The sequence below is a fragment of the Pelobates fuscus genome, chromosome 4 (genome assembly GCF_036172605.1).
Source record: "Pelobates fuscus isolate aPelFus1 chromosome 4, aPelFus1.pri, whole genome shotgun sequence".
Classification (NCBI taxonomy): Eukaryota; Metazoa; Chordata; class Amphibia; order Anura; family Pelobatidae; genus Pelobates; species Pelobates fuscus.
In genome coordinates this window covers 287,995,865-288,284,222 of record NC_086320.1, presented here as the reverse complement: position 1 = coordinate 288,284,222, position 288,358 = coordinate 287,995,865, and the positions used below count along the sequence as shown (strand labels likewise).

Sequence of the window (288,358 nt, the reverse complement as noted above, 5' to 3'; positions counted from 1 at the left end):
CAGGCGTCTCCTGTACGATTCTTTTCACTTTGATCTCCCTCCTGTCTATCGAGCTGTATCTGATTTGTGTAACTATGCTCGTCCAATTGACTAGATTGTCTAAGGAGTATTTCTTTGTCGTGTGTCGTCTGGGCGCTGTTGGAGTTATCTCCTGAGTGTCTCTTTTTACTTGTCTGCGGTCCTTCTCCCAGTTGCCACCCCTCCCCCAGCCCCTGGGTATCCTATGGCTAAGCCGTGAGTGCGAGCCACTTGGCTATGTCTCCCTTTTTAACTGTGGGGTGTTAGAGTAAGGTAGAGGTCTGGGAAGTCGGAGGGAGGAGGTTGAGGGAAAAAGGAAGGAAAAGAGGAATGGGAAAGAGAGGGAAAAAAAAGGTAAAGGGACGGTGAGTAGTGGTAAATATTAGACGGTAGTGAGGGTGGAAGTCGCAGTGCCCTCACCCTGGCTGTCCTTCCACTTCGTCTCGTCCCCCCTCTCACCCGCATGATCACCAGCTCCCTCCTATGGATATGTTAATGTCAGTGGCCGGATAAGGCTGTTTTAGTCTAGGCGTCGTTTTTGCCCTCAGATCCGTTATTTGTGTCTTTGGATAGCCAGTTCGTCCAGTGGTACCAGAATCCATGGTGATGTGAGATTGATCTCCTCAATTCCTCTTATCTCCTCCATTCTATCCATTCTCTAATGGAAGGTGTAGTCTTCTGTTTCCAGTGGCATGGTATGAGGCTCTGCACCGCATTGAGCAAGTGGGGCATCACTGTCTTCTTGTATTTTGTGATTGGCATAGGGGTGATGTGCAGTATGTAAGACTCCAGAGTGAGGTCTATGCTTGTGTCCATTATTGTGGAGATAATTGTGTATTGCTTCCCAGAAGGGCTGTATCTTTTGGCAGCTCCACCAAATGTGAAATAGCGTGCCTAGTTCTCGCTCACACCTCCATGCTTGTGGGTTGCAGTTGAGGCCCATATTGGATAGCCGCTCCAGGGTTTTATACCAGTGGGACACAATCTTGTAACCTGTTTCCTGATATTAAGTGCTAATGGAGGACTTGTGTGTGAATACAAACAAATCAGTCCATTGTTCATCTGTCAGAGGATGTCCTAAGTCCTTCTCCCAGTATTTGGTGAAGTAAGGGAATTGGTTCCCCCGTTGGATGTGATGTAGCATCTGGTTAAGTAGTGAGATGGTGTGTGGCGGTAGTGCCTCCTGATCGCATAATGTTTCGTGTGAGGTCAATTGCCTGTTTGCTGAGTCCAGGTGTGGAATGGACTTGATATGCCGCACTAGTTGGTGATATCGGAATTGAGTTAAGAAGCCTGAGGGGTTAGGTGCCGGCAGGTCAGCTAGGGTTGTAACTCTCCCTCCCGAGTATACTTCCTTTAACATGCACTGCATGTCAGGTATTGCGGATACTCCGCTGGCATAAACAGTGGATTCCCCACTATTGGGTACATCGGAGATATTGATGGTGACAGTGCTTTCAGTTACGCTAGTTTTTGCTATACATTCAAGGTGGCATTGATAGTGGGGTTGCCCTTCGAAGGAGAAGCCTTTGGTCCTCCTGGGATCCACAGGAGCGCCGTCAAGGGAATCTTGGAGAAGCTGCTTTCTATTGCAATCCATAGTTTCTCCGAGGGAAAGTGAGTCCACTCGATAATCCCCTGTATATGCACCGCTTGGCTGTATTTAAATAGGTCAGGTAGGCCTAGTCCCCCATTTTGTTTGGGTCGTGTAAGGACCTCATGGCTCAATCTTGACCTTGATCTTGCGGATCACAGAGAAGAACCCCCTGGGTATATTGAATGGCACAGTCTGAAAGAGGTACAAGAATCTGGGTAATGCGTTAATTTTAAGGATGCTTATCCGACCTAGCCACGTACTCGCTCAAGAAGTGGAGTGAAGTTGAGACGGAACAGATCTGACAGTTTCGCTGCCATCCATATTCCCAGGTACTTTAAGGCCTCTTCACACCACCTGAGGGGGAATGCGGTGCGCAGTGCTTGTGTCAGTGTTTGGTTGCATCCTATGTTGAGGATATTTTTAGGTTGGCCAGTAGGTAGCATGTATCAAATTCTTGCATGATCTCATTCAGTGATGTTCGTGGGTTCGTGACCGAGAAAAGGAAGTCGTCTGCGTTTGCTGTTATTTTACTCTCTCCCTATGGTCCTTTTATGCCCTCCACCTGAGTGTTGCTTCTTATTGCAATGGTGACTGGTGACAAATATAAGGGGTGACAGGGGGCATCCTTGGCTAGTACCATTTTGTATATCGAATGGTTGGGATAGGATTCCATTGACTCTTACCCTCGCCGCCGGCTTAGAGTAGAGGGCCTGTATCCAAAATAAATATATAAATAAATACCCCCCCCCCCCCCTCAATGCAATAGCAGTTATGAATACGCCCCACCACCCCCTCACGTCAATATTGATAACATTTCACCTCAGGGCCCCCCTCAACCCCCCAGCATGGAAAAGTGCATTTCCCAAGATCTGATTGCATTACTTGTTGTATGTAAAAGAGTATTAGCCCTCCCTTGAACATGTATGAGAGGGTTTCTGTAGTGCAAGTTGTCAATGATCATGTCCCTCCCCCTGCTCTCCTCCCCCGGAATGAGAAGAGGCTCATTTGGCAAGTGCACTGTGATGTCTATCCCCATAGGTGCTGTATGTGATAAGCCTCCTGTGATCCGTGTCGCAGTAAGCTGTACCTGGCCGGGTATAGGAATACCTCCCCCCTTATTATTTGATGCCAGACGGCTGAGAGAAGCACACTGATAAAGGGCAAGTCAACTGGGTCGGGGGAAAGAGAGAAGGACAGCGAGAGACCAAGGGGGGAACAGGGGAGCCAGAGAGAGTTGGGGCATGTCTTAAGCGCATTTTGTAACTGCTAGTTATCTGCATATGTGTCCCGCATCTGTCCTGCGTGTGTGCAATACATGTTGCTGCTCCATGGGCAATCCGTGGGAGGGCAAGCTGTAAGGCATGTGCAAAAATAGGGAGAGACCTCTGAGATGAGTGTAAAGTGTAGGAGGAGAGTGGGAGGAAGATGGTCAAGTCAACAAGTCAGCTACTAGAGTTGTCAGCGTCATCTCTCTGCTGTGCCTATTCCCCCGGTCTGGCTTGCAGTAGTGAGGCAACATTCCTCTCCAGTTCTCCCTCCGCTGGGTATGTGCGGCTAACCGGCCTGCCTATGTTCCTCTCGTTTAGGGGATAAGCAATCCAGTCCAGTACGCGGATGGGGGGTAAGCCCAGTGCGTCCGTGAAGGCTGGGACATCTCCAGAGTTGCGGATGGTTGCTTCCGTGTTCCCTTTCTGGGCCGACAGGGCAAAGGGAAACATCCACCTGTATCTGATCTGCTCCCTCTGCAATGGTGTTGTGACCGGTCTCAGGGCTCTTCTAGATTGTAGTGTCAGGTGGGATAAGTTGTTTTATAGCCCCACATTTTGTCCTTCAAATCTCCATGCCCTCTCCGTCCATGCATATAACATCCTGAGGTGGTGCAGAGGGAGCCGGACGTGGACGTAGCGCCCTGTGTGCTCTGTCCATTGTGATGTGGGCCTCGGGTGGTCTGCCCTGGCAAGACTTGACACTGCAGATGTTTACAAACCACTTTATGTGGTTTCCCCGTTATGTTTAACCAAACTAAAACCTATCAAACAAAAAGAGTGATAGGTCTCTATTACTAAACTAATATAAATGTTTGCCTGATCACTATGACAAAGATGTGTTACAGAGAAGGAATGCAGAAATTATAAGGGAGGTCAGATTACAACTCAACAAGGCTCTAAGAAAGGTTCTAGAACAGTCCACCAATAAATGTGTGCATAGGACACTATCGACACCAATACAACTTTAAAGGACCACTCTAGGCACCCAGACCACTTCAGCTTAATGAAGTGGTCTGGGTGCCAGGTCCAGCTAGGGTTAACTAATTGTTTTATAAACATAGCAGTTTCAGAGAAACTGCTATGTTTATCAATTAGTTAAGCCTTCCCCCTAATTCTCTAGTGGCTGTCTCACTGACAGCCGCTAGAGGCGCTTGCGTGATTCTCACTGTGAAAATCACAGTGAGAGCACGCAAGCGTCCATAGGAAAGCATTATGAATGCTTTCCTATGTGACCGGCTGAATGCGCGCGCAGCTCTTGCCGCGCGTGCGCATTCAGCCGACGGGGAGGAACGGAGGCGGAGAGGAGGAGGAGAGCTCCCCGCCCAGCGCTGGAAAAAGGTAAGTTTTTACCCCTTTCCCCTTTCCAGAGCCGGGCGGGAGTGGGTCCCTGAGGGTGGGGGCACCCTCAGGGCACTCTAGTGCCAGGAAAACGAGTATGCTTTCCTGGCACTAGAGTGGTCCTTTAACTTAAAGAAACACTATGGTGTTAGGAATGCAAATATTACAGTCTGGTCTATATAATTAGGTGTTCAAACCCCCTCAGAAATGAGTTAAAAGATATTTTACTTATTTTTTCTCCATCGCCGAACTGGTACTGTCTTAATGGCTGAGATCGTCAATCTTGAGGATCTCAGCCAATCCAATGCTTTTCATTAGGTAAGAATTGAGAGGCTATTGTGCATGTGGGGCAAAACAACACGCTGCCCCAATCAGCATATCCTTAAAAGAGATGCATTGAATATTTGCCAATGGTCCAAGAAGATATGGCGGGCATGACAGCTTGAATCCAAACAATTAGGGAAAATGCAGAGCCAACACGAGGCCTAGCAGAGGTGGATCGACTCAAACAGATCAAAGCAACTATGGAAGTCAAATCAGCAACTATATAAGACAAAAATAGACAGTGAAACATCTGAATCCAAGGTGTTGCAGAGGACATGCCAAATACTCAGGCACCACATCAGGGCCGCCATCAGGGCATGACCACATTTTTAGACGCTTATTTGCTTTTTAACATTTACTTAACTTAAAAAAAAAAAATAATAATCTGTGGTATACCTGCATTTTTACACATGGCCACATGGGGTAGCTATAATAAAAGGCGACCTGCCTTTAAACACATTTTCTCTATGGATGTTTTTTTTTTTTTTTTGTCGACAGTTATATTTGGTGGCTTTCTGCAATTTTTGTGTAAATGGTTTTGAAGAATAAGCCACAGTATGCACATTCCATAGTATTTGGATGGAAACTAAATATTTGCATCTCAAATTAACACCTATATTATGCAGTGTTTTGGGAAATAAATTTCAAATAACACTGCAAAGGTTTTTGCAAATAATTTATATTAATATAGATCAAAACTACTATAAAAAGGTTACCCCAAGGACAATGACTCCTTCAGTGATTTGAAGTGGTCATGGTGTTTGGAGGCGGTATGTGCTGCATTTCAGTTTGGTACACTGCTCTTATTGAGATAAAGCTTTTTGCTGCTGGAGGAGTAAGTCTACCTCTGGTAGCGTCATTAGTTGTTTCGAGATGGCTAATGTTAAATCTCTACATATTTTGTATCCATCAAATTATGCTGGCGACAGACGTCTAATGGCTGGATGGCCCCCCTTTCGTGTTGCCTTGCAGCAAGGGCAAGTAATGTCACCGGAGAAGGATCAGGCTGCAGGAAGAACTTAGCCAGGTATGTTTTGTTTGTTTATATTTTTTTGTAGGAGGAGGGGGGGCCATGTCAGGAAGGGTTGCTAAAGCCAAAAACACTCTTTAAATGCATTTTTTTTTAATATTTAATGCTTTTTTATTGGAATAAGTTCCTTTTCAATTACATTGTTATATAAACAAACAAAACAATGACATAGAATATTTTATACATACATATATATACATACAGCTACATACATTTATGATACGATATAGGTAATTTACATTATATACTTTACCCAGATGGCATCAGAACATAACATAACATAACAAACATTTAACAATACTTGGATGAAACAAGAAGTAATAGGGATGGGCAAGTCAGCTAGGGCGATCTTTAATCTTAGATATCATATTGTCAGAGTGATGGATATACTTTCTATCGTTATTAAAATATACAGCTCCTCTTTCCATTTCGAGCTAGGCTACCAATTGAAATATTATATAAGTACAATGCTCTATATGTTTTACACAGCTGGTATCGGCATAATTAACATTAAAGGAACACTATAGTCACCTAAATTACTTTAGCTAAATAAAGCAGTTTTAGTGTATAGATCATTCCCCTGCAAATTTCACTGCTCAATTCACTGTCATTTAGGAGTTAAATCACTTTGTTTCTGTTTTTGCAGCCCTAGCCACACCTCCCCTGGCTATGATTGACAGAGCCTGCATTGAATGAAAAAAACTGGTTTCACTTTCAAACAGATGTAATTTACCTTAAATAATTGTATCTCAATCTCTAAATTGAACTTTAATCACATACAGGAGGCTCTTGCAGGGTCTAGCAAGCTATTAACATAGCAGGGGATAAGAAAATCTTAATTAAACAGAACTTGCAATAAAGAAAGCCTAAATAGGGCTCTCTTTACAGGAAGTGTTTATGGAAGGCTGTGCAAGTCACATGCAGGGAGGTGTGACTAGGGTTCATAAACAAAGGGATTTAACTCCTAAATGGCAGAGGATTGAGCAGTGAGGCTGCAGGTGCATGTTCTATACACCAAAACAGCTTCATTAAGCTAAAGTTGTTCAGGTGACTATAGTGTCCCTTTAAACAATACTTAGATAAGACAAGGAAAGAGAGAAATAGTCAAATCAACTGAAGCAATCTTTGATTTTAGATATCAAGTTATCAAAGAGATGGATATACTTTCTGTCATTATTAGAATAAGCAACTCCTCTTTCCATTTCAAGCTGGTATAATAATTGAGTTATAAACTTTCTACTGTCAGGTGTATGAGTTTGTTTCCAGGTCCTTGCAATTAATATCTTCGCCGCTATAAAAGAGTGGATAGTTAATATTAACTGATCTTTTAGGAGTCTATCCCACCTAAGGTGAAGTAAGCCCGTATGTGGGTAAATGCATTTTTTTTTAAAGACATTATGCTATTTAATGTGCATGTTTCTAGTTAGATAAGTAAACAAATATTTAATAATGGGGTGGGGGGTATATTTTATTTAACTTGTGCAGGCATAGTGTTACATATAAAATAATAAATAATTCTAAAACACATTGGTGGTTGGGATAGGTTGAGAAAACTCAAATTGGACAGCACTCTGTAAAAGCTTCTCCTTGATGCCTGCAAAAGGCAAGTGAAGAGAGAGATGGAGCTGGAGTGGAGATGATACCGGAGAAACTGACGGAAGCCAAGCACAGAGAGATGGACACAGGTTTCTTCAGGAAGGAAGAGATTCTTTATTCGGTTCACCGATCGGGACTCAGAGGGACTAATGTCACCAAAATACAACAAGTTCTGAGCCCCGGACAATAGTGCAGGCTCCTTATATAGGCATATAACCCCTCCCATATTAAGCTCCACCCGCACATTCTCTTGACCAATCAATACAAGTAAGAATTAACTTCCTGTTTGACCGCATGGCTTGTCCAGCACAATGGAGGAGGGGAATACTATATCCTGTATTCTCGCACATGCTCCGTACACTACTGATCGTATCTTGCCACGTGCAACTAACTGATCGATACGTCAGCATATGCACGTACACATGCCACGTGGTAATCTCGGCCTACTAAATTTATTTTTACCGAGATTCCACCACATTCCCCCCTTTGATGCCTCTTGATATTTCACAATTACTTGAGGCATCACTTAACCTTAGTTTGCATATACCTCAGGCTACCATGAACCAGACCAGACTTTTCCTATGATGTGAATCCCTCAACACTCCTCTTCCTGCATTGGTTCTCCCTGATCTAGAGCCTTATATTTATATATGGCCATTATCTGTGCTGCAGCCTTCCTTTCTGCTATATTTTCTATCAGGCTTTGCACAGACCTAACTACTAAGGGGATAAGACATGGCAGGAGTAGACACAACATCAAAATCAGTAGGACTCCACCTACCAATGCCTTAAGCCCTCCAAACTGCTCATACCAGCTACCAAACCAACTACTTGGATTGTACCCTTTCCATACCTGAGTAGGCACATGCGCTAGTTTAACCATATGGCTAGTAAGCTCAGCTATTGCTTGCCCTTCGTCATCTATTTGAAGACAGCAATTGCTCAGGTTAAACTTCCCACATACACCTCCCTCTACTGCCAATAGGTAATCCAAGGCTAATCTATTTTGGTATACTGCTGTCCTCATCCTGGTATTATGCTTCGCTAGAAGATTGAGCGCTTGTGAGGTCTCATTAGTAATTATCTCAACCACCGCCTGTAACCTTATAATATGGTTGAGCATATAAATTGGGGTTCTATAACCAAAAGTACCATCCTCTGCCCATGTGGCTGGCCCATATTAATCTATAATACGCTGGGGAGGCCATTCATCATCTTCCCAGGCGCCTGTCTCTATGGGTCCCCTTTTCTTCCTATGATTCACATCATACACTTTAACACCCAAAGTCTCACCTGTTTCAATAGGTAACAAGAAGAAGGATGGTTTGAGCATACTCAACACACATGCCCCTTCCCAGTCCTGTGGCAACTCCGAATAGGCTTTCTTACCACAGATCCAGTACAAATTTGCTGGGGCTCTCCAACTAGATGTGATGGATAAATCAAACCACACGTCCTTTAAATTGGCATATCTTGCAAACGGGTTAGATGGTTCTGAGACATTTGAAGCCGACCACCAAGTTGTATTCTTTGTATCATCATCATAAGCTTTTTGCCCTAGACAAGTTAATTCTCCTACAGAAGTATTATACATCATTCCTTTCCTTGCTATGCAAACATAACCTATGATGGAGGTCTTTAATCTCCACTCAGATTTACCTCTAACACTCATCTGATAATCGGCTTGTGAGGATATTAATTGGTCAACTGCCTCAGAACCGGACATTACCTCCGTTGCTTCCCAAGGCCATTGGTCTCCCATGTTAGTACCTCCACACACATAGCAGTTGGTAACATTAAGACTACCGGCAATACTTTCAGCTAAATCAATGAACAGGTTTTTAGCGTTATGGGGGATCTTATTATCTATACTCATCTCTTCATAAAAGGAATGGTATACCTGATGAGTTTGGGAGGTTACCGTATCGGTCTCTATCCCTATAAACAATACTGTCCCAGGGTCTAAACCCGTCCCGTATATTTGAAACCCAAATAAATTACCATATCTATCTAAGAATTGGTCAGGATTATTTATAAGAATATGGACTGGATTGCATTCCATAGACTTACAGTATGGATTGGTAGGCAACTTAGTCACAATCATATCCTTGTCTGCTGTCTGTCCCCAAGTTGCCCACCCCACACAAGACCAATATGGGCAAAAATTATATTCTCTATTTGGGCATCTAGGACTCACATACTTATTTTTACTACTGGGACAAATATGTTTATCATTAGACCCATACGTTCTCTCCCATCTAAGATCCCCACATACATTCCACGGCTTTCTACCACTTGATATTGCCTTACATGCATCAAATAGCAGAACACCCGAAGAATGTACGGATTCTAATACCGTTTTATTTATTAGGGTCCCCTGAGGATCTCCATTCCTGAGAGTCAACCAAATTGTACGGGGTTGATACTCTGGATTGAAGCACTTAGGTTCTCCTACCCCTGGATGGCATACACTATACTCTACATTTAAGTATCTACACCTAGACACATCACCTTTACACTCATATTGCGAATGCCAAATTAGGGTCTGGGAAATATGGTTACCTGTTCTTGTAGTCTTAATGCATACCTCACAGCTAGGAGTGTCGGTACCTCTACCTTCCTGAATATAAAAATACATATAAATAAACATTATCATAAGCACATCTTTCGTCGGCATCCTCAGTCTTCGTCCGTGCGATGGCACCTCAGCTTCCAGGATGTAAGGGCTGCAGGGAATGGAGTTCTGCTCGTCTTCACAGGGGTCCCTTCGAGACTTTTCCTGACTTTTAAATCACTCGTTGGTGAGCGGACAGGCTTTATTATGGCCGTCTCACTCACTTACCAATCTCTGAAACAATAAAATTTGTAATCCACAAGGTTCCTCGTCACTCCGACTGAGTCGTGCGCTTTAACCGGATCTTGCAGGGATTCTCTGGATCTGGTGTAACTTGCCAAGAATCGACTGCTGCTGGTTTAACCCTGGAGTGATGTATCCACGGAGTCACTTCGGCCACTTTTATCGCTGTAGGGGTAGACAAAAGAACAACATAAGGACCTCTCCACTTGGGCCCTAACGGTACATTATTCCACTCTTTAATCCACACTTGGTCTCCTGGGTGGTAACTATGAACTGGGGGATAAATATTCACAGGTAATCTATCTTGTACCCATTTCTGTACCTCCTCCATAGTCTTACCCAACTCTACAACCTGCTGCCGAGTAATTCCTTCTCCCAACTGACTCAAATCCCCCCTTAAGTTACCAAGTACGGGAGGTGGACGCCCATACATGATTTCAAAAGGAGAGAGACCCATCCTTCTGGTAGGTGTACTGCGGATTCGTAACAGAGCTATAGGCAAAAGAACATTCCACTTAAGTTGGGTTTCCTGACACATTTTTGCCAACTGGTTCTTAATAGTTCTATTCATTCTCTCTACCTTACCAGAACTCTGAGGTCTATATGCCGTATGAAGCCTCCACTTTATACCAAGCATATGAGTCAGTTGTTGTAGGCATTGATGAACAAAAGCTGGACCATTGTCCGATCCTATAGAGCAGGGTAGTCCATATCGGGGTATTATTTCTCGTAGCAAGAATCTCACAACTTCTCCTGCTTTCTCTGTACGAGTAGGACATGCTTCTACCCAGCCTGAATAGGTGCACACAACTACTAGTAGGTAGCGATGTCCACCAGATTTAGGCATTACTGTATAGTCAATTTGTAGATCGGACATAGGGAGTCCCCCCATAAACTGAACTCCTGGTGGCTTTACTGGTCCTTGCCTTGCATTATTTTTAGCACACGTTACACATCTTCGTACAATGGCTTGAGTTAAGTTGGACAATCCTGGTATGTAGAAATGTTTTCTGAGAGATTCTTCTGTACTGTCTCTCCCAGAATGTGTCCAGTTGTGATAGTTTTGGACAATTTCTACCGCTAGTGATGCTGGAATAACTATTCTCCCATCTTCTAACTGATACCATTTGTTCTCCAAATACTTTCCAGGTTCAGTCTTTAACCACTCTTCTTCTTGAGCTGTATAAACTGGAGTCCATTGAGACAGTGGGGTTGGTATAAGAGCAGCTATATGTTCCACATATTCCTGTCTTCCTGATTCAGCAGCACGCTTAGCTGCATTATCTGCCATCCGATTTCCTTTGGTTACATCACCATCTCCTCTCAGATGCGCTCGACAATGTATAATTCCGACTTCTTTCGGTTCCCATACTGCTTCCAATAGTTGTAGGATTTCAGCTGCGTACTTGATTTCTTTGCCCTCTGAATTTAATAGTCCTCTTTCTTTATACAAAGCTCCGTGGGCATGAGTGGTTAAAAACGCATACTTGGAGTCCGTGTAGATGTTCACTCTTAAACCTTCAGCCAATTGTAATGCTCGTGTCAGTGCTATCAATTCTGCCTTTTGTGCTGATGTTCCTTTTGCCAGTGGCCGAGCTTCTATCACCTTGTCTATCGTTGTTACTGCATATCCTGCATAGCGGATCCCTTCTTTCACATAACTACTGCCGTCGGTGTAATATTGAACATCGGGGTTCTGGATGGGAAAATCACGAAGATCTGGTCTACTTGAGAATACTTCATCCATCACCTCCAAACAATCATGTTGACTTTCAGTAGGTTGTGGCAAAAGGGTCGCTGGATTTAAGGTATTAACAGTCTCTAAATGCACTCTTGGGTTTTCACACAACATTGCTTGATACTTGGTCATACAGCTGTTACTAAACCAATGATTTCCTTTGTAATCCAACAACGTCTGTACTGCATGTGGGACTCGTACATAAAGTTCTTGACCCAGAGTGAGTTTATCGGCTTCAGCTACCAGCAGGGCGGCTGCAGCTACGGCTCTTAGACAAGGTGGAAGTCCGCTGGCCACTGCATCCAATTGCTTAGACATATAGGCAACAGGTCTTTGCCATGATCCCAAGTACTGTGTCAATACTCCCACAGCCATTCTTCTTTGCTCGTGTACATACAAGTAGAATGGTCGTGTGTGAGCAGGTAGACCTAATGCTGGGGCACTCATCAAAGCCTTCTTCACATCTTCAAATGCCGTTTGCTGTTCTTGAGTCCATAAGAAGGGGTCGTGTTCTGTACCCTTGATAGCTGCATAAAGAGGTTTTGCCAATATCGCGTAACTGGGAATCCATATCCTACAGAAGCCTGCTGCCCCCAAGAACTCTCGCACTTGTCTTCTATTCTTGGGTGTTGGTATTTGGCACACAGCTTCTTTTCTCTCTGGCCCCATTATCCTTTGACCTTCAGAGATATGGAATCCCAGATATTTGACAGTTGGCAGACACAACTGAGCCTTCTTCCTAGACACCTTGTATCCTGCCTTCCAGAGAATGTGTAGTAGATCGTGCGTTGCTTGCTGATATATTTCCCTTGTGACTGCGGCTATCAGCAAGTCATCTACATATTGTAACAATAGACACTCTCCTGGGATGGACTCAAAATCCAGTAGATCTTGACTTAGAGCTGAACCGAACAGGGTAGGTGAATTTTTAAACCCTTGGGGCAGTCTTGTCCAAGTCATCTGGCGTTTTGAGCCCGTTACAGCATTTTCCCATTGGAAAGCGAAGATACATTGGCTTTCTGCGGCAATTCGGAGGCAAAAGAAGGCATCTTTGAGGTCTAAGACTGTAAAATAGGTAGCCCCACCCAGAATTAAAGCAAGCAGGTTATACGGATTGGGCACAACTGGATGTATACTAACAACCGCATCATTGACTGCTCTCAAGTCCTGCACAGGGCGATACTCATCTGTACCGGGCTTTTGAACAGGCAGCAATGGGGTGTTCCAGGGGGAAGTACAGAATTTTAGGATACCATACCGTATGAACTTATCCAGATAAGATTGAATGTTTTTCTTAGCCTTCTGCGGGATGTGATATTGTCGTAGGCTCACTGGATAGTTCGATTTTAATAGGTGGAATATTGCGGGCCAGTCCTGGTGGGTTGTTCTCTGCCCAAACTCCTGGTATGTTGAATAAGGATTCATCACTCCTAGGGTTTTGGCTAGTCAACGCTGTATAAAGTCGCCACTCTTCTTCCTTTGGTACGGATAATGTCATAATACCTGAAGGTCCATTAAACTTTAAAGATGTTGTTCCGTTTGGTAGGAACGTAATCTGCGCTTGTAATTTGGATAGCAAATCACGTCCCAGCAATTGGACTGGACATTCAGGCATGTAAAGGAATTGATGTTTTACTACGTGGCCTCCCAATGTACAGAGTCGACTTTTAAGAACCGGTTTTGCAGCACTTCTTCCAGTTGCTCCTATTACGGTAATAGTTCTTCCAGATGGAGGAGCAACTAGGTTAGTCACCACCGAATGTTCAGCACCAGTGTCGATCATGAATGCACTCCTTTTTCCCCCTATTGATACATCGACCATAGGCTCCGCTCGACCAAGGGGGATGGAGCCCGGTCGGTATCAATAGTCCTCCATGACCGTGTCAGCCAATCCTACAAAGTCTCTACCTTCTCTATCGCGGGACCTTTGCGCTACGGGATAATATCTATCCTCTCTTACACTTCCTCTATTACCATTACTCCCTCCGGGACCTCCTCTACCTCTCGCTCTGCCTCTAAAGTTTCCATAACCTGCCCTGGGTGGATCTCTCTCGTACTGCTCTCTTTTCGGACACTCGCTTCTCCAATGCCCTTCTTCTCTGCAATACGCGCACTGATTCCTACTCAAGGGCTCCCTATTCCACTTACTATCGCCTCTATCTGGGCCCCGTCTATCTACGCCTGCGATCGCTACCGCTAGCATATCCGCCTTTTTACGCATCTTGCGCTCTTCCTCTTTCTTCCTTTCTGATTCCCTATTCATATATACCTTATTTGCTACCTCCATTAGTTGGGTGATGGACATTCCTGCAAACCCTTCTAACTTCTGTAGCTTGCGCTTAATATCCCTGTAGGCTTGGCTGACAAAGGCAGAGTTTACCATTCGGGAATTCTCGGTGTCTTCCGGATTAAAGGGGGTATACAAGCGGTATGCCTCCAATAATCGGTCGTAAAAGACACTAGGCGCTTCATCACTTTTCTGAATCACATCAACTGTCTTCGACATATTTAGGTGACGCATATCTGCGCCATTAACATTCCAATCGGGTCGGTATTAGGATAATGTGTTGCGGCCCATGCTGCTGGATTGGCTTGATTTAAAGTACGGGCTTCTTCCTCTAGCGCTTTAATGGCCGCTTGATTAATCCTTGTCCTCTCCTCATTGTTAAACAATGTCATTAATAATTGCTGGCAATCAGCCCAGGTTGGATTATGCGTCTGGACTATCGAGGTGAACAGGTCGGTCATGGCTTGTGGTTTCTCAGTATACGAGGAATTGTGGGTCTTCCAATTCAAGAGATCGGTAGTCGTGAATGGGACATAGACGAAGACTGGGTCAGCATACACCATTTGACCTGTGGCATCAAGATAGGCTGACCCAGGATTCAAACGAAGAGGCATCTGATAATGTTTGGGTCGTTGGGTACCGGTCAGTTGTCGGGTTAGTATAGGGCTACGTGGAGGGGCGTCGGTTAGAGGTTCCGGTCGGGGGGTAGTAAGACATGAGGATGTAGAAGCTTGATTTTGGGGAAGGTCGGTGAATACAATATTCCGAGCCGGGCTAGAAGAAGCCTGACCGGAAGCTTGAATTGGCGCCAAATCAGGATATATGGGTTTAACGGGGGTTGGTACCGGAAGGGGAGGTTTAGTAACGGGTGGGATGGATTCTGAGCTGGAGGAGGAAGTAGATGGGGACAACGGACGAGTGGGTGTGGAACTTCCTGTACTTGTATCACTTCCCTCTACAGGGAAGTAAGGGGGCGGCATAGGGATCTCGGACTCAGGGGGCGTGTCCAAAATGGGCTTAACCGTAGTCCTAGTGGACAAACAAGTCCTGGCCACCATGAGGCGACATTGCTCCTCGTGGCATATCCGGATCCATCTTGGCGAGTCGTTTACGGCCTGCATCCAACAATCAATGTATGGAAACTGTCCGTAAAGTTCAGGCCTACCTGATACAGCCACGTGTACACGCTGTACCAGATTTGGATCCAAACTGCCACGTGGCGGCCATGCCGCAACCAAAGTAGGCCACTCCCTAGTGCACAAAGTGACCAAACGTGCAGGAGACATTTTAACCCCAAAATCACATACTTTAAATCCCTTTTTAAAATTCTTTACCATACAACCTAAGGGATCCAAAATCGTTGACTCCGACGCACCCATACTTAGCAATGGAGCGTCGTTGACAACGAATGCTATACACACACTCTATTCAACAGTCACACCCGTTTCTTCCGGAACAGCACCACGTGGTACAGTTACCAAGTGAAACGTACACAGTAACACAATAAAAACACTCAGGGAATTCCCGTACACACACAGCTGTTACACCAGTCACTAAGTAATCAATATTATGCCCTTTGGCGAAACTATACAGTCACCCACGCTATAATTCTCTATATATGAATTACCCATCTATAACACACCCCAGTAACATCGTCTTTTACAAACAGCAGTTACAGTACGGTTAGCATAGGTCAAAGTACAATTTAAGGTCACAATACAATTATTAGTGGTTATGGTGTTAGACATGCAATAGACGACAATGATTAGTACTTATATACAGTGTCAGTAAATATACAAGGTTATGGTACCGTGCACTATAATACAGCAACACACTATTAACACTCTCGCTAGACGGCTGAGCTCGCGCTATCTAACAAGATATACACGTTACTAACAATCTTTAACACATATACAATCCCAACTAAACTATTGGCCAGTACCTTGATGGACTACCTAAAACTATCTACATCCGTTTTGGTTAGCCACACTGCCCAAGCACCACATATAGCGAACTAGAGGGCGGAATTTACAACAGAACCCTTTTAGTCTTTCTACTCTATCAATAGTCTAGTGGGTTCCAAATTTACACGCCTTCCCACTTAGCCAAGATAGGTTGAGATCTAGCGGACCGAATTTACACAGACGCCGCTTAGTCTCCCGGTCCCTCCGACCTAGCGAACAATATTGTACACCCTAGAACGCTAGTCTAGACAAGACACCGGTGTCCGGCTAGGGCTATTTACACAGAACACCGCCTGACTCCAAACCAAATCAAACGGTCTTACTAAAGAGCGTTCGATTGAGCGGTGCGCCTTCGCTCCTTCCCTCCGACAGAGGGGGCAGATTCCATACACAGATTTAACCCCTTATGGGCCTACCGCACAATCGGTATACCCCTAGTGGGTCCGCCGTCTAAAACAGCGGTCGTCTTACCTCCTCGTTCCTGAACCTGAGTTCACACTCATCGACGGGGACACCCCAGCACTTACTACGTAGAGGCCGATGATCTCCTGGACAACAGACCAGTGGCGCCGAGACGAAGGGAGGTCCACGCAGAAGTTCAGGGGTGCAGCCGTAGAGAACGTGGGCAAAGATAGACCGTCTCACGCCTCTGCTTCTCAGCTACCGTTAAACGATGAGCTTCCCGGCCAATGCACCAAATGATACCGGAGAAACTGACAGAAGCCAAGCACAGAGAGATGGACACAGGTTTCTTCAGGAAGGAAGAGATTCTTTATTCGGTTCACCGATCGGGACTCAGAGGGACTAATGTCACCAAAATGCAACAAGTTCTGAGCCCCGGACAATAGTGCAGGCTCCTTATATAGGCATATAACTCCTCCCATATTAAGCTCCACCCGCACATTCTCTTGACCAATCAATACAAGTAAGAATTAACTTCCTGTTTGACCGCATGGCTTGTCCAGCACAATGGAGGAGGGGAATACTATATCCTGTATTCTCGCACATGCTCCGTACACTACTGATCGTATCTTGCCACGTGCAACTAACTGATCGATACGTCAGCATATGCACGTACACATGCCACGTGGTAATCTCGGCCTACTAAATTTATTTTTACCGAGATTCCACCACAGAGAGAGGCAGTGAGATAGAGGGGAGAGATGGAAGGAGCTGGATGGGAGATAGCATGGAAGATGGAGCTTTACAGGAGAGAGGGAGGAAGTTGGAGCTGGAGAGGAGAGAGGGAAGGTGATGAAACTGGAGAGGAGAAGAGGATAAACAGTGATGGCACTTGGTGGAGAGAGGGAGCTCAAGGGGAGAGAAAAATTGAGCTGGGAGGAGAGAGGGCGATGGAGGGGAAACAGAGAGATGGAGAGGAGCTGGATGGAAGATAGCATGGAAGATAGAGCTTTACAGGAGAGAGGGAGGAAGTTGGAGCTGGACAGGAGAGAGGGAGGGTGATGAAACAAGAGGAGAAACAGAGATGGAGCTTGGTGGAGAGAGGGAGTTTAAGGGGAGAGAGAAATTGAGCTGGGAGGAGAAAGGGTGATAAAGGGGAAACAGAGAGGTCGAGAGGAGAGTGGGAGGAAGATGGAGCTGGTAGGGAGAGACAGAGATGGTGCTGAGAGCAGAGAGGTAGCTCAAGGGGAGAAAGAAATGTAGCTGAGATTAGAGGGGGCTACAGAGCTGGAATTATAGATGGAAGAGAAAGAAAGGGAGAGGGAGTTGACACTGGGGAGGAAAGAGGTAGATTAAGCTTTATGGGGAGAGGGAGATGAAGCTTTGTGAAGAAATGGAGATGAAGCTTTGAGGAGCTGGTAAGAGAGAGGGAGAGGAAGCTTTGAGGAGTGAGAAAGATGGTGCTAGGAGGAAAGAGGGAGAGGAAGCTATGATAAGGGAGGAAGATGGAGCTGGAGGGGAAAGGAATGGAATGGAACTGGAGAAGAGAGAGGGAGATTGAGCTGGATGAATAGAGGGATTAAGATGAACAAAGAAGAAAGAGGTTTGCTTTGACGTGGCAGGTGAGCTTACATTTAAGTGGCCACTGGAATGCTACTAAAATCCTCCAGTTATTTAAATATGCATAGGAATTTGGGATAGTGTGCAGGTAACTATTTTCATTGTTTTGTATTGTATGTACTCTAGTCATTGCTGCCGCCCAGGAGAAGTGGGAGTCGGACCACTAGACTTTTTTTTTGTGTATTTGTATTTGCTTTTGTATCACACAGCTATGTTACCATGTTGTCGCCAAGCCCATGTGTTCTCTATTAAGGATTAATAAGTATGTAGAGGTTTATAAAAATACTTCTCTCTGTTTCATTAAAGATGTTTTACCTCAAACTTAGAGAAACAAGGTGAATTGTTAGTGTAGGACTCACCTAAGAGGTCTGTCTTGATGTGACAGGTGAGCTTACACTTACGTTGCCATTGGAGTGATACTAAAAACCTGGCTAAGTTACTGTGTTAATGATCCTAGTGTGAGACTGGTGAGCTTGCTCAGCTACTATGACCCTAGTGTGAGACTGGTGAGATTGCTGAGTTACTATGATCCTAGTGTTAAACTGGTGAGATGGTCACGTCACTGTATCAATGATCCTAGTGTGAGACTGGTGTGATTGCTCAGTTACTATGATCCTAGTGTGACACTGATGAGATGGTCACGTCACTATGTCAATGATCCTAGTGTGAGACTAGTGAGATGGTCATGTCACTATGTCAATGATTCTAGTGTGAGACTGGTGAGATGGTTATTACCGTGTCACTGATCCTAGTATGAAACTGAGATGGAAACTGGTGAGATGGTTACTTCCACTGCTAGTACCACTTACATTAACTTTGCTGATTTTAAATTATTTTACTGATATATTTATCTCTTGGATTTTTAATTTTTTTTTTTTTAAATTAAAACTACTACTGAAGCGCCCTTTTTGCATTAGTTTACAAGATTGCAAAAAGAAAACCAGTAATTATAAAACTTTATATTTTTTTGGAAACCATTGCAGTGTATTTTCACACGATTTTAGTTTGTCCAAAAAGTTTTTTCCAAAAATTATCAAATGGCTAAAATTCATCTGAACTGAGATGCCACATGGATGAAACTCAATCCATTTAAACCAAAAACATTTTTCAGGCATTTTAAATTTTTTGGGTAGAAATCAAACACACCACTGCATCAAGATACACAAGACTTAACATTCTCTGTAGGTTTTAACTATGTATATTTGATATGTCCTAAGTGTTCTCATTATCATTCCCAATCCCCTTAAAGGAACACTCTAATCACCCAGACCATTTACTCTAAATGAAGTGGTCTGAATGCAGTGTCCCTGTCCCCTTAAGGGGACACTGTAGGCACCCAGACCAGTTCAGCTAATTGAAGTTGCCTGCGTGCTGTGTCCCTTTTGCTCTTAGTGCTACAATGTACATAGCTAATAGTACCAGGGACAGGGACATTATAACATTAGGAATACAGATGTCTTTTCTTAATGTTATAGTGTTCCTCTAAAGTGGGATAAACCTTTTTATATTGTTACAGAGTAAAACCTTATAATTAAAGTGTTACTCCAGGCATCATAACCACTGTAGCATACTGAAGTGGTTATAATGTGAAGAGTACCCTGGTGCCATTCTTTGGATCAACAATTTGCACTTACCTAGATCCCACTGGGCACCAATGGTAGGTAGCCAATGGCCACAGGAGGAGGCTAGATAACCTAAACCTGTTTTTTTAAAACTGTGTGTCAGCTTTCCAGTTTCTAAAATAAAATTATTTGTCAAACTGGTTTGGCAGATTATAGGCACTCTTTAGAGAGATATTCTCAAAATCCTAGGTAGACAGTGGATATCTTCAAGTCAATTACTATAATTTATGGCTTTCCTCATTATACATTTTTTCCCCAAATTTTTTTTAGTTTAATTTTTTAGTTGGAATACAGATATAAATTAAGTTAAGAATTATTCAAAGGTGGTACAAGAATAGACATCATAGGACAAATACAAGATGTATACAATATAGAACATCATAAATTACTGTGTATACATATTGGCCAGGTTACCATTAGTAATCTGAGAACATGTGATTATTTTGTTTATTGCTCTGTTCTAGATAGCCAAAGGCTGGCTGTTTTAGTCCATGTCCCACATCTTGCACTCATATGTAAGGAAACAGATAAAAGGGTTAGGACCAACAAGGTCTGTAAAGATGAGCAAGGCCTCCTGCGTAGCAGTCGCTGAGGTGAAAAGAATAGAAAGGGGTAAAGTCAGAAGGGGAGATGATAGAGAGAAGAGTGTAGAAGAAGACGGTGAAAGGATAGATTGGGCCTAGGGAGCAGGTTGCAGCTTTGACTCTTGGCTTTTCTGTGCTGTACCCCACCTGACATGTTTTTTCAAATTTGGTGAGTTGTCCTGAGGCATTATATGCTATTTCTTCATATTGTTTTGTTGTGGCAAGATGGATGGTTACTATTTTCAGTGCTGGTGGGTCAGTGGATTTCCATGCCATAGGAATGGCCATTTCACAGTTATCAAGATGTGCCATGCAGAAGTGGCAAATTTATCTTCGTAAGGTCAGTGATGAGATTTCTAGTCTTCCCCCAAAAGTCTTCCAAACAGGGACATGACAGAATATGTAGAGTAGCAAGCCTGTGCTTTGCCCACATCTCCAGGAGAGAGATGAGATGACTGGAAACATATGGGATAGGAGAATTGGCTTTTGAGTTTCCCAGTGGTCAATGCATTTTGATGCTTTCTTGAATCTTGAGACTGCTCTTTGCCATTCCTCAAAGAAGAAAGACTTTTGGAGATCCTCCTCCCATTTTTACCATATATTGAAGCTTCCCCTGAGAATTCTGCTCAGCCAACTAAAGTAACAGGTAGACAATAGTTTCCTTCCTGACTTATTTACCAGACACATCTTCTCAAAACCGGATAAAGAATCTTCTGTTATGACGTTGTAGGAAAGAAAGATATGTGCAAATTGAAAGACCTCACTATATGGGAGTTGGTATTGTTCCATCAACATTGTAAATGGGAGAATATTCTCTTTAGTTAAGAGTTGTTCACCTGTATGGTATGCTTGGCTTCCCAGACTGCTGTGTTGAGGTTCTGGATGAGAAGTTGAAGTGTTGAGAGTGTGGCACAGTGTAGCAGCTGTATCCTTGCCAGCAGAGATGGGAGCCAACAATGACATATGTGCAGTGAATGTTCTGTGGTTCATAGGAAGAGATAGCTGGTTGTGAAGGGTCTGGATTTATGGCAGCATCACAGTTAGGTTTGTGAAGCACATGAGGACACTGTCCGCAAAAAGGGCCAACTTATACTAGTCTTTATAAACTGGTAGACCCTGTATATATGGGTTGTTTTTAATTTTTGGTATCAAGCGCTTATTATAGAGTCGGGGGGTTATGGACCTGCGCTGCTTCCATTAGGTTTAAAATTATTTTAGTGTTATCGGAATCTTGATCCAACAAGACCAAGTCGGGTAGAACTTTTTTGTTAAGGGAGTCACTCACTGATATTTCTGCATATAATCTTGTGTCTGAAAAGAGCAATATGGGATGGAAAATCACACTTTTAGTAGGGGGTTTACCTGGCTTGGGGAGGGTAGCTATATTGCCTTGAAGCATTTCTGACTGAATTAGTCATTTGGCCATTGTGACGAACGCCCCTTTGCCTGGACTTTCGCCACGGGCTTCTGGAGGAGTGTGGAGGCTAGCCTCCTGCCCACTGACTATGAGCCGTAAAAAAGGCTGGTAGAAAGACTTGGTTCATGGGATTTATTTGTACTGTTCGGGAACCGAACAAACTCACGAACTGCAGACCACCTCTGGGCTTGTTAACCCCTGGTAACCTCTCCTGACACTTCAATTATCGTGTGTTCTAACTGTGCGGCTGGGTGGCCCGCCGTTCGTATGCATGAACACGTGGGAACTGTGTTGGCGGCCATCTTGTTCGCTGGAATGCAGGCAGCGGTGTTTGGGCGTCGATCGCATGAAACTAAAATCAGACACGGAAACTCCTGAACACCTCTGAACTTAGACAAACACATGTCAGGAGAGAGCCATTCAGTAGGTTTGTTCGTATGAACCATACGAACAAATGCTACCAATGAGCCAGAGTGTGCGTGCAGTATTTCTTTCGCGAAGCTTATAAATTGTTATATTGCAGATACATACATGTGAGATGTGTATAAAAGATTAATTTTGGCTAAAGATAAAGGTTGTACTACATGTTGAGCTCTTTTGTGGGTTTTTAACCATTCTGTATGTGACAATTTTGATATATGATTTTGAATTTCTTGAAAAATATTTACTGATTACATTTTGCATAATTCCAATAATTTTTGTCTCTATTAGACACATTTTTTGGTGTGTCAGAGTGCGGTATTAATATTTATTAGGTTGTAAATACATATCATATTGGGGTTAAAGTATTTAGTATTGGGTACATTGTGTGTTTACTTTCTAAGATGATTTAAACCTAGGATTGAAGTAAAGGGTTTTGTTTCAGATGTATGTGAGTGCCTACATTTGAGGCAAAGGAAAGGGCTTGTTTAGGTTTTTGGGAAGGTTAAAATGTAGTAAGGTACAGACTTTTGAAGGGTTATTTTAAAAGTACTCACCCTCCTATGATTGATAGTAGAGCTGCAGTAGCTCTTACACAGTGTGCCTCACTCAGTACTATCCCTTCTCCTGCAAGGCATTTTTTGTGTCTGTTAGTGGGAAGTGTTCCATGTCACTTCCTGTCCTGCCTCACACACATACATTGGAGAAGCTGGGACAGCACTGAGGCACACTCTGCAATCAATATAAGAGGCTGACTGGACTACAGAGGATACTGACCAAGGTTATAAATACTTATCTATTTTCACCATCCTACCTTTGCTCCAAGAAGGCACATAATAAGTGTTGTAAATAGGTGCCCCACTCTGCCAAGTGGCAAATCCAACCCTGTTTAGTGCAATCTGATTAAACATTCCATTGGTTCCAATTGTTATTGTACCATCCTTGGTACTGTGCCCTAAACAATCCACAGTTATGCAGTTCTTGAGGACCTGCTGTTTTCAGATGCAATTTTACATATGGACACTTGGGGTAGCTATAATGAAATGCGACCTGTCTAAGCATATGTTCATCCTGAGTTGTTTCTTATTGTGTATTTACAGTTTTTACGTTTTTCGGGTGACTTTCAGCATTTAATGTATAAATGGACTTCTAGAGTATGCCTCAGATGTTTTTGATTTTCATTGTATTTTGATGCGGCTTGGTCCATACAGAAGTTAATAATAGACCACTTTGTTTTTGAAGGGACACTATAGTCACCTGAACAACTTTAGCTTAAAGGACCACTCTAGTGCCAGGAAAACATACTTGTTTTCCTGGCACTAGAGTGCCCTGAGGGTGCCCCCACCCTCAGGGACCCACTCCCGCCGGGCTCTGGGGGGAGGAAGGGGTTAAACTTACCTCTTTCTCCAGCGCCGGGCAGGGAGCTTTCCTCCTCCTCTCCTTCTTCCTTGCAACGTCATCGGCTGGATGCGCATGCGCGGCAGGAGCCGCGCTCACATTCAGCCGGTCGCATAGGAAGGCATTTACAATGCTTTCCTATGGACGCTTGCGTGCTCTCACTGTGATTTTCTCAGTGAGAATCACGCAAGCGCCTCTAGCGGCTGTCAATGAGACAGCCACTAGAGGATTTGGAGGCTGGATTAACCCTCAGTATAAACATAGCAGTTTCTCTGAAACTGCTATGTTTATAAAAAAAAAAGGGTTAATCCTAGAGGGACCTGGCACCCAGACCACTTCATTAAGCTGAAGTGGTCTGGGTGCCTAGAGTGGTCCTTTAATGAAGCAGTTTTGGTGTAAAGAACATGCCCCTGCAGCCTCACTGCTCAATCATCAGCCATTTAGGAGTTAAATCCCTTTTGTTTATGAACCCTAGTCACACCTCCCTGCATGTGACTTGCACAGCCTTCCATAAACACTTCCTGTAAAGAGGGCCCTATTTAGGCTTTCTTTTTTGCAAGTTCTGTTTAATTAAGACTTTCTTATCTGCTGCTATGCTAATAGCTTGCTAGACCCTGCAAGAGCCTCCTGTATGTGATTAAAGTTCAATTTAGAGATTGAGATACAATTATTTAAGGTAAATTACATCTGTTTGAAAGTGAAACCAGTTTATTTTTCATGCAGGCTCTGTCAATCATAGCCAGGGGAGGTGTGGCTAGGTGTCACGTTTACATAGATTGATATGGAGCGCAACTGCAGATTTCTTAGGACTTAATTGATGATTAGGAAAATTAGAGAATAATATAGGAATTGTATTTTTTAATATAGGAAAATACAGGTACTGTATCTTTAATTACTTTGCGGTTGGTTTAATTGGAGTAAGCAGCTTCCTATATACATGCAATCTAGCAAGAGAGTTGTAACATGAGAGATTCGTTTTGGAGTTAGAAATAGCAGGCCAGGGAGCAGCCGGTGCCTGAATGCTTAACGGACTTGAGAGCAGACTATGGAAGGAATGCTCAGCAGGCTTGAGAGACGGAAAGCTCTTATCACAGATGAAACAATTGACTTAGCTTCCAGAGGGTTGAAATCAGGTTCCCGGAGTTCTCCTCCGGGGAGGTTCTTTCTGAGGCAGGATGAGAGAAGTCCAGATACTAGCCGAGGTCGAGGAGAGGAGAAGGAGGTTAGTTCGAGTTCCAGTCCGGTTCGGTACACAGGTATGGTTGCAGAGAAACTTTTAGCCGGTTTGATATCGCAGTAACGCTGTTCATTAATCCAGTGTCTTGTATCTGGCGCGGTCGCATTATGTAGCGTGGCGAGACTGCGTCAGAGAGGGGGTGTGGCTAAACTCCGTCAACCCGGAAGAGACAAGGAATTACCGGTAGTTGGGGCATGACACTAGGGCTGCATAAACAGAAACAAAGTGATTTAACCCCTTCAGGACCGCTGACGGTTCAGGACCGTCAGCGGTAAAACGTGCGTTTGGACCGCTGACGGTCCTGAACCGTCATAGCGAAAAACGGGCTGCGGGAAGCAATCAAAGATCGCTCCCGCCAGTATAATGCTGTAACTATCTGCCAGACATCCCAGGCAGATAGTAACAGCCAATTGCGGCGTGTGAGCGATCCGCGATCGCTCACAATTGAGATTTTTACATTTCAGTGACAATACCCTCTGTCACCCTAGAGATCACCCCCAATACGATAGGCTTTATAAAATACGCCCACTGCTAGACCATTTTCAGGACAAATTTTCGGATGTTTATACCCCCCAACAAAATTTATCCATAGATGAATCTCTAATGAAATACAAAGGGAGATTAGGGTTCAGACAATACATCCCCTCAAAGCGCTCTAGGTATGGCATAAAACTCTACAAACTGTGCGAGAGCGAAAGTGGATACACATTTGCCTTTCGTGTATATGAGGGGAAAGATGGTCAACTGGACCCTCCTGGCTGTCCTGACTCCCTGGGGACAAGTGAGAAACTTGTATGGGACCTACTAACCTTTATGTGGATAATTTTTATAGTAGTGTCCGTCTGTTTAAAACACTTTATGGTTTACATACACTGGCCTGTGGCACTGCCAGAAAAAATTCCAAAGACTTTCCACGATCTCTCATAGAGGCAAAATTAAAAAAAGGCGAATGTAAAGCACTTCGCAAAGCTGAAGTGCTTGCACGAAAATTTAGGGACAGGAAGGATGTCAACATGCTAACCACCATCCATGACGAACGCATGTCAGACGTCTCTGTCCGGGGCAGGGTAGAGTCCAAACCGGTTTGCATCAGGGCGTATAATAAGTACATGGGGGGTGTTGATTTGGTTGATCAGCTGATGCAGCCATATCTTATTTTACGAAAAACCAAAGCATGGTATAAAAAGGTGGCTATCTATCAGATGAAAATAGCAACCCACAACTCATTTTTGCTTTTTAAAAAATACCATCCATGGAAAACCACCTTTCTCCAATTTCAGTTGAAAATAATTTATTTAACAATTTATGGAGATGGACAAGTTCCAACAACGGTGCAAGCTGAGCCCAGACATTTTATTTTTAAGTTACCGCCAACTGCTAGAAACCCCCCCCCCCCCCAGAAACGTTGCCGGGTCTGTTTTAAAAATGGGAAAAGGACAGACACCCCTTTTCACTGTCCTGATTGCCCTTCAAAACCAGGACTGTGTGTAGGAACATGTTTCAAGCTGTACCACACAGAACAGTTGTAAGAAGTGTTCCTGAATTTTTATTTTATTTTTTGTTTCTTTGTAAAGCAGCCATTTTTTTGTTAGTCAGTTTCCTTCCCCCAAATCTCCAGTTAGATTCTATTTGCAGGAGTCAGTTTAAAGATTGCTGCTAAATGTACATTTGCTACCTGCACATTTGGCCTAACAAGTTTTCTGGCAGTAACACATAACCAGCTGGCCAAAACCAGATGACGTGTGCATAAAAACCAGAATAAAAAAAATAACCACTACACTTTCTTTGGGGGGCAAAATGGTTGGGGGAAAGAAGTCAAAACACCCCATCCTCTATAAGCTTTGATGTCTACTTTATAAAAATATATACTATATATACTGTCATGATGGTAACATTAACTGGGGGGTGCAAAAATATGTCAAACTGAAGATAGACCAAGCATACCTATATATCAAGTTGAAAAACTGACATGTACAAGTTCTGATTGTTGCCTTTTGGCCCCCAAACAACCCAGCAACCCTATACATGGGGGGTATCACTGTACTCGGGAGATGTTGCTGAACATATTGGGCAGTGTTTGGCAGTGACACATAACAGGATCTGTTTCATTCCTAAAGTACAATGTGTGTGGGAAAAAAACTGAAAACAATTTACTAACTCAATGTTTGACAAAGCCTGGTGGTAGAATTAGTGCATGGAAAGTGTAAAAATACCACCATGTGAAATATCCTAGGGTGTCTACGTTTCAAAAAAAGATATGGTTTAATGGGGGTAAAATACATTGGCGGGCTTCAAATATGTCCTAAATAGGACATGCATGCAGGTTGACTACATGTCAAAATTCCAAGCTGGGAAACTGATATGCGCACCTGCAAAATGTGGCCTATTAGCCCCCAAACAACCCAATACACCTATACATTGGGGGTATCCCTGTACTCGGGAAATGTTACTGAATACATATTGGGGTGTTGTTTGGCAGTGACACATAACAGGATCTGATAATTCATGCCTAAAATACAAGGTGTGTGAAAAAAACAGAAAAAAAATACTAACTCAATGTTTGACAAAGCCTGGTGGTAAAATTAGTGCATGGAAAGTGTAAAAATTCCACCATGTGAAATACCCTAGGGTGTCTACTTTTCAAAAATATATGGTTTGATGGGGGTAAAATACATTGGCCGGCTTCAAATATGTCCTAAATAGGACATGCATGCAGGTTGACTACATGTCAAAATTCCAAGCTGGGAAACTGATATGCGCACCTGCAAAATGTGGCCTTTTAGCCCCCAAACAACCCAATACACCTATACATGGGGGGTATCCCTGTACTCGGGAGATGTTTTTGAACACATATTGGGGTGTTGTTTGGCAGTGACACATAACAGGATCTGTTAATTCACGCCTAAAGTACAATGTGTGTGAAAAAAACTGAAAAATATTTACTAACTCAATGTTTGACAAAGCCTGGTGGTAGAATTAGTGCATGGAAAGTGTTAAAATACCACCATGTGAAATACCCTAGGGTGTCTACGTTTCAAAACATATATGGTTTTATGGGGTTAGAAAAACAAGAAAAAATGCAAATAGTCTCAATATATGAATGAAACTTACTGCATCATCTGGAAAAATATATATAGCGCGGTTGATTCCAAATTTAGAACCTGGCTTACAAAATAATATGGTCAGAGACCCCAATTAAACAAAGTATATACAAGTGATCCTGCAATCCTATGCCAGCCCAGGGTAGTAGAGATAAAGAGATAGTTTAGTAAATATCCTCACTCCCCCTTAGTAATAAGCTTTATTGTGATCTGCTATAAGGATAGGAGTATTAAATAACGGAATCTCTATAAACAATACCTCCTAGGAAATATCCTTGTCAAACTAGAGAAATATAGTAAAACAGAGAGAGATAGAGACTGAAGTAGAAGTACAAAATCAGTCAAAATCAGACTGATAATTAACATTAAGAAAGCCTCTCTCCCTGTAAAACTAGCTAGATAGGCATAGGAAAGAAAAAGAAAAAAACAATAATAAATTAAATTAAATCAATTAGTGATCATGGTGCTCCAACACCAGTGCCCAGTGCAGAAAAAACTCACAGAAAAAACACCAACGTACGTTTCGGTGCTTCGTCAGGGGCCAACATATAACTGAATTGAAGCCTCTTAAATACCCCAAATACCAGGAGGCTTGATTACCTTATAGCCAATAGGATGTGGGGGTGTATGTCTCCCCAGCTGACTGTCATATCCTGGCTAACCATCTGTGACCGCAAATGCTCGTTATTCAATATAAAGAGGGGGAGTCCCTACCGGTCACGTGACCTGCCGTGCCGCGCGTCACGTGACGCATCCGGCATTACCCTAACTGGGCGTGGCTGGTCCGTCATAGCCACTCCGTACCGCCCATCAACCTCACATGGGCGGGCACTTCGCCACAGATGCTAACCTGCCCATCATCCTCACGTGGGTGGACCCACTGTGACCGATGGGCGGAACTGAGTATTCTCCCTATAGGGAGAAGCCGAAAATGCCCAGATTATAACTAAACGTCGACCTCTCAGTAATTTGTCATTTAAAGAACACCAATGTGTATTAAATGAGATATGAAAAACTAAAATAACAACGTTAAAAAGGACTGTTTAGGGAGTATTCAGATGCTTAGTCTCCTGTAGATGTAATACAAAGTAGGGAAAAGTACCCGAATAATTGAAGAAATTGAAAATATCTCTGATAAGAGTACTAAGCTATTTTTAACTCCCCACCCCCTGGTCCCAGGCAATAATTTTTAATATATATATTATCCTTAGTGTTTAGAGGACACAGGCTACGATGCCAAATTAAAGTGGTACATCCTGCCCATGTGTCTTCCATAGTGAGTAAATTAACAATATATACCTCCAAACGACCGGATATTACTGTGTTAGCCAAGTGAAGGTAGGGCTCACAGTCTTTTATCAAGAAGTCTTTGGAGATATTGTCATTCAACGCTCAACTAACCCAGCCTTGTTAGAACTTAGGTAATATGACCATTGTGCAGCTATTGCCTTAGGAAAGTGCTGGCATTCGCGATTTAGTGGTCCTCATCCGGTAATCAAGACAAAAATAAATAAAATAAAATAAAAAACTTAGATTAATAAAAAGAATAATAAATCAAGCAAAAAATAATAATGATATTAATGAAAATATACCCATTGTGAAACAAAACACGCTATATTTACAAATTTACAAGTGTATCAGGCCATACAACTCCATCCGGATAAGTTTGTGCAGAAGTCGCATACAAAGAATTGAGACACGTATGTGGATATGGGTCTCACATTTGGTATCAGTGATCTGCAATGAAGGGTGTATATGAGAAACCTTCGTTTAGTCCCAAGGGTGACATGGTTTTGAGCTTATAAATCCAGAAGCTCTCCCTTTGGAGTAGCTTCTTATCCAGATCCCCCCCTCTTGGTCCCAAGGTAACCCTTTCAATGCCACTAAATCTGATTCCTTCAGGTGAGCCCCCATGGTGTAGTTTCAAATGTTTAGAGACTGGAGTGTCGATTTGCCTTGTAGGGTTCACAGAGTTAACGTGTTCCCGTATCCTGAGTTTAAACATCCTAAAAGTTTTTCCCACATAAAGTGTTTTACACGAACAGGAAAGTAAATAAATAAGCCCTTTGGACTGACAGTTAAAGAAATTCTTCACTTTGTGTCAATCAGTTTTTATTAAGTTTTCAAAAGTAACAATCAAAGGTACAGTAGGTACAATGCTTATTCTGTACAGTGTTGACAATGGTAGACAGTTAAACTGAGGGCTGGCAACTTGTACACATGAATGGGGTAGGTTCGATGACGTGCAAGTTCACTTAGTAATTCGTTACGGAAGGTAGGTCAAGCTCTGACAAGCAGGTGCACGGTACAATGAAGAGTAACCCTCCAGACCTAGTTTCAACCCATCTCCCTATGCGTCAGGTTTTGTGTGTGGGCACAAAGATTAGAAACTGTAAAGGCATAGGCGGTCCTATGCTGATGTTTTAGTGAGTGTGTGTGGTAGGATTCACCTAAGGGCGCATTCTGTTTAGCTCTGGCTATGGTTTGTTCTTGCGTATGGACAAACGCCTGAGATAGTTATCCCGTGTTCTGCCCAGTCTCCGCCCTTATAGTAGTTAGCTTAGGTCCCACATCGGTCTGGGTATTTTGTCTCTTGGTTTATCTGCGTCCGGTGTCTATGAGGGTTAGCCTGGCATCCACCAGGACCGTATCTCGACCTTCTTCCCCCATGGGGTCTATCGAACCTAACGGAACAGTAGATGTCAGGGTCAGTCCTGTCGGTGGGAGGGGGGAGCCTGAGCGTTCCTTGCTGCGGTCGTGTCCATCTCCCTGATCGGATTCCAACCTGTCGGGTTGTTCCGTCTCTCGTCCGGTATGTCGGGGGAAGGGGGGGTGTCCAGTAGGAGGTGGTTGTGGAGGGGCAGGGGGTTGGGGGGAACGGGTAGGGGTCAATGTAGCCTTAGGCCAACAGCCCGGGTGAGGTCCCCATTGGCGTGCACTAGTCTCATGTTCGGGCAGCGCACAGTCGCGACCACACGTCTATTCGTACTGGGTCCAGTCCCCTGAGCCCGGCATGCCCCTGTGCCCTTATGCTCTTCCCGTAGAAATGTAATGCCTCCACGGGTACCATTGTAGGGCGCACTTGTCCGAGCGTCCCTGCAGGGAAGCGGTCAGCGATTCCATCTCATAAATTGATTCTACTTTGTCGACCCATTGGCTGAAGGTGGGTACCGAAGCCCTATTCCAATGTAAGGGGATCAGCGCTTTCGCTGCATTAAGCATGTGGATGGTCAGTGAGTGTTTATATTGCCTGGTGGGGACTGAAGTGTGGTGTAGGAGCATCGTCATGGGTAGTAGGGGAAGATCGCTTCCAGTGATTTCCTTAATTTTCGAGTTAATCTGCCGCCAGTATGGCGCTAGTCGGGAGCATGACCACCATATGTGCAAGGTCGTTCCTATAGCCGAGTTGCATCTCCAGCACGAGCCCGTGTTGTTGTCGGTGAAGTGTCTCAGGATATCGGGCGTGCGGTACCAATGGGACAACAATTTATAGCCGGTCTCCTGGACCTTCGAACTAATGGAGCATTTATGGGTGAGCAGGACAATCTTGTCCCATTCTTGTTCCGTGAGTTGTGTACCGGTCTCCCGTTCCCATTTGCCTCTGTAGTCCACGGGGCTGTTGTCTATGTTCCCTCGAAGGGTCTTGTATAGGAGCGATACCCCGTGGTCTATGTGAGCTCGGTTTGTGCATAGCCGCTCGAAGCTAGTGAGTTGTCTGTGGAGGTGGTTCTGACCCGCAATTCTAGTAACATACGTCCGCACCTGGTGGTAGCGGAATTCGTCCAGCCGTGTGGGCCGTGTATCTCCCAGTAAGTCGGGCAGTGGTCTGAGTGTTCTCCCTGTGCACCACCGACCTACGTAAATCCAATCGGGTTGCTGGAAGCCCTGGAAAGCTGCCGGGGGTAAACCTCCCGCCAACTCCGGGTTGTGGGTGAGAGGGGTCAAGGGGTTCGGTGAGGTAGTTAGTTGCTGGGTATGGCGGGTTTTGCACCAGGTCTTAATGGTCGCGTCAATCATGGGGTTGTCCATGCGTAGCTCCGGGAAGGTGGCTCGTCCCAACCACAGTTTAGAAGGAAATTGGCCTTGTGTTTGCTGGAGTTCCATGGCCACCCATTGTTTTGGACTGTCACTAACATGCCAGTCCACTATTCTGTGCAGATGTGTGGCTTGGTAATAAGACTGAACCGACGGTAGTCCCAGCCCGCCAGCCAACTTAGGACGTTCCATGACTGTCCTACGAATGCGTGAGGCTCTGTGATTCCACACAAACCCGCGAATGGTCGAGTCCACCTCCTTGAAGAACGAATGTGGTATAGATATCGGCAGGGTGGCGAAGAGGTATAGCAGCCGTGGCATCACATTCATTTTGACCGTGTTAATACGGCCAAACCAAGTGATGTAGCTTGTCGTCCAACGCTGGAGGTCTTGCTTTATGCACTTGAGGAGGGGAAGGAAGTTCAATTAGTAGACCTGCGATAGGTCGTTTGGTAGCCAGGTGCCCAGGTAGCGCAATTTCACCGCGCACCAGGAGAAGGAAAATTGGGCACTAAGTCTACGGACGTCTTCTTCGTTTCGCATTAGTGGCATCGCTTCCGATTTATCCAGGTTGAGTTTCAGATTGGACACCTGCCCAAACCTGCGGAATGCCTGTAGGAGGTTGGGAACGGAGATCAAGGGTTGTTCAAGGAAGAACAGCATATCGTCAGCATATGCCGCCACTCTGTGTTCCACCTTACCTATTCGAACCCCCGTTATGCACCCATCCCGTCTGACCGCCTCCAGGAATGGCTCCAGGGAGAGGGCAAACAGGAGGGGGGACAGGGGACATCCCTGGCGGGTCCCGTTACGTATGGGAAATGGTTGTGACAGGCCTCCGTTCACACGAATCCTAGCGGTCGGCGTCGAGTACAGGGCGGAGATCCAGGTGCGCATATGTGTCCCAAAGCCGAAATGCCTTAGTGTTTCATTTAAGTATATCCAGTCTACTCGGTCGAACGCCTTTTCGGCGTCCGTCGAGAGTAATACGGTGTCCCGGTCTTTGGATCTCGCATAGTGGATAACGTTTAATGCGCGTATAGTATCATCTCTAGCTTCCCACCCTGGAATGAAGCCGACCTGATCCGGGTGTATTAGGTCCGGTAGAATCCTGGATATTCTCAAGGAGAGAGCCTTCGTGAACAGCTTCAGGTCTGCATTAAGCAGTGAAATCGGCCTGTAGCTGGAGCAGAGTGAGGGGTCTTTCCCTTCTTTGGGGATCACTGTGATCGTTGCTGCCAGGGTGTCTGAGGGAAAGGCTCCGCCATCCCGTAAGGCATTGAGGCTCGTCAGAAGCCTGGGCATAAGAACCTCCTGGAATGTCCGCAAGTACGTCAGAGGGAGGCCATCCGGGCCCGGTGCTCGATGCGGTTTTGAGTGTTTCAGGGCTGCCGTAAGTTCTACCATGGTCAAGGGTCCATCTAACTCCTCCGCAAGGTTCGGTGTGAGTTTACGTGTGACGGTTTGCGATAGGTAGTCCGACACCCTCCAGCGGTGTAGTCTCGCCGCGTCTCCTGTTTGGGCCTGGGACTGGTGGTAAAGGTCCTTGTAATACTCCCTAAAGGCTTCCATGATTCCCTCCGGCATTCTTGTGGATCGTCCCTGTTGAGTACGGATTTTGTGTATGTGCTGGGATCTCCTCTTCTCCCGAAGCATTTTCGCTAAAAGTCTGCCGCTCTTATTGGAGTGCTCATAGAAAAATCTCGCAGATTTCCGCAGGGTGTGTAGCAGGCCCTGAGACAGGAGATCCGCCAGTGCCCTGCGGGCTTCTGTGAGTTGTAGGTATACATTGTCATCTGCGGAATTTTTGTGAGAGTCCTCTAGGCTGGCTATCCTTTTGGTGAGATCGGAGATGTTCTTGTTTCTGCTTTTCCGGCGCTGTGAGCCAAGGGCTATGAAGTGTCCTCGGATGACGCATTTATGCGCCTCCCACAGCGTTTGGGGGGACACGTCCTCCGTTGTGTTTGTGTCGAAGTAGTTGGTGAGTGTCCGGCAGGCTGATGTCCTGGCTTCCAAATCATCTAGAAGGGTCTCATTGAGTTTCCAGTGGCGCTCTGCAGGTCTAAACAGCGGGGATTTCATCCGTATCAGGATGGGCGCATGGTCGGATTGATGCATTATTCCAATCTTCGCGTCTTGGAGGTGGGTCAGTCGTTCTTGGGGCAAGAATACGTAGTCGATTCTGCTATAGTGCTTGTGGACCGCGGAATAGTACGAGAAGTCCTTGTCATCTGGGTGTGCGACTCTCCAGCAATCTTGGAGCCCTGATTTGGCCAAGGAGCGTCGCATTGAGCGCAGGCAGTGCTCCGGGATCGCACTTGTGCCCGTTGAGGAGTCCACGTTCGGGTCAAGGGGGGCGTTAAGATCACCAGCCATGACCAGCAGGCCTTCCCTGAACCTCTCAAGTTTGGCCAGGGTTTTAGTTAGGAAGACGTGCTGCCTACGGTTAGGGCTATACACGCATGCAAAAGTATATGGGGTGTCAGCAATGGTACCTTTAAGGAAGATATAGCGACCACCTGGGTCCTTGCATGTTTCTTTGAGAGTAAACGGAATCGTGTGTGCGAATAAAATCGCCACCCCTGTTTTTCGTGCGTCTGGGTGATTTGCAAAGTAGCCCTGCGGGAAGCGTCTATTTGTCAATGTCGGCGCATCTCTCTCTCTGAAGTGCGTCTCCTGCAGGAACGCAATGGACACTCTCTCTGCCCAGAGCCTACGGAGGAGTTGCGCGCGCTTCTCGGGTATGTTGAGCCCACGAACATTGTGTGACCACAACGTAAGCTGCGCCGGTCGAAACAGTGCCATGCCCGTTTGATACAGGGCCCTCACTCAGGTGTAGCGCGGGCCGGGGGAAAAGGGGGGGGGAGGTTAGTCTGGAGAAGTGTAAACGTCTGGGATTGGGTAGTCCGTGAATATAGTCAGAGCAACGTCGAACCTCGGTCAGGTGAGGTTGTTCAGGGGCCGTCTTTGGGTCGTCCCTCAGAACTCTGGCCGGTATTTACAAAGTAGGTCAGTTGCGTGGGGTGCGTGGAAGGCTCCCTACGGGGTATGTCGTCCCTTTGTGTAGGTCGTGTAGTCAGCAACCTCCATCGGCTCCCTCCCCGCCGGTAGTATCAGCTGTAGGGTAAAATCTTTTCTGTCATGTGGGCCTCTCCATCTCGGGTCGTATGGGGAGCAGTCGCCCAACCCAGACCCCGCTCGCGTAGTGCGCGAAAGTTGGTGGCCGTCTACTTTGTGGGGTTCTCCGACTCATCGGGCGTATTTCTTTTATGTCGTGATACCTGTCGAAGCCTACAGTCAGCTGACAGTGTGTCGGACCTCTATCCAACTCCCTCCCGGGGCCCGTATAGAAGCACGGCTAACGAGGACCATAATTTCCTCCGCTTCCCTCCATGTGGTGTCTCGTACATAGGGCCCTCAACGTACATTGTTGGGTAAAATGATAGCTCAGCAAGTAAACAACTCCAATTCAATGCAACGGTGACAATATAGGTACAGATTACACATATTGCTAGGTAAAATGATAGTTTGACAAATAAACAGCTCCTATTCGGTGCAACGTAAACAAAACTGGAACATGGTGTACACAGAGCTAGGTAAAATGATAGCTCAACTAATAAACCGTTCCTTATCGGTGCAACGTTAACACTACAGGCACATATCATACAGTGTCATTTCGTGAGCCCCCCGGAGACGCCGTCACCCCGCGCCCCGTCCAGCCAGGCCACTGTAGACTTTTGGTAGGCGGCAGAGCCTGGGTTGGGCAACCGGGGCGGGGTGGGTGCGTGTCTTACCCCTATATACCCCCATCCCCAACTGCAGCCCTCCCCATCCCGGTCCCTGTGTGGTTTCCATGTTGGCCATTACTCATTTATTGTCGGGTAGGACAATCAGGCCTCCATGCTTGCCTGGGGGACCTGCCGTCCCCTCTCCGGAGATACCCAAGGTTCTGTGATAGACAGCAGTTCGCAAACACTTAAGTCTTTCAAGGGACTGTCTCATATACATCAATCCTCAGGGGTATCCCTCCCCAGCTCCCCGTCCCCCACCCAAACCTCTCTATCTTCCCGGGGGTAGAGATAAGGCCCGAGGAGCGTGATTCCCGGGTGACCTGGTTGGAGCTGCTAAATCCCCCACTGTACCCCTCCCAAACCTTCTAAAGGAACCCTCGGGGCTTCGGGGAGGTAATGGCCTGGTGAGGTGGGGGGGGGTGGTACATACCCTGGCGGGATTGTCCCTGTGTCCCTCTGCCGCCATGTGTCCTGCAGGTTCACGGGGGGGGGGTGGGGATCGCCTGGGGCCTTCTCCTTGATCATCCGGGGAGGTGTCAGAGGGAAAAATAAAACAACTTGGAAGGTCAGCTCAGCGGGGGTCTTACGTCCCCGGGGGGGTCTCGCTGCATTCACTCTTCAGGTGCCACAGGGCCGCCTCTGCGTTGGATCGGCCTCGAAGTTGCCCCCTCTCGGAGGATATCTGCCGGTGTATTCGGGCCTGTGGGTCTAGCCGGTGGGTAGTCCAGTATCCAGTTTGTCACATGTATGTCAGGCAGGTCTAGGGCCCTCAGGAAGCGTGGGATCTCATTCGGCCACCTCAGGATATGCCAGTGGTTTCCTGCCCTGGCCTGAAGACTGAAGGGGAATCCCCACTTGTACGGGATCCTCTTCTCTTGCAGCCTGGCGGTGATTGGCTTCAGGGCACGCCTAGCATCTAAGGTGATAGTGGAGAGGTCGTGGAAGAGCGCTATTTGTGAGTCCAGGTATCGGAGTGAGCGTTGAGTCCGAGCCACTCTCATGACAGTCTCCTTCAGTTGGAATGACCGGAGACAGCAAATCAGGTCTCTAGGCTGGCCATCGGGGCGCGGAGCTCTGAGCGCCCGGTGAGCCCTTTCAATGCCAAAGTCCGGCGGTGCTTCGGTACCAAGGATTTGGGCAAATAGGCCCTCCAGCAGTTCCCTGGGTGTCTCACCATCCGACTCCGGAACTCCCCTGACCCGGATATTACAGCGACGGCTCCTGTTTTCCAGGTCTTCAACCTGGCGCCTCAGGTCCAGTAATATGTTGCCCTGTCTCGTGGCTGCTAGTTCCGCTGTCCGCTGGTGTTGTGTGGCCTGTAATTGGTGCACCTCCAGAGTGTCAACTCTCTGTTCCAGCAGTGTGAGGTCTTGCCTGACCGCGGTGATCTCCTCCCGGATAGCGGTTCGGAGTTCTGCCACCATTTCCGATTTGTCCCCGCGTGTCAACATGTTAGCTGCTATCGCGGCCAGGTCAGCGGAGAGCCTTGTCAGGGCCTCCTCAGGGGGTCCACGGGTAGGGGATCCACGTGGAGAGCCCGCATAGCTACTTGAGCCCGGGGATGCGGGCGCCATCTTGCCGGGGCCGCGTGTTACAGCCCGCGGAATCGGCGAGGACAGAAACTCGTCCATCGGACCCGCGGGAGGTCCCGTAGAGGGGTTAGCCGGACCGGGGGTGGCCCCACGCTTGTTTTTCCCCATCTGTGTGGGGGGAGATTAAGCTTATTTACTGTGCTTCGGCGGATCGGGGCCTAGGAGCTCACTGTGTCTGCGTCCTACTTCATGCTCAGCCGAGCCACGCCCCCGAAATTCTTCACTTTGAATTCCTGTGTTCCAGTGGAATCTGGGAATGTTTTGGAGGGTCTACGGATAAACCTGCACGCCTTACATTTCCCACATTGGTATGTCCCCAAGACTGGAGATTTCAGCCATGATGTTTTCTGGGGTGCACTCTTAAGATGACTAGGGACCAAGATATCCTTGATATTACGTCCCCTTCTTGCTGTCACTGAGGCCTTAGGTGTGATTACCTTACGTAGGTGTGGGTCCTGATGTAGAAGGGGCCAGAATCTATCCAAGATTTGCATAATTTGGTGCCAGCCGGCATCAAAATTCCCTATGCATCTTATGACTGCCTGAGATGGCCCTTGATTTTGTTCGATTAAAAGGTCTTTACGGTCTGACAGTAGGGCCCGTTTATATGCGTTCTTTAAGCATTTATTCGGGTACCCCTTTTGTTTGAATTGGAGTTGTAAGACCTTGGCCTTTAGTTTGAAATCATCCAGGGTAGAACAGTTGCGTCTAAGACGCAAGTATTGTCCAGTTGGAATCCCTTTCTTTAGGGATGGGGGATGGTGGCTAGTCCAATTCAGCAGGTTGTTAGTTGCCGTTGGTTTGCGAAACAAAGTCGAAATGAGGCGCCCTTCTTCTGTCAGCGAGATGGTAAGGTCCAGAAAATTAATTCTATTACCACCGATTTCACTAGTCAATTTTAGATTAATATTGTTAGAATTGAGAGTATGGACAAAATCCAGAAACAGTTCCGGAACTGTTTCTGGATTTTGTCCATACTCTCAATTCTAACAATATTAATCTAAAATTGACTAGTAAAATCGGTGGTAATAGCACCGAAACGTACGTTGGGCGTTTTTTCTGCACTGGGCACTGGTGTTGGAGCACCATGATCACTAATTGATTTAATTTAGTTTATTATTTATTTTTTCTTTTTCTTTCCTATGCCTATCTAGCTAGTTTTACAGGGAGAGAGGCTTTCTTAATGTTAATTATCAGTCTGATTTTGACTGATTTTGTACTTCTACTTCAGTCTCTATCTCTCTCTGTTTTACTATATTTCTCTAGTTTGACAAGGATATTTCCTAGGAGGTATTGTTTATAGAGATTCAGTTATTTAATACTCCTATCCTTATAGCAGATCACAATAAAGCTTATTACTAAGGGGGAGTGAGGATATTTACTAAACTATCTCTTTATCTCTACTACCCTGGGCTGGCATAGGATTGCAGGATCACTTGTATATACTTTGTTTAATTGGGGTCTCTGACCATATTATTTTGTAAGCCAGGTTCTAAATTTGGAATCAACCGCGCTATATATATATTTCCAGATGATGCAGTAAGTTTCATTCATATATTGAGACTATTTGCATTTTTTCTTGTTTTTCTGTTTAAATCTGGGGTTAAGCCCCTCTGAGACAGCTGGAGTCTCATACTGGTACGCCTATCTCTGCATGACCCCTGCAGCCACTGCCCCCTCTTGGGAGATTTTGGGGTGGCGGGTGCGGTGGTTATACAGGGACTTAGAACGTTGTGTTCTTTGCTTTTTTTATGGGGGTAAAATACATTGGCCCCCCATAGGACATGCATGCAGGTTGACTACATGTCAAAATTCCAAGCTGGGAAACTGATATGCGCACCTGCCAAATGTGGCCTTTTAGCACCCCGACAACCCGACACACCTATACATGGGGGTATCCCTGTACTCGGGAGATGTTGCTGAACACATATTGGGGTGTTGTTTGGTAGTGACACCTAACAGAATCTGTGAATTTATACATGAATTGCAATTTATGTGAAAAAAATTAAAAAAATAAACTACCTATGCAAAGTTTGACAAAGGTTTGTGGTAAAATGGCTGCATAGAAAGTATCAAAATATTCTTAGATGAATACCCTGGGTTATCTAGTTTAAGAAAAATATATACATGTGTGGTGTTTATTGGAGATTTATGACATAACAGTGTTACAATGTCACTATTGATACATTTGAAAAATGTACATTTTGAAACAGCAATTTCCTACTTGTACTTATAGCCCTATACCTTGCAAATAAAAGCAAAAAAAACACATAAACATTGGGTGTTTTTAAACTCAGGACAACATTTTGAATCTATTTAGCAGTTTGTTTCATTCGATTTTGTAGATGAGTAAAAGATTTTTTAAGTAAAAATCAAAAAAATTTGTTTTTTTTTTAATTTTTCACCATATTTTATTATTATTGTTTAATTAAATTAAATGACATGATAAAAATAATAGTATGTAAAGAAAGCCCTTTTTGTCCTAGTGAATTGAGCAGTGAAATTGCAGGGGAATGATCTATACCAGGGGTAGGCAACCTTTTAGCAGCACTGTGCCGATATAGGATTGTGATGTCCCGTAGAGTGACGATCCTATTTTTTTTAAATTAAGGTGTGTATGCTGCCGTATTCTGCTTGTGTTATTTTTACTGTAATTGCTTCGTATCGTTGCATTTGTGCGTATATGAGCTATTATATTGTATATGTTCATTAGTAGTTTATGGTATCGTGTATGATGCATATGAATGTGGGCTGTGTATGGCTGCTTGTGGAATTGTGTGTGGATGGATATGTCACATTGTGTGTTTAATAGTGTGTGGGGGCTGTTTGGGGTATTGCATGTGAGAGGCTGCATGTGGGGTTGTGTGCATGTATGTGTATTGTTAGTGGTGTGTGCGGATTGTGTGTGTTTTTTTGTGGGCTGTTCATATTATTTGTATAAGGGGAGGGTTATTTTGCATTTCTGTGTATATCTAGCAGTGTGGGTGGGTTCCCTGGGTTCCAGTGGGGACCAGGCTGGCCAGGTACAGGTCAAGGACAGGAGCTGCGATAGCTGTCGAGGGCTGCTCTACTAAAGTGTGGATTCCCATTCACAAGTGCTGGGAGGCAGTGATCTGAGATCAGTTACTCTATGTGCTGCAATGCATAAATTGAGGATTGTCCTTCACCACCTCTTCGTATTAGCAAATATCTGAAGTTTTACTGGGACTCCTGATAGGCCAGAGTGCGTTGGGCTCTAGCAGCCTTGAGTGCCGTACAAAGACACCTTGAGTGCCGTGCATGGCACTAGTGCCGTAGGTTGCCTACCCCTGATCTATACATTAAAACTGCTTTATTGAGCTAAAGTAATTTAGTTGACTACAGTGTTCCTTTAAATGGAATTGAATAACAAAAAATGGTTTATAAATGCAAACTACCTACACATGTATTTTTACACATTATATTATTTCATGTTCATCATTTTAGATATAAAAGAAATATTGGCACAAGCATTCACATTCAGAGACCCAGATTCACACTTACTGTCATACATACAGATACAAGAAGGTGCTTGGTGCTGCTACATTTGCTTCACTTCCCAATCTCATTCTCCATGCCCTCTATATAATTCCCAATCCCAATGAACAAAATGACATCTTCTGGCACCCTACCTGCAGTGAGCAGTGCTATTGTCAGAATGGTACTTACCTTCCTACTCCTGTGCAGTCCTGATGGCACCTGATACAGGGGAGAACTTCCTGTGCTGGCCCCACCCAAGTGCTGCCTGTGGTGGGCACAGGCCACTACATTAAAACACTTCCAAGCATGTGTGTGTACTGGTAATGGTGCAAGGATTGTTCCAGCGCCCCCACAATTGTAAGTAGTGAAGCTATTTTAGAACGGTTTGACTTCTTACCTGTGGTCTGTCAGGATAGTTAATTTGCTGAGATTGTCAACTCATCGTTATCAGAAAATGAGCTAAGCCCTGCTCTTTGTCTAAAGTAGTCAAATTAGGGAGCAGAGCAGAGCCCACTAGGCCACAGGTAAGAATGCAAGCTGTCCTAAAACAGCTGGGATGCTAGGACACTCCTTGTACCATAACCACAACAGTGCAATTCTCAATATGTAGAGCTCACAAGCAAAGAAGAACACCCTCCTGGGTATCAGTTCTGGAAGAAAGAGGGGACACTTTTAACCTCTAAAGCATTTATTCAGATGCTTAGGATATGATAGGTGTAAGGTTACAGTTTGTGTAAGCATAGGGCTAAGGATAGGATTAAAATAGGGTCGGGGGTGTTGGTATAGCGTTAGAGTTGACTACCAAACATTTATCCTCTAGACCCCCCAGATGTTGCTGAACTACAACTCCCATGATTCTTTGAATTACATAGATAGCTAGAGAATCATGGGAGTTGTAGTTCAGCAGCATCTGGGGGGCCCGAGTTTGAGGACCCCTGCTCTAGATTGTAAGCTTGTTTGAGCAGGGTTCTCAACCACCTATTTTTCCTGTTACATTTTGTTATTGTCTCATTTGGTAAATTCCCCTCTTATTGTATAATATAATATATATATATAATCATAATAAAAATGTAAACCCTAGACATATGATGCATGTTATAATCAAGATTGATATATTAAACTAGTTTGAGTTATTTTTCTTAGTTGCAACCAAAAAAGTGAAATCATTTTTTTTTTAAATCATCTTATTCATACTTAATGTTGTGTTATTTATAAATAGAAGATAATTAAAGGAAAGCCCTTCCTGTCCTTTAAACAGCAATATCTAATATGCATGGGTGTACTCTTAACCCCTTAAGGACACATGACATGTGTGACATGTCATGATTCCCTTTTATTCCAGAAGTTTGGTCCTTAAGGGGTTAAATTACGGTGAAACAAACATATACAAATTCTGGGGTTTTGATCAGAAAATTGACAATTGCATCCAACCTTTAAGGGTTACCCCAACCACCATGACCACTTCTGCTTTTAGCATTGGTCATGGAGGTAGGAGTTTGTTTCAAACGTTGCACATACAGAGATAATCACACTTGTATGCCAGTGGCTGCAATGTCAATTCTGTGCAAAAGATACATCCATTGTCAGCCCCTGCTGTATGTATTGAGCTTCTTCCATGCAGACAGAGCCTACAAGGGGAAGCGTGGAGTCTCTCTCCCTACTTCCCTATAAGCTCAGTTATTATTTTTATAAAAATCTTCCCACATTGCTCTCCCCAGTGTTTCACAGCATGTGCATAAGCACTAAATCTCTATAAAAAGCCTTTGATTGCACCTCCATGGCTGCCATCATGTTAGGAGGGGCATAAAAGAAGTGTTAGGCTTCAACTGGTGCTGAATCTCCTGTAAATAATACCTATCATTAGTTACTTTTTTCAGCATTATTTTGGTGGGGGCAAGACAAAAAACAATATCCAATAGGAGATAAAAACATCTAAAGAAGCTAACATCTAATTGAAAATAAACCCATTTTTTCATGCAGGCTTGGTTTAACCTTGAGTAAGAGTGCCTACAGATGCCTCCTGACACCATAACATCTTCATTTAGGTTATATTTGTATATGTGCCCCCTCCCCCCAAGCAGCATCCAGACAACTTACAGGTTAAAGTGTTAAAAAATGGTTTACCCCTTGAGGTAAGAGTGACTACAGTCTGTTGGCACCATAACAGCTTCATTTAGATAAAGTTGTTTTGGTGCCTGTGTTATGGTACTTTTTGAAAGTAAACCAAAATGTTCAAAGTCTATCTGTTCCTGTCCAAATCTGAGATGATTAAATTGCGTATACGCAGAAGTAAGCTCACACTGACACATGGAGTTCAGGTTAAAAGCACTTCAGAAAATTTAATGCAATCTGGTTGGAAAACAGTTGTGCAGATCTTTTTAAAAGCAAAATGACATCATCATTGAATATCAGATAATAACAAATAAACATCATTGATTGGATTAAACATTATGTGACTAACTTCGTGTCCACCCACCAATATTATTAATTGGCTCAGGGGTTTGAGTGACCAGCTAGGTGTCCTCCCACCGGGAGGTGGTATTGTTCTGGACAAGGGTGTGGACAGAAGGCTCAGGCGCCATCTTTCCCAGCATGAGGTTTACTCGGTGGAAAGGGGGGCTTGAGCGTCATTTTACACAGTCAGTGATATCAGGCCTCATGTCCAGGTGCAAGGTCTCTTATGAATAGAACATTTCATTACTACTGTGTTCTCGTGGCCTTCAAACTATACTATCTTACAAGTCCTAAGGAGTAGCCGGCAAGTCTTAAGGAGTAGCCAGCACCTCCTGGTACTTGTCCTTGTAGGAAACACGGTCTTTGTCTACTGTATTAATTGGGTTTGAGAAGTTCAGTCACGTAAGGTAGTTTTAAAATGAACAAGTTAAGTCATGAGGACAAAATGGAGGATTTGAAGAAGTCAGGTTAGGAGGACAATATGGAGGATTGTCACAATATAAGGTTAAAATGGAGTTAGTACAATAATTCAATACAAGTACAATAATAATTTTTAATAATTCCACATCAGTCCCCCCTATGAAATGTTAGATTCTAAGAGATAAAACTTTATTATGTTAGTATCAGAAGACGTGTTAACCCAAAGGCACAGAAATGACTGGAGTAACGGTTCTCAAAGTCTTCTTAGTTCTTCAGAGGGACATCATAAATAGACAAGCTTACATTACCATATGGACTTGTGTTATCTGGAACATAGGCACAAGTAGTCATGGTGACAGGTAAACGTTGTTGGTTGCAATAGATATAATAAATGCAAATCAAAATATTATTATTATTATTAGCAGTGACGGTTGGGAAAATGGACTCAAACTTTCCTTTTACTGCAAAATCATCTGGTATCCCCCTTGGCACACCTATGGCATCAATATATATATATATCAATCAAACTTTCCCTTTAGAGGGGTGCTCCTCTTTATGTTCTGAAGCATGAATGTGGTGTGTCAAGAGTACCTTGTCATGTATTATGTGTATGGACATAATAACCTTGGCTAGGGTGTAGTATTAAACCTGTCCCACGCTACATCAGCGTAGGTGGACTCGGATCATTTAGTCAATATTAATATCACCACAAACTCAGGATGGGCAAATAATCCTGAGGGAGCTTGGCGTTTGGATCTCTTTAGCTTCACGAGGTCTCCTTTTGGGGTCCTCGGCTTTCCATCGATGGCAGGTGGTCAGGCATTATTATGGCCATCAAACACCTACTTGCTGGTATCTTTTTATTTAACAAGTCATTTTTTTTTTTTTTTCTTTAGAGTCAAAAGTGTGTCAAAATCAACAAATGTCACTTCTCATGTTGCAGAGAGAGTCTTGAATCTGGAACAATGAATCCACTGAGTGATCTCTGCAACTTTCACAATGCATTACTGGGTATATGGTCTTGGATGTCACATTGATGACCGGCTAGGCTTCTGGCCATCCTGACAAAATGTCTATGATAACTAGTGCATATTTGACCCAGTAGCTCTTTGTCACCTGGATTCTTGAAAGGGATATTGAGAGTTAGCTAGGTGCTTAGGGGTATTTTAGAGATCAAAGAGTTCATGAGGGTCTTGGATAGGTATAAAGTTCCATGGGCTCACTGCCCAGTACATGTTTTTGGGTAAACAGAGCTTAAGAGCGTTGGAGTACAGCCCGTCTTCAAGGGTTGCCCCTTTCTGTTTTTCCAGCTTTGTATTTCTTCAGGGTCAGCAGCTGCTTGTCATTCTTTCAGAAGCTTGAAATCTGTGGGTAGGATCTACATGGTGAGTATAGAAGTTTCTTTAGCGGACACCCTTCCGTCCACTTCCCTTGGTGCACTTGTGGCTTGGTTGGCAGTTTTTAGTCAGCTGAGTGGTGCTTCTTATCTTCCAGATTGATCCAAAATAATGTGCTGCACCCAGGGCATGTCTTGAGTCAGTGTAGATATTGGCATGTCTTCCTTCAGGCATTTTGTATGCCACTGAGAAGGCTGTCAATTCAGCGTCTTGAGCAGATGTGAGTGAGGAAAGTGAAGGTGCTTGACGTACCTGATCTTCTGTAGCAACAGCAAATCCAGTATGGTACCTTTCCTCTTTATCCGCAAACAGAGTGGAGTCAGGATCTGGTAAAGCTACTGCATGCTCTGTTGAAAGGTGTCTTGTTTCTTCTTTCATCTGTTCAAAGCAACCATAAGGAGCAGTAGAAGAGGTTTCCTCACCTATTTCTGTGTGAGATTGGGGGGTATTTGTCTTTCTATTCACAGTTCTCTTGCTGACCCCCCTCTGTAGAGATCTGTAAGTTGAATGTTCATGTTTTGTTCTAATGAGTCAGGTTCCTTTCATGAGATTTCTGGGGACTTAGTGTAGAAAAAACATGAGGGACAGCCACCTCCCTTACAGGTGTCTTACTTCCATGGGAATCTGGGTCAGGACCGCACTATTTCCTTGAGAGTGCCCAAAACAGTTCTTTCATGTCTGAATAATTTTAATTTTTCGTTAGTGTGGTATTCCCCCCTGGGAAGTGGCGGAAGAGTGGCCAGAGCAACTTTTCTTCAAAATATAATGTTGTCAGGTAGAGGCAGAGTCGTCTATGAGTGGAGGAAATTGGTAAGGAATAAGAAGGGAGGAAGCATATAAAGGATACAGATATGGTGGTGGGGAGATGGAAGAATGAGTAGCGGATAGAGTGAGAGGGAAGAAGGTGGAGTAGGAGGAGGAGAAGGAGGAGTAGAGGAGAAGTAGGAGGAGAGAGGAGAAGGTGGAGTGGAAGGAGAAAGTGGAGTAGAGGGAGGAGTAGGAGGAGGAGTAGAGGGGAAGTAGGAGGAGAGAGGAGAAGGTGGAGTAGAGGGAGGAGTAGGAGGAGAAAGTGGAGTAGAGGGAGGAGTAGGAGGAGGAGTAGAGGGGAAGTAGGAGGAGAGAGGAGAAGGTGGAGTAGAGGGAGGAGTAGGAGGAGAAAGTGGAGTAGAGGGAGGAGTAGGAAGAAGAAGGAGGAGTAAGAGCAGGAAGAAGGAGTAGGAGGAGGAGAAGGTGGAGTAGAGGGAGGAGTAGGAAGAAGAAGGAGGAGTAAGAGCAGGAAGAAGGAGTAGGAGGAGGAGAAGGTGGAGTAGAGGGAGGAGTAGGAGGAGGAGTAGAGGAGAAGTAGGAGGAGAGAGGAGAAGGTGGAGTAGAGGGAGGAGTAGGAGGAGGAGAAGAGGAGAAGTAGGAGGAGAGAGGAGAAGGTGGAGTAGAGGAAGGGGTAGGAGGAGAAAGTGGAGTAGAGGGAGGAGTAGGAAGAGGGGGAGGAGTAAGAGCAGGAAGGAGGAGTAGGAGGAGGAGAAGGTGGAGTAGAGGGAGGAGTAGTAGGGGAAAGTGGGGGACTGCAGATGAAGGGGAGGGATCGGTGGGAGGAATAAGCGGGGGTGGGCAGGTAAGGGAGCAGACAGGTGATGTAGCAATGGAGGAGACATCAGAAATCAAGACTAGGTAGAAATGCAATGGAGGCTGCAAATAGCCCATGTACAACAACTATTAACTGGCCCTATGCTTTCCCTAGAGAAAAATAATAAAAGGCTAACATGCTCATCTTGTCTCCACAAGCCTCGAACGTTTCACTCCCATGGGTGGCCCATGATGGCTTGCCCACCACTTCTCCACACGGGGTCTTGTGCCCGCGGAGACAGACGCTATCCCTGACTCTAGTTCTTAATTTAACAATTTAGATCTAACATCTCAAAATGTAATTTCTACTTATATCACAAATATACATTATCACAATTTTATGTCTCGTAAATGGGATAAAATTTATTCTACTCTTCACTGATAATGTATTTTTAAAACATACAAAATAGACAAATAACATTGCCTTCTGCAAAATAAATGGAAAAGATAATGGAGAGTTTGTTAAGCTTATAAATGGCTATACATTAATTCACATTTCTTGTACTCCAGTTTCTGGCTGTTGATGACAATGTACAATGTAATAGAGCAGCGGAAAATGCTAGTAGAATGCTTGGTTGCATAGGGAGAGGTATTAGCAGTAGGAAGAGGGAAATGCTCATGCCATTGTACAGAACACTGGTGGGACCTCACTTGGAGTACTGGATACAGTACTGGAGACCATATCTTCAGAAGGATATGGATACCTTAGAGAGAGTTCAAAGAAGGGCTATTAAACTGGTTCATGGATTGCAGGATAAAATTCACCAGGAAAGGTTAAAGGATCTTAACAGGTATAGCTAGGTGAAAGGACGAGACAGGGGAAATATGATAAAAGCATTTTAAATACATAAAGGGAAAACAACACAGTAAAAGTGGAGACTATATTTAAAAGAAGGAAAACTACCATAACAAGAGGACATAGTCTCAAAAATAGAGGGACCAAGGTTTAAAAATAATATCAGGAAGTATTACATTACTGAGAGGGTAGTGGATGCATGGAATAGCCTTCCAACTGGAGTGGTAGAGGTTAACTCAGTAGAAGTGTTTTAAGCATGCGTGGGATAGGCACTTGCTGCTAGTAACAGATCTAGAATTAATATACTATAATGCCCAAAGTCTCAATTCCTACGCATATGCAATAATAAAATATCTGGGCTTACAACAAAAAATTATGTTAGTCAGTCTTTAAACTTGGCTTATTCATTTGTTCAAGAAATCTTGGTTTATTAGAACTTTCTTTTAGTAAATGTTCTTTAAGATAACCCTTCTTTCAGCATGTTATCAATCTTTGTACACAAAGCTAAAACACACTTGTTACTTATACGTGAAACGATAGACATATATATTCTATCTACATATTAACCAATACTTGTCACAGACACCTTCCTGACACAGGGAAACTAATAGCAGGATAATCCTAGTAACCGTAACCTTTTTGTTCATAATATATGGGAATTAAGGAAGACAGCATGTCTTTAAGATAGGATGAGCATGACACAATACACGGGCGGAAAATAAATAAATAAATAAAATAAATAAATAAACTCACGGAATGCAAACAATATACCTACAGCCATTAATCACTTTTCCTCTTCACAATCTAGCTTAACAACTTTGCATATTCCCTCTATCCACATTGCATAGCAATGCAACAAATCACACTTGCCTTTACATTTTTAACTCGTCCAAATAATTCTCTATTCCTGCATCAGATTCACTTTCCTAACCTTCGTAATAAACACTGAGCTACATCCCTGACTCCTTATCTTATACAACAGTCTTGGAGAAAATACTTTGTTCCATTGCTAAATCTTATTAGTTTCTGAATAATTTTACTGAACGCAGAACTGAAAAACCAGGAATGTCACCCCTCCCTCTCCCCCCTCGCGTCTCACAGAAGGCAAGGAGAGAGCCAGCATGAAGTTTTTTAACCATGTCAGCGCTGGAAAGACAGTTACGTTACAATTATTGCAAAAGCAAAGGGACACAAAAACACAACATTTAATAATACTCTTCAGTGAAACTCAATACAAAACCCCCACCCTCTACCAGGGTAATGGCTAACACAAAATACAAAAACAATTATTATAATATACATACATTCTTAACCCTTTGTGATCTAGTTCTTCCTCAACCCTACCTTCCTGCTGAATAGCATTGCTACTCTGTACCAGTAAGCTTGCTTTCTTCTCTGTCAGTAATCTACCACATGAAGGCACAGCAACTTTACACACTTTAGCAATCTCTATCTTCAACTAGATCACACGCGCTAGCCAGCCCTTATTGGGCTTTTCTAACCCTGTTCCATTCCCCTCCTATACAGGCGTCCCAGATATAGGGGGAAAAGGTTTTAAACAGTGTCTACAATGGTGGACTGACACTCGAGAGGGGTGGGTCCCCCCCCAGTGCGTCTTCCCAAAACGTAGACTAGTCACTAATTGGAGGTGAGAAGTGTGTGACCAATCACTTCTCTCACAATAGAAATAGGAGAGGATAGAATAATAATATAGGAAGTATAGAAAAGGGAAAAGGCAAGGAAAAATCCTTAGAGACAGACACAGGAGTTCATGAGACTCCTAATTAAACAGACAAGACAACAATACAATTGAAATACAGTGCATGCATTACAGTTCAAATGAAATCAACAATAATCCCTTTCCTTCTACATGTGCTTACTCCAAAGTCACCTTTCTCAACCTCGTAGTGTCCCCGCTCGGAGAACGACTTTCATAAGTCTCACTACCAGCGGCCAAGGATAACAGCTAACACCGGTCCGAAATCCTTTCCAGCCTCCCTCTACTCTGCAGTCCACAAGAATGTGGCCACGTCTATCCTCATTCCCGTAGTGCCCCTATAAAACCCACTTTATAAGTCTCACTACCACGTGATGCGAAAAACAAGCAATACCTGCCTGAATTCCCCCAGGAAACAAAGTCCCCTGCCACAAGGCTAAGTCTCCTACCACGATTAAATAATCAGTGGACCTTCAGCTCAACTAGAGCCGAAGGGTCCGGGTCAGGACGTCCCCAACTCAACTAGAGCTGGATGGTCCGGGTCAGGACGTCCCCAACTCAACTAGAGCTGGATAGTCCGAACGCGCACAGTGAAGCTAGCTAGGCTATCAAAGTGACACAAACTTGGATCACAGGAAACTATGATTCTACACAGATCCCACAGTTCCACAAACTTCTTTTTCCTTACAGCCACAGCCACGAGGCTCCTAAAAGAAGTAAACAGGCAAAGAAGACCCCCCAGGAACACATCCACGGGTCAACCCCTCTTTTTCCTTACAACCACAGCACCGTGGTTCCTAAAAGAGGTAAAACAGGCAACAGAAGACCCCCCAGGAACACATCCACGGGTCAACCCCCCTTTATCCCAAAAGGGGTAAAATACAAACAGATAGACAGACACACTGAAGACCCAGGCAAGTCCCCTCAGGTCCACCCCCCTTTATCCCAAAAAGGGGAAAACAAGCAAGACAGAACCCCAGGCAAATCCCCTGCAGGTCCACCCCCCCTTTATCTCAAAATGGGGAAACAGGCAAACAATTCAAACACAATTCAAACACACCCAGGCAACAGATAGACTAAAATGCAGGTAAACAAGTGAGTAACGAGACACCGGGCAAGATATTACCTGTCTTTGATGTCCTCCCGGGAAGCAGTCACAGACACGTGGACGGGTCAATCAAAGGGGCCGGAACGTACCGGTGGCTCTGCAGAAGTCTCTACCGTGTATCTGGAGGTGATCAATCTCCCTTCCTACCCCCAGGATTCCCCCGTCCAACAGCATCTTCCTTAGGACGGCTCACCGGCCAGAGGCCATAGCCCGATGCCCCACGTTGGGAGCCAAGTTGTTATGGTACTTTTTGAAAGTAAACCAAAATGTTCAAAGTCTATCTGTTCCTGTCCAAATCTGAGATGATTAAATTGCGTATACGCAGAAGTAAGCTCACACTGACACATGGAGTTCAGGTTAAAAGCACTTCAGAAAATTTAATGCAATCTGGTTGGAAAACAGTTGTGCAGATCTTTTTAAAAGCAAAATGACATCATCATTGAATATCAGATAATAACAAATAAACATCATTGATTGGATTAAACATTATGTGACTAACTTCGTGTCCACCCACCAATATTATTAATTGGCTCAGGGGTTTGAGTGACCAGCTAGGTGTCCTCCCACCGGGAGGTGGTATTGTTCTGGACAAGGGTGTGGACAGAAGGCTCAGGCGCCATCTTTCCCAGCATGAGGTTTACTCGGTGGAAAGGGGGGCTTGAGCGTCATTTTACACAGTCAGTGATATCAGGCCTCATGTCCAGGTGCAAGGTCTCTTATGAATAGAACATTTCATTACTACTGTGTTCTCGTGGCCTTCAAACTATACTATCTTACAAGTCCTAAGGAGTAGCCGGCAAGTCTTAAGGAGTAGCCAGCACCTCCTGGTACTTGTCCTTGTAGGAAACACGGTCTTTGTCTACTGTATTAATTGGGTTTGAGAAGTTCAGTCACGTAAGGTAGTTTTAAAATGAACAAGTTAAGTCATGAGGACAAAATGGAGGATTTGAAGAAGTCAGGTTAGGAGGACAATATGGAGGATTGTCACAATATAAGGTTAAAATGGAGTTAGTACAATAATTCAATACAAGTACAATAATAATTTTTAATAATTCCACATCACCTGGAGTGTCTCTTTAAGTTATACTTTTTTTTTTTTAACGTACTTAGTGTGCTTATAGACAGTGCTTAGTATGCCTCTTTAAACGGTTTAATGTGCTTCCATAATGTATGTGTGTCCTTTGTATCGAAAACCAATTTGATAATGCTGGAAAGAGTCTAATGATGATTCTTTGCAGAATTTATTTCACTATATTTCACGATTTAAGCAAAGCATGGATTACTGAAGTAATTTTGCACAAGAATACTAAGTCATTCTGCTTATGTCAGGAAACGTTTGAAACCCAGGGACACAGAGTTATGATATCCATCCATAAAACCTGGGCTCTGTTATCTTTTTTTATGATAGAGTCCCTTTAATTATGGCTACCCAAACCCTCCGTAAAATTCCTGCCAAGTCCATAATAGTCGCAGACCTATTCTCCCAGCCAGCCAGACGTACATTCCAGCTCCTGTCTCTGCTCTCCCTATCTGCAATAACCCCATGTACATAACAAGCAGCTCTGGGAGAAAGATACAAGCTGGAGCTGATTTCTGTCTCTCACGCCAGTGACAGCCACAGAGGGCGGGGAGCGCACTGATTCCCTCCCCTTGCTGCTGGCTTTCATTTCCAGGCGGATTGCTTGCAGTCTAGCCTCACTCATTGCTCTGATTCCCTGCAGCCCATGCAGTGTTCCTGCAGAGTTATCTGCAAGACAGGCTGGCTGTGGATATAATCAGAAGCCATTGAGAAGACTGGAGGACCCCCCATGACCTGCACATAGAGCCGCCTGGCCTTTGTTCCATCCTCCGAACATCTGCAGCTGCTATCGAATTCTACAGATCTTAAATGCAATATAATGGAATCACTTGCAAAAAGGAACAAGGGTCATGAGAATCCCCAGCACCAGGAAGAAGAGGAGGAAGTAGATCCTCGGATACAGGTATCTCATGCAATGGATTGCAGCATTTTGGGGACATATTGGCAAGGTTAGACTTGCTTATCCAGTCTGTATAGGAGGAGGAGGTGTGTCTACTTTGTGTCATTATATAGGACAGGTTCTCTGTAGCTCACTAGAACTATTGCAGATGCCAAACCTGTGATCAGTGGGTCTGGTGACCCATAGCCTATTTTTAATATAGTCTTGTAATGTGATCCTAATGTTTATACCCTTTCAGTGGCACAGCTGCATGCAATGCATATTCTAATACCAGCCATTATGAGGCAATGTGTGCAAGTCTGGGGTCTTCCTCAGTGCAATACCCACACATAAACAGTATTTTATATATATTTTTTTTCGTTTATTCACCGTTGGTACCTGGCTTGCATGATGGATATAATCTTGGATCCTTGTTTATTTTTGCTGTGATATTCACTAAACAACACCAACATGTATAGAATAAAAAACAGACTTGCAAAAACATTTTTACAAAAAATCATGCTATGACAGTAGCTGTTTGCATTTTTAACCCTAAATCTGTTTTTCATTAAAAATTATAGAGCTTTTTTCCACTATAAAATGTTTCAAGTTGTCTGCTAAGAGAAGTTTCATATTGACATATTTTCCACAGATCATTTTCATATAGAAACCACCTATAAATGCACATTTATCATTGATAGTTTCAGTAGATTTTATTTGAAGATTGTTTGCTTTTGCCTAAAAAAAGTGTTATATTTTTAGATCAGTGGATTTTGGTTTTATGCCAGCACTGCATATTATTTAGGTGATGTAGTGTGCCAAATTGATAGTGAATGGACATCATTAGCTCACTTAATATCACAATGCAGATACTAAGCATTTTAGTGTCAATATATGAGGTAACCAAATGCCAGCAGCCTGGGATAAAGACCTTTACAATTTTTTGTGTTATTGTCATTTCTCCTAATTGGTTTTATGTAGAGATTTATGGATGTGCAGATCTACATGGCTGGCTACTAGATTTATCAAACTGGTTACTATATTTTTCCTGATTAATTTTTAAACCTCTGCAGTAGAAACCTCTATGCGGGTTATCGCATTGATAACTGCAGTTTATCACTACATACCTTGAATATCATTGTGTGGTTGCTGGCATGCCAATGCACGTTGCAGTTAAGAAGACAAAGGATAGCATTGCATGGCATTGCACCACTGCTGCTAGTCACTTGCAATTGCTCAGCTTTACTAAGTGAAACTTTGTAGAAATCGCTTTCTGTGAAAATGGACACATTTTTAAGCATTTTGAAATTTGTGCTGAGCACCACCCAATATCGCACAATCTCAGAATTACACCTACTGCCTCAAGCAAATTTTATTAATTCAAATGAAACTAATTTTGCAGTATTGTGTAATTTCACAGCTGGAAAAAACAAAACAAAAACTTGTACGCCCACTTAAGGCTTAAAGAAAAGATATGTGAACAAATCTGAAAGTGTGTCCATGTATATATGTATTGAAAATGGTACAGTTATATAGATTTTTATGTATTTTTTTTTTCCTTTTTTGAAAAAAAATTATTGATGGAAATAAGTATATAAAGGCACAGCATGTATTTGTTTCCGTCTTTAACCCCTTAAGGACACATGACGTGTGTGACACGTCATGATTCCATTTTATTCCAGAAGTTTGGTCCTTAAGGGGTTAAATGCTGAGTCTTTGGAGAGAAAAATCTAGTTTAGACTGAAAATCAACATGCTGTGCATTTTATTTTTTTCTCATTGCAATTTCTTCCATTGTATATTGCTGCTTTTGTGTGTCTCGTTTTTATTCCTGTAGTTGCTTTTTTTGTTTGTTTCATTTTATTGAATGTTTTCATAGTTTACAGTAATGGATTTTAGCAATGCAGAGATATTACCAGACACAGAATGAAGCATAGTGTATGCCAATTGGTTATTTCTTCCACTGAATGGTGATTCCCTTTATTTTATTTTGAAATTTACTAATGTTAAACCATTTTAATCTATTCACTAAACTGGGAATTGCAAATGGTTGTCCAAAATAGCTGAACTAAAAACCTTCCTTAACACATCAATTTTTCCAGTTTGGCTATTTTGGCCTTGATTTACTCACCAAAAATAAACCACTTTGTGTGTTGGTGCCCTGTGTAATGAAACAAAGATGACTTTCAATGGACTGTAGAAAATTATAAAGTTTAATTGCCACAAATTAACATGACATCAAACGCACCATACTTCAAAAGGCCTTCTATATTATACAACTTATCTTAAAACAAATGCATTCTCACTAAATAATAATTATTTGTTTTTGCTGACTTGGTTCCCTTTTCAGGATTGAAAGAGCCACTACTTTAGCCATTATATATATTTTTTTCTTCAAAATTTTATTTGCCCATTCTTTTCCCTTGTGTCAAACGGATGTGATACACATAAACACAGATATCCAAGTGTGTAGTTTCATAATATTGCATGCTGATAGCCTTTTATTACTGTTGCTGGAAAGTAGGTAGTGGGCTCTAACCTTCGAAGTATTGTACTTACAAAAATATAATGGCTGAATGGCTCATACCCCCGATAAGTATTTTACCCGATAAGTATCCTATGGATAATCTGTGTAAAATGTATTGTCGTGACACTGGCTTCTTTTATTATTACATGGCACAGGAACATTGCCTGTAAATAAAGTGAATTACTTGTATACACTTTGTATGTAATGGTGCTGATGAACTAAGGATGACTATTACATGTTGGATCTCCCTGTTCCCCGTCTGGGTACCTCCACCAAGGAACCAGAGAAAACCTCAGCGCTTCTGCCCCTGTAGCCGTGGCTTGACTGGGGTCCTCCTGGAGCCCCTCCGTCCTGGACAAAATAGGGGACTAGCAGGATGACACACAGTCCTGGGAGTTGTAGTCCGTACAAGGACTTTCCCCGCTAAGTCCTCCATGTGCTGAAACAAGGTGTTGAGCAGTGATTAGCCCTTTTCCCCTCCCAGTAACTAGATGACACATAGTTCTGGGAGTACAACTGATTTTAATGAGCCAAACTCTGCCTTTTATGCACAGACCCCAGTATGTGGTCTCCATTGTAACACAAAATGGAGAAATAAAGTAAACAGAGTGCAGGTCAGGAGTCCGGATACATGTCAATGGCTCATGAGCTGCACCACTGTAACCACCTAATAGGGAGCTCTAATGAGGGGGTAACCCTCCAAAATATGTAGGTGATAGGAGTAGGTGATGTGTAGAGTCCCACAAGGGGAAACCAACATCAGGAGAGCTCCACTGTATAGGAAATGAGGAAGGGAGGCCCTACCCTAAATCAATCTAAGGATAAAAAGGGATATGCAAACAAAAAGCATAACTTGAAAAAAAGGGAGACCTACTAAACGGTGCCCAGGGGATCAATTGTCTGGAGTACTAGCTAGCATCTAAGTTCCAGTTCCCCTAGTGTCTGACTGACAGGAAGGTAGTGTAAACGAGGTTAGGGAGAGAGAAAAGGCACAGGGTCCCCAGAGAACAAGGGACCGGGTAATCAGGTCTAAACGCAGATGAAAAGCCTCACACAAAAAAAAATAAATCTCTCAATTCACCCTAAAAGTTACCTCAACACCGTGGTCTAACCACTAGTGTCTACCTGAACCAACTCTCCCTACTAAAGTTATAAATAAATAAACACCTAAAAATCAATAACCATAGTGGTAACAAAAATAAAAAAGCGCTACCAAGTGCAGAGATTAAATAAAAAGAAAACACTCTTTATTTATAACTTTAGTAGGGAGAGTGGGTTCAGGTTATACTTTTTGTTTGCATATCCCTTTTTATCCTTAGATTGATTAAAGGTAGGGCCTCCCTTCCTCATTTCTTATACAGTGGAGCTCTCCTGATGTTGGTTTCCCCTTGTGGGACTCTACACATCACCTACTCCTATGGTCTCCATTGTATTCAACAAAGCCCCTCCCAGGAAGCTCTGGGCCTGGGAGATAATTGATAAAGATCGGTTAAGTTAATTATCTCCCAGGAGCAGAGAGCCCAACACAAAACATAAAAGTACCCCATAACATAATAAAAACATACAATAACCCCACATATTCTGCATGCTCAAATAGCTCTAAACTGAGCGACAATGTTGTCCAAATAGCGCTAAGATCCATTCAGTGTAGGGGAAACGCCACCGTGTTAAAGTATTGCCCGGCCGCACACGTGGTCTTATGCTCAAAATAGTTTCAGGGTGTTTGGTGCTTTTGCTGGTCAACATTCGGGAGCTCCTGCATCCAAAATATGGGGTCATCTGTCTGCTCTCAGGTAGCATTTGTTCCCCTTAGTCTCAGGCACCTACCCTCCAAAACGTGCTCTCCTGGCGGGTTGCAAGTGGTTCAAAACCCTGAACAAAGGTGACAGGGGACCTACAAAGTCCTCATGCCGGAATGTGTTCCATAGCGGTCGCGGCTACCGCTGAGGACCATTCCGTGGGTTTGGTTAATGCTAATGGCGGCTGGGCAGGGTAACTCCCCAAGTGGTGTCTCAGACCTCGACCATAGTCAGTGGTCAGGAGGCCAGCTTCCACACTCCTCCATGAGTTTGTGGCAAATATTCGTGGCAAGGAGCGTTTGCCACACATAATTTGCAAGTTGTATTAACTGATAAATTTACTGGTGTGTAAGTTGCCAGCAATTCAAAACAAATGTAATTATTTATTTTTTTTAGCCAAATTAGCAAAACTCATCACATGGCCAACTTGGAGAATTTTTCTATTTACGATATTCTGAAATTTACTTTAAATAACTAACATTTTAGTGAATACCCTGTTTGCGTTTACAGTTAAATTGTTAAGTGGGAGCTATGTTGGGCTGGACACATGCCAATGCAAGGTGTATGTGTTTTAAGATAAAGATATTGTCTAGCAATACTCCTACCCGTTATGTAATTGAAGAAATTCTATATAGAGCATGATGGAAAGCCTGCAATGTTAATACAAGAAATGCTCATATTCTCAGTTTTGGCTTCAGTGCATTTGCTTAGAGCCTCCCTAAGTTTAAAAGGGTAATCTAGACATGACTTCGTGCTCACTGTGCTTAGATATATATCACCTACAGCTTGTTGACGAGGCCCAAAGAAGGCCAGAACAATCGTCCATGCTTGCTGTATCTCTGGTGCAGAGGAAACTTGCTGGCATTTTGGATCTGCACTGCCCTTACATATGGGATCAGTCTGTTATCCAAATGGTATAAGTTCACTCTGTAATGGCACAAGTGGGCAAAAACTGTTTTGAGACCAGTGGGGATTACCAAAGGACAAGCTATTGAGTTGCTCTAAGCTTTTGTCCATTCTAATGATTCTCATAACCTATTTTTGCTTCAGAAATATGCAAAATGACTAGAATGTTTCCACAAAATAAATTTTTCCAAGGATGATTACACATAACCACCCTTACAGGGACACTACATGCACCATAACAGCAGTTGTTATTATTTATAAAGAGGCAGCAATGTACTAATGTGTAGTAAAGGTTTCCTTTGGAGATCAGAAGTTGTCTCCCTCTCCCTCTCCCTCTCCCTCCTTGTTAAATGCATACCTGAACTCTGACATGGGGGCCAGAGTAGAGGCAAACAAAATACAGCCTTAGTAATTTCTTTATCTGAATCTCTTAATTTTCAGTGTCATTAGGCTGATCAGAAAATGCAATCTAGCTCCCAGTGTGGGTACCAGCTGCTACACAGTCCCTTTTAATTGCATCTTGTGTCTATGAGTGATAATTACATTCTTCCAAAATACATGCAATTCTTTTAACACTTATACACGTATATGAAATCACTGGTTCAGATCTAGTTTGTCTAAGAAAATATAAGAGAGCTGAATTAAAGAAAATCCAATGTCTGGGCTGCAGTGCACTTTGGAAATGTAATGACTTAGTCCAACCAGTGAGATGGATTGAATTTTAAAAAGCTATCCAGCATTCTTAATAGGTGAAAAAGCACTCCTAATTTACTAAACTCCCCACGGCAAGCTGCAGAGCGTTTCTCAATCTACTAATGACGTGTTCTGGGCATACATCTTTGTATTTAGATTTTTGTATATATATATATATATATATATATATATAATCAAACCAGGAATAATTGGGTTGCACTCACGGTCTTGGATAAAAAGTTATAAATTTATTCCATAAATTGATGCAAAATCGACGTTTCGGTCCTCTCAGGGACCTTCCTCAGGATCAAATGACATACATACATACAACAAATATCGCCTTTATATAGCTATAAAATTAATACTTAATTGACTTACCCCAGGTGCAAAGAGTTCAACCGCGGCGTTCTCCATTAATAATTGCGCATGCGCGAAATAGACGCGACCTTCCATAACCCGGAACTTCTCCGTAATGACGTCAATGAACGTCGTTTCCCTGGTTACGCGGTATGCGTTACCTAGGGAACTATTCTACACAGGAAAATCGCTTGCAGGTTATACTCCGTGCACCTTGGGACCAGATCGAATAAACAGACAATTTAAATATTTGATAAAAGGACTGTATGTTATGCTATTAAAGGATACTACATTAAACTAACATTATACATTATGTATTTTAATACAACTAATGAATTAACATTATACAGTATGTATTTTAATACACCTAATGTCCTTCATTTACTAAATAATGAAGAAAAAATTAAGAAAAAATTAAAGAAAAAATTACTTGTGATTCCTCCATATTAATATATAATGTACACCTGGATAGTGCTTTGATTTGTATGCACGCCTGCAAAAAGGGGCATACTTAACTGTCAATATACAAAATAATAATTAAACAATTAAAAAATCACTAACTTTGCAATAAGTATGTAAGCAATCTACAAATGTATTCAAAAAATAATCAAAAATATTACTATATAGTGATGAATTGTGTAGTGACTTATAATAAATAATATACAATGTATAGGCTTCCCTGTATTAATCGGAGATTACGTGCAAGTTTTATTAAAGCTAACTCTCATTAACTTTGTGTGTTGAGTGCCAGTGTTGGAAGAACCTTGTAAATGTTATTCAGTGTTCCCTATATAGTAGCAGTGCATACAGTTATATGACCGTCTCGCTGGATATACTGTGTGGAATATTTTCTTCATTTAGATTAATAGTACATTTATTGACAATTTATTAATTGTAACTATAATGTATCTATCTGAATTACTATGACATATTGTATAGTCTTAATTGATCTTTCTGTAGATATTATTTCTACATCTAAGTTTCACTTTTTTGTAGTGCCAACTCATCGGATTCAAAAAAGAAAAATGTGCCATTAATATTCCTAATCACAGTTATCTACAAGCCTACAACGGTTCATTTTTAAAATCAAAAAACACAAGCAAAAATGGAGCTTATTAGAGAAAGGAATGATACGAGATCATTTCGTTGAGTCCTTTTGGAGCAACTGTGTCGAGTAGATATATCCAATACGTCTCTCTGTTGAGAAGCATCTTGCCTCGGTTTCCCCCACGTCTTGGTTCCGGGATATGATCTATCGCCGTAAATTTAAGAGATGCTAAAGGATGTTGATTCTGCAAAAAATGTTTTGCGACCGGTTTGTCGCTGGTGCCGTCCCTATACGCTGTACGGATATTCGATCTATGGCCGCGTATACGTTCACACAGTAGGGTCTGTGTTTTACCTATATAGGACAAACCACATGGACAGGTTAATTTGTATATAACAAACGAAGTTTTGCAGGTAATAGTATGATTTATCAGGAACTTCTTACTGGTATGGGGGTGGTTGAATGTGCGGGATGGGACCATGTGGCTACAGGTCACACATCCCAAGCATCTGACGCTTCCTCGATGCTGTATCTTCCCCTGCCGTACATAACTTTGTACAGGATCAGTTTTAACCAATAAATCACGCAAATTTTTATTTCGTTTGTAACAAATTAAAGGTTTCTGTTGAAAAGTTGATGGTAGTGTGGAGTCGCAGGCCAACATATTCCAGTTATCTCGGATAATATTCGATAATTGAACTGAAGAATCATTATATGTGGTTGGGCAAATTAGACGATTCTGTGTCTTCACAGAGGTTTGTGGGATAAATTCTCTCGCTTGTTTCAATGCTGTTTCCAATTGTGTGTGGTTATAACCTCGATTAAGAAACTTTGTTTTCATCTGTGTTAGTTGTTCTTCCCTAATTCGAGCATTGGAGTTGTTCCTTATGGTTCTGAGGAACTGTGCTTTAGGTAATGAAGCTTTGAGACGTTCCGGGTGTGCGCTTTGAGCATGAAGAATAGTGTTGCGGTCGGTGGGTTTGGTATATAGTGAATACTGTAAATTATTCTCCTCCACCCAAATGAGTAAATCCAGAAAGTGTACTCTGTCTTTACTTATTTCTGATGTGAATCGGATTGGACTGTCGATTTTATTCAAATCATCTACCATCTGTTGGGCTTCCTGTATTGTCCCGGTCCATAATACAAGCAAGTCGTCGATAAATCTAAAAAATCGAAGTATTTTATCTCCATATACTGGTAAGATGTTAGTTGTTTCATATATATACATGTAACCGTTTGCATAAGCTGGGGCCATGGCCGCACCCATTGATGTACCGGCCCTTTGCATATACCAGTCTTCTTCGAATCTGAAATAATTATTAGATAGAGCTAGTTCCAATAATTGTAATGTGTATTCAATAGGTGGACCGCTATATATAGCGTCATGGGGGAATCTGTCCTACAAAATCCAAAGAGAATGTCATTTGCAAATTATGGCTAATGTTGGAGTGTGATACATTTGTAAATACATTGTTATTGATGCTTAGGCTACCAGAAAGACTAGCTGAGCATAGTAATAAATGCATCACTACTGTTGTGTTTAAAGACATTTATGCTTTATTTTAGTAACTTGTTTTTCATAGGTAAAATTTTTTTTTTTTTCGTGTTATTTTTTTAACAATTTTCCACATTGTTATCCTTTTCAAATTTGTTAAACTCTCTACAAACCTAGAGCATATTTCTTATATTGCAGTCTTGAATTGGATGTGAAACTAAATTTGTCAGAAGCTGGAGAAAAATAACGTATGGAATACTAAAAGTGATGCATATTTTAGATAATTGTTAACTCTTTCAGTGACTGAAAAGCAATTTCTTGCCATTCTCTGATAGTGTGTAGAATATATAAGTATTTCTTTTGCTGTGGCAATGGGAGAAAGGTCTTTAAGCTGGGCTTTGTCTTCTCGTATAGGAAATTTAGCATTTCCTCTCTGATAAAATGTGCACAAATGGAATGTGCTTAGTAATGTACAGGATGAATCCCATTTTAAGTCGGGGAGTGATGTATCAAGTTCCTGCATTTTCTTTTTCTGTTGACTCTGTGTTTTTTTTTATTTATTTATTTATTTTTCCTTGTGATGCGAGTCCGAAATGGTTATACACTAAAGTTACATTTTCTGTCATTCAAAGGGCATTTTATCTTTAAGGTCAAATGATTCTAATCATTTATCTATTCTAGGTTTAGTGCATACACACCTCAGGGTTAATGTTGTGTTATGCCCTTGCTGTATTACTAATATAAAAATAAACACATTTTCTCAACTGGGATATAGGTATTGTACAGTAATGGTTGCTTTCTCTCAGTTACTACTTATACATCAGTAGCCAGATGCATCTGTAATGCTATAATATGAATTGTGAAGACCTAGATTGCATACGTTTTATGAGTTTAGCTCAAATATCAGATAATTATAACTTTCAGAAAAATTTTGTTTTAATAGTTGTATATATTGTGGATTTTGCACAGAATTCTCATAATCCTATTTTTCAAGTGACTGCATTTTAATAAATAGCAGTCTTTCAAGTGTGTATGGTCCAATTGCATAGCTTTAAATGTGTCCTCTACAGAGACAAGTCATTTGTGGTTTATAAAGTTGTCTCTGTAAACGGTTGTTATTGTTGAGAGCCCTGAACTGATAATGACTGGAGCAATCAAAGATAAGCAATTTCCCTTTTTCTTCTCCCCTTTTATGTCCTGTTTGTTGCTTCTTTTATCGGTTTGGTTTTTGCAACAATGAAATGAACAAGACAGGGTTTTTTTTTTTGTTGTTGTTTTTTTTCTCTTCTTTCATAGGAAAAAACTGCAGATGCAGATGTCCGGCACCATGACCAATTCAAATCTCGGAAGTGGTCTTGGTTTGTGAAATAACCCTTTAAAGACTGCATTTGACGTTGTGACTTTTGGTGATAGGTGGAAGAGAACCGTCACTTTATAGATTTTATAGATAACCGAGTTGAATATGCATCTTTAAAAAAAAAAAAAAAATCTATTTCTTTTTCTAAAATTCCATCTGGAGATTACTACGATGGTGCAGAGTTTCCTGTTAATGTATAGTTTAAGTCCACATAAAACTTAATTATATGATTTCAACAAGGTCAGAAAAATACTATAATATATTGACTTTGTAGGAGACTCACACGGACACGACCAACACATATAGTAATAAAAGATAATTTACATTTTTTTTTAAATTTTTTTTATTAGGACTATATAGTAAAATGCAATTATACAGAATAGTAACCATATAAATCTAGAGGTACGCTAAGCTTAGCTTATAGATATATAAATGTATTGATAATGGACAAATATGTTGAAAAACCTTTCCAAGGTAATCAAGGCAGAAGGGTCTCTTGACAGCCACGATTTCAGAATAATGTCCCTAGTGACACCATAGACTTGTACTCGGGGAGCACAGTGATCTCTGCAACGTCCTGAAAGCAGGGAGTTGGCCAGACAGGCCCCTTCAGCAGGCAGGTTCACTCCTTTTTCCAGGTTGACTGGCCCATTATGGGCTTAGTCATTGTTGCAAGTTGTGTCACTGGTGATGCCCCCTCTTAGCCTAATCCACCTGCCCACTTTGCATACTTCTTCTGTTGGGAGGTTTGAGACAGGATCTAGGCAATATTATCATTTTATACTAGAAATATTATAATAAAAACAAAGTATGCTATCAGCATTCAAATTCATGCCAAATATTTGATTAGAAAATACAGCCTTTGGGGGCGGGGCCTAACCACAGAGCAGAGCAGTCGCATGGTGCTGCAGCTCCTGCAAGCTTACGCAAAAACAATTGAATCCTGCTGAACAGAACGTGTGACCTGACTTCTTTTGGATCCTGGGTGAATTGGGACATCGAGCCCCACAAGATGACACCTTTCCCGAGGTTTTACGCTTCGGTCCTGACCACCCAGCTAATGAGGCCTACACACGATGCGGACATGGGGGAGACGGTCGCTCTCCCACCGCCCCAACGCACTGTAAGGCACAGCTGGAGCCACCGTTCCCCCCCCCCCCCTATGGACCGGCGGGGGTTATCCCGGTCCCCACAAACCTGGCACACAAAGCTACATGGACTGCAACTGATCACCAAAGCTGGGGCCCTGAGTGCGCTGAACCCAGCAATATGGCGGCTACAAAATCTGGGCCCACACTTACACAACCCCAACCTTCAAGCCTGGACCTGATTTTTCAGAAATTTTGGGCCCGCCTGGAACAACGCCTCGCCAAGTCCTCCCCTGCCCACGGAGCAAAAGAAGAGGTAAAGGTGAAGAGGAGACGGAGAGGACAAATCCCGGGTAAAGCATGCTCACCTACGCCCGCAATGACCGCTGTATACCCACCTAGGCCGGAGGTCCTATGGAGGTTTTCTCCAAAGCTTCAGCCACAATGCCGGAAGCCCGCCCGCCGCTGGCGGCGGCGAAACACCAGGGCCACCTGCAGCGCCCACACAGGGAAAGACCCGGCTCACATAGATGCCCGAGTCTGTGGCACGCAGAAGCCGACCCGACATGAGGCCTGGGGCCGGGGAGAGGTCCTTCCTCCCTCACAACCTGTCAGCAGCATCTCACAACCTGTCAGCAACATCCAGAGCTTGCACGCTCCGACCGCCACACGAACAGCCAAGGGAATTGGCTGAAGCAGCGCCTCGCACACTGGACCCACACGCAGACATCCGAGCACCTTACTAGGACTGACAAACGGAAAGGACTACAGAATTGCAGCTGAGTATCGCCCATTATACAAGCGGACACGGACTCTTAGTAACCAAGTCACTTGACCCATAGTCGCTACTTACCAAAGCACGCTAAGATTTATATCCTGAGACTCCTCTCCACAACTAGGCTATACTCCTCTCTTTTAGCTCAGGGGAACTTAGCCTGTTATCTAACCCATTGAAGACCCCTTTACCGGTAGTTGCCTCGACTATAATGCTGTGTGGGTGCTCCTAGTTTATAGCACTCAGGTGCACCTAGCCAGCCATACCTTGCAAGCGAGTTATACCTTTGACTATCCTCATGTAAAACTCAATTTCTTATGTTTATGCAGTACTCAGTAGGCAAATGTTTAAATACTCAGAGATAGATCTGTTGCATGCATCACTCGAATTTTGCCTTACATATATAGGTGCCAGCACAGTCATTCTCTAGAACCTCTAAGTACTTATTCTTCTCACAGTCTAGCTAGTTTCAATCTTCTGCACTCTCTTTTATTTAATTTAAATTTTCACCAAAACTGTTATGTAATTCCAGAAAACAATCGTTAATCTTTCTACTTAGACTTGTGCATATAATCCCACTATACCTGAGATCCTTCATGTCAGCACATAGACGTACACACAGTATATTGTTGAACCAAACTTGTTATAAATATAAAAAAATGTGCAAACGCTCATGCCACTACCTAACTCTTGTGAACCTTTGAAACACGCTGTTGTGGCGAATGTGATAACCTGTAACCACCTGCACAATAAAAATAAAGAATTTAAAAAAAAAAAAAAAGAAAAATACAGCCTTTACTCCAGGACCTCAAATTCTGCCCCCCAGATGTTCCAGAACCTAACTCACATGATTAGTTTGCTCTCTGTTACATTCAGAGAATTATAGCACTTGTAGGTCTTCACCACGTGAGGTTGACAAAGTTTGAGATCCCTGGTCTAGAGAATGGAAGCATTACACAAGGTTCAGCAAGAGTGAATGCATGAAGTAATAAGTAAGAATTTATCAACAATCATTCTTGCCAGCTAGGCGGAATTAAGCAATATGTAACAATATAACCTTCCCCTAACTGTCAAATTGATTAGCCTTACTATATTATACAGTGTGGTCCTGTGCCTTTTCTGAAATGCTGAACTCAAAGATTACATATTAGCAGGTTCAAAGGTTTTTGCATTTCTTTAGAATGAACTTCAACGTGATATTTCTGCACCCTGTGTCCTCAGAGGGAATGTGACGTATCCTCTGTTGGAAATTTATATTCCATTCCAGTAGTAAATATATCCGCTGTGCAGTTTTTGTGTTTTTGTGAAATGGCACACAGACATTTTGTTAACTTTTGGGTTGGGCTCCCAAAACCTATTGCATCAAGTTTGTTTCTCTCTGGATTACCAAATGTTAAAGGAACACTATAGGGTCAGGAACACAAACATGTATTCCTGACCCTATAGTGCAAAAAACACCATTTAGGTGTCTTTCCCCTCTTTACCCCCCCCCCGCCCCCCTTTTAAAAGCATGAAAAACGTACCTTATTTCTAGCACCGTGCCGGTCTGCCAGCACTGGCCCCGCTCCCTTGGTAACATCATCAGAATTGCAGAATTTTAGCCAATCCAATGCTTTCACATGGGGAAAGCATTGGATTGGCTAAAATCGACAAGGGGCGGGGCCAAACACCGCTTTTGGCCAATCAGCACCTCCACATAGAGATGCTTTAAATCAATGCATCTCTGAGGAAAACTCAGTGTCTCTGCGCAGAGCTTGGGGACGCTAAACGGCAGGGCTGCTTACTGTGCAGCACTGAGCCAGGAAGCACCTCCAGTGGCCATCTGAGGAGTGGCCACTTGGAGGTGTCCCTAGGGGCAATGTAAACAGTGCCTTTTCTCTGAAAAGGCAGTGTTTGCAAGAATAATGCCTGGATATAATGATTATACTCACCAGAACTACATTAAGCTGTAGTTGTTCTGGTGACTATAGTGTCCCTTTAATTCCTCCGCTTATGAAATGTACCTGAAACGGAAAGTTGTTTTTGTTCTCTTTAAATAAATAAAACATTTAATCTGAGTATATTGACCAAACATAGTAGGGAGCACCTTCATTCAATTCATGATAGGAAACATGTTTTCAAGTTATTAGTTTGACAGCAAAGCATACCTCCTTTAACTCCCTATTTAGGAGAAACCGTCCCTAATGTAAGGCCAAACCCATTGGTCTTTCTTTTCACTTTTCTATGAGTTCCATAATGTTGATGTGTTTGAGTATATATATATATAATAGAGCTCCACAGCAATAATACTGGCAGTAATGTCTTTAACCCCTTAAGGACCAAACTTCTGGAATAAAAGGGAATCATGACATGTCACACATGTCATGTGTCCTTAAGGGGTTAAACTACAATAAATGTGTTTTTAAAAGTCAGTCTGTGTAAAGAAGATTCATTGTCCTTGTTCTAAGTTACATTTTAGTTACAATTGTTATTAGTAAGGCAATAAATATTTCTCAGAACAGATCCGCCTCAACCACACTTCCACTTAAAGGGACACTATATAGTCACCCAGACCACTTCAGCTCAATGAAATGGTCTGGGTTGCCTGGCCCTCCCCCCCCCCCCCCCCCCACCCCTGGGTTTAACCGGTCAGATGTAAACATAGCAGTCAGAGAAACTGCTATTTTTACATTGCAGGGTTAATCCAACCACTAGTGGCTGTCTTCTGTTTGTCTGTTTTAACCCCTTCAGCGCCAAGTGAGGGGGACCCTGAGGGTGGGGGTGTCCTAAGGATGATCTAGTGTCAGGAAAATGAGTTTGTTTTCCTGACACTATAGTGATCCTTTAAATCCCCAAAATTAAAGTGTCCCTCTATGTCAATTTGAAAAACTGGAAGGTACGGAAACGTGTGTGTTTCACTTGTGATTGTGAGTTTACCGACCCCAAGTCATCTGCTTTTAACTGGAATTGTCATTGCCATTGAGTAGACATCCGCTTCCTGAATTGCTGTTAGTGGGATACAAAGCTGGCAAATGTGCAAATGTAAGCAGATCATGCCCCATTAATACAATTACATCACACACGAATCATGGGACAATGAAGATAATATTCATTAAATGTTCCAAGATGTTCTTAGAAATCTGATGTGATATAAATGTGTGTACAATGAAAAAGAACACTTGTAGGGCATTGCACATAAAAACAATATTTATATTAAAGTATTTTCCAGGAATGGTACATTCAGCTTTCACCAGGTTTAAGTGTTTCCTGGGGGCTAGATATTATTACCCAAGTTAATTGTACTGGTTTTATTAATCCCAGAAGGATGAAAGGATTCATTGACCATGCCAGGATCAGACATTGTCCCTGCTAGACACTACAGCTGTTATTCATTTTTTTTTTTAAATGTTCTTTATTTATTTTTTAAACTACTGAGCCAACTCTTTAGTGTAATAGTTGATTTGAATGTATAATAAAACAGAGCAACAATCAACATCAAAGTTGTACTGCATTGTTTTCAAGATAATATCACTTTAATCATTTATGCTTTTCAATGGAATATAAACTTCAATCACTTGAGTGCTGTTTTGTTTTTTCCTCATTACTTGCAGTTGTCAGCCATGCACTATAGTTAAGTTACTTAGTTAGAAGGGTTGTGTGTCATTTTTGCAAAGGCAAAGATTTTTTTTTTTTATATATATATATTTTTTTTAAGTTAAGTTTCTGTATATTAATTTGTTTTATGGTGGGAGAGGTTAATAACATCTAGTAATGAGTAGTGGCAGAATTAGAAACCAGTAGCTAAGAAGCAATTTATGGTTCTTGTAGAAAAAAAATGGGTTGGTATTAGCTGCTACTTTACCGCCTGGCTTTCAATGGCGGCTGCTGGTAACTCCCTGTCATTAATAGTTTATAATTTGCGGTCTGTAAATTTAAAGAGTAATGGCATGACGATTAAAGCCCTGTGTGTTTGAACTGTATCTCTTCTGTCAGCTATACTAGTTCTTTTGTCCTCTCTAGTTGTATAGTTACTGTACTATTAAACCGCTTCTAGTATGTATATTCAGCATTGAGCAGGAACAAACACTTTCATGCGTATTGATTAGCTATTGCTGACATGGATTTGCTCCGACCGTCCATTCTAGACATGGACTGACGTTTTAATTAAAGGACTAGTGTCACCTTAAATTCCGATTATGCTGTATGTCTGTATTGAAAGGAACCAGTGTATATACACATTATCTCACAAGAGTGAGTACACCCCTCACATTTTTGTAAATATTTTATATCTTTTAATGTGAGAACATTGAAAAAAATTACATTCTGTGAGCTTCCGGTCTGACTGCCTAAGCGAATGGTCGCATGTGTTTGGAGCTCCGGACTACAAAGCTGACAATCACCTTAATTTCTGCTACCCAAACCGGACCAACAGGGCCCGACAGCTCTCCCGGGAGCCCTAAACCCAGATGGGGAAAAAAACAAAAAAAGCGAGACAAGAAGCGCCCTGAATGGGCATGGAGAGATGTGGCGGCAGGCACGAGGAGCTCAAGGGCCTGGGATGGCGGCCATTACTGGGGACTGCCCGGACCTCTCGGACGATTTTTCTTGTGGAACCGATGAGGGATACTTACCAGCTCCAGCGCTTCCCACGCCGCGGATCCCGACAACACAGCCGGACTCCGCTCCGGTGACGGCCGCACTCCTGAAAGAACTGCTGGCAGAGTTGCAAAAGAACCTCCAGGCAGACATGGCCACGCTGCGCCAAGAATTTAAAGGCCTGACCGGCAGGATAGGCGCCCTGGAAACTACCTCACTCTCATCCAAACATCAGATCACTACCCTCCAACAGGAGGTCCGAGACCTGCGACAACTGAACGGCTCATATGAAAGGCGCTTCGCTACTTTGGAAGACTCCTGCCGTCGGAACAACTTAAAGATCAGGGGGGTTCCTGACGACGTACCCGAAGCGGAGCTCCCGCACGTGGTAAGGCGACTACTCTCGGCCCTGCTCACGCCAAAAATGTCTAAAACATTAGAGAGAGAGGGCATATTCAGGGTACCCAAATCCGCCCAAGCACGAGGGATTTAATTGTAAAGTTCGTCAGAGGGAGAGACAAGGCAACCCTCCTAACCGCACTGCGCAACAACTCGCCTTACTCTTTCGAAAGGCATGGACTTGACTTTCTATGCGGATCTGAGCTACAGCACCTTAGCATGGCGCCGGGAGATGTGACCGCTTACCACCCTCCTACGGAAGCACAACCTCAGCTACAAATGGCGCCCCTCACGCGCCCTGTCAGTCACTCACGGGACTAAAACTCATATCATCCGAGACCTCCGGGAAGCCGAAACGGTCCTGCAGCAACTAGGCATTCCCCAACGCCTTCTTACCACCGAAGCACCGGAGACAGCACAGCTACCAACCCACGGCTGGAACCCGGAAACCGCAACAGAATTTGTCCCTAGACGGGCCACCCAGAGCTCGCAGGACAGAGCCAAGACCTGACTCTCTGAATGCCGGCCTATCACAGGCCCAGTACGGGACTCACTCAATCCGGAGGCCCGGACCAAACACGGCCCATAGACCCACATACCCATTCACACGTTGAGTACTTACCGCTCTTTCACCCCCCCCCCCCCCCCAAGACACTGCTTGGCGTTGGAAACAAGGAGGACTCCAGACCCATAACTCATTGGGTTGTTTCGTTTTGTGTTATTTTATGTTTTGATTTCTCCTGTTGCATGTTTTATTTCACCTGGTGTATATTACGTACTTGTGTATGGTGTCTCCACCGTAGATATGCAAAATTGCTCCCACACACTAGCTATTACTTTTTCTTAATAATTATCTACACCCCGACTTCCACACATCACGGCTGTTACCATTCTTATTTTATTTTTCTCATTTAAGACAACACAAGGTAACGCAAGGGGAGAGCCATTTTTTTTTATTTATTTTTTTTAAATTCTTTATTTTTGCAGTGCATTTGCCAATCACAGGCTTGCATATGGTACCCCAACGGCAATCCATATGTATGTTTCAAGACATTAGTTACATTGGGGATGAGATAAACAGTGCACACTTTTTTTTCTTTTATAGATACACACTTTTGATATCAGGTTGGATATAAACATGGTTTAGGAATAACTTGCTCCTACTTGCAATATGACATGCTAAAATAATTATACATGTAACTACGATAAACACAGATTGATCACTCGGTTGCTTATAAAGAAAATTGCAGGTCTCTCGTGATACATAGGAGGGCAAGAGGAAGAAAAAAAAAAAAAAAAGGAACCAGAAAAATATAGAAACTCTTAAGAACTTTCTGCTTTATAACATTAGTATATTAGCTCAGGTAGGTTAAGCTAGGCAATCGACTGACTAGTTTGGTCTCGTCTAAGGTGAATACTCCGTTGAGCAATAACATAACATCAGGTCAGATACTTTCGTCCTGCACCCACTCAGCATATAAAAGCTAAACACCAGGCTATACAAATATCTATATCCGCTATAACTACTAAGGATAGCTCTAATTGCAGGTTGGTTAGTCGAGTGAAGTAGGTACGGTAAACAAAAAGAAATTAAAACCCAGATTAAGACATGCTACTCATATTCATGATCTACAAAGTGTTAATGCGCTCTAGCATAAAAGTACAAACATTAACAGATTACTTAACCTGCACCTATCTGAACACTAACAGTGAGGAGTAGACATGCTAGCTGGGGACTCAGGCTAATACTACCTTCAGGCCTATCTATACGCTGGGCCTAGGAGAACATGCTGATCTGAGAGCTAAATTATTACAGTTAGGACCTTACAAGAATTAGCATGCTAGCGAGATCGTGGCAGTATTAAATGAGTTAAGTCCCGTCTGTTACTGCATGTGGCTCAGAAGAGTGTGCTCGCTGTGTCCCGATGTGTACAGGCTCTGGGTCGTGTGCGGTCAGGCAATCCGACTGTTCAAGGCTGTCTGCAGACATGTACCTGTCAGCAGTGTCGTGGGTGTGTGGCTCGAGCTCTGGGTATCTGGGCTGCGGGTTGTTACCAGCGGCTTCAAAGTCCCGAGATGCGCATAATGCAGGGGCTGGAGCCCAGTGCCGCCTGCATTGCAGGTAGACCCCCTCAGCCTATGCCCACCGGGTGTACAGTCCTGATCAGCATGGGGGCGCCCTGTCCGAGGGCTGCACGCTCGCACGGTGAGGTGCGGGTGGGTTGGCTCACCATCCTTGTGCCGGCCTGTGCTTGCTGTGCACCGGTTCGGTGTATCCCTCCGTTGCAGGCTGGAGCTCGGAGGTTGGAAAGTTTGGCGTGAGGGTCGGAGGTCTCAGGAGTCTTAAGGTGGCTGAGAGGTCGGGTGTATTGGCTGGTCTCGCGGGGGTATGAATACCGGTGAGTGCCGTCACCCACGGCCCATTGCGGCTGTCCCGGCCATCTAGTTTTTCGGCGCCGTGTAAGTTTGGAGGTCGCTTTAATGTTTCTCGGCGGGAGTCCGCCCAAGTGTCGCCGGACCGCTGGGCGAATCCAGGATGCTGCCGCTTGTCTCGCCATCATGAAGGCTCGGCGCCCGGTCCCGCGTTCTGTCCAGAGGGCCGTGCAGAGCTGCTCGAAGAATACCCAGGTATGTTTGGGTGGTGCGATACGTGTGCGCCGTGTTGCAGGCCTTGCTTGTGCCGCCATCTTGATTGGGCCCTGAGAGTTTCGCCTCACCATAGGTTTAGTCGCCTGTTTGCATTGCTGTGCGGGGGTAGTCGCCCCCATCGAGGACCGGGATATCCCCCACCGGTCCAGAGGGGGGTGTTGCAGGGCATCGTGTGCTACTAGCTTGTGAGCGGTTCCTGTGCCGGACGATCGGCCGTCTCCCCCAGGCACTCGTCTCCGCTCCCGTGTAGGCCTCATGGCCGGTTCAAGCGCTCGTGTTGCGGTCTGTGGCAAGGCAGGTATCATTGCATTCCGCCGGGTGTCCTGCTTAATGTTCCGAGCCCCCGGCACTGCATTCATGTTTTGGTCGGCTAATATTGCTGATAGAGTGCCTGCTGGTGCCGGAGCGGTTAGAGAGCGCGTCCGGCCATCTTGGCAGTCAAGCCCCGCCCCCGGGGAGAGCCATTTTATATGCAGTCAACCGACAGCATACCAAGGGGGTCACGCAAGTTGTATTGTTTTACGCCTATATCTCTGCATCGACTATGCTGTACAGGTTCGTTGAAATGCTGCTTAACAGCTACGCACCAGCGAGCCGATTTATTTAACTACTGTTACCCATTGAAACCGGCAATTAGCCCCCCAGGTCAGTCGACCTGCATAAATGTGATGTTTAACGTGTTATTTGGCATCAGTTGTCCCTAGCATCATGAGGGCTGTCCCCGGTTACCGTCAATCTATGTACCCAGCGGCAACCAGGCATCAGACCTCACCTAACTTGTTTATTATGTTACTTACTTATTTTAATTGACAATTTTCTTGCCCACCGTTTTTACGTCTGAACCTTCAGCTTTACTTTTCGAGCAGATGTGTATATCCCAGCATTTAATATACTGCAGTAGTTCCCTGCAAAGTACACCTAATCCACACACATGCTAAACTACTATGCAGTTACTCTCCGCTAATGTTAAACCTTCTATTGAGCTTGTTGATACTTACTTAAAAAATGTGCACACACTCATGCCATTGTTAAGCCTGTATGACTATATAAGTACGCTGTTGTGGCGTTTGTGAATGTCATGTACTTACCTGCACAACAAAAATAAAGCATTAAAAAAAAATTACATTCTGTTACAATGTAAAGTAGTAAGTGTACAGCCTGTATATCAGTGTAAATTTGCAGTCCCCTCAAAATAACTCACACAGCCATTAATATCTAAACCAATGGCAACAAAAGCGAGTACACCCCTAAGTGTATTGCAGCCGAGTGTCATTTCTTCAGTGTTCACATGAAAAGATATAATAAAATATTTACAAAAATGTGAGGGGTGTACTCACTTTTGTGAAATGCTGTATATTTTTTTTTTAAAGGTTGTCTGAATTTCTTATTTTTGCCGCCATACTTGACCACATTCTGTCTGATGCATGCTCACTTGCACTGACCATTTATTCTCTCCATAGACTGTGCACGGTGGAGAAATAATTGCTTAGCGCCCCATGCTTTTCGCAAGGTAGTGCATTCCAACCATTTAGCAACGTGGACTACAATACCTATTATTCCCTGAAGTTGAATACATCAAACCTTGTGCATTAAGGCTCTGCAGTCTAACCAGGCAGTGTGTGTGCAAGACGGCCGTTAACTCCCCCCCCCCCCCCCCCCTATCCCCCTGAGAGCACAAGGCGATGTTATCATTATGCGGAGCAGGACATACTATTGAGACTAAACCGTCAAAGCAATGGTTTCTTTAATACACATCTTAAATATTACTTTGGAAAAAAGTGATTTTTTTAAAAAAAAATTTTTATTGTATTATATATATTTTTTTTAATTACCATTTATCTTTTGTGTGTGTATTTATTTTCATTTTGTAATGTACTGGGACATACATCCATTACCCAAGTTGTAGTGAATTCTCCAAAATCCAAAGAAGCAGGACCCCAGATAAATAACTCATGATGTTGGGGCATGGGTAACAAGCCAGAACTGTCACTCAAAGTACAATATCATGGACAGGTAGGAGACTTGATCTTCCTTCTGCAGAATACAACCAGCATTGCATAATGCTTAATAGAACTAAGATTGTTGCTCTGTGACATTATATCACGCACGTAAGACTTCTCCACCCAGACCTGTTCCTTTAACATCCATGTCAGAAAAAAACGCTGAATGTTTAGTTAAAGCGCCCAGTACACAGAGCTATTGTGGACCATTAAAGTTCTTAATTACTTCATCACATTTAGACACTTTTCTGGCCCATTTTTGATCTAAAATAAGTGAAAACGGAAAAAAGATACATGCATCACTAGAACAGCAATGTACTTAAATTACAAAAAAAAAATGTAGGTCCACAGCAACCAATTATATAAAGAAAACGGCTGAGGACTTTAAAGGGACACTATAGTCAACCAGGCCACTTCAGCCCATTGAAGTGGGCTGGGTGCACTGTCCCAGTCCCACTTAGTCCTGCAATTTATATCCTTGCAGTTTTTAAGAACTGCCTATATCAGACAGCCACTAGAGGCACGTCTTGGTTCTAACTGACTCTGCATTGTTAAAACCCCATTGAAGCAATTATTTCCTATGGGGGGGCTAAAACTCTCGTGGCACTTTCCACGCATGTACATTGGCCCCCCCATTTGATGTTTGAGGAGGAGGAGCGCCAACCCTTTAGAGAGAGAAGGGGTCATTATTCTGGAACGGCTGCAAAGGCTATGAATGTGGTTTTCAGGAGCACATGGCGCTCATTGCCCTGATGAGATTATCCATACCAAATCACCTTCCCAGATAGTTTACTCAGTCACAACTCACATGTAAGAAGATCTGGCACTGTTTATTCGTCGTATGATCTGTAGAATGTGCAGTCACAACAGGTAAAAGAACGATTCTTCCATACAGGTAGGAGAGATATCACAAGTCACATATAGATGTACAGCATAGAATACACTAGAACAGGAAAAGGGGAGGGGAGAATCTGAAGCATCATGCAAACTATGGAGTGGCCCAAGAGACAAACTTAAGATGAACATTACAGAAACAGTACATTATAATAAAACAATATCATGTAACATGACAGTCATCCAGACCCTGATATTAATAAAAATACAATAAATGCTAAATTCTGTACTGGTTAAGGGAAGAGTTAAACAAGTATGTGCCACAATGAATAGTCTATAATCAATCTTCCACCTGAAGGCTAGTATAATAGTGAGACTAGGGACTACTTTGTTTCAGTATTTTTGTGTAATATTTCTTTAAGAATGACTTGGCAGCAGATTCTCCTCTGGTTTATATTGATTCAGAGCAACCCACCCCCTGCTTTCAGTCTTGGTTTGTTTTTGTAGGATTGCATGTTATAGGAATAAAGTTTGCCCTCGACATTTGAGAATTTACTTAATGAGATCCACATTTTTGTTTTTTTATTTGACATTCCAGTTAAAGTCCCCATCACCCCCACAGACTTTGTTACAGGAAATGTCTGTTGAAAAGTTAAATGGGCCTTAGTTCATAGGTTGGGAACATGTCCTCAAAAGTATTGGAAATTATTCACTGAACCAAGAATTATGAAACATTTAACTGCAAATGTAAAACTTTAAATTTAGCAATCTCTCTCTATGTCACTTACGTATTTTTCCTTCTATATTTCAAAGTATGCTGTATTTACTGTAACTTTTCTCAGCACTGTTTATTTTTCTGTAAATGTAATAAATTGTTAGACCTCTGCAGAGAGGTTAATTGTCCAGCTTCCATCCCGAGGCTGAGACTCTTTGATGTAAAATGCCCTGCAGCTCCAAAAAGGTTAACAAATAGTGGATGTGTGAGACTAATGTAACATTGGCAGAAGTATTTGTGGGTACATAAAGGACCAATCTGCATTTGAACTCTCTCTGTAAGCATATATAGGGCATTGGGACACCAAGGGCATTGGGACATCTGCAAAACATTATGGATATGATCTTGGAATACAAAAGTGAAACTCAAGATGTCTATTGTGCGGGGGACCAGGAAAACCATACAACGGCTTTTAGAACAGGTTCGTCTTTAGCGGTTAGAGTGGCTACTTCTTCCACTCAGTCACTTCAGCTAGGTCCCAGAATTTTATAATTCTTGTAGGCCGCATCACATAAATAGCAAGTGTAGCTTACTCAGGGTCAAATTACTCCCTTATGAGGACCACGTCTTTTACCTGAAATATGGTGATTTATGTGGTTGAAAGGCGTGTCGATCTGCATGGAGTTGCCATCTTGCGTGGCCATTCATCATGGCAGTCAGGCTCTGCCCTCCCTATGTTTGAGAGCCATCTTCAGTTTTTTGTATTTTGTTGTTTTATTTCTTTTTTAACTGTTTTGAACCAGTTTGACAATAACTGGGGCTCTTTTCGGCATTCATGGCCCTTCCTCTCTCTAGCTGTACTAACAATTAATAATATGAAATTTAGACTTCTAATTCACCAAAATTCCTTCCATCCACCTTTTTGGCAATCACTGGGGGCTGGGTTTCCCTCACAGCAAAGGGAAGTATTGACATGGGCAGAGGGTGTTATTCTGGGAGGAAGGCGAGGGGAGGTTGGTGTGCTGTACTTGCCTAGCATGCTGACTGGCAAGGAATCTGACCTGCTCCACTCAGGGCAGCCCATGCGCATACTACTGTTGAATCGCTTTGTGTATGCGCTTAGTACACTGAGGTTACTCTGTACCGGGTAATTCTAAATATCTGCTTGTACTGTTAACAAACCAGGGACAGAACCCCAAATTTAGGACAGTTTGTACAAACTGTAGGTACACTACTTAGAAACTTTAATAAAATGTGAGTATTATATATACATTGATAATTAGGCATAGTTAGTAGAATTTTAAAGCAGATCTGTTGGCTTTTAGCTCAGGGATCTCCGTTTCTTTGCCCTTCAACCATTTTTGGACTAAGGGACCAGCTTTTCCTATTTTTAAAATAAATAAATTATTATTCTCCCTCTGTTTTGTGGATGGAGAGCTACTGATAGACTCTCAGCCTATCGTTATCGTCCGGGGCATCCTGATTGAAACTTACCACTAATGAGAGTGGAGGGGCAGAGCTACCAGACACCAGAGTGAACACTTTATAAGTTAAACCGTTTGTTTGCAGTTTTTAATCCCTTCTGATAAGGAGATGCTAGGAACCACCGCAAACAAAACAACTTAATTACATTTGAAGTTGCTCTGGTGCCTGGAGTGGTCCTTTTTAAATACTACTTGTAATGCCGAAAATTCATCTTAAACTGGGATCTGCATGATATTAAGAACTAGTTGAATGATTGTTGCAGGTTAAAGGCAAACAATGCTGTGCTTCATACAGTGATTGAAGGTCATTAATCTCAAGATTAGAATTTCGAGGATTGTGTTTGTTCTGTGCATGTTGCTTGTTTATAGATGTAGCCTATGCATTTTGAGATTTTTTTTAAAGATGATTTTCTTGATAATTTTTTTTTTCTCACCAGGGAGAACTTGAGAAGCTGAATCAATCTACAGATGACATCAACCGAAGGGAGATCGAACTTGAGGTATACAGAAGAGATTTTATATATTTATTTATGCAAAGTATTGTTGCCTGGCCCTTTTAATTCATTTAGGTTGTTTATCTATTTTGTATTATCTGTGTCTCTGTCTAGCTTTTTAACCTGAATCCATCCATCTATATAACCTTAATCTATCCAGCTATATAACCGTAATCTATCCAGCTAATAGATCTATCCTTTCTATTTCTGGCGTCTAGTTGTTGTTGTTATTATTATTCTTATTACTGATATTTATATAGCGCCAGCATATTCCGTAGTGCTTTACAATATTATCAAAGGGGGAAATGTAACATTAAAATTATCCTCCAGTTATTGAAACACTGCTGAAAAGATGCCCGAATATCTGGAAATGCCCATGTCTGATTTAAATGTGTTTTTAATGTAGCCCCTAGTAATGTGCTTAACAAGTCATATAACCGCCAGACTCTCCAATGTGGTAAAAGTTGGTTTGATTACTCTGCGATGCTTTTGGAAATATTTGTTCTAGAAGATTCCAATTGATAATTTAATGTTCTAAAATAACTCAAATTGATCAGTGTAATTTGGATTGTTATCAAATTCCAAAAGTTTAGTATTTTTCCCTCTAGAAATAAAAAAAAACGCTGTAATTTTTAGGTTGTTTTGACAGGTAGTTGACTGTAAAAGGCTACAGTATGCATTAACCCTATAAATGCTAGGATTTAATATAACTTGCATGCTATGCTTTCCTAGATCCATGGTTGTTTTTGTATGAGGCAGTGACTTGTAGTACCCTAGAGCTTGGGCAATCCACTTTGCTTCTACTAGCCAATGATTGTTTGTCATTGATGCCCTACTCAGAACTGTTCTGAGCAATGTCCTTTTTAAGTGCTGTAAGAGGCACTGAACATAGAGTGAAATGCCCAGTTTTACCAGTCATGCCAAATATAATTATTTGGTGTATCTTTGTAGGGAATAAAATTGTATCTATACATTATTAATTGAGTAAATTAATGGGTATAATGTTTTCGAATGGTTTCTTCGACTCTCTGTTATCGATCAAGACTACAAAAATGGCATTCATGGATGGATGTGCAACCAATTCCGTGATACTGGGCATGTCTTGGGGAGGGAGCAGCTGTGTATAAATCTGCCCTGTAAATTCCATACACTATATTGAAAGTGGAAGAATCTTTGTGTAGTTATATCATTTTTTTTTAAATGTCTGGGTATTTTGTTTTGCATAAACAGAATATTGAAGGATATAATTATGTATGTGAGCCGGTTGTTGCTCCAAGGAATCTGATTGGCATTATGGAATCAACAAGGATTTTGTTTTTCTCTTTTTGTGACACAATTGCCTTTGCTTCAAATATTTTGTTTTTCTTTGTTCCTTCTTTTGGATCAACAGATATGTTTTAAAGTTGAATTTGATGGGCTTTTTTTTTCCCGACATTACTAGGTTATTATGATTAGATTACTAGGTAACAGTATACATATACTGGCATTTTACCGAATGTATACCAACCGTGTGGTAAGCTTTTCATCCGTACCTTTTGTGCTTACTGGGTATAGCCACAAAGATCCAAAAGGTCAGACACTTGCATTACTAGAGTACAGGATCATAGCAATGGACCACTTCTAAGTTCACCCAGAGACGTGTAGTCTATTTACGTTGACCATTACTGATGTCTACTTGTGTACTTCTGCAACATAAGTTGACTATTTCTCCACCAAGACTGTTGGTATGCTACAGTGTTATTTATTATTATTATTATTATGTAATTTTTTTTGTTTTGGTTTGTTCTGCCATGCGTACATGCAATTCGGTATTTTAAATCTTTGATATTACAAATTTGTTGTGAGATGTGCGCTTTGTAAATATTGCTTACGTATACGGTGTAATAGTACTAGAATATAAAATAAACATGGAAATGTACATGTTAAAGGAACACTATAACGGTAGGAATAGAAACCTGTATTCCTAATGCTATAACTTTAATCGATCTATACTAGTGTGCCCCCTGTCATATGGAAGGGTAAGTTTTACTTGTGTTTCTGCCCTCGCTGTGCCAGTCTGTTTGGGGTAACCCCAACTCTTTGGATGATCCCATCATTGCAGATGATCTCAGCTAACCCAAAGCGTTCCCATATGATGGCATTGAGAGGCTAGTGTGTATACACCGTAAGATGCCTTGCTGCACCAATCAAATGATCTCAAATGATCTCTGTGACCATGTGATTGAAATGAGTTTCAGTTGCCTATTTCACCGGAATGTGCCTATAGTGGCTGTCAGTGTAACTCCAACTAGCAGCATTTTAAACCTTCAATGTAAACATTGCTGTCCCTTCTTGAATTGCAAGGTTAAAATGACAGGACCAAGGCACCCAGAAATGAAAGGACCAGGGTGCCTATAATGTCCCTTTAAGAAAACTTTGCATGTTAATTCCTATATTTTTGTATTTTTTGTTTGTACCATTACCAAAATGGGTGTGGATAAATATTTATTGTTTAAAGATTATATGCTATAGATTGTTATTAGCTGAACAATGGCTTCTGCGTGTGAGTTTTTCCCTTGTTTATTATTGATTAAACTTGATGACCTGGTTTTTCTCTTTTTCCTTTTGTAGTTGCAATGAAGTCATTGTTTAATTGATATAATTATAAAAATAACTTGTTATATTGTGTTGTTGTTTTTTTTTCTGGGTGTATTGTATGTTGAACATGTTATTATAAAAATACATTCATTAGTTTGTAAAATTAAATTAATTCAATTCTGTTTGCACCCAGCCTGGATGTTGGTTGGAGGAGCAGTGGAATCATTTTCAGGAATACTCTGGACACTATAACAACGTCATCTCAATGAAGCTGTCATGGTTCTTAGGGTCACCTGGCACAGTCTGACATTTTAAAGGGTCACTATAGTCACCAGCACCACTACAGCTTAAAGTAATGGTTGTGGTGTATATAGCCTGTCCTTGCAGTGTTAGCACTGTAAACGCTGCCTTTTCTCTGTATGAAGGTGCTGAACGTTCCCCATAGAGATGCATTGATTTAATGCATCTCTATGAAAAGACATTGATTGTCTCAGTGATCTTTGCCATGGAGCAGGAAGAAACGGTGAGTAAAATCACCTTTAATCTCGGGAGAGAGCGGGGCCAGGGACCTAATGCTGCATTCCAGCACTATAGTGTCAGGAATACATGTTTATATTACATAGAAACATAGAATGTGACGGCAGATAAGAACCATTCGGCCCGCCTAGTCTGACCAATTTTCAAAATACTTTCATTAGTCCCTGACCTTTATATTATTGCTATGACAGCCTTATACCTATCCCACACATGCTAAAACTCGTTCACTGTGTTAACCTCTACGACTTCAGCTGGTAGGCTATTCCATGCATCCACTACCCTTTCAGTAAAGTAATACTTCCTTTAACTGTCTCGAGGCGCTGGGCTCTCCTTCTCCTTTATGGGCTAATGCAAAAGCATTAGCTCAAGCAGTGAGGAGGCCATTACGAATGCTATAGAATCCTACTAACTATTTAGGTGTCCATTTGTACCAGTGAATACCACTAATTTCTCATTCTATCAGGCCCGGACTGGCCATCGGGCATACCGGGCAAATGCCCTGTGGGCCGCGATGGCCGTGGGGCCGAGGCTGGCAGGGGAGATCACAGGATCTCCCCTGCCAGCCCCTGCAGGGCCAGCGCTATCCGAGCGCCGGCCCTGCTGTGTGCCTCCATGGGCCGGTGGGGAGATCAAAGATCTTCCTCACCGGGCCAGAGGCAGTTACAGGCGGCCGCCGGCTGAGGAGTGAGGGAGGGAGGCAGGAGAGAGGACCGGCGGAGCTCAGGCCAGCAGCTCCGCTGGGTCCTCTCGCGGGATTCTGTGCGTTGCCACGGTTACTGCGGCAACGCTCAGATCTCGCGAGAGTGAACTCTAGCCTGGAGGCTAGAGTTCTCTCTCACCACTGGACCACCAGGGAAGGAAACATGGCGCTCCCCCCCCCCAGGCAGAACGGCTCCACCCCCCTCCCAGACAGAACGGCTCCCCCCCCTCCCAGGATAAAGGTAAGAAGGGAGAGGGGAGGGGGGGTGGGATATAACTTTTTTTTTTTTTTAATAAAAAAATATATTTAAATAAAAAATACATTCACACACACAGCGCACCCCCAGACAGACAGCACCCTCGCTCACACACACAGCACACTCCCACACATATACAGAGCACACACACACACACACATATATATATAATATATAAAATAACCCTAGATTGTGACGGCAGATAAAAACACCCTCACACACAGCACCCCTCTTACATACACACACACACACACACTGCGCCCCTCTTACATACATACACACACACACACACACACTGCGCACCTCACACATACAATACGTCCAAATATATATATGTATATATACACACACTACAGCACCTCTCACACTGCACCACTACACACATTACGCTCCAGATACACGCTAGATCCCTTACCCTATATGCACTCTTAATCCTCTACACACACACACAATCTCCTATACACACTCTGGGTCCTTTACACAGTAGATCTCCTACACACACACACACTGCACCACCTACACACACACTACATTCCTTGTCAGCAAACACATACAACATTCACTAAACACACCCTCTCTACAACCCCTACACACTCTACGTCACCTATACACACACACTACAGCCCGTATGCACACACTCGCTACATCCCCTATAACACTATGCCCCATATACACACACACTCTACAGCCCCCAGCCACACATATTACACCACAAACACAAATGAAATTGGCCTATTTACACAATTCTACACACACGCAATCCCACAAGCAGGCTCTAAACATATGCACCATGCAGTTTCCTGGCCCTTTTGTCCTCTGGTATCCCACTTGTGGAGACACCAGAGACAATTTAAAAGCAAACACAGCGCAAGCATGTTATTAAATTTGCTTGCGCTGCGCAGAACAAATTCAGGGCCTTTTTCTAATGCCAGAGCTCTTCAGCGGGGCTCTGCGCATTGAACTAACATGCTTACTTTGAGAGGGGGCGTGCTTGTCATTAGTCATGACAAAACACACCCTCTCTGGCCCCGCCCCCTTCTTAGGGGGCCGCTCTGATTGAAAAATGCCCGGGCGTAATTTTTAACAAAAAGCCTGAAGGTAATGATTCTACTCACCAGAACAAATTCAATAAGCTGTAGTTGTTCCGGTGACTATAGTGTCCCTTTAATTATACAGATCATTAATAGCTTGCATAACAAGTGGTCCTCAATCCACAAACATGTTCTAACCATTCAAGAGTGAACTTGTAAAAATGTAATGCAGGACTTTTCCAACCACAGTGCAATCCAGAACTGGAAGTTCAAGGAAGTAGATTTCCATTCACCAAAGTAGAAACCAACCTAGCTTTTTTAACATACAGATTCGACTTGGGCATGATTGGAAAAACTGGTTTGGATTAGTCACTTTGTCTGGGGAAAAAACTAAAATAATAATTAATTTGGGTACTATAATAGTTGTCTATGTGGCTTGTCAAAAATTTTCATTGAAATGATGCAGACGGGCCAAAAGAGCGCAAAAATATAGACTAATATAGACTTGGTACACTCCTATGTGCATTTTCCCACTATTTGAGTCAAAGATAAAGTGAGAAAAGAGAGGTGTGACAAATGCTGCTTTCCACAGACGTTTGCCACGGATTCCTGGAGGAGTGTGGAGGCTGGCCTCCTGCCAACCGACTATGGGCCAGGTCAGCGACTGTAAAGAAACATATTTTATTCTCCCTGGCTCCCCTGGTTTGGCGCTTTTCGTTTGTGCGCATAGAACCAAACGCTAGCTCCCCGGCAGCCATTCGCATGTACCAAAACTGCAAATAGACTTTAGAGGGACTTGGCTGCAAATGCCCTGGGACTATTTTTGGCATGAAGACTTTGTGGTTCCCGGTTGGTTCCCAGCGGCACTTAGCTGCGATTCTATGGAACTATTTTCGGCATAGGAGCATGCGTGCGTTCGGTCAAATTCTGACTGATGAGCCTGCGTTCTCTGGGGGCCCATCACTAGGCCATGCACTTGGGGCCATCCAATGGGTATTGCTAAACGGACGCAGTGGGCGATAAGAGTGTGATGGGCCCCTGTAATGTTGGCCATCTGAGAGGAAGTTAGAGCCAGTAACTTTCTCCCAGTTATAAGGGTAGACCAAGCGTGGGAGGGAGATGAGGCAGCGGCACAGGCAGCAGAAGGACAAAAGATATTTGCTAACAGGAGGGCAGTTGCAAATATAAAACTTATAATATGTATGTGTGTCAGTTTGCGTATATTTTGCTGTGTGTTTATCGGGGTGTGTGTGCATACATCCAAGTGGTCAAACACAAACATTATATACAAACACACCACAATTCTACCACACCACCAATACTACACACAAAAGCTAACCTGCATTTAGAGCTAACGCTACACGCTACATACAAACACACCCCTGTATTAAAACGCTGAAATTATATACAACCACCTCTTCATTCAAATACCAATGCTACACACAAAAGCACACCTACATTTAAAAGCCAACATTACATATAAACACACCCTTGCATCCAAATTTAAACACTACACACAAGTACACCACTGTATTTCATTGGCAGCAGTACATACAAATACATAATGATAAAAAAACACACAAGTATTATTATGGTGCTGAACAACAATAATTACTAATAAGCAGCACTATATACAGTGGGAAAGCTCAATCACCTATACTAAGACAATACAAAAATAAAGGGTGCTGTGCCTTTAAGACCCACAATAATTTTAACCCCTTAAGTCCGGAGGGCGTACAATTACGTCCTTTTTTTTAAAGCGGCTCTAAACGCCGCCGGGCGTAATTGTGCGCCCTCGTTTTTTTTTTTTTTTTAAACTTACCCGGTCGCCGGCGATCCCACGCCGGCGATCGCGGTTTGGGGGACTCCCAGGAAGCCCCCCGTGGCACGTCCGCCCTCCAGCAACCCCCCCGGCCATGTGAGAGTGAGGTCCTTGCGAGGACCTCACAATCACATGGCCGGTATAGCTGGCTCAGGCATTGCCAGCAGGGGGACTAACTGTAATGACAGTCCCCCTGCTAGCTGAAATCAAATAAAAAAAAAAAAAAATTAAATAAAGTTAAATAAGAGTAAAAAATAATAAATATATAACACACATTCACTGTCTAGGTGTATTTTACTATTAATATATATATTAATATCAAATTACACGTAGACTGATACTGATTAAATATATATAATTATTGTTATATATATATTTATATATAATATAAAAAAAAATATGTAAATACGTAAAAAAAAAAAAATTTAAAAATTAATAATTAAAAAATATATAGATGTGTTTTATTTCGTTCTAACTGTATTGTGATATATATATATATATATATAGTTATATCAAAATACACGTAGAACGAAATTATATATATATATATATATATATATATATATATATATACGTATATATAAATAAAAATATGAAAAATAAATTATATATACACATATGTGTGTGTATGTATATATATATATAAATATACATATATTCATTCTACACATATATTTATGTAATATTTTTACATAATTAGGTATCCTAATTAATTACAATTAGCGGGACCTGCCTGACAACCCAGGCCGACAGTATAGGGAGTTTAATTTGCTAGCACTATATTTAACCCTATAACTTTCCAAGACACCATAAAACCTGTACATGGGGGGTACTGTTTTACTCGCTAAACACAAATGTTAGTGTTTCAAAACCGTAAAATGTATTACAACGATGATATCGCCAGTAAAAGTGACTTTTTTGCATTTTTCACAGACGATATTATTGCTGCAATACTTTTTACTGTTTTGAAACACAAATATTTGTGTTCAGCGAAGTCTCCCGAGTACAACAGTACCCCTCATGTACAGGTTTTATGGTGTTTCCAAAAGTTACAGCGTCAAATATAAGGCTTGTGTTTCATTTTTTTCACATTAAAATTCGCCAGATTGCTTATGTTGCCTTTGTGACCCTATGGTAGCCCAAGAATGAAAATTACCCCTATGATGGCATACCATTTGCAATAGTAGACAACCCCAGGTATTGCAAATGGGGTATGTCCAGTCTTTTTTAGTAGCCACTGGCCAAAATTGGCGTTTTTTGCATTTTTCACACACAAACAAATACTAACGCTAACTTTGGCCAATGTGATCTGATCATCATCTAAGTCACAACAATAGACCACCACAGTCTGCTTAAACTAATGACAACAGAATGGCTTAAGCAGAAGAAAATACGCCTTCTGAAGTGGCCCAGTCAGAGTCCTGACCTCAACCCAATTGAGATGCTGTGGCATGACCTCAAGAAAGCGATTCACACCAGACATCCCAAGAATATTGCTGAACTGAAACAGTTCTGTAAAGAGGTATGGTCAAGAATTACTCCTGACCGTTGTGCACGTCTGATCTGCAACTACAGGAAACGTTTGGTTGAAGTTATTGCTGCCAGAAGAGGTTCAACCAGTTATTAAATCCAAGGGTTCACATACTTTTTCCACCTGTACTGTGAATGTTTACATGGTGTGTTCAATAAAAAATATGGCAACATTTCATTCTTTGTGTGTTATTGGTTTAAGCAGACTGTGATTGTCTATTGTTATGACCAATTTGTGCAGAAATCCATATCATTCCAAAGGGTTCACATACTTTTTCTTGCAACTGTATACACACACACACGCTGCAATCATTATATACACACGCACGCGCGCGCGCACACACACACACTCTGCATTCATTATATACACACACTACACAAACACGCACACTGCATTCACTTTACACACACCACACTCTGCATTCACTGTATATACACACTACACAAACACACTCTGCATTCATTACATACACACACACTACACAAACACACAGCATCCCTGTCTAAACACACTGCATCCACTACATGTGGCATGTATATTTTGTGCATTTACCTTGAGAAATACTGTAGTTTATTTTTTTCAAAATGGTAAATGTACAGAATATCGGTAAGTTATCGGTTATCTGCCTGAAAGTTCACAGATTATTGCTATCGGCTCTAAAAAATCAATATCAGTCGATCCCTATTATTTTTAAATCTACATGGAAAAGAAAGCAGAGCATTCCATGAAAAAATTAAAGTTTAACAAGTTCTGATACTTACCTGTACTGGTGTGATTCACATTTGTCAGTGCATGCTCTTTTAAAGCCGATTTCCCTTAGAGTACCTGCCATGTTAAATAAATACAATCTTAAATATTAGATAATATAATTTTATCTATATATTGTGGTAGCAGAATTGCTAGCAAATGTTTAGATTTCTCTAAAATCAGAGGTTGAAATCAGACATGAGACAGCTGTGCTTTGTATGCCTGTTATTAAGGAAACCTTCCTCTGAGCTTCACTCCTACTTGAATTCAGCCTAAAGCATTACCTGCAAGCGGAAGCAGGGAGAAGGGGCTGTCTATATGTGAGTGTAGCAGCAGCACAGAGAGGAGAGAAACAGCCAGAATGATTTGTTGTAGAAATTTTGAACAGGCAATCTGAGAATGGAGAGAAAAAAAATTATGTTTTAGTATCAAAAAGCCAACACGATGTGTTGGAGAGTTTTAACATGATATTGGGAAGCAAGTCTTTGCTTCCCAAACAGGGGTATGCAAGAGACGTATGTCTTACAGCAAGTGTAGCACCCACTGAGAACTTGATTAATGCACTCGGTTGGAAACGGCATAATGGAAATAAGTTAGAATATAAGCTTTTAACTGTATTAAGGGAAGAAAAGCTTAATTGTATGTGCCAAGCCAAAAAGTTAGAAAACATGATAGGTTCTCTCTGATAAATAGTTTTACAGAAAGTTTAGCATATCATTATAATTCTTCCCTAATATATAAACATTGCAATTCTAAATTTCAGGATGCCAGGCAGAAGTTTCGCTCAGTTCTGACTGAGGCAACGCTGAAGCTGGATGAAATGGTAAAGAAAATTGGCAAGGCTGTTGAAGACTCTAAACCTTACTGGGAGGCCAGAAAAGTGGCCAGGCAGGTAAGTAAATCTATTGGTCACCTTATACAATTTTCTTGAAAAAAGATTTTAAGTATTTAGTATTTTTTTTTTATGTGCATTTTCATTTAAGGAATAATTCCACCTACATTACAATGTAAAGGACAACTGTCATGAAATGTTTAGTTCTTTTTTTTTTTTTTAAAGGAAACTTCATTTTATTTTTAAAGAAAATGTGCTTTTAATTTTTTTTTGTATTCTTTGTTTGTAGTGCATTGTACATTTAACAGATTAACAAAGACACTTTGAAGGGTTTCATCAGAAAGTATTAACTAGAAGAGTACACTACATGTCTAAATCACTGCACAATTTTTATATTATAATATACCAAGATGTATATCTGTTTCTGGTAAAACATGTAAAGTAGGTTAAGTGATGAGAATATGCTAAACAGAATGGCATGGGTAAGAGTATGCTGAAGAGCAAATAACACTAGCGAAAAGCATGCCACGTCTAATAAAGGACCCTGTACCTCACCTTCTCAGTGTCGATTGGTATTTTCCCAGGTCGGGCCTCAGGAGCCATTTGAGGCTCGGATAATATTACACCAGGATTGCCTGCTGTGGATGTCAAGAGCTCCGAGGGAGATCACCTCCTCCACGGAGTGCATATCCGGCTCAGCCGCCATCTTGAAGATTAGGTGATATCTCTGATTAGGTGATATCAACACAGGTGTTAGTAGGGCTCCAGGGTAGGCTGGAATCACCCCCACAGGCTTAAAGAGGGTAAAGCAGGGCCAGCACCACTCAGAATGAAGAGACCTGCATGTTGCAGATAGGCAGGGTGGCAGCCATCCACCCCATTCACCACCTTTTGTAGGCCTCTGTCATGGAGATTCTTCACCCCTGAAGGGGCCAAAAGTTGAGTTACTGGCCTATCCTCCGGGCCAGCACCCTGTAGTTCAGGTGCCTGACGTGTTTCATCACCAGATGAGAAGCCAAACAGTTTTATGGGACCAAATTGTCAAGAAATCGCAGGAACTGATCTTCCATGCGACTACTCTGCATGGCTGCCTGCCCCCTCCACTCCCTATTTATTTATTTTTTATTTGGCTGAGCAGCATGTTTGGTCAGACTCTGCTGTTATCTGACAAATTGTTGTTCAACCTAACAGTTCATCTGTGTCAGCCTGATTTATCTTCCCTACAGCCCATATCCGCATTAACAACTACATTTATGATATCAGTTATATTTATGTTTTGTTTCCAGTCTGTTCCTTTCTACCTTGGACAAACTGGGAATAAAATGTTTGTGCTGGCAGCCCTCAGTATTGGAGTGCTCTAGGACCCTTGCAGCTATTGCCTTTCTCTGCCCCTGTCACTTCTGAAATCATATAACCTTTACTTTCTATTTAAGCTGCCCAGGGTGTCCCTTGCTTCCGTCTCTCAGCCCCGATAGAAAGTAATGATTATAAATGGCATGTCTAGGCATAGCAACTGCAAGAGCATGGAATATACATGAAATAACCCCATAGTACCTACGCACATGCACAGCACCAGTAAAGGAATGCCCAAATGCCCTTGTGCTCTTATTACCTTCTGTACAGATGCTGAAGTGCACTTTGAGCATCAATATTATCACAAACATGACTTTGTCATGGAATAAATTATATTGCATTATAAATAATTCAATATTGTTTACTGGCATAAGGGAATAAAACTGTCATTGTAGAAAGGATGCACTTTGAACATTAATAGTGTATGGTTTAACATTAATAGTGTAGGGATCGTCAAGTTCATATTTTTTCCCCCTCCCCCTCCTATATGGAGTAAAAATAAGTACCATTGGGTGTTCGTGGCAATATCTTCTTATACCTTTAAAATAATGAACGGGTACATGCAAGTACATTTTTTATTTTTTTTTGTCTCAGAAAACCGGGAGACATATCGGACGGCATACAATATGGCAAGTACAGTGATAATACAGGAGTCTCATAAAAAGCAAAGTGTCATACATCAGAGAAGGTTGTATATACATCGCATGTGGTACAAGCGTTTCAGTAGCTAGACATAGTTCAGGTTGCGCCTGGCAAAGGGGCTAACAAGGGTCAAAACCGTTAACCATGTGATTCATTATCACATTTCCTAGTATAAAAATAAACCGGACTATGCAAATAACCATGTTAAGTATTAATAAAAATAATAATCTATCCCGGTTTTTGTTGATTTTCGGATGCAAGTACATATTTAATTATTCAAGCCACTTATCATTTTACTTTTATATAGAGGGGCTTCAATATTTTTCAGCATGTCTTATATCAAAATAACCCATCACAAGTATTCAGATGCTGAACGGAAGTGTGATGTAATTAAGAAGCCAGGGTGAGGAAGTAATGTTTGACTGTGCTATTGTTAGATTTATCTGAACAAGTAACAATATAGTCATTGATAGTTCTTTGTGTTTTCAAAGCTTTTCACAAAACAATCATGGTACCAGTATTCAGCTAGAATTATGTAACTATCCGCTCATTGTTACTCTTGGTAATAGGATAAACCGAATGTAGAAACCATGCTGTATTTGTCAAAATGAATGAATATCGTTCTATTCTGTGTATCTTTTCTTTTTTGAAAGGTGAAATGACATCCCTAAAATGAGCGGGTTATTCACTAAAGTGTGAATTGTTTGAAATGTAACATTTTAGGATGAAAAATCCAAACATGCCTTAAACTGGAATAAGGCAGACTGGTGAATTTTTCCTATTTAATCATTTTATTCCAAAATGTGAAACTCCGTTTGATTTCCCTGCATAGTTTAGTTAATAACCATGTGCATGCATGCACGTATGCACATATTTTGGATTTAGTATTTAATTATACCGCTAATGGTGGGGAGTCTGGCCACAGAGCACGTTTTGGTTGCCATTACTACTTTCTTTCCAAACTCAGGGCTTTGGTTTGGGTTTTTCCATTTCTACATACTCCTAGGTAAAACGTGTATAGGCGCCAAGAATGTTAACCTACAAAAACATGAGAAAACTGCTTTAGATCTCATATGTTTTACAAGCCTTATCATGTAACCTTCGTGTGAGATTGATATCTGTCAGGGCGTACACAGGAAATGGCCACCTCCACATGGTTAAGAAAAAGGTTTAGCAAAACAATGCTTGCCACAGCCATACCCTACAGGGCACATACATGCCTTTTGTGAGTGATGGCATTACAACTTAGAAAGAGAGTAACATCACAGACTGTAACAGACAGAACTTAACATTTACTCTTTCAAGCTGAATTGAGAGAGAGAGATTTTTTTTTTTTAATTCTTTAAAAAAAAAAGAAGAGAACCCTTAACCCACTCTCACATTGTTCAGCTCACTAGATAGTCAACCAAGCTATATATAAACTGATAACGGCTCAGTTTGTATAGCAGTTCATCCAAAGCAATTAGAACAGCGGGTAGAACAATACTTTTCCACTAAACCTGTGCAGGGCTAGCATTTATGGCATAATCAAAGTCTCTATAGATTAGAATCAGATACTCCTGATAGTGTCTAACCCTGGTGTGGGAGGGGTTGCCTGCAGCCAACTAATAGCAGCACTTGTGAGAACTGCTATGTTTGGAAAAAAATTGATGCTGTTTTGCTCTGCCTTTTTTTTTTTTTTCTTTAACCTTAGGATTTTCCATAAAACTAAACAGTCCTACTTGGTTTACATTGGATTTTCAATTAAATTCCAATGCAGTTGTCGTGAGTATTTAATAAAATTTTTTTTATGAAAAACTGACAAGTGACCGAAATACTTTAAAGGGAAACTATAGTGCCAGGAAAACAAACTCATTTCTTGGCACTATAGATTTCCTCTCTTTTAAGGCCCCCCCCCCCCTTAAAAACCCCTTCTGTCACTTTCCTTGGTCCAGCGCCGATGTCACTTGCCAACACTCTTCCCCGTCTGCAGGGGAGACCTAATGCGCATGCACGGCAATGGTTGCGTTCGTATTTTCAGTAGGAAATATAATTAACACAATAGCACTCCCACATACAGTCAGCAAGCCCTCCCCTCTGTCTGTGATCTAATTAAGCTAGCTAATGGGATAACTTAATTATCCACAGGCAGAAAATATAAATTTTTACACAAAATACCATGTATCACCACTTTTCCCCATTATACATCCCTGGATAGCCCTGATCTGGGTGAACAACCTATCCAAAAATCCCCCAGATCAGAACAGGGGTTCAAAAGTTTTCTGGAAGTCTCATTTGACCGTCCGCAAGCATGGCTTTCATGCCCAAAATAGTTCCACAGAATTTGGCTTTGTGGCCGGTCTATTTCCAATGTTAAATTCAGTTCAAATAGACAAACGGAAACCGTTCATGCAAACCGTCAATGTTAAAGCGCCGTTCGACAATTTGAACGGCACTTTAACATTGACGGTTTGCACGAATTGTTGAACGGAGCTGGACTCCAGTCGAAACGTTGAAGTCTGGAGAAGGTAAAGTTCAACGGTGTTCGTGCCATTGCGTATCCGATTTGAGTTCCATGAACTCGATGGCCAAACACCGCTGAACGAGTTCGACTGAATTAAAATAGCCGCCACCACGTGTTCGTATGTCGAATGGCGGCCACTTCGACTACTTCGGCACTTCGGCTGCATCCGAAGTGCCACTTCAAAAGTGCAGAACTGGACCAGTACAATTTAAAAGGGGTAGAAACCGTGCTCCAAAATACAATAGGCACAAATAGTTTTTAAAGGGCAATACACCCCAGGGGCCATAGTCACAGGGCAAGAGGCTGGCAATCAGGCCTCTCCAAAAGCCAGTGGCGAAGTTCAATTCGTCATAGGAGTTTGCACCCAGACCGCTTCCTTGAGCTGAAGTGGTCTGGGTGCCTACAGTGTCCCTTTAATGCAGTATCTGATGGATTAAAAGTATAGGGTACTTTTTATCTTTCTACTTTTTTTAAAATTTATTTTTTTTAAATATAGTAATCCTTTTAAAGCTATATTTTTAGTTATTTAAAGCAATAATTTATTCTCAAAATACCACAAAACATTTTCTTCTTAATTTCTGACAATTTATATTTTTTGCTGTTTAGCTATAGGATTTTGTAGGGTAATTAAAACCTCTGCAATTGTTACTTTTACACACAAAGATGTTTATAACATGCCTTCTAACATGTTACTTTAAAACACAAAAGGAGGGGATTAATGTGACAATATTGCATAAACTATATAGATTGTATTTCCGTTCTCCTTTGTGCTTGAAGGCCAATCTCTTCCTCTTTTTGTATGCTTTACAAATGTGTTATATGAGCAAAACCTAAATCACAATTTGATATTGTTTGAAAATAAAGTATTATAATTAATTACAAAAATAAGTTAATCTAAAGCATTTTAGAAGGATACGATAGGCACCTAGACCACTTCAACTCATTAAAGTGGTCTGGGTACAGTGTCCCTATTGCACTTAGTGCTGCAATGTAAAACATTGCAGTTCCAGAGAAACTGCAATGTTTACATTGCAGCACTAAGTCTGCCTCCAGCCACTAGAGGCGCATATTGGATGTTAACGGACTCTTACACTGGGCGTCCTCATGCTCTGCATGAGAACATCCAGTGTCTGCTAATTCACCATGGGAAAGCATTGATTCAATGCTTTTCTGTGGGGAGGCCTAATCGGCGCGCAGCACTTGCCTTGCATGCGCCTTATTGCCCGCTTGTTGAGGGACGTTGGTGGAGGTGGTGCTGAGACCAAGCGCCAAGGGACATCGACGCCATGTTCAGATAAGTACAGTTTCTCACAAAAGTGAGTACACCCCTCACATTTTTGTAAATATTTTATTATATCTTTTCATGTGACAACACTGAAGAAATGACACTCTGCTACAATGTAATGTAAGTGTACAGCCTGTATAACAGTGTAAATTCGCTGTCCCCTCTAAATAACTCACACAGCAATTGATGTCTAAACCATAGGCAACAAAAGTAAGTACACCTCTAAGTATAAATGTCCAAATTGGGCACACATTGTCAATATTTTGTGGGGCAACCATTATTTTCAAGCACTGCCTTAACCCTCATGGGCATGGAGTTCACCAGAGCTTCACAGGTTGCCACAGAAGTCCTCTTCCACTCCTCCATGACGACATCACGGAGCTGGTGGATGTTAGAGACCTTGCGCTCCCCCACCTTCCGTTTTAGGATGACCCACAGGTGCTCAATAGGGTTTAGGGTTGGAGACATGCTTGGCCAGTCCATCACTTTTACCTCTTGCTTCCTTAGCAAGGCAGTGGTAATCTTAGAGGTGTGTTTGGGGTCGTTATCATGTTGTAATACTGCCCTGCGGCCCAGTCTCCAAAGGGAGGGGATCATGCTCTGCTTCAGTATGTCACAATACATGTTGGCATTCATGGTTTCTTCAATGAACTGTAGCTCCCCAGTGCCAGCAGCACACATGTAGGCCCAGACCATGACACTCCCACCACCATGCTTGACTGTAGGCAAGACACACTTGTCTTTGTACTCCTCACCTGGTTGCCGCCACACATGCGTGACACCATCTGAACCAAATAAGTTTATATTGGTCTCATTGGACCACAGGACATGGTTCCAGTAATCCAGGTCCTTAGTCTGCTTGTCTTCAGCAAACTGTTTGCTGGCTTTCTTGTGCCTCATTTTTAGAAGAGGCTACCTTCTGGGACGACAGCCATGCAGACCAATTTAATGCAATGTGTGCGCATGGTCTGAGCACTGACAGGCTGACCCCCACCACCTTAACCTCTGCAGTAATGCTGGCAGCACTCATGCGCCTATTTCCCAAAGACAACCTCTGGACATGACGCTAAGCACGTGCACTCAACTTCTTTGGTCGACCATGGCGAGGCCTGTTCTGAGGGGAACCTGTCCTGTGAAACTGCTGTAAGGTCTTGCCCACCGTGCTGCAGCTCAGTTTCAGGGTCTTGGCAATCTTCTTATAGTCTTGGCCATCTTTATGTAGAGCAACAATTAATTTTTTTTAGATCCTCAGTGTTCTTGTTGAACTTCCAATGACCAGTATGCGAGAGTGTGAGAGCGATAACTCCAAATTTAACACACCTGCTCCCTATTCACACCTGAGACCTTGTAACACTAACAAGTCACATGACACCGGGAGGGAAAATGGCTAATTGTGCCCAATTTGGACATTTTCACTTAGGGGTGTACTCACTTTTGTTGCCAACGGTTTAGACATTAATGGCTGTGTGTTTTATTTTGAGGGGACAGCAAATTTGCACTGTTGTACAGGCTGTGCACTTGCTACTTTAAAAATGTGAGGGGTGTACTCACGTTTGTGAGATATTATAAATATAGGGGTTTTAACTCTTTATTCACTATGAATGGGAGTGTGAGGGAGGGGAGAGGCAGAGGGAGCTATCGTGCCAGGAATACAGATTTGTATTCCTGGCACTGTAATATCCCTTTAAACTCACTCTTTAAAGATTGGTGGGATCACCCTGAGGTCAGTGTGGGGATTCTTAGGACAAGAAATTTCTGTCTGCATATAGAGCACTGTGACCATAACTTCACCTCCTTGACTGGCAAGAGTTCCAAACAGGGAAGCGCTGAATAAATAAATAAAATGTGAGCACTGTGGAAGCAGTATGTTAACATGCAACGCTTGTAGACACGTTTCCTAATTGTGATGAGGCAGGGATTTGAAATTGCTAGAAGCTAGTCAAGGAAATAAATGGATATAAATAGTATACACTACTGATTTTTATTTTTTTTTCTCTGTGTTTTAATCATTAAGATTTGTGGGGTTCCAAAGACCATTACCTCCTTAGGTAAATGGACCTATGTCCACAACTTGTCTTGTTCCTTCACTAACCAACAATGTGCATCTAGAAGAAACCCATTTTGCCTGGTTTCATTTTCTGGACAGCCCTTCTGCAGTGTATTTACCTAGTCTCCAAATACCATGATTTCAAACTCACCATCCATATTAGTTGCTTTCTGCATGTCTTGCAGTCACACTTGCGCTGTAAGCGATACCACATATCTCTCATCTGTATTCTGTTGTATCCAAATGTGTCATACACCTCTTAAAATATCTGTATGGCTTGCAGCTGTAAATTAACCGCTAAAGTTTACAACACAGTACAGCTGTTGATGTTTTTGTTGGATCTTTAAGTGACCTAATAGATGGATAACAGCAACCAGATTTTAACCAAACCGGTTAAAGTAATCTGGTACGGAACGCCTAAACTGCCTTTATTTGTCATTTTGATGCCGTTTGTTGCTGGATGAATTTTAATACCTGTATGTGGGAGAATAAAGAAGACTACCTTTTTATTTTGAAACCCGGTTGCTGTCACCAGTCTTTGTGCATTCATTTGTGTGGTTGGACCACTACATTCCATACAGCAATGGTTTGGGGGTTACCATAGAATATCAGGTAGGAGCTGTCTGAAGTCCTGTGTGCATATTTTTCTCCAGCGTTTGTGGATAAATGACTATATTAAGAGATTGTTTTAAGTAACCTAGTAATATCTCTGACCCTGGTGCAAATTATTGCTTTGATTTATATCATTTCAGAGTTACTGCATGGACAAAAAATTAAAAGCTATTGGATGTGATAACCTAGATGAAATGAGATAATAAGACAAGCTTGGCTAGTTTTTTTTTATTGACATATTTAAGTTGGTTTTTCCCCTGTGTAATCTTCAGTGACCACTTGCGACTCCTGACATTACAAGCAGCCATTAGCATGCAATGCACATTATATCTGCATAGCTAGGTACCTTGTGTGTCCATACACTTTAAGTCAGCAGTGTATTCCTGAAAGAGCTTATTGTATTGATGTCTATGAGTTATGACATGAATCCTTTGTCCAGTCTGGTTCACTGCTTTTCGAGTAACCAAAGTAATCTCCATGTGTAATGGACTATGGCAGACCACTTAAAATTTGTCATGCTTTATAAAATTATTTCTTTTGCTCTGGAAAAAATAGCTGTGATGTTACAGCAAGTGCTGTTACATTTTGAGTTTTTAGATTAAAAAAAAAATAATACTTTAGAACATTTGAAAATACATGGGTGTTTTTAGTGCAAGTAATATTTTTTTTTTTTTTTTTGGCCGATTTCCCTTACAGGACGTCTTTAAAACTAAGTGTTGTAATGAAAACTTGATGGACTCATGTTAAATTATGCAAGAGGAAACGAAAATAACAAATTGAAAAGTACATACTAGATTATTAGTTTATATGAATGTCTAGAAGAACATTTAGAAATAAAACCAGCTATCCTTATTTTGCAAGGATATTCACAAGTCTTATTTGTGTACCATCTGCATATCATACCTGGAAACTCATAGATCAGATAGATACCCTTGACTCTATTAACCCTTTATATGTCGATATAGAAAAGTGGGGAATCAGACTTGTCAAGGTAAAACAGGTGCTATTTTTTTTTTAATGCAAAATGCTAAGTGTTTAATAGTACCTGTTTTTTGGTTGAAAAATCGCTCCCTATATGTAGAATTTTTCCAGTTATGATAAGCGTTCTAACGTAAAGGTAAGTAATCCTGAAAATGTATTTTATTTGACATGTTGTAGCATAAAAACACAAGATAAAAACATGCTACTCTGCATAGTTTGAAATGTCAAATTATTTACTAACGACAAAAGAAAACCAATAGTTATAATAGTGTGTGTGTGTTCCCATTGCTATAAAGTGTAAGCTATTTTCCCCTAAATACCAAAATACAAGGAAGATGCAATGTTGAATACCTTCCTCATTTGACATCTGTCCATTTTAAGAATACTATAGTTCTAAACTAACAGTGTAGGTGTCAAGCCTGCTTGTTAAAAGAGGTAAAGGTGATTTTACTCGTCTTTTTTTTCTGAAAAGGGGGTGTTTACATTAAAATGCTTGCAGAGACAGACTATACTCACCAGAACAAAAACAATAAGCTGTAGTTGTTCTGGTGACTATAGTGTCCCTTTAAGTAATTCCAGGAAATCCAATTCTAATAAAAGTTAAAAACAACAACAAATGTATTGAAAATAAATAAATAAAAAATCTGCACGATACAAGCTGTATTTTCTTCTGATGACAATGGTCTTACTTACTCTATAAATTGTGTAGTTTAAATCCCCAACATGTATGGATTGAAAGTGTATACTGTCCTGGAGGCCATGTCATCCTCCAACGTGGCATCCATTGGTGGGTGAAAATTCAGCCCTGTTGAGTGTGCAGTGGTACAAATTTATATTCCTAATGCTATAATGCCCCTGTCCTTCTTTTGCAATAAAAAAAAAAATGAAATGATTTGCTTATATTACTTCTCCGCATGGCTGCCTTGTGAAGGTCCTAACCAATGCCCCTCACAGAGTAGCATTGGGGACCTAATGCACATGCACATTCAAGTTTTCCCATAGGAATGCATTGTATTCAATTATTTTCTGCTGGCTTCTGAGCAGAGTTTTACTTGGGTCAGTGCAGAGGAAGCACCTCTAGTGGTTCTCAGTATGACTTTCTACATTGTTTTTCTACATAGTTTTACAGTGCAGGGTTAAAAAGGCAGAGCCAGACCACTTTGTTAAGATGATATGGTATGGGTGACTATAGTGCCCTTATAACTGCCTGTGCTGCTATGTTATTGGCATTAAGTTAAAAACCACAGATATGGAGACCACAGAAAGCTGGGGAAGGTGTACTGTCCCTCCCAGCATGCAACTGCGAGAAGGCTATGTGAGTCCTTCGGTAGAAGGAAGGTTGTGCGGTTGTCCCCTCTTTTCCCAAAGTTCACGTTGTGAAGGCAGGTTTGCAGTGATAGGTTACATTTTGACCCTGTTAGTAGCATAGGACTTGCAGTTTTAAGTCCTGCTGTCTATGTTTGAAAGCCCATCTGCACATCCTGATTCCTCACAGTCATACAGTATAAGAAAACAAGAAACAAGACAAAACAAGAAATGTGCCAATAACATACAGAGATATGGTAGCTATTTGTTTAGAACAATGCAGACATTGAGTGTTGCCTTCAAATTGGCAACAGTTTTCTTATGACAGATGCGCTTTAAAAAAAAAAAATGTATATATGACAAATTCTCTAAGACTTGATAAAATACTTGTTTAGCCAATTAAGAAATATTTAATTTTTTTTTTTAAACTATTTTATAAATGTAAAGTAATTTTAGTGAAGTATTGCTGTAGTTTGTCTGCCAACCTCTCTCAGTGGTGAATTCCATTTATTGTGATATTTTTACAGACCTTGAAGAACAGTTATCTGTGCTCAAGGTGAAATTTGTTTCCTGAATTCTCATGTGACCTATACCAGCAAAGCATTATTGGAATGAAATGGCTGTTTGACAGCTTTCTTCTCTATACTTCTGCAGGTTAATTTTTCACTTCAGCTCCTTTAGTGGACCGAAAAAACCACTGAAGTGTGGCAAATATACCTAGCTGCTTGGTTAACCATTCATTCCGACATAGAGTAAAAATATGTCTTTGTTCGTGCCAGTGTTTTCTGTAATTTAAATAAAAAACTAACTTTTTTTTCCCCACATTTTTTTGAATATTTTTATTTGCTTTTATAAATATTATTTGAAGAATTTAGTACACTTTAAAACTTTTTTTCCCCATTTGATTGGTAACTTCTGGATGTCCATGTGAGGACTACAGGTTTTCTCGGTTTTGCCAATCTAGGGCACTAAATAGCATTGTTGATGCTATCAGGGGGTAGCCTCCCCTGCCCTTCACATAATTATGACACACGTATTGGCCACACTGAATATGCAGTGTTGAGGACCTATATTTACTTGCCCAGAACTAGTGACGTTTCTCCATAGTATCAGTAATCATCTAGGTGAACTATGCATTTTGAATGTTTAGTAGATTTGAGCATTACAGCATTAAGCCGCATCTGAAATTGTGTTGTCCCCAATATATGAAGCGGTATTAGAATAATGCTAGTTTTGCATGTTCCATCATGGGTTCCTCTCCTATACAACCGTCAGGTACAGAAAATTGATAACGAATGCATGTAATCATTTGCCATATCTTCTGAATTTATTTTTTTTGACCCCTATTATGTTGACTCTTTTATCCAGGCTCAGTTGGAAGCGCAGAGAGCCACCCAAGACTTCCAGCGTGCAACGGAGGTTCTACGGGCAGCCAAGGAAACCATCTCCCTAGCAGAGCAGAGGTTGCTTGAGGATGAAAACCGTCAGTTTGATTCTGCTTGGCAAGAAATGCTGAACCATGCAACACAACGGGTAAACGGATATAGAACTCACTGGATATTCCACCTTTTTCCCATTTATATAATCTAACCCATATAAAAACAAAAAATCGTGATATTTGGTCATCAGGGCCGTACTGGGAAAAAATGTACCCCGGGCATTTAAAGGCAGAGCAGCCCAGTAGGAGAGGGTGGGAACAGAGAGGGGACGTGTCATGTCATCAACAATGACACACGCCACCTCACAGTGAGTATGTTAGTTTGCTGAAAAGCTCACGCATGGGATCAATGCCCAGTGTTTATATTGCACAGCTCTGCATTTGCTTGTGACTTGTCTCTGGTGTCCCTAAAAGAGGGACAAATGTGAGGCATGGCCAGTAAAGCGTTTTGTGTACGTGTGGGGAAGCTCTCTGTAGGATTGCGTGTGCAAAGAGGCGACTGTTTGTGGTGTGGTGTAGTGTATATAAAGGAGTCTGTGGTGTACTATGTGTGGCTAGGGACTGTAATGTGTATGTATTTCCACTGGGTGTAAAGTGTGTGCGTCTAGGGGCTGTAGAGATATTGTGTGTGTGTCTATCTAGCATTTGTAGAGAGAGAGCAAGAAAGCATGTTTGTGTATTTATCTTTGGGGTGTAGTGTTTCTAGAGGGTGCAGTTTGCATGCGTGTCTATAGGGTGGTTGTGTGGGTGTATGTAGGGGCTGTAGTGTGTTTGTGTGTACTGGGGCTGTAGTTTGTGTGTACAGGGTAGTTTGTGTTTAGGGACTATAGGGAGTGTGTGTCTAGAAGGTGTAGTGTATGTATTTGTATATGGGATGTAATGTGTGTCTGGAGGGTGTGTGTGTGTGCATCTAGGGCTGTAGTGTACTTAGAGATGTATAATGTGTATGTATATGTAATGTGTGTGTATATTAATACAGGGAGTGCAGAATTATTAGGCAAGTTGTATTTTTGAGGATTAATTTTATTATTGAACAACAACCATGTTCTCAATGAACCCAAAAAACTCATTAATATCAAAGCTGAATATTTTTGGAAGTAGTTGTTAGTTTGTTTTTAGTTATAGCTATTTTAGGGGGATATCTGTGTGTGCAGGTGACTATGACTGTGCATAATTATTAGGCAACTTAACAAAAAACAAATATATACCCATTTCAATTATTTATTTTTACCAGTGAAACCAATATAACATCTCAACATTCACAAATATACATTTCTGACATTCAAAAACAAAACAAAAACAAATCAGTGACCAATATAGCCACCTTTCTTTGCAAGGACACTCAAAAGCCTGCCATCCATGGATTCTGTCAGTGTTTTGATCTGTTCACCATCAACATTGCGTGCAGAAGCAACCACAGCCTCCCAGACACTGTTCAGAGAGGTGTACTGTTTTCCCTCCTTGTAAATCTCACATTTGATGATGGACCACAGGTTCTCAATGGGGTTCAGATCAGGTGAACAAGGAGGCCATGTCATTAGATTTTCTTCTTTTATACCCTTTCTTGCCAGCCACGCTGTGGAGTACTTGGACACGTGTGATGGAGCATTGTCCTGCATGAAAATCATGTTTTTCTTGAAGGATGCAGACTTCTTCCTGTACCACTGCTTGAAGAAGGTGTCTTCCAGAAACTGGGAGTTGAGCTTGACTCCATCCTCAACCCGAAAAGGTCCCACAAGCTCATTTTTGATGATACCAGCCCAAACCAGTACTCCACCTCCACCTTGCTGGCGTCTGAGTCGGACTGGAGCTCTCTGCCTTTTACCAATCCATCCATCTGGCCCATCAAGACTCACTCTCATTTCATCAGTCCATAAAACTTTCGAAAAATCAGTCTTGAGATATTTCTTGGCCCAGTCTTGACGTTTCAGCTTGTGTGTCTTGTTCAGTGGTGGTCGTCTTTCAGCCTTTCTTACCTTGGCCATGTCTCTGAGTATTGCACACCTTGTGCTTTCGGGCACTCCAGTGATGTTACAGCTCTGAAATATGGCCAAACTGGTGGCAAGTGGCATCTTGGCAGCTGCACGCTTGACTTTTCTCCGTTCATGGGCAGTTATTTTGCGCCTTGGTTTCTCCACACGCTTCTTGCGACCCTGTTGACTATTTTGAATGAAACGCTTGATTGTTCGATGATCACGCTTCAGAAGCTTTGCAATTTTAAGAGTGCTGCATCCCTCTGCAAGATATCTCACTATTTTTGACTTTTCTGAGCCTGTCAAGTCCTTCTTTTGACCCATTTTGCCAAAGGAAAGGAAGTTGCCTAATAATTATGCACACCTGATATAGGGTGTTGATGTCATTAGACCACACCCCTTCTCATTACAGAGATGCACATCACCTAATATGCTTAATTGGTAGTAGGCTTTCGAGCCTATACAGCTTGGAGTAAGACAACATGCATAAAGAGGATGATGTGGTCAAAATACTCATTTGCCTAATAATTCTGCACACAGTGTATAGGCTGTAGTGTTGGTATGGGGCTACAGTGTGCCTGGATTGGGAGTGTTGTGTAAGTGTGTGTGTGACTGTGTATATAGGGGGCTTTAGTTTATATTTATGTGTGTGTGTGTGTGAGGGGGCATAGGGGCTCAGACTGCTTAGGGGAAAAAATATTAATTAAAATAACTAAAAGAACATAAATGTTTATTCCCCTAAGGGAGGGGGGCATCCTGGAGGTCCAATGAGCACTTTCTGGGTGCCAGCACATTGCTTCACACAAGCTCCAGCAGTACTGAGACCGTTGCCATGGTAACCCGCGGCAATGGCCTCAGTAACCGAAGCTCATGAGATTATAGCACTGGGATCCCTGCCGGAGGTGAGACTCGACGCTCCCTGCGCCGCTCTCCCCACCGGCCCCTGAATGGACTTTCTTACATATATAGGCTGCGCTCACCGAGTGTCTGCCCTGCATGGACGACCAGGGAGATCCTTTGATCTCCCTGGTCGACCCTTGGCCATCGATGCCCACGGGGCATTTGCCTGGTTTACCCGATGGCCAGTCTGGGCCTGCCTGTTAAATATGCATTTATACAACATTATGCGGTTTGGCATGTTCATACGGTATCTGGATAGCTTTGACATATGATGAATTTGTTCTTTCAGTAAGCGCCATGTGTAATGATATGATCTAGCATGATCAAATCGTCATTGCAATGACCCTCTTTGATATTTCTTGTAGTAAATCAGAGTGAGTTATTGATGTAGAAAACACATCCTAACATACATCCTTTATTTGTATTCTCAAAAGAAGGAGCAAAGGAGTCCAGCTGTTGTTCACAGCCCATAATGTTATGGGGGCACAATAATTACCCAATCACTATATCTTAATTTAGTCGACTTGTGCCTAGATGCTGCCCCTGAATTGTAAGCACTGCCGTTCATAAGAAACGGCAATATATACATTTGTCACTCAGTGTGCCCTAATAAAGTAAAACCGGGATAGGCAATCTTTAGTACTTCAGATGTTGTTGACTACATAATGCTCTTACAGCAACAATGCTAGCAATTTAGCAGGGGAGTTATAGTCCACAACATCCGGAGTGCCGATGGTTGCATACTCCTGCTGTAGAAAATTCAGTCTTCATGTTCGGTGGCATGATGAGGCAGAACACAGATAAAGGAACACCAGCTTAATAAGAAGTCTTTACAAGGTAGGTTCCCTGGACAAATGGATCTCTCTTGAGCTCCACTGAGCTAAACAACCAGTAAGTAACAAGACTGGTTGTCTGAGAGACAAGGGGGTGTCACAAGGTTGTGAAAATGTATATTGAAATATTGTAAAAAAAAAAAAAAAAAAAAAGAGGACATACTCTTCTTTCACACGTAAAAAGGGCAGCAACGGTAGTGCTTTAGGTGTCTGAAGTGTTCCTTTGATTCAAATGTGGGGTTATAATATTTTATGCACAAGAAAAACATGCTTTTTTGTTTGTTTGTTTGTTTGTTTTTTGTGTGTGTGTGTGTGTGTGTGTGCAGTGTTTGCAACACCATTTCTATCCTGCTTGCATTAACCACCTTAACAAATTGGCAAAATGGGATTAGGCAGATTACCGAGTAGTTTGTATGTTGATGCACACCATCTTGTCTTTTATTTATTTATTTTTCTTTTCCCCAACAGGAGCATAACAGGGCTTTATTGTAGCCCATTACTCTAGGGGAAATAGCCTGTTACCACAGCAACAACAGATTCGGTCTGTCATGTTGCTGAATGCACGTTATATACAATGTGTCTCTATACTGGGTATCAGTATTATCAGTTCTTGAACTTCCATTATTGCACCAATGAAGTGAAACCATAAATGAACGTAAGCAGTCATACAATAACAAGTTGCTCTTCATGGCCCTCCACGTACCAGCATTCTTAAACATTTCTTCTCTAGCTTATGGGGTGCTGAGCCGTTTTGCATAATAAATTGAGTACCCTCAGTGTTATTAAATATGAGCATCCTTCATAATGGGAGCCTTGTACTTTATAGTATTTGCTCTACACATTACTATTTTAGACAGGCACAGTCTGTGAACATCAATGAAAAATAGTGTATATGTCGGAGATGCGGTTTTAGATGTTGAGATATACAGATCTTAAGCGTACAGTGTTTCTTAGCTTTTCAGAAGTAAGTAAAATGAAATGGCTCTTCGTAGCCTGGGGCCAAAACTTGCAACATGCCTCAAAAGGTTTTCTTCCAGCACATTCAATGAAAAATGTATTCAAAGCTTCCCGTGGCATACAGATTAAATACTACAAATAGATTTCAAATATTGTTTCAAACATACTTTCTTTTTTAGCATTGCTTCTTTCAATATTACAGCTGTTTTGAAATACATTTCCAATGAAGTCCCATTCTCTAGTTGTCGGAGTTTTTGAAATCATTGTCTGTTTACAATTTTTTTTGCCAAATGTCACTCTCTTGTGGATAGAGGTGGGTTCTTTTTTTATGTGGTGGATAAAATATATTCTGCAATTGAAAAAATTGCAAATCATAGGTGGGAGTAAATTTCTTCTTCTTCTTTTTTTTTTTTTTTTCAAGTCTCTATGTGAGGGGTGGGGTATTTCCCTAATCGCTGTGCGTGAGTCTGCAACCACTACCGTGCCAAAGTTTAAATCTCTGCACTGTTTATTGCTATGATGAATAGCCAAAGAAATGTATTTAAACCTGATTTGTTTTTCATAGTCACAAATTGGGTTTATTTGTTTTGTTTTTCTTACATACAATTTAGCATTCGTATGTTAAGTGTATCTTATCATTGCATGTTGTTGTTCAAGAATACGTCATAAAGATTTTAATAATTATTAAAGTTGCTTCCTAAAGTCATCAATAGTTATTAATATATTCACTTTTAAAGAATGAAATAACCTATAGGCAATATGCTGACATGCTACAGAAAAGAGATTACGTACAACAGAATGTTTAGCCAATGGAGGTTCTCTCCCCTCCCCCATCCCATCCCCCCTTGTGTTGCCAATGTCCTCTTGTCAGTCTGTCCTCATTGACATCAGTCCTATTCCAGGGAAGGAGAGAGATGCCATTTTCTCCCCCCCCCCCTTTTTTTTGGTGGGGGGGTGGGGGAGAAGGGATACCAGCACAGAAGGCATTATGAAAACACTGTTTTTTGTTTGAGTGACACTTTTAAAAGACCCATTGGGATAATTCCAATAACCTTTCATCAATGCCTTTAGTAAGTCAGCAAGCTATATTAAAGAATTGCAAAAAATCAATTTAAGAAAATTTGCGAAATCATGAGAAAGATAAAGAGCCACAATAATAAAAAGAGAGTATGGTAGTCCTCTCATCCCTTACAGACCAAACTTGGCTTTGGAAGGTGCAACAACTAGCTTGAAGTTGTAGTACTATAAATGGAAAACTTTCAGCCACATTTCTAGGAAGATGCATTGTTAAATAAAATGTTAAATAAAAGAATAAATATGAAATAAAAAAAAAAAGTGTTAAAAAATGCAAAACAAAACAGCCTATCTGAAGTGGTCATGGAACAGACTGTGAGATCAGTTAATACACAGTATGACACATCAGATTTTACTTGCTGTCTACCGCTTTATAATCAAACGGAGTACAATGGTTTAGGACAGGGGTAGGCAACCTTCAACTTCAGATGTTGTGGACTACATCTCCCATATTGCTCTTACGGTCATAACGTCAAGTCCACAACATCACTATCACTGGTACAGGACAAACTAGGAGTGAAATGCTAGGTTACAGACCCTAAAATATATAGACACTGGTAAAACTATATTGAATAACAAATGTGGAAAGCTACAGAAGCTGCTGTTGACAGTTAAGGTGGAAAATTGCCCTGAAGCATTGTTTGCCTTTTTTCCCACATAATGATTAGAGAATTGTATTGCTGGTATGTTAAAAAGTTTTTTGCAACCGTGAGATTTATTTTTCTCCCTTTAGACCTTTATTTTCTCTAGTTTTCTTAGAATGTGTTAATGGAAACAGGCACACTTCATGATAAACAGTATTACAACATAACTTTTTAAGGACCATTCAATCCGATATTATTTATTTTCATACCAAATGAAGATGTTGCAGAGTCCGCGTAAAAGAAATGTAATAACTACAACTGGTGACAAAAATTTCAGGTGGAGGATTCTAACATTTTTTTTTTCCTCTTTATTAACAATTGGTAATGGCCTAGTCTGCAAGATGACGCTGAAAGATCAAAATGATAACCTCACGGCAGATAAAGACATACTTCATTCAGAGAAGCCATCGTCCCTTTCAAGAAGACCTGATGACCGTTACCATGTCACTGATATCATTGTGCATCAACTGCAAAAATGTCCTATTTTCTGGTTCCAGAAACATTGTTTACCTCTTTACGTGCTGACCAAAATGGTGGTCCTTATCTTCAATAGTAAAAATAATTTTTAAAAACATCATAGAATAGTTTAATGAAGCCTGCAGATGCTTTTATCAATAATTCAATGTTGAGGGCCATCCTTGCCACAAGATATATATACTGTGAATCACACACCATGTAGCTCATTAACTGTGCATTGTGCATGTCACCTGGTTTACGACTTTCAATTCTAATTGGAGCTGATTTAAAGCCAACGTAAGTTGGAATAGAAATGCATTCCTTTAAATATCCTGTCATTTTATCAACAGATCCTTCATGGCCTGTAAACAACATGCAGCTCTCAGGTTGAATGGTCTCTATGTCAAAACAAAAATAATTAATTGGGACTTTCTCTGTCAAATTTGAACTATTTGTTTTTTAAACCACCAAAGAAGGAGTATAATATATTTGTAAAATACATTTGAAATGTATTACAGCAATCCTAAAATGGAAATAGCACGTCAGGGAATGTGTCAGAAGGGTAACATGGTGTGGCATTACAAGATCTAACAATATTACAATTTGTGTACAGAGGCAGTGATTCACATTATCACAATGGCTCTGAAATAAAAACATACAGTTCGCAAACTTGATTCATGGTGCGCTAATATAGATTCATCTATAGTTAACTATAAGATTAACTAGATATATAAAAAAAAAATATATATATTTTTTTAATCCTTCATCAAGCATCAAAATATCAAGTCCAGTTGGTTTTGCCACGAATCTTCAAGAAAGAAATGGAGATTATGGGCAGTGCATGAAATACAGCTCTGATTTGCACCAATGACCTTAATAAAAACCACAGCTAGCCACAAGGCTTTTTGGATAGTCATAGGTGCCCCAAAGGCAATCCTCTAGCGTTTCACATTTAAGTATTACATTGGGGTATATGAGAGACATGCACATTTTGTTAAGTCATATGGGTAACATGCGCAATTGTAGTATAAGATCATGCTAGGTTGGTTATATCATAAAGAACGTTATGTTAGTTGGTTGATTAAACAGTTTTTCATTTTAAAGTAACAATCTAACTGAGTAATACAGGCTGGGTCTAACTGTGATTTTAGGTTAGAGTACGTTTGGTTAGTTTAAGCTTTCTACAAAGTATTTATGACGGTGCGACACAAAAAGCTGCCACTGGGAAGCGTTACGGCCCACATATATAGCCTAGAGATGTCAGAGTTATTTAAGCAAAAGTGCAGCTTTTTAACCACGTTTATAATAACCTGGATTTTCACATCCCTAACTCTTACTGACCTTATGAAGACATCATGTTTTCTACACTTCACTACCTATGCATCTGTATCTCTACCCATTCGATTGTTTCTGTTGCTCCACCAATGTATTCTTAGATTACAAAGAGATTCTCATTTCATTTACAGTATAAACAGAGTAGACCAAGAAACTTACTTTACAAATGCAAAATTATTAACTCCCATAAAATCAGACACCTGCACTATGTGAACATATATGCATCTTCCTTTTGTACAAGTGAAAAATACTTAAGTCATCTTCCATATTAGAGTGACCAACCGCTGGGGTTAGAGGGGAGGGATTTATCTTTTACCAGATATGCTTTGAATATATTTTTGAGTTTGAAAACAAGTACGGTATTTATAGGTGTCATTTGAAAATACACAAGTGGCTGATTTAGGCTCACTGACGTAGTAGACACTTACCAGAGATGAAGGAGAAACTCCTATTAAAATTCTACCTAGCTCTATCATAATGTGTTTTGCTTTTTGTTTTGTTCTTAATGTGTTTAAGAAAAGCACTAGTTATTCCAATTTGTATGAAATGCTTCCTTAACAGCTGGATGGTTTAGGACTCAAATAATATATTACATGATCCTGACCGATGTGTTCCTAGTTAAAACAAGCTAAGAAGTAGGACACATGTTAAGATATATCCATACACTGCTTAGATGGCATGCATCAGCTCTGTGATAACACATTAACAGGATAAAGCATATTAAATGTGACACATTTCAGTGGTGAATCACACACCATGTAGCTCATTAACTGTGCATTGTGCACGTCGCCTGGTTTACGACTGGCACCTTTCAATTCTAATTGGAGCTGATTTAAAGCCAACGTAAGTTGGAATAGAAATGCATTCCTTTAAATATCCTGTCATTTTATCAACAGATCCTTCATGGCCTGTAAACAACATGCAGCTCTCAGGTTGAAAGGTCTCTATGTCAAAACAAAAATGATTAATTGGGACTATCTATGTACAATTTAAACAATTTTTTTTTAACACCAAAGAAGGAGTATAATATATTATATATGTAAACTAAATTTGAAATGTATTTATAGCAATCCTAAAATGGAAATAGCACGTCAGGGAATGTGTCAGAAGGGTAACCTGGTGTGGCATTACAAGATCTAACAATATTACAATTTGTGTAGAGAGTCAGAGTGATTCACATTATCACAATGGCTCTAAAATAAAAATATACAGTTTGCAAACTTGATTCATGGTGCGCTAATTTAGTTTCATCTATAGTTAACTATAAGATTAACTAGATGAATTTACTACTCGTGTATGCATGGATGTGAGCAAATATGGTATGCGACCGCCATGCATACTGACTGGAATCCTTGTACTGCTCTGGAGAGGTGATATATTTTAATACAAAAGGGCAGCAGCAAGAACACGGTTTCTTGGCATTTCCAGGTGCTGGTGTTTTACAGCTTGTGTTTTGTATACACAGCATGTTTACATTACAGGGTTGAACACACCTCTTCCGACAGCTACTAGTGGCACTTCCACTGCACTCAGTAAAACTTGGTCACATCACGTTGCAGCTCTTAGTATTGCATTCAATACTTTTTATTGAGCAGCATTTGGCATGCACGGTGCTTGCCGCTTATTCACATCAGATCCCCAATGCTCCTCTAAAGCACATTGGATTGGACCTACGATGGTGGAAGCGTGAGAGGTGAGCTACTCGAGAGAGTCTCTGTGGGGGAAAAAGGTCTAACTAGGACCAGGGGCGCTCGTGATATAGGTTTGTATTCCTAAAGCTATACTGGTCCTTTAATGAAACAGAACTGACACATTCAGACAAAGAATGTTTATTAATCCATCATAAATATGAATTATGCATTACTCATGCTGTTTGTGTTATTTATGTATTTTTACAAAAATATGATCTTTGAATAAAAGCTGCTGAAACGCGATATATATGATGAGGGTCAAGGTGACCAATGCACAAAGCATAGTATTCATATACTGTTTTCTTTTCCAGGTCATGGAGGAAGAACAGAAGAAAACGCGCAGTGAGCTGGTACACAAGGAGACAGCTGCCAAATATAATGCTGCCATGGGCAGAATGAAGCAACTAGAGAAGAAATTAAAGAGGACCATTAACAAATCCAAGTACGTAGCAAGGACCTCTAGTTACAGTATGGTCTCTTGACTAGTTGTTTATTGAATAGTACCAAACTTGTGCTCCTCTGGCGGCCCAGGTGACTGCTATAAAAGTGACTCTTCTCAAATCTGAAAATGTCAGTCACCAGCTTTATTTGTCTGAAGGTCTCTGTATGAGCTGTTCACTTATTGGGTTTAAACATTTTCAGTTAGATTTTTATGGACGTTGAATTTGAACTTAAAACATATAAAGCTCAAGCCTGCTTTTGACCACCTGTCTAGCAACAAGCTGAAGATGTGTGGTACAAGAGTTAAAGGCCATCGCTGGACTTGCAACTCATTGATGTTGGTTACACCTCAGTTTGTTGACCTTTTGTAAGGCTGCAACATAAAGGAATGGGCTGTGTATTCTCACCAGAATAGCTAGTTTTCTGAATTCAGTGGGTGGGGTTAGGTAAACCCTTTGACATATCAGTCTAGATGTTTTGTTATCCTATGGTATAATATAGATATGGCCCTTCCTTTTTTTGCCCTCCCCTATCCATCGATATGGTTACTTGGACTTCTAAGAATTACGCATTTGCCTTTCTGAGCGATAACCAAGTAATCGCTACATTGCCCAGTACAGACCCAAGCATTCACTCTATAGTCCATATGACTAAGGTGTCACTCTTGAAGTCTCCAATATGATTAGAACTCCGATATTTGCCATGGAGCTTTGCTATATTGTGTTCATCCAGAGACCATTTTGATAGCTCATTGGGGGTTAATGCAGCTTCAATGGATGGAATAGTGTATACCTGGCAATGAACATTAGTATTAAAGCGGCACTGTCATACTGAACTTACCTTTCCCGAGTCGATTCCTCTTCTCTCCCTCTGTCAGGATCTGTTCTTCGTTTCTTCCTGTCTGCTCTAGTTTTTTTTAAAGTATAAGACAACGTAGGGACTCTTTTATCTTATGTAGGTTTCTAATGCATGATCAGCTATGACCAGCGAAGGGGGCAAAGTGTGCTTAATTTCCTGTGGTCAGAGCGATTTCCCACAATTCTCACCTTTCCTCCGTGATCTCGTGATGCTTCCTGTCAGCATTCCCAAACGTCCTGTTACTTTAGACAGAATGCCGGCAAAACTACGGAATTTCGTCCTAACAGAATGAGAACCGTTTCTCCATTCGTGTTAGGACGCAACTTGGGACTTTGTTCGGAACGGAGTTTCATTAGTCTTTCTGATGAATGAAGGAATAGATCAAATTCCCGTTCGAATGCCCAAGTGTTTAACTGGATCATGTGTGGGAATTTCACAGAGCTATCTAGTGTGGGCAGATGGCTTGTCCCACAGGGACTTCATCTACCCACACAAAGATGGAGGCGCCCAGGACCTAGGTCCGGGCACGAAATAAAGATGAAAAAATAGGGGGGCTTAAGGGCATTTGGGGGCAACTAGGGGGCAATTGGATGTAGTGGAGTTGGGATGGGGGGTTAAAAAACCCCAAAAACAACTGGATTCAGCCATGAGAGTACCGCTTTAAGATTGGCTGTACTAGTACCATGTGTAAAAGTATACTTTTAAAGCTATTGTTTTATTCATTGATCAGTAATTTCTTATTTTAAATACATAAATGATACCCCAATCAACTTTTACTCCAAGGAGGATAAATACAGGTAAACCAATAAAAGAACACTGTTCTTTTATTGATTAAAATAAAAATAAAAATAAAAAAACAGACCTAGTATGCTATAATTGGTAATACAATTCCAATAGATATTACTTTGATCTTTTTTTTTTTAATGTCCTAATAAAGGCTTTTCTTGTGTTGATGTGTCTATAATCCATATAGATCAAAAAACCTGTAAACTCTTATAATATGAAATAATTGCTTTCTTGCAAGGTTCTGATCATATATAGTATACAGTGTGAATATGCATGCAAGTGGTATAGTTCCTGCATTGCTTGTAATGTAATTTAAAGGCTACTTCAGATAAGACATCTCCACTCAATGTCCAATAACGTAATCAAAGTTTTCATTAATTTAACAAGTAGCCAGTTCAAATTGTTCTAAATTAAACGAACCGATTTGTCCACCGCGATCTCTCCATCAGAAAATTGAGATCTTTCGAACCAACTCTATAGATTTTGAATAAAGTTTCTGACCCTTAGTTTCCAATCCACAACTAAAAAGGACAAAAAAGAAAATTAATATAGAAAACTATATAAAGTGACAGGCTGTTGTGGATGCTTCTTTTTAATCTTTCTGCATTTTTGTGGCAAAAAGAAGGAACTGTTTATTTTCGGCATCTTTCTCCCTACAAAGTGTTGTTCTCACTTGAATTGGAGAACAAATGGTCGTATTTCTTAAACGTGTTTAAAATGTTTTAAAGCTTATTCTCAAAGTAGACTAAAGAGACTGCATAATAATCTGAGCCAGTTGTATTCTTTGATGTCTGCTATGCATGTTTTGAACTGTAAACCTGTCAGTGTGTAAAATACATTTTAGCAAGAGTCTTTGACAAGATATATTTCTGAATGTATATAAAGGGACACTTTAGTCACCAGAACTACTGCAGTTTAACGTAGTTGTTCTGGTGCCTACTGCCTGTCCCTGCGGTCTTTTTAATGTAAACACTGCCTTTTCAGAGAAAAGGTTATCGGGTAATGTGACTTAACCAGGTAGACTAGCACGGTTAGAGCTGTCAAACACTTTATTTAAAAACTGCCCACGTTTTTTTTTTTTTTTTTTTATATGCCCCCAATTAAAACTTGCCTGAAGCCTTTGCAAACCTTCCTTTTTTTTTTTTAACCCTGTCCGGACTTTCTATGGCTGTCTAATCACAGACTTCCTAATGCAGCTCAATGAGAAGTCTGTGCAAGACAGGTGTTCTGGGCAATTGCTGCCTCTCAAGTGTAGTTGAGCAAAACTCCCAGGAAGTAGCCGGCCTGATTGTCTAACAGCCAGGTAAATTTATAAAATTGGCAATTTCTATGAATGTGGCTATATCCCCCTTTCTTTTCCTTTTTTTTTTTTTGTGTCTTTATGATTGGGGGTAAATTTAATTGGCAACTTAAACAGAACCTTTAAGCCCCACCCATTGTCAACTTTGACAATATGGTACAACGTAGAAGCAGAGTAGAAAAAAGTTTATTTTTGGTGATAAAGCCTTTTTAAATTCTTCACACATAAAGCACGTCCGCAATCTGAAAGGATCTTGAGTGTCCCTTTAATGTAGAAAAGCCATGTTTAGGGTAATGTGTTGCAATAGCAGAGTTTTTTTACAGCGGTACTGCTCTCCAACAACCATTAGTCCCCCCAAATGACTGTTCCTTCTAAAGAAGGCATACTTGGGAGGTGTCTGAGATTTTTGTTAATGTGCTTCTCAACATCCATTAAAATACTTATGTTTTATATATATATATATATATATATATATATATATATATATATATATATATATATATATAAAACCTTTTATATCACTTGACCTTTCCTATATGCTCATTGCACGTGGGACATGACCAACTTAATCTCCTTTATCAGAGGTGTGAGGTAAAATGTGTATAGTGCAGATTGAAGTCACATTTAAAAAGGAAACCCAATTCTATTGAAACCCCCAAGTATTAACAAAAACATTCTGAAATCTGAGGCACATGTGCTATAAAGTAGTGTCTCACTAAAAAAAAATGTTGTGTCCCACAACATTGAGAACAAAATATATATATTTTTTTTTCTTCCATCATAATTTATTATTTGCATATTGCTGCATAGTGTTGCATTAGCATTTTTCAGTTAAAATTATAGTGCTTGTTGATGAAGTAAAGAGGCACTGGAGACTGTTTTCCTCAGAGTCTCTTGGTGTGAAGTGCAAGCTATTAATAAAGCGTTGTTTTTGCCAGTAATGTGAATGACTTGTGCTATTTTATATGATGTAAATTATTGGCTCTCCAAAGTTGAAACATTAACTCTTTTTAAACCAAGGCTTGACAAATTTTATTTAGATCTAGAAGCCAGCTAAAAAAAGTTGGAAGCCATTTTTTTTTTCCAATGACAAAAATACAATTCTTAAAGGAACATTATACTCACCAGAACTCTGCTGTCTAAAGCCTGTTCCTGCAGAGAAAAGGCAGCGTTTGCATTACTGCCTAGTAACACCTCTAGTGGCAGTCACTCAAACGGCAACTAAAGTGTCTATCTCAGTGTTGCACCTTTATTCAGCGTCTCCACGCTCTGCATGGAAGTGCTGAACATTCACCATAGAGATGCATTGATTTAATGCATCTCTACGAGAACATGCTGATTGCAGCATCATTTTGCTGAGCATGTTCAATAGCTTATGCTTTTCTATGATTTCCGCTATGGAGGCAGGTCAGTCTCGACAAGACTGGCACGCCATTGGAAAAAAAGGCAAGTAAAAACACTATTTTCATGTGATCAGAGGGGGGCTGGTAACCTACACAGACGAACAAGCAGACACATGCTCACACACACACACATTTACAAAGTATTTGTTGTCTTTTTTTATTTATTTATTATTATTTGATACATTCAAATACATATACAGAGACAAATGCACATTCATACATACACACACACACGTAACCGGTATACACACAGAAAAAAAATAAAGATTTTGTTTTAGCCACCCTCCAGTTTACTACCTTCTGGGCGCAGGAGGGTGGCTTCCCTGGGATCCAGTGGGACTGGGCAGCAGCGGGTTTCAGTGGGGCTGGCTGTGACAGATGGGAGTGGGCTGCCGCTGGTCCAGACTTCCCCCTCCTGTCACTCTGTTATTGCTTTCTCCCAACACTGAGGCCGTGCAGGGGAATGGGTGAACGGGTGGTTCTGAGGAATGGGGCGGGCGGCGAGCAGAATTTCATGTTCTGCGTCCTCTATATATCTTAAGTAACTTGGAGTAAAAAAAAACTAAAAAAAAAACCCTCATGAGCACAGACTGTAATTCTAAGATAACTTGAAACCACACTTCTCCCAGAATTGATAGCTCAACATGTGCAGTTGGACTATTCCAAAGATCCTACTTGAGATGTATAGATCATAGACCACCATAGACGTACTGGTTTATAATAAAGCATACAGTATGTAGCTCTTTCACAAAATGTACTCCAAATCTCATCGGCATGCTAAAGGCTGAAGCAAAAGGTGCGGGGAAAAAGTAATGTTCCAGAACATCATCGAACACATGCATTAGTTTGTAAATGTTAAAGCAGTTAAATAGTTGGGCTGTTATCCAGAGGGAATAGATTTTCCAAGGGTAAACAGATGTTAGGCCTGTTTCATTACAAATATGCAGTGCTATCAAATGTACAGCTGGAAATTCTACATTAAAAAAATTTCTCAAGAAAAATTGAGAAATTAATACATAGCGGCTAAAGATGAGCCTCACTTTGTAGGTTGGTGGTGGGATGGGGTAATTCACTAGTTTGTGGATTATAAACTAGTAAGTTACGGTACTTGAAAAATGCAGGTCAAAACAAAGATGGACAATATATACTAAAATATCCAAAAAGTACCTACAGGGCTCTTACTCTATCCCTCCATACATTTTCTTTTTTCATTTACAAGTACACCCCTTCTCGATTTGTCTGCTCTTCAAGTGACCATCCCTTGACCTCACCACGTTTCTAATTCTCAACTACAGGACTTTTCAAGATCCTCACCATTGCTGAGACATGCCCTCCTCCTTCTCATCAGCTTATTTTCTATATTGTCTTCCTGAGTAATCTCCCTCCTTATAAAAGTTAGATTTGGGCACAAATGCGGTTTAGCTCTCCTTAATAAACCAAATGCCTGTTAATCGCTGTGAAGAAAATAGACTAAGTTCGGTATTTTCTCATATGTTCAGGCTTTTCTGCAGTATTTTGTTCAATTGGGATCTATTAGTTCGGTAGTTTAAAACTACCGAACACCAACCACCCTCCTGGCTCATTAACTTCAAAAGAACCGTCTATTAAACGCTCTCTGGGCGGCCGCTGTTCGTATAGCCGAATGCCACGTGGAACAGAAAATGCCGGCCATCTTGTTTGCACGAAAGGAGGCAGCGGGACTTGGTCGTCGAGTGTTTGGAACTAAAATCGAACACTCGACCTCCCGAACCACCGCTGAAACTACCAAACGCCTGCTTCCTTTAGTTGCCGAACAGCCAGGAGAGCGCCATTCGGTAGTTCGGTTCATAGGAACAAGGGGAGCAATCCTAGGAGCCAGGAGGATCCATTTGGGACTTTTATTTGTTTTATGCCTTTTTCTGAATTGACCGATCGCACATGCTGAATTCGTGGAACTGTTTTGGGCAGGAGCTTCGTGTGTGGTTGGTAACTTGTGACTTCCATACTTTTTAAAGTAAAAAACGAACCGATCTGGCTGAAATTTGGATATGTTGGTCCGCCAGATTGGGGCTATCAAGGGATATGTGGGGATACCTTGTGTGGAAAGGAGTGTTCTAATTTCTGGGGAAATTGTGTGCCCTCTGCCTGGAGAGAATTGGGTTATTCCTTAACTTATCTCAATATCTCCCAGGCAGAAAGAGGGCGGGGGTTACTGTAAATCTGTATGTTGATTGGCGATTGTCTTTGTTTACTGTGGGAGGTCCTCTTGCAGGAGGATTTCTCATAAAAGCCAGTGGCATCAATAAACTTCATTCCTGTTACACCCTTCATGAAGTCTAGGCTCATGTTTGGGGAATATTCTACTTGCTGGGGAGAATCATCTTGGAAGCTGCATTCATCTACACTATTCCTCTACCTCCTAACTGCAGTTATAATCACTTATGCTCAGCGATTGGGAAAGGAATAGAAGACCGCAGTACCATAACCACTGCAGGTCTTAACAATCGCTAGACGAACAAATCTATTTTGTTCGATTATTTTGTCCAACGATTAACAGGCATTTTATTTCTTTAGCACAGCTTAACGCTAACAAGTTTAACCAGTTTGGTCTTTCACCTTCAACTCTAACGGGATCTTAACATACATCTAATAATTGTGATTTTTTTTATTTTTGACACTTAACTAGATACCGGCGTTATACCTGACCTGGGCCTTTTTCTTATTTCACCTCGCATTAATTTGTTTTTGTTTTTCTTTCACATTATTTTTATTTTTATTTTTTTATTAGCCGTTTCACTTGTAAGTTTGAGGCTTTCACCTTATTGTATGTTGCTATGTTCTTATAGGGATCAAATGTATGTTTGATTGTTTAACCATTTTTTTTTTTTTTTGAAAGGTAGAATTTGCCTGCAATAATTGATTTTTGCTTAGATGTGATAGGACATGTATCAGTGTGACATGTCATACCCCAGTTGTGTAAAATATTATCTTATCTAGGACAAAAAAAAAAATAGCACTTGAATGCTACCAACAATAAATAAATAAAAATGAAGGATTTACTGACTTGGTCAGGATTGATCTGTTGGAACATGGACCATCAGTCTCCTGAATGCAAATCCACAAAGCATACACAAAGAACCTTTCCATGTGGGTAATGGTAATTTTATTTCTGTTTATATTTGTACATTAAAAAAATAAGGCAAATCTTTTAATATTTTCATTGGTGCATTTAATGCCGGCTTGTATACATTTACTTACTCTGGGAGAAAATTACTTATGTATGTATAAATGTCCTGTATAACCTCTGAAATTGATCAGAGTACAGCAAATCAGTATAAATATAAAATGGTAGACATTTTAATTGTCTGGTTTGGGACAAAAAAAGGGGAGGGGGAGGGGGGTTGTACAACTCCCAAATGTAGTGAAATTTTAAACTGCTTATGGCTTTTTATATGGTTTAATAAGGAGTGTGCCTACAGTTTTGGCATAATTAATTCTCCATAATTCAAAGTACTTTTATTTTTACATTGACATTATTTTAGCATATTTAAGAAATGCAGAACGGGGAACAGAAAGTAACCTGGGAAGGAAATAGTACAGAATTATCACATGCTATCTCAGGTGATATTTATATATCATGAACATAGAAAAACAGAGAATAAAACTATTGCTGAATAAAAACAGAGGGTAACTTTATTAACTTTATTGGGGTGAGTCGTTTAGTGACCCCCATTTCTATGTCTTGGACGACTTCGTCTCTCCATAATTCTCTGTGGCGTGCTATTGTATATGGATTAAATGACTTAGCATGGTATGCTCTGGCTGTACTAGATCAGTCAGGTATACAATATAAATAAAATAAATGAATACATTGTGCAGAAAAAATAATTACTTGGCTACCTGGCTGGGCGAAAAGCATTCATATTATAGTTTCATTTGAATACTGGTGGTAATTGACTTGCAAAATGTTGGCAATTAATATTTATTGAAGAATCCAGATGCTTAAAATCTTTACTCTTCTTTCTTCTCTGCTAATAAGAATTAGAATTTGAGACTGAAAAGGGATTTCCAAATGGTCCTCCCAAATATCAGTCCCTATTGTCAGGGACCTGGAGTGGGAGTCCGGCAGGCAGAGTTAAGGCACCCTTTGCAATTCGGCACAGACCGAGGGGACTCAGGACAGAAATCCCCAAGGCTGTGACACAGTGCACTGGGGCTGAAATAACCAGTGCTTCCTGGAACGCAGTACAGACAAGGGAAATCCAGAAGAGTAGTCGGTAACAGAATCAGAAGTCAGGGTTGGCGGCAATCAGGCGAAAACAGTAGACGAGCAGGGGATCAAAACCAGGAGTCAGATGAACAGCAGTGAAACCAAAGGGAACAGGAAACACGATCTGACAACGAGAACCAGACTTGCGGGGTTTAAATAGGGAGTCTCAACCAATGATCATGGAACCAGGAACAGGTGTGCAAATCCCAGGCAAACAGGCTCAGACTACAGGATACCAAGAACATCTAGAAACAGTCAAAGATGTGTGGAGCCCAATGTAAGGATCCTGACTGGGATGCAGGAAACTCAGGTTCGATCCCAGCCAGACCCAAATACACAATATTGTGCAAAGCACAATGATGATCCTGACACCTATACCCTTAAAGGAGGCTGTTTCACTAGTATAAGGCAACAGATTGCCAGTATTGGAATGTAAGAAAAACTATAATACATTTTTATTGATCCCTCTTGAGAAAAAAAAATAGCAAATAATAATAATAAAAGTGTATATACAATAAAGTGCGCATCTTGGTGCCGAAACGCGCGTTGAGCTGAACTGAGACCACTGGGTATTCTACTTAGAACGTCTACTCTTTTCTCTATATGCAATTGGGAAGGGGATTTCGGCATTCGTCAGAAATTAATCCCCATTCGTAGTCTTGGCTATTATACTAGATTACCTCATACATTAACCACTCAGGAACAAACAGCCAGGCGATTATTAGCAGATAAGCTGTATATATACTTTAGTTGGTGTTATACTAGATCAATCACTAGGACTTCTTCTGCCCATATGTAACATAGTGACTTGGCACGCTGTATATAGACAGGGCTACAATACTAATGTCCAGTGATCGGGACTATGATGTGGTATAGATTGTTTGATATAGAGAGTGTATAGGTGCTTGCACTTAGGTCCGGCCAGACCCATCTGACACTTGGTTTCTCACTATCAGCAGTATCTTTTTTTGAGCTGTAATAAGGAGGATTTTCTTTGAGTATTATAATAGGGGCTGGAATATTGTTATATCGGCTTGTATCCCGGCTATATTACTAGTGAGGCAGCACTGCCGTTTACCTCCCCCAGATACTCTATTTTTCCCTCCGTATGGTCCTTACGTATGTAACTCCTACCCATATTCAGGAAGCAAGTGTGTTATACCCTGTAAGGGCATCAATACCTACACTAGGCAGCACATAATCACCTATTGCCTAGTGAGAGGCATTTTATTGAAGTCATGTCTCTTCAGTAGGTTTAACTTTGACTTCCTCAGATTCACACACAAAGTTATATTGGCCACTGAGACACTGTTGCAAATGAATTACTAGCAACAGTTTATACTAAAATCTCACTTGCTAAAAGTAGGAGCTACTTGGTGTGATGTATATATTGCCTAATTAATAGAACAGTAGACGATTTTTTTATATACACTGTTCACTTTATTGTATATACACTTTTATTATTATTATTATTATTATTATTATTATTTGCTAATTTTTTCCTCAAGAGGGATCAATAAAAATTTATTAGTTTTTCTTATGTTCCAATACTGGCAATTTGTCACCTTATACTAGTGGAACAGCCTCATTTAAGGGTATAGGGACTGATATTTGGGAGGACCATTTGGAAATCCCTTTTCAGTCTTTTTCTTTCTTTTTTATATAAATTTTCTTGGGTTATGCCCTAATACCCTATAACCTACTCCGCTCCAGTGAAGGAGGTTTTCCTTTCTCCTTCACTGTTGCTGTGCTTTTTCTAGAATTTGAATTTGATTTAGAATTCAATTCTCTGCAAATCTCGGACTACTAAATAAACCTTTAGGTCAGGAAATAAATTGTCCGACTTCAAAATGATGGTTATTTGGGAAGTGTAGTTGTACATTCTATAATAACTGTATTTTTCAACCACATTGTAAGGTTTGTGCAATACAGATAATTTGAGAAGTTATCACTCCCTGTTCCTCCTTAATGTCTGGTGTAATCGCTGGTGGCTGTAAGTGATAAACATTAATGTGGTGTGTTTTTTTTTTGCACAGACCGTATTTTGAACTGAAGGCAAAGTATTACTTGCAACTTGAGGTTAGTAAAATCGTAATTTTTTTTTTTGACGTTTAACTGTTCTATTGTACAAATCAAACAAATAGAGGCTTCGCAAAATGTTGCTATGTGCACAAACGAAGTGCTACCAAAATTTATTGGAGGACAAAAAAAATAAACAAACGTTTCGGGTACAACCCTTTTTCAATGCACCATGTCCCTTGAAAAAGGGTTGTATCCGAAACGTATGTTTATTATTTTGTCCTCCAATAAATTTTGGCAGCACTTTGTTTGTGTACATAGCAACATTTCGCGCAGCCTCTATTTGTTTGATTTGTACAGTGGATTGTCACTGTTTGAGCAGCAGTGAGAGGCTTTGCTGCATTTGTGAGTACTGTTTTTTTGCTATATCTGGATTTTTTTTTTTTTTATCCAGTTCCTCATACCTTGGTAACTGTTCTATTGTGTTAATTGTGCACATTTCTAGAATAAATGGTAAATCATTGGGTAAGGTCAAACCTCACAGAGATTTAAAGGGAAAATCCAGATACCTAAAGCACCTTGCTAAAATGTATACATAGCTCCATGCGCACCTGCCAGAAATATCAAGAGATAAAGTCTACATCATCTAGTGTCATCTCTGCTCTTGATCTTATCTTAAAGTTTTCCAAATAAGCCCTTCTAGGAAGTAAAAATATGTTTATTGAATTGACTTGAGTGGAATGTTACCTTGTAAAACCAGTCTTCATGGAACTCCTTATCCACTCATGTTTACTTAGCTTTAATAATGGGTGGAGAATTCCAAATAAACCAGTTCTAGAAAAAACATCAACTGGAAGATGCCATAATTAACACGCTTGGAAAAAGTAATATTTCAAGTTCAGTAATACAGATGAAGGCAGACTCCGCTTTTCCTTCCTTATTCCAGAGCCTGTGGGCTTAGTCACTGGATCGGTCTTCATCAGTTTCAGCAAGTTTTAACTGTGTTGGTGAAATAACATTAGTTTGAGCATAAAGGTTCCACAAGGTTCATAATGCCTTTTCCCAATGACTAGACGACACATAGTCTGGGAGTCAACTGAGGGCTTTATTGAAACATCACCCAATTTATACGGTTATTATTGTACAGGGTTTCTAGAATGGGACAGCAGGGGTTTTAATCATGGGGACTGTGTGGGAAACTGACCATGCAGGGCCATTTCCTAGCATTCCCTGCTGCCCGGGACAATGATGACATCAGCAAGTAAATATAATTGGGTTAACGGTGGTTACAGGAAAATACAGTATTTCACATTAAAATATATAACTTATACAATTTCTTCCAAATTTCCATTATTGACCCCTCAATAGACTGCAGGGATCTGAGGAGGGTACAATCTCACGAATTACCGCTCAGATCCCTGCAGAAATAACCGAATGCCACATGAATTACTCCTTTGAATATACAGATACTGAAAAAGGAGAACTCACGAAGGGTTCCGATCTACCGAAAGAGCGGAACTCCCGAACGCTCCGGAAGTCCAGCAGAGTTTGGAAATCAGGTGGCCGATTTTAGTTCCACGCACTCGACGACCAAACACCGCTGAACTTTTACCGAACAAAGATGGCCGCCGCTACGTGTTTGGCATATGAACGGCGGCCATCCACGAAAACCTATTAACAGCAGTTGAAACAATGCTGCATTCCGTTAATGAGAGACACACGACCGCATTGGTGTGGTCTCTCATTCGGTATTTTATATCGTTTCCCGAACAGGATGGTGGATATTGTTCGGGAACTGATTGCCTGGTTCACAATAAACGATTGCCTAACAATAAACGATACGGCCATTTTAAAAAGTCCCGAACATAGCCCAACGTAATGGAAGTCTTTTTCCATTCTTTTAGTGGCTAGTTTTGCCACATCATGTTCCCTTTCAATATGTTGAATGTTGTCTGTGGCATTCACAAATACAAAATTTTTAAAATATTTAGAAGTTAGGGGGGAAAAAAACTACAGATTTTTATGGTAAAATTGGAACTGTAAGCACATAATCACGATGTCTTATTGTTGTGGTTATGGTGTAGAGTCTTGGAGTGCTGTCACCTTCTGGACTCTATCAAATGCTTTTCTCATTACTATCTCAGTCTGGCTCCTCTTCTGACCCTTGACTTACATAAAAATGGACTTCCACAATCACCTACCCAGTGGATCTTAAAGGGACACTATAGTCACTGCAGCTTATTTAATTTGCTCTGGGGTGTATAGTCCCTTCCGGCTTATTGCAGTAAACACTATATTTTCTGAGAAAATGCAGCGTTTACATAACAGCCTAGGGATACCTCCAGTGGCAACTCCTCAGATGGCTATTGGAGGTGCTTCATGGGGCACTGCTGCACAGTGTGCAGCACATCCATTCAGGTTCTCCACCCTCTGAATGGAGACACTGAACTTTCCTCATAGAGATGCATTGATTCAATTAATCTCTATGAGGAGATACGGATTGGCCAAGGCTGTGTTTAATTTGTGCTAGCTCTGCCCCTGATCAGCCTCCTTAACAATCTTGGCCAATCCAATGCTTTTCTATGGGAAAGCATTGTGATTTGCAGCGATCACCACTTCTGATGATGTCAGCCAAAGAGGTCGATCAGTGGCAGAGCCAGCACTACCAGATTGGAAAAAGATTTTACTATATTTGCAGGGGAAGGGGAGGGGGATCAAGGTGGCTACATGTGTTTTTTAAAAACTATATAGGGTCAGGAATACATGTTTGTTCCTGATCCATTCCTTTAACCCCTTAAGGACCCAACTTCTGGAATAAAAGGGAATCATGACATGTCACACATGCCAAGTGTCCTTAAGGGGTTAAAGGAACACTATACGGTCAGGAATGCAAATGTGTATTCTAAAACCTCTAGTGTTTAAAACACTGTTTATGGGGGGCAGCCCCTATTGTCTTTTTTAATAAATAAAACAAAACCTCACTTCTGTTTCAGTGCTGCACAATCTGCCCGATCTCAGCTAATCCAATGATTCCCTATGCACTGGCCAATCAGCATCTCCTAATAGAGATGCATTGAATCAGTGCATCTATACAGGGAAATTTCATCACCTCCATGCAGAGTGTGGAGATGCTGAATATGCAGCACTGACCCAGGAAGCACCTTTAGTGGCCGTCAGACTGCCTTCTCTGAAATGGTAATGCCTGAAGGGACTGTCTTTACTCACCTGAACAACTACTTAAAACTGTAGTTGTTCTGGTGACTATAGTATACCTTGAAGTTTTTTCACTCTCCATAGACGTTAAGAAAGCTCAGTGTTTATCCATAGACATTGAGGATGTCCATCATTCAATCAGGACTGACTCATACATATAGTTTATGATTGCTTGCTATTGCTTTTGCTCAAATAAATAAGACCATGAATTTAAGAATCTTAGAATAAAGCATTAAATGCAGTTGTTTATTTTGGTGAATGTGGGTCAACATCATCTATCTCTGACTTTAAGGTATTCTACCGCTCTTATAAATCATTTCAAGTTTGAATATAATTCTGAATTAATTTATGATCTTATATAGCCATGTTTCGTGTTTCCAATTCAATTACTAATTGACTAAAGGACGTCCAGTATTCTAGGTGGAGTCTAGCAAATAACAGTAGAAATCATCTTTTCCTATATCGTATCTGACAGTGACACCAACCCAGCATACCACCACGATTTCCCTCAATTTGTAAATCTGCCAAAACAAATTTACATATTTAAGATGCTAAAGTAAAAATGTTCTCACTTTCATGTTAGTCTTTACATTACTTTTGTGTACCATTTTCTTTCCTTTAGCAACTAAAGAAAACTGTAGATGAACTTCAAGCTAAACTATCGCTGGCAAAAGGTGAATACAAAACTGCATTAAAAAATTTAGAAATGATCTCCGACGAGATCCATGAAAGGAGAAGGTCTTCGGCCATGGGCCCCAGAGGACGTGGAGTAGGATCTGAAGGCAATAATTCAGTGGAAGATCTCTCTCTGTGCAAACTGGAATCCGACACTATTTCTAGTAAGTGTATGGACATTTAATGATTGTGAATCATGTACACTGTGTCAATACAGCAGCACATGTTGCTGTTTGGCTTTGTACTTTAAAGAGACATTATAGTCACCAGAACAACTACAGCTTATTGAATTTGTTCTGGTGAGTAAAATCACTACCTTCAGGGTTTTTGCTGTAAACACTGTCTTTTCAGAGAAAATGCAGTGTTTACATTACAGCCTAGTGATAACTTCACTGGCCACTTCTCAGATGGCTGTGAGAGATCCTTCCTGGGTCATGGCTGCCTAAAATGCATCCAAACATTCAGTGTCTCCTCCCTCTGCATGCAGATACTGAACTTTCCTCATAGAGATTAACTGATTCAATTAATCTCTATGAGGAGATGCTGAATGACCAGGGCTGTGTTTGAATCAAAGTGACTCTACCCCTAATCTCCCTCTTTGTCAGTCTCAGCCAATCCTGTGCGGAAGCATTGTGATTGGATCAGGCTACCACATCTGCTGATGTCAGCAGGCAGTGGGCAGGTCTAAAAGAAGCAGGCACAAAATAAGCAGCTGCAGACTTGAATACAAGTAAGATTTTACTATATTTAGGGAGGCATGAGGGGACCAGGGCGGCTAGATGGTGGTTTTAACCCTATAGGGTCAGGAATACATGTTTGTGTTCATGACCCTATAATGCTCCTTTAAGTATTGAATTTGAAACTGAACATAACACGAGGAAGTGGTGCATACTGCCCTCTTTAATTTGAGGGCATTTCTATGCACTAACCTTGACCTGTGTAGGAATAACAGCCATTTACTATGCAAAAAAAAAACGAATTGGCTGCCTGGTTGTTTCGTGGCCTGATGTTTCATCATTAAATTTAGTCTAAAAGTCTTAATTTCAAATTTCAGATCAAATTGTTAAACTGGAAACATTCTCAGAGTCGGCTATACTTTCGGTTCCGCTACTCTGGCCCATTTAAATTCACTTCTAACTTTTGAAAAAAATACAGGTTAAATCTTAAAAGGCTACCTAAATCGACTATCTCAGCAAACAGAGATGTGGATTCAGACACGCCATATGACCATATCATGTTAAGTCCGCTGTGGCGTAGTGGTAGGTGCTGCACTAATTTTAATGTTGTTGACAAAGGAAATAGTGCTAGTGCTAAATGAACGAAAGTGTATTTAATTAATCTGTTAAACCCGTTACTGCGCCACAGATTAAAACTATGACCATAATAATGATGATAAATAGGAAGATGCCCATGAGAGTCTTTAGTCATAGTTATGTTGAATTCCGTTTTAAATGGTGCATTGTCTGGCAGAAGCACACTGATTCTAGCAAAAGGAATAACAGATAACCACTATAGTAGATGGCCAATTCAATGTGTATGCAGTTGTGAGCAGAAATCCCTTTTCAGCTTTTAAGGAGATCTACAGCATTTTCTTGGATATTGACAGAAATATTAACGACTATTATAATTAAAAAATTGGATCAGCACAGCTTTAAATTGTTTACCAAAAACCAACAACTAAAATAATTGGATCACTTGTAATATTTGTGGATCTTTTATTTATATATATATATAATTTTCTATTTATTTTTTATTATAGTGTATAGATGTATTGTAAATGTTTTAATCTAAATTTAATTTATTATACATAGAGAAAATAAATGTTTGGATCCCCAAAGTAAAACTTCCACCGCACAAATTCTATACTGTGACCCTGTTTGATGTTCTTTATCTTATTCTATGTCTCCTTCTGAGATCCACATTCCAACACCCCTCTCTCCTGGTACAATGTTCATAGTTTCTAAAAGCTCTGTCTGGAGTGTGTTATGGCTCTACAGCAATTGTACGTATCAAACTGCTTTAAATATATGTTTATTATTCGTGTGAAAAATGCCTATATTCTTATAGGCTCATGGGATGATATATATATATATGTGTGTGTGTGTGTAGGTCATACTTGGTTGCCTCAAGTTTGATAGTGATATCCTGGACTCCTGGCACGCCACTTAGAATAATCTACCCTATGGCATTTTCAAATGTCAGAAGATATGTCCTTCTGATTATTTAACTTTTTTTAAAAATAAAATTTAAAACACTGGTGTAACTTGCAGTGCTTGAGACTTTGCTTTATGTGAGATATTAAGTATTATTTTTAGTTTTTTTTAATAGAACACCAGCAACAAGTCACCCTGTCCTTATCACCTGGTTGACTTTGGTTATTTGTTTCTTGGAATGTAACGCTCCGTCATTTGAGAACTCTGTGTTCCCTTTTGTGTGCTATAGTTTTATGACATAACAAAGCTACAGTCTCCAAAAATTAATGTTTACACTGTAACCATTTTAATGTGAAATGGTCTAGAAACACAATCTAGAAATTGCCCGAGTACCAGTTAAATTGAATGGGATTTTATTCTGACAACTTTTTATAAAACTGTGTTTTAAAGACCTAAGGCCGATGATGTTCCTTATGTAATACCAACAATCCCTAGTAAGCCTGCATGCTGTTTAATTGTGAAGAAAATGCAGGTGACGGCGGCCTTCTCCGGCCCAGGCCGTGACCTGCCATATCATTTCAGATGGCTTGGATAACGCATTACCCCCCAAGCCAGTCATTTAGTGATCATTGTGCATCTGTGCAGGATTTCCAGAAATAGACAGTCTGTATGCATTAGGCACTTGTAATGTGTCATCATTATTTTGTTTCTAGAAAAAAGAAGCCTATATAATAATGTTTTACATTGGTGTAAGGACGAAATAGGCTAAAGGAATTATGAAATAATATTATGTATAAAGGTATATGATAGGAATGTTATATTTTTAATTAAAATGGCTTTTATATGAAATGGCACAATGTGTATATATGTAAGAATTAAAGAGTCTTGTCTGATGTGCTTTTTAATTATACAAGACAAAAAGCAGTGCTTTTTAGAGTGATGCTGCCTAATAACCGTGAATTTAAACACATGACTTAGTGAAGGCAAAGCAGTATTCTGATTGGCTGACTATTTTCAGCCATTTGGAACACAGGTGGAATGCAAACCCAGGTCACTGACCAGAAAGTCTTTTGATGACGATACACTCATAACTACCCCACACCCTGTGTGTAGTAAAATTTATCAAAAACAGAGAATGAGAACTCTGAGAATGGACAAAAGCTTGGAGAAACTCAATAGTTTGCCCTTTGGTAAATCCCAGCTCAGGTATCAAAATATTTTTGACCACTTGTGCCATTACAGAAAGCACTAATTCCAAGGCATAACAGACTGACCCCCACCCATAATAGCAGTCCAGACGCGAAATGCTGGCAAGTTCTCTCTGCACGAGAGATACAGCCACACCGGGCGATTGTTTTGGAATTCTTTGTTCCTGTAAGTCTACATTTTACCACCTTGCTGACGAGGCCCAATCAAAGTACACACAGGGATGTTCCATTGCTTTTGAATAGATTGAAACATATCTTATCTTTTATATAAAATGAAATCCTAAAAATAAATATTGCTTTCTTTTAGATGAATGGAGTGTGATACAAGGTAAATTAGTTGAGAAGAAAGGGGGGATTTGGTGGAGCATACATTACATTTATTCCAAGTTTTGTATTGAATAATCAGACTAAAGGAATGGTTATTCATGTCAGGATTATAGTTGATCCAGCACACAGAATAGTATCACACCTAGGACTAAGGATAACGTCTAACCGGACCTTACAATGGCCGGACTTAACGTACCTGAGAATAGTCAAAATACTTGCCGAGGTCAGGGACACAGAATGAGACACCGTGATGAGGAAAGCCAGAAGTCAAGGATACCAGAAATAAGGGAAGTCAAAACTAAGCCAAAGTCAAATACCAGAAAAACGCAATCCTTAACACTCTCTCGGATAACCAGCTAGTGGAAACCACAACAGGGCACAGACAAAGTGGTAATTTGGGTTTAAATAACCCTCCTTAGGCTGTAATTGGCTGTCTCTGACCTCTGACCCCAAAACCTGTGTGCGCGTCCATGACGTGACGTCAAACACACGTTGGCGCCATCTTTGATGTGGGCGAAGGTAAGTTTCCTATAAAAATCCCAACCACAGCGGCCAGCGTTCCTAAGAACATCTCACCCGCTGGGGTCCGGAACGGAGGGAGACTGGGCAGCTGCCCGCCGGGACCAAGGCAAGTCAGAAATATCTCTGTCGGCGTGGCTGCTTAGTTTTTGTGCAGCCACGCCGGCAGAGGACCAGGGAGCCGTGACAATTCAAGGCTGAGTTTTGATTACTATAGATTTTATTTCTCAATGTGTAGATAATTATTGTTTACACTGAACGTTTATTGTGCTATTGTAGCCACGGTGAGATGCACCTTTTTGTTAGAGATCCTAATTATCTACCCCTCTATCAGTTACCTGATTGTTTTTGTCAGTGTGTGTTGTGTTTCAGTAAGCAGTGTAATGGTATTTTGCTGTGAGGAAGATATAACTGTCATGAAGTTCTGAAAAGGCGTGCTGACCATTAGTAAAGTCCCAAAACATTTTGATGTCTGCTAAGGCTGCGTGCTTATAGTTACTGATGTTAGATTAGCACCTTGAAAAAAAAAAAAATTGTTGTGTATGTCATTAATCCTGAAAGATCAGAGAACTGAAACCCAGTACTGACATTCTGTATGGGATTTTCAAAACATATTTTACATTTTTTCTGTGCGGTACATGTCCTCTTTCTTCTATTGTTCAGACATAAATGTATGTTCCTTTTTTTACAGTTTAGATGTTGTTTCTGCTATACAGTAAATCAGAATTATTTTTCTGTTTTTAAATAGTAAATTAATCTACTTATATAACCATGATAAATGCTAGATAAAACACAATGAAACTCCACCTGCAGTTGTGCAAAATTACAGAACTGCCGCAGCAATGTACTTTAACTTTCCACTGAAAGAGATCTTGAGGATGCAGTTATTATATAAGGAGTAGTAAAGAACAATCTGGACCAAGTGCATAACAGAATTGATAGAACAATTAGGCACATACTGCTTAGGGACAATGCAGATCTCGACATTGTAATGTTGACATTGTAAAGGAATTTGAAATGGTACCTGTGACAAACGCTCCTTCCCATGTACCTTTGCCACGGACTCCTGGAGGAATGTTGAAGCTGGCCTCCTGCCCACCGACTATGGTCCAGGTCTGGGACACCATTTGGAGTTACCCTGCCCAGTCGCCATTAGTAGCTTGCCCTGGGTGCCCCTTGTTTGGCACTTTCCCTTCATGCGAATGGAACCAAACGCTGGCTATCTGGCGGACGTTCGCATGAACCAAACCCACGAATAGTCCTCAGTGGTACTTGGCCGCTATGGAACTAATTTCGGCATGAATACTTTATGGGTTCCCAGTCACCTCATGCGAATGTTATGGAACTGATATAAATAGGCAAGGAGTAGTGTACCAGTAGGGACTGGGATAAATATAGTGTGCTCTGATAAGAGTGCCAGCTAACTACAGGATAGAACCGTGATATAGCTTCCAGACTAGGAGCAAAGGAAAAGAAAAGAAAATAATAATAATAAAACATTATTTTTTTATTAGGTATAATAAAAATTGGGTTCTCGTGTACATAGAGTGAAACAAACAGGTGTTAGATAAAACCCAACCAGTTATGTTGTAACGTGAATTGCTGCTATTGCTGCAGAGTAAATCTCGAAATATCAACTAGCCTATTCTACTATAATAATAGGCTGCCTCATGTGGTTTTATAAGTAATAGCAATATATATTAATGATCCGTTGTGAACTGGAAGACGTAAAGAAAAGAAAATTAAAAATATGAGGGGCAAAATAATAAGGCAGATCCCCAATTAGACCGAAGTAATATAGCCCAATCTAAACCTGTAAAATTATATTGCCAATTGGTAAATGTGGGAATGGTGCTATCTGAGCAGAATGATGAAGAATACTCCGATCTTACTAGCTTTGGTGATGACAATAAGAACCCTGCCGTGGCAGAGCCAGTGTATATCACGATTATCACTCTGGAAATCTAGTATTTGGAAATGATTTATCCGTAATTTCGAAATTGGTGCCAAGCTTGCTAGCTATCCATTTCCAGAAGAGAAAGGAGAAAGGGTAATACTGTGTAAATTGTTATGAAATGATCTACTGTTGCGGTAACAACTTCTATTAACTCCATAAATATCGGGTTGATAGGACAGTGCTCCCGTGCCTTGAGGGGCACTTAAATAAATTCCCACATTCAGCTACCTCAGCTACCAAACTAAACCACTTCCCTCCCATGCCTTCGAGGGCACCTATTGCTAGTCCCGCTGAAACTATTGTGCCATGATCCTTATAGAATATAGCGTGATCGCTAGGTGGGTAAGTGAAAAAATAATAAAAGCATAAGCGCGGTGGCAAGTCTGTGTGCTAACACGAGATCATCAGAGTAGCACTACAAGGACCCCTTGACGCACGTTTTTCGCCCGACCTGGCTCGTCAGACGGGACATGTTATGGAACTGTTTTCGACATGAGGTGACCGTGTGGTTCCTGGACAACTTGGTTCGCGCTTTTTGGAGGAAAGGTGCCTGAGACCAAGTGGAATAAAAGCTACCTAAAAGCCAGGCGGAGCACCCTGTATTGCAGTCGCATGAGCTCCCGAAAGTTGACCGGTAAAAGCACCCAACACCCTGGAACTTTTTGGGGCATAAAACCACGTGTGCAGACAGTCAGAACTTTAACACAGTGGCGTTTCTCATGCACTGCATGGATCTGAGCGCTATTTGCAGAACTTGCGCGCTGAGATTAAGTATTTTTGTGGATGTATTATTTGTGGGGTTATTTTATGTTTTTATTATGTTTTGGGGTACTTTTATGGTTTTATATTTTTGTGTTTGACTCTGTTCCTGGGAGATAATTAGCTTACCAGTCTTTAACGCAGTTATCTCCCAGGCCCAGAGATTCCTGGGAGGGACTTTTGTTAAAGGACCACTATAGTGCCAGGAGAACAAACTCGTTTTCCTAGCACTATAGTGCCCTGAGGGTGCCCCCACCCTCATGCCCCCCTCCCGCTGGGCTGAAGTTGGAGGAAGGGGTTAAACACTTACCTTTCTCCAGCGCTGGGGACTCTCATCCCTCTACGGCTGAATGCGCATGCGCGGCAAGAGCATTCTCAATGCTTTCCTATGGACACTGGTGTCTTCTCAGTGTGAAAATCACAGTGAGAAGCGCCTCTAGCAGCTGTCAATGAGACAGCCACTAGAGGCTGGATTAACCCATATGTAAACATAGGGTTAACACTAGATGGACCTGGCACCCAGACCACTTTATTAAGCTATAGTGGTCCTTTAAATACAATGGAGACCCCCTGCTGGAGTCTGTGCATAAAATGCCGAGCTTGGCTCATTAAAATCAATTGTACTCCCAGAACTATGTGTCGTCTAGTTACTGGGAGGGGAAAGAGCTAATGACTACGGCACCTTGTTGCAGCTCGTGCAGAATTCAGCGAGGAAAGTCCTTGTAAAGACTAGAGCTTCCAGGACTGTGTATCATCCAGTCCCTGGGAGGAAGTAGAACAAGTCCCCTATCCTGCTCCAGGACGGAGAGGCTCCAGGAAGACCCTAGTCAAGCCACGGCACTAGGGTAGAAGTGCTGAGGTTTTCCCCTGTTCTAGTTAGGAATCGGTCCTTGGCGGAGGTACCATGCCGGGGTACAGGGAGCTCTGCTGCAGTACCAAAAGCCAAGTTATAGGTTAAATTTAGTGGTTTATTCAATTCTGTATTTGTGACAGTTTTTCTTTAAATGTGCCTGCGCATCAGTAGCATATCTCCCTGCTTTGACATGCTTGTGTTACTTAGAACATGGAAGTGCTGCAAAGGTAAGTGTAGTTATATTCTAAACTGCTGCACTAACCAAAAAACTATTTCTACTAGAGCAGCACCTTTTAGTAGTACCGTGCCAAAAACAAAATCTTGGTGCTGGCCCTATTTTTATGAGGTGTGTATGTTGCCATATTGTGCTTGTGTTATTGGTGCTGCAGTTTCTTTGTAATATTGTATTTGTATGTATGTGAGCTGTTATATTGTAGATGTTAATGTGTAGTTTGTGGTATTGTGTATGATACCTATGAATGTGGGCTGTGTATAGGGGCAGCTTGTGGAATTGTGTGTCTGGATGATATGTCACATTGTGTGTTTGGTGTGTGCATGTTTGGTGCTGCTTGAGGTATTGCTTGTGAGGGGCAGCTTGTGGGGTTGTGTTGTGTGTACGTTGTTGTGTTTGTGTGTGGGGGGACAGGGGGCGGTTTGCATATGGGGGAGGTTTTGCTTCCTGCTCTGTGTATGTCTAGCAGAGTGGGTGGCTTCCTGGGGTCCCGTGGGGACTGAGATGGCCAGGTACAGATCAAGGGCAGGAACTGTGGTGCCTGCTCTTCTCAAGTGTGGATTCCTGTTCACAAGTGCTGGGGGGAAGTGATCTGTTGCTGACCACTGTACTAGAAGGTCAACCAGTCTACATTCTTCATAGGGTTGTCATTCATGATTTAAATTATAGACCTCTTTTCAGCTATACAAATGCATACTTCAGGGCTGTGTGTTTAAAAATGGAATCCTAAAGTATTTTAGGGGGGGGGAAGGCATGTCTACTTTTGGTCATAGGTACCAATCTCTAGAAATCATACTGTCTAATGACACACTATATTAGATCACTCTGCCTGTCAGGATTTTCCTCATGAAAACATTATGTATTTGGTTGCCATCATGTGAAATTGATGCTTTGTTTAAAAATGCCCTGTGCAAGCAAAGCATACTCACTTTGTTTTCTTTTTCTTATAAAGAAAACTAAATTTAATATATCTTTTTTTATATTTGCTAATAAAAGCCAAAAATCTGTTTCTGTATAAAAAAGAAAACCACTAGAAGAGGAATTGAGATATTTGTGGTGAGCATGTGGTTGGTAGGGTACTCATCATTTATACCAGGAGGCTCTGTTTGAAAACTACAACCCTTTTAATTTCCATGGGCCCTTGGCACACAGTTTGCATTAAGAGCAATGGCTTGAGTGAGGAAATGGAAATTGAGGTCTGCAAGGCTGGAAAGTCCCAAGGTTCTGGGTGATGTGAGGTGGGTGTATTGGTGCTTCCTGTCGTGCACAGCTAGGTCGTTGCTGAGAAAAAAGGTATTTGCATCTTAAATGTATACATCTGTATCGTGTATTTTGAGGCAAGATACCTCCAGTTCCAATGAGAAATCTTAACATTCAAAAAGTGCGTGCCACACTTTGCTTTTTTTATTTTCATGAATTAGACACCAAATGTCATCATGTATAATGTATCATTATTGTAAATGGCTGTAAACCAGGCTATCGTAGACCTAGTGTCAAGCTGTGCATGCCACAGCGATATTGATTTTCTCTTGACTGCTCAAAATACTATAACCCCAATTGGCTCCCTGCAGACAGTTTGCACGCTATCACATTATATAAAGCGAGCCTCCTATTACCTATGATTAGTCTGCAAACTGCTGCCATATTCCTGCCATTTTAGATAACACAAGCAGCTAGGAATGGCCCTCCGTTAAATGGCTAATAGTGATGGAAGACATGCAGGAAAACTACCTGAAGACAACCGGAGATCTTCCTATTCCCTTTGTTTTCTGGTTTCCCTTTGATGTGCGTGAATGTACCACTACCTCAAATGCCTCCAGAGAGGAATAAAGGATGTGTCATTGTAACCCTGTTTAAAGAGAAACAAGCTGTGTATCATAAATAATCTCAATAAGAACATTGAAAAACAGGAAGAAATGGAAATAGAAATATTTTACTAATGTTTTCTTAAATTCAATGAGGAATCCGATGCTCTGACATACAGGTCCTGTAAGAATATACGCTCCTTATGGGGTTATTTACTAAACTGTGAATATGGTGACTAATTTAATGGTAAATTCCTGACATTTTATGATGTTTGTCCAAAAAGAAACTATGTTTCTATCCAGGAAAGGTTAAAGGATCTTAACATGTATAGCATGGAGGAAAGACGAGACAGGGGGGATATGATAGAAACATTTAAATACATAAAGGGAATCAACACAGTAAAGGAGGAGACTATATTTAAAAGAAGAAAAACTACCACAACAAGAGGACATAGTCTTAAATTAGAGGGACAAAGGTTTAAAAATAATATCAGGAAGTATTACTTTACTGAGAGGGTAGTGGATGCATGGAATAGCCTTCCAGCTGAAGTGGTAGAGGTTAACACAGTAAAGGAGTTTAAGCATGCGTGGGATAGGCATAAGGCTATCCTAACTATAAGATAAGGCCAGGGACTAATGAAAGTATTTAGAAAACTGGGCAGACTAGATGGGCCGAATGGTTCTTATCTGCCGTCACATTCTATGTTTCTATGTTTCTAAATTGTTTTATCCATTATGGATGAAAAGAAAGTCATTTGCTCATTGATGGACAGTAGCCTTCTGTAGACTAAGTGATGTTAACATAGACTAAGTGATATTAAGAGGTGCATTGATGCAATGCACCTCTATGAGGAGATGCTGATTGGTGCAGTGCAGCGTTTTGCCGCGCATGTGCAATAACTTCCCAATGGCTTTCCTATGGGTAAGCATTGGATTTGCTAAGATCATCAAGATTGATAATCTCCGCCATGGAGGCGGAGCAAGGTAGGGTGAGCCGCGGCAAGACCGGCGTTGGAGAAAAGATGAGTGTCATCACCTTTTTTTACTACAAAGAGAGGAAGACTGGGGGCCTCAATAGTTTATTTTTTTTATTTGTTACTTTCTGTACCTGATACTATAGTGTTTAATATCTGTATATATTTTTGTTTAGCTAAAACCCCACTCCCTATACACCAGTGGTAGGCAGCCTCTGTCACCCTAGAAGTAGTGCACTACATCTCCCATAATGCATCTGGAGTGCCGAAGTTTGCATAACGGTGCATATGTTACCAATGAAATGAAATTAGGATAGAGCCAAAGTGCAGTACATCTGAAGCTATGATAACTGTATGTTTCTTTTTATTGCAGTGACCTCTGAAGTGTTTGATGATGACAACCTCAACAGCATGATTTCTGAAGAGGACTCTGAGACACAGTCGCTTTCTAGTTTCAGTTCAGGTCCAACCAGCCCCTCGGAGATCCCCAGCCCATTCCCCTCTGCACCTCGTCCTGGCAGCCTGGATTTATCAAGCCCCTTGTCTCTTTCTGATTTTGGACTAATATCACCTGTCCTTGGCCCTCGCAGTGAGTGCAGCGGGGCATCCTCACCGGAGTGTGATATGGAAAGAGGTATGTAGAATGTGTGTGTAAAATTTGTAGTGAAAGTAGAAATTGTTTATTTACTTTGTGATATATGTAATAGGATGATACCTCCTTAACACCAACTACACAAGTCTTGATTATAAGTCAAAAGTTTGTGCACATCAAAAAAAAGTTAACTTATATTTTAAATTAATTTATTCAGTGCTTTAACCCCTTAAGGACCAAACTTCTGGAATATAAGGGAATCATGACATGTCACACGTCATGTGTCCTTAAGGGGTTAAAGGAACACTCTATTAAAAAATGTTTTTGTTTGTTTGTTTTTTCTTTCTGCATGCTTTCCTTAAGGGAATATGGGGGGGGGGGGGGGGGAGAAACACCATGCAAAAGCTGCAGACCTGCTGTCTGCAGACTGTGCAAGCCCTCTACTATTCCCCCAGCACATACTTTCAGTATGTACCTGGGAATTGACCAATCAGGGGGTTCATGTTGAAGCCTCTGTGCTGGAGTTGTGAGCATGTGCGCATGCATTTGCAGCTTCCCAACGTTTTTTAATTCACTTGTAGCAGAGATCATTTAGAAGGAAGACCAGTGCGGCTCTGTGGAGCTAATGGAAGCAGAAGGATACTGGACTGTTTGGCATCAAGTTATAAATGCGTAAATAAGGAGTCCCAAATTAAAAAAACAAAAATGACCCGACGCAAGACACATAAAATACTTCGGCAAGCTGGAGTGTTCCTTTAAACAAAGGTTGACACTTAATTTTGCCTTTTAGCATGGACACAAACCTCACTCACAGTGAGCAAAGCAGACTGCAGCCAGAATGTCTAGTTGTATTTCAGTTGTAAACTGTGATATGACCTTTGGACATATTGCCTACATATGTGAAATAATCATTTGTGCATGAACCTTTTTGTAAATCTTTTTTTCGTGCATAAGCGTACAAAGCATCCTGCATTGCCACAACAGCAAATGCAATAATATCAGAAAAAACAATAAAACGTATAACAGAGATAGCAGTATGCGTCACATGAAACAGCACGATTTTTAACCCCTTAAGGACCAAACTTCTGTAATAAAAGGGAATCATGACGTCACACATGTCATGTGTCCTTAAGGGGTTAATGTAAAGGTTACAGTAGCTTCCGGTAAACACGCCTATGTTTTCTAGAATAGTAAGGCATTTAATAATGAGATAACTACTAGTCATGTTAATAGTTAATAGGCTTTGTATAATTAAGGAGTACTCATAGACTTTTAATATGCCTACATTAGCAAAACAGAATATTGGCATTCAAATGAACATGCAAAGGAAAATAATAGTTAACTAGCACTGTTAGACCACTGAGACAAAAGGTGCATTAAGAGGAGGTTAGTTACCACCATGGAGACAGGAGCTCAATGCCTGGATAGTAGGCTGGTACAATTAAATGAAAGGACAGTCATCCGAAACCCTGACTGGGCAGTGCCTGTGAAGGCCTGTGGTTTCCGCTCAAGAGATCAGTTTGACGGCACCTCTCCAGCCCTGGGTATGTTGTAGAGCCAAACACCTCGCAACTACGGACCCCGGGTACTCAGAGTCTAAGCCCTTCAATTGTGGGATCCTTGTGGGCCCTAAAGTGATGTCTGGCAGGTTGCCGCTTGTGGTGCCTAACGGCTCTTCGCCTGTGTGGGTGGTGTAATGGGGTTAGACCCCAAGTGGCTCCCAGGGAGGCATCGTTGAGGAGAGCTATATTCTACAGGGAAATATTTGCCAGGAAGGGGCCCCCTGGTATCTCTCTGCAGTGCACTGCTACCTGTAAAGGAACCGGAATCCTCCGCGCTCAGTCGCTTAGCCAACTTGGCCCAGAATTGTTCGAAAATAGCATCCAGCTTAGTAAGGGTTCGGGCATGAGTGCTTACAGATTTGGAGCTTTGTGGCAACGGATCCTGTACAGAGCAGACGTGAGCAGCATCCATTTTGCATAGCTTAGTTGCAGGCCCGCATTGGGCTGGTGAGGCCTTCTCCTTCAAGAGGAATTTAGCAAACAAGCCCAGCGGGGACTGGGATAACCCCACAGGAGTACAGGGCTCTTGTTGAAATCAAGTGAGGCCTGTGCAGACCAGGCTTGGGATCCGTTGTCAATTGGCAAGCCGCACAAGCAGGTCGAAAGCTGGTACCCGTAGATAGATGTGCCCACAGGAATCCACACACAGGCCAGCAGTGGTGGATGACAAAATAGGGTGCCAGTAGGTAAGTTAGTCGCTGTAATAGCTAGTTTGCAGAGGAGCCGATGCAATCTGCTGCCATCCAGCTTGACGGTCACGCGCTGCCTCGTGCATGAACTTTTTACTTATATCACTTTACTTTATACCAGCAAATTCTAATTTATTTGATAAGATTTACACCAAGATATATAAATATATATTTTTTATTACACAAGTCAACATTATACACAACACCAAAAATATAAGTATGGTTAATTCCTGTCCGGGGGTGAAAAGCAACATAAATAAATAATCTGAAACCCTGGTAAAGATTTGTGTGTTCTTATATAGATGCTTACTATACGAATATACTAAATATATGCAAAAATAAATTCTCTTCTATACTTATGTCTTTTTCTGTATGTTTTGCATTTGTACAGGGAATAGAGCAGAAGGATCAGAAAACAAAGCCCAAGACAGAATAAACAATAACAGCAACACGACTAATAATATCAGGAAGTCCACGGTATTCTGTGCGCTGGACAACAAGATGAAACAGCTATCTTTATACCATGCAAAGCCAGAGAATGATCCTGGCACAGGCAGGCAGGTGGTGTCAATGGTTTTGTCTAATAAAGTGTGAGCCACTTGGCATATGACAGAGGAGACTATCTTGGCCAACAATCTTTGCTCACCACACACCGAGTGTGCCGCTGCTGGGATCTGGATGAATTTGAGCTGGAGATACATAGCATGAGACGGTGTGATAAAGTACAGGTGGCTTTTCTAGAGGGCAGTCACTCTGCTTTTTCCTGTCCCGATTTACTGTATGCTCTTGGGATATTTTGGGGGGGGAGGGGGATGAAGTGCAGAATAGCCATCATCAAAGCAATAAATTGCTGCAAAGCCCAAGCAATCTGTGCCAAATGGATTAATGGATATGACTTCTCCTATGAACATTTGTAGCAAGGATTGTTTTTGTTCTTCATGTTTTTGCTGTGGAGGTTTCCATTATTGTTCTGACAGACAAATAGTGTTCCTCTCTGTTCGGATGTCAAGATGGGAATAGAGATTGCATTGACATTTTAGCGATTGGATTGATTTCTGATATGGCACTAGAACATGTAATGATGCAATTTGGACAAGCACTTTTACAACGGTCTTTAAAATCTCATCATGGATGTGGGAGTCAAGGACATATGTATGCACATAATTAAAAGATATTCAAAGATCTCAACGCAACCCAAAACATACTATACATTTTATTTCAGTCAAGACATCTATCCACCTATACAGCAGGTTATCATACATTTAACTTAGACATATAAGGAGAGAGTAAATTAATTTCTTCAATTATTGAAATTTGTTTCCTGTACTGCCAACTTGATATAGCTGTCAACTGAACCTGATGTTTCCATGTATACAAATAGCCTGACAGCCATTACAGACATACCTGTTCATGTCAAAATAAAAAGTAGTTTTTTTTCACATTAACCACTCACTAACTCATCGTACGCCTTACATTATGCGTCTTCCAAACCTATTGACCTTACTCTGTCTAACTGGTATTTGTATTTATGCTGTATAACCGTGTACCCCATATATCGCATTGGGGAAATTCTTCATTCCTACAGTACATTCTCAGAGAGAATGTTACATTGCCCGCTCTGGAAAAATTAGATGGTGTAGATTGTAGACAAAAATGGTGGACATGCTTCAAACATGAAACGTTATGCATTCTTCACAAAAAATATATAAAATCCTTTAAAATCAACTGAACTGATAAGACAAGTGTTTCAAGTTTTGGAGCTACATGATTGAACGTGGAAGCGGTTAAAAGAGAACGATGGACCTAAAGTAGACTACGAAATGGTCATGTGTTGAATATTTTAAATTATGTAATCCTGAGATTGTGTCCTTTTTTTCATGTCTTGTAGAACAGACGAAAGTAGGACTGAATTCTACCGTGTGCCATTTGCAATGTTTACAGCTTCTTTCACTACAAAATTATTTTTTTGTCCGAGTCAATAAGCTAAGGATAGTAATCCGAAATAATGATCATTAGTAAATGTCCAGTACTAGTTGCAAAGTTGGGGTGAAGTACATTTGATGCCTACCCCTAGATGCACCAAATTCCAATAGCCAAATCCTTGAAATGCTACATTTGACTTGTAGTTCTAGTTTTGTAGCTGAAATAGGTTAGATGATACGGATTGGATGTTAGCTGTTCATAGTGCATGGTCCAATGGGGTTTCTGGGAGGAGAACACTAGACAATGATGCTGTTAGAGACAGTGGAGTCGCTTCTAGTTTGTAGTAATAATATTATCTAGTCTCATTTTCTATGTTGTTTTCAATGTACCACTTTCTTAGGACAATTTAGTATTACTGAAATGTGATTATTCTCATCACTGCTGTCTTTGTTTTGTGTAAAGTCTAAGCAACAGCTTGTATGTTTCTGTAGAAAAATGATGCATATTAAAGGGTATTAAATGCAAACAAAACTGCTTTCCAATTCATTGTTTTTCTGTGAGCTGTAACTTCCATATACCTTCCTTCCTTTTGTGTGAAAATTGTTAAAGGTGAAAGATAGTCAAGATTTCAGAGTAGCTTTTGTTTTGTCACTTACATACTCTAGTACAGGGGTAGGCAACCTTTGGCACTACATCCCCCATAATGCTCTTACACCCATAATGCTGAAAAAGCATCATGGGAGGTGTAGTCCAAAACATCTGTAGTGCCGAAGGTTGTCTATGCCTGGTCTAGTACATTATCGTACATTGTATATGTACCATCGTAACATATATTTTCCCCACACCCTGTTTTTTGTCTTTGTATTATCAGCAAATCCAGATTTGTTTTCTCAGAAATGTATTGTTGAAGATTCAAACACAGCGTGGGATAAATGTTAAAAAAAAATACATAACAATGAGTGAATGGGAAATATATAGGTTAGGAATTTAACTATTTCTTTTAGTTAATGAGAATTTACCATTATTTTCACTCAAAATGCTGTAAATGTTACATTAAAAGGAATCAATTGCCTTTATTTCTTGCACTTCATTTTTATTTCCCCATCTCAAAGCAAACTCTCGTTCAGGAAACCTTCAGCACTTTAGATGTTTTGGACTAAATCTCCCCTGATGCTTTGCCACCATTACGTCTGTAAGAGCATTGTGGATGATGTAGTCCACAACATCTCAAGTGTTGCTCTATTCCTTGACCTCATTTCACTTAGGCCCCAACTTATAGCTCCGAAGATTTCCTCTAAGCATTAGTAGTAAGATGTAATGGGAGCATGGTGTAAGAATAAAAACAATGACCGTGATTAAGAGACATGTTCCCTGGTGTGTGTATATATATATATACTTTCAAATATCCCTCAAAACTATAAAGAATATTTTTTTTTCTTCATGTTTGCTGTTCTGATGAAATTTAGTAATTTGTAAATTCTCGTCTAGTGAAAACCCATACATTGCTAACGTTTAATACAGCTGTATCACTGCTACATTTTTTTTTCTTTTCAGATTTATTCTTTATTTTATAAAAAAAAAAATTGTTTAGAAATATCCAATCACAAGACAATACAATACAATGAAGATACAGTTATGTAGCGGTGTCACTGCTACATGTTGACAGATAATAAGGCGTGAGGCTGCCTATAAGGAGTTAAGAGTGGTATAGTACTTTTTTAGATCTATGAAAAAGAGTTGTACTTACATTTTGTCTCCCAGAATGACAGTCTTGCCATTGCTGCTGTTTCTCCCCTGGCTGAGATCATCGTTCGTGATGTGATGATTTTAGTCATTAGCATTGGTGAAGCATCTACATATAGAGATACATTGTCTCCAAGCATCTCTATGTGAAAAATGCCTTCATGCTGTGTGAAGATGCTGAGTGACCCAGGAAGCCCCACTAGTGGCTACGTTTCCCAGAAAAGGTAGTATTTGCATTGCTGTCTCTCTGTACCATAACCATTAAAGATAATAGTGGCCCTTTATTGGAAAGGAACATTAAACTTTGTCTAAATTTAGCTAAGCATTGACTGTTTTTACTTTTGGTTAAATGTATTTAATATGTTTTGCTACGTGCTCATGTGCTGTGTGTTTGCTTTCTCTATGAAAACTATAGAGGTAATTTTGTGGATTTCATTCTTCACAACTTTGAAATCAAGCTCAGAGTGTTAGGGAGCACCCATTTATCCTCCGGGGGACCTCTCTGATCCCATATAATAGATTCATATGGCGTGTAAATAGGGTGCATAGACAGGCAGTTTTTGCTTTATATTAAGATGTCATTAGTCATAGTTGCTAAATTGCTGATGATGTTTTGCCATAACCTGGATGGGTTCTTTCTGGTTGCAATTCATGTAATCAAGGAGTACATTGTATTGTGTGTATTTTAGAATTTATTATACAGTTTGTGCCAACATGAAAAGCGGCTACCATGCTACCTGTTTTGTGTTTTTAGGAGAGCATGTCTGCTCTCAGGGGTAGGTAATTATACTTCCAATGTATTATGACTCCTAGTAACCTCTGCCAGCCACTCGCTGTGTTCTGGGCTTTAAAGGGTTTTTGGAAAACAGTTGCTGGTTTTATTCACAAATTACATTTTTGGGAATATGAAGTGAATTTCATATTTAAAACAAAAATCGCTAAAGTGGAAAAAGTCAGCGATGACTGCCTACTTTGGCCTTTTAAAATCACTTTACATTCTCAACAGTTCTCACTTTAGTGAACAACCCTGAGATTTTTTTTGCTTACTCAAGCTATTCGATTTACACAGAACTAACCTGGTTCCTATTTACTGTAAAGGCTCCACACTGCTACCTCTTGACCTAGTCACAAAACCACCAAAGGTTCGGGTGTTAAGAGCATGCTCCATCAGGGTATAACTATCAGCCCTAGTTGGTATATTCATATCTCTAATGGAGCACACTAGCTAGTAATGCTGAGAATATGCTCTGGCTTATCAAATCACTTGAAATTTTGAAATGCAACAAAATTACTACAAAGTGTCTCTTCAGATGTGTTTAGGGTAATTTCAGACCGATTCAAATGGACACTGTGGAGCGGTTTCTGATCCATTCAGAGGTGGGATTGCAAATTAAAGAGTAAAGGGATTTTAGCCAGACTTACAAATTCTTCAGAAATGATTTTAGAAATTTTGAAAAATCTTAGTAATTTCATTGCTTGTTCTTATATTACTGCAAGAATGTGTATCTATTTTCTTGGTTTCACAGTCTGTGTGGTAGAATCTGGTTTAAAAAAGGGTATAATATAATTTACATGTTTATGATGACAATACTGAATGTGAACTGTTTATGACTCTTTTTAAATCAAAGAATAAAATCATATGCACAACAGGATGAAAAATAAAACCTAAAATTGAAATAAAAATAAAGAACAACACAATTCAGAAATAAAATATTTACTTATAGTAACAGAACTGAGAACTGGTGTGTTCCATCCAACCCAATGTTTCAAATTACTTGTGCTTTTATAGAGGAACAGTTAGTTATTGTTAGTGTTTTGGTGTGTAATTTTGTTTGTGTATATGGAAGGTTTGTTATTAAGTTGGTGAGTGCAGGTAGAAATTAAAGGAAAACTTCATGCACAGAAACAACCTCGTCTAAATGATGTTATGGTGACAGGAGGCCCCAGGTGCACTCTTACTTTAAGGAATTAAACCAGGTTGTCTACAGCAGTAATCTCCAATCCCCCCTCAGGCTGCATCCGGCTTCTGAAATTTCCCTTTCAGGACGAGGTACGTTTCTTTTCAAGACAGTTTTGTGAATGGGGTGTCAATGATTGACATAGCGTCAACTGACCCATCTCAGCCAATGGGCGCACCGCGGCCCAGCAGCACTCTGCTTCCTGAAAGTTACATTTCAGAAGCAGGATGTCGCCTGGGGCGTGGAGATCGGCACTGTAGGCAACTTAATGGTTAAATCGCTCAAGAACTGTTTAACCCCTCGAGGTTAGAGTGCAACAGGCATCTCCTGGCCCCATAACTTTGTTTAGATTATGTTGTTATGGTGCCTTAAGGTAACTAAACTGTTCCTTTAAGAAATGCTAAAACTCTGGTCTAAATTTTACAAACCAGCTGTCAACGCTATTCCAGGGTCATGTGATTGTTCCATAAAACCACTGATTGCTTTCCTCCGGATTTCTGATTTTATCTCTAGTACACATATATTGCTCTGTAAATTGTCATGCAGGATATGTGAGTCATACAAGGAAGTGTTATAACCACAATTTGGATAAAAAAAAAGTTTGTCTAGGACAGATTCTTTATGGTGATAACTAAACCTGGAAATCACCTGAACAACTACAGCTTAATGTATTTGTTCAGGTGAGATCTATAGCTCCCTGCAGGCAATCTAATGTAAACACTGTATTTTCAGAGAAAATACAGTGTTTACATTGATTGATAGGAATACCTCCAGTGGTCGTCACTCAGACGGCCACTAGAGGCACTTCCTATCATGCAGGGCCCTAAAAAAGGCCCTGTACACGTCAGACGTTTGAAAATACGTCTGACGTGTGCAGGAGAGAGAAGGCACTGTGTGCGCGCCTTCTCTCTCCAGCCTGTCAGAGAGGAGAGGGGGCGGGCAAAGACCGCGAGCTGAGCTGTCAGTCAGCTCAGCTCGCGGCTGCTCACACCGCGCGCATGTGCGGTAGTGCGCTGAGGACTTCAGAGGGCGGTATGAATGCCGCCCTCTGAAGTCTGTGCGCATGTGCGGCGAAGCCGCGCATGTGCACAAGGGAGCAATGACGCTTCCAAATGGAAGCGTCTGACTGCTCCCTGCTCGCGCCCGCCTATTTCGTCATTTTGACGAAATAGGGGGCGCAGCTTCACGAGGCTCCCGGCGCTGGAACCAGGTGAGTAAACAGGGGCTGCCTGGAGAGTCCCTTTTCATAGTACATTCTAAAGACAATGTAGCAACCTGCTAATTGTGTGAATAGTTTTCCCAGTCCTCAACAAAGCCCTAAAGCAGGCATAGTCAGTCATAGACCTCCCCCCGCCCACCTCTTGGCAGTTAGATGCCCCTGTAAACGGCTGACTGCTAAACACATTGAACAACAATTAATGGTTGTAACACATTAACAACTACAGGTGCATATACTATATACTATTTAGAGTTAAAAAGCAAACTAGCAGGGGGGCGGGGCCTGACTGCGGAGGGGAGCAGACGCATGTCGCTGTTGCTCCCGCGTCTCAACTCACCTAAAGCCGATTCCCGGTAACCAGAGGCAGCAAACCGATGACCCGGTGCTCCCAAGTGATAGAGGACACCGAGCCCGTCATGTTGACACCAAGCGAGTGGCCCTATGTTCCGGGCCCGACCCACGCAGGTCTGCGGCCTACAAGCATGGTGGCGGTGGGAGAGGCGGCCGCTCTCCCGCTGCAGACGAACACGGCAAGGCAAAGCTGGAAACCCCGTTCCCCCCCCTATGGACCGGCGGGGGTTATCCCGGTCCCCACTGAAGCGACACCCATGGCTACACGGACGGCATCTGCCCACACTGGTTCGGGCTCCGGGCCTAGCACTACTGCAGAAGCCCCTTGCCGTACAGAACTGGTACCCGTACAAGCCACAAGCCTGGATATAATCTTCCAACAATTCATGGACAAGCTGGACAGACTCTTTGCAACACCCCGCGTACAACACGGAGGTACAGCATGTGGGCCGGGGAAACAGGGGCGGAAAGGGCCCTCCACGGGCACTACACACCCTTTAACGCCAAAGCTGAGCGCCGACTGCCCACCCGGGCCGGGGGTCACCAGGAGGATAACTCCACAGCATCAGCCACATCGCCGGAAGCCTAACCGCCGCTGGCGGCGCCGTAACACCAGGGTTCTCCGAAGCGCCCTCACAGGGAAGAACTGGGCCTCTTGTAGCACCCGAGTTCGTGGAACCAGGATGCAGACCCCACTAAAAGCCTGGGGCCGTGGGGAGACCCGACCGCCCTCACACCGCCCCCACACTCGACGACCACAGCCCCTCACCAGCAGCAGTCCTGGACTGAGCTTCCCCCCCAGATCACGTCTACACAGCCCTGCACACAAGGCCGCCAGAGTGGGCATCGGGTGAGGCAACCCAGTATTCAGCGGACTACGGCCCACAGCCATCACCTCAACCCGCAGCACAGCGAACATAGTTCGACCAACAGAACTTTGGACTTTTGCATGAGACCTTCTCCAGGGTACACTGCACCAGCATTGCCTAGTTTGACACACTGAGCAGTACTGGGTACTTATGCAACTTGAAGCATGTTTAAGCCACATAAACTGCAGTAATCACAGCCATAGTATAACCTTGATAACCGTGCATGATAGTACAGGGCACTGTTTTACATTACTTAATTACTCACTTGATACTTTGCTTATGATTAGCAAGATTAAGACAAATAAGCCATTCTGTTCCCAATCGTACTGTTTATTCCGCTAACATAACATGAGGCAGTCCGACATAGGAGATGTTGTCACGTGTTACCGTTAGGCCTGTATTTTCTTTACGTTACTCAGCTTTACGAAATCTTAAATAACTGAAAACCTGTTTAGCTTGCATAGAACTTCTGCTGTCACATCTATATAACTACACTACATAAAAAAAAAATAAAATTAGGCATTGAAAATCTGGAAATGTACTCTAACTATATGTATTGTTGTGCCAACCCTATAATGTAACTCGCTGAAACGTTTCCCCCGTCTTCTCTTTTGTACCCCATACTATATGCCTTAATAAAAATCAGATTGACAAAAAAAAAAAGCAAACTAGCAGACTCACCAGTAGAGTATATAAAACAGTGGGGGGAAAAAGGAAAGTTCTGTGAAATAAATACAATTACAACCTAGTAAAAAGAATTGATGTCTAGGAGAATATCTATTTTCTCCAGCTATATTACACTATTCTGTGTGGTTTTTCCCTAGATCAATTATTTTCTGTATTTCACAAAACTTTTTTTTTTCCTTTCCCCCAATATATATGTTACATATGTGTAGACATAATCTCTTTTTTTTTTTGCTTTAGGTTTGAGGTTTTACGGATACACTTTTTTTGGTTAAGTTCTTATTTATACATGGTGATTTCTTTACTTTTATATAAAAATTGTACCTTTATTGGAGAGTTAAAATTGCAGCATGTACGCGTTTCCTGCCGCAGTGACCCGCATATGATACGAACCAAGCTCAATTCGCAGTTCCACACAACAAACTTTTTAGTGAATAAACCCTTAAAGGGATACTCCAGACCGTAAAAGCACCTGAAGTGTGTGTCCTATATTTGTTTTGCTCTTGCAAAAAAAGTGCAGTTTTTCAATAGAAATTGGCACTTTTATAAATTAACCTGTTTACGCCCCCCTGGCTTTCAAGCATGCAACTGGTCCTGTTGCTTCCTGGTTTGGTTAGCTAGGTTGAGGCAGCAGTTTACCAGAGCACCTGCCTTCTAAAGACCTCTCATTGAGTTACAATGGAAAGTCTGATTAGACCGCCACAGTCTGGGCGGAGTTAGGAAGGGGGAGGGCTTGCAAAGTCCGCATACAGGAGAACTTCAGGTTTTGCAAGCTGTTTTTAGATATAAAAAAATCAAATAAAAGCATGTATGTTTTCATTTGGGGCATATCTACTACACAGTGATGTTTATTTATTTGGGCAGTGGAATGTCCCTTTAAGAGTAACTTGATTTTCAGGTTTGAAAGTACTTCCTGCGTTTATATAATTCAGACTTGTGTTATACCACTAGTGCAAATGGAAATTAAAATCAATGCCTTATCTTTGGTATGTTCTGCCAAACTTTAAAATGTTAAAGTAAACCTGTTATGATGAGTTTACGATTACTTAATACAGCCCTTGAAGCAAAGAGGGCATTGGGTGAGGGCAATATTAAGGTGGGACCTGCTTCTGGCACAGCAGTCAAGGGCACAAAAACCACAATGGAAAGGGGGAGACCTGTCTTTGGCCCAAGACAATGTGTCCTCCATATCCTTGAATAGGGTAAACAAGTGGTTAACAGACCAAGCTATAATAAAACTGCCATGGTATTCAGCTAGTCTTATCGCTTCAATCTTTAGGTGATACACCACTCTTGCAGTATGGGACATACTTGACCTTCTTGGAGTCTGTAATTCTGAAAGGAACTATTTCCACATAGGATGGATATGCCCCAAAATACAAGGTAAAAAAAAGTGTTCCCAATTAACAGTAACACTGAAAGATACAATGTTTATTGACAAATTGATACGGTTTGCCATTTATTAAAAGGACACTGTAGGCATCCAGACCACATCAGCTAATTGAAGTAGTCTGGGTACTTTGACCCTTTTGCACCTAGTGCTGCAATGTGAAACAGCCAATAGAGGGCTTCCGAGGGCTAGAGGGCTTCTGGAATCCAAACAAACTTTTGGTCCATTATCTGATGCCGGACGTCCTCATGGGCCTCCAGCATCAAATTTTCCCCATTGGAAAGCATTATTCAGGAGGTCTAAAGCGCGCGGCAGGTCTCCCCACCGGCAGGGGAGGAGCCTGACCCAGCGGCAAGGGACACCGGCACTGGATTCAGGTAAGTGGTTGAAGGAGTTAACCCCTTCAGCACCACAGGAGCGCGAGGGAAATTGGCACTCTAGGAGCCTATTGTGCCAGGAAAACGGGTTTGTTTTCCTGGCACTATAGGATCCCTTTAACTAAATTCCATGAAATCTGGGACACATGGATGCGTTCTTTAAAAAAACTGTTTAAGGCCACAAGCTATTTTTTCCATTGTCATTGTGAAATTTATTCTAGATTTCAGCCACACAGGCGGACGTCCAGTGGACATTCATGTCAATTTAGATGCCCAATGCCAAAAACTAGATTCTGATGAATACTGTGATCAATGTCTCGATTTTATAATCTGAAAACCCCAGATCGTACTGGATTATTTTTACCAATCCAGACCAGAGACATTTAAAATTTAGTAATAACTCTTGGTACCCAAATGGTTTGGAGAACACGATGCATAGACATCCTTGGCAAGGTTACCCTACCAAGCACTTATGTACAAAATCCAAGGTTTAGTTCCTCTTCTTTTGTCGGTTTGTGGGTGTTCTGATTCTTTTTATTTTTTTGTCAATCTGTATTTTTATTGAGGTGTAGTAATTGGGATACAGAATAGAAAGAGGGAAATGTGCATTTGGATTACAGTTTAGGGTTCAATAACAATGGTTGCTAACATTTCCTTAGTATTCGTACCTCTTTTTTTATATGTGTATGATTTAACTACGACCGGTAAGCAAAACAGAATATAATATTAGTAGAATCAGGCTGGGTCCTGGCTAGTCAGTAATAGTGAGCATTTCAGTCGTTTAGGTTCAGTAGCTGAAGTGTAATATGCGTGTTGAATTTGTCGCTCTAACATTTGTCGCTCTAACATTTGTCGCTCTAACATTTGTCGCTCTAACATTTGTCGCTCTAACATTTGTCGCTCTAACATTTGTCGCTCTAACATTTGTCGCTCTAACATGCGTCGCTCTAACATGCGTCGCTCTAACATGCGTCGCTTTAACGTGTTGCTTTAACGTGTCGCTTAAACATTCGTCGCATTAACATTTGTCGCTGTAACATTTGTTGCTTTATCGTCAGACTTTGCAGTAGTATCAGAGCTTAAGGTAAAATAATAACATAAAGTCATACGAGTATGCGACCTGGGAGGCATATGCATAAGTGAGAGTCCAGTAAGGAGAGTCCATGGGGGGATAAAGTGGTGATGGTGGGGCAGCCAGTTAGTGGGGCCTGTTCAGCCAATACCACTGCTGGGCAGGGTGGGGAGGTTGGCACCGTCGTTCAGTACGAGCCACCGGGGTACGGCTTGGTGCGAGTTGGCGTCGGCCGTCCCCAGGTCATTATGAAGGCCTTCACCTGTGGTCCACCGACTCGGTTGCTCAGAGAGACCGGGTCGTCCCTTCGTCGGGCGCCATGTGGGGCTCGGATGTTCTGCCGCCGCCAGCGGCGGGCAAGCCTCCGGTGGAGTGGTCGGTGTCTTGGAGTCTGACTCCATGCGGTCTTCGGCCTGGGAAGGCGTTGTAGACGGCCTATGATGGAGGCTTCTGGTACGTGAGTGAGTCGTCGGGCGGTTCGTCGGTGTGTGTCAGTACCTCGACCCTGTTGTTGTGGGTGACGCTGTGGGCATTGAGGTAGGACTTTGAGCCTGGCTGGGACACTGCTGACTGTTCCAGTCGGTTCTGTGGTAGCCCACGGGCTCTCTTTCATTGGTACAGGTTTCATTTGTGACTTTGTGTAGGTACTTCTTGGTGGTTTCTTCGTTGTCGCTGTGAGTGAGGAGTGCTGCTTGATCCGTCGCCATATTGGGACTCTCTCCGCCAACTGGGCTGGGAGCTTGGTAGGTGGACTCCGCGGCTTGCGGCAAGTGCCACTGCCACTTGGGGGTTGTTCTGCGGCAAAACTGGGTTTGTGAAGTCTGCGCTTCTGCTTGTGTGGGGGCTGCTGTGGGTGAGGGATCTCACTAGCTCGCTGCCTGGATGTGCTGAGCGTGTGTGGCTGAAGTGCTTGGTCAGGGACTGCACACCCCTCCGCTGCGTGTGTACATACCTCCAATTTCTGCCATAGCTTGGCAAAGAACTCATTGAGGTGCTGTATCATGAGGTCCACCGCTGCACACCCGTTTTGCTTGCCTCGCGGAGAGGGTGCGTCCGCCATTTTAAGTGCAGGTTTTTTCGCGGTCTCACTCTGTCCGCAGCTCCCGTTAGCAGGGTGAGTGAAGCTGCTTATTTGCGGACCGGGATGACCCCCACCGGTCCTGGGGGGGGGGGGATGATGTCACTGGGGTCCCAGTCTGCGGTGCGTCGCCCGGAGAGCAGCCGTCTCTCCGTGGCTGAGTATTAGGTAGGCCGCAAACCTCGGCGTGTCCGGACGAGTGTACCGGGGTTCGAGAGAGGTACCCTCCGAATCGGCAGCCCCTCCCGGTCACCGTTATTGCGGTCTGCAGCTTGTGGGTGCTCGTGGCTGGGTGTAGTACCCCGTTTTCCGGCCCCAGACGTGGGAGCTCGCTTTGGACACGTCTGGGCTGCTTGATCGCTTGGCTCCGCCCCTTCTGATTCTTTTTTGTGCAATCCTTTTCCCCTGCATTCCCTCCCTCCCCCCCCATTATTTTTATACACCACATGATAACCTCTGCATTCTACAAAATGAAGACAGCAAAAATGTGGTGCTACAAATAATATCAGTGCTTTATTAAAGGCATGCTAATAATTTAAATGTTTATTTTAGTCAGCACTTCTTTTATTATACTGTAGTCCGACACCTAAAGGTAGCTGTTATATGCAGACATCATTTTCGAAATGTATGTATTGGGCACACATATCAACCGATACATTTATGTTTTAAAAACAAAATGCAATGCACTGTGGTGGAAAAAAATATTCTTTATAGCACTATTCTTTTGAATTATTCAATAAAATATTCAAGTACAGATTAAATTCTGGGCATGAACAGTACCCATTTCCCTTACAACCTTTCATAAAATAAGACTCTTTAAGGATGAAGGCATGTAATCTGTGTAAGGTAAAGTGTCAGAAGCATCACAGCTTAAAAATGCCATGCCCTGCAAGTGCCATGTAAACTCGGTGCCCGCTGGGTTCAGCTATGCTCAGTGGAAGAAGGGATTTTTGAGAGGCTGTTCCTGAGAATCTCTGGAATATCCACAATCATTGGAGCTGTGACACTTTGACTGGTATTGCACTGTTGAAGTCTAAAAAGAAGGGACCCTCCTGAGCTGGAAGGAACGTTGTCGGAATAACATTGTAAATGCCAGCTGGGACATTCTCTAGTTCCAGATAACAAAACCCACACCTGAAAAAGAGAGAGGAGAAGTGGCCAACATTACCAAGGAGTATGTGCTTTAGTAAAATTGTTGCAAAGACAAACACATTGACACACAGTGCCACCCCACGTCCTTAAGTATACAGATTTGACAATATAAATCAAAATCGAATACAAGATACGGTTTCAAATACCCCCCACCCCAACTGCTGTGCATCCCCAAGAAACAGAATGAGGCGGTCAAACCTGGTCCTCCTATTATTATTTAATTGGAACACTGTTGTTGGGAATAATTTGCCTATATTGACCCAAGGCTCAAGCTACAGATGACTGGATGTAGTCTGTTTAAAATTGGCTAACTTGGAGCATGTCAGCTATTTGAAATAATATGCTTTATCTATGTACTATGCTTAGTGAATATACTCCTAGACAAGAGCTATAGAACATTGTGTAACAGGTGTTATATCCTGTGTTTTTCTCCCTTTGATCATAAATGCTTAGTAATGTGTAATTTAGAACGGAGTAGTTAATTCTTAACGCTTTTAATTCTAAGTACGTAGTTATAGTGAAATTTAGCTTTGTGCAAGGCCTAAACATGAAGATACACCTGCAAGCTTGCTATAGGTTAAGATGTTAAGTTAAGATATGATTTTATTAGGATTGGATAATGCTTGTAAAGACCACCCCTGTTTCCTGCTGAATATAACCTGTTACACCGCCCATTAAACGTTAGAAGTCACCTTGAACCTTACATTGTCTTGTCTCGTTCATTGGGGCTCTTTACCATATGGTTTGTAGACAAGGAGAAATACAGAAAGTTGCAAATTGATCCAAAGGACCATGGCAGAGAATATTCCTCACTCTCACTGTTGTACCCCATGAATCATTGCTTCCCATGGGATATGTTCAGGGTCTCTTTAAAAGGAGACACTAAGCACCAAAACCCCACATCTTAATGTAGTGGTTTTGGTGCAGTGATGCTGTCCCTTTTCTTTGGCAAATATAAACATTGCATTTTCTGAGAAACAGCAATGTTTACATTTGTCAGAGAATAGAATATATAATAATATTATATAATAATATTTTCAAGGGTTTTAGATGGAAGTGCCTTTTTTTAAGCCCTTAAAAAACTGAAGACCAATAAGTTTAATATCATGCCCAACATGAGGACAATTGATCTTGTTAATGCTATTTGCATGCATGTTATATTATAAATATAACCAGTTTTAGACTTGGAGTGTTTCTTAAAAGAAGGCCAGTCACTAGTGCGTGAGACATACACTGATAAAATATGGATTGAAGTGCAGAAGTGGGATAATGGCACTTTGGACAGACATGTCCTATTGGTCATCACCAATTTGTATTTTCTGGCACAAGTAATAACACAAAGTATATCTCAATGCTGTCAGGTGGCTGCCAAACGCCAGGACCTTCTACAGCTGTATATGAACTGATTGGTAATTATTTAGCATTGTATATGACATCAGAAATCCTGATTTAAACAAAAAAGGTAATATAAAGGGAGATTGTCTTTTTCTAGCCTTTTTTTTTTTTTATTGTGATACAAAAGACAACTCAATTCCTACTAGTAATCCCAGAGGATTTATTTGAATTAAATACACAATTCAATTCTTTAAAATACAAACACAAGGGTTTTTAATAACGTTTGATCTATCTTAGAAGTCAGAAGGTGATCATGTTTACTCCAACAGGAAAAAAAATGTGATGTATTCATCATTTTCATATAAAACTAAATGGGCAGAACCCGGTGCATTTCACATAGAGATCTTCAAGCATACTACGGGGAAAGGACCATTACCGTACCTGTAATCACCACTGCCTTTTTTCTGGAAACCAGATGAACCTGGATCTCCCGTTGCAGATACTGTAATAACCTCAAAGCCAACGCTGTACTGCCTGCGTGATAAGGAAACAGAGCATGTATTTTTATGGTACACCGGCTCAGTTGTTAGTGTAAGTTCTTTTCTAAAACAAATGATGAAACTGCAAATTTTGCAGCTGTATTCACTCTATACATAATGGGATGTCACAAAGAAAGATTCAAATCACAGCATAATGGGATGTATGGGGTTTAATAATTAGACATAGATAGAGACATATAATGTGATGGCAGATAAGAACCATTGGGCAGACTAGATGGGCCGAATGGTTCTAAATACTTTCATTAGTCCCTGGCCTTATCTTATAGCTAGGATAGCCTTATGCATATCCCACGCATGCTTAAAGGGACACTCCAGGCACCCAGACCACTTCTGCTCATTGGAGTGGTCTGGGTGCCAACTCCCACTACCCTTAACCCTGCAACTGTAATCATTGCAGTTTTCTATAAACTTCAATAATTACATTGCAGGGTTAAGTCCTCCCCTAGTGGCTGTCTACTAGACTTCCTGATCCCTAGCACAGATTATCTGTGCTAGAGCGTCGCTGGACGTCCTCACGCTGTGTGAGGCCCTCCAGCGTCGCTCTATTCCCCATAGGGAAGCATTAAAATTAATTTTCAATGCTTTCCTATGGGGTGCGCGCATGCGCGTCATTGCCGCGCATGCGCATTGGGACTCCTAGGCTGGTGGTCGGGATCAGTCTCGCCCACCGGCCGACGGAGGAAGAAGGAGGAGCGGCGAGGGAGGAGCAGGCAGCGACGTGGGACATGTCGCTGCCTGAGGTAAGTGACTAAAGGGGTTTTTACCCCTTCAGTAACCGGGGATTGGGGGGTGGGAGGGAGAGGGACCCTCCAGTGCCAGGAAAACGGATTGTTTTCCTGGCACTGGAGTTTCCCTTTAAACTCCTTCACTGTGTTAACCTTTACCACTTCAGCTGGAAGCCTATTCCATGTATCCACTACCCTCTCAGTAAAGGAATACTTCCGGATATTATGTTTAAACCTTTGCCCCTCTAATTTAAGATTAATTAATCTCCATAGTCGTCCTAGAGAACTCCTAGAGCGTTTATCAAACTAATTTATCAGTTACAAGATTTAAGGAGTGTATTATTATAAAATTAAAGGGACACTCCAGACCCATAAAGCACATTTTACAAAAAGTGCAGAATTCAATTTAAATTGGCACTTAATCCATTCTGTTGCTTCCTGGTTTGGTTATCCCAGTGGAGGCAGCAATTATCCAGAACACCTGCCTTGCAAAAACTTCCCATTGAGCTGCATTGGGAAGTCTGTGATTGAAGGGCGGGATTATAAAAGGAGGGCTTGCAGAGAGATGATCTGTAGCTTTTTTAAAGCTGTTTTTAGATATACCTTGAATGAAAACAATGTATGATTAAATACATGGATGTTTTCATTGAGGTTCTGTCTTCTTAACAATGTTTTATTTATTTATTTGGGAAATACATATTTGATATATATGGTTCTTATTCAGATGTTGTAGACAAACACTTATAAAAACAACCAGTGATAAAATAAATTAATTATTTATCTGAAAAATAACCATATAACAAGGAAGATGCTAAAAAGTAACAAACATATCATAGGGCAATATGTCTAAATGAAAGTGCTCAGCACCTTAGGTGCTACCATGAATGAACTCACAATGTATACAAATGTAAAGCCTTATCACCACATTTGTAGGCAGCACTATGCATGTGATGTCTTCTAAATATATTTTCATAAAAAGTGTATATGAAAGAAGAGACAAAAACCCATCTCATAGGATAATAAATCTAGATAATAAGGCTATTAATGCCAAGAAATTAATTGTTTTGCCAAGTTTATCTATAAAGTTTTTGTGCTTTCTACAGTAACGTGTTATATAAACAAATTGGTTCTATACTGTAAAGTAAAATATACCATCAGGCAGAAACTGAAGGTTAATTGAAAACACTGCTGAAGTGTTTTCACATATGTCAACAGCCACTAGGGGAAGTGGTTATCCAACAGCCCCCTATCTCTGAACCCTCTACAGGAATTTCTAGAATAGAAATATGTGCTTTTTCTGGTCAATAGTAACGAGATCACGAAATGAAAGCCTTCTTGGGCAGTAACATGTCTTGCATTACTACGCATCACTAGTGATGCCTAATGGGACATGTACCTAGTGAGAAGTGGATGTTTCAGCATGGTGTTCTTGCAGCTCTGCTCAGGCAATCCCATGCTTAGAGCACTGTAATGTATATTGCACACTGACAGAACATCTTATATTATGCTTGTGCTGTGCTTTCCATGGACTTGGCATGAGTGTCCTAAGAAGCGGGACAGCAGGACAGAACCCCCTTATTAACTATAGGTTCAAAGAGTAGAGAATAACAAACCTTGGTCCACGCAATTCTACCAGTAATGGTCCAGCCTTTTCCATTTGAAACTGATAAATAGGATTATTCTTGTGGGTGTCTCTGAAATTGCCACAACCTCCAGCACTCTGTCCTTTCCACTGTCCGTTAATCTGGAAGTAGACAAAGTAAATTAAATGTCTACCAAAAGTCAATGTATAAATGCCCACTATGTGAATTTAAATCTGTAGCTCTTACCCGTCGATTTATTGTGTATGGTGTGGGAATCTTAGAAAATGTAAACTTGCAACCGGCATAGACCTAGAAAAATGCATTAATTAGTAAACACAGGCTAGCTTTTCGTTTGACATGACACATGTATTGCGCATATTTTGGATGAGCTATTTATAATAAAGACATGGGTCTCTACTCATTGGTTTCCATTTCAGCACTATATTAATCACCATTATCCATCGACTTTGGTAATTTACTTTATTTTTCATATTGTTTACTCATATACACCCCTATCTTCTCCATTATTATTATTATTATTATTATTATTATTATTAGCTTTTATCACAGACTGGTGTGGACTATAAAGCTATTTTACCTTTCGTACAATTGGGAGCTTGGTATTTAATTGGGAGGTGAACCATGAAATATGTATAACAGACACAGGACAATATCACCAAGTGTAGATCTGCCACATGTGACTACAGCTGAAACCTTGTATGTACTTCTTAATGAAGTGAAACGCGTTGGAATGTCTTCTTTCCATTAGCTGCTTATTACACTTACCCTAAGTGTATAATGAATGGTATTCTGCTTCTCATACTGAGATACCACCAGTGTGAATGTATGAGTCCCAGGAGAAGTCAATGTCATCTTTGTAAGGTAGTGAGGGCTGTTTATCCGAATTCCATCAATGTAGGGGGCAGGGTCAGCTGGAAAATGGCAAACCGCATTTAATGAACTTATTTTAATACATTTTCGAACTGGTATATGGAGTTTTTACGTATTTAACATAAACTAAATTAAGAAGATTTAAGAATGTATTGTTAACTGTTTAGACTAATTCACCTTTGCACTTATCACTTGTCATTTATCATGCAGAGACGATTAATGAGATGAATAACACACTTATATGAGAAGTAGGCTTATCCCTAGGTGAATAACCAATAATTGGATCTTCTAATTAATCTCCTGTAAGCATATTCAACAAAATAATTGGAAAATGCCACCAGAGACTATTTATTGAATATTCACCAATCACATGATTTAGTATTGTATTACTGCGTGTTCTTTAACGCTGTTTATTTAAAGCAAAACCTAGACATATTATAAGCTTTTTATAGAACACTATGAACACATTTAGTGTTCAGAAGATTACACTGGAAGTATATTGGTGTCCAGATAGTCTATATTGATAACCTTGGATTTCCAGATGTTTGTGAGCTACGTTTCCCTAACTGTTCAGTCCGTAAAGGGGGACACTAAGCACCATAACTACAGCAACTTGTTATAGAGGTTAAATCCATGATCCTTGAAAGAACCATAACCACTAAAACCTGTAGCTGCAAGTGCCTATACGAACCCAGGTAAGTTGTTAAACAGTACTAAACATCTTCACGGTGCCAGGGCACTCTTGGCACCATAATTACTACAAAGGGCTGTAGTAGTCATTGTCCTTGGAATGCTCCTTTAAAATTATCAACATACATATTGTACAACACATTTTTATGCTTTGTCAAAAAGACAAGCATGTGAATTTCGGCAAAACGTACCTGGATAGTAAATCTTTTTACCATCAGTCTTGTTGTAAACAATCAATGTTATAAACTCTTTGTTATGTGCAAAATCATCCTGTAACAAATAATATGAGGAATTTAAGAGATTAATAGATTTCACTCTATCCGAACATCACCCATATTTGCATATTGAAAAAATAATAAAAAAAATAAAAAATAAAAAAAACACGTCTTAACAGGCCTTAGCACAGAATGTCATTTTAATATATAATCTAAATACATGTGGATCTCTGGTTGTTATGGTGTTAATATTTTCCCAAGCTTAGACAAACAGCTATAAAGTCAAACACTATCAGCACGGACATTCACTGCCTGGGATGGATATCATCTGGCTTGGCACAAAGTACAAAGTTAACGCCAAGGCGTGACATAGCATACATATTAACGATTTCTAAAGTTTGGATTTGTTACATATTAACTTGATCAGGAAGGAATTCATGCAATGATTGCTTGGAAATTGAAAAAAAAAAATACCGTAATACTATTAAAAATATATATATATATCTTTCTACTAATTATTGTATGTAGCATATATTTAACTTAATTGGAGTCTGTCCCCTGAACTGCTCTTATGTGGCGTGTAAACTATAATTTCCTGTGTAACGTTCGACTCTAACCATCCCAAATAACCTCAATAAGATTATGTTTACTGCACTGGTGCAATTTGGAAGGGACAGTCTAGCGGCTGGCTGCCAAATAATCAATGAATGTAATTGTAGACTTATCCTGACAACGAGGGAACGTGCTGTTTATTATTCTAAATTATTATAGCTTTGTCCTGTCTATTGCCTAAACCAGTAGTCTTACTCCTTTGGTGATCATTCAAAACTTGGTACCCCAGCTATTTAAGTGGATTATCATGGGCTGAAACCAGCACAACACATCTACCATAGCACAAGCAGCTGACCACAATGACCTGTGTTGATTTTTTTTTGCACGGGTATTGCTATACACTAGGTTGCAAGACAATGTCAAAAAAAAGATTAAGGACCATTGGAAAAACAGTGAAATGTGTTTTTTTGGGAACCAACTTGTTAAACCCACAAGTTAAAGGTCCATCCAAAAGTTGGCAAACAAGCACAATGGGGATGCGAAGAATATACTGATTGGCATATTAACACTAAACCGCATTTTATATATTAATGCTAAGTGTAAAATATTAAATAAAATGGCTTTGAGAATAACTGCTCCTATTGTGCCCAAACTACTTTGTCAAGCAAACCTTGTCAGTGATGTGTCTGCTTAGGAGGATCCAAACTGCAGCGCCCCCTTTTGGACACTGAACTTCAAGTTTATATTGCGGGTTGTTCGCGAGACTGTATGCATCTTTAACGGGTCCCTGCTTGGCATCCCAAGTGCTGTCAAATATAATAAACCATTACTTAAACAGAGACAAGTGAGCTCATAATGTGTATGTGAATAGCATACTAATAGATAAACTGTGAATTACGATAAAATGAAAACAATATCAAATTTCAACTAAAGTAATAGAATCGCTACTAAGCTATATTTTCAACTGTGCTATTGATTGATTGATTCCATTGGTCACACATTGCAATTTAGTGAACAAATACATACAAAGATCTGTACAAACAACAAACTAGCGTTACAAAGTCTATTATATGCCATTCCCAACCTGTCCTGCCTGAGCAGCGGTTAGAAGATGTGAGGAAGCAACACTGCTATATAGAAAAACACTGTACATAAGCCTTGCTCCGTATTCATGCTTAATATATTAGAGTTTGCTTCCCCTCTTTCTCCTACTTACAGGCTCTTTTATCATCACTTTTATTCCACCCAGTGCTTCTGATTATCTCTTTTTAGAATTAGGATAGCACCTTAGTACATAAAGCAAAAACTATATATTCATATACATCCTAAATATATGCTCTGTCTAAGAATAAAATGTATCTTTTATCAATGCATGTATTGGTCACATTGTATCCAGAAATTCTGCACTCATCATCTTATTGGAATAAACAAAAGAAACACCGCTCTCTGTGTATGCCCAATTGATGGCCTACTTGAAAACCTCCGCTCAAAAGTCCAGCAAATAATGTTGTTATTCCCAGCTAGTGACCAAGTAAACGTCTGATGGAATTATTGGGGAATTAGTTTTAACAAATAAAGGTACCTTTGAATGCATGTTGAGTCTTTAAAAAGGCCTGGGTTCCAGCTCAAATAGATCACATCATAATACTGACACAGATCGTCCCAGGTGATCCAGAATATACCTGCAGATGTGGAACACAATGCTGTGGTTCAACTAACAGTTAATGGTTTACTGGCGCTTTAATAACGCCATCGAGAACAATTCATATGACTTGTGTTCTTTGTTGTGTCTCATAAATACCTGTTAAGTGACATTTTTGATAGATACTAAGGAACACACAAGCATTATGCAAATAAAACAACAGATACAAGACAAGAAAAATCACATGATGTGTCTTATGATAACAAGCTGCTTTTATTAAGAATCTTTTAAGATACCAGGTGTTCTTGTAGAATACATTTAAATTACACTTGATAGATTTCTTTAGAAAATGTTCTATTTCGCAAAAAATAAATATACATAAAAAAACAACAACCCACAATCAACTCTCCAAAACAAACAAACAAACAAACAAACAAACAAACAAACACAATTCTTGTAATACAATGAGTACCGTATATACTCGAGTATAAGCCGACCCGGATATAAGCCGAGGCCCCTAATTTTATCCCAAAAAACTGGGAAAACTTATTGACTCGAGTATAAGACTAGGGTGGGAAATGCAGCAGCTACTGGTAAATTTCTAAATAAAATTAGATCCTAAAAAAAATATATTAATTGAATATTTATTTACAGTGTGTGTATAATGAATGCAGTGTGTGCGTATGTGTGTGTGTATGAGTGCAGCGTGTGTGTGTATAAGTGCAGTGTGTGTATGAGTGCAGTGTGTGTGTGCATGAATGCAGTGTGTGTGTGCATGAATGCAGTGTGTGAATGCAGTGTGTGCAGGGCCGGTGCAAGGATATTTGCCGCCGTAGGCAAAAAAAATGTTGCCGCCCCCTCCCCCCCCCATATGTCCTGACTTTCCCTCCTCCTCCCTCAGTGGTCCTTACCTCCCCACCCCCGTGTTCCTTCACCCCCCCCCCCAGTGGTCCTGACTCACCCCTCTCCTAGTGGTCCTCCCCCTCCCTCTCATAGTGGTCCTTATCCCCCTTCTCCCTCCCATAGTGTTCCTTATCCCCCCCCATCCCTCCCATAGTGGTCCATATACCCCCCCCTCCCTCCCATAGTGGTCCTTATACCCCCCTCCCTCCCATAGTGGTCCTTATCCCACCCCCTCCCATAGTGGTCCTTATACCCCACTCCCTCCCATAGTGGTCCTTATACCCCCCTCCCTCCAATAGTGGTCCTTATCCCCCCCCCTCCCTCCCATAGTGGTCCTTATCCCCCCCTCCCTCCCATAGTGGTCCTTATACCCCCCTCCCTCCAATAGTGGTCCTTATACCCCCCTCCCTCCCATAGTGGTCCTTATCCCCCCCTCCCTCCCATAGTGGTCCTTATCCCCCCCCCCTCCCTCCCATAGTGGTCCTTATCTCCCCCCCCCTCCCATAGTGGTCCTTATCCCCCCCCCCTCCCATAGTGGTCCTTATCCCCCCCTCCCTCCCATAGTGGTCCTTATACCCCCCTCCCTCCCATAGTGGTCCTTATACCCCCCCCCCCTCCCATAGTGGTCCTTATACCCCTTTTTTTGTTATTATTAATTTTTATTTTATTATTATTATTTTTTTATTATTTCTTATTTTATTTATATATTTTTTTTTCGTCCCCCCTCCCTGCTTGATATATGGCAGGGAGGGGGGCTCTCCTTCCCTGGTGGTCCAGTGGCAGTTCAGTGGGGGGGAGAGGGGGGCTGGCAGAGCTGTACTTACCTGTTCTGCAGCTCCTGTCAGCTCTTTCCTCCTCTGCGCCGTCCGTTCTGCTCTTCTGTCAGCTTACACTGTAAGTCTCGCGAGAGCCGCGGCTCTCGCGAGATTTACACTGGGAGCTGACCGAGGTGCTGACCGGACGGCGCAGAGGAGGAGAGAGCTGACAGGAGCTGCAGAACAGGTAAGTACAGCTCTGCCAGCCCCCCTCTCCCCCCAGTCTGTATTATGGCAATGCAAATTGCCATAATACAGACCTTGACTCGAGTATAAGCCGAGTTGGGGTTTTTCAGCCCAAAAAATGGGCTGAAAAACTCGGCTTATACTCGAGTATATACGGTAACTTAAAGGACCACTATAGGCACCCAGACCACTTCAGCTCAATGAAGTGGCCTGGGTGCCAGGTCCATCTAGGGTTAACCCTGCAGCTGTAAACATAGCAGTTTTAGAGAAACTGCTATGTTTACATATGGGTTAATCCAGTCTCTAGTGGCTGTCTCATTGACAGCCACTAGAGGCGCTTCCGCACACTTCTCTCACTGTGATTTTCACAGTGAGAAGACTACAGCGCCCATAGGAAAGCATTGAGAATGCATTCCTATGGACAGACTGAATGCGTGTGCGGCTCTTGGCGCTCATGCGCATTCGGTCGAAGAGTCCCCAGCGCCGAGGGAGCCCGGCGCTGGAGAAAGCGTTTAACCCCTTCCTCCCCCTAGAGCCCGGCGGGAGTGGGACCCTGAGGGTGCGGGGGACCTAAAGACCATATAGTGCCAGGAAAACGAGTTTGTTTTCCTGGCACTATAGTGGTCCTTTAACCCCTTAAGGACCAAACTTCTGGAATAAAAGGGAATCATGACATGTCAGGCACGTCATGTGTCCTTAAGGGGTTAAAAAGGACAGTATACACACCATAACTACAGGTTATTGTCGTTGTTATGGTGCATTGAGTCTTTAGGTGCAGTTCCAATGTCTTCTGCCAAGTGACTTATGAATGATTCAAAATGCAGTGCCTCTGTTGTTCCAAAACAGTTTTGACAAAATAACAAGTACCCATAGACAAATAGCACCAAATCAGCTACAATTAGCTGAAGTAGTAATGGTGCTTTGAATCCACCTTTACAGTTAAGAAATTCACAAGACTAATTTAGCATCTGATATGCTAACTTAGGCAAGTCCCATGATGGTTCTACAAGCGTCATTGGCGTTGTGTGAGTGTACGTAAAATGCCAATAGTTATTTTATCAAGACTGATATTGTATTTATTCCCAAGTCACTTTCTCAGAGGAGGGCCTGTGATATCACCCTAGGTACACAAAGTGATGTAGATTGACAGAGTCTGTATATCTATTTACAATTGCTGTATTTAAACAGATCACACTAACTCAGAATGTGTCATGCCCAGTCAACTGCTCTACCACTCGCATACATCCATTTATCTGTGTTAGTAAATATTTCCTTCTCCCAATTATCTAAAGCTGCTTTCTGAATCCTGGTAAAAGCAGAACAAATAACTGGAAAGGTAAAGATGTTTAAGGACCAAGGTAGTGTTGGTGATGTAAATTAGAAGTTTGCTTAGTTTGCTAGAATTTACATGGCTAATGAACCACCATTTAACGCAATTGTTGTTTCTTAAAGGAGCACTATAGGGTCAGGAACACAATCATGTATTCCTGACCCTATAGGGTTAAAACCACCATCTAGGCCCCCTGGTCCCCTCATGCCTCCCTAAATATAGTAAAATCATATGTGTATTCAAGTCTGCAGCTGCTGGCCTTGTCCCCGTTTCCTTTAGACATGCCCACTGCCTGCTGACATCAGCAGAAGTGGTAGCCTGATCCAATCACAATGCTTCCCCATAGGGTTGGCTAAGACTGACAAAGAGGCAGATCAGGGGCAGAGCTACCACAATTCAAACACAGCCCTGGCCAATCAGCATCTTCTCATAGAGATGAATTAAATCAATAAATCTCTACTCACCAGAACAAATTCAATAAGCTGTAGTTGTTCTCTTTAAATATTTGTATTAGAATAATATTGTACCATAAACAATCACACTTATAAAGTTTAAACATTCACTGCCGAAACACAGTCTGTGAGTATTTCAAAATTAGAAAAAACAAACTTCGAATGAGAACAAAGAACGTTTTTAATTACCATTGTCAATCTTCTGTGCTGTTCTTGGGTCAAAATTTAAGTATTTTTGCAGTTCAGGGGTCCAGCTTCTCTCATCTTTCTCACAAAAACGTCCCTTCCACCGTAAATGACTCCAGGGATTCTTTAACTGAAGAAACCGGAATGTCTTCAAAAACAATAATAATAATACATTAATACAAATAAATGGTTGAAAATGCAGACAATTGAGTAACAGAAGTTAGAATTAGGTGTCTGTGAAGAACCATGTAATAGGCCAATAGAACTAAAGAGAGAAGCTGAACGATGGGGAAATGGGTCAGGGTGAAATGTGGGAAAGGGCAGACTCAGATTGGGACATACGAAGAAAAAGGACAGCGATAGTGAGAAAGGACAGTATGTACTAAAGAGCAGGGCAAACAGTATACGTTTGAAAAAAGGCAAAGAGAATGAGACAAACAATATTGATAACAAGATGGATAAAATTAAGAGACTGGTTGATTACATATATCTCGTGTTAACTCTCACCTTGTATTCCCTTATGTCTAACACAGCATAAGCATGAGTAGGAACTAAGCCCCATTTTTCTCCTTCCTCTTCAGTCATCACTCCTGTAGCTGTGGTGATCAGGACGTCACCCTTGTGAAATCTAAGACAATATAAAGAAATACTTTCAATAACATGAAGTCATTTTATAGCACTCTTCTCACCATGGGACTCAAACTGCTTAACAAGTGTACCTTTATAAAGATTGTAAAGATCAGCAGAAAAGTTGAATCCTGTAACCATTACACATCTATGGCGTACGGTTACTGAATGCTCGAGCCAAAAGCGGAGTTTTACATCTCCTTTCAGAATTTCTATCAGTGTGGTCTTTCTTACAAAGTTTTAAAGTGTGAGAGCGATATGGGCAAGAGGACCCAGAGTGTTAGGGGAATTGAAGGTCAACATACTCTACTTTAATTGGCAGTCAATGGTGGGCATTTACAGCTGCTATAATATGAATGGAAATTGTTAGGGGCATACAGGCATGTAAACATGCTAGTTGGCACTGCTCAGATCAAAGGGATTCTGGGTTACAGGTCCTGTGACCTCATTCTTTATAAAAATGTATCATCAGACTTTTATTTTATCTGTATGCATGTTGCAGGTCACCCTGCTGTGACTAAACATACTGTTTAGATCAGTGTTCCCCAGCCCAGTCCTCATGGACCACCAACAGTCCAGGTTTTGTCAGTATCTCCATTGGAATAAAACATGAAAATACAGAAATCCTGGACAGTTGGTGGTCCCGGAGGACTGGGTTGGGAAACACTGGTTTAGATCATGCACACTTTACATTGTTCCTTAAAATTAACACTCCAATTGGACAGGTTTGAATTATTTTAACTATTTAGTAGATATACCCCCAATGAAAACATTTAATCATATTTAAAAAAAAAAAAAAAAATTAGATCTCTTCTCCGAAGCCTTTGCAAGCCCTCCCCTTCCAACCCCACCCTGGTTTTCTGTAACTATCCAATTACAGACTTCCCAATGCTCAGAGCACCTGCCTTGCAAAGACTTCTACATTTTTTTGCTTGTGGCGTATCAATTTAATGATTCAACATCATCTTGCTCTTTCATCATTAGAAACCTACAGCTGAACAACACAACCCCATTCTTTTTCCATAGCATAACTCTTTTTGCATTACAAATTAAAAACAATTAAATGAGTTAACCCAAATAGGATGTTACGACACTTAACATATCTAAATCTGCTTCCATTGGGTAATAGCAATCTATCTTGTCTGTGTTAATCATACCTTTGGTACAACATTCTAAATGTGCTTTCTTTGTCGAAAGTTTGATTGTCTGAATGCATAGCAATTCTCTCAGGGATCCATCCAGTCAGTGCATGCAGATCTATGTTCTGCAGAGCAGATTAGTATCGTTATTATTAGCATTTACATAGCACCAACATATTCTGCCCGGGGGGCTTTACAATAATGCAATGATATTCGACAACAAATAATTGACAGACAAAATAATATTTACAGAGACAAGAGGTAAAGAAGGCTCTATTCACATGAACTTACAATCTATGAAAACCAGTTTACAATCTAGAAGGAAGGGGTAAAAAAAACACAGGAACAGCATGTGTCAGGGGGGGGCGGAGGGATTGATGGGTGTTTTACTAGTTAATCTATTAAAAGTGCTGTATGGAATAAATAAATAAAAAAAATACATGTTTCTAAAATATAATGGTCTTAAATTGTTTTGTTTTTTTTAGACATGAAGGTACAGCTTAATTTGGTTTAGATGTGCAACATGGCAGCAGTGGGCCGACCGAGGACTAAACAGCTGAAATATTACGTGAAAAGACACAAATCTACGCCTTTCCGCCCAACCCTCAGAACACACATTTTATAACCACAGCAATAGTTTAAAAATAGACAAACATTTTATGAAAAATGAGACCAGCCATGATGATGAACTGCTGCATTCATTTATTGCCAGAACCGACATTTTAAAATTGTATAAATTTGTATCTAATAGTATAGCGTACTGACACCATGTGGTCAAAATAAAAATGGTGCGATGGTTGCATTTTTGCAATGCACATCATTAACAAGGCAATGGAAACAAAAATGTAACCATTTTGAATCACTAAACATAAAATGTAGCTAGGTTAATTTGCCTAAAGGAACATCCCAATTAAACTTAACACATTTGTTATAATTGTAGTGTTTCTTAAACTTGCTTAAGATGTATTTCTTGATCATTTATACATACACACACACACTTCACATCCAGGAAATGGCTGCAAAGTTGTGGCTTAGCTCACTAAAGTTTCTATAAACAATACTGCAAAGGGTTCTGGGAGTTTTGTCCTCTTCCTGCAGTAGAAAGCTAACGGCTTAACTACAACTCCCAGAAACCTTCAATGATATATACAGTATTTATGAAACAAACCAGGAAACAATGCAATTTGGAAGAGAGGGAAGGAATTGGTGGCCTTGTGATGTGAAGTAGTATTACTTGTAAAAGAATAAGAATAATATACAAAAATCCAACACAACACAGCTAATTGTAACCTAAACATTACTCCAGACAGAACTGGGTGTATAAAGATAAGCAAGTGGATCACGCAAGCCCTGTGTCACAGGGCAGAATCAGAGACTGGGATAGCACCATGAGATAGGATTCTGCTATATTACTTACTGAATTGGATCCAGGAAAGTCATACCCTCCCATCACCTTCATGTAGGCTTTTTCGATCAGGGAAACCCACAACTCGTTCTTGTTGTTTGAGTAAGAGCACAGAAGTTCTCCATTGTGATCCACAGGCAAATAGTCATCGATAATGACCTGTTAAAACACACAGGCAGTGCTAGTATATTCTGATTACATTGTTTTTTGTAAATGTATTTTTTCTTGTAATGTGAGAGTGATCCAATTAGTAATGGAAACATGCACTTAGAGTAACAGACTATGAATGTAAATGCCTTTTTAAAAAGCAGCTTATACTCTTCTGCATATTTCAGAAAATAACAGGGTAATTCAAAAGTGTGAACTGCTGGTAATCCAAAGTGGATTTCACATTATAAGCTAAAATAGCCAAACGTGAAATTTGGCCGACTTGGAAAATGTATCCTATTGTGTTATTGTGGCCTTAAATGTAACAATTCACTTTAAATTAATGCATCATCAGTAGAATCTGGTCAACCTTTGGGTCGCAGGTTCAAATCCCGGCAGGGTTGACTCAGCCCTTCATCCTTCCAAGGCAGATAAAATGAGTACCATTAAATTGGGTAATAGTAACAACCCCTAGATGTTCGGCTAAGGTAACATCCCCAGGACGTACTTGAAAACCAGAGTAATCTGAAAGTACCTTTCTTGGTTAAATACTTTGTTATTATAATTATTAAAGGTTCAATTAAATCACCATAAGCCATTTGTTTTATTGCAACATGCATGGTCCTTAGAGCACCATGAACCCACTCATGTCTGAGTAGAAATCTCGGCTTCAACAAGACAGCTCTAGGCTGCCAGTGTCAATGTTGTCCTTATTGTGCAAGAGGTTCAGCAGTTCCAAGCACCACATGTGATGGGACCTGCTTTTTCGTTATAAACAGAATATTCCATGATCCCCTGCTGACATGATAATATTAATCCCAGTAATGTTCGGAATATCTCATCCTGGTGTTGGAAGGGTCTGCCTGCATAAGCAATGTACAAAAGGACACTTTGCGGGTAAGTAACCTTTTTCTTAACCTATATCATTTTTTTCAATATAGTTTTTATGCATTATTCGTATATTGGGTTAAAAACATACTGCCAAATTTTAAGTGGAAAATCCTTTTAATGAATAACAATGTCTGTGACTAGCTCTGAAATAAGGGATTATGTGATTGTCCCTTGGTGTTGCCTTAAAGCTTGTCTTTTCACTAAGAAACTGCATTTCTAGCTTATCCAAGGTTAGACCTTTAAATATGACACTCATGAGAGACAGGCAGTAGTACAGTAATAAACTACACCTTGTAACAAATACAGATTCTAATTACAGCAAAACTTAGTTGGTTGTTGGGGGCCAAGCATGACACCTGTAGAGAGATGATTCCTAAATGAGATTGTGTGTGGTGGATGATTAGATAGATGTATACGGGATTATACTTATGCATTTATGTATACATATTTTAGATATATGAACTATAAATATTTACACTTAATAATGGTATCCATCCCACAGGTGTTTAATTGGAACATTAGTGCTTCTAAGTCCATGGTGCCATCTTTGATTGGTTATCAGCTCACCAGCTCGTGGCATGCATGGTTGGTTTTTATTTACTTCAGTGTTCCAATCATTGCAAGGGTAGTCTAAGCACTATAAGCAATTCACATTACTACAACGTGCATGATGCTTAGAGCACCCTGAGCCCACTCTCATTTCTGAGAGTGGCATATGCAGGTGTTGATTTGTAAAAAAAACGCTGTCGCTAGAAGCAGCTGAGACACTTTGTTCTGGGTTGCCTTATATCAATTTTCTTCATACACTTCATGAGATCTACACAGAGAGAGTCAAGCCGGCGCCGCGTACTCTGCATGAGAGGCACATGGCTGTGCCGATATCAGAACACAGGACAGTTCTCAAAAACCTTGAAAACAGCCTGCGGAGAATATTAGCCATGCCATGGATTCTACCTGTTTATAATGCAGTTATAATCATCCTGTGTGATGATTGGAACTGCAGTTGAGTTATAAACTACTTATTTGATTAAGCCCTGCTTGTTAAGAGAGTTTATGGCATACAATCCCATGCCATTTAACAGGATGAGAGTCTCCTGATTGGAGTGTCGTCTCATTCTAGAGGGTTCTGCTCTAAAATGCAGGTTGGCCTATTACTCAGATCAATGAGGGACACTTACAATAAATTAAATGTCATTATTTTACAATAGATTTAATGCATATATATATATATATATATATATATATATATATAGGATACATTTTAGATGGAATATTTTCAGTTTTATCAGTATAGTTTTACCAGTTCATCTGCCTTTTTTTTTTTTTTTTTACTATTATTGCACTTCTAGAGGAAAAATGTGACTTCAGATAACATTCAATGTTGTTCTTTTGTAACATGAGAACAGGCTGAGAAATTTAGACTGTCACTTACCTTTCTAGGAACACCATTTATGTGCAATTTCACCATGTATTTTCCGCACGGGTTATATTCTGGCTCTCCTTTTTTATTTTGAGGGTAAATTATGCTAAGTGAGAAAACAAAATTCAGTGTCAGGAAACAGCTTTGTAAGATTTTTTTTGTACAGATAAAGAAAAGTAGGAAGTAAACGTAAATAAAAGTATAGTAAGCGAGAATTAAAATTACAGTTACAGGTAGTTTTTTTTTAAAATGATACCAGTAAAACGTAAATGAGTTTGGTTTGCAACCCCTAAACACAGTTGCCAGGAACCACGTCCATTAAGTTTAGCTGGCAGAGAATCACAGGATATGTAAATGAACACAAGAGAACTACTCACTAATTTCCCTGTTTCTAAACCGAAGGGACATTTAACTTCAATAATAATAAAAATAATAATGATAAAAAGCACAATAACTACATAAGACCCCAATCTTATTCATTATAGCAATGGTGGTATACTCCCAGACATGTGTTTGTGATATGGGAGGGGGAAGCAATTAATCACTTTGCCAATACAAGGTCTCGGAAGACATGCTTTAGTTGTCCAGGCTTTTTTATGGTTCCTATGAGAAAGCCCATATAAGCAGGGTTACCAGATCCACCACGTTTTATGGGACACATATATACATATTGATGGGCATCACATGAAAATAGTACCCCTGTAAAATGTAGAATTCAGAAGAAGGTGTGTAAGATTAAGCAATTAGGCAATAAAGAGTCCTGCAATTCCCAGATTTTACTAATAACATGACGTAAAGTCATGATTTTATTAATGACACGGAGGCGAGTATTATGCTATCTCTTTCTTACTTTATTCCTCAGCAGCAAAGAAAAAATATACTGAAAGAGAAAAATATGTAGAATATGAAATATATAACCGATACAACCATATCTGCCTAGTAACAGGGCAGCCAATCAGTCTCTAGGAACAGTCCATAAATCTCCATCCTTGTACTTCCACTTCCTCTTCTTTGCCTTCTGAACCGAAGACCCAAACCGAAACATCCATATTAGTAACGAGTAACTTTCCAACTGGTAACTTCCACAAAACGAAATCAAGCTGTAAAACAAAGAAATATGTGGTAAACTCCAAACTTAGGACCTGAGTGTAACATATCGTATACATAATACCTGTACATCACGAGAATCCTAGTTAGATTAATAAAGATATATGTCACACCCGACAAGAATATGCATTCAAAACAAGTAAACCAAGTGCACTTACCATGAGTGAAAAAATCACCCCGATTGAACCATAAACATAAACTTACCCCAGATCCATGGGCGGGTGGGTGGGAATAATACTCGCCTCCGTGTCATTAATAAAATCATGACTTTACGTCATGTTATTAGTAAAATCTGGGAATTTTATTAATGACACGGAGGCTCCTATTATGCTAGTTTAAAGCTGAGCCACCACCAATGAAGAAACATGTTCAATCGGGCGGAAATAGAAATTACGGAACGTCGATTCTTTAGACCAGTCCGCCGCTCTCAAGATATCGTCCAGACGACATCCCATCGTAGAAGCCTTCGATGCCATGGCACCCCTAACCGAATGTGCCGTAAAAATCGAAGTATCAATTCCTGCAGCGGAAAGCAGACCCTTAACCCAGCGGGCTAACGTAGTCGAGGAGACAGGTAGAAACGGTGCCTTAAAGGAAATAAATAGTGGAGGCAAGTCCGTTGACCTCAACTGTCGAGTATGAGCCAAATAGACCTGGAGACAAGCCACAGGACATAAAGTCAGTCTGACGGAGCACCTAGGGTAGTCCACCGACTTGGAAGCCGACTTAGTCCTCCTTGAGATATTAAACGACACACCTTCCGGAGTGAACGAAATCGCGTTCCAATCCAGAGCCCTGACGTCCGATACTCTTTTGCATGAAAGTAAGCACAGAAGCATGACCAGTTTCCATGACAACTGTTTGAGAGTCAGGTCCTCATTACAGGGCCAGGAGTCCAAGAAACCAAGGACAACATTAACGTCCCAAAATGATGAGTATCTAGAGCTTGGAGGCCTAGCGAAACGGATACCCTTCAACAGTCGACACACAACAGGATGTTGACCAATCGGAGATCCATCTAGCCCTCTGTGTCCGGCCGAAATAGCCGATCTATAAACATTAAGGGTACGATAGGCCAAACCCGAATCGAAACGTTCAGTCAGGAAACTGAGCAGAGCAGTTAGAGGGGCAGAAAGTGGATCCAGCAATCTTCCCAAGCACCAGCTAGACCACACGCGCCATGCGGACTTGTAGGCCTGCCTGGTACCTGGCGCCCAGGCATTTTCCAAGAGTCGAGCAGTTGCCTGCGAAACGTCCGTGACACACCAGGGTCCCCTGAGATCAGCCAAACCGTGAGTTGGAGCAAGTTCTGATCCACCAATTCGTGCGAGTTCCCATCCGGGTCTAGAAGCACATCCGGCCTCATGTCGATCATCCGTGGGAAGTCTATGGCCATTTCCAGGAGACGGGGGAACCACGGTTGAGATTGCCACAGGGGGACCACCATTACCAGCGTGCAATCCTGTCTGGTCGCGTACGTCAGCGTCCGGGATATCAGATTGAACGGTGGGAACGCAAAGTGGCGCCCTAGCGGCCACGTCTGTAAGAACGCGTCCACCGCAGCGGCTGTCGGGTCCGGTCTCCAACTGAAGTACTGGGGCAGTTGGGAGTTCAGTCTGGACGCGAACAAGTCCAGGTGTAGAGGACCCCATAGCCGGTCCATCCTTTGGAAGGTTGAGGATAGTAAATGCCAGTCTCCTGAATCTTTCAGGTAACGCGAATTCCAATCCGCCCACTCGTTGTCCAGTCCCGGAATATGTTCGGCCGTAACCGATATAGCGTTGTGGAGGCAAAACTGCCAGAAGTCCCTTGCCAGGTTCGCCAGCTGTTTCGATTTCGTACCACCCAGGTGGTTTATGTACCTGACTGCGGACACATTGTCCATGCGCAGTAGTACGCAGCAATTCCCTTGAGTCGGAGATAGGCTCCGAATGGCGAACGAACCTGCCAGAAGCTCCAGGCAATTTATGTGTAAGGTCGACTCGACCTCGGACCATCTTCCACCGGTGGAGATACTGCCACAGCGAGCGCCCCAACCGTGTAGGCTCGCGTCCGACTCTATAACCATGTCCGGCGCGGAGCCGAAGATGGCCCGGCCGTTCCATGCCTCCATGTGGTCCAACCACCATCGTAGCTCGTCTCTGGAGTCGGCGTCCAGGGTCAAGATGCTCTCGTACGAGCCCCCGGCCCGAAGATGGGAACCTTTCAAACGTTGTAGGGCCCGGTAATGTAATGGGCCTGGGAAAATCGCTTGAATTGAAGAGGCCAAGAGGCCGATCACTCTCGCCAGTTGTCGGACGGAGAGAGAGGAGGCCCGTAGTGCACGCCGTATCTCCTTCTTCATCGACCGAAGTTTGCTTTCCGGTAGGAACAGAAACTGGGTGACTGAATCGACCTCGAAGCCCAGGAATTCTATCCTCTGTACTGGTTCCACAATGGATTTTTCCCAATTCACGAGGAAGCCCAGGCCTTCCAGGAGGTTTACCGTCCATCCCAGGTGTCTGAGAAGTTGGTCGGGGGACGAGGACATAATCAATATGTCGTCCAGGTAAATAATCATGCGGACCCCTCGGGCCCTGAGGAAAGCCACCACAGGCTTCATTACCTTCGTGAAACACCATGGAGCCGAAGATAGACCGAACGGCAGACAGGTAAACCGCCATCGACGACCTTGCCACGTAAAGTGCAATAAGTCCCAGTGCTCTTTTGCCATGGGTATAGTCAAGTAGGCATCTTTGAGGTCCAACTTGACCATCCAATCCCCTTGACGTAGCAGGTCCCGGAGACAGTGGGCACCCTCCATCTTGAAGTGATGGTAACGGAGGAAAAAATTCAGGTGTTTGAGGTTTATCACCGGGCGGACACCTCCGCCTTTCTTGGCGACAAGAAACAAATTGCTCAGAAAGCCTGGGTGGTTGTAAGGGATTTCTTGAATGGCCTGTTTGGCAGACAACTCCGCGATCTCCGCGGTAATTAGCTCGGACTGATCGTCCGGCAGTCTCAGTTCTTGTGGGATAAAAGTCTGGACAGGGGGAGATAACAGATCCAGACGGAAACCCCTGACCGTCTCCAGAACCCAAACATCTGTGGTGATCATACCCCACATTTCTAGAAATAGTGCCAACCTGCCCCCCACACTCGCTCTGCAAGACATACGATTTTGGGTACTCACCGTAAGGGCGTCTGTATGAGGGTTGTCCACGACCTCCTCGACTTTGCCAAGGTCTCCCACGTGAGGGGAAGAAGGGCGCTGGCTTATACTCCTGGTAGGTTCGGGGGGCGGAGAAGGAACCTCTGTGGGTCCGCGAGGGACCTCGAGCTCCACGGCCGGGCGGACGGCTCCTATACCTCCCGGCCCCATGGAAAACCTTAGGGCCAAAGACCCGCTTTAGGTTAGACTGCGCTTTATCAAGAGCGGTGAAGGTACGCACAAAGGAGCCCAAATCCTTGACAAAGCACTCCCCAAAGAGCATACCTTTGGCCGAGGCACCCGGCTCCTTCACAGCGAGGTTCACTAACTTTGGCTCAATCTTGAGCAAAATCGCCTTGCGGCGTTCAGCCGACATGGCCGTATTTGCGTTGCCAAGGAGGCAAATCAATCTCTGGACCCACCCAATCGCCTCATCGAGGTCGATGGGCTTTGTCCCAGCTTTAGCTGCCTCCAAAAGCTCATAGAGCTTGGCAGCGGGGCCCAGGGTGTCCAGGATCTTGTCCTGACAGTTATGCAATGAAAACTCTAGCCCCTTCCTGGGTTTCCAGCCTGTTTTAGCCAGGAATTGGGAGATCTGAGGGTCAACCTCTGGCGTCTTGCACGCCGCATCAGGCACGGAAGGCCTCGGGCACTCGGCCCTCAATTTACTGCGCCCCTCTTTGGAGAGAGGGGTACGCATACGAAGTGCCAGATAACTGGCAATGTGCGCGGGCGGGTCCCATTCCGCCGAGCGAGGATGGCGGAGATCATCGGGATCGAACAGGGGGTAACCCTGAGGATCACAGATGTCCTGCCCCTCACCCGGAGGAAGTGCCGAAGCGTCAAACTCCGCCTCATCGCCGGAGCCCCCTTCCTCATAGGAGGCGTAATCAGGGGGGTCCGAATCCGACTCTCCAGTCTGATCGGTATCCGATCCATCATCACGGGCACGCGCCCGTTTCCATTTTCTGGCCGATTTTGCCCGGCCAGCGGCTCTCTTGCGCGGAAACGCGCCATCTTGGACGGCCATGGGCACGTCAGTCAGGGCAGGTAACACCTGCGTCACATCTGGAGAGACATGTTTAGCCTTAGTTTGAGCCTTGCGACCCGCCTGAGTCTGAACTGCAGGCATGGGAGCAGGCAACATGACAGGGGTCAAAGGCAGTGTTAACGCCTGTTGGATAGTGTGGGAGAGGGACGAGGACACGGTCCCCATGGCCGAAGCCAGAGCCCTCTGCATAGTAGAATCCATAAGGGCCTGGAACTCCTGGGAGGGAGTAAGGCCTAAGTCCCCTGCATTAGGAGTCTGAGAGGGGTCCATAATGGGGTAACTGGGGCTACCAGAACCCTCATCTCTAGCCTGCATGATAAGCAGATTAAATTATAAAATCCAAGTACTGTACCTTTAAATATTTATAACAGGTACAGGGCAGTAAGCGAAGTTAAATATCTAAACTGAACAGGAATTAGGGAGAACAAATAACCTAAACGGTAAAGGGGTTGAGTAACCCACTAAGAAAAATACCTGCACAGTAAATACAGTAATAAGAGAGGTATAGGGAGCCGACCCGTTGAACCGACCCAGCCACGTGAGTGTCGATGCCGAAAATGGCCGCCGTGCAGAGCGCGCCGCGGCCGCTCCCAAGCTCCTCCCCCGCCAATGGCCGAGGAGAGCGTGAGATACACGCGGCCGGGAACTCCCTCGCACCAGCGGGTGCAAGGAGATAACGGTCGGGTCGGCAGATAAACGCGGCCGCACACGCGGCCGCGAGGGGAAAGGGAAGGGAAACTAGAGAGCTAAAGCTCCGGTGCAAATCTCCCCTGTAAGCCGCGAACCCTGTCTGGGTGAATAAAAGAGTAACACAGACAGGGGAAGCAGCGGAAAAAATGCAGGGGAGGCAAATAGCAGAATTACCAACAAAAATCAGATAATAATACTAACGCAAACATACAGAAAATGCAACAGAATAATACCAACAATAATCAATCATCAAAAAGGCAGGGTGCATAACCCTAGCAAATAAATCAATCACAAAAAATGCAAGAGAGAAAATAATACTTAGCTGGTCTGAGGACAGCAGCAAAGAAAGAGGAAGTGGAAGTACAAGGATGGAGATTTATGGACTGTTCCTAGAGACTGATTGGCTGCCCTGTTACTAGGCAGATATGGTTGTATCGGTTATATATTTCATATTCTACATATTTTTCTCTTTCAGTATATTTTTTCTTTGCTGCTGAGGAATAAAGTAAGAAAGAGATAGCATAATAGGAGCCTCCGTGTCATTAATAAAATTAAGCAATGCATGCTACAGAATATGCATTATACATGCGGCAGGGCCACAGTTTTCATAAAAATTACAATTTTATATGTGTCCCTGTAAACATGGTGGATCTGGTCACTCTGCGTATCAGACTCACAAATAGTTTCATTCATGACAAGAATACATTAAACTTGAATCATATAAAAACAAAGTGACTGCTATTAACGTGCCAAGTAGTTTTTGCCATTTAATTTTTTTCATGAACAGGAATGGAATATTGGCTGAGAATTGACCTAGATTGACCCGGCCCTGGATTCCTTGTTCCAACACTCCAAGATCTGTGGCTGACAAGTTTGTTTATTTTTACTACTCCTGAAATGATGTGTACATGTAAATATCCAGATCTGTGTGTGGTGTTTATAGGAGTGGCCGATTACTCTCACTGGTTACGAGCTGTGTTTAATCCCAACTGGTTGCTAATATGCCGATGCTTGACATACCTTGTAATGAGTTTCTTGTTGTAGCGTCTCTCGTAAGCTGCACTGATGGCTAGGGAAGCCACGAAAGAGCAATCTGACACGATTGTCTGGTGACAAATAAACATTGCTACACGTTACCAAATACTGAATAATTACAGAATAAGCTCCTATAATCAATAAATAAATACGTCTTAGAAGGGAACTTTAAAAATATAGTTTTCAAGAATCGTTTTCAAGTTAAACCTTTTTTCTAGTGCCACCTAGTGGTGATCCATAGTTTGTTTCCTGCAATCTCCAGGAATAGTAAAAGGCTAACATTTGGCTGGAGTGTCAACGTTTTGTCATCACTGTCCTAAGACAACATAATGTTTTCTTTATTGGGCCATGCTAAGTTTTGTACATAGCCATCTATATAAATACATCAACAAATCCCTTAACAGATGTACGATATATTAATCTTATTTGGTAGATATGTAAAATGACCAGCTGAAGACTGGATGAATGTGATATTGTTCATTTTAAGCCCCAGGCTGGTTTATTTTTAAAAATCTTTATTTATTACTTATGTGCAATTCGCTAGAGGTTTGCATAGTATACCATAGATAACAGTTATTGTCCGCACACATTAACGTTCCTCTTCCTTTATAAAATGCCATGGATTACCTGTTTGATGCTGAAGCTGGACACAGTGTAGATCATTGTAGGGTTGTTTGTAATATCATCGGGTCGAACCCATCTGGAGAATATGGCTTTCTGTTTGGGTGACAGCGCCAGCTTGCCAAATTTGTCTCTAAAGTTGCATTAATAGTTTGTATTAATATCAGATTTATTTTATCTATAAACATGGAATGTGTTAAATAAAGGTTTCATCTGATACGTAGTTAATATTACTAATTCTATTAACGACATATTGCGCCAATGAATTCTATTCCCATTTGGAAAATAGGATCTGTCATTTTTTTTTCCATACGCATGTCCCAAATACACGCCTTGGCTGCCCTGATTAGTTTTTTTTTTTTGTTTTATTTATTTATGCTTTTTTCCCCTCAGAACTGACAAATGTTTACAAAGGGTGGAGCTTTAGTGAAAGTCCACGGCCTTTGTCAAAATTGGCCTTCTTTGGCTATAATCATCTCCCTTCTCGCTTCACTTCTGGAAGCAGCGCAACACTTATCATCAGTGTTTACTCTGTCGCAATCGCAAGAGTCAACCGAGATCAGTAGAAGTCACCGGATTCCCTGGGCACATTTTTATTTTACGCACTCGCCAGGGTAGTACAGAAGATATGTTTCCGCCATCTTAGATACTTATGTAAGCATTTAAGATGGCTGTGATGAGAAAGTACACCCGGTGGAAATGGAACAACTTCAAAAATGATAAAGTTGAACTGGTCTAGGTGCCAGACAAGTTTGGAGGATGATCCGGCAGGACTTAAGGAAGAGATCACACAGCTGGGAGCCAATGGATCAATATAACGAAAGAGCCATTTTAAGCAATCCCACTCTGTTTCATGGAATTAAGCCGCATACGTACCAATTACACTCTTTGCCATCACTTCAATATGATCCCTAAAGAGTTTGGAATTTCTAGTTTATTGGGCTATTACAAGAAAATGAGTGGACAAACTGTTTGGAAAAGATCATTAATGTTTTACTCTAACCCTTTTTCTATAGTTCTATTTTTATTTTTACTTTATAATGCCCTATTGGGCACTTGTCACTTTGTTCCTTAACACTTAATTTTAATAAAAACCTATTTAATGAAGTTAAAACTTGGAATTCAGCGCCAGGTAAAGTTCTCCTTAATCGTTTCTATGAAAGCTGAAACGCTGAACATACAGATTGCTTGCTTCATGACCACCAAAAGCAGAAGTGTTCATGGAGGTTGGAGTAACCCTTTAAATGTAAGATCACTATGACACTACAGGCGGTCTTTAGTACTTCTTTAGCAAAAGGATCCTAGTCATAGAGTCATTTAATAGATCACAGTCACTGAGTCATGTTACTTAATAGATCCCATTTATCTGGGTCATGTTACTTAATAGATCCCATTGATCTGGGTCATGTTACTTAATAGATCCCATTTATCTGGGTCATGTTATTTAATAGATCCGATTTATCTGGGTCATGTTATTTAATAGATCCGATTTATCTGGGTCATGTTACTTAATAGATCCGATTTATCTGGGTCATGTTATTTAATAGATCCCATTTATCTGGGTCATGTTATTTAATAGATCCCATTTATCTGGGTCATGTTACTTAATAGATCCCATTGATCTGGGTCATGTTACTTAATAGATCCCATTTATCTGGGTCATGTTATTTAATAGATCCGATTTATCTGGGTCATGTTATTTAATAGATCCGATTTATCTGGGTCATGTTATTTAATAGATCCGATTTATCTGGGTCATGTTACTTAATAGATCCGATTTATCTGGGTCATGTTATTTAATAGATCCCATTTATCTGGGTCATGTTATTTAATAGATCCCATTTATCTGGGTCATGTTACTTAATAGATCCCATTTATCTGGGTCATGCTATTTAATAGATCCGATTTATCTGGGTCATGTTATTTAATAGATCCCATTTATCTGGGTCATGCTATTTAATAGATCCCATTTATCTGGGTCATGCTATTTAATAGATCCAATTTATCTGGGTCATGTTATTTAATAGATCCTATTTATCTGGGTCATGTTATTTAATAGATCCCATTTATCTGGGTCATGCTATTTAATAGATCTGATTTATCTGGGTCATGTTATTTAATAGATCCCATTTATCTGGGTCATGTTATTTAATAGATCCCATTTATCTGGGTCATGCTATTTAATAGATCCCATTTATCTGGGTCATGCTATTTAATAGATCCCATTTATCTGGGTCATGCTATTTAATAGATCCAATTTATCTGGGTCATGTTATTTAATAGATCCTATTTATCTGGGTCATGTTATTTAATAGATCCCATTTATCTGGGTCATGCTATTTAATAGATCTGATTTATCTGGGTCATGTTATTTAATAGATCCCATTTATCTGGGTCATGTTATTTAATAGATCCCATTTATCTGGGTCATGCTATTTAATAGATCCCATTTATCTGGGTCATGTTATTTAATAGATCCGATTTATCTGGGTCATGTTATTTAATAGATCCTATTTATCTGGATCATGTTATTTAATAGAACCTATTTATCTGGGTCATGATATTTAATAGATCCCATTTATCTGGGTCATGTTATTTAATAGATCCCATTTATCTGGGTCATGTTATTTAATAGAAACGATTTATCTGGGTCATGTTATTTAATAGATCCCATTTATCTGGGTCATGTTATTTAATAGAACCTATTTATCTGGGTCATGTTATTTAATAGATCCCATTTATCTGGGTCATGTTATTTAAAAGAACCTATTTATCTGGGTCATGTTATTTAATAGATCTCATTTATCTGGGTCATGCTATTTAATAGATCTTATTTATCTGGGTCATGTTATTTATATAGATCCTATTTATCTGGGTCATGTTATTTAATAGATCCGATTTATCTTGGTCATGTTATTTAATAGATCCCATTTATCTGGGTCATGCTATTTAATAGATCCCATTTATCTGGGTCATGCTATTTAATAGATCCGATTTATCTGGGTCATGTTATTTAATAGATCCCATTTATCTGGGTCATGTTATTTAATAGATCCTATTTATCTGGGTCATGTTATTTAATAGATCCCATTTATCTGGGTCATGTTATTTAATAGAACCGATTTATCTGGGTCATGTTATTTAATAGATCCCATTTATCTGGGTCATGTTATTTAATAGAACCTATTTATCTGGGTCATGTTATTTAATAGATCCCATTTATCTGGGTCATGCTATTTAATAGAACCTATTTATCTGGGTCATGTTATTTAATAGATCCGATTTATCTGGGTCATGTTATTTAATAGATCCCATTTATCTGGGTCATGCTATTTAATAGATCTTATTTATCTGGGTCATGTTATTTATATAGATCCTATTTATCTGGGTCATGTTATTTATATAGATCCTATTTATCTGGGTCATGTTATTTAATAGATCCGATTTATCTGGGTCATGTTATTTAATAGATCCCATTTATCTGGGTCATGCTATTTAATAGATCTTATTTATCTGGGTCATGTTATTTATATAGATCCTATTTATCTGGGTCATGTTATTTAATAGATCCCATTTATCTTGGTCATGTTATTTAATAGATCATATTTATCTGGGTCATGTTATTTAATAGATCCCATTTATCTGGGTCATGTTATTTAATAGATCCCATTTATCTGGGTCATGTTACTTAATAGATCCCATTTATCTGGGTCATGCTATTTAATAGATCCGTTTTATCTGGGTCATGTTATTTAATATATCCCATTTATCTGGGTCATGTTATTTAATAGGTCCCATTTATCTGGGTCATGTTATTTAATAGAACCTATTTATCTGGGTCATGTTATTTAATAGAACCTATTTATCTGGGTCATGTTATTTAATAGAACCTATTTATCTGGGTCATGTTATTTAATAGACCCTATTTATCTGGGTCATGTTATTTAATATATCCCATTTATCTGGGTCATGTTATTTAATAGGTCCCATTTATCTGGGTCATGTTATTTAATAGATCCTATTTATCTGGGTCATGCTATGTAATAGACCCTATTTATCTGGGTCATGTTATTTAATATATCCCATTTATCTGGGTCATGTTATTTAATAGGTCCCATTTATCTGGGTCATGTTATTTAATAGAACCTATTTATCTGGGTCATGTTATTTAATAGAACCTATTTATCTGGGTCATGCTATTTAATAGATCCCATTTATCTGGGTCATGTTATTTAATAGATCCTATTGATCTGGGTCATGCTATTTAATAGATCCTATTTATCTGGGTCATGTTATTTAATAGATCCGATTTATCTGGGTCATGTTATTTAATAGATCCCATTTATCTGGGTCATGTTATTTAATAGATCCCATTTATCTGGGTCATGTTATTTAATAGATCCCATTTATCTGGGTCATGTTATTTAATAGATCCGATTTATCTGGGTCATGTTACTTAATAGATCCGATTTATCTGGGTCATGTTATTTAATAGATCCGATTTATCTGGGTCATGCTATTTAATAGATCCCATTTATCTGGGTCATGCTATTTAATAGATCCCATTTATCTGGGTCATGTTATTTAATAGATCCTATTGATCTGGGTCATGCTATTTAATAGATCCTATTTATCTGGGTCATGTTATTTAATAGATCCGATTTATCTGGGTCATGTTATTTAATAGATCCCATTTATCTGGGTCATGTTATTTAATAGATCCCATTTATCTGGGTCATGTTATTTAATAGATCCCATTTATCTGGGTCATGTTATTTAATAGATCCGATTTATCTGGGTCATGTTACTTAATAGATCCGATTTATCTGGGTCATGTTATTTAATAGATCCGATTTATCTGGGTCATGCTATTTAATAGATCCCATTTATCTGGGTCATGCTATTTAATAGATCCCATTTATCTGGGTCATGCTATTTAATAGATCCCATTTATCTGGGTCATGCTATTTAATAGATCCCATTTATCTGGGTCATGCTATTTAATAGATCCCATTTATCTGGGTCATGTTATTTAATAGAACCTATTTATCTGGGTCATGTTATTTAATAGATCCCATTTATCTGGGTCATGTTATTTAATAAAACCTATTTATCTGGGTCATGTTATTTAAAAGAACCTATTTATCTGGGTCATGTTATTTAATAGATCTCATTTATCTGGGTCATGCTATTTAATAGATCTTATTTATCTGGGTCATGTTATTTATATAGATCCTATTTATCTGGGTCATGTTATTTAATAGATCCGATTTATCTTGGTCATGTTATTTAATAGATCCCATTTATCTGGGTCATGCTATTTAATAGATCCCATTTATCTGGGTCATGCTATTTAATAGATCCGATTTATCTGGGTCATGTTATTTAATAGATCCCATTTATCTGGGTCATGTTATTTAATAGATCCTATTTATCTGGGTCATGTTATTTAATAGATCCCATTTATCTGGGTCATGTTATTTAATAGAACCGATTTATCTGGGTCATGTTATTTAATAGATCCCATTTATCTGGGTCATGTTATTTAATAGAACCTATTTATCTGGGTCATGTTATTTAATAGATCCCATTTATCTGGGTCATGCTATTTAATAGAACCTATTTATCTGGGTCATGTTATTTAATAGATCCGATTTATCTGGGTCATGTTATTTAATAGATCCCATTTATCTGGGTCATGCTATTTAATAGATCTTATTTATCTGGGTCATGTTATTTATATAGATCCTATTTATCTGGGTCATGTTATTTAATAGATCCGATTTATCTGGGTCATGTTATTTAATAGATCCCATTTATCTGGGTCATGCTATTTAATAGATCTTATTTATCTGGGTCATGTTATTTATATAGATCCTATTTATCTGGGTCATGTTATTTATATAGATCCTATTTATCTGGGTCATGTTATTTAATAGATCCGATTTATCTGGGTCATGTTATTTAATAGATCCCATTTATCTGGGTCATGCTATTTAATAGATCTTATTTATCTGGGTCATGTTATTTATATAGATCCTATTTATCTGGGTCATGTTATTTAATAGATCCCATTTATCTTGGTCATGTTATTTAATAGATCATATTTATCTGGGTCATGTTATTTAATAGATCCCATTTATCTGGGTCATGTTACTTAATAGATCCCATTTATCTGGGTCATGCTATTTAATAGATCCGTTTTATCTGGGTCATGTTATTTAATATATCCCATTTATCTGGGTCATGTTATTTAATAGGTCCCATTTATCTGGGTCATGTTATTTAATAGAACCTATTTATCTGGGTCATGTTATTTAATAGAACCTATTTATCTGGGTCATGTTATTTAATAGAACCTATTTATCTGGGTCATGTTATTTAATAGACCCTATTTATCTGGGTCATGTTATTTAATATATCCCATTTATCTGGGTCATGTTATTTAATAGGTCCCATTTATCTGGGTCATGTTATTTAATAGATCCTATTTATCTGGGTCATGCTATGTAATAGACCCTATTTATCTGGGTCATGTTATTTAATATATCCCATTTATCTGGGTCATGTTATTTAATAGGTCCCATTTATCTGGGTCATGTTATTTAATAGAACCTATTTATCTGGGTCATGTGATTTAATAGAACCTATTTATCTGGGTCATTCTATTTAATAGATCCCATTTATCTGGGTCATGTTATTTAATAGATCCTATTGATCTGGGTCATGCTATTTAATAGATCCTATTTATCTGGGTCATGTTATTTAATAGATCCGATTTATCTGGGTCATGTTATTTAATAGATCCCATTTATCTGGGTCATGTTATTTAATAGATCCCATTTATCTGGGTCATGTTATTTAATAGATCCCATTTATCTGGGTCATGTTATTTAATAGATCCGATTTATCTGGGTCATGTTACTTAATAGATCCGATTTATCTGGGTCATGTTATTTAATAGATCCGATTTATCTGGGTCATGCTATTTAATAGATCCCATTTATCTGGGTCATGCTATTTAATAGATCCCATTTATCTGGGTCATGTTATTTAATAGATCCTATTGATCTGGGTCATGCTATTTAATAGATCCTATTTATCTGGGTCATGTTATTTAATAGATCCGATTTATCTGGGTCATGTTATTTAATAGATCCCATTTATCTGGGTCATGTTATTTAATAGATCCCATTTATCTGGGTCATGTTATTTAATAGATCCCATTTATCTGGGTCATGTTATTTAATAGATCCGATTTATCTGGGTCATGTTACTTAATAGATCCGATTTATCTGGGTCATGTTACTTAATAGATCCGATTTATCTGGGTCATGTTATTTAATAGATCCGATTTATCTGGGTCATGCTATTTAATAGATCCCATTTATCTGGGTCATGCTATTTAATAGATCCCATTTATCTGGGTCATGCTATTTAATAGATCCCATTTATCTGGGTCATGCTATTTAATAGATCCCATTTATCTGGGTCATGCTATTTAATAGATCCCATTTATCTGGGTCATGCTATTTAATAGATTCCATTTATCTGGGTCATGTTATTTAATAGATCCTATTTATCTGGGTCCTGTTATTTAATAGATCCTATTTATCTGGGTCATGCTATTTAATAGGACCTATTTATCTGGTTCGTGTTATTTAATAGATCCCATTTATCTGGGTCATGTTATTTAATAGATCCGATTTATCTGGGCCATGCTATTTAATAGATCTTATTTATCTGGGTCACGTTATTTAATAGATCCCATTTATCTGGGTCATTTAATTTGTCCAGTCATGCCTTAAAAAAAGATCCCATTCAAAATACTTTTACTAGATCCTATTCATACTCATGTATTATAATAGATCCCATTCAGACACGTGCGGCTGATTTTGTGTAACACAATAAAAAGATGTCCACATCACATGGTTTACTCACGAGAAAGGCATTGGAAAAGCAAAACGTTCCCGTAGGTCAACGCTCATGAAAGGCACATATTCAATGTTATTTATCTTCGACGTCTTCCTGTCAAACATAAAGAAAATATCCATAGCACATAAGGATCAGAAATCTCAGGGAAAAAGTCAAATACTCCTATCAAAAAAGGTGTTATCCTTTGTGGTAGCAGAATGATCAAAGCAGCTAAAGGTCTCGTTGCAGACCCAACACCATTTTACAGGGGCTAAACTTTTAACGGAGTGAGATCAAGATATTTTAAATATTAAAGAAAATAAATATTACAGTACCTGAGCACTTCTATCTCCTCCGCTGTATACCTCTGTCGAGGAGCCTCATTGATCTGTCCTGGTCGTACACTCTGCGGTTTATCATTTAAGCTAAAGTCTTGGCCAAGAGGAAAGAATGTTCTTGTTGGCTGATTTGGTTTGGTTACAGAAGATTTGTCTTTAGCAGATGATTTAGACATTGATTCTTTCAGAGATTCTGCTCTATTAGGGGAAACCCACCCCCCACACACAAATTTAGAAATTAATAAAGAAATCAGAAAAACATTTAAGTTGTTTATTATCCTTTCAAATTCACTTATACCATTACACCCAAGGTGTTAACTGATGCTGGGAATGGAAAATGATGGTGCCATATTATGTAATACTAGAAAACAATATTCATTTAACTAGAACGATACAAAAGGAGAATGAGAACTAGGCACATGGTAACAGAGAGCCTGGATCAATTCAGCGCAAACTAGGGGATAAATAGATTTTCAGTGTTTTCAGTCATTTCCTGCTTAACAGAAGAAATATATTGAACACTTAACAAGGAGGAGATGGGCTTTGGCTGCTGGAGAATGTCAAAATAAAACTGAACCCAAATCCTAAAATCCCTATCCTAACTATCCTAACCTCGATGGTTGGCTACATTTATACAATTAAACATAGTTGCACCAAAAACCACTTAGGCTTTGATTTTAATTTTTGGAGAAGCATTTCAAATAATTTAATATTATTGGATAAACATAATGTATTCATATATATGATATATATATATATATATATATATATATATATATATATATATATTTATGTTTTCATATTTTTCAAAAAGGATTGTAAACTTCTAATGGTAAATTTATAAAAAATTATTAAATCATTTGAAAAGATTATCCACAAATATTACATTGAGGCCTTAGACAGAAAGGAACAGTCAAATGGCAATATTCTGCTAGGGTCTTAAATAATGTTACACTACTACTTGACATGTAAATTTATGATCTAACTTTCAATTTGTGATCTGCTTACAGGACTGGACATAAAATAAGTAAATATACACTAAGACATAAATCATGTCCTGATGAAAAGTCTAACTTCCAGGAGCGACTGCGAGAAATTAAATAATTTTGATAGCGTTACCTGCCGTGGATTCTAAGAAGCTCCCATGTTAGGTCTCAGCTTAAATTGAAAGGAGCACTATAGGGTCAGAAACACAAACGTGTGTTCCTGACCATATAGTGTTAAAACCACCATCTAGCCCTCCTGACCCCACCCCCAAATATAGTAAAATCTACTTAGTCAAGTCTGCTGCTGCTGGCTCTGTCCCTGGTCTGCCTGCTTGGCTGACATCATCAAAAGTGATTCTCTGAGACAATCACAATGCTTTCACATAGGATTGGCTAAGACTGTCAAGGAGGTAGATCGGGGCAGAGTCAGTACAAGTCAAACACCACCCTGGCCAATCAACATCTTCTCATAGGAATGCATTGAATTAATGCATCTCTATCAGGAAAGTTCGGTGTCTCCATGCAGGGTGCAGGGTGGAGACACTGAATTTCAGTGCTGCTCACTTTGCAGCACTGCCCCAGGAAGAACCTCTAGTAGCAATCTGAGGAGTTGCCATTGGAGTTATTCCTAGGCTGCAATGTGAGCTCTGCATTTTCTCTGGAAACACAGTGTTTACTGCAAAAAGCCTGAAGGGAATAAATATAATCACCAGAACAAATACAATAAGCTGTGTAACTTGTGTAATCGAGTGGCTTGAGGCAAGAATGATAGGATTCTAAAATCCAATTCAAAGTGTACTAAAAACATATAGCGATATACAGTTTACTGACCGGTCTAAGGCTTGTCGAGCCAGCTGTTTGAGTTTTGCTTGTAGGTTTTGATCTGTAGTATCATTAGACTATACAAAGTCAGAAAAATGAGAGAATACGTATTAAAATATCATGCATTTCCCACATCCATGCTTATGTGCTTATGCATCCGGTAATGGATAATAAATGAAGCAGTCTAAATGGACCTTGGGGTACCTAATCACCATTTCAATAAGAGGGGACACAGGGATTGGCAACCAGACTCAGTGTAAATATATATTTTGCCAATTTAGGCTAAATGTCATGGACTTAAAGAGTAGTCCAACTGTAAAGAAATTCATCACAAACCTCATCTACAGCAGAACTGCATGCTTATAGGGATTGCAGGAAATTGTCAAAAGAAGACTTTTAAGGTGCGGTCTACCATCAAGACCACTGTAGTAATGGTTATGTTTCCTGGTGACCTCTGACACCAACCCAGGATGAGTATACAGACTGTTTTCAAAAGGTTTGACACCAATCAAACCTCAAATGTGGGATGATAATCTTATCTCCCTAATATAGTTATAGCTAACCTCGCCATCATACACTGCTCAAAAAAATAAAGGGAACACAAAAATAACACATCCTAGATCTGAATGAATTAAATATTCTTCTGAAATTAAAAAATGGAAATCAAAATGTTCAACCCAAGGAGGTCTGGATTTGGAGTCACACTCAAAATTAAAGTGGAAAATCACACTACAGGCTGATCCAACTTTGATGTAATGTCCTTTAAACAAGTCAAAATGAGGCTCAGTAGTGTGTGTGGCCTCCACGTGCCTGTATGACCTCCCTACAATGCCTGTGCATGCTCCTGATGAGGTGGCGGATGGTCTCCTGAGGGATCTCCTCCCAGACCTTGACTAAAGCATCGGCCAACTCCTGGACAGCCTGTGGTGCAATGTGACGTTGGTGGATGGAGCGAGACATGATTTCCCAGATGTGCTCAATTGGATTCAGGTCTGGGGAACGGGCGGGCCAGTCCATAGCATCAATGCCTTCGTCTTGCAGGAACTGCTGACACACTCCAGCCACATGAGGTCTAACATGGTCTTGCATTAGGAGGAATCCAGGGCCAACCGCACCACCATATGGTCTCACAAGGTGTCTGAGGATCTCATCTCGGTACCTAATTGCAGTTAGGCTACCTCTGGCGAGCACATGGAGGACTGTGCGGCCCCCCAAAGAAATGCCACCCCACACCATTACTGACCCACTGCCAAACTGGTCATGCTGGAGGATGTTGCAGGCAGCAGAACGTTCTCCACGGCGTCTCCAGACTCTGTCACATGTGCTCAGTGTGAATCTGCTTTCATCTGTGAAGAGCACAGGGCGCCAGTGGCGAATTTGCCAATCTAGGTGTTCTCTGGCAAATGCCAAACGTCCTGCAAGGTGTTGGGCTGTAAGCACAACCCCCAACTGTGGACGTCGGGCCCTCATAGAGTCTGTTTCTTACCATTTGAGCAGACACATGCACATTTGTGGCCTGCTGGAGGTCATTTTGGGTTGGGTTGTTGCCCTCCTACGGCCTCCTCCACGTCTCCTGATGTACTGGCCTGTCTCCTGGTAGAGCCTCCATGCTCTGGACACTACTCTGACAGACACAGCAAACCTTCTTGCCACAGCTCGCATTGATGTGCCATCCTGAATGAGCTGCACTACCTGAGCCACTCGTGTGGGTTGTAGACTCCGTCTCATGCCACCACTAGAGTGAAAGCACCGCCAGCATTCAAAAGTGACCAAAACATCAGCCAGGAAGCATAGGAACTGAAAAGTGGCCTGTGGTCACCACCTGCAGAACCACTCCTTTATTGGGGGTGTCTTGCTAATTGCCTATAATTTCCACCTGTTGTCTATCCCATTTGCACAACCGCATGTGAAATTGATTGTCACTCAGTGTTGCTTCCTAAGTGGACAGTTTGATTTCACAGAAGTGTGATTGACTTGGAGTTACATTGTGTTGTTTAACCCCTTAAGGACACACGACATGTGTGACATGTCATGATTCCCTTTTATTCAAGAAGTTTGGTCCTTAAGCGGTTAAGTGCTCCCTTTATTTTTTTGAGCAGTGTATATGTCTATGAACTATAGCTCCCCGTAAGGTGGGTCATGCTTCCTGGGAAGTCTAGCTCAAAGATTAAACGTGGCAAAAGTTGGTTATAACTACTCTACAATGTTTTCAGATATATTATACGCATATTCATTACAGCCATTCATGTATTTTTACACGAATGCATGTAAATATATATATATATATATATATATATATATATATAAAGGCCTTGTATAAGTGCAGGTGTGCTTATGCTGAGTGGAAGACGTATAAACATGGCGGGCCTAGCAAAACACCTAAATGCACAACATGCATCATCTAATTAGGTGCATTGCCCACGTAAAGAACTTAAATAATTTAATTATAGCTTTAACCAAGTAAAGATAGAATAAATCTTAACTACAATTCGAATTTGGACTACGGTTATTTCTAATTCATTTCTGTATCTTTTTGTTCTTCTGAATATTTGGCACCAGAAAAAGCCTTGAAAATAGTAGTAATAGAGTCATTTAAGTAAAGGAGAAATGTCACAGCAGTGATGGGACTGTTTACTGACCGTTGTTATGCACAGTTCAACAGCTTCAGAGTATAGCTCGATGGCCTCTTCCATATTGCCTTTATCATCCTCCTCAAATGCCTGAGTGACAAGGAAGTGTGCCCTCTCAAGGTCCAAGTGATGTTTTGTTTTTAAAGGGTCAGCATTCTGTCCTTGAACTACAACATGGGAGACAAAAAAACACATGGATTTTCAGTTCAGTGCTTATTTTACGACATCAATCCAGTAACAGTAACATGCCTGGGAAGCTGAGGGATTACATTTAACGGTCAGACCACTGGAGCACTGCTACCCCCTCCAATTGTTATAAGGGTATACATTAAGGGTTAAAACCATCCACTAAAAGGCCAATCCACATATATAATTCTGCGCACTTTTGGGTCTGTTAATTCCTTCCAATAGGCATATTAGGACCAACCAGTTAGGAACAAACAATATTCCTAAACATGCTATGTGACAGGGGGCAAATGACTAAAGGGAGGAGGGAAAGAGAATAAAGAAAAAAACCTACAGAAACAAGTGATTAGATGATCACTGTGACTGGCTGAGACATTGTCATAAATGATCCAAAAGGATAATCATGGCAGCATCGGACATTGCGGTATATATAGAGAGAGTACCTACCTGCACTGTACAACGCTTCCACTCTCTCCAAGTACTCCCTTATTTTGTCCTGAATATTGTCCAGTGTTGAACCAGCCATTCCGGCATAAATCAGGGCTTGTGCAGCTTCCTACAAAACAACAAAAAACATTTAATCAATAATTACTTTGCTAAAGTCCTGGAAGATTATTTACAACAAGGATATCAAAGTAACAGCCATGGGGCAACTTTCTGGACCCTTAAATAGGCAAATGCCGCTCACAGCCACCCATCCTGAAATAGATAAGTAAGTCTGAGTCCTGGGCATACCTTTCTTATGTCCAGTTTGCTGGTGGCCACTGGTCAGACCCACATTCACACCCGTATTTGCTGTTGTTCTGGAACCTGTGAGCCTGTGGCATTCTAGAGTTGCGTGTGAGGGGATATGCATGTAAGGGAGTAAGGATTTGTGTGGCTGGGCAATGGGAGAGCTGATTTGTGTATATGGATGCTTTGGCAGTACAGATCTGTGGCCCCCATGAGAGACAGTAACACTCCCAGTTGCCCAGTTGCCCCCAGGGAAATGGATTTGAAACCTGTGATTTAGAATACATTATGCAGGATTAGTTAAAGGATCACTATAGTGTCACACTATAGTGCCCTGAGGGTGCCCCTACCCTCAGGGTTTCCCTCTCGTGGCGCTGAAGTTAAAACTCCTTTAGCAGCTTACCTTTATCCAGCGCCGGGGTCCCTCTGTGCTGGTGACCTCTCCTCCCCGTCCGACTTCACTGGTCTCAATGCTTTCCTATGGACGCTCTGCACGATGAAGGAATTCGCCTCCAGCGTTGCAGATGTGCAACCCCAAATGTAAACATAGCAGTTTCTCTGAAACTGCTATGTTTGCATCTGAAGGGTTAAAACCTGAGGGACCTGGCACCCAGACCACTTCATTGAGCTGAAGAGGTCTGGGTGACTATAGTGTCCCTTTAAATATAATACAAAGTAACACCTGGGAGTTTGCTATAATTTTACCCAATTTGCTCTCCTTGCAATAACAACTTAAATCACATTTGCATTGCTGCCTTAGAAAGTACAGAAGCTGTTTATCTATTTCCATCACATGCTGAGAACAAGTTTAAAGATAATCACGCAGAACACATCTGCTTATAAAGACAGCAGATTTACTTGTGTACACGCAAAAGAAATAACAAAACATCATAGATTATGTGACGGACCCCCCTGGCACCCCGACCGGGTGCCTCTATCAGTCGATGCTACTAGTGCTCACCGAGGAATTCCAGCACTCCACCAGACACCATAAGCACTGCAGACCCCACTTCCAGCGATGTAGCTGCGCCTGGGTCTTACTGTCCTTCACCCGCCCTGGACCCAAGACCGGGATCCAGCTTCCAGTGGGCAGACCTCTCCTACAATCCCTCCCCTCTGCCTGTGAGATAATGGAGTCAGATACTGTATTAACCCAATTATCTCCAGGCAGAAAAACACATTTTTACAAAGTCTCATAAGTACCCCAAAACACAATATACCCCCATAAATCTTACATCCCGGAGATGTTTCCAGGGAATTCACGGCTAAGTCCCCCTGAAGTCTATTCACGGTTTTGGTCCATGTGAACAAGATGGCCCCCACGTGTTCGAATGTCGAATGGCGGCCACTTCGACTGTTCGGGAGTTTGAAGCACCACTTCAAAAGTTCAAACTGTGGCCATAAAAATCCAAAAAGGCACAAACAGTGATTTAAACCAAGTTTTATCACAGGCGCCATAGTCACAGGGTAGGAGGCTGGCAAACAGGCCCCTCTAAAAACCAGTGGCGAGGTCACTTTTGCCACAGATTACAAAAGATGAAAATCTCTCCTAATGTCTCTCTCTAGTAACAACACATAAAGGGGCATTCCGAGCACCATAACCACTACAGTGCACTGGTGCTAGGAGGCTTTGGGCACAGGTAAAATAGGTGTGCTCCCAGGTTTATTCCTGCTCTAGTTGACTTAAAGTTCCTGATCACATATGACCCAGGATATTTACAGAGTTAGTCTACTCTGCCCTACCACGCCTCACTCTCTTGTACAAAGCACAATTTTCTTAAAGCAAAAATGTGTTTCTTTAAACAATGAAATGCAGAAATTTAAATATCAGATTGGGCAACAGTATGCAAAACCCTAAAAGGCATAGGATTCCGTGACACACATTTATACAGGGCCAATTAAACTTTTTACATGTGCTTTGTTCATTAACTTTAAGACTTGAGGATAGGTGATCTTACATACGGTACAGGAAAGGGTTTAATATAGTAAAAACAAAATAATTATGGAATTCACTAAAATCAATATATTACCGATTCAATGCTGGCCATTTCAGGTGTAGAATGTTAAAGCAAAAACAGTACATAAGGCATTAAAAGTATAATATAGCCATTATTCAGAATACTTTGGTCCAGAGAGAAAAGTGCTGTTTTGTATTCTAGGGGGGTTTCCCCTTTTGGAGACACATTTGGAAATTACTTTAGTGGCAGCAGCAGTGGCAATGTGTGAAAGGTTGAATTTAAAGGGATTCTCTAGTGCCAGGAAAACAAACCCGTTTTCCTGGCACTGTAGAATCCTGCAGTTTCCCTCCCACCCCCCATCCTTCAGTCACTTACCTGAATCCAGCGTTGATGTCCCTTGGCGCAGGGTCAACTCTGCCCACGCTCCTCCCCGGCTGCGCGCGCATTAGACCTCCCCATAGGAAAGCATTATTCAAAGCTTTCCTATGGGGATTCCAGCTACCCTGGAGGTCCTCATGCACAGCGTGAGGACGTCCAGCGTTGTTTAGATGACCAAAAGTTGTCGAAGAAGCCAGAAGTCCTTCTAGACAGCCACTAGAGGAGGACTTAACCCTGCAAGGTAATTATTGCAGTTTATAAAAACTGAAATAATTACACTTGCAGGGTTAAGAGTGATGGGAGTTGGCACCCAGACCACTTCAATGGGCTAAAGTGGTCTGGGTACCCACAGTGTCCCTTTGAGAGACTTGTTCAACCTGTATACCTGTGTAAGTGGCGTAACGCCATCACAAGCTGGTAACCGACAACTGACTCATAAACAAGCAATAGTGACATTTCTTTCAGATCATTGTATAGTAGTTTGACGATGTCTTTGTGTCTACACATTACAGAGCTAAAAAGATAAAAAAAAAAAAGACTTGAACTTTACCAAGGTAAATGCCAAAGGTTATGTTCATTCTGTGAGTAGACAAGTTTGAACAATGAGTTGCACACTAAATGCCATTTATAAACACAAGAGCTGAATCATTTGTAAACAATTCTATTTATGTGGAGTTAATGCTTCTTAATGAGAACATATTAACACATAGCTGTCACTTCCGAGAATTTAGCACAACCCAATAGTTTACTAAATGTTACCTGTGAGTTGTGCCATGTATTCTTTAAAATAAATCTCACATGTTTTTATAATTATTTAACTCTTGCAAGGCTGCGTGCGAAAAAATGGCACTATTAAAGAATTTCTAAGTGTGCATCCACCAGTACAGCTATTCTCTGACATCCCAGGAAGGCAAAATTGGCCACATAGAGTGACCTGGATTAAGTATAGTGTGTATTTATATCCGCTAGATTATTCATATCACTACAGACCAGTGTTCATTTTGTTGACTAACAATTTTAGTCAGATTTTACTTGACTAATTTTTTTTAGATTTAGTAGACTAAAACGGCTTCTTTTTTATTCCACCCATTTTTATTTTTAACATTCTTTATTTTTGTAGTGCATTGCAGAACAGACAAGCATGTATAACATTGCCCAATATGATATATACAGAGCCAGATTAACATAGGGGCTGATGGAGCTGCAGCTCCAGGCCCAGGCCCAGGCCCAGGCCCATTGATTATTCTTTTAGACACCACTCTTAGGGTTGCCACCTAGGTGGTATTTATTTGAGGCTGCCTGGCTGTGCCACTATTGCAGTATTACCGGCAATACAAATGCCGGTATTTTTCTCAGTATAAACAGAGATTAATCTGCAATACCAGCAAGGGCAGTAGGGGTCACTGCGTGTGTGTGGAGAGAGGCAGGGATAGGAAGTTACAGCATATACCTGCATCTCTCTACTCACTGATCCGCGGGGGAGCATCTACACAGCACAGAGAGTCCAGACAGCAGCTCCCAGCCTGCAGAGACAGCCTACAGCTCAGGGAAGTGAGGTATGGGGTAAAGGTTGCGGGGAGACATGAGGGCACTGAGACACTAGGGGACACTGTGAGACCTCTGGGGACGCTGAGACACTTGGGGCCACAGACACACATGGGGATACTGAGACATGGGGACACAGACACACATTGGAAAAACTTGGGGACACAGACACTACGGGATGCTGGGAGACATGGGGATACAGACAATTGGGGACACTGAGACACAATGTCCCCAAGTCTCCCTGCCAGTGTCCCTGGTGTCTCAGTGTCCCTAGTGTCTCAGTGTTCCCATGTCTCCTAGTGTCCCTAGTGTCTCAGTGTTCTCATGTCTCCCAGTGTCCCTAGTATCCCAGTGTCAGTGTTCACATGTCTCCCAGTGCCTCCATGTCTCCCAGTGTCCCCATGTGACATGGGGACACTGGGCGACATGGAGACACAGACATGAGGACACAGGGAGACATGGGGCACTGAGACACTGTGATACATAGGGACACTGTGATACATAGTCTCAGTGGCCCCCAGTGGCCCCAAGTGTCTCAGTGTCCACTAGTAACATGACACTGGGTGAGAGAGACACTGGAAGCAATCCATCTATACAGCAGAATCAAACTAAGTAGTTTTTAGGTGATTTCACAGAATTTTCTTTTACTCCTTGTGATTTACAAAATATGATGTCATGCATACATAATTAGTTTTGCAAATTATTGAGGCCTGTACGTGGCAACCCTAACTACTCTTCACATCCTCTTGGTTTACAATGGAAATTTAAGAAGGACATATGGAAACATAACGTGTCTGGACTAGCTGAAATGAAATTAGCTAAGGTAATGCTGACTTTGGTTTCTCTAACACTGTCGCATATTCCATTTCTTCTATACTCACTACATCCACATTTTCTCTGTCTCAGACTGTATACCAAGAGTTTCTGCCTGCTAGTAAGAAGATAAGGAAACGTGAGTGCTAGGGGGCAGTCCTTAGAAAGCATGGAGCGAACGCATCATTAGATGTATTTACGCCAAGCTCAGGATGCTGTTGGCCAGCACGCATGATTGGCAGGCAGCCTGAAATGCATTCATGCCAGGCTAGCCTTCCAACTCTTTGGGCAGACACGCCTCCTTTTGGGCATGTTCGTCCCTTTCGGGAGTTCTGGTTACATGATGCGCGTCAGTGGCCCACCCTTTTACACCGTCCATTGACTTCCTGCTTCACTGGACACTGCTGTTAGGGGGGTATGGATTTACTTGAAAGATGAAAGCATGAATTAGAGAGAGATTTTCATATTTTAAGAGAATCTGAGTTTTCTTATAGCTGCATCCTATGAGTTTCTCTCTGGCAACATCTCTACCAGATAAATAACACTTGAGTGGTATGAATGTTTAAGTGTTTTTGGTCAATAAGATTCTGTACTTAGGCCCCCTCATAATTGTCAGCACCAGGTCCACTGTGCTCTTAATCTGGCCCCGGATATATAGCATTAATCGGGTGCAGTTATGAAATAGAATGTCAAGATTACTGCACTTTTTATAGGGAATTATAAAAGATAACAGGAGCACAGTTCTATTAGAGAAGCTAGGAGAGAAGATAATTTGTTGTGACATAGAACTGTTTGTAGTTTCAAGAGGCATTACCACTGTACTAGTAGGGATAGACTCTGCAGCAGGACATGTAGGGCACATGAAGAGTGAGTAAGAGTGCTTAAAATGCATAGAGGGGAACGCAGTGCCAGAGTATAGCCATAGGCCCATGAAGGGAAACATAGATATAAACCTATGATATGGATATAAACATATGGGATAGTGCCCCTGGGTACTGGCTGCAACAGAATATTACTAGGAATAAACTCAATCCATTTACTGATGGTAAAAAACAACAGTTCTTCAAAAGACTGACTAAAACCAAATTTAAATTTGCCGCCAAACTTAATACCGTACAGAGAGGCTGTGGAAGGAGCAAAAGAGACAGACCAGGGCTTGGGAGAGAGACACATAAGGGGCTGGGAGGACACAAAGATGGAGGACACGAGGTTGCCAACTGTCCCATTTTTGCCGGGACAGTCCAGAGAAGCTGGAGTCTGTCCCGGCCAATTAACTCTCCTGGGTCTGTCCCGGCAACTTGCTGGGCCACATGCTTTCATTATTTTCCCTCGGACTGTAACAGCCTGTTACAGTCCGAGGGAGTTCAGGAGGGAGTTGCTGGGGGCTGTAGAGAGCTGCTGGGGGCTGCATTGAGTCTGCCTTCCGAATTCCCAGCAGCTTCCCCGGCACACAGACTCCTGCTCCGCCTCGCGGCCACAGGCTCCCCCACCATGATGCAAGCTCCGCCCATGTATGTTAGCTCCGCACAAAAGCTCCTCCCCGCCTAAGCAGCAGACCTTGTGCTACCTGACCTACCAGCAAAAGCCTCCAGTGCCAGGTAGGCTTGATATTCTCTGCCTTGTGTGTGTATGCGCCTGCTAGTGAGAAAGCTTGTGTGTATGTCAGTGAGCTTGTGTGTGTGTCAGCGAGATTGTGTGTAGTGAGTTTGTGTGTGTTTGTAAGCGAGCTTGCCCGGGGGCTCCACAAGCATGGGGACCCCACCGTGATGCCCACCTGCTTTCTTGCTGTGGGCCCTCTCGGGCCGGTGAGGAGATCAATGATCTCCCTCACCTGCCCGAAGGACCTTCGTTAGTGATAGGGAGGGTGGGAGCATCTGGGAGGCAGAGTGCTCCTCCTGCGAGCATGCTGTGCAGAGCGTTGCCGCGTTTTACCATGGCAATGCTCCGACACAGCATTCTGCTCGTGGGAGGAGTGAAGACAGCCTGCAGCCAGAGGAGCTGCATGCTATAGACAACTCACCATCACTGGACCACCAGGGCACAGCACCCCTCACACACACACACACACACACACACACACACACACACAGCACCCTATTACACACGCACACAGCAGCCCTGACACAAAGCACCCCTCACACACAGCACCTCTGACATACTACACAGCCCCCCCACACACAGCCCCCTCACACACACTCAGCACCCCTCAATGCAGTGCGTGTGTATTCAGCAGCGTGTGTATGTATTCAGCAGCACGTGTGTGTGTATGTATTCAGCAGCACGTGTGTGTGTATGTATTCAGCAGCACGTGTGTGTGTATGTATTCAGCAGCACGTGTGTGTATGTATTCAGCAGCACGTGTGTGTAAGCGTGTATTCAGCAGTGGGAGTGAGCGTGCATTCAGCAGTGGGTGTGAGCGTGTGTGTGCGCGTGTATTCAGCAGTCTGTATGTGCGTGTATTCAGCAGTGGGTGTGAGCATGTGTGTGCATGTATTCAGCAGTGGGTGTGAGCATGTGGGTGCGTGTATTCAGCAGTCGTTGGGTGCGTGTATTCAGCAGTCGGTGGGTGCGTGTATTCAGCAGTCGGTGGGTGCGTGTATTCAGCAGTCGGTGGGTGCGTGTATTCAGCAGTCGGTGGGTGCGTGTATTCAGCAGTCGGTGGGTGCGTGTATTCAGCAGTCGGTGGGTGCGTGTATTCAGCAGTCGGTGGGTGCGTGTATTCAGCAGTCGGTGGGTGCGTGTATTCAGCAGTCGGTGGGTGCGTGTATTCAGCAGTCGGTGGGTGCGTGTATTCAGCAGTCGGTGGGTGCGTGTATTCAGCAGTCGTATGTATGTATTGCATTGTTGGAGGTACCAATAAATATAAGCTTAATTTTATCGATAATTTTTTTTTTTTCCTGTGAGTTGTGTAGGAAGGGCCCCAGTGCACTGCCTTGCTCGGGGGCCCATAACGCTGTTAAGATGGTACTGCTTGTGTGTGTCAGTGAACTTGTATTTAGTGAGCTTGTATTTAGTGAGCTTGTGTGTGCCAGTGAGCTTGTATTTAGTGAGCATGTGTGTGCTAGTGAGCTTGTATTTAGTGAGCATGTGTGTGCCAGTGAGCTTGTATTTAGTGAGCTTGTGTGTGCCAGTGAGCTTGTATTTAGTGAGCATGTGTGTGTCAGTGAGCTTGTCTGAAGTAAGCTTGTGTGGGTCACTGAGCTTGTCTGTTTGTGAACTAATGTATGTTCTATTGTATAGACACAATTCTCTCACTGAAGCACATCTGCACAAGGTCTTTCTATTTTTGTACTTGTACTGACAGTGTCACCATTGATAACCAACTCACCTAAAAGTGATAAAATGTACCTGCCTGATATAGATGCTGTGCTGCGATTGTATCTATCGCACACCATGGATGCATGGTACTGTTGGTGGGAACTTGGTGTTATAAAGGTTTAAAATAGCCATCTCAATTCCCTGTAATTCTCTATTTATTGAGTAGACCCTGTAATCTGTAATGATAAGTAGGCAGAGATTAATTATGTGGGGTTGGCCAGAGTGGGCAGAGCTTTGTGGCAGTGGATGTGGTAAATTGTCAAGGTAGTAATTGATAGCTGTGCTGCAAAGTGTCCCTGGATTTTTTTTCAAATGTTGGCAACTGCCTGGGGAAGGGGCAACACAGACAGATACAGGCTTTAACTAAACCCATTAGATTTTAGTTGTGTTAACTAAAATCAACTGGAGATTTGTCGACTAAAATCTACTGGAGATTTAGTCGACTAAAACTAAAACAATTCAGATGACTAAAATACGACAAACTAAAATGGCTTTTTAATCAAAAAACTGTGACTAAAACTAAATTGAAATTTGCTGCCAAAATTAACACCTCTATAGACTTCAGATGTGTTAACAAGAAGTGGCAAGTGTGAACAAGGAAATGTCACTTACAGAGAAGTGACAGTTCTGCTTAAAAATACAGATTTGGATGCCACATCTAGCCTATTTATTAAATTATTCATTCTCAAACATAGTGTAACATCATTAAAATGATCAGTCATTTAATAGAAGTCAGAGGTATATCCCCGAGATAAGGGTCCTTACATTGCATAATTGCAATCAAACAAAGCCTTAAGGCGAATGATGATCTACCTATTAAACATTACATATAGTCTTCGTATAATACTTTTTTAAAGGTAGATGGTATACCCCCACACTTTCTGAACTTAGGACATAGCACCCATGGCTAATGATATGGCCTTAGAAATAGAGTTGGACATGGTGGTGTCCAGAAGGGTTTGGAATTCTTCAGAGCCCATGAGCCCAGGGTCAGCCTGGGGGTCAGGGCTAGTAGTGGCCATTGAGGGACTAAGTTTGCCAGGGAAGTTATCACCAGACTGCATGGTAGATAAACTGAGTGCAAGTAAGAAAACAAAAAATTGAAAAGACAGAGTACAAGGATTAATTAACCCAGGTACAGGATGAAAAAAAGGTAAAGGGAGATGGAGGATAGCTCCAAAGTATATATCTGCTATAATATAGCTGTACACGCCTGGAGAGAGAAAATAACAAGTCTCCGATCGTGTGAGAGAAAATCCCATGATGTACTAGCACTTTAAAATGGCCTCCGCCTTAATAAGTGACGGGAAACCAACAAAATGGCCGCCGCATGTCACCGCGCATGCGCGCCACTCGCGAGCAGCGAAACTGAAAGTAAACTGAAAAACGCCGTGCGGACGAAGTGGATCCGCCGGCGGTATAGAAATTAGTGTCGGGAAACGCCGCGGGGGGTGCTGGACGACCCCCGCCGACGATACCCGGCAGAGTATGACCGGGGAAGGGAGCACCCAACCAGAGGGAGGGGAGGGAAACTGAAATGCCCAAAGGGAAAACCTGGGAGTATAAAAATCGGTCACACAAAGTAATACACAGCAAAAACAGATAGATGATCAAATGCAGTGGGAAGGGAGTAACAAAATAAAGAACATCCCGATATTCAGAGTAACTAAACAGAACAAATAATGAAACACAATATAATCCCACCAGAGCACACTATTGGTAAGAGGAGAGTGTACTTATATGGTCTGAGGGAGCAGCGAAGAAAGAGGAAGAAGCATGGAGTGCTACACCTTATATACTAAGGGGGTGGATACCATTGATAGCACTGTCAATATGCTAATGTTATATTGTTTTTTTCTCTCTTTTGCATATATCTCTCTTCACTGCTGAGGGAGAATTAAAGAAAGAGACGCATAATAGGAGCCTCCGTGTCTTTAATAAAATCATATTTATACAAAAATGTTTAGATGTTTGACTTTTAAGATGCAGCAGAATACAAATATTGGGTCTTTGAAGTAGTGGAACATGGTGTAGTGTGAAATTTACCATTACATTTCAACATGTATGTGAAAAAATATACTGCTAAATTTGGCAGTGAAAAGACTACAAAATTCCCCATATTATATGACAAAAGCAGTTTTCTTTTACAAATGGAACACTATGATGGGAGTAAAGTGGAGTTGGATGCTACTATTGTGTCCCAAAAGTAACACTGTCCTAGTAAACGAACTGATGAAAACTGAAACTGGCACGTCTGTAATTTGACTTTAGAACTTCCTAAAAATATGGAGAAACGTCTTCATAGGATTATTGCTGAAAATGACATTCTGTAGCAGAATACAAATCTAAGCTCTTTAAACTAGTTGTGGGACACACATGGTCTGTGAAATGCCCTACAAAATCGGGGAATAAGGGGAATTAAGTCTATCCTGTAGATTAGGTAGATGTTGGTTAAAAAAAAAAAAAAAAAGTTTAAATGAAAAGTATTAAAATGCATTAGTTAAACAACCTAGTGCAAGGCTTCCCAAACTTATATGGGCAGAGACCTACTTTTGGAAATGGTAATTTTTCGAGACCCACTTGCTTTTAATGCATATTTTAAAAATGATACCCAAATCACTAGCCTGACGACCCGGAGACCCACACTGCGGTTGCCGAGGCCTGTGAGACAGAGGGAGAGGGAGAGACGGCCGCTCTCCTCTCTGCCAGCCTGCTACAGCACCTTGACCCTCTACCAGGACCGGTGGGGGATATCCTGGTCCTCGCTGTGAGCCCGGAGTGACATACCTACACAGACAGCCAAGAAGCAGTGCAACTCCAGGGCCGGCGATACACGTGGCACGCACAAGATGGCGGCTGAGTACTCACCACAACAGCGGTTCCAGCCTGCAATCCCAAAGGAGAGTCCAGACAGAAGCATCGACCTTACAAGGCGCATTGATGAGCTGTTCACCCAGTTCTGGGAGAAACTACAGCTCCGAGCACAGAAAAGTCGGAATACCCTAAAGAGTGCAGGTGAGAGGGGCCACGGGCAGCTAACCGTGAAGGACTCCCCTGGGCACGGCACTGGATCACTCACTACCGTGCACCTTCCACAGCCCAATACAACCCTCCAAAAACTCACCTCAAACTAGCAGAAATCCTGGGACACAGCCTCACAGACAGCCTAACATAAAGGCAGCGACTCAGCATGGACTAAAGAGGGGCAAACCGTACTATGGCAGACCACGCGGACGGCGGAGAGTAAAACCTAAGCTGACAGCGACCACAACATCACCACCTCGAACCAGCAGCAGCCAGCGTCCACGCCGACCCACAAAAATCCCAGCCGGGAACACAGGCTACTCGTCAGGTGTACCTGCGCCCAGTACTGAGCTACTGACAGCGCGAGGGGAGCATAATCATGACTGCACCATGCACCGAGTTTGTGGCCAAAGGATGCAAGACCTCACACAGACCTGGGGCAGGAAGGTCACCCTCACAAGCACCCCAACACCAGTGGCTCCTAGAAGATCTCGGGCGAGCTCTGCAGACACACAGAGAAATCAACCCAGCAAAGCAGTGAGAGCGGGTGGAAGGCAGAGGAGCCAGGCGGCAGCAAGACATAGAAAGCACGGCGGACAACATACCCGCAGACTGGGAATTGGGTAAGAAGACCCGGACTGCCTGCTGGTCAGCTCCGGTGATGACGCCGGCACAGACAACCCCTGACTCCTGCTACACATGGCAGACTCCCCTAAACAAATATACACCCATGGACATAGACTTTTGCTTTTGCTTAATAACACTGGCCCTAGCACTGAATATAACCAAGCTCAGCCAGGCATATGTATACGACATGACCACGGAACTCTGCGCACCATCTGGCGGGTATTGATTGAACTGTCCCCACTGCGATGACCCTACGGCCACCCACTACATCTAACGGACTGGGCATGTAACTATACAGGAACGAACGCTATCCTGCCTCTACCCACCTGTTATTTTTATTGTCAGTTGCACAATTTCCTTTTGTCTGTTTTCCGGAGAACCAGGTCAAATATTTAGCCAGATTGTTTAATAACTAACATTGTTCCTCCTTATTTAAGATGCAAAGCGGTACTATTGATCCCAGTGATATGCCCCATGCTTTTTTAGTTTCACACCATATCCGCTGAGATCAAGGTTGCAACGTTTTCCTAGGATTTGTGCGAACAGATCTAGAGATCTTGAGTTCATAATCTAATGTTAATGTTGCTATGCAAACCAATTATTTAGCTCTATGTTTTAGTTCAACCTGGTACTCACTTTACTAGGCTGACATACCTTAAGCGGAACCGGCACTGATGTTAGCATGTTTAGCTCAATATAGCATACCATAAACAATGTTTAATAGCTTGCTATCTCCACTAAAATTGTACAAATATATAACTCACTTTGCACCTAGCCGGGACACCGTCTCGCAGCCAGATTTATTGTTATGCCTACTTACTGAGAAGCAGGATCCCCAAGTAGCTTCTGCATACTCTGTTAAAATATTGCTCTAAACTAACTACACCTACTTATGTATAGTCAAGCTGGATTAACTCGAGTTTCACTTGTACCTAGGCACGGGTTCCTAACATACACCCTCTTATCCTCACTGTCCAATTGCACAGATCCTCCTGACTGCTGCCCTTCAAAGCCCCGCAGTTTAACCCCTTAAGGACACATGACATGTGTGACATGTCATGATTCCCTTTTATTCCAGAAGTTTGGTCCTTAAGGGGTTAAGCAGTTTAAGTGGGTACAGCGCAACATGTCTATAACTAGCCCGGCAGGTCCTACACGAGTAGGACTCACGATCAGTCTATTGTCACAAATGATAGCACTGTACTGTAGAAAAGCAGTAGAAAATGTTGTCTATGTTTTTTCTCCTTTGTCCTCGCTTTTTAACACAGGGAGGGAGAAAGAAGGAGAAAGTCAACCTTAGTTAAGCTTGTGATCCTATAAATCTATGACCGTCAGTATGACAACTCGAAATAGTATATTGTCTGCCTTCTCGTATAACTGACATGTTAACCTAATCCTTGATGTATCTACATAAAACTATAAAAAAGTGCAATGTTCTGATATGCCTAACACGTTACTAAATGTTGACCTAAAAGCTGGCAATAGCTGTTGTGGCATTGCTTGCCTCTTGTATTTCCTTCGTGCACAATAAAATAAAGAATTTAAAAAAAAAAAAAAAAAAAAAAATGAACACCATGGCAATCCGCTTTAGAAGCATACAATTGGCCTCCCATGGCAATCAGCTTTAGAGGCATCCAGTTGGCACACTGGGGCAATCAGTTTTAGAGGCATACAATTGGCCCACCATGGCAATCAGCTTTAGAGGCATACAATTGGCACACCATGGCAATCAGTTTTAGAGGCATACAATTGGCACACCATGGCAATCAGTTTTAGAGGCATACAATTGGAACATCATGGCAGCTTAAGATGCATAAAATTGGCACACCATGGCAATCAGCTTTAGATGCATAAACTTTCCACATAATGGCAATCAGTTTTAAAAGCATACAATTGGCTCACCATGAAAAACAAACAGTCTAAGATGCATAAAGTTGGCACATCATGGCAGCTTTAGAGGCATACAACTGGCCCACCATGGCAATCTGCTTTAAAGGCATACAATTGGCCCACCAGGGCAATCAGCTTAAGAGGCATACAACTGGCCCACCATGGCAATCTGCTTTAAAGGCATACAATTGGCCCACCAGGGCAATCAGCTTAAGAGGCATACAATTGGCCCACCAGGGCAATCAGCTTAAGAGGCATACAACTGGCCCACCAGGGCAATCAGCTTAAGAGGCATACAACTGGCCCACCAGGGCAATCAGCTTAAGATGCATACAATTGGCATACCATGGCAATCAGCTTAAGAGGCATACAATTAGCACACCATGGCAATCAGCTTTAGATGCATAAAATTGGCATATCATGGCAGTTTTAAAGGCATCATTATGGCATATTATGGCAGTTTTAGAGGCAGAAACTTGCCAAATCATGGCAATCAGTTTTAGAGGCATACAACTGCTTACTCACAGACTCAGTCAGAATCAGAAGTTCTGTGTCCTGCTCATCCAGGCACCTTACGTTGATTATCCCAGTGGTGGAACTAATGTAGAGAGGGCCCTGGAGCAAGCATGTGTGTAGTGTTTGTATATAATTTTAGTGTTTTAATACAGGGGTGTGTTTGTATGTAATGCTTGAGTTTGATTGCAGTGCCTGTGTAGTGGATGCAGTGTGTGTATATTGTGTATATAAAATATACATCATGTGTGTTTGAAAGTAAGCATGTTTTTGTGTGCAGTGTATACACATACAGAGACACAGACACACAAATACACACACTGCCACAAATATACACATACACACAGAGACAGGAGGTGAGGGTGACAGTGTGGGAGGGAGTGTGTGTGCGCTGGTGACAGGGTGGGAAAGGGTGAGAAAGGGTTACAGTGTGGGGGCAGAGGTTACAGTGTAGGGGGGGGGGAGGGAGAGAAGGTGTTACAGTGTGGGGAGGGGGGCAAGGAGAGAAGAAGTTACAGAGTGTGGAGGGCTGTGTCCTACCTTTGTTTTCAATAAAATAAATTTCCTGGTAGTCTGGTGGGTGAATTTTGCTATTCATACTTATCAGGTAAAGTAAGTAAATCCATTTGTGCTTTAAAAAACAAAACCATGTATAATATGTTTAGGTACATAAATTGGGGAAGTGGGATAATGCAGTAGTAGAATTGTGTAAATATCTCAGTTGCTAGGGGGTTAAACTTGTGTGCATCATTAGAGATGCACCTAATTCAGAGCAGGCTGTTTTAACTGGAGAATAGGAATACATAATCTGAAAACACTTTATTTATACTACTGTCAATAAATCTGCATCACGAGATGGAAAATGTAAACTATGACACAAAACACAGACTGGCGCACCTAAGATTTCATCTGTTGTCTTATGTAGGTTTCAAAATTAATATTTTTGTTTCCGGATCAGTATATGAATGCATAACAGTTTAAGTCTTAAAAACTATTTATACAATGTTTAGGTTTAATGCTACTCATACTTTGAATAATTGTCACAATTTTTTTTAAATGCAAGAACTCCCTTCATTAATCTACAGTCACTGCATTGTTCATGTTTAACGGGACGCTATAGTCACCAGTACAACTACAGCTTGATGCAGTTGTTCTGGTGAGTATAGTCAGTCCCTGCAGGCTTTTTAGCTGTAAACACTGTCTTTTTAGAGAAAAGGCTGTGGTTACATTACAGCCTAGGGACACCTCTAGTGACCACTCCTCAGTTGGCTACTAGAGGTGCTTCCTGGGACAGTGATGCACAGTGTGTAGCAATGACATTCAAGGTCTCCATGGAGACATTGAACTATCCTCATAGAGAGGCATTGATTCACTGCATCTCTATAAGGAGATGATGATAGGACAGGGCGGCGTTTGGGTCCACCCTCTGCCTGCCTCCTTGGCTGAGATCAGATTTGACAATCTTGGTCAATTAAATTCTTTCCTTTGGGAAAGCATTATGATTGGCTCAGATCATTACTTCTGATGATGCCAATTAACGAGGCAGATGAGGGACAGAGCCAGCACCAGCATACTGGAATTAAGGTAAGATTTCACTATATTTAGGGGAGCGGGAGGGGGTGGGTAGATAGTAGTTTTAACACTTCTGGGTCAGAAATACATGAACCCTATAGTGTTCCTTTAATTTTCAGTTCTCTTGCACAAGATTATTTTCCTCGAGATATTCATCTAATAAATATCTGATTAGATATCAAATTAGAAATACTGTTTATACCACAATGTTTACATCTCTATTTAAGAGTTTATTCAAAAAAACTCCCAATTATAAAAACATATATAATCCAGAATTCAAGCTAAAAAAGCCAAGATGTGACTATAACGGAGTTGTAGGATTTTTCCAAATTAGCCATTGTGTTCAGATTTTTTTCCATTTAGATAAAGTTACTCTGTCACGTAGTGACATAGCCGCACAGGGTGCGGTTGCCTGGGGGAGCAGCAGAGGTGAGTTATACGTACCTGATGCTGTTCCCTGCAGGCACTGCCATTATCAATCTTCGCTGGCACTGCCATGTCCGAGCTGAACTTTCGCATATGCGCGATAGTGCAACACTGATGTTTGCGGAGAATCCCGTGACAGCACTGGGGCCCCAATACATAGCTCAATGAGCAAAATAATGTCTTATTGTCACAATCATTACTAGCAATGGTTGTGGGATATGTTGAAACCGGACGGCAGTAGTGCCACTTTCTGTTAAATTAGGCACTTACCATAAGACAAACCAGTCAGATTTTGTCTTATGATGTATTTTACCTGCATTGGAATGTCAATGCAGCCTTAATGAGCATTTCAAAAAGGAATGTAGCCATTTCTTTTTTGGGGGGCAGGGGAAAGCACAGAGACACTTTAATAAATCCCTGATTGGTGAAACTGAGCATCCTCTTAGACACCAATAATTAAAAATAAAATGGTTCTCAAAGAACCATGACAATCTATGAATACATATAACACATGGTATAGTCCAAGGAGGTCCCCAGTCCCTGCACAAAGTTGTTTGAATTATTATAAAGCGCCAACAAATTCCATAGCGCTGTACAATAAGGGGACTAACAGACATGTATTTGCAACAAGATGAGCTGGACACACAGGAACAGAGAGCCCTGTTCAAAAGAGCTTACATTCTAGAGGTACCATTTGCAAAACTGGCTGAAGTTATAAATCTGTCTCTTCTCAATCGCATGTGAAAAAAGTTACATATAGGGTGTTATGAACCACCGTCTAGACCAGGGGTTATGGAATAAGATTAGACCGGCAACACAAAATTAACGCCTCCTGATTCTTATAGTATCTGTACGAATTTTAAATATAATTCTTTAGTGAATAAGCCTGTACGGGAGGGGCTGATTGCTGCTAAAGCTTCCCTGTGTGATTATTTTTTATTTTGTTAAACTTACATCTGCATATACTTAAAGGAACACTATAGGGTCAGGAACACAAACATGTATTACTGACCCTGTAGTGTTAAAAACACCATTTAGCTTGCTCCCCTGTTAACCCCATTAAATAAATAAAACGTACCTTATTTCCCTCGCCGCGCTGGGGCTATCCCTGCCTTCTATCTGCCTCTTTGCTGATATCATCAGAATTTATGAGTGTGCAGCACTGCCCCAGGAAGCACCTCTACCAGCCATCTGAGGAGTGGCTACTGTAGGTGTTCCTAGGTGGGCAATGTAAACACTGCATTTTCGCTGAAAAAAAAGGTGTTTGCATGAAAATGCCTGAAGGTAATGATTGTACTCACCAGAACAACAACATTAAAGGGACACTATAGTCACCCAGACCATGTCAGCTCAATGAAGTGGTCTGGGTGCCAGGTCCCCCAGGTTTTAACCCTTCAGATGTAAACATAGCAGTTTCAGAGAAGTCTCTGAAACTGCTATGTTTACATAGCATGGTTAATCCAACCTCTAGTGGCGGTCTTCCTGCATGCTCATTCGGCACCAGTCAGGAGCTGACGTCGGCGGGGGAGGAGAGGTCACCAGCGCCGAGAAAGCCCGGCGCTGGATTAAAGTAAGTAACTGAAGAGGTTTTAACCCCTTCAGCGCCAAGGGAGGGGCACCCTGAGGGAGGGGGGTACTAAGGATGCTATAATGTCGCATTTTTTTTTGCACCCCCCTACTCCCATTTTTCTTGTGAGAAACGTTTCCTCTTTGCACTTGACAAAGTTCTTAAACATAAAAAAGGATGCGGTCATTTGCCAATCATTGTGCAAACTGAAAAAAATTAAAAAAAAAACCCAACAACTATATATATCTCCAAATTTTGGTCTAAAACAGGCCTGCCCAACCTGCTGCCCCCACAATGCACCATTTACTTTATCCCTTTGTGATTTGCTGCTGAACACCAGGGCCGCCGCGTCCATAAGGCGGCACAGGCGGCCGCCTTAGGGCGCACCGGCTCTGGGGGCGCAAGATTTCGGTGACCGGCAGGAGGGAAGCGCTCCCTCCTGCCAGGTCACCTTCTGGACCCCCGGCGGGCGGCAGCGTTGTAATGAGAGGCGGCGAGGGAGCTCTAACCTGTCTGCTCTGCTCCCTCGCGCGCCGTGTGCTGATGCTGCGGGAGCCGGAATATGACGTCATATTCCGGCTCCCGGCATCAGCAGACAGCCCGCGAGGGAGCAGAGCAGACAGGTTAGAGCTCCCTCGCCGCCTCTCATTAGAACAAAGCCGCCAGCCGCACTGAAGCCCCACTGGACCCCAGGGACACATCCACACCAGCTCTCCAGGTAGGGAGGCTGGGTGGATATTATTATTAATTTGTGTGTGTCTGAAAGTGTGTGTGTGTCTGAAAGTGTATGTGTGAGTGTCTGTGAGTGTATTTGTGAGTTTGTCTGAGTGTGTGTGTCTGTGTCTGTGTTTGTCTGTGAGTGTGTGTGTGTATGTGTCTGTCAGTGTGTGTGTGCATGTGTTTGTCAGCGTGTGTGTATGTGTTTGGCAGTGTGTGTGTATGTGTTTTTCTGTGAGTGTGTGTCTGTATGTGTTTGTCTGTGAGTGTGTATCTGAAAGTGTATGTGTGAGTGTGTGTTTGTCTGTGAGTGTGTGTGTGTGTTTGTCTTTGTGTGTGTGTGTTTTTCTGTGAGTGTGTGTCTGTATGTGTATGTGTCTGTGTGTATGTGTCTGTGTGTGTATGTGTTTGTCTGTGAGTGTGTGTCTGTGTATGTGTTTGTCTGTGAGTGTTTCTGTGTGTGTGTGTCTGTGTATGTGTTTGTGAGTGTGTGTCTGTGTATGTGAGTGTGTGTATGTGTCTGTGTGTGTATGTGTTTGTCTGTGAGTGTTTATGTGTGTATGTGTATGTGTGAGTGTGTGTCTGTGTATGTGTGAGTGTGTGTATGTGTCTGTGTGTATGTGTTTGTCTGTGAGTGTGTGTCTGTGTATGTGTTTGTGAGTGTGTGTCTGTGTATGTGTTTGTCTGTGAGTGTGTGTCTGTGTATGTGTGAGTGTGTGTATGTGTATGTGTTTGTCTGTGAGTGTGTGTCTGTATGTGTTTATGAGTTTTTCTGTGTGTGTGTGTCTGTGTTTGTCTGTGAGTGTGTGTCTGTGTATGTGTGAGTGTGTGTGTATGTGTCTGTGAATGATTGTATGAATGTGTGTGTGTCTGTGAGTGTGTGTGTGTGTGTGTGAGTGTCTGTCAAATCAGTGAGAGTATGTTTGTGATTGAGTGTGTGTCTGTCAATGAATGAGTGTGTGTCAGATCAGTGAGTCTGTGTCTGTCAGTGACGTCTGTGTGTTTGTCATTGAGTGTGTGTGGCTGTTAGTGTGTATACACCACTGAGTGTAGCGTGGCGGAGCGCAGTACAGGAGCTTCTGTTTCCTGTACCCTGCCAGACTGAGAGGAGGTGCTCACTGAGAGAGCACTTCCTGTCAGTCCAGCCAGGTACAGAAAACTGAAGCTGCTGTAGAGGGTCTGCTCCGCAACGCTACAAGACAGGTAGGAGGCACACCAGGAAGGGGAGTGTGACCGCTAAGAGGGTGGGGGTGCACCAAGGGACAGAGAGGGGAGGGGAGAGAAAAACCAAGGGACAGGGAAAAGAGGGGGGGGGAGAGGAACACTAAGGGATGGGGAAGAGGGAGGGGCTGGTTAGGAGGCACATAGGTGAAGATGTTAATTTTAGAGGGGGGGCGGAAAAATTCATCTTCGCCTATGTACCCAAAAATCCTTGCACCGGCCCTGCTGAACACACACACATTTCTATCACAGGGTTATTCACTAACATGTGGACTGGCAGGGATTCTATGTGAATTTTAAATTTAGGTCAAAATTATCTAACTTGAACAAATCTCCAAGCCATCAGCCATTCCCCAAGCAATGGCTGTTATGGTCCAATATTTGGAATTCTCATTTGAATCCTGCCAAGTCACGCTATAGTGAATAGCCCAATTACTACTGCTTTAAATATGAGGTATATTAAGGCTCATACCTTGTAATAGAACACCGCTTCTTTATATTTTCCGGCTTGGTCATACACCACAGCCAGTTTGGCAAACTTCAGAGCATCGAGCTCCAATGCAGAGGCATCCATGGTATTAGGGGAAGAAGATACCAAAATAAGAAATGATGAGCAGAAAAAAAACAACCAAAAACAACAAATAGAAAGAAATTGAAACTGAAACTGGGGGAAATAAAACAACTGCCAACAAAATATAAAATGTGTCACTTAAGGTAAGATGTCAAAAAAATGGCTTGAAATTCATCATCTGGGGACTTTTTTTTGTCTTAGAATGTTTAAAATTGTGTTTTATCCAAGCTGATTGTATTGTTGTTGCAACGTGCCAGTAATCTGGGATTGTTATTTTATTTGTTTCCAAAGTATTTTTCTGGCCTTGATTTCTTTGATTTATCGGGATATGATTTGTGTCTGCGGAGTACCAGGCCTCTTGCGTCTTTGAAACAGTTGCTGTTAATCCATTTGTTGGTACTTCATTGATGTATATTACAGTTTTTCCATTAATGCAGTAATTTGGTATTCAGCCTGGGATATTAACGAAAAACATGCACGATACGTAGAACTGTTTAATATGTGGCTACTATATTCTCACTCCAGCATTTATCTCAAAAGTCCTTTATTTCTTTTAAATTTATAAATATCTGAAAATCAGAATTGCATTTCATTTTATAAACCAGTTACTAGTTTAGTTTCTATGTTGATGCTGCCAGTCCAGAAACAAGATCCTTTTGGTAAAAAACAGCCCACAACTTTTATAGGTGGTCTATAAACCAAGGCATGACAGGAAATCACTCTCTGGAGCAGGTCTGATGAATGGTGCCTTATGATCCCTATAATCCCTTTAAATCGTGTTTGTAATTCCAGCCTCACATTAACCCAGTAACTGCTATTGCTAGATGCAGGTACAGTATATTTGTGTCTTCAGTCTATTATTAGTGAAGTCCTTGGAATTTGATCTGTATCAAGAAACCATTCTCACTGTTCTCAGCAGAAGCCTATCAGTACCTGAGTCCTATGATTTTCGGGTGTCCACCTGCCCTGTCCCCCGCACACAGCGGTTCCCAGCCTTGTGGCAGTGTGTTTATGTGTTTGAGAAACACACAGTCACTTCCTCTATGCCCAGTGAACGCTTCCTATCCCCGGCCTATGGAGGAGGAGGAGGCAGCAAACCCACCTTGCTGAGCATGCTCTCTTCACCAAACACACAGCTTCCTGATCCTCCTCACTGACAGCTAACCTGTACCTTCAGGCTGGGCACTATAGGAGTGGGAGAGCCAGGTCTAAGCCAGCAATGCCAGGCACGGTGTGACAGTACATCAGGAATAAGGGTGATACATTGTTACATACTGAACAGGAAACACCTTATTTCTGGTAATTGGGCACGGCTGTCATCAGCTAGTGCTGATGGGGGTTTATAATAAATTCATATCTCACTAGCGAAATGGAGGCTATAATAACCCAGCTATAGCTGAGCTGCACAATTGGGTCATTTAGGTTTGAATAGATTATGCTAGGATGTCGTCAGTTCTACATTCTAGAGTTTAGTGAATAAACCCCTAAATTGAAATGCGTTTATTCACTGAACTCAGAAATATAGTCAATTTAATTTTTATTTAGGTTAAAATTGTTGTCAGAGTTTAGGTTTTCTGTTATCTGTTGTCAGTTATCTGTAGTCACAGCTTTGCTATTTTAGTCTAAAATATATATTAACATATTTTATATATATATATATATATACATACACACACACACATTATTACTTCTTGTTCCAGTATTCCATCTGGATGTGGGGAATAAAATAGAGGTCAGTCTTCAGATTCTGCTATATTCATATTAAAGCATACTGTAGTGGTTATGGTGCTAGTATAGCCCTAATGGACCCCCACCCAGTGTAAGTAGTCAAACTATTTGCTAACTATTTGAATACGTACCTATAATCTGCCAGGCAGAAGTCATGAAAGCTCTCTGCATTGAACTAAGCCTGACGCTTTCAGACACTGATCTCGTCCTGCATGCCAGGGTATAGTTTAGAAGAGCTAATAAAAGCTCCATGCAGGAGCTTCCAGCTCTCATGAAGGTAGAAGGAGATCATTGCACCCAGGTAAATTGTCAAACCATTGGCAGACAGTTTGCTTACAGTAAGAGATTGCGCCAAAGCACTCCCGGTGTATTGGAATCTCGGTAAAAATTAATTTAGTAGGCCGAGATTACCACGTGGTATGTGTACGTGCATATACTGGTGTATCGGTCGGTTGGTTGCACGTGGCAGAGATACAATCAGTAGTGTACGGAGCATGTGCGAGAAATACAGGATGTAGTATTCCCCTCCTCCATTGTGCTGGGCAAGCCATGTGGTCAAACAGGAAGTTAGTTCTTGTTCGATTGATTGGGTAAGAGTATGTGTGGGTGGAGCTGATTATGGGTGGAGTTACATGCCTATATAAGGAACCTACACTATTGTTCGGGGCTCAGATCTTGTTGTATTTTGGTGACATTAGTCCCTCTGAGTCCCGGTCGGTGAATCGAATAAAGAATCTCTTCCTTCCTGAAGAAACCTGTGTCCATCTCTCTGTGCTTGGCTTCTGTCAGTTTCTCCGGTATCACCGGCACCCTAACCACCAGAGCACACTGTAGTGGTTTTTCTTTAATTTTAAAGTGGCAGGATCTGGAGATTGACTAGATATGGGGAATAAAAGTGAGGTCAAAGACATGATCCGGGACACAGGAAATAAAAATGTAAATTCTTTCATAAAATAAATGTTTTTGTTGTTTTGCAAACATATACAGCTAAAAACAAATAAAGAAAATATTTTGTATCACAAACTGCAGCGAATGCAATATCAATGATAACCGCAATTATTTCAGTACATTTGGTGGTTTAGCATTTCTCCATTGTCTAGTTGTGGTCTGTTTTGGTGCTAGGATTACGCATTACACAGACACCCTAATACAACGCAGTCCGCAAAGGTTGTATCCACCTTCATCCTCTGGCACATAAAGCCACAAACACCAATCTTGAAAGTGTCCCACAGTGGTTTTCCTTTTAATTAGTTCAATAATCATTGATCTATTTTGAATCCATTGATTCCCTGTTAGATATCATCTTCATTTATGCTGTTTTATATTCCCTATAAGCATGTGATTAATAATAGACTTCCGCACAGCAAAAAATGTGGTTTGTCCGAATGGATTCTTAGTGTTTTAAGTTGAAAAAATTTCGTCCATTGCAATTATTTTAGGATTCGGGAGAACCAAAATGGCACCAAAATCAGCCATTCGGAGTACTGTAAAATATATACATAATTTAAGTACAATGCATATATTTTACAGTACACTGATAGGTGCTTTTCCATTCCATTTAGGTCACAGATCAAATGAGACGAAGTAACCAATTAAGGAAAAACGGAGCATTAAAAAAATCTATATTTATGTGGAACAAATAGACGTGCCGGTGTAGCGCTTATGTGAACAAAGGAAGGTGTGAAATAAAGTAAAATTTTAGAGCCTATACCTTAGACTTCAAAATCCTCTTTTAGTATTATTAACCTTCCTGTATGTACCTTAAATAAAGCATAAAAAATACAAAACATAGTGCAACCTATATAATAAAATTGAACGAAATGGCAACTTACACTTTTCTGAGCTAATAAATTTAGCTCCGTTTCTTGCGCTTTGGGGTCCGTTAAGGCGACCCTTTCCCTTCTTTGTTATCCAGTGGTCTAGTCCTAGATAGGCATAGAGGGTGGCATATAGTGTAATACAGTTTTAGACTCAGTAATTAAATACATATAGTGAATAGGTACTCACAAACCCAGAGCCAGAAATTAGGCTCACTTTGCTTCGTGTATGTGGTTAAGGACCACACTCCTTCTTTTAGTTTAAGCAGGAAAAAGTGCCGTTAGTGCATATAAAAATTATTTTATTAATTCTATAAAAATTTATTAAATAACATAAAAATCTTTAAAATATAACACTTATTCGGCTAAAAGTCCAAGTTTAAAAGTCTCTTTGCTCACTTCTTTTCCTCCAGAACGCGTTTCACCAAAAGGCTTCTTCAGCTGTTCTTTTAGTTCTTTTATCTATATATTTTTTTATCTATATTTATGTGTTTAGAGTTTCTACAGTTATTAAATATATAATGTGTATAGATATGTTTTTTTTTGTTTTTGGTTTTTTAATTGCTCCTACTTTTTTCCTCTCTATTGGTCATTTCTCACTTGATCTGTGAATAAAATCACATTTAGTGGCTGTCCCTTAACCATCAATCATCCTTTTTTTTTTTTTTTTTTCTTTCATCAATTATCTTTTTTTTCTTTTTTTTCTGTTCTGTCTGGGGACAGTTCACAGTTGTTCCTGGATGTTGGATACATAGAAACATAGAATGTGACGGCAGATAAGAACCCATCGGCCCATCTAGTCTGCCAAGTTTTCTAAATACATTCATTAGTCCCTAACCTTATCTTATAGTTAGAATAGCCTTATGCCCATTACACGCATACTTAAACTCCCTCACTGTGTTACCTCTATCACTTCAGCTGGAAGGCTTTTCCATGCATCCACTACCCTCTAAGTAAAGTAATACTTCCTGATGTTATTTTTAAACCTTTGCCCCTCTAATTTAAAACTTTAACACATTTGGTAATGTCCTGCCTAATTCAGAAAAGTACAATATAACTAAGAGACAATACAGGAAGGGATAAAGACCCTATTCCTGTGGGAAGTTACAATCTAGGTCTAAGTATCTGCAAAACTATTTATGCATAACAGCTGTGTTTTATTGTATTACAGCAGTTTATTTCACAAAATTATTTCTCTTTACTGTACAATATTGTAATGAGTTTCAAATGCTCTCCTTCCAATTAAAGGGACACTCCAGGCACCCAGACCACTTCTGCCCATTGGAGTGGTCTGGGTGCCAACTCCCACTACCCTTAACCCTGCAAGTGTAATTATGGCAGTTTTTAATAAACTGCAATAATTACATTGTAGGGTTAAGTCCTCCCCTAGTGGCTGTCTCCTAGACAGCCACTAGAGGGCACTTCCTGGATCATAGCACAGGAAACCTGTGCTAGAGCGTCGCTGGACGTCCTCATGCTGTGTGAGGACCTCCAGCGTCGCTAATTTCCCCATAGGAAAGCATTGTAATGCATTTTTCAATGCTTTCCTATGGGGAGCGCTAATGCCACGCATGCGCATTAGGTCTCCCCGGCCGGTGGGCAGGATCAGTCTCGCCCACCGGCCGACTCAATCACTAGGAGGAGCGGCGTCGGAGGAAGAAGCAGCGACGTGGGACATGTCGCTGCCCTGGTAAGTGACTGAAGGGGTTTTCACCCCTTCAGCAACCGGGGGTTGGGGGGTGGGCGGGAGAGGGGACCTGCAGTGTCAGGAAAACAGATTGTTTTCCTGGCACTGGAGTTTCCCTTTAAGATTCCTCATTTTGAAACTTTAGGTTAGCTACATATCTTGAATAGACCTATAGTCCTGGAAATAATCTTTTGGGGGGCATTGTAGGTTACCTTATGCCCACAACCTGGGCCACCACAACCTAATATCCCTGTAGATCCTCCCAGAGAAGCCACACTTTGTTTTTTGTTTTTTTACCTGGGTAGTTAGGCTTGTCCATCAAATGGTTATCTCTGATCTTTAGCATCACCATTGCTATGGAAGATATTTCTGAATTTAACCAAGAGTGGGCAAAAGCCCTTCTGGCTGCTAATGTTATTTTGTTTAAAGGTTTTTGTTCTACTATAGTCATTTGTAATAGTGCAAAATCCATTTTCGGAAAATGGAGTGGGAGCACTTGAAACTAGAATAAAATACGTGGAAGGTTGTTCATTTTCAGCATGTGGACTCCACATACATGGAGTAGGTTTATCAATCCACCATTCCATATATCTGAAGGTTCTGTGTGTCATTCTTCTGGAACAATTTTTCTTAGTTCTGCAAATGATGTGGATCTACCTTTTGGCCACCCCTGTTCTAGAGCCGTATGATTTATTAAGTACGTTTGTTTTGGTTTTTCATATAAAATATATGAAACATTTGTAAGCTACTGTGGGTAGCTGCAACTATTTTAACTTGATGTTTACTTTTCTTTAATACAATAGATGGTTCTTCTTGCCCTGCTATTAGTCATTGTAAGGATCTCAGGAAGTATGGAGTCAAGCCTATGTGTGAATCACAGTGGTCAGCCTATAGAGATAAAAAAAAAAACAACATATTTTGAAATCTCAAGGCTGAATGCTTTCTACCAGTTTTTCGTCATTTCCCTTGTGTATCAGTCAGATGATAATGTAGAGATCCTGCTTGTGTTTTCAATAATGAGCTGAATATAGTCCTTGGCTGGGAAGCTTTCTTGAAGCTGCCCTGTCTTGCAGCATTATTTACATCTTTGTGCTGCATGTGAATTTTATATTTTTTGCTAAAGAATAGTATTTACAAAGTCCTATTCATATCTTGCAGCAAAAATCACAGTTGGAGCAAAATTTGTGTAAGTGATCTTTGCTAATTAACTTGCATTTATGTCCTGTAGGTATCGCTGTGATGTGCTTTTTACTAGAAAAACGTCACCACGATTTATTGCTCAACTTTTAGAGTACTAAATGAGCAAAACCTTTTTGTCATCTTTCACTTCCAAAATCAAGTATGCCACCACGGACTCTTTTTGTTAAAAGAATGTGAGCAAAAGTTGAATAAATCAATAATTGCAGCACCAGCACACATGTTGGACACCGATGTTGTCAGTGGTGATATTATCCAACGACGTCAATAAAGGAGGGGGAAGGAGAGAATGGGTATGCAAGAACAGGATGCAGTTCCTCAACAAGACCCTCCAGCCATCCACACCCATTACTCCCAGCTATGCATCCATAATATCCATAATGGCATAATATCAGCCATTAATACAGACCGATTAGCTTCAGGCCAGGAATGAATGGAGGGGTTTCAATGGGTCCCACTCTCCTGTTGTTTATTTTAATGGAATGAAAGGGAAAATTACCATTTTTCATCCAAGCTCAACCAGATAGTAACTAGGAAAACCACACACTTTTTTGTGGGTCCTCCAACCATCCTACATCAGGAGGAGAACAAGAGATGTGCTCCATTTTCTAATATTAATTTCACAGAAATTCAAACCCAGTCAAGAAATATGCTGAGACAAAGTAGTGATCTCACTGATCCTCTTTAGACCTCTTCAGTGTACTCTCGCGCATTCATGAGAGTTCAGCAGTGACATCGGTTCCTGACTCTCAAGCTCCAGGAGCTAAAGAGCACCCGCTGGAATAAAACGGTGGTGCACGCAAGACACAGGTTTAGGTAAGTAAATCATACCGTTCCCTGTCCCCCGCGGGAAACACACTTAAAGGGACACTGTAGGCACCCAGACCACTTCAGCTTATTGAAGTGGTCTGGGTGCCAACTCCCATCACCCTTAACTCTGCAAGTGTAATTAAATCAGTTTTTATAAACTGCAATCATTACCTTGCAGGGTTAAGTCCTCCTTAAGTGGCTGTCTACCAGACAGCCACTAGAGGGACTTCCAGCTTCTTAGACAACTTTTTGTCGTCTAAACGACGCTGGACATCCTATGCATGTGGACCTCCAGTGTCACCGGAAACCCCATAGGAAAGCATTAAATAAGGATTTCTTATGGGGAGGTCTAATGGGCATGCGCGTGCGGCCATTGCCGTGCATGCACATTATTTCTCCCACGTCAGCGTGGGCGGAACCCAGCCTGACCCAGTGCACTGGATTCAGGTAAGTGTCGGAAGGGGTTTTAACCCCTTCAGCGACGTGGGATGGGGGCACTCCAGGATCCTCTAGTGCCAGGAAAACGGGATTGTTTTCCTGGCACTGAAGAATCCCTTTAACAACATAATAAATAAATATATAATTATCTATCTTTCTGAGATTAAAAAGTTGTATACTTTAATGCAAATTCATGTTAAAATCTCATTCATAAAACCGAGTGCTGGTCATCGTTATGCTCTGCCTATACTGCTTTCCCCAGACTGCAAGCACCAGGTAACTGTATATTTTTGGAGTCATGGAGTGCAAGGATTTTGTGGAATATATCATTTTGTTTAAAAAAATTTTTATTGCAACTAAAATGAGGGAAGGGAGGCGGCTGTACCACTTACCCCTGAGGAACAGCTTCCACTATCAGACACAGCATGTTATTCAAACAGACAATTAACATTAGTACTACACTAATAGATTTGTTTTATTGCAACAAAAACTGGTGGTAGTGATGCCAATGCTGTCTTTATAGACCATCCTGCATTGTTAGCTAATACTGGGAACAGCAGATCAGATTAGACAAACTAGTTTTCATTGGTGATGCTGGTTAGAGGGGAGTTAGACCGGTTACACTAATTAGTTAGGGTGGTAGGTGTGCGTTCAAAAGGAAACATACAGGTTATACTGGCTAGTCAGATTGGTTTTGGAATAAAAAGACCAAAGGAATGTGTGCAAGGTACTTAAAAAAAATATGTGACACCCAATTTTACTCCAAATTATACAACCTGAAAGATGACCCCAACACACACACTCCCACTGACGTAGAAGTGAAAACATTTCTTGACCGCATTAAACTGCCAAAGCTTTCGCAAAACCAGACTGAGGTCCTGACGCGCCCCCTCAAGCTGACTGAAGGGGAGGACACTATCAAGGACTTGCCTGGCGGCAAATCCCCCGGAGCGGATGTGCTCTCTAATCTATACTATAAAAAAATATGCCTCGACGTTAGCTCCACACTTTTGGAGACCTTTCACCAGGCGATGGAGGGGGGAGCACTGCCGACGGAAATGCGACTGGCCACTATAGTGACCCTACCAAAGCCCGATAAGCCGACTGACAATTGTAAAAACTTCCACCCCATCTCCCTACTTAATACTGACACTAAACTGTACGCAAAGATTTTACCAAACAGATTTGCCCCTCTGCTGCTCTCACTTATTAAAGATGACCAAACTGGCTTTGTAAAAGGCAGGCAAGGCTTGGATAACACCCGCAAACTATCAGTGATCCTCCAGCAGCTTCGGGGAGGCAGACGCCCTACTACTCGCACTAGATGCCGAAAAGTCGTTCGATCGCCTTGGCTGGCCCTTCCTTAAAGGAGTCTTTGAGGCGTACGGAATCCCACCCCGAGTTAGCCAACAAATATTTGCACTATACGCTGGTCCCACAGCACAGGTGCTCCAATCAGGGTTCCTCTCCTCCCCATTCCACATAACAAATGGGACAAGGCAGGGATGCCCGCTTTCCCCATTGTTGTACGTTCTGGCTTTAGAGCCCTTGTTGGAGGGGATTAGAATGAACAGTCCAGGGAGTGAGGGTCTGCCACAAAGAGATCAAAGTGGGGACCTTTGCGGATGACATTTTGTTATACCTAACTCATCCACATACCACGCTCCCAGTAGTTATGCGGATGATAGCGGATTATGGGAGAGTGGCCTACTACTCCCTCAATGCATTCAAAACGCAGGCACTATGCATATCCCTACCAGTCACTCTGGTCGAACAACTTCAGCAGGCCTACATGTTCGAATGGAGAACGGACACTCTTAAATACCTAGGGATTACATACACGAAGGCCCACACAGACCTATTCGCTGCAAACTATGTAACTGTATGGAATAATTGCCGTAACCTACTTAAGAAATGGTCCCCTAAACATAGTGGGGGTCTAGCGCTACCCAATATGCACACGTATTACTGTGCAACTGTCATAGCCACTGCCCTTCCACATTTTCTCCATGCCTCCCCCCACAGTGGGTGCATTTAGAACGAGAACTTATGGCCCCACATGCCTTGGCCAACATAATATGGATACCCAGAAAATCTAGACCACAGCTGCCTAAGGCACCCCCCACGATTAGGCTACTTCTGCAGCTCTGGGACAAATATACAAACCTGCTAAGTGGCCACACCGGTTTGTCACTGGCAACACCGATCAAGTCCCTCACATACTGTATTCCCACGCCTCACCATGGTACGCAGAGGTGTCACCCACCTGGAGCACTTGTACAACCAGGGTACCCTACTGAGCTTCGAAGTGCTGGAGAAGCGGCACTCATTGCCTAGGGCATCCCACTACTCCTACATCCAACTACGATCGTTCTTGACCAAACACTACTGTAGGGACGCTGTACCCACCATACTACCCACAACACCCAATGTATGGGGAAAAATGTGTATTACCGGGTTACTCCCTGCTACGTGTAAACCGATCTCCATGAGTTACAGATTACTCTCACGTCACTTATCATTTGCTGTCTCAAAAATAGCACAGCAATGGGAAGCCAACCTAAATTGCTCTCTCCCACGCAAAGATTGGGAACGCATCTTCCAACTGCCTCGCCTTCTGATCAAATCCTCTACCCATATAGAACAACACTACAAAACAATAGATGGTACATAGTACCGAGTAGGCTGCATAAAATATATCCAAACACCTCCAACGTATGCTGGAGATGCAATGATGCAGAGGGCACTGTCCTACATATTTGGTGGTCTTGCCCCCGCATTCAGACCTTCTGGGCGGGTGTCCACAAAATGGCACACGCAGTAACTGATTGCTCCATTCCCTTAGCAGCCCAACACCTGTTGCTAACTGACCTACCAATGGGACCGCCTAAGGCCACACAAAAACTTCTACTGCATATAGTACTGACAGCGCAGCGATTAATCGCTCAAAACTGGAAACAAATGACCTCCCCTTGTGTACAGCGCTTACTCACAAACCTGGACACACAGTGTTCGTATGAGAAAGGATTAAAAACACTGTTCCCACCAAATCACACCTTCCTGAAAATGTGGGACTCGTGGAGATCGCGTACCAAATAAATGTGAATGTACCTGCCAAATAAATGTGAATATACCTACCAAATGTGTAGGAGACTGCGGGCCGACATGGAGAGTGAGAGATGGGAGAATTTATGGGGAAAGTGGAACACAATGTTTGCTGGGTACATGACATGTACACCATAAGTGTTTTCATTGCCAGTTGTATAAGAGTTGATGCTTTGCATCTTGTATTGTGCATTGATTAAATCTATTCACCCCACCTCCCTCTTCTTTTCTGTACCCTTAATTGCTCAAAATAATACAAAATCGTCAAATTGAAAAATAAAAAAATATGTGCTCAGTTATTTAAATATTAAATATGGATCAGCTGCATGCACTACACAAAATAAATGTGCAAACACACATTTCTTCTGATGAAAGAAGCTCATGCAGTGTAACGGTGAAACGCATCACGTGACATCTGGCGTCATAGAGGGCAAAGATTAAACGTAGTTTTGGTAGACCTCGTGCTGTTCTCTTCTGGAACTTGTTTTTGCATGCCTGATTGTGAGTCCTCCATATGAGAGCTTGCCATGTTTTAAAGTAAGCAGATATTTTTAGTTGGGGAATAAACTTATAAGACGGTTTTACATATTTCCTGTGTCTGCTGTTTGCTTTTGAGTCTACTTTCTAGGAGTATATTCCAGTGGGTTATCTTGCCTTCTCTCTCTACACCTTTATACCAAGATCTGACCTTGGTGGCTTTGGTTTTTTTTTTTTGTTTTTGTTTTTTTACTAAGGGGTGCATTGAACCTAGATATTTTTGCACTATATGTTTGTGCATTTAATATTGATTTATCCAGACTGAACTAACAACTATCTTATATAAGAGAATATAGTTCTGTATATTTGTTTTATATTGCAGTGCAGTGCCTTTTATGTGGTTGTGAATTTAGGGTTGCCTTTGCATCAAAGGAAAGACCAAGTTTGGTTTGATGAAGGATTCACAGGAAACAATGGCCATGTAAAATCAAGACACTGAAAACTGATTGCCAGCTTGGACTCCATTGATTTCTCCACAATGAACACGATGACCTCGTTATATGTGGACTGGTTACATTCTTAAGCACTTAACTACACTAATTACTTGAGCAAATAAAGGTGAGTCAACTCATACCCTTAAAGTTCACATTACAATGGTATATTTTCTATAATGATCAACAGACTGAAAGTTTTTTTCCCCATGTGACGTAACACAACAATCGTAATTCATACTCCAAAAAGCATATGGGTATTATTCTTTAAATAAGTATTTCTGACTCATACATGTAAGTGTAGGTTTTTAATATGGATGAAATAAATCACTTCACATGTTCTATGCCGTCATGCAGGGCTTTGGTGCCCAGTGAGGCAATAGACTGTCATGCAGTAAAGGTACCAGCAGGGGTTAAATCCACAGGTCAGTATCTTTCGATGCCAGGTGGTCCCCTCAGTCAGCTGACACCCATTCCACCCCCCCCCCCACCCCCCCCAGTAACTGAACAACACACAGCTCTTGGAGTACAACATTATTTTATTGTGCCACACACGGCTTATATGCATAACCCCCTGCAAAGGGTCTTCCACACAAAACAACAGGGGTCTTCATCCCAGGATCCTCTGTGCCTGGGATCCAAGTCGTGGGAAAAGGGATCTAGTTTCTTTGTCTCCCAGGCACAGAAAGCCAGCCAGAATAGCCCTAGGAACCCGCACAAAAGTAAATTTCCCTGACCGGTCTCCATTTGTGAGGTTCCTGTGCGAACACCATGCAAGGGAAGCATCTCCTTTCGGCAGGGCCGCCACCAGAAATTTTGGGGCCCCTAACTGAGCTCAGGATCTGGGCCCCTGGGGGCCCGCCTCCAAGACCGCCCACAGGGGCCGCCTCCAAATCCCACCCACAGGAATACACACACACACACATACTAACAGACACACATACTGATACGCATACATACTGACACACATACTGAGACATACACACATATACAGACACACAGGCGTACATAGTGACAGACAGACACATACTAACATACATACAGACACACAGGCGTACATAGTGACAGACAGACACATACTAACATACATACAGACACACATGCATAAGGACAAACAGACACATTCATAATGACATACAGACAGACAGACATACATTCATAATGACATACATACATACATTCATACAGACAGAGACATGCATACAGACACTGACATGCATACATGCATACAGACATGCATACAGACATACATAAAAATATACAGACAGACAGACATACATTCATAATGACATACAGACATACATGCATGCATACATACATGCAGACATACATACAGACATGCATGCATACATACAGACATACATGCATGCATACAGACATGCATACATAGACATACATACAGACAGACACATGCATGCATACAGATATACATGCATGCATGCAGACATACATACATACAGACATACATGCTTGCATACATACAGACATACATACATAGACATACATACATACATAGACAGAGATACATACATACATACATACATAGACAGAGATACATACATACATACATAGACAGACATACATACATAGACAGACATACAGACAGACAGACAGACATACATACAGGCAGACATACATACATGCATGCATGCATACAGACACACATACATACAGACATACATGCATGCATACAGACAGACAGACATGCATGCATGCATACAGACATACATGCAGACAGACATAGACAGACATACCTGCATGCATACAGACATACATACAGACATGCATGCATACAGACATACATACATAAAGACATACATGCATACATACATACATACAGACATACATACATGCATGCATACAGACATACATACAAACATACATACACATACACACATACATACAGACACACATGTATGCATACAGACATACATGCATTCATACAGACATACATACATAGACATACATACAGACATGCATACAGACACTGACATCCATACATACACACATTCAAAATGACATGCATACAAACATACAGACATACATACATGCATGCATACACACACACAGAGCTCATTTTCCAGCCACCCTCCTGTTTCTTACCTTTTCTTTGCAGGAGGGTGGCTGGGGCTGATGGGAGTAGTCGGCTGACTCTCCCTCACTGTCGGGCACGTGGAGTGAGCTGGGAGGAAGTGACTACTTCCTCCCAGCAGCACTTGCTGAGGCTGCTTTATTATTTTTTTTAAAGGGGCCCATGTCACGCTGACCGGGCCTCTGAAGATATGGGGCCCATTGGGTGGCCCTAAGTGCGTGGGCCACCCGTTGGGCCCCATCAGCGTGCGGGCCCCGGTGAAAGTGCACCGGCAGCAATTCCGCCGCTACACGTGGGGGCCCGGGCGGCCGGGCCCTCCAGGGCCACCTGGGCCCGTGACAACCGTTATGGTTGTCACCCCCTGATGGCGGCCCTGCCTTTCGGGATACGAATACTCCCCTTGGTTGGCGTTCGTCTATACCAGGGATAGGCAACCTTCGGCTCTCCAGATGTTTTGGACTACACCTCCCATGATGCTTTGCCAGCATTATGTGTGTAAGAGCATTATGGGGGATGTAGTCCACAACATCTGGAGAGCCGAAGGTTGCCTATCCCTGGTCTATACGAAATGGCGGCCACCCAGGGGAGCACACATGAATTACTCCCCTTGCGGTTTCACACTTGTTATTGGTTTGAATGTTCTAAGTAATTGGTGTGAACGTTCTAATGGGGCACCGGGGTAATCCCCGTTCGGGAGACGAATGGAATCCATTCATATGGACGCTCCTGAACGGAAAAACAGGGTACACTACACGACATAGGGTAACACACAATACAAGTGGAAAACACGAATAAGCAGTGGTTTTGCCATAGCCACAATTAGTGGCTTTTTTTCAGCATGACAGGGAGATATCCCTATAATGCTGAACCTCCAGCATGCTTTTCCTGACGTTCATACTGTGATCAGTACTGGTCAGCTGGCAAAGCCCAGCACCAATATCAATCTGCATGAGAGCATGCAGTGAGATCCTGTCAGTGTATTTCAGACTCTTAAATGGGCCAAGTTGTGGAAAGGGAGCCTCAGTTATCGATTGATACCTGGGTACTCCCTGGTGTTACCATGCTGACATCAAAATGTTATGACACCCTCTTGTTGTTAAAGCATAGACTTTGTAGGACGTAATGACACATCCTACCTTTGTTATGGTGTAGTGTAGATAAGTCACCTAGCAATAACAATACATTGTTTCATGGAATATAGCCTGAGCAAATCAAACCCCATTTATTGGATTGAGAATCTAGACCAGCAGTTCCCAAACTGTTCCGCGGCACCCCAGATGTGCACACAAGGTTGCCGCAGAATGTTTCCCCGGTGCTATGATCATAGCACCGGGGAAACATAACTGCTGAACAGGGGCCAGGTTGAGTGCTGCGGTCCTCTAAGACACGACCAGGCCCCTGTAATGTCGGCCGGCTGGGAGGAAGTGACAACCTGTCACTTCCTCCCAGCTTCATGCAGGGGGGAGAGGAGCATTCCAGGAGCAGCTCCAGACCCCTCCTACAAGCAGCAGAAGGACTCCAAGCCACCCTCCTGGACAAACAAAGTAAGCTAACAGGAGGGAGGCTGGAGTGTCAGTGTGTGTGCACACGTGTGTGTCTGTGCACACATCTGTGTCAGCATGTGTGTATGTGTGTGCACACATCTGTGTTTTTATGTCAGTGTGTGTATCTGGGTCATGGTGTGTGCATGTATCAATGTGTGTGTGTGTCTCTGTTTATCTATGTGTCAGTGTCTATATCAGGGGTTCTCAACCCAGTCCTCAAGGACCCCCGAACTGTCCAGGATTTAGGGATTACCCTGCTGTGTCTAAGGTGTTTTAAGGGGGGGGGGGGACAAACACTTTAAACACAACAGGGTAATCCCTAAATCCTGGACTGGTAGGGGGTCCTTGAGGACTGGGTTGAGATCCCCTGGTCTATATGAATTTGTGTGTGTATTTATGTGTATGAATATCTGTGTATGTATGTGGTAGTGTATGTGCATACATCCAAGCAGTCAAACACCAGCACAACATACAAACACACTCGTACAATCTAACAAATATTACATACAAACACACCCCTTCACTCAAACACAAATACTTCACACAAATGTACATCCACCTTTAAAAGATATATTACATACAAACACACCCCTGTATTAAAACACTTAAACTATATACAAGCACCTCTTCAAACATTAACACTATACATTACACTATAGTGCGTGTAAATGCCACAGTGCTGCACAGATATACAACCTAGAAATTTTGACTTGGGTTGCCTTGAAAAAATATTTCAAATATTAAGGGCGCCTTGGACCTAAAAAGTTTGGGAACCACTGATCTAGGCTGAGCAAATCAAACCCTATTTGTTGGGTTGAGAATCTAGATTGAGCAAACCAAACCCCATTATTTTATGAATTGGTTCCTAAAGGCAAATTAAAACCTTCACCTAATGAGAATGGCAGAACAATTCAAGTCATGTCACTGATATCCAAAAGGTGTATTCACTAAATAAAAAAGTCAGTTTTGTTAAGTTACCATTTGTTTTTTATTATTATTATTTATATAGCGCCAGCAAATTCCATAGCGCTTTACATATGAAGTGCAAATTTACTTTGACCAAATCATGTAACTTACTCCGTTGTCATTAAATCATACATTTCTGCATTAACCTCTTTGCAATATTATCTCAAAAGCTGCATTTTCTTATGTAGGAAGAGACTGTTTTCTGCACCATACAGCTGTATTTCGTGAAATGTATTACATAGTAACTGATTGCAATGTCTTACATCTCATATAATAGTTGTAGAATATACATAATCCCCTTCCATTTGGGCATAATTTCCATTTTGGACCATTGGCATTTGTACTATATTGGTTAAGAGAAGAATTCCCATTGGAGACACTAAACTGAAAATAAAAGAATAGAAATGTAAAAACAAAAAGCAGTGTTTTACCTAAAATGTGAATTCACTTCCTTTTGAAGCAGATTATGTAATTTTCATCAGGAAGCTTTGCAAGGTGACTCTTTTTAATAAATCGCTGTATTCTGAAACCCGAAACACTCTTTTCTCTATTTGATCATATTTAAAATCACTTTCTTTGCCACTGAGAAGTTGACAAATTCCCACCTCATTAAATATCCCTACAGTAATTGCGAACAGTTCGGTTCTAGGGTTTAATGTGGCTGCAGCCTGCGCTGTGATTTGCTTTTGTGCTATTCCTGAAGATCTGCCGTCTGAAAATATAATAAACTTTCTCAGGACATTGGGACGTCCATTAGTTTTGAGATAGTTTGTAAGGAACCTTAAAGCAGCTGGTAAGTCTGTTGACTCTTCCATATATGTGATTCCTGATAGGCCCGACACAGCATCCTCTAATTTACTAGTAAATGGGACTTCTACCTTCTGCAGGCTAGCACTGCTATACTGAACAACCAATACGCTCAGCATTGTATTTATGTTAATTTCTTCTGACAGGATATGGGTAATTGCTGCTTTAACAAATTCTTTCACTTTTTTAAAGTTATCGTAGCCAACGCTGCTTGAACCGTCCAGCAGGAACACAATATCTGTAGGTTCTTCAAATTCAACTGCAATAAAAGAAGTTTCAATCAACATGGCTTGCACAGAAAAATATCTAACAAAGCAAAGCTTCTAAACAGAAACTTAAATCAAAGCACTGAAACACATGCAATCTAATTTCAAAGCTATTTCACATCCGAATAAATGCATTTTACCTGGGCAGCAAACTTTTTAAATGACAGGGAGAAGGAAGGGGGCATAAATTAAATGTTCTCTGCTACATGCATATGGGCAGGATATCCGTGTAAAATACAAAGAAACTATATACAAAAAAATGAAGTTAGAAGACATTTAGAGAGCATAACTGGTTTGATTACCATAGACCACTATTACCTGTGTAATACCATTAGAAGCTACAAATGTGGTATAAAATTTAAATCTAGCCTTTTATCTTACAAATGAAAAAGGAGGACATCTCTTGTAGCAAACCGCAAGGACTTAATAAAGATCGAACCAGCAAATAATAATCAGATGCCAATTATCATAGTTTATTGGTAGGTTAAAAGATGTTCTTTGCCTTTTAGACTGCTAAACATAGGTATCTTGGGAAGTTTAAATATATTGTGATTATCCAATTTTCCAACCCAACTATATAAATAGTTAAAAGATGAAATTGGTAAATTTAGATTTATATTGTTAACTTGTAAAATCAAACATTATGCTATTAAAAACTGTTTTATATCTGAAACACGTAACACTACTATTCTTTTAGAGGTGCAGCCTTTACTTTTAAAGATTGTGCTATAACTTTTCTGGAAACTACACTATTAGAGAAAACATTTTTTTTTTTTCGTGTGGTGCCCCAGTTCAAGGACATAAGATTATTGAAATTACTGGGAAGTGATTGTTCCTCTTTAAAGGATGAATGCATTCATGTAAATGTGTAAAATCAATTAGTATTCTTACCTTGACAAGAGAAATCAGGACAGGCAGAATCTGAAAAAGTAAATATATATCAATATTGTCAGCAAAATGTTTTAAGGAAATGAATTGAGCTGAAATGTGATACAGTTTCAGTAAACTGACCTTTGCATATATGTTTTGTGACATTTTCAAAGAAGGTCTCCTCTAACAATTCATAGTATTCCGTTACGAGGACTTGCATTCCTTGTGCTTTTGTACCCTGGCAGGTGATTTCCTGCAGTACCTTCGTGTGAGGAGCTCTTTTAAATAGGTCCCCAACTCCTATTCCAATAACCTGTTTTACAAAATAGAGAGCCTTTATATAGCGAGGGAAACAAATATTCATTGATTTGATCAAGGCAATTCTTATATTGTCTAATCCAATAAAAATAAAACATATATTAATAAATATAACATTAATAATCTTTTCTATTATGGCAAGGCTGAATTTACTCCTCACACATTAATTCTTGCACAGATGCTATCGTAAGAGAATTCAGTATGTATTTAAAATGATTTACCCTATCCAACAATTTTGTTTGAGCATAATGGGAAATGTAGTCCACAACAACACAAAATCTGCTGTAAAAGGTGTGTTGCTAGAACCCTGGTTCTATTACATGGTAAAGGGGAAAAACTTTTGCAATTGTTTACTTCTTACCCTCTGGGAGACCCAGTTGCAGAATCCGGATGCCAATTCTGCTTTTCATTCACTTGCTGCGAGCATTCAACCAATGGAATGAACCTCTACGGATGGAATAGACAGCGTAGAACCAGGCTGGCTAATGAGAGCTGCCGGTGGTGGAGTTATACCTCTCATAGCAATATAAAATATCTAAACGTGTCGAGACTTTTTTCCTGAAACAGTGCACATACAAGGTTCCTGCTACATGACCACTTCAAAACACTGAAGTAACCAGGGCTACGGTGCCTGGAGTAACCGTTGAAGTGCCATTAGCTAGCCCCATTACCAAAAATAAATTGATATCCTTCAATGGTAAGTTAAAGGAAGGCATAGCAAGATTATTTACAGACATGGCTATTGGCTGTGCTAATTTATATTTTTACATTTATTTTGTAATTTTGGTGTACACAATTTTTTTCCATAAGATGCACAGGAGTGATGAGGAATTGTCAAAACCTTAATGTGCAGCACAGGAAAGTTTTTATTTATTTTTAATTTTTTTTTTTACTTGCATTTGCTGCATTATTCACCCCAATAAATTCTGCAATAGTGTTTACTGGGGTGAAGGAATAAGGAACAATTAAAATTCCAGGTCCAATTATCCAAATAGAGCAGACTTGGATAATTTTTCCAATTCGGCAATTGAGAAGACTCTTCTGGCACTGCATTATGGGTAATTTTACATGCATTTTATTTTCTATGCTTAAAGTATGGGGTGTTAGGGGGTCCTTCATCTAAAACATTAAAGGATCTCACTTAACTTTAAAAATTAATTTTTAAAGGTAAAATATTTCATTTTTCTTTTTTTCAATATTTCATTTTTTATTAATTATTCTCTTTGCAATAATTGTAAATACACATCTCCAGTTCAGAAAAAAAAACACATAATAAAGCAAACAAACAAAAAAAATACATAATAGCTCAAAATATAAGCTCAGTATTCATATCCTTTTACTTATATTTATTTTAAAAATAATTAATACATTTAAATTATAAAAGAACCCCACATCCCTATATCTCCCGTCATATATTCTTAATTTAACTTTGTCATTTTTATTGGTCTTAATCCTACCATCTCTTATCCTTTTAAATCAATACCCATCTTGTACTCAAGCTTGTCGTTCATATCTACTTATATACATATATTCATTCATACATACACCCATGCGTATTTACATATATCTGGATATATGTGCACCTGTTCATATATACTTTTACTTTTTCTGTCCTTCCCTTTCTCTCATCTCTTCCCACTCCTTCCTCTTTCCTGCCCTGCCCTTCCTTTATACTTTATATATTTTTTTCCCCTCTGGCCAAACAGACCACAATTTAGTATGAGTATGTTCTTTACCAGTAAGATAGTGAGCTATTAATTCGAACTGAAAAGTGTTGTCTACTCTTTCCAAGACTTCTATCAAATTTCCATTGAGCCGCAATACTAATTTTCGCAGCCACCAAAAGATTAAGAATCACAACCCTATATGGCAAATCAGATAGAGAAGAGATTAAATGGAGTAAGTAGCATTTTGTCTGAAAAGGAATTTTTCCCTTTTTTTTTTCAAGTTTATTTATTATTTTACGGATAGTTTTCTAAACGGTTTTAGCCTAGAACACTCCCAAAAAATATGTTGCAAGGACTCTATTTCACCTAAACATCTCCAACATACCGGTGATATCTGAACATGCATATGAGCCAATCTAAGGAGTACGAAGTACCATCTCATATGTATTTTACAAAAAGCGTCCCACTGAGAAGCTATGGGATGCTATTTTTGTTATCTTATTAGTCGGTAACCATTGGGAAATAGGGAAAGCTTTACCCAATTCCTCTTCCCATTTTAAATTATGATTTGGTTTAACCTCATTTCCCAATTCTGAAAACGCATTATAACAAAGATAATAGTTTACTCTTTTTTGTTTTCCCCATACAGTGATGGCCAAAGGAAGTTATATCAGAGACATTATTTGTGTATAAGCCTAATAAAATAATAATATTTTTAAGCCTAAGATCCGTGAATAATTCTTTAGGTAATAAGTGGAATTGTTCCTTCAGATGTGGAAAAGACTTAATTCCTTTTTCATCACATATCAGACTTATTTTATCTGCTCCTTTGCTAACCCATGATTCCACTGCAAGATCCACAGTTATGTTAACATCTGTAAAGGGGCTAATGAGAAAAGGTTAACCTTACCCATAAGCGTAGGAGCCCATTTTTTTCCCCAACATTGAAGCATATATCTTGAGCTAGAAATTATTAACGTTTTACTAGAAGTTGGTATCTTAGTTGTCCACAAAAATCGATCTGCCGTATGTGGTTTCATACATGCGTTTTCCAAAATAAGCCATATTTGTGGTTTAGAACTTAAAATAGCTTTTAATCCCTGCGTAAGTATTGATGCTTTATAATATGTTTATATAAATTGTATAACTAGCCCTCCCAAAGTATAGGGCTTCGTTGCTGAATTATGGGCTATCTGTGGAGGTCTTTTTTTCCAAATGTAGGTATTTATAATAAACTGAAATGTTCTTATTATACTATTGGGTAATGCTATAGGTATTGTGCAGAAAAGATATAGCATAGGTGGTATAATCATCATCTTTATTGAATTCACACAGCCTAATAATCATACCTTTCTATCCCACCATTTGTCCATTTGTTGTTCTAATTTATACTTAAGTTTCTTATGGTTTTACTGAATTAGGAAGCTGCTGGTTTTAGCGAGGTTAATACCCAAGTACTTACAAGGTGTTTTACGCCAGTCAAATGTATATATCTTCATTAAAAGTTGTACTTCCTGATTTGGTAATCCAATAGGTAAAAGTGTGGGGTTTTTTTTCATTATTTTTATAATATGAGACTCGACCATATCTTTCAAGGAGTGTGATCAAAGAAGGGAGTTAGAAATAACATATCATCCGCAAATAGGGCAAATTTTTGTTCTCCTGCAGGTGTAGTCAAGCCACAAATATCTAGATTTTGCTTAATGTGCCTCACTAAAGGTTCTAAAATTAAAAGAAAATTTATTGGTGAAAGATGGCAACCTGGGGGGTACTGTTTTTTTGTGTTTTTTTTTTTTAATAGTAAATGGATTGGATAAAAAAAAACATATGAAATACCTTTGCAGAAGGATTTGAGTAAAGTGCTAAAATGCTTTTCATAAACTCGATAGGAAACCCTATCTTGCTCAAAGTCAAGTCCTATGTAAGCGATAAAAAAAAGCTGTTTCACCGTCGAGTACCATAATTACACTTTGCTGTTTACTCTTATGTGCCCATTCAATGAGATCAATAAAATATCTGGTGTTATCACCTACTTGTCTATTTAGCACAAACCCAACCTGGTCTGTGGAAACAAGGTCATCTAATAAGGGTTTAATGCGCGTAGCCAAATTTGGCATATAGTTTTATATCCTTATTGAAAATCGCTATAGGCCTTAAGTTTGCACCCTCAATGGGTAGTTTCCCTGGTTTCGGCAACATCACTACATATGCTTCCAACATTTCTTTTGGTATATTGCCTGAATGTTTTATATCATTAAAAAGTACAGTAAGGGTCGGGGGGCCCGGGGCCGCCCCTCTTCCCCCCTCCTCCCCCTTCCCTCCTCTCCCTCCCTCCTCAGCGGCTGCCTTCCGCGCGCCTCCAAGCCCCGTTCTTGCCTATTCTCTATTCTTTTCTTCTCTGTTCTCTCCACTTACACTCCTTATCATATCGGCACCGAGGGCCTTCTCCTATAAGGAACGGTGCTGAGGCTTCTTAAAGTACAGTGATCCTTGCCTTTGCATCAGGTGATATTATACTCTGTGCCTCAGACAGAGTGTGGCACAAGAGAACGTATCAAACAGGCTCGGGTTCACACCTTGTTGTTAAAGATGTTTTTTTGTTTTTCTTTTATCTTTTCTCTTATGGATAACATGTCATACGCTACTACAGGAATGTTCATGTACTATATTGAAACATGTAAAATATGTTGTTTTCACGTGGCGAATTGTGATAATACATTGCACAACAACAAAAAAAAAAAAAAAAAAAAAAAAAAAGTACAGTAAGGTAAGGTGTTAGAATGGATTCCATTTTAATATAGTAATACGGTAATTAGAAAACCCATCTGAGCCTGGTGATTTTTGTTTTGGAAGGGTTAAGATTGCCTTGCGCACTTCATCTTCTGTAAAGGGATTTTTAACGACCTTTTTACTCCAAATTTATTTCCGACAAAGGAACTTCATCCAGAAAACAATTAATTCCCTCTGGTGTGGGCAGATATGTTTCTACATCACCTGTTAAGTTGTACAGTTTACTATAGTACAAAGCTAACTCCTCTGCAATATCCTCTGGATTGTAACGTTTCACATTCTGGGCAGAATTAAAATATGGGATTTTAATTTGTAAATAGTTTAATAGAAAAGGGTAAGGAGGTACCAAAGTAGAAAATCTCCTGAATGGGGGTTAACCCCTAGTGCAAGAATATTTGCACCAACAACTAAACAACAAGAAGAGACAAAAAACAGGAAAAAAGGAATTATGGTAGAGTGTCCTGGAGAGTGTACGTCCCTTAAAAAAAAGGGGGGGGGGGAGGACAGTCGGTGGTACAAATAGTGTGTACCACTTTAAATATAAAACTTAACTTTTAATACTAAAAAAGTAAATACATAACAATACTCTGAGAATAGGGTGTTATATACTACTTTGTACTCGAGACTGTAATATTGTGCCGCCAGGCAAATTATTGTACCGCTTCACGTGTAGCGGGTTCACTTATCGAATTGAAACAATCCCTGCAATTACACTATCTCCATATTAATGGAGACGAGCTAGGACAAGTTATACTAATAGGTGTTCTTAATGTGTGCTCTTGTGGTTTTACTTTTTTATTGTTAAAAGTTAAGTTTTATATTTAAAGTGGTACACACTATTTGTACCACCGACTGTCCTCCCCCTCCCCCCCCCTTTTTTAAGGGACGTACACTCTTCAGGACACTCTACCATAATTCCTTTTCTCCTGTTTGTTGTCTTCTTGTTGTTTAGTTAGCTTTTAATTTCCAAGTAGCTTTCCCGCTTTGTTACTACAGCTGTAAGGTGTTTGTTTTAAGGACCGCATTTGTTTCTCAGTTTCTTGTAAAGAAAAATCTGTAATTGTTTTTTTTATATTTCCTATCCTTTTAGATAACTTTTTTGAGAGATTCAATAGGTTTAGCATTTTCTAATACATCGTTGTCTTTATCTAAACAAGATTATCCATGACTCGACATACTTGAAGCAGAAGGTCAGTTTCCAGTTTAATAATGATGCAACCCTAAAATAAAATGTGGAACGGAGAGATAACACACTTGCTTACTCACTATTTCCACTGTCATGTCAGCATACCAGAACAATGACGTAACCAGGAAACATTTGTAGTTATTGCATGTGAAACATGTATAAAAGCTGTCTCACTGGTTGAAGTTCAAAAATAGAAAGCGGCCAGGCAACATAGCTTAAGTGCAACACATAAAAGCTTCTAAAACTACTAAAATGTAAAAAGAGATTAGGTGAGAGTGGTGTAACGTCTGAACAGATTATTGTATCAGCATTGCAGTTTGATAAAACATTAACAACCAATGGAAACATTTTCTATGAGTGTGTAGGCTATAAAGTCATAATATATACGCAATAAATATCTTCCTTTATGATCAGGTGAATTGAGTTGTCTGTGTAATCTTTATGAGTATATTACTCCGTTGGTTAATCAAACACATACTACAAATGTCATGTGAGACACATAAAATATAAAATTTGTAATGGATGCCTCCGTTCCTGGGGCTCATGGAGGCCAGCCTCCTTTACACAGGCTATGGACCCTGTCCCAGAACCCTCTAAAAATACTACAAGAGCTAGTGTCACTACACAGTTATCAGATATAAGGGGGACACTGGTACCCCCCTGCCCTGCAGCCCCTCCATGTGTCTTACCAGAGGCAGCTCTAGACTTTATGAGGCCTTAGGCGAAACGCAAACATGAGGCCCCACTAACAAAAAAAAGTGTCACATATACACATTGATGCACTGTCTACCTGTGTATGTGCCTGAGAGTGTGTCTGACAAAGAGTATCCTTGTGTGTGTGAATGTATGTCTCTGAACATGTTTGCGTTTTTGTCTGGGACCCTATGTGTATGGGGTAGCTGCTTGAAGTGTGTTGTGTGTATGGGGGGGGGGGAGAGGCGGGTGATGGGGGGAGAGGCGGGTGATGGTGAGAGGGGGTGATGGTGAGAGGGGGGTGATGGTGTGGGGGTGATGGTGAGAGGGGGGTTGATGGTGAGAGGGAGGGGGGGTGATGGTGAGAGGGGGGGGTGATGGCGAGAGGGAGAGGGGGGGTGATGGCGAGAGGGAGAGGGGGGGTGATGGCGAGAGGGATGATGGCGAGAGGGAGAGGGGGGTGATGGCGAGAGGGAGAGGGGGGTGATGGTAAGAGGGGGGGTGATGGTGAGAGGGGGGTGATGGCGAGAGGGAGAGGGGGGGTGATGGCGAGAGGGATGATGGCGAGAGGGAGAGGGGGGTGATGGCGAGAGGGAGAGGGGGGTGATGGCGAGAGGGAGAGGGGGGGTGATGGTGAGAGGGAGAGGGGGGTGATGGTGAGAGGGAGAGGGGGGGTGATGGTGAGAGGGAGAGGGGGGGTGATGGTGAGAGGGAGAGGGGGGGTGATGGTGAGAGGGAGAGGGGGGGTGATGGTGAGAGGGAGCGGGGGGTTGATGGAGGGAGGGTAATGGTAATGTGAGAGTGAGAGGGGGGTAATGTGAGAGTGAGAGGGGGGTAATGTGAGAGTGAGAGGGGGGATAATGTGAGAGTGAGAGGGGGGATAATGTGAGAGTGAGAGGGGGGATAATGTGAGAGTGAGGAAAATGTGAGAGTGAGAGGGGGGATAATGTGAGAGTGAGAGGGGGGTGATGCTGAGGGTGGTGGTGGGGGGTGATGCTGAGGGTGGTGGTGGGGGGGTGATGCTGAGGGTGGTGGTGGGGGGTGATGCTGAGGGTGGTGGGGTGGTGATGCTGAGGGTGGTGATGCTGAGGGTGGTGATGCTGAGGGTGGTGATGCTGAGGGTGGTGGGGGTGGTGATGCTGAGGGTGGTGGGGTGGTGAGGCTGAGGGTGGTGAGGGGTGTGATGCTGAGGGTGGTGGGGGTGAGGCTGAGGGTGGTGGGTGGTGAGGCTGAGGGTGGTGGGGGGGTGATGCTGAGGGTGGTGGGTGGTGAGGGGTGATGCTGAGGGTGGTGGGGTGATGGTGAGGGGGTGAGGGGGTGAGGGTGGTGGGGGTGAGGCTGAGGGGGATGATGCTGAGGGGGGGTGGGGGGCGAGGCTGAGGGGGGCTGAGGGTGAGACTGAGGGGGGCTGGGGGTGAGATTGAGGGTGGTGGGGGCTAGGGGTGGTGAGGCTGAGGGTGGTGGGGGGTGATGGTGATGGTGGTGGGGGGGTGAGGCTGAGGGTGGTGGGGGCTAGGGGTAGTGAGGCTGAGGGTGGTGGGGGGTGATGGTGAGGGGGTCGATGCTGAGGGTGGTGGGAGTGAGGCTGAGTGGGGTGATGCTGAGGGTGGTGGGGGCTAGGGGTGGTGGGGGGTGATGGTGAGGGTGGTGGTGAGGCTGGGGGTGGTGATGGTGAGGGTGGTGGGGGCTAGGGGTAGTGAGGCTGAGGGTGGTGGGGGGTGAGGCTGAGGGGGGCTGGGGTGAGACTGAGGGGGGTGATGCTGAGGGTGGTGGGGGTAGTGGTGAGGGGGGTGATGCTGAAGGTGGTGGGGTGAGGCTGAGTGGGGTGATGCTGAGGGTGGTGGGGGCTAGGGGTGGTGGGGGGTGATGGTGAGGGTGGTGGGGGGTGATGGTGAGGGGGTGATGCTGAGGGTGGTGGGAGTGAGGCTGAGTGGGGTGATGCTGAGGGTGGTGGGGGCTAGGGGTGGTGGGGGTGATGGTGAGGGTGGTGGTGAGGCTGGGGGTGGTGATGGTGAGGGTGGTGGGGGCTAGGGGTAGTGAGGCTGAGGGTGGTGGGGGGTGAGGCTGAGGGGGGCTGGGGGTGAGACTGAGGGGGGTGATGCTGAGGGTGGTGGGGGTAGTGGTGAGGGGGGTGATGCTGAAGGTGGTGGGGGTGAGGCTGAGTGGGGTGATGCTGAGGGTGGTGGGGGCTAGGGGTGGTGGGGGGTGATGGTGAGGGGGGTGATGGTGAGGGTGGTGGGGGGTGAGGCTGAGGGTGGTGGTGGCTAGGGGTAGTGAGGCTGAGGGTGGTGGGAGGTGAGGCTGAGGGTGGTGGGGGGTGAGGCTGAGGGGGGCTGGGGGTGAGACTGAGGGGGGTGATGCTGAGGGTGGTGGGGTAGTGGTGAGGGTGGTGGGGGCTAGGGGTGGTGGGGGGTGATGGTGAGGGTGGTGGGGGCTAGGGGTGGTGAGGCTGAGGGTGTTGGGGGGTCAAGCTGAGGGTGGTGGGGGTGATGGTGGTGGGGGTGATGGTGGGGGGTGAGGCTGAGGGTGGTGGGGGGTGAAGCTGAGGGTGGTGGGGGTGATGGTGGGGGGGTAAGCTGAGGGTGGTGGGGGGTGATGGTGGGGGGTGAGGCTGAGGGTGGTGGGGGTGATGGTGGCGGGGGTGAGGCTGAGGGTGGTGTGATGGTGGTGGGGGTGAGGCTGAGGGTGGTGGGGGTGATGGTGGTGGGGGGTGAAGCTGAGGGTGGTGGGGGTGATGGTGGGTGGTGAGGCTGAGGGTGGTGGGGGGTGAAGCTGAGGGTGGTGGGGGTGATGGTGGGGGGTGAGGCTGAGGGTGGTGGGGGGTGAAGCTGAGGTTGGTGGGGGGGTAAGCTGAGGGTGGTGGGGGGTGATGGTGGGGGGTGAGGCTGAGGGTGGTGGGGGTGATGGTGGGGGGTGAGGCTGAGGGTGGTGGGGGTGATGGTGGGGGGTGAGGCTGAGGGTGGTGGGGGTGATGGTGGGGGGTGAGGCTGAGGGTGGTGGTGGTGAGGCTGAGGGTGGTGGGGGGTGATGGTGGTGAGGCTGAGGGTGGTGGGGGTGATGGTGGTGAGGCTGAGGGTGGTGGGGGGTGATGGTGGGGGGTGAGGCTGAGGGTGGTGGGGGTGAGGCTGAGGGTGGTGGGGGTGATGGTGGTCGGGGGTGAGCCTGAGTGTGGTTGGGGGTGATGGGGAGGGAGAGCCTACCTTTCCCTGGTGGTCCAGTGGGCTCCCTGGTGGTCCGGTGGCCACTGCTCCCGGTCTGCAGCTCCGCAGAGCTGCAGACCGTGTAATCTCGCGAGATTTCAGAGCGTTGCCGTGGTAACCCGCGGCAACGTTCTGATTGGCCAATTCTCGCGAGTCACATGGTCTGCAGCTCTGCACACTGCGGAGCTGCAGACCAGTGTCTGCGGTGGCCGGCCTGGCAGCCAGGAGAGGCCTCGCACCCGGCGGCATACCGGGCAAGCCGCCGGGCCCCCTCCTGGTGTCAGGTCCTCGGTCACTGACCGAGGACCTGACGCACTCTGCCAACAGGCGGTTTAGGCGGCCGCGAGGCCCCCGCCAGCGCGAGGCCTTAGGCGGCCGCCTAAACCGCCTAATTAGAGAGCTGCCTCTGTGTCTTACCCCACCCTTCGTGTTGCTGTTTGCCGCGGTCGTGGTACTCGTCTGACAGGAAGTGCTCTCTCAGGGCAGGAAGGGAGCAGCACAGCACATCGCACCCCTCGCTGCAGTGCACCAGCCCTTAAGGTATGCCGGCAGCCCACGGTCACAGCACCCGTAGTAGCGGTTGGCCACCTGGAGTGATGGACTGGTCGCCGCTGCAAGCCCTGCGACCGTGGTAGTTAAGCCACTGTTGTAAACAGTATAAATAGGTGTGTGTTGTGTTAATTAACCCTTGCTTGTTTTACCCTCACTGAGCCTAGGGATGAGGGCTATAATGACTGCTATGCTAATGCCAAGGTGAACTGGAGGCAGACAAAGTGACAGAGAGACCCTCATGTGGTCCACAACTCCATCACAATATTAAAGGGACACTATAGTCACCAGAACAACTTTAGCATATTGAATTTGTTCTGGTGTGTAGAATCATTACCTTCAGGCTTTTTGCTGTAAACACTGTATTTAAAGAGAAAATGCAGTGTACATTACAGGCTAGTGATAACTTCACTGACCACTCCTCAGATGGCTGTTAGAGATCCTTCCTGGGTCATGGCTGCCTAAAATGCATCCAAACATTCAGTGTCTCCACTCTCTGCATGCAGACACTGAATTTTCCTTATAGAGATTCATTGATTCAATTCATCTCTATGAGGAGATGCTGATTGGCCAGGGCTGTGCTTGAATTGTGCTGCTCTGCCCCCTTGTCAGTCTCAGCCAATCCTATGGGGAAGCATTGTGATTGGATCAGGCTACCACTTCTGATGATGTCAGAGGTCAGAGAAAGTTCACAGGCAGAGGCAGCAGCTTCAGACTACTATACAAGTAAGATTGTACTATCTTTAGGGAGGCAAAAGGAGTCAAGGGGGCTAGATGATGGTTTTAACACTATAGTTGTCTAATATTATATTAAAGGAGCACTATAGGGTCAGGAACACAAACATGTATTCCTGACCCTATAGTGCTCCTTTAATATAATATTAGACAACTATGTATGTAATAGTATTATATATTATAATGTATAACAATGTGTGTAAGATATATAATAAAATGGTTACTCCAACCATAACCACTAAATCATGCTGTAGTGGGTATAATAGCAGGAGTACCCTGGTCCAGTTCCCTGGTAAGGGGGGAAACTGTTTAGCAACGTTTTGCCCCCTCACCTTGGTCCCTGCCTGGGCTCCGATGCTCCCTTGTGGTCTGGTGAAGCTGCCGTCACTGTCGAATGTATGCTCTCAGCCATTGATTGACAGTCTGTAAAATTAAATTTAGACAGAATTGACATTAGCCAGCCCGCAACTCAAATCACTGAACTGGTCATGGTGCTTGGAGTAACCCCGTTATGACATAACTGCATAAAAGAAATACCTTTCACATGTGACTGGAAAAAAAAATCTGCATTTGTGAGATAAGAAAAAATTTGTATCTAGAAATATTATCTATTATCTATTTAAGAAGGACTTACCACTAAACTGTAAGGACTTTATATTTTATCATTTATTGTTTTAATACTTTTATGCAGAGTTTGCCAAATAAAGCACTTTGTAAATCACTGGAGTGGTGACTACAACCAAGGATCGTTTAATCTTACAACATACAGAAGAGGGAGTGGGACCCTGAAAAATCCCACAACGCTTATAGATTGAGCCATCACTTACTGGCTCGACACTTGTGAGTATAAACTCCTATTTTTTTTCACTTTATTTTTATGTTCAGACAATATTGCGCTAGTGTTTGTTTTCCTTGTTTCAATTATAGGACTACATCCCTTAAAGACTAAAGCATTCATAACTATATGTAAGACACTCCACCTTGTTTATATTTGTTGGTGTCGGTTAAGGGAACCCAACCTAGGTGTTAGAGTTTCACATATTATCTATTGGACCCACTGGGACTTTGTATTTTGATTGGTTTTTATCTAGAAATATTAGCTACTACAAAACATTAATGTGGCCTTCCTGTAAAGTGCCACATCAAAGGAACATACATTTTATTTTTTACGTGTCGCGTGTTATATATTAAAGTGCAAACCTCAGTCGCAAATGCTAATAAACAAACCAATAAAGTGCAATGTGCACAATGTCATTTTTACTGCATACATTGACCTGCAGTCAGTGCAACAAAGTCTCTAAACCAGCTATGCTGTCAGTCAGGCTACTTTGGCCTTAAATGTAAAATTAATTTTGAGTTATATCTGTGAAGATTCTGAGTGTGTAAACAGAAAAGGAATATGAAGTGTATGATGGCAGCAGAGAATGTGGCATTTCATACGGAGGGCAAAAGGGAGTTTAGTTTAATTTCATTTTGTAATGCACTAGGTGTAGGCATGGTATCAGGAGCTGGCATGTAGGGGAGCTCTGATTTAGTGCTTTGCAGCCTATTTTCAATATTGTTATAAATTAGACTATAGACTAGCTGAAATGGAAAAAAACTGATTTGGAGAATTTGTCTAGTTCGACCCATATTGCTTTTTTTGGTGAATTGTCAACAAGTCATAGTTATTGAATAACTCCAACAGACAGACTTTCCAAATGACTTACATTCATGTTGGGTACTGTGCAAAGTGAAGCCAGGGATTTGCGGTCTCGTGCATCAGATCTGCCATCCGTCAGCACTACAGCTACTTTGTGGGTTAGTACCGATTCTTCCATTGTTTGCTTGGCCAAGTCTAATGCTTCTCCAGTATATGTTCCTCCTGCCATCCAGTGCATGTTCTTCACAGCACTAAAAATGTAAAAAAAGAATAGCGTTTTTTACAAACAAAGGCTGATGCAAAGAAACTTTTTTTTTTATTTTTATGATTATCTGACTAAGATTATTAAAATGTTGTTCACAAATGGAATGCAAGGGAATTCTAGACTGTAGTGATTATGGTGCCAACAAGCCCCTAGCCCCATACGTCTGTATTGGTTATAGTGCTTAGAGTGCCACTTTAACCCCTTAAGGACCAAACTTCTGGAATAAAAGGGAATCATGACGTGTCTCACACGTCATGTGTCCTTAAGGGGTTAAGTGTATCCTGTCTTCTATGATGTTTTTCATTTTTTCATGAAACTGCCCATGGGAAAAAACGATATACATATTTCTAGATCTACTATTGAATATTCTTATGTTTTGAATATTATTTTAAAGGTTTGAAAGAAAACAAATGACCCTGCAGTGAGAAATTCATGGAAAATACAGGTCGACAGTACGAAAACACTAGTAAAATCTTTATATTTAAAGGGACACCTAATTCACCCAGACGACTTCTTCTCATTGAAGTGGTCTGGGTACAGTGTCCCTGTCTCCCTTAGTCCTGTATAAAACATTGCGCTTTACATTGCAGAACTAAGACGGCCTCTAGTGGTTGTCTGCCAGACAGACACTCAGAGTTTTCTGGGTCACCTAAATGACGCTGGACATCCTCACACACAGCATGAGGATATCCGGCGTCAGTGAAATCGAATGCTTTCCTAAAGGGGGGGCCTAATGCGCTTGTGGCGCTTCCTGTGCATGCACATTAGCCCCCCCATCGAATTACGTCAGAGGAGGTGGACGTCTTGATTCAATGCTTTTCTTATTCGCATTAGCCAACCCTGTCGAGTGATATCAGAGGAGGCAGAGCTACGACCGGATCTAAAGGACAAGGTGGAGGAAGTCATCACAACAAACCTTCTTGGAGGATTCCCTTTCATTTCTCAAACCTCTTGAGGCCCTTGCCTGAGAGTTACAGCTGTTCACTGGTTGTGGAACATTAATGTCCCAAAGCAGCACCCTGGGGAGCACTGTCTCAGAATTGCATCTTCTGTAATTACACCTAAAATTTGACTTTTTTCGATAAAAAAAACACAAACTTTTTTTATATACATATTCTGATTTTGTGTGATCCCAATGGAGTCTTTACCATTTACTTAATAACAGCATAGAGCTCGCCCCTAGGACTGGGGCACACTACAGGTTTCATTGCTCCCCCCATACCTTTGGCAGTGGAAAAACATCTTCTCACTTTGGAAGTGATGGAGCTTTTCACACATCAGGAGTCTTCAGGCTCTGCTAGTACCACATAGGTCCAGGAAAGGTCTTATATTAATCTAACTAAATTGGATAGTGTCAAGGTTACGTTCACCCAACACGCTAATTATAGGACTAAACAGGCAACTCAAGCTAGACGTATTACCGGTCCTTAAAGTGGCCGGACTTAACGTGAAGTAGTAAGGAGAGAAAACAGAATAGTCAGACAAGCCAAGGTCAGGGTAGAAGGAAGAAAGAACAAACGATAAACCAAGCCAAGGGTCAGGGAAGCAAGAAATACGGATAACTAGAGACAAGTCGAAGTCAGATACCAAGAAAACACAAGTAGACAGAACGCACTCTCGGGCTACAATAGACCACGACAGGGCAAGGAAGTGATGTAGGAGGGAGGTATAAATAGGGCTAAGAGAGATCTGATAGGCTAGGGAAGAGAATAGGATAGTATATAAAAAGGTTACCAGATAACCTGAAATTATGTTAGTATCGCTTTAACAGAGAAGAGGTAAGCCGCGCGTGTATCCCTGTCACACACGCGTTGTCGGTCGGATGATAGCAGCGCCTGGAGGAGCAGAACGGACGGTGGGAACGGAGCAGCGTGAGCCGCAAGGAGGTATGACAGGTCTTATATTGGTCTAAATTACAGCTTCAAAAGACACCAGGATCCGATGGTCTTAGTAACATCTTTTACAATACATTTATTTATTTATTTAATTTATTTATTTTATTTAGTGTTTTTGCTGTGCAGAGATAAACATACAGTTGCGTCTTACCACAATAGCAGTAGGCACAATTGGCGTAATAACCAAAGAAAAACATGTTACTTGCGCTCTCTCCTTTATCCCTATGTATTTTTAAAGCAAATGGAGGTCTTTTAGTTACCTCCAATGGCCATGAGAGGTTGAGCCCACCTGCCACATCAAGGCAGACCCCCCTAGGTGGGTCCTAACTCTAACCATTCACCTTGCTTCCTTGAGCCTCTGGCAAAAATCTCTAATGAGACAGAAAGGGGTATTTTTTATATACATCCCTATACATTATTAACCCTTAATAGGGAACACATGGGATGGGCGGCTGCATTGTCTCAGCCTTGTTACAATTGGCGTAATACAAAGCTAACATATGAAGTGGCAATTAGTTGAACATGCACATTTTTAGAGTTATAACCTTACACATAAACACATAAAACCATGCATGGAAGACAGTCATGGGTAACGGGATTGTTAAGATTAGTGTTGAGTTCCTGGCATGGTCTGGTTGGACAGACGATGTTTTTGACCTTGGATGATTGTGCTATGCTGGTCTACCTTACGGGTACACAAAATGACAGTTGTAGGGTGGGTGCAGTTCATATGCGGGTGTCTGTGACCAGTGTCTCTGGGTTTTTGCCTCTTAACTTCAGCCGATGCCCTTGAGTGGTTTGTCCTGTGTCCAGCCCGAGATGGCTTCATTCCGGGGTCTGGTACCTCTCCAGCCCCAGGTCTGGGTTAGAGACAGGCTCTAAACCATGGGTCCTCAAACTGCGGCCCCCCAGATGTTGCTGAACTACAATTCCCATGATTATCTGGCTATCTATGTATTTCAAATAATCATGGGAGTTATAGTTCAGCAACATCTGGGGGGCCAGAGTTTGAGGACCCCTGCTCTAAACTTTATAGCAGGTATGTTTTAGGGTAACATACAACCCCTCTTGGTCTTCTGAGTGTGTGGATATCTCCTCAGTATAATATATATAACAAAGAAGAAAATGAAGAGAGACATTCAAAGTGTAGTGAGCTATAACACATGCATAGGTGTGCTCACTTGATGGAGAGCCTTCCAGACTGGCTTTGAGTACAAAAGTATTTGTGTCTTTTCTGGGTGACACTTCCCCTTAGATGCCCGGTAATATGGAAGCTGGATCTGTTTCTTTGAATGCACGTTGTGCTTTTATTGGAAAAATACAAATACAATTAAAATACAAATGTAGATAGATAAAACAAAAAAATATAAAATGTGATAAGTATTCTTGGATCCTCCTAGATGCATTTCTCCTATGTGAATAGGCTTTCTCAATTGGTTGTCCTTCCTGTTCCGGGTTCTGTGATTATGAAGGTGTTTCCGGTCCACCCGTTGAGCCGCTCCTCCAATCGCTGCATACCTTGATCTGTTGCCTCCTTCGTGATCATCTGTCTTCAGTTTGTTAATTACCATGCTGTGAAATCTCCAATATTGGCGATACGTCACTTCCGGGTTTTAGTTCGGAACTACAGCGCCCGTGATCCTCTGTGCTTGTACGTCCCGTAAGCATATTTTGCGTTATATAGGAATCCATTCAAAAAGAGTATAAATAAGAATATATATACATAAACATAGTTAAAGGACCACTCTAGGCACAGAGACCACTTCAGGAAATGCTTTCCTATGAGACCGGCTGAATGCGCGCGCAGCTCTTGCCGCGCATGCGCATTCAGCCGAAAGGGAGGATCGGAGGCGGAGAGGAGGAGTAGAGCTCCCCGCCCGGCGCTGGAGAAAGAGGTAAGTTTAACCCCTTCCTCACACCAGAGCCCGGCGGGAGGGGGACCCTGAGGGTGGGGGCACCCTCAGGGCACTATAGTCCCAGGAAAACGAGTATGTTTTCCTGGCACTATAGTGGTCCTTTAATTTGTATGTTCATATTAAATTATTTGCCTCAATTTTAGCAGAAAGGTTAAAACCAACTTTGATTCATTCAGACCAAATAGGTTTTCTACCAAACAGATTTTCAGAATCAAATATAAGGAGTTTTTTTGGATATAATGGATTCATTACAGAGAACAGGTGATCCCTGCTGACTCTGTCGATTGACGCTGAAAAAGCGTTTTACTCATAAATTTCCAGCTGACTCTGTCAATCATTAAAATAATTTGGCATGGAGGGTTGGATGTATGAAGGAATTATGTCTATGTATTATTCCCCATCAGCAAGAACTGTTGGACACGGTATTTTATCAGATTGGTTCACTTTGAACAAAGGAACTAGACAGGGATGCCTACTTTCTCCAATCCTCTATGTCTTATCTATTGTACCATTAGCAATGAAAATCAGAGGGAATCAAAAAATGTAAGGCTTTTCAATGAATCACAAACAATATAAAATAAATCTATATGCAGACGATGTCCATTTGACACTAACAAACCTAAAGCAATCTCTAATAATCCTCATGGAGGAGATCTCCACTTTTAGTAAAGTGTCAAATTATAAAATTAATATACAAAAATCAACAATTCTACCTAAAAATATAGACCCAGATATGAAAAATCTAATAAAAAGTCAATATAATTTTACATGGATAAAATATAGTTTTCAATATCTGGATATTAAAATTACAAAACATTTAAATGATCTGATGGAATTAAATTTCATAGAACTATTGAAATCCAAAAAACATTTATTAAAAGAATGGAGGAAAGTGGAGCTCTCCTGGTGGGGGCAAATAAATTTAGTCAATTCATATATTCTTCTTAGATGGTCATATTTATTTCAAATGATCCCTTTATCAATTCCTAAAATGTGGTTAACAATGATACAATCTACAAGGTTTTGCAGATTTCGTCTGGAAAGAAAAGACACCAGGAATAAACCAGAAAGTGTTATCCTTAAAAAAAAACAAAAAACAAAGGAGGTCTTGGTTTCCCAGACATAAGAAAACTGTATTAAGCTAGCATGTTAACTCGTATTTACAGAATGCTAATTTTTCTCCAGAATTAGATGGATGGCAAGAATTTGAGAAAATGCTATAGGAGGTATAGATATATCTTTAATTATATGGAATATAAAAGAAAAACAGTTAATATTAAATCTAAGATATAAGAACAACATTTTAAGTCAAACAATCAAAACATGGATTTACATTTTAAAAAATAATTACCTCAAAGTTAATTACAACACTGAAAATTGATATTCTACAATTATCAACCGAACCCAAGATTTAGATTTTAAATTATGGAAACAAAAAGGAATTGAATATATATTTGATCTTGTTGATAGAGGTCAAATTACCATATATACTCGAGTATAAGTCTAGTTTTTCCGCACATTTTTTGTGCTGAAAAACCCCCACTCGACTTATACTTGAGTCAATGTCTGTATTATGGCAACTTACATTGCCATAATACAGACTAGGACCGCCGGGCTCATTACAAGCCCGGCGGTCCTGTTGGGGGCTGACAGGAAGCGTTTACTTACCTTTCCTGCAGCTCCATTCTCCTGCATTCTGGTCAGCTCCCCTGTAAATCTCGCAAGAGCCGCGGAGTCAGAGCTTTCCCACAGGTTACCGTGGCAACGCTCCGCGCGGCATGCAGACCGCAAGACTTACAGGGGAGCTGACCGGAACGCAGGAGAAGGGAGCTGACAGGAGTTGCAGGAAAGATAAGTAAACGCTTCCTGCCAGCCCCCCTCCTGCACAGTACACACCACTGGACCACCAGGGACAATTTTTTTTTTAAATAATACAAAAATAATAATAAAATAAAATGGAAAAATGTAATAAAAAAATATTAAAATAAAAAATAATTATAATCTTAAAATAAAAAAATTTGAATATTTAAATAAAAAAATTTAAAATAATAAAAATGCCCTCCCCCCACACACTACACACACACTCTGCATTATATACACACACACTCATACAAACACACACTCTGCATTCACACAAACACACAGTGTTTATATAATACAGAGTGTGTGTTTGTATGAGTGTGTGTGTATATAATGCAGAGTGCGTGTGTGTTTGTATGAGTGTGTGTGTATATAATGCAGAGTGCGTGTGTGTTTGTATGAGTGTGTGTGTATATAATGCAGAGTGCGTGTGTGTTTGTATGAGTGTGTGTGTATATAATGCAGAGTGCGTGTGTGTTTGTATGAGTGTGTGTGTATATAATTATAAAAATCACAGAATTTCATAGCCCCAAGTTTTACCCTCGACTTATCCACGAGGCATAGCATATTTCACAATTGTTGGTCACAAAACTGCACTCGACTTATACATGAGATCGACTTATACACGAGTATATACGGTAAACCTTTTGCAAAATTAAGTGAAGAATATGATCTTCCTAATTCCCAGATCTTCAGTTATTTAAGAGTTAAAAATATTCTTAATAAATATTTAGTTCAGGAACATACAACTATAATTTCTAAAATAGAAAACTATTTAATTACACAAGAATTGAAAAAATAATATTGAAATCAACGGAGCTGATGGCAAACATAGATACCCCAAAAATCCCAGCCATACTTAGGTGGGAAAAAGATCTGGGAATCAGGGTAGAAAGAGAGGAGTGGGTAAAATTATTTTCTGTCAGCTATTTGAAATAGTATAGTTTATCTATATCCAATGCTTAGTAAATATTCCCCTCAGACAATTAAGAGCTGTAGAACATCATGTAACAAGTAATAGGTGTTATATCCTGTATGTTTCTGTCTGTTGGCCTTGTTTCCTGTTTTTCTCCCTTTGATCATAACGGCATAGTAATATGTAATTTAGAACTGCGAAGTAAATATATTTAATGCTTAGTACGTGTACTTTAATTCATAGTGCGCATGCATATTAATTTGAAGTGCGTAGTTATAGTGAAATTTAGGTTTGAGCAAGGCCTGAACATGAAGATACACCTGCAAGCTTGCTATAGGTTAAGATGTTAAGATAAGATACATTATTTTATTAAGATTGGATAATGCTTGTAACGACCACCCCTGTTTCCTGCTGTATTTAACTTGTTACACGGCTCATTAAAGGCTCAGAAGTCACTTTGAACCTTGTCTTGTATCATTCATTGGGGCTCCTCGCCAGCTGGTTTGGGGACAAGGAGAAATACAGAGAGTTGCAAATTGATACAAAATACCATGGCAAGGGAGAATGCCTGACTATCAGCACCATATCTGAAATAGAATTAAATAGAATAGAATTAAATTGGACACCAAAAGAGGTGTTGTTACATATGAACTGGCTTGATATGTCTAAAATCTTGAGAATGCTACTTACTCACAGGGCCGCCATCAGGGCATGACAACCGTGACCGCCCGGGCCCCACGTGTATCAGCTTAACTGCCGCCGGTGCATCTGCACCGGGGCCCACACGCTGATGGGGCCCATCAGGTGGCCCAAGCATTTAGGGCCACCCAATGGGCCCTATTATTTTCAGGGGCCCCTTTAAAAAAATAAAATAAAAAAAAGCATCCGGAAGCAAGTGCTGCTGGGAGGAAGTGACGTCTGGTCACTTCCTCCCTGTTTACTCCGCGCGGGAAGGAGGAGAGAGAGGCCGCGAGGAGAGGAAGCTGACTCACATCATCCCCAGCCATCATCCTGCGTCAAAATGGTAAGTAAGAGAGGAGGGTGGCTGAAAATGAGGTGTGTGTATGCCAGTGTATGTATGTATGTATGCCAGTGTATGCCTATGTGTGTATGTCAGTGTATGTATGTATGCATGCCAGTGTGTGTGTGTGTATGCCAGTGTGTGTGTGTATGCCAGTGTATGTGTGTATGCCAGTGTATGTGTGTATGCCAGTGTACGTATATATGTATGCATGCCAGTGTGTGTTTATGCCAGTGTATGTATGCCAGTGTGTGTGTGTGTATGCCAGCCAGTGTATGTATGCCAGCCTATGTATGTATGCCAGTGTTTGTATGTATGAGAGTGTATATGTATGTATGTGTATATGTAGGCATTTGATTGGATTAGGTAGCTACTTGCTATTGATTGCTGTGTAAATTAGCTATTGTTTGCTAATAAGCAGAGGCCTACCCAGGTGTTAAACATTCCCAGTGGGAGGTGATTTTAGGAGTATATAAGGGCTGTTGTCATTAGCTTGGCTAATAGAGCTTGGTTGCTTCTTCTAAGTGTTGCTTCTAAGTGTCTGTGGTTGGATATATTCTGGAGAGTGTTGCTTCTAAGTGTGTGTGTGGTTGGAGATATTCTGGAGAGTGTTGCTTCTAAGTGTGTGTGTGGTTGGAGATATTCTGGAGATAAACTGGAGGTAATCTGAGGTATTCAGGAGGATAAATAAAAAGTTAAGATTCGTTTGGTTTAAATAATTGATCTCATTGGAATGGCAGACTTAGTTCAGTGTAATAGTTGCTATGCATTTGTTTCGCGTTCCACTTTTTGGAGGTTTAGTTGTTGTCTAATCTGTAGACAGTTCTCTATCTTGCGGCAGGAGATTGTATTTTTGAAGTCTGAGATTTGTAAATTATCTGGTAAACAAACTCAGGCTGGAACTGCTGCAAAGCCACTGCCACAGAGACATACTAGGAATGGCAGAGGGATTACTGTAGGATCTGGTAGACTTAGAGTTGTGGATAAAAGGCATATTGCACAGTCTGTTGTTCTACATAATTCATTTTCTGCACTTTCAGAGTGTAATGGTGTCATGGAGACAGGCACTGAGGCTATTGGTGTTGTGCAGAGAGGCACTGAGGCTAGTGGTGTTGTGCAGAGAGGCACTGAGGCTAGTGGTGTTGTGCAGAGAGGCACTGAGGCTAGTGGTGTTGTGCAGAGAGGCACTGAGGCTAGTGGTGTTGTGCAGAGAGGCACTGAGGCTAGTGGTGTTGTGCAGAGAGGCACTGAGGCTAGTGGTGTTGTGCAGAGAGGCACTGAGGCTAGTGGTGTTGTGCAGAGAGGCACTGAGGCTAGTGGTGTTGTGCAGAGAGGCACTGAGGCTAGTGGTGTTGTGCAGAGAGGCACTGAGGCTAGAGGTGTTGTGGAGAGAGGCACTGAGGCTAGAGGTGTTGTGGAGAGAGGCACTGAGGCTAGAGGTGTTGTGGAGAGAGGCACTGAGGCTAGTGCTGTTGTGGATAGAGGCATTGAGGCCAGTGGTGTTGTGCAGAGAGGCTTGAAGACTATGATGAGGCCTAATAGAAAGCAGTTGTTGTTGGGGGATTCCATCATAAGAGGTGTGGAGATGGACAATGGTGGTCTTGTGAGGTGTCTTCCCGGAGCTACTGCTCACAGAGACAGGAGACGTATCTGTAATATTGTTAAGCAAGCAAAGCAGGAAGGGGAATTGGATGTACTTGTCCATTTAGGGACAAATGACTTGGCTTGCAATGAGGTTTCAGAGGTTAAGGAAGTTTTTAGTGTTTTGCCAATGATATACGGCAGGTTGCTTCCACACTGTCATTCTCTGAAGTTCTGCCTGTGCATAACACTCAGAATGACAGGCGGATGCGTATTAGGGACTTTAACTTGTGGCTTGGTGAATGGTGTCGGGAGCAAGGATTTGGCTTTATTGCTCATGGTAGCTCTGTTTGGAATGGAAATAAACTGTACAAAAAAGATGGTTTGCATCTTTCTCAAAAGGGAACAAATGTTCTTAGTGAGCAGTTCAGAGGTTTTGCTAAGATGTATTTAAACTAGGAGGGGGGGGCAAAAGGGTGATAAAACATCAATCCAATTGTCCCCCAAAACAAGGACAGAAGGTGCCTGTAGCAAGTGTGTTAAAAAATGATAAGCTTAGAGTCATGTCTACAAATGCTCGCAGTTTAGGGAATAAGATCCATGAACTTGTGGCAATAATGGCAACTGATAGTGTAGATTTAGTCGCTGTTACTGAGACATGGTATAATGAGAAAAATGACTGGGACATAGCAATACCAGGGTACTCTTTATATAGAAAAGACAGGGAAGGCAAGAAAGGGGGAGGGGTGGCCCTGTATGTGAAGGATAGAATAAAATCTAGCCTAATAAAGGTTAGTGAGACGAACATAGAGTCCATTTGGGTTACGTTAGAATTTGGTAATCACACAGTAGTTCGTGTAGGTGTGATTTATAGGCCCCCAGGACAAATTGAAGAGTTAGATAATCTACTAGTTGAAGAAATAGCTAAAATGACAATGAAGGGGGAAGTTATCACCATGGGTGACTTTAATCTTCCTGATGTGAATTGGAAAACAAAAATAGCTACTTGTGCCAGAAGCACACATATTCTAAACTCCCTACTGGGATTGTCTCTAAAACAAGTCGTTGAGGAGCCAACTCGTAAAGAGGCCATACTAGATTTAGTGTTAACAAATGGAGAATTGGTATCAGATATTACTGTAGGTGAAAGTTTAGGATCCAGTGATCATCAGTCAGTGTGGTTTAATATAAGAACAGTGACTGAGTCACACCACACAAAAACAAAAGTTTTAGACTTTAGAAAAACAGACTTCTAAAATTAGAATATGTGTAAAGGAGTCATTGTCAGACTGGAGCAACTTAAATGGAGTACAAAATAAATGGGATTATTTAAAAGCTGCACTACTGAAGGCAACAGAAAATTGCATTAGGCTTGTCAGTAAAAGCAAAAAATTCAAGAAACCACTGTGGTACTCCGCAGATGTGGCCAAAATAGTAAAAAACAAAAAGTTAGCATTTAGTAATTATAAAAAAACCCAGAGTGAGGAAGACAGAATGACCTATAAGATTAGGCAGAAAGAGGCTAAGCAAGTTATAAGAGCTTCCAAATCACACACAGAAGAGAAAATAGCACAGTCAGTAAAAAAGGGGGACAAAACTTTTTTTAGATACATAAATGAGAAAAGAAAAGTAAAACAAGGATTAGTTACGGTAGATTAAAAACAAAAGAAGGAAGGTATGTAGATGAGGATAAGGGTCTAGCTGACTGCCTCAATGAATATTTGTGTTCGGTATTTACAGCTGAAAATGAAGGAAAGGGACCTCTGTTAAAAAAAAAGGATAAATGAGTCATTTATTACACGTGAGTTTACAGAGGAAGAGGTTCTATTTCAACTGTCAAAAGTAAAGACAAATAAGTCAATGGGACCTGATGGAATACACCCAAAGCTATTAAAAGAGCTTAGTGGTGTACTAGCAAAACCAGTATAAGATTTATTTAACCAATCATTGATAACAGGAGAAGTCCCAGAAGATTGGAAGTTAGCGAATGTTGTGCCCATTCACAAGAAAGGTAATAGGGAGGAGTCGGGCAACTATAGGCCAGTAAGCCTTACTTCAGTAGTGGGGAAAGTGATGGAAACCATGTTAAAGGATAGGATTGTGTAACATCTAAAAACACATGGATTTCAAGATCAGAGACAACATGGCTTCAGGGAGATCATGCCAAACTAATCTTATTGATTTTTTTGATTGGGTAACTAAAATTATAGATCAGGGTGGTGCAGTAGACATTGCTTACCTAGATTTCAGTAAGGCTTTTGACACTGTTGCACATAGAAGGCTTATCAATAAACTGCAATCTTTGAGTTTGGATTCCAATATTGTTGAATGGGTAAGGCAGTGGCTGAGTGACAGGCAACAGAGGGTTGTAGTCAATGGAGTATATTCGAAGCTTGGGCTTGTCACCAGTGGGGTACCTCAGGGATCTGTACTTGGACCCATTCTCTTTAATATTTTTATTAGTGATATTGCAGAAGGTCTTGATGGTAAGGTGTGTCTTTTTGCGGATGATACTAAGATATGTAACAGGGTTGATGTTCCAGGAGGGATAAGCCAAATGGCAAATGATTTAGGTAAACTAGAAAAATGGTCAGAGTTGTGGCAACTGACATTTAATGTGGATAAGTGCAAGATAATGCATCTTGGACGTAAAAACCCAAGGGCAGAGTACAGAATATTTGATAGAGTCCTAACCTCAACATCTGAGGAAAGGGATTTAGGGGTGATTATTTCTGAGGACTTAAAGGTAGGCAGACAATGTAATAGAGCAGCAGGAAATGCTAGCAGAATGCTTGGCTGTATAGGGAGAGGTATTAGCAGTAGAAAGAGGGAAGTGCTCATGCCATTGTACAGAACACTGGTGAGACCTCACTTGGAGTACTGTACACAGTACTGGAGACCATATCTTCAGAAGGATATTGATACCTTATAGAGAGTTCAAAGAAGGGCTTCTAAACTGGTTCATGGATTCCAGGATAAAACTTACCAGGAAAGGTTAAAGGATCTTAACATGTATAGCTTGGTGGAAAGACGAGACAGGGGGGATATGATAGAAACATTTAAATACATAAAGGGAATCAACACAGTAAAGGAGGAGACTATATTTAAAAGAAGAAAAACTACCACAACCAGAGGACATAGTCTAAAATTAGAAGGACAAAGGTTTAAAAATAATATCAGGAAGTATTACTTTATTGAGAGGGTAGTGGATGCATGGAATAGCCTTCCAGCTGAAGTGGTAGAGGTTAACACAGTAAAGGAGTTTAAGCATGCGTGGGATAGGCATAAGGCTATCCTAACTATAAGATAATGCCAGGGACTAATGAAAGTATTTTGAAAACTGGGCAGACTAGATGGGCCGAATGGTTCTTATCTGCCGTCACATTCTATGTTTCTATGTTTCTATGTATGTATGTATATATCAGTATGTGTATGTATATGTATGTTTGTCAGTATGTATGTCTGCATGTATATGTATGTGTGTCAGTATCTCCCTATGCATGTGTGTATGTCTGTTTCAGTAATTGTATATATTAGTGTGTGTGTATTCCTGTGGGCGGGATTTAGAGGCGGGCCCTGTGGGCGGGCTTGAAGGGGGGCCCAGACCTTGAGCTGTGTTAGGGGGCCTCAATATTTCTGATGGCGGCCCTGCTTACTCATATGATAATAGCTGTAAAATTAACTATAGCTCAAAATTGGAAATCTCACAACAAACCTACTTGGAACAAAGCAAATACCTAATTAATATATTAAATCCAAATGGAAAGAGAAATTAGTTTAACTATATTAAATTACCAAAAAAAAAAAAAAAATTATATATGGGATCAATGGTTATCAAAGGTCAACTAAAATACAAAATATAATTGTAATAACTATATTAACTAAAACTATACTAACCTATAAAAAAGTACTATACAGGCATTAGAAGAAGAATATTTATGTAAACTCCAAGTCCCTCTCTACTCTCCCAACGGCAATAAAATGAATGTATGCTAAATGTTGTGTTTTTGTTGTGTAAATCTAAAGAGGGAGAAAAAGAAGAGAGAATTAGAAAAGAAAAAGAATAGTATGTTTATGAATGCTGTATATTTGTATGTCGATTCAATGTTGAAAAAAGAAAAAACTTTAATAAAGATTATGGAAAAAAAAGTATAAAAAAAGTAAAGGTTCCATCAGTCCGAAGCTTATGCCTTAACTGACCTCTGGAAACGTTTCGCCCTATAGGGGCTTCCTTAGTCAGGAAATATTTCGGCATCTTTTTAAATGCCCGCCGGCTTTTCTCTTCCGGATCCGGTTCTCTCTGCATGGAATGCACCTCTCACGTCACTGGAACCCATGATATGCGCTGGTGCATTTCATTGTTGCTAATCTACTAGTACCAAATAGATCAAAATAAATCCAAAAACATTCATGTTTTTGTATCCAGGTCTCCATTCCTTGGGCCAATTTTCACTGGAATTGGAGGCTTACAGAGAAGACATTATCATAAGCATGAAATTGTGTAGATATGGGAGTATTTCTCCCTCTCTCCTCATGGAGTGAACATGTTCTAGGATTCGTATATTAATGGGACATAAGGTAATTACATTGTGGCTATATGAAAAGGTATTGGAGTTTTTAGCAATATACTTGTATGCTTTACAGGTTCAACATTTGTAAATTTCAGGTAAACTAGTGTGTAACAAAGTGGTATTTATGGTTCTAGTCTGGAAAATACTTTTCTTTAGGTTGTGTCTTGTGTCTAAGTTAGATTCTTGCAACTGTTTAAGGTAGGGTTTTGTAGCGGGCCACTGCCACTAAGTGCCATGCCCACTGAATATTCATATGTTTTGCCCTTGTAATTCGTGTCCCCAATGCTTATTTCCCCTTGTATTCTGTGTTTCCCCATGTAAATTGTGATGTATTTGTGTGTTTTACCTGCTCCCCGTTTGGGAGAGCTCATATGAACAGGGACCACCCTGACACCTCATTCAGAATGTATATTTAGAACGTTCAAAACCACAGACCGCAAGGGAAACAAGCGTAGCATGCTTCCCCTGAGTGGCCGCCGGTTTGTATAACCAAATGCCAACCAAGGGCATCATTCGTTTCCCGAACTGGCATACGCACACGGTCTCCGGTCCCCATGTCAGGGATCATTCTACCTGCTTCCAACGGATCTATAGTCACTGATTCCCCCCCCTCCCCCCACACACCTGGGAACTATGAGGCTAGGCTCGTAGCCGCCCAGGAGAGTGCAGGCATATCCACCGGAGAGAGGGACGTGCACCAGCAGGGAATCTCTGGAGCTGTGAGTCGGTCTCATGGCCGCAGTCCTGCTGGCCGCATGGAAGTCCGTGCCGACCAATGGGAGAAGAAGCGCCCATTTAAATGGTCATCCTGGTTGGTCTGCACAAGTGAGCGCTGATTGGTCACTGCGGGCGCAGGTGACCAATCCGGGAAGGAGCGCTTGTTCAAACTGGGTTTTGCGCCCTTTCTCCTGATTGGTCGGCAAAACTCCTCTCCTTCTCCGAGCGCCGATTGGTGCAATCTAGTTTCACGCCCTTTGTTCGGATTGGGCGGCGAAACTCCTCTCCTTCGCCGAATGCTGATTGGCACGATTTGGTTCGTGCCCTTTTAGCTGATTGGTTGTTGCTTGGTTTAGGTGCCAAGTTTGAATTCACCGGACTAAACCAAGCAACTCCATGGAACTAATTTCGGGGATGTACAGAGGCTCGAGCCCCAGACTTTAGACGCTGATATCTCATGCTCTGTACATCCGATAGCCCCGCTATTTGCAGGGATCCCACATGGAACCTGGGACTATCTAGCTATGTATGTTTTAACCCTGTAGCCCCAATGTTTATCCCCCCTGTATGTAATGTGTTTTAAGGTGTGTCCCTGTGTACTGTTGGGATCTCCCAGAGCGGTCTGTGCATAAAAGCTGCGTGTTCCAAATAAAGACTGCCACAGTGCTTTAACCTCCAGAACTGTGTGTTGTCTGGTTACTGTTCCAGCTTGCAGGGAGATGACACGGGGAACGTCCTTGTAAGGACTAAGAGAGCTAGTTCCCTATCCAATTCCCCTGGTACAGGAAGGAAGCAACCCCTCTGGTGGAGGTACCCAGCTGGGGTACAGAAAGCTCCGCTACAGGTTTAGGGTAAAGAGTTATGGCCACATGTTACTCTTTATTCCATGAAGTTCACAAGTAGAGGAAGTTAAGAGATGTAGGGCTAATTGTGGGAAGCTCATTAATCTCTTTAAGTTTAGTATGTTTACTTTCAATGTTGCTACAAGTTTGTGAAACAAAGCTTTAGTACTATTCCACACAAGGCAAATGTAATTGATGTACTTTTTCTATATAACAATTATCATGTAATTAAATTTTTTTATCCAATTCTTTATTTTTGAGTGACAGTCATGACATTAACATCACATAAAACATTTGAGAATTTTTGTACAGTATCTGTGTTGATAAATATATGCCTTATTAGTACAACTCAAGAATAGTATGTGAACAATCCTTCAGGGAATACCCCTGTCAAAAACATGTCACAATTTTATGGTTTAGATATATTGTGGATTACATATAAACGAATAGAAGCTGTTAAATTTAATGCTACATCTGTTGGTGCTGCAGGTAGTGTATCTTGTGGTTGGATAGGAAGTGCAAACTCCATGAACTCACAACATAATATTAAGGGACCAATGGAGATGAGCAAGTCATTGATTTTTTCTATCTTAAGAGATGGAAGGAAGGAGCAAATAAAGAAAAGGAAAAGGAAAGGTAGAGTATAGGAGAAAGAAGAAGAGTAGATAGTATAGGTATGTCACCGGGGAGCCACGAGTGGCTGGGCGGCAGGAGAGGACAGCCCTAAGTGGGTATTTATGGTCTTTGCGGTCTCAGACTATGTCCCAAGTTGAGAGTCATCTTATATCATTGTACTTTTCCCTTTTTTTTTTCTTAATAAAGTATTTTAACTTTGAGTACAACAGGTACTGTCCCCCTATCTAGTCTGCTAAACTGCAGCTCAACCAGGGTTCAGAGATTTTCTCGAATTTCTTCATGGATCCTCTGACCCTAGCGGTCAGGTTGTCCATCATATATGTATTTTGTATTTTAGCCAATACTACCGGAGTAGGGGGGATTTCAGCTTTAAACCATGATTGGGCTAACACCCTAGTAGCAGCTAAGGTAACCTTGTGTAGTTACAATTGTTCGTGCTTGGTCCAGCCCTCTAAAGGTCTCTTTAATAAATATACCCATGGGTTGAAGTCTGTTTTTTATTGAAAAATTTGACCCATCAGTTCCTGTATTCTTTTCCAATACAGTTGAACTTAAGGGCGTTTCCACCATATGTGGACATATGAACCCGTATGGCCACATCCTCTCCAACATGTATCCGTTGGCGATTTTTTTTTAATTCTATAAATTTTATGGGGGTAGTATATCACCTGAACATAGTTTTAAACAATTGTTCCTGTAATGACATGCATATGGACACTGCATTATTGGCTTTCCATATGTCTTGCCATTCTACACCTTCTAATATTTCCCCTAAGTCTGCTTGACATTCTACACCTTCTAATATTTCCCATAAGACCCCCATTCGTTTGTTTTGGAGCTTAGAGGAGCATACAAAATAGTGATTAAGCCTGATTGTATAGACTCATTCAGACACTCTCAAAGAAAGACATTGCTTAGTGAGCAGTTTCTCTTATGTGTGCTTTATTTGCAAAATCCTTTAGTTGTAAGTACCAAAACAAATTGGTTGTTGTAAGGTGGGCCCTTTGTTTTAATTCTTCAAATTGTATTCTATTTCTATCAACGTACATATGATGAATTATCTGTAAGCCTACTCTCTCCAAGTTTTGGAAGTCTCTTGCTGCCATACCTGGGGGGAATGCCCTATTTCTCCAAAGGGGAATTAGAGGTGATGGGGAGGACGCTAATTTATATTTAATGGCCGCTTTACCCCTGATTCTTATCGAATTTAGTATTGCTGGGCATGACGTTCATAGAATCGGTCTATTTTCTTTGGGGACCCACATGAAAAATTGGGGTAGATCTGCCCCCGCCAAAAGTGTCTCACGGTCTACCCATCTCCTTTCCTCTAAGGGAACATGCCACATCACAATTTGTGCAAGCTATATAATAGAAATAGAGATGCGGCAGTCCCAATACATCCCTCGATTTAGGGCGATAAACGATCCAAGGTTGCTTATTTTGCCATATAAAAGAGCTGATGGCTTTTGTAGGGGCACTAGATCTGATTTAGTCACAGGGATGGGGGAGGGCCTGGAATAGAAATAATATGCGTGGTAGGATATTCATTTTAAAAGGGTGGATTTAGCCAATCCACGAGATGGGTTTGTCTATCCATTCACTTAATATCCCGTATAAGGGTTTTCATTAAAGGGGAGTAATTTAACTCGTATAATTTAGAAGGGTCTGCCATTGAATGAACCCCTAAGTATAGAACTATGTGCTATTTGGCGATTGCGTGACATGTGAATCGATGCCGAGTCTGGCGCAGACATACCTATTGGGAGTGCAATGGATTTCCATGTTTGCTCTATACATTGAGAAAGATCTGTATCGAGTAAGTACTTCTGTCAGTGCCTTTATTGATGTACTTGGGTTCGTAACTGTCAGGAGCACGTAGTCCACGTGCGCGGATACCAGACATTTCTGTACTCCTACATCTATCCCCTAGATGTAGGGGTGTTTACACCGAGCCTGCAGAAGGGGCTCTAGCAACAAAATAAATAAGAGTGAGGATAAAGGGCATCCCTGTCTTGCCCCGTTGCCTAGCCTAGAGGTCTTGCTCCTACTATTTTCACTTGTGCAGTCACGTTATGATACATCGCTTTGATTGCGGTTATATAGGTATTCGGGAGTCCTAAAAAGATGGAGAGGCTAAAGAGATATGGCCATTTGACTCTATCGAATGCTTTTTTTTAGCATCGATAGAGACCACTAGGGTGGGTGTTTTTCGTGCTGACCAGGCGTCAGATTAGATCTATATTCCTATGGGTGTTCTCGATTAATTGCCGTCCTAGGAGGAATCCAACCTGGTCAGCATGTATCAATTTTGTTAAGAATGGATTTAATCTATCTGCCAAAATTATAGCTGTCGTGATTGATGAGTGATATCGCTTTATAGTTTTAGTGGGATTGGGTTTTTTTGCCCGACTTTGGCAGGAGCACAATATTTGCTAGGGACATCTCCCTCTCCGGTAGTCCTCCCTCCAAGAAATCATTAAACAGGAGTTCCAGTCTAGGTATAAGTTCCTCCCTAAAGGTTTTATAGCATCCCCCATCGAAGCCGTCAGGCCCCCAAGTTTTATTACTTTTCAGGCCCGATATGGCATTGTCAATTTCTTCTTTGGTAATTGTACCGCCCAGAAGATTGACCGCTTCTGTGTTAAATTTTGGTAATCCCAGGTCCTCCAGGAATGATTGTATATCATTGTTCTCATCCTCTGGTGTAGACAGGTCTCTAGGTGAATGGTTATATAACTTAAATAAAAGTCTGTCTTGAGTCTTGAGCAAGGTTTATGGGAGCGAAGAGTCCGACTCCGACACCTCACCCTCCACACAAAGGGGATATTAAAAAATTGTTGATAGATCTTCAAAAGGTATGGAAGCCCGATCTGGCTGGCATGCGCACCGAGGTCGACGGTCTCACTGCACGGGTTGCTAGGGGGGAAACTAGAGAAGAAAAGAGGGAGCAAGAGCTCATGGAGACTCGGGCCCAAATAGAGACCATGTCCCAACAAATTCAGAGACTCACCCGTGCGGTCACATCAATGGAAGCACGGCAGCGCAAGAAAAACGTACGGATCCGCGGGATACCCAAAAGAGTGGGCACAGAGACTATCCTAGATTTTGCCAATGAAATGGCAATGGCACTGGGAGTGCGAACTGCAGCAGGAGCCGTGCCCATCACGACCGCATTCCGAATACGGAAGGCCACAACGGCCCCTGCGGATGCACCCAGGGACATCATAGCTGTCACCCGGGACATTTCAATCAAATCTGCAATCCTGGCCCGAGCAAGGAGCACCCCTGACATCAGGGTAGAAGGCTGCTCAGTCCCGGTGTATGATGACTTACCCTTCAACGTCCTTCTAGAAAGGCAGAGGTTCATGCCCGTAATGAGGGTACTACGAGACAACGGGATCCGATACAGATGGGGAGCATCGGGCACTCTTGTGGTACAGCGGGGAAATACTGTCCTGACCCTATCAGTGCAGGAAGACCAGCCAGATTCCTGAAGGCACTTCAGTTGGCGCAGCAGGCCTCCTGTGTAACAACAGCGGACAACACCGGCGACTGAAGGAGCCAGCCCGGCACGGAGACGGATTACTGAGGCGGGAACTGCACATAAAAAGTAAAAAATGCTGAACCTACCATAGACCGGCTCGAATGACGGAGGGCTGGTGATACCAAAAACCCTCTGGGACATACCAAGACATACAGCACACTCTGTGTATTGCTCGAATTGTTAATACGGTACACCTCCAGTCGGAATTCTGATGTACCTGGGACGATACCTATCTTTAACATTCCAGGACCTACACCAAATGACTCCTACTGTTTGCCATTGCGCCGACCCAAAGGAGAATGTTGTGGTAACACTGTGTTTTATGTTTTAAGATTCTCTTGGGGACAGTATTGTGTTATACAAGAAAGGGCTGACGGGTCCAGCAGGGTGTGGGGTATCAGCCATACCCTAGGCGGAATCACAGGTTTCGCTGACTCCACTTGATACAATCAAGCTGACTATAGAAGTGCGGCGCTATCTCACTCACAACCACAGCCCCACTTGCACTGTTACCTAACTCACGACTTCTCAACAACGTATAGAGCCGGGCTGAGCAATGTACACCTACCTCTGCCCCCGATCTTGCATTCCCTGACGCATCTCACCTGCCACCGACCCAAGATAATCTGATGGCTAGAGAAAATGTACAGCTCTAGTTCATATAAAACAAACGCGCTAGCACACGAGACCCACAAACCGATAGCAGCTCCCCAAAGCCCAGCCGGATATACCGACACTCACTTACTTATAAAGCTGGGATACGGGCTGTCTTTTCTTACAGGTCAGTTGGCAGGTCACAAACGGGCATACTAGGAGCCTAGATACCCAAACATCTAAACATATGCGCTATATGGGGGCATACAGGGATAGAATGTTTGCCGTTAATTATGATTCACTCCAACACATCTTTCCTATTTTCGTTGGGATGTGTTTTTCCACCGGCCACGTCAGAGCCTGAATCGGGTTACACCATAGCGACAGCCCATACACCCACCGACATGCCCAACACTAGTAAGACCTAATAGAGTTATCTACGACTGGGGCGGTACCATCCCATCAGCGACCCCACTGACACTACCCTGCCATAAGCCCAAGCTTGTATATGTAAGACCACAATACCTTGAAAGTCTGCCTACATGTGCCGCAGTCACCCACTTCAGATTATGGGATTACCACAGAGAGCCAGCATAGCAGGGTCCCTCTAATCATGTTGTCTTATCACTATGTATTTTCTCCTGCTACCATAGACCGAAAATGGAAAAGTTACTGTTTATACCATATCTTGTTTATAATACCTGTCAAAGATATGCTTGCAACAGCTGTTGAGGCTGAGCAAGCCCATTGTTATTCTATGCACATCCCAAATAAAAATAAAGAATTACAAAAAAAGTCTATTCTAAAATAAGATAACTACAATAATTATTGACATTTTGACCCCACTGAGTCTTTTTCAAGCTTCTGATATTAAACATATATGATATTAAATATAGACATTTTGTAAATGTGGTTACAGGGACAGTGGCTCATACAGACGCAAGCTAGTATTAAGCACTACGGTGTCAATTAGCTAAGGCAGGAAGATAAAATAAATTGAATAATTAGAAAGGCTAGTCTAGTCTTCAACGTCCTTTAAAAAATATATACTTTATAGTATTTCTAAATGTGTTCGCTTTCTCTTTCCAATACACCGGGGTCAATCACACTAGTAAACTAAAATATTTACCAGTAAGCTGAGGATGTTTTCAGTATGCTATTCTGGACTAAAATATGATATTCCCTTTTAATTAATTTTGAATTCCCAGAAATCAACGCTTTTATGAATAGTGCAGATAGTGTTACATTGCGTTTCGGGGAAGAAAACAACACAGGTACAAAACGCAAACAAGAGGGCATATTAAAGGAGAAAATATAAGCCTCTAACATAAAAATACAAAAATGCAAATGATAAGTAGAGGTCAGTAATACGCAAACCTAGACCCAAATTAGGGCAGAGATAATTAGAAGAGGCAAATAAAAATGTTTCTTCAGACTTCATGTATTATTTAAGGTGTGTAGCATGCCTGCCCATGATTTGTTAGAATGCACAGGGCCGGATTAACATAGGGGCTGATGGAGCTGCAGCTCGAGGCCCAGGCCCATGAAATAGGCCCATTGATTTAAAAAAAAAAAAAATATATATATATATATTTTTTTTTTTTTTTACACACTACTCTTAGGGTTTCCACCTGGCTTTTATTTTATTGGCACAGCCAGTATTTGAGGCCGCCCTTGCCAGTGCCGATATTGCAGTCATACTGGCAATACAAATGCTTTTATGACTAGAGCAGATAGTGTTACACTGCGTTTCGGGGAAGAAAACCACACCGGTACAAAATGCAAATAAGAGGGCATGTTAAAGTGACATGGTGACCCTGGGAGACATGGGGACATAGACATATGGGAATACTGGGGGACACAGGGAGACATAGGGCATTGAGACACTGTGATACATAGGGTCACTGGGAGACCTGGGAACACTGGGAGACTAGGGGACACTGGGAGACATGGTGCACTGAGACACTGATATAAAGGGACACTGAGACCTGGGGTAATCGACAAATGGGGACACTGAGTCATGAGGGCACTGGGAGACATGGGGGTACTGAGAGACATGGGGACACTGGGACAGTGGGAGACTATACAGCAGAATTAAACCAAGTCGTTTTTTGGTGATTTTATAGCATTTTCTCTTATGTCACTCCTTTCATGTGATGTCACCCATACATAATTAGTTATGCGAATTAGTAAGGCCGGTATGTTTTTCCATGAAAGGTAGCAACCCTAACTACTTTTCACATACTGTTGCTTAAGTATGTAAACTTAAGAGGGATGTATGGGAACAAAACTTGTGTGGACTGGCTGACGATGAAATTAGTTAAGGTAATGCTGACTTTGGTCTCTCTAACACTGTTGTATGTTCCCTTTCTTCTACACTCACTACATACAGCTTTTCTCTGTCCCAGACTATATACCAAGAGCTGCCTGCTAGTAAGAAGGTAAAGAGACAAGTGGACCAGCGACTGCTAGGGGACAGTCCTTAGAAAGCGTTGAGCGAGCGCATCATAAGACGCATTTATGCCAAGCTCAGTGTGCTGTCTGCATACTATGCCCTTAGTTGGCCAGCTTGCATGATTGGCAGGCAGCCTGACCTGCCATCATGCCAGGCTAGCCTTCCTATTCTTTGGGCAGACATGCCCTCTTTTTGGGCATGTTCGCCTCTTTTGGCAGGTTACGGGATTTGTGTCAATGGCACACCCTTTTACCGCACCCATTGACTTCCTGCTTGACTGGACACTGCTGTTAGGGGTTATGGATTTACTTGAAAGATGAAAACATAAATTAGAGAGAGATTAGCATAGCGTATGTGTTTTCTTAAAGCTGCTGTTTTCTTTCCCTCAAGCACCATCTCCATCAGATACATGGCACTTGGGAGTGTTTTAGGTCGATAAGATTCTGTAATTAGGCCCATCATAATTGTCAGCACCCGGCCCACTGGGCTGTTAATCTGGCCCTGAGAATGTAGAATGTAAAATTTCTTTTTTTTTTATTTAAGGGGTATCAGGGTATTTGCAAGTTAATGTTATGAGTTTGATTGCATAAAATATGTGGCACAAAAGTTTTGATATTTGATATAAACCTGTGGAAAACATGCAGCAAAGCAGCACTGAGGGTCAGAAAACGTTGGTAGGTTTGAATTGTTGCCAGAACAAATATCTGGGACCGATCCTTTCAAAATGATTCAGTGGGTTAAGGCCATGCAATCAAATCATGTAATAAACTGTGTGAATCTTGCTCATGCTCATAAGATGCTCATAAGTTTGCAGAACACGCATGTTTAGAGTTCTAAAAGATCTTACCTTTTAAACTCAGCCAGTGTTTTAATCTTAGGGTCGTCCATTGACAGGAGTTCATGTTTCCCTTCGTGGCTGTATTGGATGATCCCAACACGAGTGGCAATAAGTTCCTTTCCCTGAAAATTAACAGAACAAAAAACATCACTAGATATGGTTATCTGGACATGAAATAAAAACATGAAGGAACCTACAGCTATTATTATTATGAAGACACTTATGTATTGACTAGTAGGAATTTTCGGGCAGGTGTGATTTACTAAGATGCGGATATATTTTCTATGGAAAATTTATTTCATATAACCATTCCTATATGATAAGGTGAATAATGTTGTCTTTTATGTAATCTTTATGAGTATATTACCTTGTCAGTTGACAGATACTACATATGTCATGTGAGTTACATAAAATACAAGTGTATAAATAAGATTATACAATTATATTATTGTCTATTACTGTTAACGATTACTTAATAGACTTGCAAAGTTCAGGGAATTGTCCCAAGGAACACAATTAGTATACTTAGAGATCCCCTGGAATAAAATACACTGATTAGTTCATGTATATATGTCAGAAATGCCCTAAGTAAGGGTTAACTTAACCTCGTATTCGTTATTCAGTAATGTAATGATTGAATGCTTAAAGGGACACTCCAGGCACCCAGACCACTTCTGCCCATTGGAGTGGTCTGGGTGCCAAGTCCCACTACCCTTAACCCTGTAACTGTAATTATTGCAGTTATCATAAACTGCAATAATTACCTTGCAGGGTTAAGTCCTCCCCTAGTGGCTGTCTAATAGACAGCCACTAGAGGGCACTTCCGGGATCATAGCACAGATTATATGTGCTATAGCGTCGCTGGACGTCCTCACGCTGTGTGAGGACCTCCAGCGTCGCAAAAAATTCCCATAGGAAAGCATTGAAAAGCATTTTCAATGCTTTTCTATGGAGAGATCTAATGCGCATGCGTGGCATTGCCGCACATGCACATTAGGTCTCCCCAGCCGGTGGGCGGGATCAGTCTCCTCCGCCGGCTGACATAATGAAGGGGAGGAGCGGCGGCTGAGTTTTCACCCCTCCAGCAACCAGGGATGGGAGGTGGGAGGGAGAGGGGACCTGCAGTGCCAGGAAAACTGATTGTTTTCCTGGCACTGGAGAGTTCCTTTAACTTTGTCATGTTGTTATAATCAAGTACTGCCTATCTAAAGCTTACTCTTGTCTTGAATAGTTCCTTGATTGAGTCTCCTGGCTTGCCTTGCTGTCTGTAACCTCCTTTATAGCCTCAGTACCCTTTAGTCCAAAGTAACCTGTCCAGTAGACATATCCATTTGTTTTAGGATGAATATGATTTTATCCGAATTTTCAGACTTTTCCGTATTCGTTTACTATAACCTAAACGAAAGTCCTACATACGAATTATATACGAAACGGCAAATGCTGAATGCATTACATTTTTGTTTCAGTTCATTTAGTTTATTACAAGGAGGGAGCTACCAGCTTGCAGCTCCCTTCTTGTAATATGTAAAAATAGAAGCGTCAGTGAGCAGTGCTCCCCGCCACTTCCTAAGCCCCCCATGTCCTCCCTCACTCAATGGGGTTTAATATGACCCCCCTATTAACATAAGGGAGAATAAAATCTCCCGAATGCCACTACTCGCTATGCCATGGGTGTCTCTGAAACTGCTATGTTTATAGAAAAAAGGGTTAAACCTAGCTGGACCAGGCACCCAGACCACTTCATTAAGCTGAAGTGGTCTGGGTGCCTATAGTGGTCCTTTAATACATGGTTGCAAATCCTTTGCAGTCAATTACATCCTGAAGTCTGGAACGCATAAACATCACCAGACGCTGGGTTTCATTCCTGGTGATGCTCTGCCAGTCCTCTACGGCAACTGTCTTCAGTTCCTGCTTGTTCTTGGGGCATTTTCCCTTCAGTTTTGTCTTCATCAAGTGAAATACATGCTCAATCGGATTCAGGTCAGGTGATTGACTTGGCCATTGCATAACATTCCACTTCTTTACCTTAAAAAAATCTTTGGTTGCTTTTGCAGTATGCTTCGGGTCATTGTCCATCTGCACTGTGAAGCGCCGTCCAATGAGTTCTGAAGCATTTGGCTGAATATGAGCAGATATTATTGCCCGAAACACTTCAGAATTCACCCTGCTTTTGTCAGCAGTCACATCATCAATAAATACAAGAGAACCAGTTCCATTGGCAGCCATACATGCCCACGCCATGACACTACCACCACCATGCTTCACTGATGAGGTGGTATTCTTTGGATCATGAGCAGTTCCTTTCCTTCTCCATACTCTTATCTTCCCATCACTCTGGTACAAGTTGATCTTGGTCTCATCTGTCCATAGGATGTTGTTCCAGAACTGTGATGGCTTTTTTAGATGTTGTTTGGCAAACTCTAAGCTGGCCTTCCTGTTTTTGAGGCTCACCAATGGTTTACATCTTGTGGTGAACCCTCTGTATTCACTCTGGTGAAGTCTTCTCTTGATTGTTGACTTTGACACACATACACCTACCTCCTGGAGAGTGTTCTTGATCTGGCCAACTGTTGTGAAGGGTGTTTTCTTCACTAGGGAAAGAATTCGTCGGTCATCCAACACAGTTGTTTTCCGTGGTCTTCCGGGTCTTTTGGTGTTGCTGAGCTCACCAGTGCGTTCTTTCTTTTTAAGGATGTTCCAAACAGTTGATTTGTCCACACCTAATGTTTTTGCTATCTCTCTGATGGGTTTGTTTTGTTTTTTTCAGCCTAATGATAGCTTGTTTCACTGATAGTGACAGCTCTTTGAATCTCATATCGAGAGTTGACAGCAACAGATTCCAAATGCAAATAGCACACTTGAAATGAACTCTGGACCTTTTATCTGCTCCTTGTAAATGGGATAATGAGGGAATACCACACACCTGGACATGGAATAGCTGAGCAGCCAATTGTCCCATTACTTTTGGTCCCTTGAAAAGTGGGAGGCACATATACAAACTGTTGTAATTCCTACACCGTTCAACTGATTTGGATGTAAATACCCTCAAATTAAAGCTGAAAGTCTGCAGTTAAAGCACATCTTGTTCATTTCATGTCAAATCAATTGTGGTGGTGTATAGAGCCAAAAAGATTAGAATTGTGTTGATGTCCCAATATTTATGGACCTGACTGTATGTGAATATATCCATTCTTTACTTAATCCATTGCCAAATTAGTCTTTGTCTGCACTACTATTTACTCCTTTTATTGTTACAGATATTGTTAACCTTGGCTCGGAGGACTGGGCCCACTCAAAAGATCTTCCACTAACGCAACTTGGCTCGGAGGACTGGCCCACTCAAAAGATCTTCCGCTAACACAAGCCACTACCTCATCATATTCTATAACCTCATTTTACCCACACATTGGACCTAACTTAGACCACACGACTACACAATAAGGTATTTTACAGTAGACAACATATTTTCCAACATTACACATGAAACTCTCATAAGTACAACTGTTAAACTACTTAAAATTCTTCCATCAGCCTCCTACCTAAAGATAACTCCCCTCAAAAACATTTCTACTAAAACAAAGTGATTTAGCCAACTGTCTAAAGTGTGGGACGGACAGAGCAGATTTTTATTATTGCTTCTGGGGATGTGTGAAAATGTAAACGTTCTGTAGCAGAGTCCATAACAAGAATAACAGGCAAATCTTTTCACATCTCTCCAGCACTGGCTGCATTGGGGGTGGGGATGCAGGATTCATGCCGGGTTTCTAGACTGACCCACATGATCCTAACTGCAGCATGGAAAAGCACACTACACCAATGGATTGACCCTTCCCCCTCACTTAATCTATCTACTAACCACAAAGCTGTCTTCCGTTTTCACATGGACTAGATAGAAGCCTTGCTCAATAAATGAACTTTAACAAAAAATTATTCTTTATTACGTGGCAACCTTATATTAATTCTTTCAATAATTCCACTCAGTCCAAAATGAAAGTTACTTTCAAATTTGCAGACCGGTATCTAACCACGGTCATAGCGTGCCACTCTCCCCATAGCAATATGATCCAAGCTCTCTTACACAGGGAAAACTGGATCTCTACCCCCCTGATAACATCATCTACCAGGTCACACAGAGGCACCTGCCAGCCATGAGATATAGTAAGCAAAGTTTTAACATTCTATTTGTCTTTCAGTAATCTGAGAGGAAAGACATGAATAAAATAAATAAATCAACCATAAACTTCAGAATGTTCAGCAAAATGTAGCCACTCACACATACAATAACTAGCTTGAAAAGTAAAACACAGATTAAGTGACTGGTTACAAAATATACCACTAGATGTCCTTCCATTTCAAGATATCAAACTTGCACTTTAACGTTTACTGTTAACGTTAGGAATATAAACATATGTTCAGAACATTAGAGTGTTGTACTACCAAGTTAGATTATTGGGCCCCCCAGGAGAAATAATCTTATGAAATGTACTTACTTTTTATCATGTCAGTGTTGGTCTTGCAACAGCTGCCACTTCTCCTCTGGCTGAGATCATCAGTACTGATGATCTCAGCTAATCTAATTTTTCTCCACAGTAAAGCATCTGTGGGCTAGTCCGCATGTGTGGCAATCGTCTCTCTGTGCCAACCAGTATCTCCTCATAAAGATGCATTGAGTCATGGGGAGTGTTCTCCATCTTCATGCAGAGCGTTTAGACCCGAACATTGGTCCTACAGGACCGAAATCAGGAAACCCCCCTCTGGTTGTTAGAGTGACAGCCGCTACATGTGGTCGTAGGAGGCAATGCTACACTGCTGAGTGGTGAACAATTAAACACAAAGCAAATCTATTCTTATATTATGATCGGAGGATGACTTTAACATTTGTGAATGAGAATAAACGGTAACAGGGGAACAGCTTAATATGTAGCGCAGTGATCTTAACCCAAATTTTGTACATTGAAATTGAAATTAGACACCAACAGCCTAACTATAACATTCATTTAATTTGTCTTGTAACATATCTATTAGTAATGCATACTATGCTTGCACAATTTGACACCACCAGGGCCGCCGTTCAAGGGGTCCATTCTGGTGGCCCATGCTGTTAGGGCAACCCGATGGAGATGGATTTTCAGGGGGCCTGATGAGCGCTGGGCACTTTAACAGCGCGACCGGGCCCCCTGTGATGAGATCACTGCTCGGAGGAAGTGACTGCCCTGGTCACTCCTCCCAGCTATCAGAGAGAGCCCGCGCGGAAAGAAGAGGAAGTCAGAGTGGGAACTCTGACTCCCACCAACCTCAGCCACCACTGGATCCCAGGGAATGTCACCCTCCTGCACCCAAAAGGTAGGAAACCGGAGGGTGACTAAAATATTTTGTATATGTGTGTGTCTGTGTGTGTCTGTATGTATGTGTCTATGTGTATGTGTGTGCCTGTCTGTTTGTATGTATGTATGTATATATGTATGTCTTTGTATTTATGTGTCTTGGGGTGTGTGTATGTATGTGCCTGTGTGTATGATGTGTGTCTATGCGTATGTGTGTGTGTGTGTCTGTATGTATGTGTCTGTGTGTGTCTGTATGTGTCTGTGTGTATGTGTGTGCCTGTCTGTATGTATGTGTCTTTGTATGTATGTGTATCTTGTGTGTGTCTGTATGTGTGTATGTGTCTGTGTGTATGTCTGTATGTGTCTTTGTGTGTGTCTGTCTGTATGGAAGCGGTTGTCGGCTCACGGCGAGCAGGTGAGCTCGTTTGTCGGCGAGGCTGTGCAGGTAAAGCATTGCGTTATCTCTACGCACGCAATAAATAAAGATTGGAAAAAAAACAACTTAATTATGAAAACCTATTCCGTAAGACTATTCACATTTACAGAGTGTAAGGGTGCAGCAGTCCTTATTTCAACCATTTGGAACCAACAGCAGCAGCCAATTTTGGATCCAGACTGAAAGACATATTGGTCTAGAACAGGGGTGCTCAAAAGGTAGATCGACAGATGTAGAACTACAACTCCAATGATGCTTTGCATGCCTTTAGAATGCTTCAGAATGACAAATTATCATGGAAGCTGTAGTTCTACAACTGAGGATCTACTTTTTTGGGCACCTCTGATCTAGAAGTTACTATCCAATTTTTACTGCACAAGTTACTTTAAAAAAAAAGCTATGCAATTTAGTTATATTTAGTTTTATTTTTTCATGTACACAAGTATATATTTTAATTAATTATTTAATTTACTTAACTTTTAACTCATTTTTTTTTTCTAATAATAATTATTATACTTAATTATCATAATTCATTATTTTTACCTGTATATTTTAAAGCCATGTTACACACTGGGAAATTATAGTAACTGGTTGTGACATCATGTGCTGACCTCACAATCCACTCACAAGATCTGAGTGGCTACTAAGGGCATGTTACGTTCTTCGGTAAAACAATTACATCTTGTCAGGGCTGTCAGCAAAGAGGTAAGGAGAGACCTGAGGGCTGACCATGAAAAGATGCGCTTTTTTATGTGTAATGGGATTGAACTGACTCTGTGTTGATGGGAGCTTGTTGCCTGTGATGGGATATCTGTGTATATAATGAAGGAAAATGTGCTGTTTGTGTGTTTGTCTATTTATCCATATATTTGTGAATGTGACTCACAGAAACACGCATATATTGTTTATTTTTTAATGTGTATTATAATATTTTGCAATAAAAAAAACTTTTTTAAAGGACACTTTAAGCACCAAAACAACTTTAGCTTAATGAAGCAGTTTTGGTGTATAGGTCACACTCCTGCAGTCTCACTGCTCAACTATCCACATTTTAGGTGTTAACTATTTTGTTTATGCAGCCCTAGCCCCTTCTTGTGACTTAGACAGCCTCCCTACACAGTTCTGTAAAAATAGATCTAATAATTAACCCTTTAAGGATGCAGACACTTGTCCAACTTGTTAACTAAAACATAACGTAGAATCTGCACTGTGTATTTGATCAACCATCATTTATAGCTTTTTGGCTCCTATACATATTTTTCAAGGATTGCAGTGGAATGATCTATACACCAAAACGTCTTAATTAAGCTAAAGTTGTTTTGGTGCATTGTGTGACCTTTTGAACAGTGGATAAATATATAAGCTATTTAATACAATTGATGACTATATAAGCTAATTAAAAAAGCTGAAGATTGATTGTCACATGAAGTAACCAACACAGTGGTTCAATGCCGCCCAAACGTCTGTAGTTTGGTTGTTGTTTTGGTGGTTAGAGTATTGTTTTAAGAATGTATTTTCATGTAAGCATATTTCTATTAAGTTTATATCTTTTCTACAAAATGTGTGCGCATTTGACCATATGTATAATGTCTAAATAGATAGATTGTTATAGTTTCATTGCGTGCCAGTGAAAGAAATAAACTGTGCCAGAACATGATGACATCACAATATTCCAGCGATGTCACAGTGGGCTGCACAAATAATAGCATTCAATGAGCTTCTAGTTATTCAATCAAGAATAATGAACATAGAGATAGCAACATGAAAATTCAGCTGATACCTATAGTTAACACCTTGTGACTCGATAAGGACAAGAGATCAATCGAAAAGTGTGATTATTGCATTGGCAGTCTGATTGTAGTATCAACATTCTAACCGAGCTTTGTTTTTCCAGACTTTTGATGTCTAATATGCTTAATATGTCTATAGTGACTATAGTAACCAGGGCCGGACTGGGAATGAAAAGCAGCCCTGGAAAAAAATTCCATACCAGCCCCGTAATGCATCGCGCCAGCATAGTGCGCAGATATGGAAGCGGGAAAAAAACTGAAAACTAGCACTCAAACATGAAAGAAATCGTTTGTGCATGGAGGGGTGCTGTGTGCGTGAAGGGGTGCTGTGTGCGTAAAGAGGTGCTGTGTGCGTGAAGGGGTGCTTTTTATGTGTGGAGGGGTTCTGCGTGCATGAAGGAGTTCTGTGTGCGTGAAGGTGTGAAGGTGTTCTGTGTGTGTGTGGGGGGGGGTTCTGTGTGTGTGGAGGGGTGCTGTTGGTGGGGGGAGGAGTGTAGTGTGTGTATGGGGGGGTTATAGCATTGATATATTTATATAAAAAAAACTTTTTTTAATCCCCTCCCCCTTTACCTTTGGTCAGGGTCCAGGGGAGAGGGGGAACTTTTCAATCCCTGGTGGTCCAGTGGTGGTGCGTGCTGTTCAGCCTGCAGCTCCTCTGGCTGCAGGCTGACTTCGCTCTTCTCCCGCGAGAACGGCAGGCAGGTCGGAGCGTTGCCATGGTAACGCACGGCAACGCTCCAACCTGCCTACTCGCGGGAGGAGCGTTCTCGCTTGCAGGTTCCTGTCAGACCGGGTAGGGGAACAGAAGCTCCCCTACCCAGTGGCATACACATGACCTATGGGGCCCCGGTGCGAAAATTGATCCCTGGGCCCCCCCCGCACGCTTACTCTGCGCAGGCCGGGGCCGCGACCCCGGTATGTACACCAGTGCATGCAGATGCACACACACTTAACCCCTTAAGGACCAAACTTCTGTAATAAAAGGGAATCATGACATGTCCTTAAGGGGTTAAAGGACCACTACAGACACCCAGATCACATCAGCTCAATGAAGTGGTCTGGGTGTCAGGTCCCTCTAGTTTTAACCCTGCAGCTAAAAGCATAGCAGTTTCAGAGAAACTGCTATGTTTCACTGAGGGTTAATCCAGCCTCTAGCGGCTGTCTCACTGACAGCCGCTAGAGGAGCTTCCGCGATTCTAAGACACTGAACGTCCATAGGAAAGCATTGAGTAATGCTTTCCTATGGGCGGTTTGAATGCGCGCACAGCTCTTGCCGTGCATGCGCATTCGGAGCTGAGCGGCGGAGGGATCCCCAGCGCCAAGGGAGCCCGGCGCTGGAGAAAGGTAAGTGCTGAAGACACACACACACTCTCACGAACAGACGCATATACACTAGCTAACAGACACACACATTTACTGACAGAGACACACTCAGCGACAGGCATACATACACACTCACTTACAAAACATACACTCTCACTGACAAACACACACTCACTAACAGACATCAAACAGACTCACTAACACAAACACACTCAGTAACAGACTCACTGACACTCACTAGCAGACACACACTCACTGACACTAACACTAACACTCATAGTAACACTCACAGTAACACTCACAGTAACACTCACAGTAACACTAACACACACAGTAACACTAACACACTAACACTCACAGTAACACACACACACACACTAACATTCAGAGTAACACTAACACACACACACACACACACACTAACACTCACAGTAACATTAACACTCACAGTAACACTAACACACTCACACACACTAACACTCACAGTAACACTAACACACACACACACACACACACTAACACATTTTTTTTTTTAAAAATGTAATCCCCCCAGCCTCCTTACCTTTTGGAGAGCTGAGGGGATTCCCTGGGGTCCAGTGGTGCTGCTGGGCCCCAGGGGGGCCGGTCACCCGGCGGGCAGGCAGGCTGGCCGGTGCGCGAGGGAGCACTCTCCCCTGAGTGCTTCCTCTTCAGCTCCCTCGCGCGCCGCGTACTGATACCGGCGCCGGAAGATGACGTCATCTTCCGGCTCCGGTATCAGTGCGGTGCGCGAGGGAGCTGAAGAGGAAGCACTCAGGGGAGAGTGCTCCCTCGCGCACCGGCCAGCCTGCCTGCCCGCCGGGTGTAAGCAGGGCCAGCCTCGGGGGGCCCCCAGGAGAAGAGGTTGGCCCAGTGCCACTGCCCCAACCCGGTCTGCCAGCCCGGCCACGCTACATCCTGTGACCGGCAGGAGGGGAGCGCATCCCCTCCTGCCGGTCACCCTGTAATTGCGGCCCGGGCTGGTGCACACTAGGCGGCCGCGCACCGGCCACCTAGTGTGCCGGCCCACCGGGAAATTTCCCGGTGTCCCGGTGGGCCAGTCCGGCCCTGATAGTAACTGCAGCAATTTGCAAAAATAAAAATAAAAAAATGACAGCACCTATAAGATGACACCTCTAGGGACGAGCAGGATATTTTCATACCCCGTTTACCGTCCTAAATCCACACTACTACAATAGAAATCTGTCCTCTCCCCTAGATAAGGCCAAAGCTCTGGCCATGCTCAAGAGTGGATTAGTGGATAGCATCTCAGCAGGTAACTTCAAATACTTTGATTCACAAAACTATGAAATATGCTTTAAACAGGCTTATAGTAGTGGCTACCATTATCTAATTTTGTAGTTCAATTAATCCTATATACAGTTCCACTAATTAAACTTATCCTGAGACTAGGGGATAAACTACACATGTGAACTATATATTCCATAAACTCCAACTGGATATAGAACTTTATGAGATAAAAAAAACTATTGACCGGAATATATAATGCACCCTGTTAAAAAAAGTTTTATTTTTTAAAGGGATACTACAGTCAGCAAAACAACTTTAGATTAATGAAGCAGTTTTGGTGTATAGATCATGCCTCTGAAGTCTCACTGCTCATTTCTTTGCCATGTAAGAGTTAAGTCACTATTGTTTGTGTTTATGCAGCCCTAGATTGTGACCCACACAGCCTGCATAAAAAAATGCTTTCATTTTCAACCAAATGCAAACTTACATTAGAAGTATTTATCGCCTGCTCTGTAAATTGAACTTTAATCACACACGGAAAGCTCCTGCAGGCTCCAACAGGCTATTGACAGAGCAGGAGACAATACATCCTAAATTAAACAGAGTGTGCAATAAAGGAAGTTTAAACATTAAATCTCTCTTTACAGAAGTGTTTAGTAGGCATGTCCATGGGGAAAATTTTCGGTTTGGCATTCTGAAATGCGGGACTTCTGCAATTCGGCACTTCTGCACTTCGGCACTTTGGCACTTCAGAACTTTGGCACTTCAGAACTTTGGCACTTCAGAACTTTGGCACTTCAGAACTTTGGCACTTCAGAACTTTGGCACTTCAGAACTTTGGCACTTCAGAACTTTGGCACTTCAGAACTTTGGCACTTCAGAACTTTGGCACTTCAGAACTTTGGCACTTCAGAACTTTGGCACTTCAGAACTTTGGCACTTCAGAACTTTGGCACTTCAGAACTTTGGCACTTCAGAACTTTGGCACTTCAGAACTTTGGCACTTCAGAACTTTGGCACTTCAGAACTTTGGCAACTTCGACACTTCGGCAACTTCGACACTTCGGCACTCCGACACTTCGGAACTCCGACACTTCGGAACTTCGGAACTTCAGAACTTCGGCATTTTGGAATTTCGGGACTTAGGCACTTCTCTTGCAGCCGCTTAGTAGATAACTCCCTAATTCCCACGGTATTAGGGAGTTATCTACCAAAAGGCTGAAAGACCTAAATTGGTCTTTCAGCCAAATTTACTAACATTAAGTAATAATTAGGTGGATTAAGTAACCAATCAGAGAGTTATGAGTCAAATTACACAGCGTGGGAAAATTCCAAATAACTTTTCCACGCTGTGTAAAATGACACAGAGCGCTCTTTTTTTCAAGCCAACCAATCAGATCACTGTGACAGGTAAATGTAGAGACTTACCTGTCAGTCTCTTCATTTACCTGTCAGAGCACTCTGATTGGATGGCTTAAACCCACCAATCAGAGTGCTCTGAGCCTAATTGCAGGGCGGGACAAGGTTTTATAAGCGGAGCCCTCCATGGGTGAAGATGGTCAGTTTTATTTTTTTTTACAGGTACTTAGTTAAAGGTCCCCCCTCATTATTTTTAGGGTGAGGGGTGACTAGGGGTTTGGGGACCCCTAGTCACCTGGGGGGGTAACATTTTTATTTAGGGCCCCCACGCACCAGTCAGGGGTGGGGGCCGGCGGGAGGACAATAGGTCCCTCCCTTTTATTTTACTGAAGGGCCACCACCTACCGCTCAGGGGTGGAGTCCAGGGGGGAGGAGATTAGGTCCCCCCCTCTTATTTTACTGTAGGGCCCCCACCCGCCATTCAGGGGTGGGGGCCGGGGGGGCGGGCAATAGGTCCCCCCTTCAAGTTAGAAGCCCCCACTCACGCAGCACAGGTGGGGGCTCAGGAGGGGGGACCTTTAAGTGAGTAGCCATAGGCTGCTCACTGTTTAATAGACATACCCCTACTCGCGGTATAGTGAGTAGGGGCATCATTTACTAATACTAAGTAATCTTTACTTAGCATTAGTAAATTTGGCTGAAAGACCAATTTAGGTATTTCAGCCTTTTAGTAGATAGCTCCCTAATACCGTGGGAATTAGGGAGTTATCTACTTATTTATCACTGTCATTACACTGACTGGCTAAGTAACTTACATTTTATATGAATGTATGTTACTTGATTCTTGTAAGTGTTGCAAATGCTTACAGCTGAATCCTGGCTATGTTTGGATACTTTTTATTTAAAATTGTATACAGTGTAACATTCTTCATTCTTCCACTGGGTAAGTATATTAGTTCTTAGGCAATACTGTGCTTCGGAAATTCGGTAATTTCGGAACTTCGGGACTTCGACCATTCGGCAATTCGGTAATTCATCTATTCGGACATTTGGAAGTACCCCAATGTCCGAATTGCCCGAATATAGTCCGAATTAACATTCGGACCGAAATGAATTACACATGTCTAGTGTTTAGGAGGGTTGTGCAAGCCAAATCCTGGAAGGTATAACTAGGGCACTATAAACAAAGTGATTTACTTCCTAAATGGCAGATAATTGAACATTGAGACTGCAGGGGCATGAGACACACACCAAAACTGCTTCATTTAGTTAAAGTTGTGTTGGTGCCTGTTGTGTCCCTTTAAATGTTTGGATCTTGTTGGTATGTTAGTCTGTATAACATATTAGGGGTACCAATTTTGGGACAGCTATTTTAAAATGAAGCAATGACCAGGAACAGTCTATATATTTTCTTTGTGATTACTCCACTTTTATAAGTTGGACCCAAAATTGCTCTTTATACATTGACTCCTAAATGCTAGTTTGCTCATATGAGATGCAAGGTAAATAATCATATTTTGTAACTATAATTTAATCACGCTATGACTTTAACCCAAACCTGAACTAACTTAAAGAGACACAGTAGGCACTGTAATTGCTTCATCTCATTTGAGTGGTTATAGTGTCTGGAGTCCCTTGGTGCTGTCCTTCCATTAAGCTTTAAACCAATTTTCTAGGCCTTGATTTAATAAGCTTGCTAAACAATTCCAATCTGTTAGAAGAATATTTCAGAAGCCACCATTAAAGTCTACGAGAATTTTTGTAGAAATTTAATTTGCAATAGTTTTTTTCTAACGAATTGGAATGATTTGGAAAGCTTATTATATTCAGACATTAATGTTTTAAATCAGCTTGACCCCTCTGTGCTGATTGGGTTAATTATGAAGTATTAGCCTGAGTAGTAATGGGCAGTTGTGATTGGCTGAGAGTGTCAGCTGACTACTTTTAGCTTACAAATGGAATAAACGCAGGCAACACTCAAATAGTAAGGATGGTATATTTATTGATAGGTGAATCACCCCATAGAAAGTGCAACTTTTCGGCTCAGTGGAGCCTTAATCATGCATATGGATAACACAGTGCAAATGTGCATATATATAACCCCACAACCAATTAATGCATCAATAAAAATAAAAGCAGTATCTAAATGACAGACATAATATCATTAGTAAAACATGACATGGTGTTTTTCAAAGTATGAAGCAGTATAGCTAAATACATGGTATGGAATTTGACAAGGCATAAGATGGTATGTTTTACTGTTAAAGGCACAGTGCAATAATAACGGTTATATTCCAGCAATTTAACTTAACCCCTTAAGGACAGAGCTTCAGAAGCTTGACTTACGCTTAATGACACAAGCAATTTTTGCATTTTCTTGCTGTTTGCGTTCAACTGCAATTTGCATCTCTCTCATTTATTGCACCGACACATATTATATACTGTTTTTTAAAGGACAGAAAGGGCTTTAATTTGATATAACATATATATATATATAAATGCTTACTTATTATAAAAAAAATACAGAAAAATGCAAAAAAAAGAAAAATATTGTTTTCTTTTTACAGTTTTTGCAATCATAATGTGTGCATAATTAGTGCAGGTTAAGGAAAGTAATTAAAAATAAATTCATTTATTTGTTCTGATTTACAGAATATATAATGTGTCTGGGATTTTAAGTTTTTTTTGGTAGTTACAGGTCACAAAGCACAAGGAGTAAAATAAAATTTTAATGTGGAGCGATTTTAGAATTTGGTATGTTTGTCTTGTAAGCCTAATAGCCATAAAATAAAACAAAATTGCCACACAAAAGTATATATTTATATAAAGTAGACATCACAGGCTATTTACCTAAGGTTGTTTTGACACTTTCTACGTAGCCATTTTACCGCCAACCTCTGCTAAATATTGGAGTAAAATTGTGTTTTTTGGGGGTTTTCGCACACAAACGTATAACAAAGAACTTCTCATGTGTATTTTGTAAAGTTGGTGTGTGCTATTCCTGTACAAAGTTTTATTATGTGTTCAGTTACTTCTGCTGAGTACAACGGTACCCCCATTGTATGTCTTTGGCACTATTTCGTGAAGCTACAGTGCCATATAGGAGACCTGTCCTTTTCAGTATTCACAGTAGAATTTTGAGAGACGGATTTAATGAGCCTATGCTTCTATTTGGGGTATTATAACAGTTTGACTGTTCAAAAACCCCCACAAAGGCCTACCATTTGTAAAAGTAGACACTCCAGGGTATCTCATAAGGTGCATATTGTGCCTTAACATGCCCCCATTTTTTTACCATTACATGCCAAAGTATGTGGTAAAAAATAATTTTGTGAATTTTTTACATACGGATTGCATTTTTGCTGGGCATTTTGTATATTTCATATGTGCCACTAAGTTCAAACCCCCCAAATTATGCTCAGCTAAGTCTTCTGAGTAAAAGGACACCCCCATTGTATGTCTATGGCACTATTTCGTGAAGCTACCGTGCCATACAGGAGACCTGTCCTTTTCAGTATTCACAGTAGAATTTTGAGAGACGGATTTAATGAGCCTATGCTTCTATTTGGGGTATTATAACAGTTTGACTGTTCAAAAACCCCCACAAAGGCCTACCATTTGTAAAAGTAGACACTCCAGGGTATCTCATAAGGTGCATATTGTGCCTTAACATGCCCCCATTTTTTTACCATTACATGCCAAAGTATGTGGTAAAAAATAATTTTGTGCATTTTTTACATACGGATTGCATTTTTGCTGGGCATTTTGTATATTTCATATGTGCCACTAAGTTCAAACCCCCCAAATTATGCTCAGCTAAGTCTTCTGAGTAAAAGGACACCCCCATTGTATGTCTATGGCACTATTTCGTGAAGCTACAGTGCCATACAGGAGACCTGTCCTTTTCAGTATTCACAGTAGAATTTTGAGAGACAGATTTAATGAGCCTATGCTTCCATTTGGGGTATTATAACAGTTTGAATGTTCAAAAAAAAACCACAAAGGCCTACCATTTGTAAAAGTAGACACTCCAGGGTATATCATAAGGTGCATATTGTGCCTTAGCATGCCCCCATTTTTTCACCAATATATGCCAAAGTATGTGGTAAAAAATAATTTTGTGCCTTTTTTGACATACGGATTGCATTTTTGCTGGGCATTTTGTATATTTCATATGTGCCACTAAGTTCAAACCCCCCAAATTATGCTCAGCTAAGTCTTCTGAGTAAAAGGACACCCCCATTGTATGTCTATGGCACTATTTCGTGAAGCTACAGTGCCATACAGGAGACCTGTCCTTTTCAGTATTCACAGTAGAATTTTGAGAGACAGATTTAATGAGCCTATGCTTCCATTTGGGGTATTATAACAGTTTGAATGTTCAAAAAAAAACCACAAAGGCCTACCATTTGTAAAAGTAGACACTCCAGGGTATATCATAAGGTGCATATTGTGCCTTAGCATGCCCCCATTTTTTCACCAATATATGCCAAAGTATGTGGTAAAAAATAATTTTGTGCCTTTTTTGACATACGGATTGCATTTTTGCTGGGCATTTTGTATATTTCATATGTGCCACTAAGTTCAAAACCTCCAAATTATGCTCAGCTAAGTCTTCTGAGTAAAAAGACATCCCCAATGAATGTCTTTGGCACTATTTTGTGAAGCTACAGTGGCATATTGGAGACCAAGCCATATCAGTTTTTACAGAACTTTGAATTTTGACGCTGGGCCTATGTGCAATTTCCAAGCATCTTCGTAAGTTTTAAATTCAAACTACCCCACAAAGGCCTACCATTTCTTAAAGTAGACACCCCAGGGTATTTCAAAAGGCATATTTTGAACCTTAGCGTGGGATAATTTTTCCGCTAGCTTGTACCAGGTGTAGTGGTAATGAGCGTTTTTTCTGCCTTTTTGACACACAAAGTGAGTTTGCACAGTATATTTTGCAAACCTTATGTGTGCTACGACTGTATAATACTTCATATGTTGCTCAGCTATGTCAGCTGAGTATAAAAATACCGTTGTATGTACCTTTGCCAGGTATATGTGGACATCAGAGGGGCACATTTGGGACATAGTCATTCCAGTTTTTTTCAAACTTTAAATTTTTACGCTGTGCCCATGTCCCATTTTAGAGTATTTTACCAGGCTATATAATTCAAACTACCCCATAAAGCCATACCATTTCTTAAAGAAGACATCCCAGGGTATTTCAAAAGGCATATTTTGAACCTTAGTGTGGGATCATTTTTCCGCTAGCTTGTACCAGGTGTAGTGGTAATAAGCGTTTTTTCTGCCTTTTTGACACACAAAGTGAGTTTGCACAGTATATTTTGCAAACCTTATGTGTACCACCACTCTATAATACTTTATATGTTGCTCAGCTATGTCGGCTGAGTACAAAAATACCCCCGTATGTACCTTTGCCAGGTATATGTGGACATCGGAGGGGCACATTTGGGACACATCCATTCCATTTTTTTTCAAACTTTAAATTTTTACGCTGTGCCCATGTCCCATTTTAGAGTATTTTACCAGGCTATATAATCCAAATACCCCATAAAGCCATACCATTTCTTAAAGAAGACATCCCAGGGTATTTCAAAAGGCATATTTTGAACCTTAGCGTGGGATCATTTTCCCGCTAGCTTGTACCAGGTGTAGTGGTAATGAGCGTTATTAAATTAATTTTTTAACTTTTTAAAACTTTTTTACTTTTTAAAACTATTTTTTAAACTTTTGTTTTGCTTATTCATTTTTTTAAAGTTTCCTAAACTTTCATAAAACATTTTTTTACAGATTTAAAATTTTTCTAAGCTTTTTCTTTTACCGTTAACCCCTAACTAGCAGTAAGCAGCACTAACAGTAAATTCTCCATTTTCCCATAACTCCCACCCACCCCAGCTAGCAAAATATTTAATTATACAATATTTAAATTAGTTAATTAAATTAATTTAACCCCTGAGGGTTAAAAAATAAATAAAAGTTAATCGTCAGGGGTTAAAAAAAAAATTAGATCACAGTATAATACTGTGATCTGTATTTTGATCACTGTAGGCAGTGATAGACTGGCAGGGAAGGGGTTAATTTTTATTTGGACTGGGTAAAGGGTTTATTTTTTTTTAATTTTTTACTTAAACGTTATTAAAACTTTTTTTTAACTTAATTTTTTAAATTTTTAAAGCTTATTTTAAAACTTTTTTTAACGTTAACCCCTAGTTAGCCTAACACTAAATCCCCCAATTCCCCACTAACTTCCACCCTCCCCAGCTAGCTAAATTTATAATTTTAAAATATTTAAATTAATTAATAAAATAAATTTAACCCCTGAGGGTTAAAAAAAAAAGAATTAACCCTCAGGGGTTAAAAAAAAAAAAATCAGATCATATTAAAATGTAATCCCTGCCAATTGATCACTGTAGTCAGTGATCAATTGGCAGGGAAGGGGTTAATTTTTTATTAAAATGGTAAAAGGGGGGTAAAGAGGGGTGGGATTTTAAATGAACTTTATTTTTTTTTCCACCAGGGGGCAGGATCAGCACTGATCCGTCTCCCTGCACTTCACACTGAACCCGGAAGTGCAGGGAGGCGGAAGGTAAGTATACAGAGCACATGTGCCCGCTCTGGCATGCTGTCAGAGCGGGCACATGTACTGGGACAGCCCGATCCGGTGCTCCCGGTCTGCCTCTAATACAGAGGCAGACCGGAGCACCATTAACCCCACGATCGCCGCGATTGCGGCGATCTGGGGTTAATTTTACCGCGTGACGGACGAGGTCCGTCATCCGTCGTTAAGGGTATCCCCTGGATGACGGACCTCGTCCATCACCCGTCGTGAAGGAGTTAAAGGGACTCTCCAGTGCCAGGAAAATAAACCAGTTTTTTCTTGTACTGCAGGACCCTGCAGTGCCCCCTCCCATGTTGCAGAAGGGGTTAAAACCCCTTCAGTGACTTACCTGAATCCAGTGAATCCGATGTCCCTCGTAAGCATTAGACCTCCTATGGGGATTCAGGCGATGATGGAGGTCCTCATGCATAGCGTGAGGATGTCCAGCATCGTTTAAAACACTTTTCATCTTTTAAGAACACGGAAGTCCCTCTAGTGGCTGTCTATCAGGAGGACCTAACCCTGCAAGGTAATTATTGCAGTTCATAAAAACTGCAGTAATTACACCTGCAGGATTAAGGATGATGGTACCCAGACCCCTCCAATACGCAGAAGTGGTCTGGGTGCCCAGAGTGTCCCTTTAAACATTTAGAGCCATCTTAATCAATGTATTGCAGATGGTAGAAGCATGAATCTATAACAAATGTAGGAAAATCACAGCATTGCATCTGATCCAATGTCAGCAAGACATTCTCTTATTATATATAAAATAAATCTATTTATAATCTCAAAATAGGTCATATGCAATTATGTAATATAAGCAGATAGAAACTGTATTATCTAAATAGTCAAGTTCTCACCATCTGAGACCGCCATGAATATGGTGGACAAAAATTGAGATTAGACTTCTAAGTCAAACATGCTAAAAGCTAAATAGGAAAAGTAATCAATCTAGTTCCAGAAGCAGTGTATATAGGTCATATGCAATTATATAATATAAGCAGATAGAAACTGTATTATCTGAGGAATCAAATTCTCCCCAAAAGAGAATGCCATGAATCAGGTGGACACAAAATTGGGATCTGATTTATAAGTCAAACATGCAAAAGTGTAAACAGGAAAAGCAATCAATCTAATTCCAGAGGTAGTGTATATAAAAGAGATCGCAGAAAAGAGGTAAGGGAAAATTCTCAATTGAGTCCATTAAGCCATAAAGTGTCTAGCGTATGAATCCAAAAGTCCTCCCTCTTTTTGAGTGAGCTTTGTCGATTACCTCCTCGCCTAACTGATGGTATATGGTCTATTATTTGAAAATGTAATTTAGATATGTTTTGATTACATTGTAAAACAGGAGCAGGAATAGGTAGAATTGTTTGGTTCTTTGGTTTGGTTTTTAAAGTTTGATCTATAATACATTGAGACTGCTTCTTCTATGATAGTGTAAATCTCCTTAATGAGTGAAGGTGTAGGATCTCTGGGACAAGTGTTAGTGTGCCCTAATTGTGGCGCAATTTCTCTAACATAGTCAATCCTATTCAGGACCACCACATCCCCGCCCTTATCGGCAGGCTTAATAATGAGGTTACGGTTATTCTTTAAAGATTGTAAAGCCTTATACTCCTCTTTAGTGAGGTTTGGGCTGTGATGGCCATGAGCAGAGGAATGCAACTTCTCCAATTCTTTATGGATGAGCCTTTACGACAGCGCCCCATTTCTGGTATGACTTAGATGGTATGACTTATGGCTAGATGGTGTGTAATCTCTGTCTGTGTGGGTGACCAGGAATCATTATTTAGTGTTAAACTGCTTGAAAATGATTTAACACAGAATGGAGGGAAAGTACTACGGGACTCAAAGAGATGAAACAGTTCTAGTACCTACAGTGTCCCTTTAACCCCTTAAGGACACATGACATGTGTGACATGTCATGATTCCCTTTTATTCCAGAAGTTTGGTCCTTAAGTGGTTAAATAATGTATAATATGCAATGAATTACCTTTTTTGCCCCATTTTTTGTTATCTTGCTGATAATACGAATGATGAATTCCTTCTGTATTGTGAAATTATGGAGCCCCACACTTTCAGAACTATCCAGAACAAAGAACAGCATGATTGGACCACAGGGACATTCTGTAAAAGGAAATGCAAGTTTTACTGTTTTTAGACTGCACAACTATTAGTACAAATATTAACAGAATATTTTATTACACAATCTACATATTCATTTAGTCAAACAACTTATAAATATATTAGCTTGTTGCTAGAGTTGTATGTGAGGCTCTGACAAAGCTTCACATTTTCCCCTTGTTCTCTTATCTTTGACGCAATTTACTTTTTTGGATAACCTTTTCAAGCAACTGGCAATGTCATGTGTGCTGGGGGTGTAACTCACCCCCAGCAAACACGTGCTCATTTCTCAATATGTGCAGTGTTTCAAGCTGAAAACTCCTACCACCATGACCACTTCAAATCATGGTGGTTGGAGTAAGCCTTGAATCCAGTGGTTCCCAAACCAGTCCTCAAGGTAAACCTACTAGTCAGAATTTAGGGATTGCCCGGTTGTTTCTAAGTTGCTTTCATAAAAAAACTGGAGAAAAAAAACCTGAAAACAAACACCTTAGACACAACTGGGTAATCCCTAAATCCTGGACTGGTAGGGGTGCCTTGAGAACTGGTTTGGGACATACTGCTTTAATCGTTCCAAAATAATATGGATTTAAAGGACCACTGCACACCCCAAAAGCCCTTCAGCTTGCTTATGGGTGAGGAGTACCCTAGTTTAACCCCAGTTTATAAAAGTGCTGTTTTCTATGAGAAATCAACACTTTTATAAATTAACTAGGGAACGCCCTCCCCCTGCTCCGGCTGTCAAACAGTCAGGGAGGATTCCTTCATACCTCCGTTACCTCCCTTGAGCTAACAGAAGTGGCAGGCACAGTGTACTGTCTGCCCCTCCCTCACAGACCTCAGAGCAGCTCCTCAGGTTTAGCCATGCGTGCGTTGTGTACCTGCACGCACGAGCCGGCACGTGCGTGCATGTGGGGACCAAGTCAGAGCTTCTCAATGAGAAGCCTCTGATTGGTTATTTCCCTGTGAAGAGCTTGAATGTCTCTTCCGGGGAAAAGGGGGAGGGGCTTACAAAGGCTGAGGTCATAAAAACTACAGCTTTTGTAATCTCTTTTAGACTATACTCCCAATGAATACATATGTAAAAATGAGCATGACTAAACTACTAAACTCTTTTTGTTTTTGTTAAAGTGTGGAGTGGTCCTTTAACTTTCAGGACAATTTTTCATTCTAAATCTTCTCATAGAGATCTGAGATTTTGTTGAGATTTAGGGAATTAAATACACAATCTATACTTAAGGGCTGTATTTTTTTTTAATTCTTTATTTTTTGTGCATTGATGATCATACAGGTAACAGCTTTCGCCAGAAATTTAGTAGACAAGTATAAACAATTGCATGGCATGAGTAACTGTGCACATTTTTAAATTTGAGAAGAGTAGTTAGTAGTGTGAAGATTTGCTGAGCATACATGCCTCTCTGCACAACATCTGCCTAGCATATATATCATTATGTACTACGTTTGGGCATTAATACTTAGGGCTTAACAGGTGCTAGCTAACATATTGCTCAGGTGCAGTCTCTATTCTATGGGTAAATAGAGGAAGTAACCCTAGCGAGACATAAAAGTAATAAGAGTAAAATGATTAGACTATTAGATTTTTAAGCAGACTGAGGCATCTGTGTGCTGTTAATAGTAAGCTGGGTGTCTGAGTGTTTGCCTGATGAGTAGGGTACAAGGTGTTAGCGATTGGCTGTACTAATAGGCCCTGTATGCTTGTTAAATAAACATAGTATTTCACTAGCATATGGAGTGTCGCTGAGAGAGAGTACGTTAGGTTGCTTTAATGGCAAGATTGACAGGAGCCTGCCCCACCGCGTGCAGCCCAGGCACCGAGAGAGTCCCTGTACAGTCCAGGCTTAACCAACCCCCGACTTGTATTGCCTTCGGCATGGAAGGAGTGAGTCCAGCGTGGTGTGTGGTAAGAGGGGTGAGTGTGCTCCCCATGTGTGATCACTTGCTTCTGCTTGGTCGCCCTCGGAAGGCTGCAGGATCGCAGGGGTGTCTTGCTGGTCAGCGGGGTTCGCGGCTATGTTTGGTGAGTGACCGGGCGGCGGAATCTGACTACTCAGTGCCGTAGGGGCCAGGGGTCTCCTGTGTTTGTAGGTTAGGTAGTAGCTCGGTTGCGGTGAGGAGTCCCTCCGTCCCTCCACCATTATTGGCGCAAATATGCGATGCCTTGGTGGTCTCCGTTTTTGCCGCCATTTCAGGCTCGCCCGCCACGTCCGCCATTTTGGTAGCTGGGGCTCCCCCAGACACGCACGCTATGGGTCGCGGAGACAGTCTCCTGGGACCGGGATGACCCCCACCGGTCCAAAGGGGGGCGAGGCCCCTATCGCGTGGCGTCGGATTTCCGAGGAAATCGCAGGGCAGGATAGTGAGGCAGCGGCCGTCCACCTCACTCA

The 288,358-nt window shown here is 41.6% G+C and overlaps 3 protein-coding genes across 3 annotated transcripts; 1 reads left to right on the top strand and 2 right to left on the bottom strand.

Annotated features, from left to right (window-relative positions):
• Positions 1–51,854: 51,854 nt before the first annotated feature.
• Positions 51,855–140,005, top strand: SH3BP5 (SH3 domain binding protein 5). Its single transcript, XM_063452181.1, has 9 exons — positions 51,855–52,228; positions 77,345–77,407; positions 87,366–87,494; positions 99,531–99,695; positions 109,775–109,905; positions 120,537–120,579; positions 124,355–124,571; positions 135,568–135,828; positions 138,429–140,005. The coding sequence occupies exons 1-9, from the start codon at positions 52,145–52,147 to the stop codon at positions 138,629–138,631; spliced, it is 1,296 nt and encodes a 431-aa protein (XP_063308251.1). The 5' UTR covers positions 51,855–52,144; the 3' UTR covers positions 138,632–140,005.
• Positions 140,006–151,390: 11,385 nt separating this feature from the next.
• CAPN7 (calpain 7) lies at positions 151,391–211,050 on the bottom strand. The gene is made up of 21 exons (XM_063452179.1): positions 210,891–211,050; positions 190,565–190,673; positions 189,941–190,098; positions 187,311–187,378; positions 185,491–185,691; positions 185,183–185,269; positions 177,248–177,374; positions 176,606–176,691; positions 169,560–169,653; positions 167,102–167,248; positions 165,703–165,809; positions 164,426–164,546; positions 163,922–164,066; positions 159,987–160,086; positions 159,075–159,210; positions 157,829–157,907; positions 156,843–156,988; positions 156,303–156,365; positions 156,087–156,217; positions 153,630–153,722; positions 151,391–151,835 (listed from the first exon to the last, which is right to left on the bottom strand). Exons 1-21 carry the CDS (start codon positions 210,990–210,992, stop codon positions 151,691–151,693), a joined length of 2,445 nt encoding a protein of 814 aa, XP_063308249.1. The 5' UTR covers positions 210,993–211,050; the 3' UTR covers positions 151,391–151,690.
• A 16,392-nt stretch (positions 211,051–227,442) lies between these two features.
• On the bottom strand, positions 227,443–285,951 carry LOC134608929 (collagen alpha-1(VI) chain-like). Its single transcript, XM_063452182.1, has 6 exons — positions 285,823–285,951; positions 265,725–265,837; positions 242,132–242,315; positions 229,426–229,597; positions 229,306–229,335; positions 227,443–228,407 (listed from the first exon to the last, which is right to left on the bottom strand). Exons 1-6 carry the CDS (start codon positions 285,934–285,936, stop codon positions 227,806–227,808), a joined length of 1,215 nt encoding a protein of 404 aa, XP_063308252.1. The 5' UTR covers positions 285,937–285,951; the 3' UTR covers positions 227,443–227,805.
• Between the last annotated feature and the right edge of the window lie 2,407 nt (positions 285,952–288,358).

Bases quoted from the DNA above. Each gene is read 5' to 3' on its own strand.
- SH3BP5 (XM_063452181.1), top strand. From the start codon at position 52,145: ATGGAATCACTTGCAAAAAGGAACAAGGGTCATGAGAATCCCCAGCAC. The intron at 120,580-124,354 runs GTTAGTAAAATC...TCTTTCCTTTAG, and splicing joins AGTATTACTTGCAACTTGAG to CAACTAAAGAAAACTGTAGA. The intron at 124,572-135,567 runs GTAAGTGTATGG...TTTTTATTGCAG, and splicing joins GGAATCCGACACTATTTCTA to TGACCTCTGAAGTGTTTGAT.
- CAPN7 (XM_063452179.1), bottom strand. From the start codon at position 210,992: ATGGATGCCTCTGCATTGGAGCTCGATGCTCTGAAGTTTGCCAAACTG. The intron at 185,270-185,490 runs GTACTGTAATAT...TATGTTTGACAG, and splicing joins GAGGAGATAGAAGTGCTCAG to GAAGACGTCGAAGATAAATA. The intron at 167,249-169,559 runs GTAAGTGACAGT...GTGTTTTAACAG, and splicing joins TAAATGGTGTTCCTAGAAAG to GTCATTATCGATGACTATTT.
- LOC134608929 (XM_063452182.1), bottom strand. From the start codon at position 285,936: ATGCTGTTCTTTGTTCTGGATAGTTCTGAAAGTGTGGGGCTCCATAAT. The intron at 229,598-242,131 runs GTAAGTCATTTG...TTTGTAAAACAG, and splicing joins GCACAGTACCCAACATGAAT to GTTATTGGAATAGGAGTTGG. The intron at 228,408-229,305 runs GTAAGAATACTA...CTTTTATTGCAG, and splicing joins TCCTGATTTCTCTTGTCAAG to TTGAATTTGAAGAACCTACA.